This window comes from Nomascus leucogenys, chromosome 12, assembly GCF_006542625.1.
Source record: "Nomascus leucogenys isolate Asia chromosome 12, Asia_NLE_v1, whole genome shotgun sequence".
NCBI lineage: Eukaryota > Metazoa > Chordata > Mammalia > Primates > Hylobatidae > Nomascus > Nomascus leucogenys.
Window position 1 is genome coordinate 5904403 of NC_044392.1, and position 288358 is coordinate 6192760.

General features: G+C 49.9%; 1 protein-coding gene across 1 annotated transcript; it reads right to left on the minus strand.

The window, feature by feature from the left end:
• Positions 1–1543: 1543 nt before the first annotated feature.
• GRIK3 (glutamate ionotropic receptor kainate type subunit 3) lies at positions 1544–241189 on the minus strand. Its single transcript, XM_030823450.1, has 16 exons — positions 240755–241189; positions 97263–97439; positions 86980–87237; positions 78562–78743; positions 76117–76170; positions 66251–66424; positions 65513–65656; positions 60325–60432; positions 57017–57130; positions 48549–48752; positions 31979–32202; positions 26260–26378; positions 23558–23775; positions 12131–12353; positions 11041–11291; positions 1544–8102 (listed from the first exon to the last, which is right to left on the minus strand). Exons 1-16 carry the CDS (start codon positions 240867–240869, stop codon positions 7908–7910), a joined length of 2760 nt encoding a protein of 919 aa, XP_030679310.1. The 5' UTR covers positions 240870–241189; the 3' UTR covers positions 1544–7907.
• Positions 241190–288358: the final 47169 nt, after the last annotated feature.

The window sequence follows — 288358 nt, forward strand, 5'->3', positions numbered from 1 at the left end:
CTTGCTGGACCTGGAGCCTACCCTGACTCCCATGGTGCTCCTCTCCAGGGATGGTCCTGACCATGCCCCTCAATGGCTGACGCCTGCAACCCAGGGCCTTTCTTTACCTCCTACCTGGCTCAGACCAAAGTCTCCTCCTGGGCTGTGGCTCCAGGTTAGACCAGAGCTCCCAGACACTGGTCTACTGGATCCCGACATCCTCTCCATTCTGCAGAGATTACTGCTGGGGCCGTGGCTTGGCTTCCCTGGCACTTGTCAGCTGATGGAATGGGAGGTGCAATTTTAGGAGACCTGCCAACCCATATTGCCTATTTTTTTGACTTCTCCAATTTTCTCAACCCTCCTAAAGCAGTGATCCTGGGTCCCATAATTGTATTAAGTGACCCCTTTCTCCCTCGGGCCACAGCTAATTGGAACACAAGTGGCCACTTGACCCAAGCTGGTGCAATCATAGCCACTTTCCTGGTAATTAGGCTTAGGACACTTAAGCCCGTGTCAAGGGTCGTGGACATTTGGACTGAAAAGTCGTGCAGAGTCAGGTTCTGAGATGTGTCAGGGTCTGAGGGACATCTCTCATTCAAAATAGATCATATGTGTTAGGAGCTTACCCTAGCACTGACCACAGGGAAAGTGCTCAATAACCATGAGCTATTTTTAAGATGATGTCATAGGAGAACATGGAGGGTTCTGTTTGGAAAGGGGTCTCTACCAATTCAATCTGTTTGCATGAGAGTTGGAGGCAGAGGTGAGGCAGAGGCCACCTTCCCACTCCTCTTTGGGCTGTTTCTGTCATGGGAACATAAGGTTTCCCAGCAGCTTCAGTCCACTACTCATCTCCAACTTCCTGGGTTCCGAGGAGCACTATGATGTGGGGTGGTGGCGGCCCCAGTGTCTTGATGGAGACTTCCTGGATCCTGGATTGCAGCTCTGGGGTGTGTCTTTCCCTCCCAGCTCTGGCACCAGGCCCAGAGGTGGTCATGCACTGGTGGGTCAGTTCTGTATTATTCTGGGAGCCATTCCTGGAGGACCAAGTTGGCCGGGCTCCCTCATCTCTTCCGCTGGTTTTATAAACCTCCATTCTGAATCCCTTCCTGCTGGAAATGTCCCGCCCTGAACCCTGATTGTATGAGCAGTTTCCATCTCCAGAGGGCAGTTGGCATAGAGCTTTCTCATTTCCAGTTTGACAAAGCTCAGGCGAGACTCTGGCCAAGCTGGGATAAGGTGTCCACCCGACCTCACCAGCTGTGACCAAAGTGACAGAGCCACGTGAGTAAGTACGTGGCAACTCCCAAGGGAGTGTGTGGATGGAGATGAGGGAGGGGTATTGCCAAGGGAAGGGAAGACAGAGGTCAGACAGTCTCAAGGGCAGACCCTACTTCCTCAATGTCTGAACCAGAAGCCTGGCCGGAGCCACCCGCTTGCTGGGCACCAGGGTCTCTTGTCTGGGACACAGTCATGCCTGGGGGAAGATGACAAAAGCTCGTCGCCCAGCACCTTCTGGTTCTAAGGAGAGAAGAGAAACAGAAAACATGCCTCAAGGGAGCCCTGTTTTCTAGAAACATTTTATTTAAAATTTAAAACCATATTACTTCATACAGCAAACTGTGCACTTTGATATATCACAGTGTCTTAAAAAGGAAAATAATCAGATTTGTTTGGAAATTTATTTACATCAGCCTAGAATGATTGGCAAGTAACACAGTTACTATGAAACCCAAATTGTTACAAAATGTTTACAAAAAACTATATTCATAGAAATTCTGCATGTCCACAAAGGGCATCCCCTGAATGGCCCAGAGACCAGTGTGTGGGAACCTTGTTGAGTGGGAGTGGGGGGCGTCCAGGCACTCTGGTCTGGGTGGCGGGACAGGTCTAGGGTCTCAGAGGCCCATGGTGCTGCCTGGGGGCTCAGCCCAGAGCCTGGGAACTGAGGCCCCTACCATGGGAGGCCCAACCAGGAAGTCGGCCCAGGCAGAGGTGGGCTGGGGGCTTGACGCACAGTGGTAAGAGGGCCCATGATCCCTACGGAACCAAGACGGGATGCTCCTCATGGGGCTGGAGTCAGGCGTGCTTGGTCAGGGCCCCAGAGGCAGACCCAGAGTTCAGTGCAGACCAGCCTGACGCCTGAGGCTGAAGCTGGGGCAGGCTGCTGACTGCACGGAAGCCCACTTCAGTTATCTCCTCCCCTGCGTGCTCCAGAGATGCTCAGACCTGCAAAAGAGGCTAAAGGAATGGAACTGCAGAGAACAGACCGATCTGGGTGAGCCAGGGACAGAGGTCTGCAGCCTCCTGGGGAGGGGGTGCTCTGCCAACTGCCCTGCCAGGATGCCGCGGGGGAGAGAAGGGCAGACAGATGGAGCCTGGGCTGTGCTAGGATAGGAGCTACCTTCTTGCCTCTCATCTTTCACCCCTCTGGCTCTGAGGTCGCTCCCCGACAGCTGGTCTCTGGGTCAAATGGGGCTGGGGAGGTTGTCTGAGGCGAGGCAAACCCTTGGCTGGCATTTGACTGAATCTATGGCTGCTTCTTCATGTCTGGAGGCCTCAGAGTTTTGATCCATAAAATGGAGACAATCTGGGAGGTGATGTGAGGTCCACTGTTCTAGAAGGCAGAAGGACAGGATCAGTAACAGGGGCATGGGAACACTGTATCGGCATGCTGGCCATGCCCTGGGGGCATTCTCTTTAACAAGTGCTTTCCCTAGTTGTGAGCTGTGTTGTGTGCAAGTTGTGACTGCTTCTGCATGTGGGTGAGAATCAGAGGCAGAGGCTTTTGCTATCTAGAATAGCCCCGCCTTCTAGGGTATCCTAGGTGGAGCCTGAAACCTACCTGCGATTCTGCAGGCAGGTGTGAGAACAGGCCTGGCGAGTGGCCTGCTCTTTCCCAGCCCTTCTGCTCCTGATGAATTGGCCCAGAACTAGAATGTAATATTGGCACAGAGGCCGAGTACTAGCATGACATTGCTTCTCAGACACACCCAGCTGTCCTGCCTCAGACAGGCTCCGATGGAGATGAGGTCCGGTGGCCATTCCTGCCCCTCCCACAGGAGGCCCTGGCGGTGCAGGACTCACCTGGCAGCACCATTAGCTCTGCCCTCTTCTTCAGGGTCTGGAGCTCTGATGTGTGGAGGGCCTTCTCCCCCGCAAGGGGCTCTCTGAGACCTCCGTCCCAGACCTTGCTGCTGCAGCCCCCATCTCTCATCTGGTCCTCACCCATGCTGGCTGGGTTATGTACACTCCGTGTGCAGACGTGCAGGAAAGGGTTGTATACACATGGGCTACAGGTCATATATACACTGTGCATATATATATATATACAGTATATATATATTTTACATTCATATATATATTGTACAGAACATTAACCTTCTATCTAAAAGTTTTGTGACTCATGTACGACCTCAGCTCTGAAGTTTTAGCTCCAGGGCAAATTCAGGACTGAAGGGAAGGCTTGATTTAAACTGCCATGGGGACGGAGGGCACGGCCCTTCCATGGCAGCCAGCAGCCGGGCCACTTCCAGATGTGTCCACCTGACCTGCAACTTCCAGATGTGTCTAATCCAGAGACCTGCCCACAGAGTTGGGCTCATTTCTTGTATCTGTCCATAAGGCTGGGCCCATCCCAGATGATAAGTCCATGCAGCTGTTTGTCCAAACCTCTAGCCCCTTTGCAGATGGGTATCCACACAGGACCATTCCAGATGTGAGCCAGAGAGGCCAGCCTACTTTCAGATGTTTGCGCATGTAGCTGGGAGTGGCTCAGGGAGGGACCAACTTCATGCTGAGTGACGAAGCAGGAGCTGTGACCCACCCCCAGACCCAGTACCCCTGGAAAAGTAGGCAGAAAGGGAGCTTTTGATTGTTCTTGGTGAGTGCACTCCTGGTGGAGAGGGAGCAACTTGTAACCCGTTTGGCCCTTTCCCCTGGCCTGGGCCAGGATTCCCATCTTCCAGGGCCTAGGGCATGGCAGGGGTTGGAGGTGGAGCCAGATTGTGCTTCCAGCTTAGATAGAGTCTTGGCTGTGAGGAGGGGGTGGCCTTCTTACCCCTCAGACACTCAAAGTCCGGCACACTGGCCAAGGGGGCATCACCCCTCTCGAGAGACTCTTGCAGCATGGGGCCACCTGAACACTGACAATGCTCTCAGGATTTTCTTCTGTCCAGAGCAGAGAAACCAGCAGCAGGACAAGGGGAGAGTGATCGGGAGGGCTCACTGTCCTTAAGCCCTGGGGCCTCGGCAGGGGTGGTGGGGTCTTCTTACCACTGCCCCTCAACTTGGCCAGCTTGAGCCGGTGGAGAGGAGGCACTGGCATTTGGGGATGCAGTGGGGACATTCTTCTGTTCAGGGCTGGCATGCGGCACCACGCAGGGACAGTCCAGCAGCTGCTCAGGCAGATTCCATCTTCTGCTCCATCCAAACACGCTTTCATGCTTCCCATCACCTCTCAGTGCCTGCGTGTGTGCACACGCACTACACGTGCATACACACACATACACACACACACACACATGCACCTGCCCCAGCTCAGCTCCATGCCCACTGGCAGGACAGACCTAAACTTAAAAAAAACACAAGATCTGCCTCACTGGAAACACCTCCCCACTCCGTCCCACCTCACAGATGTAGCATCATTTTCAGTGCCCCAGGAGAGACAGAGCTCACGCTTGGGCAGCGGTGGTCCCCACTGCACTTTGAACACTAGGTTGGTCTCTAGGACAAACGCTGGATGTTGGCCAGAAGCCAAATATCAGCCACACCGACAACACCTGAACATCAGGACGCAAGGTTTGCATGGGAAGGAAGAGGAGATGAGGCAGCGTGCCCTCCTGCTTCCACACAGGAGTCTAAAGACCAGTCAGTACCTTTTGGGGGGGTTTCTCTAATTGAATTGTGCCTCTGTTTATCCACTATTCTTTGTTCCTTTTATAAAAATTCTCACCACTTCTTCTTCCTCCTGTCACAATCCACGTATATGCATAGCCTCTGAAGAACATGCTCATGTAGCATTACACACACAACACACGTGTGAGACAAGAGCAAGAATGAGGCACGTGCTATGAAACTATACTGGACAAAGTAAGACGGTGGTTAATGATTGTGTTTGCTGACAGCAAATTGGCAAATGCCTTCATTAGAATCCTGTTACCGGGGAATTACGAAGAAAAGTTTTCCCTTCAAACAGGACATGATGTCCACAGCAAAGGCATCAGCAGCATGAGCCCCAGAAGGGTTGTGCCCCCGTCTCCTGGCAAGTGTGCCCATGCAACCTTGGTGACTCTGTGACAAATGATCTCTCCCATGACAGAAGTGCAAACAGACCCTGGTGCCCCGCCTTCCTGATTGTCTGTCTCTGCTTCCACTGTGACCTGGAACATATGCGTGTGTCCCACACACACTCGGAAACTTCAACTCCACATGGCTTCTTGTCTACAGCATGCATTGACTCATGTCATACAACTCTCTGGCCCTGGCCTTCCCCCCTGCTCCCCACTGTGCACACATGCCTGTACACATGTGTTCGCATGCACCCACACGCGGACCCCTTGGTGACATGGCTTCTCCTTTTACGCATATTTGGCTAGCTGCAGGTAAGATCCTGATCTGCATCCTATGCCACTCAGTGTACATGTGCACGCACACACACCAGCATGCATACACCTGTGTATGCATGCTTACATATGCATACTCACCAGGGCCCCATCATGACATGGCTTCTCCTGTTTTTACATATATGGGGCCTTGCTGCTCACCCGGATTTGTCTCCCTCATCCCCAATTCACTCAGATACACATATGCACGCATATGCACACATCAGATCCCCAAGGATTCACATATTATTGCATGCCCTGGACTATGTTATATGTCCAGATCTGTCCTGCGCCCCAACCCCCGAAGCTCACACATACAAACACAAAGACACAGACACACATGCACACACCCTCTGTACCCTGAAGCTTGTGACAGCATGGCTTTTCCTAACATTACATGCATGGGGCTTTGATGTATGTCTAGCCCTCCTCTCCCTCATCCAATGTACATAGCCAGTCAGAGCTGCTGGGATTCTGGGAACCTGCTGGTTTGGTCCTGCAGCTCACAGTCTGGAGGAGGGACAGTGTTTATCACTGAGCCCACTGTATGTAGGTTTATCACTGAGCCCACTATATGAGCCCACTGTAGCCTCCTGCTTTGCTAGAGATTACCCTTCACCCAGATGAGAAAGCCATTGAGATCCAAATGAAGCTCTTCCCTAACCGGGCTTCCCAAGCAGCATGGGACAGAGGTGAGAGGGGAGTGGCTGGTATGCCCCAGTTCTCATCCAGAATCCCCAGAACCTCTCTCCCCTGTTCAAAGCCTGCCCTCCATCCTTGGCCATGGCAAACCTGCTGGCCCATCGTGTTCTCTTTAAGGACACTTTGTTCCTAATCCTTTATGTCTCATTCTTTTCCAAGACTCTTAAAGTCACAGACCTCTAGAGCATTCATCACAGCAAGCTGGAATGCATAGGTCCACCCCCTGGCTGGTACCCAACCTGCTGCTACTTCTCTGCTGTCTTCCCCAAGCCCCACAAGGTCACAGCTGCTCTGGACAACAGACAAGGGGCCAGGATGGCCTCATGTCTCTGTGTGGGGTCTTTGGTTAATTCTCCAGGAGGCAGCTTCTTCCTCCCCACCCTTGGGGCCTCTGCCAGCTATGATATTATGTCCCTGGAAACGTTTTTTTTCTAGGGAGCATCTCTAGGTTTGCTAAGTCCAGGAGACCAGAAGTTCTTTTGATCCCTTCTGGTTTCCCCCACCTAGCCCAAAGTTAGTCTGTGTAGAAGGACACTGACTCCTTTTTTGAGGAGGGGTAACTTGACTTTCACTTCAATCGACTCTTCTTCTTTCGAGAAGACAGAGGGAGGCCAAGGTCTACCAGCCAGGAATGGGGAGTTGTTGATGAGAAGATGGCAAAGAGCCCAGGTTTCCAAATGCGAACAGGGTTTAGACAATAGCTTGCTAACCAGGAAAGTGAGATCCATTGGCACAAGAGCCGGTGGGATTTCCGTGGAATCTGCTTTTCCTCTGCTGGGCTTCAAATATCGGCTGCGTCTTTGGGCATCCTCTGTGAGAGATTCAGGGGATCCTCTCTCCTCTGGCTAGAAAGCGGAGAAGAATTTTCTGTGGCCACTCCCCCACTTATATTCTTAGAGACCTCCTAGAGAATTAGGAACCACTGGGTCATTGTCCATAAGAATCCAAAATGGCGGCCTCTGTTTGTGCGTTCTCTTCTCTCCCATACCCCAAACTCCTCTTTTCCCCTGTGTGGCTCTGTCTTCAACTCTGCCAGAACAGGGGCTGCCAGGGGTGGTGCCAAGTCCAGAAGATTAGGACCACGTGAACAGCCCCAGAGGGATGAAGTCTTCCTTCTGCCCGGGCATATGGGATAGGTATCCCTCACCATGAGCTCCCATTGGCTGCCATGCTAGAACATCCTTAAGGCGCCAAAGGCTTGTGTCTCTGGCCTCATGGTCAAGCTGTAGGAGGCCTGGGCTGTTGTGGAAGAAATGGCAATATAAGAGCTGTCTTCCATTTTCTGTGGCTTCTGCAGGGCCGTGGCAGAAACTTCTGACTCTGGAGGAGAGTTGAGGGGCGGGTGAGTTTGGCCTGAGAGAGGCATGTGCTTCCTTTGGCCTTGGCTATCTCGGCTGGCAGCTTTAGAAACCCACAGAAGATCTGAGGAGGATGAAGCCCAAGCAGCTGGCCTGAGAGCCTGCTGGCTTCCTGGCAGGTAAGGGCAGGAGGCTCCTGGCCCAACAGGCAGGTGGCAGCTCTGGTCCCCAAGCCCAGTGTGGGGACAGGGGACGGTCCTTCCAATCTTCTTTGCTTTCCTCTGCCCAGCCCCCAGGCCTGTGGTCCCCACCCCAGCTGTGCCTAGGGGAACACAGGGGCTAAGGATGTGCTGCAGGCCATGCTGTCCTTGCCGGGAAGCCGGCGGTCATTGAATGTGTGCATGTTAATGACGGCGTCAGTCTTGACCATCATGGGAGGCTGTGGCTTGTGCTTGACTCGACGCTGGCAGGTGAGGGAGAAACGGATCTCATCGGCCACAGTGCTGCAGAAGGAACGCTGCAGGAGGGTGGAGGAAAGGGGTCGGAAAAGGGGCACAGAGTGATGCCTGGTACTGCAACTCCAGCCAGTTCCTCCCCTTCCTCCCAGAGTCTGTGCTAAGGCTACCCGTCTTTCTCACACCTTCACCCCACCCATCCCTCTGCCACCTGCAGGATGATTAGTTTGTGCAGCAGTCTACAAAACCTGACATTTTTGTTTGGAGAGTAAGGTAGGTGGGCCATCATTTTAACCTCGTTTATTATGAGCAAACTGAGGTTCTGAATGGCATGCACATTAACGTCCGAGGAGCTCTGGTTTACCTGTGCCATTTTTCTTCACTAAACTCGGAGGGCAGGAACCAGCCAGTTTCATCCCCATGAGCCCAACTCTCGAACCCTGACCAAAGCACTAGCTTTGGCCCAGGGTCAGGACTGAAGAAACATTTGACGAATGTATGGATAAACTTTCTCCTGGAAGGGCTTCCAACTAAGGGGAAGAATTAGTATCCTCCCACTCAGGGAAGTCCAGCACATGTTTCTCAAGGTGGGAAACTGGGAGGCAGGTCCCTGTAGGGCTGTTGGGTGGCAGTGGCCTCCTTCTGGCCTGGGTCCCTGCACACAGCCAAGAGGGACAGCAGGAGCTCAGCATTTCCTGCAGGTATCTGATGGTGGTGGTTTCCACAGGTTGTCCTGCAGCTTGCATGGAAGGCAATGGGGGCTGTTGATATCTCAACTTACCCAGTGAGGCCAGGGCACTAGCACCGGGACCACTTCTGTGCAGGGGCTGCGGACTAGGCTTTGAATTCTTGCTCTGCCTCCTACCAGCTGTGGCCCCTCCAAGCTTCCCTTTCCTCACCTACTACATGCAGAACATCATCCCTCCTTGCCTCCTTTTCTTCATTCCACAAATACTTAATGCGACCCTCCTATGTGCCAGGCACTGTTCCAGGTGTTAGGCATGCAGCAGCGAAGAAGATCGGTAAGGCCACAGCCCACTCAGGGAGCTTGTGGTCTAACGATGGGATGGAACAGATAATGAACACGTGAACAAATAAATAATTTCAGATAGTGATAGCCATTAGGAAGACAATCAAGCAGTGAAATGGGATAGAGAGGGGCTGGGAATGGGGGCAGGTAAGGAAGGCTACTTGAGAAGGTAACATTGGAACTGAAACAAGAATGACCAGAAGATGTCAAAAACATACCCTCTGGGGGAGGAGCATTCTAGGAGCAGCATGTGCAAAGGGCCTAAGGCAGAAATGTGCTTGGTGTGTTCAGGCCAGTGTGTGTGGAGCAGAGTGGGGGAGGAGAGTGAGGGAAGGAGGTGGTCAGAGAAGTGCAGTAGATAGAACCTTTAGGCTTTTTGGTGGAATGAGGAGCTCTTTTTAAATTTTTATTTATTTATTATTTATTATTACTATTTTTTGAGACGAAGTCTCTGTCTCCAGGCTGGAGTGCAGTGGCACGATCTCGGCTCACTGCAACCTCTGCCTCCTGGGTTCAAGTGATTCTCCTGCCTCAACCTCCTAAGTAGCTGGGACTACAGGTGCAAGCCACCATGCCCAGCTAATTTTTGTATTTTTAGTAGAGACGGGGTTTCACAGTGTTGGCCAGGATAGTCTCGATCTCTTGACTTCGTGATCCACCCAACTCGACCACCCAAAGTGCTGGGATTACAGGCGTGAGCCACCGCACCTGGCCAGGAGCTCCTTTTAACTGTAATGGGAATTCTCAGAGAATTTGATTGTTGTTCTTTTTTGATGTATCATAATTTTGTATCAACAGAGAACCATTCTCTGTTGTTAGACATTTAGATGTTTACCCCTCCCTCCCATCTTTTCGTGTTGTAATTTACACTTCAGCAAATTTCCTTGTAAATAAAACTGTGTCTATCTTTGACCACTTACACAGGGTACATTTCTAAAAGTGGAAATTGACAGGTGAAAATGTATGGATACTGTGAAAGACTCTGAACATACTGTGAAGTTGCCTTCCAGAAAAGTACCTGCATAGACTTCCCTCAGCAATGCTGGACAGCGTCCCTTCGCTTGCACCCTTGCAAATTCCAACATCGAGTATTATCTTTCCCCCTCCTCTTTGTTGACTAAGGCTTGCTGGTTATAGAGGATTCCATTTCGTTTTTTTACAGAGTAAGTTGCTTGTTTATAATGGGCCCCTCTATATATAATTTAACTGCAATCTCCTTGAACTTCTCTGTGAGTTGTGCTTCCCCCAGCCCAGCGGCCCTCATCTCAGGCACACATTTAAATCACCCTTTAGGATTTTGTAAAAGCACAATGCTGGCTCCACCACAGACCAATTAAAACAGAGCGTCTCTGGGAGTGAGTCCAGGGCATTAGCACTTGAAAACTTTCTCCCTGTGATTCTAATTTGCTACTGGGACCCAGAACTACTGCCCAACCATGCTTGAATTAATCAGAAGGCTTGAGCCTAGTTCTACTGTCTATATGCTTGGGCCAACCCTGTTAACTTTTCCTTTTTAAACTTTTGATTATGGAAATTTCCAAATATATGCAAAGGTAGAGAGAACAGTATAATGAACCCCTATGCAGCCATCACCCACCTTCAACAATTACCCTGGAGGGTTTTATGCAGGAAAATGATATGGTTTGAATTAAGTTTTAAACAAGGCACCGGTTGCTGTGTGAATTGTGGATGGTGTTGGGGAAGCGTGGGGGCTGGAAGGCCAGTTTGAAGGCTGCGGCATAATCCAGGCAGGAGGTGATGGGGCTTGGCCTGGGGTGGGGCAACAGCGATGGAAAAAAGTGCTAGGTCAGGATAGAGGTGGCGTGGCAGGGCTTGCTGGCCGACTGGATGCAGGGTGAGCTGTTGTGAGGCTGAGATGAGACACCACTGTGTGCCTGGCACATAGAGGAGTGAAATCAGCACGAATCTCCATTTCCCATCCTGTGCAGGCTCCAAGCTCCAAGGCTTACCTGCTCTCTCTCTGCTGTTTTGCGGAGCTTGTACACAAACTCGCCCACGGCCACCAGTACAGAGAGGACCAGCCCGGCGGCCAGAACAATGAAGATGCCCCCGATCTTCTGGATCCCCAGGGCACTGGCCTCTTTGTTTTCCTCCTCAGGACACCCGCTGCCCCGCCACCACTTCTCCTTCATGATGTGCAGCTTGTCCTCCTCCTGAAGCTGCAGGATGGCGATGGTGATCTTGTCCCGGTATGGGGAGCCTGAGCAGGGAGAAGGGACCCCTAGCCATCAGTGCATCAGTGGCGTGTGGCCCATGCTGTGTTTGGCTCTGCCGACACCCTGGTCAGGCCACCACCACTAGCCCTCTCGATCAGCTCATAAAAGGGGGGCCCTATCCCTGTGAGTCCCCTTTAAATCGACGCATGGTGTCTGGGTGAGTGGGAATGTCCTGTTTGAGTGGGGAGGTTGTGCCCATTGTGTATCAGTCCCTGTGGGCTCCCTGAAGGCCCAGTGCCCTTGAGCTGCATCAGCAGGGGCAGGAGAGGGAAGGCAGGAATGGCCTCTGGGAACTCTCCCCAAACCTTGCATCTGTCCCAGCTCTCATTGCTTAGGCCAGGGCCACCCTCACAAGGCATGCAGCTCCATCCCTCTGCTTCTGGGCTGAGAAAACGTCACTTTTGTCTGGGTGCGGTGGCTCACGCCTGTAATCCCAGCACTTTGGGAGGCTGAGGTGGGGAGATCACCTGAGGTCGGGAGTTCGAGACCAACCTGACCAACATGGAGAAACCCCATCTCTACTAAAAATACAAAATTAGCCAGGCGTGGTGGCGCATTCCTGTAATCCCAGCTACTTGGGAGGCTGAGGCAGGAGAATCTCTTGAACCCGGGAGGCGGAGGTTGCGGTGAACCGAGATCATGGCACTGACTCCAGCCTGGGCAACAAGAGTGAAACTCTGCCTCAAAAAAAAAAAAAAAAAAGAAAGCGTCACCTTTATCAGCCCCGTGGAATGAGCTGCGAGACGGAGCGTGAGTGGACGCGGGGGTGGAGCCTGCCCTCTGCCCACACACCCGCCCCTCCCACACGCAGCCCCTCGCTCACCCATGGGCGTGCCGATGCCGTAGCCCTTGGAGTCAATGAGGCCCCCGATCTGGGTGAGGTTGCAGTTCCTCTGCGTGACGTACTCGATGGTGGTGGACTCCATGAGCAGCGCGTAGTCGGCCGTCAGGGCCCTCTGGATGCCCTCCTCGTTGTTCTTCACCAGCGCCGAGGGCTTGCTGCTCATGAAGGCCCACATCTTCTCGAAGGTGGAGATCTTGGATTTCTGGGCCGCGAGGGAAGGGGTGACGCACACACCGTTACTAGGCACACCAGGGACCAAGCACCGCATACCCTGCTCAGCGGGGGTTGGGGCCTTGAACTCGGTCTACAATCTTCAGAGAAAGGGAGTGCTACACGGTGCTCAGATGTAGACATTGAGGCCCTGGAGCAAAGGTCCTCAAACACACAGCTGGCGAGTGATAAAGCGGAAATGCGGACTCAGGCCTGCTTCCTGGAAACCCTGGCCATGGCACGAGTGGTCTTCAAGCTGACTTTTTAAAACATGGACTTTCTTTCTCTAAAATTTATTAAAAGTTAGCACATTCGGGCTTTGTTCTAAGTGCTTTACCTGCACTAACGCGTTGATTCTTCACAGTGATCACAGGAGGAAGGCACCATCATGAGCCCCATTTTACAGATAAAAAGATTGAGGCACAGCTAAGTCACTTGCCTAAGTTTACCCAGGTACTAAGTAGCAAAGCCAGGCTTCAAACCCAGGCCATCTGGCTCCAGAGTCCATACCCCTAACCCCTCAGCTGCCCCGCCTCACAGAAACCACTGTGAGCGTGGAGGGGGAGAGACGGCTGCTCCTCGGGGCAAAGCTGAGTCGGTCCTGGGCCTCCCCTTTCCCTTCAACCAATGGAGACCTCTTTTATGTCCTGTTTCAGGGGAAGATTTTGCCTCAAACATGTTCTACTTCATTACTGTGAGGAAGGAGCAGGGTGCGAATTGCAGAGGGGGAGAAAAGTAAGGGCAGTCAGAGGAGGTGGTCTGCAAGCCCCCTTCAGCTACACCAGAGCCCAGGGCTGTGGGGTCCTGGGCTAGACACTGTTGCTTGAGCAGAACCAGAATCCCTAAGACCAGGTCCAGTGGGTAGGATGCTATGCCTACGCTGGGGAGACACAGAGAGGTCACTGAGGCCAGGAGAGAGGAGGGCAAGGGCTGAGTGTCCCTTGCTGCCTGGGGAGACTGTGCAGACCAGGGTGCATGGCATTCATGAGATTTCTTGGGAACTTAGTGCTTTGCCAACTGCCTGCTCCCAGCAGGGATCAGCCCTGTCCTGGCTGATCTCACGGGAACAGGTGGTTCTGCAGGCCCCACTGAGCCCGGCTGGTTCCAAGTCTAGCTGTGCCTGTCTGTGATGTCAGCCTGTCTGACTGGCACCCGGCCCAGCTCCAGTATGCCTGATGTCATGGGTGCACTTGAACAGGCTGGCGCAGGACTGGGGCATGGGCAGGGGGATGGGGAAGAAGCCATGCCTGCTGGGAGGGGGCTAAGGAGCCTGGGAGGAAAGTGTACTTTCTATTCTCCAGGTGCTTCCTAGATCTGGCAAGGGCTGTCCCCTCCTAAACTGGCTTCTAGAGACCCAAACATGTCCTGAGGAAGAGCAATGGGGACAGGAAGGAGCCCCAAAGCCACAGGCAGGACCCCTTGGAATTACATCTGAGCACCATATCAGTTGAGTGCCAGTGATGTCTCCTTTGGGCACAGGGCTGGGGGCACCTTCACAGATAAGCAGCCACTCCCCAACCTACAAATTTACCTGCCCCAAAGCCAAAGGCATGGAAGGGCCCAGATGCCTGCAGCTCTCGCTGGCCTCTCCCAGCCCCTCCTGGTCCTCAGCCTGCCCTTCTTTCAGCCATTGCTACTCTCCAGCTACTCCAGCTCTGCAGGACTCTCTTACCTCTGCAATCCCTGCCTCCAAACCTTTTGTGCTCTCTGCTCTCCCACCTCCCCAGCTATTCTTCCACCTCAGTGCTTCCTGTGGCCCAGGCTGTGCCCCACTCAATATTCTTGCCCTTAAAAATCTTCCTGGTGTTCAGCTCTTCTGCCTCCCCAGATGTTTCTTATTTTCTAGAAAATTCCTGATAAGCAGATTCTTCCACCTCCAACCTTTTACTCCCTCTGTTCCTTTCTCACTCTGCTACGCTGTCTCCCCAGATTCTCCTGTTGTAGAAAGCTTCTAGATGGTTCCTACAGATCCCCATCTCTGGTATTCACACCTTTGTGTAATCCCCTCTTCTTGAATGTGAGCTGAAACTAGTGACTTGCTTTTAACTCCCCACAAAAGTGATGGGATGTCATGTCCAAAATTAGGTTACAAGAGACTGTGACTGGTACTCTCTCTGGCTCGTCTCACTCTGATGGAAGCTGGCTGTCATGTTTTGAGTTGCCCTATGGAGAGGTTCCCAGGGCAAGAAACAGAGGGCAGCCTCTGGCCAGCTATCAGTGAAAAACTGAAGCCCTTAGTTCAATCACCTGGGGGGAGCTAAGTCCTGCCAACAAGCATGCAGTGAGCTTGGAAAACATGCCTTGAAATGACTGTAGCATTAGCCAACACCTTGACTGCAGCCCCATGAGGGACCCTGGGCCAGAGGACTCAGCGAAACTGCCTAGATTCCTGACCCACAAGCTGTGAGATAGCAAATGTCGTTTTAAAACATGAAGTTTCGGGTAATTTGGTATGCAGCAATAGATAACTTATACACCCTCTCAACCACACAGTCACATAAGCGACTTATGCTCCCAATATGGTTGCTTTTTCAGATAATCATCAATTCCAACTATTCCTCTAATCAAAGTATCCTAGTCCAGTCATCTCTGCTTTGCCAGATACACATGTTCCTGATACTCTACCATCCTGGTTATTGGAACCTAAATACTTTTCTCCCTCCAATGATTGCAGCTCTTCAGCTCCTTTCCATCCTTGTCTCTTCTGCTTTCCCAATTCTCCCTCTACTACTAGAGGTGAGAACCAAAGGTAGATGAAGAAATCAGACCTCCTAATGCATCTGCCCATCTAATCTATCCTTCCAATCACCCATCAACCCATCCATTCACCCATCCATCCATCCACCCACCCACCCATCCACCCATCATCCATCCATCCATCCATCCAACCACTCACCCACCCATCCCCTATCGTATCTGATCATGCTGTCATCCACACACCATCTACACACTAGTTAATTCAACTAATCTGACTATCCACCTATTACTTATCTATCCATCCATTTATCCATCTATCCAACCATCTATCTATCCATCCATCCATCCATCCATCTGTTCTCTTACCTACTTATCCATCCCCCAATCATCCATCCCTTTCTCCTCCTCACCCATCTTACCCACCCACTCTCTTATGTCACCCACCCTCTCAGTCATCCATCCAATAAATCTCAAGTCCTGAGAAAAGTAACTTGACAATGAATCACTCAGGAAGCCCCACCTACTCCATCTGTCTCAGAATGGGATAAGAACTTCTTCTCTTTCTCTAAACTCCTCCTTGTATCCTCCCCACACCACAACACTTTATTCCTCCTATATACAGGCCTGCCTGACACCAAACCATATGCTCTTTCCAGTAACACAACACCATAGATGGAGACAGAAATTTCAGTTGGGGGCTGAAGGAAGTGTTGAGGCAGATGGGCTCTGAGGAAAGACACAAGAAAGCCACCAGTGGGCAAAGGAACTGAATGAGGAAGATGGGAAAGGACACCAGAGAGCTTGGGCCAGTGAAGATGGGAGGTGAAAACAAGGCATGAAGCTGGCTGTGACGTAAATTTTAAGAGGTTCCTGTCTCTGGAGCCTCCTGGCTCCAGCACCAACTAAATTATTTCCTCCATTGCCTTCAGGTAGATATGTCTGAAATCTGCTTTCCTAGAATGTTCCCCACCATCCTTGTCTTCTGTCTTGGGGCCCTCATTCTCAACCCCATCTGCTCATGGTCTCTGCTTCCCCTTAAGTGCTGTCCTTCTGTCCTTCAGCAGTTGAGTGATTCTGGGGCACAACCCTGAAAAGGTTCCTTGTGGCATGTCTAAGCAGGGATAGATAAATCCAGGGCCCTTCATGGACTCTCAGATCCCTCTCTCCCATCTCTGGGAGAGTCCCCATCACAGGCCTGAGTTCCCATCACTGGCCAGAGCTATCATTACCACCCCAGGGAACGCAGTCTCACATACCTACAGCTCCTGTGTCATCCTGCCTGTCCCGGCCCTGATGGGAACCTTAATAAAGATTGTTTCAGGGCTAGTCACCCAAATCAACTAATGGAATCATCTGGAACAACCAATACACGGCAGTGTGCCAGGACTGAGATGCTTTTTTTATCAGCAAAATTGGCAAGAAAGTAAATTTCAGGCTCACGACTTTCAATTCCAGCCTCCTCAAAGAAGCAAATTGATTTTCCCCGACTGAAGATACTTAATCTTGAGAATTTAACATTTCTGTACAAGAGAATGTATGTAAGTCTATATATATATATATAGCAATTCCAAAGGGAGCCGAATTTCAGAGAATGTGTGCAGAGATGCAGTAGCAATGGGATTGCATACAAGACCTTGGTTGTTTTCCATACTGGAAAGAAGACCTTTTTCCATATTAATTGGCTTTCTTATCTCTGAGTGTGGAATCTTTGGCCTTACTGGATCCATGGATTTGAGCAGTTAATCATTTCTCTTGGGTCATTTCTGTGGGGACAGGAGGCCTCTTTGGAGTCCACGGCCTCTGCCCACTGCTACAGCCTCCCTGGTAAGGACAGTCTAGCTCCTAGTTCACCCCCCAATCCCGGCAGCACGTGCCTGAGGCTTGCTTGTGGGGGGTTGCTGGCTGAGGGTGGAGGTAGTGAGAGGGGTGAGCTCCACTGCACTCTGGTGTCACACCAGCTTGAACTCAAATGCCAGCTCCTTCTGTGACCACAAGCAAGCGACATCACCTCTCTGGGCTTCACTTGCCATATCTATAAAACAGGTGTTGTCAATAGCAAAGACTTGGAACCAACTCAAATGTCCAACAACGATAGACTGGATTAAGAAAATGTGGCACATATACACCATGGAATACTATGCAGCCATAAAAAATAATGAGTTCTTGTCCTTTGTAGGGATATGGATGAAACTGGAAACCGTCATTCTCAGTAAACTATCGCAAGGACAAAAAACCAAACACCTCATGTTCTCACTCATAGGTGGGAATTGAACAGTGAGAACTCATGGACACAGGAAGGGGAACATCACACTCCGGGGACTGTTGTGGGGTGGGGGGAGGGGGGAGGGACAGCATTAGGAGATATACCTAATGCTAAATGACGAGTTAATGGGTGTAGCACACCAACATGGCACATGGATACATATGTAACAAACCTGCACATTGTGCACATGTACCCTAAAACTTAAAAATAATAATTAAAAAAAAAAACAGGTGTTGTAAGAGTACCTGCTGCTTAGGGTTATCGTGAACATTCAACAAGACAAGGTGAGTGAAGTGTTTAACACAGAGCCTGCCCCTAAGGCTCCACAGGTGGCCGGAGTCATTCTTTCCCTTTAAGGCTCCTTAATTCTCCGTAAGGCCCAGTTTTCTCATCTAGAAACTGGGGAGAAAAATATCTATAGTGCTGAGTTGCTATGGCACTTAAAGGGGTAAAAACTCAAATGCTGACAGGGCCCAGGCAGAAAATTGAAGTAACTAAAGAAGGCTGGGTGGGAGTCTGTAAACCAGAGATAAACATTGCCTCTCAGCTGCTAAGAATTGCTGCAATTGATGTTTTAAAAAAATATACATGTATAAATAAGCGATGTGTGGCCCCTCCTAATCACGTCTATGGGCTGTACAGGCCGGTGTATCACCAGTTTGCAACAATAAACAATAAAAAGTTAGCATTCGCTGCATGCCTACTTTGTGCCAGGTAATGCTGTGAGGTGAATACATGAATTATCGCATTTAATCATCTCAATAGCTCCAGAAGGTGGGTGCCCATTAGCTGGTCATCTCCAGTGTGCTCCGGTTAAGTAATCTGCCCCAGGAGGGAATTTTGGGGCAAGAGGAAAGGGTCCAGCCTGCTTCTCTGGCTTCTGTTCAGCCAGCTGGAGGGCTGTGCGGAAGAGAAAGCCTTTGACCTAAGTCCTCCTGCATGCCTGGCTCTGGGCTAACCACTGTACATACAGGAGCTCACTGAACCCTCTTGCCAATTGCTGCATGGTGAAAATAAGTATCTACGTTGTACAGGGGAGCAAATGGAAGCCCAGATAAGCGAAGTGACTTGCCTAAGGTCACCAGCAGAGACATCACCCCAGACTCAAAGCCTGGTCTGTCTGACTTTAAAACTGATGTAACTTGATGACGACAGGTGGCACCACACTGAATTATGCCTGGGCATTACATTTTGGTCCCCCTACCTGCTTCTGCTTGAAGGCAGGGCTAAGGCTGTATGTGAGAGAGGCCAGCAGATGGGTCAGGAGAAGCTGGAAGCTGAGTTTGGGGAGCATCTTCCTAGGCCCTCCAGCTCAGGAAGGGTACGTCAGGCAGCTGAGAGGTAGGGGGTGGGCCGGGTGACCTCTCTGAGAGCATGCCCAGGTCAGATGCTAGGAACAGAGGATGTGCGAGGGGGATGGTCTGACAATGGCCAGGGGCCCAGGGAACCTGGCATTCTCCGGCCCCCAGCTCCCACTCCTTTCCTAAGCCACTATCCCTCTCATCTGTTATGTGCTCTCCCACCCCCAGCACTGAAAAAGGTCTAAGTGCTTGGAGAAGCTATCTTCCGACGTCCTCTCTCTTCAAAGCTGCGCAGCCCTCCCTGCAAAGAACACGCTTTCCCAACGTTCTCCTTTACATTTTGCCTACATATTTTTACAGCCAAACAGTGCTTTCAAAGGCCTCCTTTTTCATCTCCTAATTAATTTTTATCTTCCAAGACGGAGGGAGGACAACACAGGAGACGCTGTTTGTGATGTCTGCTGCTCCCTGACAACTCTTCAAATGAAATTTCCCTTGGAATGATGGGGCTGCACGGTGGGGGCGAGGGATCGAGAGCCCCCCGAGAGCCCAGCATCCTGCTTCCTGCTGTTGTCGTCTTTGGACAGAAACAGGTTCCATCCCTTGTGAGTTCTACTCTCAGTCAGGCTGTTTTTTAAGACTGTGTGCTGCCTAATCAGGAACGTGCTAACCACAGAAATCAAGTTCATCTGTCCTGCACTCTGGACCTTCAACACAGGCCGCCCGCTCAGTTCCTAGTCCTCGATATTATCTCCTGCACTTGTGCCACTTGGCTGCCGCCATCTTTAAATCCCATCCTTTCACTCAACAACAGCATCCACTCAACACGTATTATTAGAGCAACTATAACGTGCCAGGACTGTGCAGGGCTGGGTATGTGGTCAACTGACTGTGGCTTCACTTTTCCCCAACTGCCTCCTGAGGACTGTGGCTGGGTCCTTAGAGAAGCCATATGAACACAGTGACCAAGAGCATAGGCACTAGAGCCAGGCTGCTTGGGTTCAAATCCCAGCTCTGCATTTCACTAGCTGTGGGATGTTAGGCAAGTCAGTTAGCCTCTCTGGGCCTTCTTTTCATCATGTGTCAAATGGAGATGATGATAATAATCTACCTTCCAGGGCTGTTATTGAGGATGTTATAAGCAAATACAGGTAAAGTGCTTGGAGTGGTGCCTGGCACAAAGTAAGTGTTCATTAAGTGTCACTGTTATTGTTGACTTTGCCAGGGTCTCCTAGACATCTCATGGCTCCTCCTGGAGCTGCCTCCTGTTCAACAGTATGCAGCCTTGCCATATACTCTCATGGGAATGTGCACGTGTGCAGGGGAAGGCCACCTCTCCAGGAGAAGACCCTAGAGTGGATGTGGGAGAGGGCGCTGTGCGTGAAGACAGAATGTCTGACCTTGTACCCTGCTCCACCACTGATCTGCTGTGTGATAATGGGCTGGGCCTGTTTCTCTGGGTTAATCTCAGGTCTCCTTCCAGCTCTAACCTGCAAACATTCTGTGCTAACCAGGAGGCTATCACCTGGCCTGGGGGGGAGGTCTAACTAGGAAGTCCAACTACAGAGGGCAGAGGGGTGGCAAGGCAGGGAATTGGTTCATCCAGGGACCTACAGCGGGGGCGGGGCAGGGGGTGGTGCTTCTAGCTCATCATCTGAGGTGGGGTGGCGGTTAATGTATCTACATTCAGGCTCTTCTTCCATATGTAACAGTCCCATAGCTGCTGCTGATGACAGGGAATCCGGGCAAGGAGAGCTTCACTTGAATTAGGCAGGAGACAATGTGGTCAGGCATAAAGAGGAATTAATTGACCACAGGGACAGGAAGAAAGTGGAGTTAGTTATGCAGGGGGTGTGGAGTTGTTGTTTCTGACCCACAGACTCCTGTGAGCATGGGCCCATGAAGTCCCAGCATCCCAGACAGGTGACAGCATTTGTGTCTCTCCTCTGCCCTCCTCACTGTGCCATTTGCACGGAAGGTGGGTGAGGGCAGAGGAGGCTGTGGGAGGTGCTGCTTGATGGTGAGGGCAGCAGCTCGGTGGGGAGCTGGGACTAGGTTCTGGGAAGCCAATCTGAGCATCTTTGCATGGAGGGAGGCAGGGACATCCAATCAGTGGCAACGAGCCTGCACCAGGTTTATTTATGCCGTTTCCCTTTGATCGGGAGCCCTGCTTAGAGATGGGCTCATGTGTTATGCATGAGAGATGCTCTGGCACAAAGGGCTGGGCCACAGCCTGGGGATAGGCACGAGCAGGCAGGCATGTGCACACACACACACACACACACATGCAGACACATATGCATGCACAGTCCATTATACACACACACACCCAGAGACACATTCGTATGCATGCATGGACAATTATACACATACACAGACCCCCCCCCCCCAACACACAGAGAGACACATATGCACGCATGGGCCATTATACACACATACATGCAGACATATATACATGCATGGATCATTATACATGCACAGGCAGATACATATGTATGCACAAGCCATTATATACACACACACTCAGATTCGTGCATGCATAGGCCATTACACAGGCATACACACACAAAGGCTAGTATACACACATATGCATGCACAGGCCATTACATACGCACAGGCCCATCTGCCCTCCACTTATCTAGACATACCCATGAGAATATCCAAGCAGACACACATGTATTTTCTCTGTACACATACACAGGTAGATCCTCTGGTACACACTTGTACACATTCACAGGCACGTGTCCACATGCCCAGATCACAGAGATGCATCACACATATGTTCGAGCACACATACACATAGATGCAGACACGTGTCCAAGCACAAATACACACGTCCCCACACAGGCAGGGTTGTGCACAGGCACATGTATGCACATACACACACGTGCACATTCCCACGTATTATATACTGCTGCATCACATGTGAAGCCAGGCATGTATACACATCCTCACCTACTCACTCACAGGCAAGAACACATACAGAGTCCCATAGTGCTCCCAACATGCCTTTGATAATGCCGTTGTCTTCCCCTCACTCTAAATACATGGCAGTGACCTCTTCAGCAAGTCAACCAACATCCCTCTTGGCAACATCCAAGAGGGAAGCTCCTTTCCTCACTCACTGTCTCTTCACTACAAAGCTGTTTCCAACCTCAAGGAGGGACATGGCGGGGCTGGGCAGCGGGGAGGGGAGAAAGTGCTGGGAGGCTGCAGTGCCCAGGAGGTAGAAGGCTTTCCTACCCAACCCCTTCCTTCTCTCTTCACTCAGGCCCCACTGGAGGCTCCATCTATCATTCGGAGGCTTAGCCTAGGAGGAGGCAGGGGCTGGGTGATGGGGAATCAGAGCCCAGAGGAAAGGAAAATACCCCAGGCTTCCATTCCAGGTTGATTGAGAGCAGTTATTAATAGATAAACATATAAATAAGTGGGCCTGCAGCCACAGAGTTCCTAAATCCTGATCATTTCCGGGAAACAATTAGAGCAGTGGTTCTCCAAGCATGGAGCCTGGACCAGCAGCTGCAGCGTCACTTGGGAACTTTTTAGAAATGCACATTCTCGGCCCCATCTAGACCTCCTGAGTCAGAAACTCTGAGGGTGGGGCCTGCAAGCTGTGTTTCTTTCTTTCTTTTTTTTTTATTTTTTGAGATGGAGTCTCACTCTGTCACCCAGGCTGGAGTGCAGTGGCGCGATCTTGGCTCACTGCAACCTCTGCCTCCCAGGTTCAAGCCTTTCTTCTGCCTCAGCCTCTCCAGTAGCTGGGATTACAGGTGCGGGCCACCTGTAATTTGTATTTTTAGTAGAGATGGGGTGTCACCATATTGGCCAGGCTGGTCTCGAACTCCTGACCTCGAACTCCTCACCTCGGCCTCCAAAAGTGCTGGGATTACAGGCGTGAGCCACCGCGCCCGGCCCGCAAGCTGTGTTTCAACAAGTCCTCCAGGTGATCTGAATGCACACCCAGATCTAAGACCCACTGGCCTAAAACAGGGGCCTTGAGGAAGGCAGTCCTGGGTGGTACCTGGCTCCTCCAGCTGGGCGTCCCTGGACAAGCCACTTAGCTGCTCCGGGACTCAGTTTCCACACGTGTAAAGTAGAAATAATTTGAGTACCAGCCTCCCAGGATTTGTCACGAAGATTAAATGAGGCCCAGCATTCAGCACGGTCCTTGGCCTACTGTGAGATCTCAGTGGCAGTAGCTACTGTTATTATTACTTTAATTTCTGGGAGAATCTTTGCAGCTTCTGGTTCTCGGGGCCAGCCAGAGTCTCCTAAGCCCTCAGCTACTCCAGTAGAAAGTGGAAAACATTAGGGCACCCAGCCAACACTTCACAGAGCAGGAGGAGCAATGATATCATGGCCAGATACCCATTAGAGCAGTCACTTGAGCAGGTGACAGGGACTTTATCTGCTGACACCAGCATTCCTAGAGTGTAACATGCTCAGTAATGTCTGTAAACACTTGTTCAAGTTCTAAGCCTCCTCCCTTCCTCTCAAGATTTGGCCCTGCTGCCATCTCCCCGACCTCAGGCTAGCTTCCTCGAGATGGATGGCATTGAGGTCTGAAGCCAAGGGCAGGGAGCCCCCAGGGCCTGCGTGTCTGGGTGGCTCTTCCCCTCCTTCCCCCTTCTCCAGGCCCCTCTCTCTACCTGTCTACCTCTGATGACTTAAGGAATCATAACACATTCACATTGCTCATCTCAGGCACAGATACTTCTAGGATTTGTGTTCAGGCCAACCCAGTTGGCCCACATCACCACAGCTCCCCAAAGTCAACTAGTCCAAACAAGGTGGGGCTGAGGCCTGGGGGCTTCTGACCCATTGGCCATGCATGGTTAGGGAAGGACAGAGACCCCCTCTCTTTCCTCTTCTGCTCAGTAAACAGTCCGGAGAGGATCAGCTCATGGTGCTGCAATAGGAGGGAGAGGGACTCACCTTGAAGAAGGTCATGGTGGCCCCGTCCTTGACAGCCCCATACTCGATTTTGGTTTGCTTGGCCAGGTCATCAGCAGAGTCAATGGGTGATTCCATGCGCTCCACAGTCAGAAAGGCAGCCAGGTTGGCCGTGTAGGAAGAGATGATGATGAGCGTGAAGAACCACCAGATGCCACCAATGATGCGTGTGGACAGGGCTTTGGGCATCAGCTCAGACCCTGGGCGAAGAGAGGAGATAGGCAGTCCCTTACAACATGCAGGCTAGCGCTGCTCAAGTCCCCTGGGTCATGGATTCCTCTGATACTCTAATGAAAGCTAAGGCCCTTTCCCAAGACCAGTGGTTCTCAAAAGTGTGGTCCCTGGACCAGCAGCAACATCATCACCTGGAACTTGTTAGAAATGCACATTCTTGGGCCCTACCCCAGCACTCACTGAATCAGTAATTTCTGAGGGTGGGAACCAGCAATATGTTTTGAGTAAGTTCTCCAGATGATTCTGACGCAGGCTGAAATTTAAGAATTGCTCTTCTAGAACAATATATACATTCACATTTCACAGGCTCAGCAAAACCTCAGATGCCTAACCATGGACCACTTATGTGGTCCCAGCTTAAGAACACCTGGGGATCAGGACCCCCGGGTTCTTGAGTGAATCCTGCTCCCAACTCTCAGTGTGATCTTATGCCTGATACTTCCCCTCTCTGGGCCTCTGCAAAACATGAAGAATTGTCTTTCCTCTGTCCCAGCCTCACATAAATACTGTGGTGCTGCAACGATATAATTTGAGAAGAAATTGCATTGGAAATACAAATGGTATACAAATACAAGATTGCTATGCAGTGCTTTGCAGGAGGGGGAAAAAAAATCAACACTTTTTGAAGCTCTTTGCTGAAATATATCACTTTTCTTCCCCGACCTTAGGTGGGGAGCACAATAGAGATGGCATCTTCTAACTGAAGTAATTAACTAGGTGGCTTTCAAGAGATTTAAATTGCAAGTGACTCCTGAACTTTCCAGAATATTTGGACCTGCAATCTGAAAAGCGTCTGCTTTGATATGGATGATTTTTTTTTTTCTCAAAGAAGTCACTCAAGGGAGAGTTTTTCAAATACATAACTATTTTTCTCCCTCCTAATCAAAACCACACGGAGAATACATCAGGGGCCAGTGCTTTGAATAGCAGCAGGAGGTGGAAGAGGAGAAGCTATTAGTGCATTGAGGGGCTTCCAGGTCTTTCCCAACTGTCACCGAATAACGGTGATGGACAAAAAAGCAAGGTGAGGCTCCAGGACACTCCTTAATAGCAAGGACAGATTGAGGCACTTCCCTTGAAAGCTGTCTGTCACTTCCTAGCTGCTAGAGGACACTGAGGCTCCGTGTCCCCTCCCCAACTGGCCACTCCCAGCCTCCCCAGGTTGCTCCAAACCAGGCTTTCGGCTGCTCTTAGAGGGACAGCAGCTTATTTGAGTCACTTGATTGGTGAGTTCTGCCGGGCTTGCCAGACCTCTGCCCAAGTCCCTTCCCTGGCCTCTGCCATGGCCAAGAGGTTTCTCGCATGTGGAACAGATTTGCTTTTTTTCCTCTCCTCCTTCATTCAAGTGCCCAGCACAGAGCCTGGCATGTAGTGGGTGCCCAGGACACATGGGGATAATGCCGTTCACTCATGCGTTTAGCATTTGCTGATGGATGTCTACCGAGGACCAGGGTTTGTGAAGGTTATACGCAGATGACTGAGGGACAAGGACATTTTCTCTGTCCCTTGAAGCCCCTTCCCTGCTTGCCCCCTAGGCAGGTCCCTCAGTGAAACTCTAACAGCAGAAACTTGTCTGCACTCCCTAAGATAAGAGACTCTGGACATGGGACTCCACCTGCAGAGGCAGTGAGCACATGGCTTGTGGCCAGCAGGACCAGGGGGCGGTGTCCTTTCCTGGCTGGTGGTCCCCTCTCCCTGTGCCTGCCCTCCTGCTTCCTGCTGTCTCTGCATCTGACTCGCAGCAGTTAGAGCAGGTACGCTGCTTTCTGAGATATTTGAGTAGCTGCAGATAGTTCCAAAGCACATTGACCCTCCCTCCAGAGGATGTAAGAGAATTGCATCCTTTTGTGTACCTCATCTTTGAGGCACTCGGGCTGAAGTCCCCAACTCAGCCATGATCCTTCCTACTCCCAGGCGCCTCACAGCCAAGCGGCCACGGAGTCCCATCCACAGTGTATCCTGAAGCTCTCTTAGTCCATTTCTGCCCTCCACTCCCAGGGCCACCACCAGGCTCAGGTCTCATCACCTCATTCCTGCAGTGGCCTCCCAGCCAGACTCCCTGCCTCTGGTCTCCTTCCATCCACAGCCCAACTTGCTCAGCTGGACTGTGTGGTGATGAGGCCATGGGCGGGGTCAGCCGCAGCCGGCAGGGTGCTCTATGGCCACCTCAGCTGGAGCAGGAGGTGAGGGATGCGTCTGGCATGCCCTGGGCTGGGTGGTTTTCTTAGCTTCAGACCCTGAGCCAGCTCCAGCCAGAGTGGAGGTGGAAGTTGGGGGTCTGGGGCAAGGGCACACACCCGGGTATCTCGGTGTCTCCAACCTTCTGCCGGCTCATCAGGGTCTGAGGCTGCCCCTAGAAGTGTGGGCTGGCTCTGCTGATGCCAAAAAGGCTGAAGACCCCTTGGGGAAAGGAGACCCTGGAAGGGGAGGCTGTGGGAGAGGGTGCATACCTTGCTGCATCAGGGATCCCATTCCAAACCAGAAGCTGTTAAGCAGAGTGAAGTTATTTTCCACCACCTCGGAGCCAGGGTTGCAGGGGTGAGCATCGTACCACTCATAAGGGCTGAACCTGCCACAGGAGGAGAGGGACAGTCAGCCTGGGAAGCAAGGGGCATCCACGCCCCAGCGGGCAGTGGTTTAGCAAACACAGCTGTGCCAGCCGCCTCAGCACCAGTATCCTCATGGTTCTGCTGGGAGGCAGGGCAGGGGAATTTCTTCTTGTTCTTTATTGTTAGTGCCCTTTTCTGGTTATAAAGGTAATTCACCAGCATCTCGTAAAATTAAAAGTGCACATGCCCTTCAGCCTCCCAGTTCTGCAACTCATTATCCATCCCAGAAAAAGCACTCCAAGAGCATCAAGAGAAGCACACAAGGGTGTTTATCAAAGCATTGTTTGTCATCGCAAAAAAAACTGGAAGCCACCAAAATGTCCTTCAATAAAGGAATGATTAAATAAACTATGCCACAACTGTACTGTGAAATATTATGCAGCTGCTAAAAGAGAATGAGATACTTGAGATGTGCTGGCGGGGAAAGATCTTCAACACATATTGTTGAAGATCTAAGCAATAAAAATATTAAAAGCAATGTATTAAAAGCAATAGAAAATAAGAACGATATGACCACACTTATATAAGCAGATTCCTAAAGACATAACTATTCAGTGCTTTATGTATACTCATATGCAAATGCATACTAAAGGGTCTGAAAGGGTCTCTAGATAAAAAATATCAGTGTTTACCTCTGGGGAGGGGCATCAAAATAGCAGAAGGAATTTCAGGAGCCTATTGCTCTATCTGCATTATATAAATGTTTAAAAGTGAGAACATGCTTTTGAATTTTGGGTATAATATAAAACCTTAAAATGGAAAAAAAAGCAGAAGACACATTTTATAAAATATTCAGACAGTATAGATGAATACAATCTGAAAGTGAATGTACTCCAGCATCCTATCCCCCGGAGAGAACAATGAGTTATATAATTTTTTAGATTTTTGTCTTTGAATATACAAATATATATATGACAGGGAAAAAATGATTACCTAAAGCCCCCCACTGCCTTCTAAAGAGGAAGAGTCCTGATTACTGAATTGAAGGGAGTTTTTGTTCACTGCGTGAGTTCCAGTTGAGGATATGTATGTTTAAAGAAGCTCGAGAGGTTGGGGGGACCCTGGAAAAAGTCCCAGGCTGGTGGACATTTGCTCTAGATTTGTGGGGGAGGTTTTAGGATGCTGAGAGGACACATCTGGAAGGAGAGAAAAGTCCAGTGGAATTCTGTTTCATTTTTTAAAGTGCAAAGCCCTTTACATGTGATGCTGTGACCTCTCTTTTCTGTCTCCCTTCTAAAAGCTGGAATACATTATACATTGATTACCAGTGGTCATGTGGAAAGAATTTTATTTTCATGAAACGGGAAGATCCCTCAAATAGGAAATTCTAAAGAAAGGTTTCAAACCAAGACAGGGATCTTCAAAGGAAATGACCACAACTGGTTAGAGGCTCTAAAATCCACAGGGAAGAGGTCTAGGATGGAGAAAGCAGAGATGAGAGGCTATTGTGGGAAGGGTTTTTGGAGAGAGCCTTTGGAGAGCTGGGTGTCCACAGCCCCCGCTTCCTCTACCACACTGAGGGAGAGGGGCTTCCCAGGGGGCAAGGCAGCTCAGTGCCTGGCCCTGTAACTGAGCGGATGGACCTGGGAAGTGGGAAGGGCAGGGGTCGGGCTGACGGGTGCTCTGTCAGTGGGACCAGGAGAGTCCCTGTTGCACGACATTGGCCTGCAGGCCCAGACATCAGGACGCTGGGTCCACAGTGCCTCCCCTGGACCAGATGGACCCATGCAGAAGACAGATCCAGCCCAGGCCGACTTCGACGCCCATCCTAGAAGGCAGTGGTATTCCAACAGGGAGAGGCCATGGGGGCACAGGCTACCGGAGGACCAGGGGCTGAGTGGGGATTGGGCCACGAAGGGAGGCCCTGCTGGAGGGGGCCACAGGAAGAGCACCCACGTCTGAACACCCTGGATGGTGGGAGGGAGACAAAATAAAGCTGATTGCTGATGAGATCTCCCGAGTCCTGCTCTTTACATGCACCAGGCACACATACACAAATATATGACATATATGATATTTTTAACACAAAAAAATCCCCTGTCATACCACTATACTGTCCGAGAACTTGGTTTTTCATTTAATGTTAGCAGCCTCTTTTCAGGTCAGTTCTTCTGATCTACCTCATGCTCTGTAACCACTCTGCAGGTGTTTCTAACCATACCTTGACTGATGGGCACTTAAGCTGTCCTCTCTTTCCAACTGTGGTGCACTATGCTGGAAAAGCATCCTTGGACATACCTCTGTGGGCCCTGATGCCCAAGGGTGGCCTTGTCTTCTGGGGCTTGGCTGCAAAGGCTTTCTAGATTTGGGAGAACACTAAAGTGTGGCTCAATGGTGATGTTTCAACAGGTTGAAGTTCCAGGGGTGGAACTGCTTATCATGATAAAAATAACCGGTTCTAGAAAGGGCTTCTTGGCTATCAAATGCTACTATAGGTTGGGGTCCTCACCGCCTCCTGAGAGGTGAAAGCATGCAGGGTGCCCATTTTACAGACGTGGAGGCCATGAGGATCCTGCGGTCAGTGGGACAGAGCGTCCAGGCTTTAACCCTCCTCGGCCACAGGAGAGAAGAGGAGTGGGATGGTCACTGGACAAGGAGGGAAGGTGTCACCTGGAGTTAATGGCAGATCTTGGATTTGTAGCTTGTGGCTGCAAGGGCTTCTCCAGTCTTGAGAGTAAATAGGAGTTAGAAGTTGACCTGGAGACACTCTCTCCACAGAGAAGGCTACACTGCATCCCCAGCTGGAGTGTGGAGGTGTAGACAGGGCATCCACTGTGGCCAAAGCTCTCGCTTCCCTGGGATACTCAACCCAGATTTGGCTGCAATGTGGCTCCCAGGAGCTAGATGGGCTGCTCACCCTCAGCCCTGCCTCCTGGGTCGGGCACTTAGGATCATCCCGTCGCAAGTGCCAACTGTCCTGCTCTCTGTGGTGAGAAAGCACCCTCTGCTCCTTCTTATTTCCTCCTACCTCACCAGGCATGAAGCAGAATATCTAGGTGGCAGCGAAAGGCCTTGCACAATGCCTGGTCCCCTGATGTGAGCCAAACAGACCAGGCCAGTGTGCAAGACGGGCTGTCCTGTGCCAACCTGGAGTTTCCCCAGAGTGGACCTGGGGACCTGCCCACCCTTCCCAGGCCCCATCTCTTGGAACTGTGGGCAGCTGTGTCCAGCTCTCCAGCAGCCAGCACGCTCACTGGGAGTGAAGGGGAAATGGCCACATTCACCCTACAGATACGTTGTGCCGGTGTTATAGAAAATTAAATGGCCGGCGCGATGGCTCACGCCTGTAATCCCAGCACTTTGGGAGGCCGAGACGGGTGGATCACAAGGTCAGGAGATCGAGACCATCCTGGCTAACACGGTGAAACCCCGTCTCTACTAAAAATACAAAAAAATTAGCCGGGCGTGGTGGTGGGCGCCTGTAGTCCCAGCTACTCAGGAGGCTGAGGCAGGAGAATGGCGTGAACCCGGGAGGCGGAGCTTGCAGTGAGCCAAGATCGTACCACTGCACTCCAGCCTGGGCGACAGAGCGAGACTACGTCTCAAATAAAAAAAAAAAAAAAAAAAAAAATTAAACTAGTGGCCACACAGAAAAACCGTGAGACATCACATAAAATTCCAAATCTCTCTCTCAAAATCATGAGCTCTGCAACATTGGCCCTACATCTCTGCCTGGTACAGCCTGTTGGAGCTGAGCAGCAGCTGCCCCCTTCATCCAGGTGAGCTCTCCAGGGTGCCTTAGTTCCTTCCACTCTCCGCTGCCTATCGCTGCGCCTGCTTCACTCCCTTTGGCCCTGGCAGGTACTTGCGTTTGTCACCCTTGATATAAAGTTGGACCGGTCTGGGCGTGAAGCCCAACTCTGTCAAAGAAAAGCTTTCTGATTCTGGGCAATGACTTAACCTCTCCAAGCCTCAGTTTCTGCTTCTATAAACTGGGGATAATTATACCCACCTCAAGAGAGGCATGAGTGGCGTTGTGTGGGTGTCGGGCGAGGTGACAAGTGCACTCTGACGCTCTTCCTAGCTCGGTGGCCAAAACTCTTGTCCCTCTCCTCTCTCCTCAGGGGTCTCCTATCATTACAGCAGCTCTAGGAAACCCATCTCTTCTAGGAAGTCTCCCAGCCTAACCTTGGGAAGGAGACTCCCACCTTCCTGGCCAGGAGGCAGGGTGGGAAGTAGGCGTGCTGGTGAAGGGCCAGGAACGAGAGGAGGATGGGACCTACATCAAAAGGGCAGAGCGGATGCTGGAAAAGCCTGAGAGGATGGGAGCCGAGAGACCACTGGAGCCGCTAAAATCATGGTGCGAGCTCTGGAGAGTGGCTCCTGGCTTTCAAAGGCTTGTTAGACCATTAGAGACAAGAGGCATAAATGAAGGCTTCTCTGTGGCAGGCTCGGCTGCTGCTGCGCCCACCAGGCAGGGCGGCAACGGCAGCTCCAGGTCTGTGGCAGCACAGGGCCTGGGGAGTGGGACATTTCATCACTTACAGCCTTCCCTTTGGTCTCTCGCAGCGTGGGAGGAGGGAGCGGAAGGGAGTGAAGTGGGGGGAGGGCGGCTTTTAAAGAAGGCTCTGGAGAAAAAAAAGGCTGAAAACGCCAAGTCGTTGGATCTCAAATTGCCTCTCCAGAGAAGTCTCTCTTTGCACTTTGTTAGGATTTAGAGAAAAAAAAGGACCAGATCAGGGGCTGGGGCTGGAGCGCGGAGGAAGAAGGCAGAGGCCTCCGCTGGAAAGGGGTGGGGAGCGGGCCCCAGCAGCCACCAAACCGGGGCAGGGGCGGACCACCGGACGGAGACGTGTGCTGCAAGGTCACCTATTGCTTGTATGACCTTGGCAAGTGGTAAGACTTTCTGAGTCTCAGGTGTATCCTTTCCAAGGGAGGCTGGGAGAACTAAATAAGATAACGGCTGTAAAGTGCAGAGCACAGTGCTTGGCAAGCACGAGGTGTTCGCCAAACACTGGACGAAACCTGTCCCCTAGTGACCTCCTCCTACCACCCACCGGCAAGGGTGTGCTATGTTTACTTTACGTGAATAACCCAATGTGCAAGCATGTTGCTAGCACGGAGCCCAGACAGGGATGTGTGTATGTGTGCCGTGTTTCTGCATGTGCGGATGGGTGTGTGTTTACTGGGCACTGTTCCCCCTGCTGTTGTGGCTTGGATAGACACACCCTGTTTTTCGAGTTCTAAGCCACCCACTGGGCCACCCAATATCCTGAGTCTGCTGCACCAGGAGCCTGGCTCAGGCGGTGCAGCTTTGGGCAACCACTTGACCTCTTCAAGCCTGCTAATGGGACCTGAGGTGCAACTGCTGCATCTCAGAGTTATAGACACAGACCAGGGTGAGGACCAGGTGATTCAAGCGTGGGGGTGGGGAGGGCCAAGGCATGGAATGTTCCCTGAGGGAAACAAAGGAATCTGAGCCATAGGGAGTGGAAGAGGAGTGGGCACAGCAGTAGCCTGAGCCTTGGGCCTTCTGTGCCAGGGGCCGAGGAGGTGAGGACCTGCCTAGCCCCTAAACCTTCAACCTTGGGCCCGACATCTGGCCAAGGAATTGCCTTACCTGGCGATGACGAAGAGGACACAGCTGACACCCAGGTAGGCAAGGAGCACATACATCCAGATGTCTGGGGACAGGGGATTGAGGAAGGAGAAGACACTGGGGTTGGTGCCATTGGGCTTTCGATACAGGATGCTCACACCAAGTGTCATGAAGGGCTTGGAGAAGTCGATGGCCTTCTCTCGAACATGGGTGATGGTCAGGGGGGCCACGGCCAGATCTGCCTTCTGCAACCAGACAGAGAGGGAGAGAGAGACAGACTATGAGCAGAGTCTCGGAATAGTGGGAGACAGAACACCCTTGCTGGAGGAGAGATGAGGGTGAAGTCAGTTGTCCCAGCCCCAGGTCACTAACTGCTCTTCTGTTTCCACATTTACTAACCCTCCTTCAGGGCCAGGTCAGGGTGCTGCGGAGACAATGATGAATTCAACTTAACCTCTGCTCTCTAAAAGCTCATGGTCTTGGAGAAGTGGGTGGTGGAATAAACATGCAGAGAATGGAACTCTATTAAAGCTATAACCCATGTGCTCCCTTCTCAAAACGGTGCTTTGTCAAATAAATACAGTTCAGTAACCTACAAATATTCAAAAACAGCTGGTGCTTTTTATTTGTGTCTTTCAAAACCACAAAGAGGACACAGAACCTACCACAATGCTTATTTAATTTGGCTTTCCTCTCCCATCCACTTCTCGACTGCTTCACCATGTTCTGGATTTTCTATGTATCCTAAAAGCCCTCCAGACACAAGTTGGGCAAAGATAATACCCTCTTTGGGAGAAACTAGACAGGCAGGCTGGGCATTGTGGCTCATGCCTGTAATCCCAGCAATTTGGGAGGCTGAGGCAGGAGGATCGTTTGAGCCCAGGGGTTTGAGAATAGCCTACATAACATAGTGAGACTCCATCTCTACAAAAAATTAAAAAGTTAGCTGGGTACAGTGTCACGTGCCTGTAGTCCCAGCTACTTGGGAGGCTGAGGTGGGAGGATCTCTTGAGGCTGGGAGGTAGAGGCTGCAGTGAGCCGTGATCGTGCCACTGCACTCCAGCCTGGGCAACAGAGTGAGATCTTGTTTCAACAACAAAAAAAAAAAAAAAAAAAAAAGAAAAGAAACAAAAGAAGCAAATCCAGGGCCCTTATTAATAGGAGGTGGTGTGGTGTAGAAAAGAAGGGAGTGCGGTAATGCTAGGAATGCTGTGTTAATAAATTTTAGCCCATCACAATTTTAATAAGGGGAAGAATTAAAGTTCAATTCTTTGGTCTGAGCTTTTCCTGATTAAAAATCTAGATTCCCTCCCAGTACTTTGGGAGGCAGAGGCGGGCGGATCATGAGGTCAGGAGATCGAGACCACGGTGAAACCCCATCCCTACTAAAAATACAAAAAAATTAGCCGGGCGTGGTGGTGGGCTCCTGTAGTCCCAGCTACTCGGAGAGGCTGAGGCAAGAGAATAGCGTGAACCCGGGAGGCGGAGCTTGCAGTGAGCCGAGATTGCGCCACTGCACTCCAGCCTGGGTGACAGAGCGAGACTCCGTCTCAAAAAAAAAAAAAAAAAAAAAAAAATCTAGATTCCCTCATTCCCATCCCATCTTTCCAGGACCCCAATGGCATCCTCTCCCATGAGGCCCCAGTGAAACCACTTCCTGCTTACCACAGTCCCTCCTTCAGCCCCATGTTCTGCACATCCCACACTGTTTAGGATGTCCTCTTCCTATAGTCTCATTCCCACCATTGTCTGCCTTCCTCTGCACATCTTGCCTCTTCCAGAAACCCTCCCTCACAGCCTCCATCTCTAAACTTCCATGAAGCCAGCTCTGCTCTGCTTGAATGGTGGTCTTTGCTCCATGCGACCTTGTGTCTGATCTGCTTATTTGCCTGTGAGTTCCTGAGTGCGGCTGGAGCTGGGGCGGAGTCTCTGCTTCTTTTCTCCATCCCTAAGCCCCATCTCAGCCTCTGGAATATTTGTTAATTAATAACCTTCCCCTCCGAGAGGCTGCCCCTAGGGCTTCTGTGGATATTTACATCTCAGAATGTGAACTAAGTTATCACTTCCCTTCCTCAAGTAGGACAGGACAGAAAGGGAGGCTGGAGCCTAACAACCGCTAAAGACCTTTTTGGCAAGGGGAGACCTCCCTCTGAAACCCCTTTCCAAGGCAATGCCTCTAGGTGTCCATCCATTAACTTGGTCCAACTCCATTCATCCACTCATTGTGTCATCAACTCCAACAGACACCAGGGATACAGAGCTGACCCAAACAGACATGACTTCTGCCCTCATGGAGCTTACAGTCTAGTAGGGGAGATGGACATTAATCAAACTGTTTACTAAAGGGCACCTGCTAACACTACCTGCTAACACAACCACTTGACCTCTTCAAGCCTGCTAATGGGACCTGAGGTGCAAGTGCTGCATCTCAGAGTTATAGACACAGACCAGGGTGAGGACCAGGTGATTCAAGCGTGGGGGTGGGGAGGGCCAAGGCATGGAATGTTAGACTTCACTCATCTTAGAACAGGAACTAGCAATCCAGTCAAAATCAGACGTCAAGGAGGGAAGGGCTAGTATGGATGGAATCGCAGCTTCTGGACAGCTCTGCAGGTGCTCCCGGCTGGGAGCAGCTGGGAAATACAACTTTGACACTGCCCACCCAATGTTTCTCCTTCTAAAGGCAGCCCCCACACCCCATCACTGACACTTGGAGTCCACGGATTTGATGACCTTCAGAACCTGGGAAAGATAGGGAGAAGGAGCCTATTATAAAGGCTCTTTCTTTTGTAAATGTCTGAATGTGTGAGTTGGAATTTGCCTGGCTGAAGGCAGAAGAAGGAGGAATGGGGCAAGCTGCTGTCACCCCAGCTCCCGGAGTCCTTTCAGTTCAGGGTACATACAAAAGAAAGCAGCAAAAAAAAAAAAAAAAAAAAAAAAAAGAAAAAAAGAACTATCAGGGAGGGTGTAGAGTGGTGAGCAAGAGACGGAGTCCCTGGTGTCATGGAGCTTCCAGTTGAGTGAGCCCCTCCTGGGGCTGTAGATAGGATCCCTCGGTGGGGTGGGAGCCTGAGTGAGATACCCTGAAAGGTTCCTTTCAGTCCTCAAGTTCTAGGATTCTCTGTAATCCTGAGAGAGATGTAGAAGGTCTTTGATTCCAGAACTTGGCGTCCCCAAGTCCTGTCCCTTCAAAGTCCAGTCATGTGCGGCCTAACTCTTGGTCAACAGTGGACTGCGTATTCAATAGTGGTCCCATAAGATTATAATACTATTTTTGCTGCACCTTTTCTATGTTTAGATAACTTTCCATACACAAATGCCTACAGTATTCAGTAGAGTAGCATGCTGTATTGGTTTGTACCTAGGAACAATAGGCCATACCATATAGCTGAGGTGTGTAGTAGGCACTACCATCTAGGCATGTGGAAGTATAGCCTATGATGTTCCAACTACGATGAAAATGCCTAATGGCATTTCTCAGAATGTATTCCTGTTGTTAAGTGACGCTTGACTGTATATTGCTTTGGGAAGTTCTGTTCTCACTCCAAAGTCGTTATCATTGCTCAAAATGCCTTTGGAACTGGTCTCTGGAAATGGAGTGGATTCTTGGGAAGAACCTCAAAGTCAATGGTGGCGATGAATCTTCCTTTGACTTTTGATGGCAAGTTGGATAAGAGAGTTATGGCTGGGGGACTGAGGTGTTTGTAGCCAATGATTATTCCAAAGGCTGGTGAGAAAGCTAATCACATGGCCACAGGTGATTGGCCTTCTGGCCAGCCCTTCCCCCAGATCCTCTCAGAGCCTTTGAAACCTCCCTGCCATTATTCTTGCTCTTTGGTTTTAATGGAGTCGGGAGACCAAGACATCCACAGCATTCTATACCTATGGAGGCAAGACAACTGGCCAATATGACCTTCACTGGGAGTTTGGATCTGTGTTCTCCCTTGGGCTTCAGGAAGGCTGGAGTTCTCCACTTCGTTTCTGGTTAAGGCATAAAATACTACATTTCACCATTGGTTACGATTTCCCTGAAAAAGGCATTATTTTGTCCAACTTCCCTTGAAAGATGGGAACAGATGTCAAGCCTTTGCTGTTTCGGTTCATTACTCAGAATGAAAGGCCCAATCTTGGCAGGCTCTTCCCACTTGTGCAAGTTTTCTTTGAGGATGATTCATAAAATCATAGGCTGTCAGAGCTGGATGAGAGAACTTCAAGTCTATTCGAGGAATACAGCTATTCCAACCCCACTTTTTTTTTTAATTTTAATTTTTTTTTTAACAGAAGGAAACTGAGGCTCGGAGAGAAGCTCCTTGGTCTTTGTTATAATATTTATAGTAATCATGTCCTTGAACGACATCAAACCCCTGACTTGTACAACACTTTCATTGGTCTAACGAGTGTTTTGTCAGCCCGCCTGCCTCACCAAGGACCTTTCTGTACTATTTCTAAACCTCTGGACCAGGCAGGACGGTCTTCCCAGGACATTACTTCATCCCCATAAGCAGCTTTCCACTTACCAAGAATCTGTTGGGGCCCTCCTGGCTTCTCCTCCTCCCAGTGTCCTCTGTCCTTGCATGAGGTCACCTGGCCCCACCCATTCTACCACACCCCCAGCTCCCCAAACTGAAGGTAAGAACAATTTAACCTGCTACAGCTCCATCCTTTGTTCCTCAGTCTCCAGATGCCCTGGCTGCTGGTTGAATCCTGCCTTGTACTCCAGACTAAAACCTGGACATCTTCCTACCAGGAATGGGGTTGGGACTGTGGCCCCAGCTCTAACAACTTGTCGCTGATCAGCCTTCTCTTAGGACAGGGGTCCTCCCAAGGGTCTGAGATCTGGCCTCTGACTCCCAGCTTGCTGCCTGTGTCTGGGGTCCCTGCTGGAAGCTCCTGCTTGGATTCCCAAGTATAGTTCCCACCAGCTTCCTCATCTCCGTTCTCCGCCTCTTAGTTGGGATCCCCATCAGACCAGCCAAGCATGACTCAGTGTATTGCGTACGCTGCCTATGCCTATGCCATCTTCCCAGTATCCCCGCCAAGTGGTCAACATCCTCGTCATATTCCAGACGGGGACAGGTGGCTCAATCAGGCGAGGAGGCTTGTTTAAACTGGTAAGTGGCTGAGCCAGTACCTGGACCCAGTTCATTGTGATCTCAAAGCCCAACATTTTACCACTCTACCATGCAAGCCACATGTAGTGGATTGAATTATGCCCCCCACCCCCAATTATGTTCAAATCCTAACCCCTGGTACCTATGAGTGTGATCTTATTTGGAAATAAGGTTTTTGCAGATGAAATTGAGTTAAAATGGAGTTATACTGAATGAGGGTGGGCCCCAAATCCAACGACTGGTGTCCGTATAAGAAGAGGAAAAGAGGAGGCTGGGTGCAGTGGCTCAGGCCTGTAATCCTAGCACTTTGGGAGGCTGAGGTGGGTGGGTCGCCTGAAGGCAGGAGTTCGAGACCAGCCTGGCCAACATGGTGAAACCCCGTCTCTACTAAAAATACAAAAATTAGCTGGGCATGGTGGCATGCGCCTGTAATCCCAGCTACTTTGGAGGCTGAGGCAGGGAGAATCGCTTGAACCTGGGAGGCGGGGATTGCAGTGAGCTGAGATCACATCACTGCACTCCAGCCTGGGTGACAGAGCGAGACTCTGTCTCAAAAAAAAAAAAAAAAAAAAAAGAAGAGGATGAACAGATACACACAGAGAAGGCCATGTGATGCTGGAGGCAGAGACTGGAAAAGCGGATACAAGCCAGAAGCACCAGGGACTGCCAGCCACACCAGAAGACTGGAGAGAAGCATGGAATAGGTTCTCCTTCAGAGCCTCCAAAAAGAACTCGCCCTGCTGACACCTTTATTTCTCATTTCTGACTTCCAGCACTGGCAGTTCATGGCCATTTGTTGTGGCAGCTCTAGGGAACTAACACACCTGCCACTTAGACCCCGTGCAGGACGCATGGGGCACCTTCCACAGCCTGCTGCTGTCCCCACCCCAGCACCTGTCTCACTCCGAAGAGCAAGCGTCATGGCTGGACCCACCCTGCCTTGTCCCGAGCCCAGTGTTGCATTCCCAGAGACCTGAACTTGGCTCTGGCCCCTGACCATGGGGCTTCCCAGCATACACTTCACATTGCCTGGCTTGGGAGCCCTGCAGCTGCAGAAAGCTGCTGGTACACCCTTGCCACCTCCAGGTCCCTCTGCTGCTTCCACAGCTGCCTAAGTACGCCAGCCTCACTCCTGCCATGCATACGGGACTCTTCCCCGGATATTCTTCTGGCATCCTGCCCACATCTCTGGTATGTGGCATCATGGAATTCACCGTCTGCTCTTTTCCCAAAGTGGTGTTTCTCCAACTAGAATCTATCCCTATCCATGGTGCTAATTAAAGTAGGTCAGGACTTCCCAATGCCCTTGGGATAAAAAAATTCTTACTAGGGTTGTTTACAGCCATGCATGATCTAGTCCAGTGCTGTCCAACAGAGCTTCCTGCAACGATGAAAAAGTTCTCTGTCTGCACTGCCCAATATGGCAATTGGGGGCCACACGTGGCTGTCAAGCATTTGAAATGTGGCTTGTAAGACTGAGGAACTGAATTTATACTTCAATTGAATTTTAATTAATTAAAGCTTAACATTAAATAAGCCCATGTGGCTGGTGGCTGCCACATCGAAAGGCTCTCCAGCATTTTTTACACTGTCCTCCCCTCCTCTCTTCCTCCCAGGCTTCCTGCAGCCCCTCCGATCCACGTTCATCTAGCCCCTCCTCTTACCTCCGGATACTGCACATGAACTGTTCTCCACCTGGAACCTCTTTCTCCCCAAACTCTTTGTCTAGTGAATGCCGACTTCTGCTTCAGATCTCAGCCCAATCATCACTTCCACAGACACAAGCCTCAGAGGAAATCAGAACTCCCTGGTGACTGTTCTCATCGCACCAGGCACTTGTCACTCCCAGCACTGATCACGGTTGTGATTTTAGAGGCATTGGCTGATTCTCTGGGTGTTTCCACTTCCCCCGCCCCAGACCATGAGCTCAGGAGAGTGAGGCTGGAGCCTGTCACCTTTTCACTGTTGTGTGCCCCGTGGCTGGCACAGTGTCTGGCACATAGCAGGCCTTTCGTAGAGACTCTGGGAATGAATGAGTAGGATGTCGCTGCTTTAGACGGGGCACCCAGCGAGCGTGTCCTCTGGGTCAGCTGGCAGAGCACATGGCCATTTACAAGAGGATAAAGCAAGTCACAGACAGTGTCTGCTGCTGAGCCACAGCCTCCAAGCTTAAGAAAACACTGTGTCCCTGAAGGGCCCTGGACATGAACCTGACAAACCAACACCCTGAACGGTCCACACATTTGAACAGAGGGGAAACAGGTGCTAGCCCATTCGTAAGTGTCAACCGATGGGTCAACTACTAGTACTTGTGATTCATTCACTAGCTTCCTGAGTGACAGCAGCCTCACTGCCTAATGGTGAGGGAAGATGTGTGTACCCTTCCTGCACCTGAGAGGACAGCCCAATTTCTGAGGCCCAGCAAGCTCCATCCCCATGCCTCTGTCCTTCGGGAAGGATGGGCAGGTCTTCCCTGCTTCATATACCCCATAGGGGTCCCCAGGTTGGATGCACCGTGGGCTCCGTGTCCCTTCAGTGCAAGTTCTCTCCCCAGACCTCATACCCTGACAGTCGTACTAGCCCAGACAGGGCAGGGCCTGCCCTAGCAACCGCCCAACGGAGCTGAAGGCAGTGAGCCCCCCTGCCCCCAGGCTAGGTCCTGGTTACATACTCCCAGAGCCCCCGCACTGCTCCTCTGTGCCTTTATCACTATGGAATTTTTATTTGTAAGTCACTGTGGGACGCCCAGCTCCTCTGCCAGGATATACAGCCCAGGAGCGTGGGGAATGAGCTTGTTTCACTCACTGATGTGTCTCTAGGGATTAACACAAAGCCTGGCTCAATGTAGGGGCTCAATCAAATTTTGCTCGAAGAATGAGCATCAAAATACCCCCAAGGGTCCTGTTCTCCCCTTACCCCAGCCTAATGGGCTGAGCTCTGGCATCGGGTTTCCTGCACTAACTCCCACCAGTTCACCTGATCCTGTCCCCTGCCTGCCTGTCTCCAGAGTTTACAGCCTGCTGCTTGTGCCCGGGCCCCGGATGAACCCACCTGAACGTTGCTACCCCTCTTCCTTCTGACCTGTCAGTGGACCCTAGCACCGATAGCCCTCACCTGCCCTCATTCCCACATCAGAGAGGTCCTGGTGAATCCTCAGCTCCACAGAGCTCTCCAGTCACTGCCCTGGGCAACCTGGCTGGTCTGGGGAGGGTCCACCTTTGGAGTCCATCTCTTTCCCCTGCCCCCAGGTGAGCTCCTAGCATGTCCAGCTCCATAGAGCACTGCTCCAGGCTGGGGCAGTGGGATTGGGCAGAACCATCCCTGGCATTGCAGACAGAGGTTGGGGCCAACACATGCAGGCCAGAACCAAGGTCTAGTTCCTAGTCGGGAGGAAGATGAGACACAGCGGGGGCAATGGCAGTGTGTCTTTGATAACAGATCTTCCCGTCACACCTGCCAACCCACCTGGAGGCTGGGAAACCACAGTTCACAGTGCCATGGCCATAACTGGGGTTGGGGGACAGCTTCCCAAATCCATGTCCTCCTTCACCCAACCCTCATCACCAGCTTCTGCTGCATAACCAGATGCCCTTCCTGGCTTCCCCTGACTGCTGCTGGTGAAGGGGACAGGGCATGGCTAGCCCTGACCCCTCGAGTCTCCGAGATCTTCCCCCAAAGTTTCCTGGGATGGGTCACAGTGACTCCCCACTGCTCTCTGATCTACAGGAACTGTCAGCCCAGGCCCCAGTCTGGGAATCAGGGAAGCTCTTCCACCCAGCCACATTCCTTGCCCAGAACACTTGCTCTCATTGAATATTTATATCTAGTCCTATGTTCATAGATAATGGCCCATTTCTTCCACTAGAATGTAGGATCTTGAGGATCAGGGAAGGGCTCCTGCCTGTTTTGTTCACTGCTGTATCCACAGCTGCTAGCATGGGGCCTGACTTGATAGATTCATTGCAGAAATGAATAAATCAGTCACTGGGAGCACTGGAGGTTTAAAAGAGATCCCCCAGCAAGTGCTGTCTCAGGAGTGCCACCCTGCAGTTGGTGGGGGCAGGGAAAGGGGAGCAGGGGTGGGGGCATGACAAGTCAGAGAGAATATCTGTGGATGGCCTCTCAGCTAGCTGTCAGTCTTAACAATTAGCACTGTGGCCATCGATAACCTTGGGAAACGGCACTGTGAAAAGCCCACATATATTTAAATAGATGGGGAACGGGTGCTAGAAAATTCTTAAGTATCAACCAGCGGGTCATGTCTCTGGTTGGCACACAGGCCTCCTGAGCTGACGGATGTCTGACAGTGAGAAAGGATGGCTGTGCCTCTCCCAAGCCTGGGAGAACTGCCTGGTTCCCGAGTCCCCGCGGGGACCAGCCTGTGCCTATTTCTTAGGAAGGCTCAGTGGGATTTCCCTGCTTCAGGGCACACTCCAAAGGATGCATCACAATCTCTATCGCCGTCTCTGAAAGAATACCGTCCCCACCCCCTGCATGTCCACAAGGGGGCTGTCCGTCCAGGGCTAGCCCTAGCACACTCCTGCCAGTGCTCTGGGACTCCACGAACTCAGCTGCAGCCCCAGCCAGGCCCTGACCAGGTGGAGACTTCAGCAGCCTCCGCCATCCACCCAGACATGTGTCTTAGACCTGCCTGGGATATCTCTTCCTCATTCTTCAGGTCGCAGCCTAATAGTCACTTCCTCAGGGAAGCTTGAGGCCTTTTCCTTGGGGTACACTCCCAAAGCCCTCTATCTTTCCCGTTGCAGCACTGATCAAAATCTTAATGAAATCTCACTTGTCTGATTCACTGTTTGCCCCCAGAGGATAAGGACCATGTCTGCCTGGGTCACCCTCACTGCCTAGTCACCACTCTGGGTCTGGCACATTATCAGCTGGCGCTGGGCTCAGACCCCTCTCAGGCAGCCTTTCAGATCCTCTGGCTCTGGCCAGACTCATGCAGGTCCAATCTGACAGCATCTCAACGCCTGCCCAACTGGCCACCTCTGGCCTCCAGCCCTGTGGTTTCTCACAGACGCTGCTGCAAGATCCCGATTCATTCCCATGCCCACCATGCCAAACCCAGAATGCATGGGAGTCAGGAGCCATTGGATAAACCTGTTTACCCTTCCTCTGCTTACCCCAAGAGATGGTCCTGACACTTTGTCAAGTTTTTCCAGGGTGCAGACTGAGACATTAGTCACCCTCTATGGCAACCAGCTCAATAACACATCCTTGTGTTGCCTTCCTCCTTCCTCCTCCACATCCCTTGCCCTTGCCCCTCATTCTCTCCCTGGCATCACAACCCCTAATTGAGTAATGGCATAATCCCCTGCCTCAGGCTCTGCTCTGCAGGCTCCCAGGCTGAGACATTGCTCAGTAAAGTTTTGTGGAATTGATGAAGGAACAAATGATCCTCAGCAGGGGAGCTTGCATGTTTCAGCTGCTCCTTCTGACCTGGGTTTCCCCCAATATTCCCTTCATCCCTCAAGCCCTCTTGCTCTCTTACACCTGTTTGTCCGGACCTGGGCCCCTGCCAGGCTCTTTCCAGGCCTTTCCCCAGGCTGGTCTCTGCTCACTGAATTCTGGAGCTGACAGTTCTGCAGTGACTCTTGATGGGGCCGCAAGTCCATCCCGCACCCCTCACCTGCTTCCCTGGTCTCCCCAGACAGACCCTGGAGACATCCTGAGCTCCCCCAGGGCTCCACAGTCATTGCTCTGGGCAACCTGGCTGCTCCAACAGGAGTCCAGCTTTGCAGTTTCCCCTGCCCTCAACTGCCCTGTCCTCTCCAGGATTCCAACTTGCCCCAGGGGAGCTCCCAGCGTGCTTCACTTGCAAGCGTGCTGGCCCAGCCCAAAGGAGGTAGCTTGGGCAGAGCATTTCCTGGCCACACAAACAAGGGTGTGAGGCTCCTCCTGAGACGCATGCATGCGGGCCAGAACTCAGATCTGCTTCCGGTTGGAAGATGGTGGACAAGGTGGGCAATGGGGTCATGGCCTTGACATGAGGCCCTCCTCTCACACACTGTGGCTGGGAAGCCAGCTAGTCATGACCCCACAACAACCACGCCTCTGGGCAAAGCATGCAAGTCCCTGTGTTCACCCATGTGTCCCTCATTCAGCGAGGCTGCTCTGTGTGTGTCCAGCCCATGCCAGGTGTTGGGGCAGCAGCCAAGTTTAGCCCATCAGGTGCTCCCCATCGGTAAGAAGAGTCACACAGGGAAATTGGCACTTCTAGCTGTGCCACCCTCCCTGGTCTGCACTCAGTGTTACTGGGAAGCAGAGGGCATGTGTGGGTGGTGCAACTTCTCCACAGGAAAGTATACAATATGCTAAGGCTACCAGTGATGACTTTTCGTCTCCATTGTGTTCCACACTTCATCTTGGATCCAGCCCCATCTATGAGGCAGGGAAAACTTCTTATCTGGCCATCCATACTGCAGGGAGATGTAACAACTTAGAGAGAAAAGAATCAATTTCCCGTGGCCTGCAGAGCTTCTGTGCATCCCTGTTAGCCTCCCTCTTGCTCTGATGCAGGGGGCTGGGAGGGCAGCCAGGACAGAATCCTGGGTCTGCCAGGGTGAAATTTGAGAACAGGAGCACTTGAGGACCCTGCTGGGGCTGACCTTTTACCCCCAGGAGGTCACGCTTGTGCCAACTCGAGGATGCTCATTCCTCATCTCCCTTGACCTCCTTGCGGCCAGTGAACCTCCCCGCTTTCTAATAGCCTCTCCTCCTTGGGCCTCCTTCACCCCATGCTCTCCTGATTCTCTTCCTTCCCCTCCAGCCTTGCCAGCCCAGGCATCTTGTGGCTTCCACCCTTTCATCTGTGCCATTCAGGGTCCCACCCCGGGTCCTCATCTCTGCTTCCCCCGAGCAGCTGGCGTCTCCACCTCCCAGGCTTGCTGCAGGATGTGCTGATGACTCCTAGCACTCAGCCTCCAGCCCTGCTCCTTCCTCCAAGTGCCCAGCCACAGGGCCACCATCTACGGGGACCCCAATCCCAACACATCCCAAATGGACCTCACTATGTTTCCCAAATCCTCAATTTCTCCAGGGGGCTTTTGATGTGAGCAGGACACCATCACCTCCTTAACTGTCTAGAGTAGAATTCCATGCCCTGTCTGTAACTCCTCCCTTTCCCCCACCTCCTCCATCCCACCAATTGCCAGCCTCATCAGTTCTACCTGCTTGTCTGCTGGCTGTGCATCTACTTCCCTCCTTTCCTAGAGCAGCACTCTGAGTGAGGCCACCATGCTTGCCCTACTTGGGTCCCAGCGATGGCCTTCATACTGGCTCAGGTTTGGCACAGCAGCAGAGTGACCTTCCTCAAGTGCCAAGTCGATGTCACCCCCTGGCTCCACTTCAGTGGGTTCAAATTCTCCACAGCCCTCAGGACTAAAGTCCAGTTCCTTGGTTCAGCACCTGAGACTCCTCAAGGCCTGCCTCTTTCCCCCTTCTCCAGCAGCAGCCCTCCTCTTGACTCCAGGCTCTCCACTCTCAGGGTTCTGCCCCCACACTCCCCAAGTGGGCTCCTGGGCACCTGGTGCCAGGACACAGAAGCTCTGGATGGCAGATGGGGACTCCTAGTGTCAGAAAAGGCCAATGCCCCAAGTAAAGTAAGAAGGTGGCACCTTGGTGGTGCCTCAGTTTCCTGTGAGTCTGATCAATGTGAGTCAGCTCCTGGAGGCTCCCTGTTTGGATCCAGTGGGGGTAAGGTCTAGGTCCTGGACTACTGTGGCCTGGCAGGATGACCATGGCTGAAGGGCCACCCTCCCACCACCATCACATTCAATCATGGCCATACTTTAGACAGGGAGGCTGTCCCTGGAAGGAACAGTGATGAGAGGGACAGCTTCTGTGTACTGAGCACCGGGAACTTGGCGAAGCATTTTGGTGCCATATCTCATTAAATCTTCCCACCAACGCCAGGCAGGAGGCTCTTTTATTATCCCCATTTTGTAGACACGGAAATGGAGGCCAGAGAAATGGAATAACTTTCCCGCTGTCAGCTGAAATGTGCTAGGCCCAGAATTTGAACCCATTTCGGTTAGATTCCAGAGTCATCAAAACACGTGGGAATAATTTAAGGCACGGATGTGAGTAGAAGATTTTTGAAAGAGGAAACAGACAAGCAGGCAGTAAATATAGAGAGAGCGAAATTTGGAAGAGAGATGGGGGATGGAGGGAATAATCACTGCTCTGTCTGATCGTGTTTGTTGTTGCCCCTGTAATTCAAGGCAACTTGGGGCAGGCGAGTGCGTCAGCAGGAGGCGATGCATCCTCTAGCCACCCCATCTTCCTCTGCAACCCTTGGAAGACCATGTGGCATGGGACAGAGGCTAGCAGGGAGTATCCAGGAAGGGCTTTTTAAGTCTTGCTGGTCAGAGGCTCCACCCAGGGCCTCCAAATGGGCCCTGGGGGGGCAGATACTTACAAAGGTGGGCATTCATCATCTTTACGCCTACATTCAGCTCCCTAATAAGGAAGTAATAATATTGCCAAGCCTTTACCACGCTTTCTATGGGCTCGTGAGAAGACTAATTATCTGACGACGCTAATAAATGGTTATGATGTTATTAAAAATGGCACCAAGCTAGGATTAATAGGCTCATCAATTGTAGAGAATCGGGCTTAACAAGGTCCCCTGCATGTCCCATCAGGCCTGTAACCCTGGTGAATACTGGGCTGCCCAAAGCACCGCCTGGCTGCTCGGAGGCCGTGGACCACACTCCCTCCTTTTCCCAGCTCAGGGTCAGCTTAGGGAGGTCAGGCTGATGCTGGGCTTCTCTGATCACATTCCCTTGCAAACAGCTCTTCAAAGCTGTGGGGCCCCTGGAGATATTGTGAGTGGTGAGGGTGGCCCAGCCCCGCTCACCTCCGCACACAGCCTCCACCTTCCACGTGATGTTCTTTCTCCCCTGCCCAGCTTGCCTCTGCAAGTGACAGCCTCAGAGCCTACCCGGAGCCCCAGACTCCAAGCCCCACTCATAAATGCAGGGGAGTGGATAAGATGGAGATGCCTCTGGGGCCTGCTGACTAATTTCCATAATAATTATAGTTATTACTAATAACGGTGACAACACCACTCCCTTCCGTTTATATTGAATTCTACAATCTAGAAGCTGCTTCCCCACCCGTTGTCTCCTCTGAGGCTCACAACAAGCTGTGAAGAACGTGGAGCAGGTATTATTATTCTCACTGTCAGGTTAGGAAAGTGCAGCTCAGAGAGATAAGGGGACTTCCTGAAGCCCCCTCCCCAGCCTCCAAGGAATAGTTGTCAGGATAAAAATAAAAATAATAATAGCAAATACTGACATGGTGATGACTGTGTAATACACTCTGTTAACTTAGTCCTCCTAACAATCTGATGAAGTAGGTCCTATTAATACCATTTCCCTTTTACAGATGCAGAAACTGAGACACAGAGAGGTTAAGAAACTTGTCCAGGAATGCACAGCTAGCAAGTGGAAGAGTTTGAATCAAACCCGGCTCGAGTTCATGCTCTTGACCATTTGAGTCTCCTGTTAGACTTCCACAGGAGCCCAATTTGCTGGGGACTAGGAAATGACTCCACTGGGCCAGGCTCCAGCCTTCATGCCTTGAGCTCCAGCCTCCCTCCCCACTCGCAACCTCCAAGGTCTCTGTAGGCAGCTCCCCTCAGACAGAGGCAAAGGGGCTTAACCGAAGGCCCTGATGCTGCCTGCTCCCATCCTGGAGAGGTGAAGTCATAAAAACCTTTGGCTGGTACTCTGTGGGTTGCAAAGATCTCTGCATGAACCTCCCTCCATCCTGGCCCCTGGGGTCAGGATGGTTCTTTGTAGAAGCTGGAACACAGGGCTACGAGGCAGGGAGGCTCCAAATTCTGGCTCCACCACTTCATCTCTCTCTGCCTCAGTCTCCCTATCTGTAAAATGGGTGTTAATAACAGTACCTACCTCACTGGGCTGTTATAAGGATAAATGAGAGAAGGAATCTAAGAGGTCCAGTATGGATCAGGTCCTCGAATTCAGCAGCAGCTCCTTGATAGAAAATGCTTCGGTCAAGTTAAGGGCCCTGAGCTGGAAGGCGGGTCATGTTTATTGTGTGCCAGGTAAGCCTGTGGAAACGGTGCCTTATTTAATTCCTCCAACAACCACAGGAGCTGTGGTAGTTGCTAATTACTCCTATTTTAGGCAGGGCAGGCTGGCTCATGCCTGTAATCTCAGCACTTTGGGAGGCCAAGGCAGGAGGATTACTTGAATCCAGGAGTTTGAGAACAGTCTGGACAACAAAGTGAGATCCTGTTCTCCACAAAAAAAAAAAAAAAAAAAGAAAAGAAAAAAAAAATTAGCCAGGTGTGGTGCCTTGTGCCTATAGTCCCAGCTACTCAGGAGGCTGAAGCAGGAGGCTCACTTGAGCCCAGGAGTTTGAGGCTGCAGTGAGCTGTGATGGCACCACTGAACTCCAGCTTGGGTGATTCTGTCTCTAACAACAACAATTACTCCTATTTTAGAAATAAAGAAATTGAGGCTTAGTGAGATTGATGAACTTACCCGGTCACACAACAAAACTGAGGCTTGGACTCAGACCTGCTGGGCCACAGCCTGGGCGTCTGAGAACTATGATGTGTTCGCTCACAGCATCTTACCGGGGTCCCCCTTACTGAACTTCCTCTAGGCCCAGTCTTGTGCCACTATGACAACAATCGCGTGAGGAAGGCGTATCAACATGCCCGATTTGTAGATGGGGAAACTGCTCAGACAGGTCGAGTGACTTGCCCCTGTTCACAAAGCTAATGAGGAAGAACTTGGACTTGAGCCCAGGGCCTCCTGATTCCTCCCTTGTAGTGGTGTCCCCAGCCTGTGGTTTCTCCCTCTTCCTCCCAATGTCTCAAGAAGGCCAGGTCCCCCCCCACCCCCCTCATCTGCCTGCTTGGGCTCCCCGCTGTACTCAGTCCTCTCCTGATCCCAGGCAGAGGAAGAGGCTGACTCCTCGGTGTTTCCAGCCAGGCCCTGCTCATCCCTTCTTCCCAGCTCTCAGCTTCCTGGACTCCCACTAGACCCAGAGTTACTCAATGCAGTGACAGGTTTCTCTCTGTGTCCAAGAATTTGGTGAAGTGTCTCATGTGGGTGCCTTGCCCCTTAGCTGGGGCATCCTCTGGTGGTTTTTAAAGGAGCAGAAGATACCAAGAAGCCACAGGCCTCCTCCAGAGCAAGTTCATCGAAGATGCCAGTGGGGCCGGCTCTGAATCAGATGGGGGCCAGTGCATCTGTGTGTGTACGGAGGGGAATGGCTTTGGGAGTATGAGCAAGGCAGCCCATGAGAGCTGGGGTGCACTTCTTCGGCTGAGGCCCCTCAGTCCTCAAGGTCACAGCATTCATCTCCATCACTCCTGTCCCCAGGGCCTTCCTCTGCCAGGCCGCCCAGCCCTGTGGTGCAGACAGCGCTTGGCCAAGCCTCCCCAGGGTCCCGAGCCCTCCCGTGCTCCCATCCGTGCTTACGTGGTCAATGAGCTCCTTGACCATGCCGTTCCACTGGCCCTTGTCGTCCTGCGCCCCGTACTTGCCGTCCTCCACCAGCCGGATCTCATAGGAGAAACCGAGGATGTGGGCCAGCTCCTTTAGCAGGTCGATGCAGTAGCCCTCGAACCGGTCATTCCCGTACAGTGTCCTGTCTGACTTCCGAAACATGACAAAGGGCTCCTCCTGCAGAGACAGATGGGCAGGGGGTGACGAAGACTGAGTAGCTAGGGCGGAGGCAGGCTTGCACTGGAGAGTCAGGGCTAGGACCTCCGCTCATGTTTTTATAAACCCCTTGGAGTGGCTTAGACAAAGGGCCCGTGAAGTCGGGAGCGGGAAAGCACATGTCCTGAGAGCCAGCTGGGGGCCTCATGAATGGCTACCTGGTACGGGGCGGGAGTTCGGTAGGCACTTACTGATTTAACTGCCCAGTGGTTACAGAGCTAGTGAGCGGTGGAGCAGGGCTTTGAACTGGAGGCTGATCCCAAGGCCCATGGTCTCTTTGCTGCACTAGTAATAGAGGCTCAGCGTGTGATCCCTGCACCCACAGCATCAGCATTACCTGGGAACTTGTTAGAAATGCACATTCTCAGGCCCCACCCCAGACCTAACTGAACCGGAAACTCTGGGGAGAGCCCAGCGATCTGTGTTTTCAGAAGCCCTCCGGGGAATTCTGACGTCCACTCAAGTCTGAGGACGCTGCTGTGGAAAGCTCTTCAGAAAGTCTTCTGCTCTAACTTCTCTTCCAACTCCAATTTAAAAGATTAGATTTACACACTCCCGGATGCCGTTCTCTTTCCAAGAATCTCCTCAGTCCCCTGTGTTAGGATCCCAGGGGAGTGATTACTGGTAACAGGGACAGCTCATCGGTAGGTGGCTGTGCCAGGCACTGGTCAATTAGCAAATGAGTTTATGCCCGTGGGGGGCCTAGCACAGAGCCCAGCAGAGCTCAGCAGACAGGAGCTGGTATCACCTCATTTCACCTTAATGTCAGCCCCCTGGGGTGGGTATGAAGAATCCCATTTTATAGATGCAGAAAGTGAAGTTCATGAGGATATGTGACTTGTGCAAGCCCCCCCAGCTGGCAGGGAGAGAAGATCTGAATTCAGGTTAGTGTGACCCCAGAGTGCGAGTTCTGTGCCTGAGGCCCATGGTGCTCCTCCCTCAGGGGCAGGTGATCCCCAGGAAGGTGCTTGTGGGTCAGAGATGCCTGTCCCATGCCAGACCCCCCACCATCCACCCCCTCCACCTGCCACAGGCTTCTTTCTTTCTGGGTGATGGGGAGCCTTGGACCGGATTTGAACAGAGCATGACTTTGTCTGATTTCTCATTTAGAAACAAACCCCTGGCAACCCTGCAAAGAATAAATAACGGAGGAGAGGCAGAAGAGCCAGTGGAGAGAGGCAATCCACTTCATCCAGTCGAGATATGCAGTGTGAGGAACTGTGGGCTCTGATGCAGCAAGGTCCCCGAGTCCAGTTCAACACGCAAGTCCACGCTTGTGCCGGCACCGTCTATCTGGCTTCACTCACAAAGCCCCATCCCGTGTCCGTGATGGATGCGCTGAACTCCCAGAAAATTCAACACAATTGAGTTCCACTCTGCACCAGGCACTGACTTAAACTCTTTGTCACAGACTGTTTGATTTAAGCCTCACTAGCTTGCAGATAGTAACACTGTCCCTATGTGATAGATGAGGAAATTCAGGCTCAGAGGAGGTCAGCAAGTTGCCCAAAATCACACAGGAGCTGAACTACAGTGATGGGATCCAGTTCCAATCCTTCCCAGTCAGCTGCACCTCTGCCTGGCTTGTGTCTCCTGTCTGTTCCCTGGGGTCAGACCTTCCGGACTTCATCTGCTTTTCCAGATCCCCAAATCAGGTAAAGGGCTGCCATCCCAGAGCCTGTTCCTGGACAACTCTAGTCTTCTTCCGACTCATCTGAGACTCCTTCCTTCGCCCCCTGCCCTGTTCCTGCCTATAGCTCCTAGGCCTCTTTCTGTCAGCCAAACGTCCCCAGACCTGCCTCAGCATCCCGACGTGACAGAATGTCTCAAGCCTTCAGTGGCTGTGTGACCATGGTTAGCTGACAGAATGCAGGAAACCAGGAAGCTCATGTCCGCATGCCCAGATTAAGGCAAGTGCTTAACTATGGAGGCGTCTCATCCTTCACTCAACCGGCAGGGCCATTCCCTTGACCTCATGAGCCCCTGAGTAGGATGGGCAGTGGAAGACCCGGTGAAGACCCTCGTCAGAGGTCCTAGGAGCAGATGCTCACCAGCAGCCTCCTGCTGGGCTCCCGCTGTGGCGGCAGGCTTGAGTGTTTGGCCCTCTCTCCCAGCAGTGCTAATTCTCTAGATCCCATCCTGCCCCATGCTTGATCCACTGGAGCTTTTCAACAGTCCTTTGGGATGCTTCAGGGAAAGAACTGGTGGGGGTGGGGCGGTCTCTGAATCCCCAAGGGATTCCCGACTATCCAGGGATTCCGAGTCTAATTGGGTGGGAAGCTGGACCCTCGGCTAGGCGCCATGCTTAATCTCAGTGCCTCTCTCACTTGCCTTCCAAGTAGGCAGCTCAACAAGGTTGGAGAAGAGTCCAGGTGGGGCCTGGGAAAAGTGCTGAGGCTGGAGGAAGGAGGACATCGGCTGGTCCATGCACTGCCTTCATGCACATTCATCTCTGGGCAATGCTCCTGCACCCTGGCATGGGGCCTGGTGAGCAGGGTCTTTTGGTTGATGCTTTTGTGCCATGGACAAGTTGTACCACTGCACCTGGTGGCCCTGACTTTAGCTGATGGAAAGAATTAGAGAGAAGGTCCCATCTTTCCCAGAGGATCCGCCAACCACACATAGAATCCTACGCAAAAGTCACCTCCTTCTGTAAAATGGGGAAAATGAGAGAACCTGCCTCACGAGGTTTTTATTATTATTATTAATCATCATCACCCTTATCTTTTTCTTGTATGCTATTTGGCTGGTTACTGCAGTGACCTTTGCAGCCTAGAGGCCACGCCCAATGTCATCAAAGGTTAAAACTCATGGCTGATAGTGGAAAACCATTCCAGGAAAGGTCCCTGAGATAGCTCACTTCCTGACCCTGTCTTCACGCCCCTCCCTGGCCTGATCCTCTAAAATTAGCACTTCATTTGTGAAGCCACCACAGCCCCAGAATCTATACATCTCCATATAAATATGCTGCCTTCAGAGCAGCTGTAAAATGCCATTAATTTCGGGAAGTGCTTTGCGGATGGCATACATATTTAACAGCCAAAGCCCGGAGCATTAAAATGGTGCTCGCCTTAGTAATGTGTCTCTAGACCTGCAACATCTCCTAGGGGGTAATTCTGAACTCCGCCAACTACTTATTCATGGACTATTTCACAATTTATTACTGGAAATGTCCAGACAGCCAATTCACGAGCTCTCTCGGCTGCGAATCGATTGCTCAGTGAAGGTGCCCTCAATTTCATAACTTCACGCTCTCCTATTGCTCTGGGAGAACAGCCATAGGAACAGGGGTAATATTTCTCTTCAACAAGTCACAGAAAACAGGGGTCCAGAAAAATAACCGTTTCTGACTTTCCGTTGCCAGGGTTCTTGGTCCGGTCTCTCTCCGATCACTCACCCCAGCGTTCAAGCCAGGCCTAGCGCTAAGCCTCTCCCAGGGACAGGGCCCATGGAGTTGGAAGAGGGAGTCTTGGGGGTTATCCCCAATTCAGGAAGGATCGAGGGATTGGCTACCTGATATCTGGGTTCTGAAGCTCCCTTCTGACAGGTAATATCAGCCACACATGCACGCACAAGTATACACAATGTCCTTGACACAAATGCACCACATTTTCAGATGTCCTGTCTGGCCAGCCCTTCTCAGACACAGAGGCCAAGGACCTTGGACCTGAGGCCTTGGCTTTAACCAGTTAGAACCAGCACACAGTATCAGGAGTCCTGTTCTCCCAGCAGGAGGGGCCTACAATGGTTCCCAGCCTGGGCTAGTTCTCCCAGCCCACACTCTAGCCCCAGCTTTTTCCCCTCTCCTGCTGCTGGGTGCTGAGTGTTGGGCTTGCCTGGCAGGCAGTTGAGCCCATGCGGGTCACGATGTGCACATGGCACAAATTCACGCACCAGTGAGTATCCAGTACCCGTGCGTAGCTGGTCCCACACCCACCCACACACCCGCATGCACGCCCACACCGTGGCTCACATCGGCAGCCAAACGAGCCTTGAACCTTCGAAAGCTGGGCCCCCAAGAGTGGGCCGGGTGTGTTTTCTCAGTGTGTGAGCTGAGGTTTGGGCAGATGAATTTTTCATGAGCTCGTGGAAGAGCGGAACCAGAACAGAGGCTGGGGCAGGGCGGCGAGAGGGCGGGGAGGGCAGGCATCCAGGCTCCGGCTGCTGCTGTTTCCATCTCGGGAATGGGGAAGGCTGAGGCTGCCAGTGCCTCTGAGGGGCCAGAAAGGGCAGTGCCAGGGCTCTGGCCATCTGTCCGTCCAGGGTAAGGCATCTTTAGCACCTAACGCGGGGGGGTCAGGAGAGGGGAGAATAGCAGGTAGGTTTGGGGGCAGCTCACACAGAGCTGCTGCTTTCTGCCATACCAGATTCCTGGGAAAGAAAGGGGAGGAGAAACTCCCCCTCATCAGGGGTCTTGGATCCAGGCCCTGTTCCCTAGAGGCAGAGCAGTTTGATGTCGTGTACTGGTACCTCAGGACCTGCCTGTCACTCAAAGTGCTGTTGCCCTGACAACATCCTCCTAGACAGGCTGGGGCTGTGCTCTCAGCAGGAGGTGCTGGCCCTGCATTCAGGCTGCCAAGCATGGGGCTGGATTTTTAGCCACAGCGGCTGGGGCTGGGCCACTCCCTGTCACCTTTTAGCTGTCCCAAAGAGCCCAAGCCTGAGAGCATCCCCTAGGGCTCCAAGACAGGCAGACCACGCTGAGCCTTTTGGGAACATTCTCTGGAGCATCTGCAGCAGCTCTAGTTTCTGGGGGCCCCAGGCCAGTCCTTGCATGGGAGCGAGCATCTCTCTCTCAGGAGACTCCGCGGACACTTCTGGCTAGACAGACTTTCTTGGAGTCCCATGTAAAGACTGTGTCACATCCTCTGTCCCCATTAGGGATACTTCAGAGGTCATTCCCTCCATTCCCCTGCCTCCAGGAAAGAGTAGGCTTCTCTCACTGCCCCATAGGGAGAAGCACACCTCACCCTGCAATGATCTCTGGGCAGTGGGGATGGAGAGAGCTGAATCATCAGTCATCCCCAGGCCATGCGAGTATTTGATACTACATGATGTGGTTAAGATGGTCAGTGGCCCCATCCATAGGTGGCAGGATATCTGCTTCAGGAGCTGAGACTGTGGCCAAGGTAGAGGGTGAGGTGGTGGCTAATCTGGAGTTCTATATCTCAGTAGGAGACTAGGACTATGAGGGACCCATGAGGCTGCAAACCCTAATGCCTCCAATGGCCAGCTGAGAAACACAATGTAAACAAATAGGGAGGGCTGGGGGCAGAGTGGGGGACTATGGTGAGCCAGGGAATGGCCATGAACCTGGAAAGCACTCAAATGCAAATTAAGTTTGTAACAGAACAGCCTGTGCTAGAGATCACCTCTGTGGCCATGGGCAGGGGTCTTTGGTGAAGTTCAGGGCTCTGCCTGTGGACAGAAGTGGAGGTTTTCTCAAGATCTCTCACTCAGCATGCTGTATTCAAGCTGAGCTCACTGGGGACTGGATTTGTAATCAATAATAATGAATAACAATAGCAGCTGTCACTTAGACAGCACTCTGTGCCACTTAATTAATTCATCCTCTGAACTCTATGAAGTAGGTACAATTATTACCACCTCCCTTTTTCAGGTGGAGAAACTGAGGCCCAGGGCAGGTAAGCAATTTCTCAGGGTCATATGGCAAATCAACATCAAAGCCAGGACTCCACCCCAAAGGTCTGTGCTTTTTTCATCATCAAACTGTTCTTTCCTCGTGTCCTGGTGGCACTGCATGTCCCAAAGAGCTCTGGGGTTGTATCTGCCCAGATGCCTTGCGGCTGAGAGGCTGTGGGACGGATGGAGCTGTGACCAGGCTATGGGCCAAGGGGGTTCTCTCCTTTCCTAGCCCTGGGGTGCCTAGGAACCAGCAGGATACTGGGAATGCAACCTCTGGGGATTCAGTGAGCACAGCAGGTCAGGAATCTTTGCAAGAAGCTGCAAGTATTGACAGAGAAGCTGTAAGCACTCACAGGTCAAGAGCATGGGGTGTCTCCTGGATTCTGCCTCTGCTTATGTAGCAAAAATCCCCTGTGCCTCTGCAGAAGGATTTTATGCCCTTGAAATCAGGCTGCTACCATTTTAATAAAATTTAGCCCCATGGTCTTTCAAGGTGCTTGTATTTTGTATCCTTTTGGTATATTATCTTTAGCTTGCCTCTTACTATTCAGAGTATTGTTTTGTGACTGACTCACCTTAGCTCATTTAATCATCTCTCTTCCTAATCTCTTAAATCATCCTAGTTTTACCTTTGTTTAATCTTGCCTTGTGAAAAGTGTTTTATTTATATCTCACATTTTATGCAGCTCTGCTTTTAATCTTTTAGCACCTTTTTATTATTTTATTTTTACCCTTTTATATTTTAGCTTTGTCACACTTTTATCCTTTCGCTTTTTGACATTTGGGTGTTACATTTTTTACCTTGTCTAGTCAGAGCTATAAATTATTTAATTTTTCATCTTTCTTACTATCTTTCCTTTTTATCTTATTCCTTATCTTCATTTTCTCTTTATTATTTTCCTTTTAAGTTTTTTATTTTGTTCTCTTTTTAACCCTCCTTTGTCTTTTCTATTTTTATCCACATCAATATCCCTTTAATTGCGCCTTAGTCTTCACCCCAATCCCTTTGCTCTTGTTATTTGTTTATTTTCATCCTTTACATTTTTACATCACAGGTTTTTTTTTTTTTTTTTACCCTGTTCCTCTTGAGATATTTTTGCTTATCGGTTTTAGCAGAATGATTTTTATATTTGTTTAGTTAACAAAAAGTTGATCAATAAAGGCCAGCAGGATGTGTGGCTTTAGGGAAGATGCTAGTAGGGGTCTTGCCCCAAAGAGGGGGACAGGGGTCCCCTGAGACCACCTCTTCAGGCTCTGTCGGCGGCTTGTCTGGAGCCACCGTGAGATCTCCATCATCTTTAGCTCAGATCCTCTCAATCATCCTAACCCCGAGGGCCGATGGTGAGACTCACAGGCTAACATTTATCTCTGGATGCCAACAGGATGCCTGGTATCTGCCACTCCCTGGGCTACCTGGAAGAATGGTTTTTTTCCCCATTACTTCCCTTCCTGTTCCACGACATCTGCCACCCGGCCACCAAGCACATATACGGTGAATCATCCCAGGCCACCCAGTAGGGCCCGGTTCAGCTGCCTCTGAGGGCACGTGGGTGAGAACAAGCCCCGTCTGAGCACCGTGGAAGGGGCCAGGTATAGAGTGACCAGCCTGTCCTGGGTTCTGCTCCAAGGCAGCCTCGCTATATCCAAAACGGGTTGAACTCCCTTTTGTGTAGAGGAATGACCCCAGCATATGGTCCTTAGAAATATGTTTGCTTTATTATCAGTCGGAGCTGACTAGAGCTAGCATTGTTCTCAAAGGGTCTTCAGTCATAATTCACCAGGCTGTGACTGGGCTGCCTCTCCCCAAGGTGGCCTGGCTTGAGCCCCCAAAAGCAGGGCTGTGTCCCTGAGAGGATCTGTCCTGAGTCTCTGGACACCTCTGAGGCCTTCCAGGAGGGACAGGCACAGGTGGAGCGGGCACAGCACTGGCAGCACAAGCAGGCCAGCAGCCCGGGCCTGTCCTCCTGCCCACGCGTGAGCTCAAAGGTGCAGAGAGCCCATGGGAGGCCCCCAGAGTTGCTTCTTGGTTTGAAATGGGTCAGGAGAAGGTGGTGCTATTCAGTTGGGGAATAGAGAGAAGATGGGGTGTGATTCCAGGCAGGGGGTGTGGCAGTGGCTGACGGCTCTCAGAAGGGCCACTATAGAATGTGGCATGTGTACAGGCTCCCAGAATCTGCTGGGCTCTCGAGGTGTGGCCACAGCACCCACCACAGCTGGGGTGACTTGTGGGAAAGGCTTTTGCCTGGGAACTGGGGTGGGAGAGGCGGATCCTCACTCAGGTTGCAATGGGCAGTCAAACCCCCTTAATTCCACCATCCAGCATGGTTCCTACTCAGACATCAAGGACTTGGGGAGTGAGTGGGAGTGAGACGCAAAAACACAGCGGCTTCCGCCCGTGGCAGTGAGCAGCGCTGCTGCACTCCAGCTGCTCGCTGACAGCTTCCTGCTGACTCTAAATGTCTCCACCTACCTGCAGCCTCCCTCTTCTGGGTGCAGGGGATAGAGGGGACTCTCCAGCCCAAACGGCCACCCCACCCCCAGGTCAGACAGTCCTTCCTGCAGGGGCTGCAGGCTCTTACCAGCACTGTGGTGACAATGAGTGATCTGTTTGTCAGAGAGTCGGTGACATTAGGGCCTCGGCCTTTGGCAACCTCTGTGATGTTGAGCCCGTCGGCAGGACTCCACACCCCAACCTGGATGGACAGACAGACAGAAAACAGGGTGCCGAGTCCTTGGTCTACCCATCTTCCTCCATATCGACAAGACCTTCATCTCATTCCCATTCATCATGAGCCTCATTGTCATGATCATCATCATCATCACCACTGCCATTGTGTTTCCAGTTATAACCATTCTGGACAACATCCCTGCAGCTCTCCCTCCTCTCCTGACGAGGGTCCCAAGGTGTCGAATCCCTGAATTCTGCCGCCACCCTTGCTGGCAAGCCCATCACAGCTGAAGGGGAAAATGCAGAGAGAGAGACAGCAAATGCGAAGGCAGCCCCAGGGGTCTCAGGGCTGAGCAGATGCCAGTCAGGGGCTGGAGGGAATCAGGGGTCTATGGTCAGTGCCAGGTCTTGCCCTGGGACACAGTCTTTGTGGCTGTTTTGGGGTGGCAGCACAAGGAGGGGATGGACCTCACTGGGAAATGCTGCTGGGTTTGAAGGCAGTTTACTTTGTGGTTTTACATTTAAAACTGGCAGACACACAGACTGAGGTGGAATAATCTCTCTCCCTACAGCGTCCTTGTGGATATTGGGCCTGAGGCTAGAGGTAGAGAAGGAAAGGTCAAGTTTAGAAATCATCCTGGGCCTCTTGAAGATCCTTTTTGACCTAACTCTGGCCAGCTCTGCCTGGTCTCAGCTCCTCTCACTCAAGGAAGGCTTCTGCATGCCCACTCTGTCCTTGGCCCAGTTGCGGGGGGTACTCAGGACACTTAATCAATTAAACAGACAGGCTGAATGCAAACATCCCATTAACAGAGCTGTGCAGAGGAGATAGCAGAGAGACATGTAATTATGCTCGGGTAATTCTGCCTTAATCCTCCCAAAGCCACCGGGTGGAGATGGCCGGATCAGCTATGACCCGGCTTAGCAAACAGAAGTGATAATATGAGAGGCAGAGTGGCTGTGTTTGGAAGCTCAGCATCCTCTCAGGGTGGGATCCCTGCCTACGTAGACCACCCAGGGCCTCGAGGAGAGGAAAGCGGCAGACAGCATCGAAGAGGCTCTTCTCTTAAGTGGGCTGAGCTCAGAGCCAAGCTCAGTTTGAGCGTGCCTAGCAGAGCACCTGGGTGCAGGAGGTGCTTGGCAAACATCTGTTCAGAGGCCACATGAAGAGCACAAACCCTCACTTGAGCTCCAACTGCATGCCCTGTTAGATACCAGGTGCTATGGAGATGTGAGGCCAGTTAGGACTGAGGAGGACCCAGCCTGTGGAGGCTCTGTGCTCACAATCCAGGTGGCTGTGACCTGGTGCCTCTGGTGAGTGCCTCTGGCAGGCTAACCTCTGCCCAGGGAGAATAGAGTTTTTCTTGAGTATTAGCTATGGCCAATTTGAACCAGCTGCCTGGAAGGCTGTTTGGAGAAGGATGTTGCAGGTGGGCTCAGATGGAAAGAGTACTCAAATGATGGATTATTGATGCCTTTTATGGCACGGGGCGGGAAGTAGTGGCATATGTGCCACCTAATTGCCCTCCCTAGAATTTTAGGTTATCCCTAGAGATGGGTAGCTGAGACAGCAAAAGTGGGACAGCTACTTGAGTGAATACTGCATTCACTCTAGCACTGCCAGAGGAGGAAGGGTGCTTTCCATCGCTGCAGGAGCTTAAATAGAAGCTGGAAGATCGCTTGATGAGAACTCATAGAGTTTGTCTACGTAGGGTTAAGCAAACTGGCCCCTATGATCTTAGGAGGGGAGGCCGCAGCCCCTGTTATTAAGGTACTGATGCTATATATGGTGTGAAATAATTACAGAGTAATAGGGAGGCTTCCCCAGCCACCTCCTCCCCTGCACAGCAGCTCCCATGAGTAGGTGGGAAAGTCGGGAGACACTGGAATAACTGTGGCCACAGATACTAGGAGGACAGCGTTGAGCTAAGCAGAGCCAGCCTTTGCCTGAGGGACAGAGGTCATATCCTGCAACCAGGGCAATTGTGTGGGCAATGGCCTGGAGGTCCAGGAGGGAGGGAGCATGATGGGGCCATGGGGTACGTTTCTGGGAAATGTGGAAACAAGGCCCAGAGAGGCCAGTTGGTGCATTTCTTGGAGAGCTGAAGTTTACTGACTTGGCACTAGGGAGCCATGGGCAGTTTCAGAGCAGGGCAGAGCTGTGCTTGGGGAAGCCTCATCTGTGTGTACACTCTGGATGGCTGGAGGGCTCAAGAACCAGGGCGGCAGGTTAAAATAATCCACATAAAAGGCTTGAACCAGGGCACTGCCACGGTGGAGAGGACAGAAATCAGAGTCTTGAGGCCCAGAGGCATCCGAAGTAGCCCCTCCACTCTGCTGGCTTCTGCTCACTCCATTTCATACACAGCAACTTGCAGGGTTGGGGAGGTGCCCTTATGGCTCCCAGGGACCCACTTGCTGGGGACAGAGTGTGGCTGAGCCCCCAGAATCCAGGTCCCAGGGGATGCTGTGAATTGAGGGCTCGTATTAAATCTCCCTTCTTGGCCCAGCAGCCTGACATTGACAGAATATGCTGAAGGTTCCCAGGGACTGGGGTTGGCCTCATTAGAACATCTCTATGTTAGCCAGATGGGAGGCCCCAGCCCCAGGCAGGCCCACTTTCCTGGTCCAAACTCTCTGGAATCACAGAGACCTTAGAAGCCCAGAGCAAAGGAGCTCAGAATCCAAGTGCTTCAACCTCTTTCCAAGGGTAAGAACCACCTTCAGTCTCCCAGACAAGCAACTGCTCTATCTTTGCTTAAATGTCGCCAGTGACAGTGAGCTCACTACTCACAGGGGAGACACTCTCTGGTTAGAAAGGTTTTATGTTTTTTGTATTCTTAAATTTTTACCCAAGAACATGTCTGTCATTCTGCTCCATGACAGCCCTGTAGGGACTCAGAGACAGTCCATCCACCCCATGGGCCTTTGTTATGCTTCCCAGGTTAGGCATCCCCAATGACCCTTACTCACAGAGTGACAGTGTGGGAAGTCTGCCGCAGCCAGGCTACTGGCTTCTGTACCCTCCAGTCCAACCAGGCCTCCTTGTTCTCTGATGGGCCCCCAAGAGCTATGCGCTACACTGGACCAAGTCAATCCCTGAGGGGCAGCTGGACTGTGTCTTGCCCCTTGCCTCTGGGCCTCTGACTGAGGTCTGCCCTAGGAGATTTAAGAAGCCCCTGCTCCTCTGCCTGCCCTCCCTCTCCTGAGACCACGAACCTTCTCCAGGCCATCCTCTTTCAGGCTGATGATGTCCAGATCAAAATCCGTCCGCAAGCCACTAGTTTTGTTGAAAACAATTCGTCCAGTTAATCCTTCCCATTGAGCCTGCAGAGGGGAGAGGGCAGAGCGGCAATTCCTCGGGCTCATAAATCATCATTCGGTACAACTGTACAATGCTTCATTTTAATTACTCCTTGCACTGATACTGTTCCCCCAAGACCATGATTAATTAATAATCACCTCCATCATTGCTCGGGCTGCGGTGCGAGCCAGCGATTTCCATAAATTCTATTATGCTCTTTAGCCAGCTTTACATTTGCACCTTCTCGTGTACAACATCGATCTTGGATGCGCTCAAATGAGCCCCCGCCCTGAAGTCATGGGAAGGGGGAGCCCATGTCAGATCCTGGGAGATGGGGAGGGAGGCAGGTGGGCAGAAGTGGGGCAGGCGAGGCCTGCCAAGAAGCAGAAAAGCCAAAGGGCCAAGCTGGCCTTGGCTGTAGAAACAGATGTTTGGGGTAGCCCCCTGAAAGGCAGGGGAGACCGAAATCACCCCCCCACCTCCCAGCTCCAGCCCCATGTGTTGTGGTTAAGAACTCCCGGGTCTGAATGCTGGGTCCAACCACAATTAGCAATTAGCAACCACAATTGCCAAGGGTTGAGGGGTGAAGTGTGACCTTGGGTATTTCATTTTACCCCTCTGCCCCAGTTTCCTCATCTGTAGAATGGAACTAATCATTGTATCCATCTTACCAAATGCTATAAGGGTGAAATGAGATAAGTCATATAAAATACTGAGAATAGTCCCTGGCACAAGATGAACCCTGAATAAATGGTAGCTTTTTTGTTATTTTTGTAGTGTCATTAGCATCATTAACACAGAGAGAGGCAGGCAGAGATTGGGGCAGACCTAAAGTGGGAAAATCTCCATCTTCTACATCAGGGGTTGGCATACTATGGCTAATGGGTCAACCTGGCCCCTGGCTGCTTCTGTAAATGGTTTATTAGCGCACAGCCATGCCCCTGTGTTTATATATTACTTGTGTGCTGCAACTTCTGGACCTGTTTCCCTCCTCCAAGAACTTAGGATGGCAGCTGGTGCACAGTTAAATACCTGAGCTTTCTGTGTCAGGGGCAAGAACAAGGCCCACACATCCTGGAGTCCTTGGGAACAAATGTGTGCTTGGGAGAAAGAGGAGGGGAGAAAATCTGGGAGCTCACACAGCCAGATTGGGCCAGAGAGAGGGTAGGGCAAGGAGGATATCTGGAGAAGAGGCACGGGGCAATGGAAGGTCTGAGTAGTGGGAGCCTGGCTCCCAGTCCTTGCTTTGCTGCATTGGGTTCCTAACCACTCCGAGCCATGCTCCCTTGCAGATTCTGAATCGGGCTCCACAGCCTCTCCCTGCGGAATGCCCCCAGCAGCCATGCATACACTCACAGTTCAACCCACAAGGTCATGGGTCCACAGTTCCCTGGAGTTTTATTGACAAATCCCAGATGAAAACCCTTAGACATCTCCAAGCACACGGGCAGCTCTAAGGTACTTTTACAGGTAAATGGGTAGGTGGGTAAATGCGCATGCAAACTCAGGCAGTGGGGCCGTGCTGTGGAGGAGTGGGAGGCTATAAAACCAAAGTGGCTAGAAAGTGGGCTCTGCACAAACAAAGCAACCACTCTGAGCTTCAGGAAGAGAGAAATTACCTACTTCACAGGAATAAAAAGGCATATAGAGTGCTGAGCACAGTGCCTGCATACACAATCACAGGGGTGTGACAGAGGTTATTATTTCTCCTTCGTGGCTTCCATCTGTGCAGCTCCCTTAGACTAGGGCTGGCCCTTGGCTGGGAGGGGAGGACCAGTCACTTGGGCCCTGGCCCAAGGTTCCAGTAGAAAGCTGGTCACAGAGGGCTATTATCATTCCCCACATGAGCGCATTCAGTCCTCACTGTGACCCTGCCAGGTGGACATCAGCATTGCCCCCGTTTTACAGATGTGGACACTGAGGCTCAAAGAGGGACTGAATGATGCAGGCCTCAAGTATTGGGTGGGACAAGACAGATTCACTGCAGTAGCAGTGCTGAAAGGCCTGGGGTGGAGGCACCTAAGGTGGAGTCGGAAAAGCTTACGTGGTGCCTAGGGAGCTGGGGACTGAGGGGTCGGGAACAGATCAAAAGATGCATCAGAGAAGGTAAAAGCCGCTGTTTATGACTTCACAGGGAAGCTCAGCTTCCCTCAGGCTGGCTCCCCAGTCCCTCCGCCTTCTCTCCTCTGTGGGCCTCATACCCTCAGGCTATCTCTTGGCCCCCAGGGGAAATCACAGCAGGTGCCTTCAAACCTGCACTGTGAGGGAAGCCTTCCTGCCTGTCAGCTACAGAGGCATGAAATGCCAGCAGGTGCACGGCCTGTCTGTGGGCGGGTGGGCAGGGCAGGCCAGGGAGTGCAGGCGGCTCCTCCCCGTGACATTTCCTGCGCTGCCCGCAGCCCCCTCTAGCCACCGCTCAGGACTTGCTAAATGAAAGAAGCTTCACACGCTCTGAACTCTGGCCTGGTATTTTCCAGCTCCTCTCGGAAATGCCAAGTCTTTAAAATGATTTACTGTCATGCAATCAGATGGGGAGATGGGCAAGTTGGAGATGGTCTGACGGGGGGCCGTGCTGCGCTCGAGCAGGCATCTGAGCTTTGGTTGTGACCAGCTGTGGGACCACAGGCACCACGGGGCTACACTGGGCCTTGGCCATGTCCATGGACCTAAAATGGAGATAGGATAAATGTTTCCGAAAAGGTTCTGTAAGGGAGTGTGAGCAGTGAGGGTCACTCATGGGGCCTGGGAAGGAGAATGGAGCTCCTCTTTCTATGGTGGGCAGTGGTGAATCTGCTCCCCTCAGGGACTCATGGCTGAGCCTCAAAATTTCCAAGGGTCGAGGGGTGAAGTGTAAACAGGGTGGGTGTCCTTGAAATAATGTGGCCTGGAGACCTGATAGAACCCCAATAGCAAACAGGAAGGCACAGTGATAACAGTAGCGGTAGTGGAAGTAACAGTGATGGCCGTCAACCTGTTCAGCACCTGCTACGAGCCAGGCGCTGTCCTTTGTGCGACACATGTGCCCAAACTCGCCAATCCTCAGAACAACCCGATGATAAGGTGCTATTGTTATCTCCACTGGACAGAGGAGGACACTGAGGCACAGAAAGCTTCAGTAGCTTGTCCGAGGTCATGCAGTTAAAAAGTGGTGAAGCTTCCAAGTCACTTTTATCTGGCTCCTAAGGCTCCCAAATTTCCCAATTGAGCCAGAGGAGCAATAGGACTGAGGTGTGGCCTGAGACACCGACACCCTCGCAGTGGCCTCACACAGTGGCTGCTCAGCAGGAGGCCTGCGAGGAAGGGGGTGCAGGGGGCCGAAAGTCAGGTCTCAGAGTTCCCTGGGAGCAAGCCGAAAATCGCCCAGCCAGGGCTCAGGGCATCGGACAGTGGGATGTGCTGTGCAGTTCTGAGGGATGGGAAGCTGGATGAGAAGGGATCACCAGGCCCTCCTCTACCAAAACATCCAGGACTGGAGTCCCTTCTAGGGGTGAGGGAACCACAGTTCTTTCACTGAACTTGAAGTAACTACAAGAACTTGAAGTTCTTTCGCTGAACTTGAAGTAACTACAAGTTACGAGATGTCTCGTAACTTGTCTGAAGCCACACAGCTGGGAAGAGGTAGAGACGAGATCCAAAGGCACATGTGTGGTGCCCTAAAGCCTGTATCTTATCCACATCTATTGTTCCACTGTGTGAAAGGAGCTGTACTTGGCCTCATCTGGAAGCAGCAATGGTGAACTTGGGACGTCAGGGGAAGCTGCCCTCCCACGACCCCCATCCAAGGTGGGGAGTGTCTCTGTTGTTTGCTTTCCTACAGCTGTCTTTATTTACATATGGGATTCTCTCCTTTAGTGCTGTGACCGGATGCCTCCCTCTCTAGGATCTGTGTGTGCACAGGCGAGTCTGTTTTAGCTCTGTTGGGCCCCCAGGGCATAGCTAGGAGCCTGGAACCCAGCTGCCAGTCACAAAGTGGGATTGAATAAATGAGTGCGCTCCTAAGAAGGCAGCCGGCTTCATTTCCGGCCCGCTGTGATTGTTACAGAGAGCTCATCTGTCCTTTCTATCCGGAGTCCTTCTACAGGGCTTCCCCCACTGCCCTTGGTGTTACCTTGGACATGGTCGCTCCCTCTGGCCCAGGATAACTCTGCCTAGATCTCATACTCCCAAACTTTCTTTGTCTATCATCTGCTGGGGTTTGACTCTGGCCAGGTCCTGGGTTAGGTGCTTTGCACATAGTTTTTCACTGTCTTCCCATCACCACCTTGAGGCAGGCACTCACTATACCATACTGAAGATCAAAGAGTTAATCAGCTCACCCAAAGTCACACAGCTAGTTGTAACAGAGCCGGGATGCAAGTTCAGGCCTTTATTTTCCCCATCCATAAAATGGGGACAATAAGCCCTGCCATCCAAAGCTTACAAGGACAGCGGCAGATGGAGAAGCCTTTGAAATAAAAGTGGGCACCGTGTGTTCCATGGTCTTGGCAGCGGGACAGCTTCCATATTCTCTGGTTTCTCTAGAATCAGCTCCATTGATGGGGTTTTCCACAGGAGAGCTGGTGCCAGGAGAGGTGGGTCCCAGCGCGGGTGCTGGCTGGGAAGCTGGTCAGTGGGCCCATGGTGTGAAGATGAGTTTGTGGGGCTGATTATTACGTATTGACCCTCCTCCTGCACTAAGCACTTTCCAAGCAATGTCTAACTTCATCTCACATGCCCATGAGGTAGCTTATGCTTCATATACCCATTTCACAGATGAGGTGACTGAGGCTCAGCAAGGCTCTCCAGCTCACCCAAGGTCATACAGCAAGGAAGCAAACACCCTCATCCGTTGTACTTTCAAGCCCACGCTGCATCTTGCTGGCAATGCTGACCAGCTGCTGAGCACTTACCATATGCCCAAGACGTATGCCCCTCAATCATGCCATGAGCTTGGTCCTGTGGAGCCCATTTTCACACAGGACACTGAGGCTCAGAGACATGAGGCAACTTGCCCGAGGTCACATGGATGAGAATCAATCCTTCCTGACTCCCAGACCACTCTGCTGTTCTGCAGGGCCCACAGCCCCGGGGAGACAACCCTGGTGGGGGCTGCGGGGCACTCACCTCCTTGATGAAGTTCATGAAGCGGCCGCCAAAGCGCCAGGCCTTGTGCCGATGGCACTGCAGGGAGTTCACGGTCATCTGCGGCGCCCGCTGGTAGCACACGGACACGATGTGGACGGCGTCGTACAGTAAGGCTGCGTCAGTCTGCAGAGAAGGGCCTGCCTGAGAGCGGCTCCCAAGGCCCTCCAGTCCTCAGCCCACCCTGCCCTGTCTCCCTTCTCCTCCCCTGCCACAGGTACATGATGTCCTGAGCGAACAGGCCCGGAAGCCCTGGAGGTGACTCTGTCTACCCCTCTGAGGAGTGGCCAGGCTTGGCTGACTCTGCTGCTCTACAAACATCCTGAGCACCGCCCTCTGCAGCTCAGACCTTCGCCTGCCCACCCACCCCACCCCACCCCCGCCACCTAGGCCCTGACCACACCTTCTTCTTTCTCCCTCCTCGGCCTTCACACCTGTGTGTCACAGCCTGAGGTCCTCTGTGACCAGCATCTCTGGGTCTTATTCCTGTTCTTTGTGACCTTTTGCTTACATGCCTGGATCCCCATCAGATGGGTCCCTTGGGGAGGGACTGTCTGTTTCACGTTTGTGTCCCCAGTCCCTAGCCTGGGGTGTGGCTGACACATGGAAGGTCTCAAGAAGAGAAGTGGTGGAGGGAAGAAAGAAACAAGAGGAAGGAGAGAAGAAAAGAAGGGAGGCAGGTGGGAAGCCCCTGGAATTCGCCCCACCCAGCCGCCTTACCATCATCACTCCGTCCAGCAGGCCAGACTCGGCCCGGGGAGCTGCCTGCAGCCGCTCCATGGACCACTTCTCCACAATGGCCGAGACGTGTGGGTTGTCCACATTGAGAATGCGGAATCCTGTCAGGTTCACGCCTGAGTAGCGGTAGGGCTCCAGGTCTAAAGCGTAGAGATCCTGGGTAGAGACAGGTTTGTGTAAACCAAGGCATTCTCGCTGCTGAGAACTCCAGCCCCACCTCCTACCTGCTCCCTAATCAGGGCCACCCCAGGGCCTGAGGTCACAGCTCCCTGCAAAGCCCTGCAGAGGGGGTGCGGGATATCGGGGTAGTCACAAGAGCACCATAGGACCACTGCACCTGGAGTCTGACTCAGAACTTGGGCAACTGATCCTCCATGCTAACCAGGGGATCTCAGCCTCTTTCTTCATCCACAAATGGGGTTCAATCCCCTTTCTAGGACCCAGTGAAATAGTTCACATAAAATCCCCGGCCTCACACGCAGAGGAAGCTTAATGATGCTGCTTCCTTCCAAAAGGGGAGACCTACTAGTTCTGGGCATCTTGTTACACAGAGGGAGGCTGAAGGGAGCATTTTATCCCCTAGAAGAGGATATTTAAAAATAGTCTTTTCTGCCTAGGACTCAAAAAGTATGGCCCTCTTCTCTCCCCCTTTTCCCCCGATCCCAGCCAGGACCTCCTCATCCCTTGCCTCCTAGGAGCAGCTGAGCAGCGGTCAGCCTGTCTGTCGTGGGCCAGGCAGGCCCCTGCCAAGGGTCCAGGAGAACAGGGTCTCAGTGCAGGCGAGGCTGGTCGTAGCCCCACCCTGCAGCTGTGGCTCTGGGGGCAGGGTGGGCTGGTGAAGGAAGGAGGCAGAGAGGGGAAGCAGGTGGAGGGAGAAGCCAGGTGTCCCTAAGCTAGGAGAGATGGCGGCAGAGGAGGTGGCAGGTGGGAGTGAGGAACAAAGCTGAGCTCTGTCCTGTTGAAAACCACCCCAAACCTGGAAATCAGGCAGAAGGGTAGTGGTGTGTTTTTCCAACATGACAACGAAACACGGTTTACCAGGTCCCCCAGGATTACTTCATTCTTCTGGAGAATGCATCTGGGTTTGACTTCATTGTCAGCTACTTGTTAAAAGCTCAGGCTCTGGGTTAATTTGCAGAATTTTGTCAAATAGAGGAGATACTCCCCAAGGTTGTGGTTTTATTGCCTTACAGGACATTAATCCATTTTCTAGCCAACCTAGAAGTCTTAATCTATGCTCCTCGCAACCCGACCTGAAATACCTATAAATACCCAATTCCTCAAATGCTCCTTGAGTCAGCTTTTCCATCCTACTGGTTCCCTCGTTAGTGAGTTGAATCCGTCTCTGACGCACGTTCCTTCTGTATTTGCATAAGACTCATGGTTTTGATTTTGTGAAATATATACTTGCACAGTCCAGATTGGCCCTATCCCACTAGTGGGGAAACTGAGTCTTGAGGTCACTGTCTGAGCTCCTCCTCATCTACTGTCTATACTCTCCCACACTCTCCCCTCACTAAGCTGCCCTCCTTCTGGCCCCCAGCCTGTCTTCTCCCCCGGGCCCCCCACTTAGTCACTCCATCTGGTGCTGGGAGGGAGAGGCTGGGGACACACTTGGGCTGTGCTTGACTCTCTGTGATTGCCACCGTCATGGGGAGCATCCAGCCCCATCAAAGCCGCAGCTTTGGTGAAATCAACAATGACTCATGGAAGGATGATGAATGATGAAGCCTAGAGACCTTTCACGCTGGACTGGCTTCCTCTGGTCTCTGAGATGTCTCTAATGGGCGCTAAACTTATCCTGTTCCTCCTGCACCCCCAAAGTGGCCTCCTTCTGGAATGAGCTGTGTTGGTTTCTTCTTCAATGATTTGGGGAGTAGGGAAGGGGTTTGGAGCAGACTTAAGCCCAGGCAAGAAAGTCTGGTCCCAAGCTTGCCCAAATAAATACGGCCTTGATTCCAGGTCAGGATCTGGGACGGGGAAGGGGGTGGGTGACAGAGGAGGGAGGGGCTTCAGCAGATGGGGGCTTCCCTCTGAGATGGCCAGAGGGTGTCTCTGTGGGCCCAGTGTCAGTAGGGAGTGGGGAGTGGCAGAGCTCAGCCCTGCACATGGACTCCATGGCTTCATCTTCACAGCCCCCTGTGAAGGAGGCATTGCATAGCACTCTATTCTATTTTCATAGATGAGAAAAGAGAGTTGGAGAGGTGAGATGACTTACGTAAGGTCACACAGCTCATGCAAGTCAGAGTTGAATTGGTACCCAGGTCTATTTCAATGGCGTGCTGCCACTGGCTCACACTGGCTAGGGACAGCTGAATGTTAGCATTTCGTCCCAACTCTGCCTTCAGTGACATTACATGGCTAGCTTGGTATTGGCCAGGGTAGGAGTATTTGTACCATGGAAATTTGCAAGCATTACAAATCAGGATTTCTGTGTTTTGTCTTTTTTTCTGCCTTTCAGAGAGCTGGTTGTTAAACATTGACTGATGAATCATTGATTGTCTTACTCCAAACCCTCTATGTTCTATGTCCCCGGTGGTGTCCAGGACAAGACGTGCATCAGAGCTGTCTTTGGGGATTTTATTTTTGTAGAGTATGAACCACACCTAGATACTCTGATACATAGTCTGTGGTGGAGCCTGGGGAGTCTGTGTTTTGAGAAGCCACTAATGTGAGCGATTACTCGTGACTGAGAAACACACACAGATGGGTCTGGGTTTAGATCAGGATGCCTCTCGAATCAGAGAAGGGCAGCAAAGAGGGAAGAGAATAAACATCCCAGAAGGGGTCTCCCTCCCTCGGCTCCTCCAGGGCGGCTCCCTGAGGCGGCCAGACATGGGCCAGACCACCTGGGCTCAAGTTTCACCCTGTCTCCTCATCTCAGTTGCCTCACCTGCAAAATGGGGTTGATAATGCCACCTACCACACAGAGTTGTCAGGGAACAGAAGTGAGTTTGTAGATGTCCTTAGAACGTGTCTGGGACATATCAAACATCATGCATGTGTTTGACACACATTTATGTTCTGCCTCGTCCGGCAGCAGGTTGTGGCAGCTACTGGGTACAGCCCCCAGGGCAGACATAGGTTGGGGTCTTCCTACCTTACTCGTCTTGGCAATATCAGAACAATCACAGTCAGCTCACATTTACTGGGCACCTACAAATCTCAGAATGGCAGGCATTGTTAAAGTACCTTACTTGTATTAACTCATTGACTCACATGGGCACACTACTAGGATGGTGTTATTATCACCACATTTTAGAGGAGAGAACTGAACCACACAGATATTAGGCCTTTTGCTCAAGGTTCCGTAACTGGGGAGTGACAGAGTCAACACCAGGCTACCCAGCTCCAGAGCCCTCCCTCTCTGCTATGATGATGCATCTCCTCCTATCCAGAGGTTCTGACTGCCCGGCCCCCAACTCGTGCCCACTGCCAGGACAGTCACCCTCCAGGCAGGGACTAGAGGGATCTTTCTAAAGCATAAATCCAAGCCTGTCATTTCCACACTTCAAATACTTCCATGACTCCTTGTAGTCTTTTCAGAATACAGTACAAATTCCTTAGTACAGTTTTCCAAAGCTCTCCACCCCTCCAGCCTCACTTTCCTTCCTACCCTGTCTCATTTTTTGTCCCAGGATGCAAGTTCAGGCCTTAATTTTCCCAGTCTCACTGTCCCCTGTCCCCTTTGTCCTGCTTCTCATCCCTCTGTCCAGCACCTTTGTATGCCTTCTATTTCCAGGCAAGCATGCCTGTCTTCTTGACCTCTCTTGGGTGAGCTATTCTCCAAGAATCAGCTCAAGCATCACCTCTTCCAGGAAGCCCCTCCTGATTGCTCCTGTACACATGCACAACAGAGTGGGTCAGAGGCGATTCTGCTCTTATCCTGAGACTTAAGGGCTTTCATGCCACTGGTAACAAGTGCTTCTGTCTGGGTCTGTCTCCCCTATGAGCTATGGGCTGAATATTCCTGTTACCCAAAGTGAAAAGAAGGGTCAGCCAGCTGAGTGGCTCCTGGGGCACTTAAACATCACTGAGAAGAGCCTGGAAGGTAGTGACAAGTGTTTCACATCCTCCTCTCAGGGGCAGCTTCAAGGAAGGGCAGATGAAGATACTAGGTTGGTGCAAAAGTCATTGTGGTTTTTGTTATTATTTTAATGGCACCAACCCAATACCCTCCCCATGATATAAGTGTTATTGCCGGGAAGTGGCATTAATTGTGATTGTTTATCTATTAACTTATTATAATTCTTTTTTCACCTCCAGGCTTTTACCTACACGTGACACGGGGTTATCTACAGACTGGAAGTTTAGGAGAGGGTTGTAAACTGCCTGGGGTGGAGGATGAGATCTTCCCCAAACTGCCTTTCAACCAGGAGGGTCTGGGGAGCTGGAAGGATTTCGTTTTGGACAGTGGTGTTATGCAAGCTTGGGGCCAGGGCTGACCTGCTGCGGCCATGGAAGAGAAGCTGAGCTCTGCCTACAGGGGGCGCCCTCCTCAGCTTTCCTTGCACGGCGTTCAGCCTCTTCTCCAATTCAGTGTTGACCTGATATCTAAGGCTTGAAAGATGCCAAAGATTTAGACTGCCCAGGGCCTCCATGACTCGATTTACCTTCATCTAGGTAACCAGAGGCCAACCTGACTCAGTGTGAAGGGCAGCATTCTGGCCTTGGTGGGGGCTTGGGTGCCGGTGGAACCAGCCCTTCTGGTCTCCAGAGGTAGCATTTGGTCGGTTGAGACTGACACAGAGGGTGTAGCTGATCACAGCCCGGGAGGGGGCAGGTTGGGGTGGCAGTGATTGGGATGACCTTCCTCCCTGTCACCCCTGAGCCTGGGCTTAGCTGCAAAGTGTTGTAGGGCCTGTGGCACAGAGTTCCCCCATCCCCGTGACACGAGGACAATGACAATGGGGAGCTGGTGAAGAGGCTCTTTTGTCCAGGTCCAATTTTTTTTTTGTTGTTGTTCAGACTGCCCAGGGCCAAGACCCCAAGCGCTGTACACTGTGAACTGTGGGCAACCTTGCTGCTTGGCAAAAAGTTGTGTTCTTGATGCCAAATGTTGACACACTGAATTCAGTATCGACGAGGGACCTTTTAGAAACACTCAGCATAGCATAATAGACTAATTCATTAGCACCCCATGGGTCTGAATGGGTAGGAGCTGAAGCTTGGAAAACATCGCCTTAAGGAATGACAGATGAAAATATCTTCCCCATGATATAACTGTTATTGCCGGGAAGTGGCATTAATTGTGATTGCTTATCTATTAATTTATTATAATTCTTTTTTCACCTCCAGGCTTTTACCTACACATGACATGTACCAGGGGCTCAGCTGGGGCTGATTAATGCGAGGTTATCTGGGAATGGCTCAAAGCTGGTTGGAACAGATAATGGCAGCTGGGGTAATTAAAATGTCTTCTGCGTGGAAGAAGCAAATTTGGAGAATTTTTTTTGGAGGCAAAGAGTTGGTGATGTGGATTTCCTAAAGGGAAGGAGATAAATGCCAGATGCCACTGTCCTCCCAAATAAGCCACAACTGACCAATGGGCACAAAGAGGGAGGATCACGAGGTAGAGGCCTCGGCAACAGGGCTGGAAGAGGATCCTGAAGACCGGAAGCAGGATATGACTGAGGGAGAGGACCAGGGGGACACAGCTGGTGCTCTGACCGATGGGGTTCTGCTGGGAGATACTCTGGCAGACCCCACCCCATACTCCACTGCAGAACTGTGGGTATTGCAAGGGCTGTGCCTCCCTGGAAGGGTCCATTCTTCCCGGCCCTCAGATTGTGTGGGGAGGAAGGACAGTCAGCTGGAGCAGCCAAGGACAGGACCAGGAGTCAGGAGCCAAGGCCTCTTGTCACTGATCTGCTATGAAACTTCTGGAAGTGCCTGATGCCAGGTTTCCCCACCAGTCAATGGGGAGTGCAAACTGCCCTGTTGCTCACCTCAAATGTGTAAAGAGGAAAAGCAGAGGGCTTTCTTTTTTAAAGTGACAGGGTCTGGCTCTGTCCCCTAGGCTGGAGTGCAGCGCACAATCATAGCTCACGGTAGCCTCTAACTCCTGGGCTCAGGCAATCCTTCTGCCTCAGTTTGCCTTTCAAGTAGCTGGGACTACAGGCCTGCCCAACTATGCCTGGCTAATATTTTTATTTTTGTAGAGATAGGGTCTCACTATGTTGCCTAGGCTGGTCTTGTACTGGCCCCAAGCAATCCCCTTGCCTTGGCCTCCCAAAGAGTTGGGATTACTGGTGTGAGCCACAATGTCCAGCCTTAAAATCAGAGGGATTTGGAACTGGTGAAGCATGGGAGCTGCTGGGATTTCAGGAGGCTCCATTTCCCCATTGACCTCAATTACCACACCTGAACCAACATGGTCAGGCATTGTGTGGAATCTGAGCCGGCCAGAGGAGGCCAGGGAACACTTGGTGTGGAGCTTCACCATGATAGGTTTCAGCAGAGGGCTTTGGAGCTGGACAGCTCCCTGCTGCGAAAAAATCCTTGCTCTGCTCCTTTCTTGCAGAGTGACTTTGAGCCTCAGTTTCCACATTTCTATAAAACTGGGAGAGTCTATCTCCCTTGGAAAGTTGTTCTGAATTTTGGATGGGATGGGGTATGTTGAGAACACAGAAAACAAAAGCAAGAGTTATTTAGTTTATTTAACACTTACACAGTAGTAAGTGCCAAGCATTGTTCTAAGCATTTTATGATGTCAATGCACTATCCTGTGAGGTAGTAATATTACTGTCACCATTGTATAGATGAGAAAATGAGGCACGGAGAGGTTAAGTAACTTGCCCAAGGGAGTGGAAGAGTCTCAATTCTAACTCAGGCCAACTGGGATCAGAGTGGTTTTAACTGACTGCTGCTACGATGATGTGTTGACAATTTCACGGATTACTTTCCACATTGCATTGCAGTCATCCATCCATTCATCCATCCAGCCGTCCGTCCGTCCATCCGTCCATCCATCCAGACATTAATGAGCACCTGCCATGTGCCAGCTTCTATTTGGGTGCTGGGGACAGAGAGGTTAACTGGGCACAGTCCTTGTTTCTTATATACATGAAGGAAGCCATCAGCTTGAGAGCTTTGTGTTGAATCTATCTATGTACACCCTTCCCACCCAAGTGCCTAGTGCAGTGTCCAAGACCTTGCAGAGCATTTGTATATGGCTGCTGGATAAATGAATCAATGAATGATTAAGAAAAGGAAGAAAACTGGACACTGGCCGGGGCTAGCCTCTGTTCCCTAGAGACTTTAGCACACCACAGCTGCCCTGGGTACATCATATCCCAGTTGACCATCCATTCCTCCTCTGCCTCTTCTCACCATCTCTTTCTCTGATTATCACCCACTTTCCCAGGTCCAATTGTGGACTGGCTGAGCATCAGTCAATGTTTCTCAATGGGGCCCCATAGGCATCTGGGGCTGGACGACTCACCTCCAGAATCTTGCCCATCATAGAATGTCTAGCATCCCTAATCCCCACTCACTAATTTCCAGTCTTGGTGACAAATAAATGACTAGCTCCCACATAGCTAAATGCTCCCAGGGTGGGGGTTATGTCACGAGCAAGATTGCAGAAAGCACCCTTGGGACAGATGACTACTTCTTGGCCAGTCAGCTGAGGTCTGCCCATGGGAAAAGAGAAAGAATGCTCTCTAAGGTCCTGCGCAGTGAGCTAGGCACTTGGGTGGGAGGGGTGTACAGAGATGGATCCAACACAGAATATAAGATAGAGCCACCAAGCAGAAAGCCTTGGGACATTGGGAGGTTCCAGTAGAATTGGGTGTGGTCAGAGCAGGAAGAAAATCTACCTATCTCCTTCACCCACCCTGAGTACTGCCCTCGCCACCCACTCTGTCCACACAGGGCTTGTGATTAAACCCCCTCTGGGCCTTGCTCCAAGTCCCAGCTGTAAATATCCTATTAAAAGCATCTCTGCCTGGCTCAAGCCTCATTCCAAGGCCAGAGCGGGTGGGTCCTTCAGTTGGTAAAATGGCAGGGCCTGAAGCTTTGGCCCCTCAGCACTGCAGCCTGGCTGACCTTCCAGGACAAGACTCTGGGGAAGGCACCACCCCACTGACCCCAGTACCCTCCACATTAATGCCATTGGCCACTGGGGTCAAGACCGAAGGTCTTAGAGAGAGGATCCTAGTGTCCCCCGGTCCAGGAGTTGTTCTCAGCACCCTAAGATCTCAGGATGGGATGGGGAGGGCTGCCATGAGTGGGGAGAAAGTCGTGGACCCCTGGAATGTGCCCCCCCCACCTTCCCAGTCTTGCTCCTCTGCCCTGCTCCCAGCTCTGGACAGAGGTAGAGTTTCAGGGGTCTGGTAACCTCATGCTAAGCCTCCATTGACTTTCCAGGAGACAGCATGGCAGGAAGAAGCCAGCTTAGGTGGGCGGAAATCCAGAAGGGATTCAGGGGGAGCTGGCTTCACCCTGCCTGATCTCATTTGCCAGCTTTCAGGATCTCTTTCTCCCAGCATGGCTCCTGGCAGGTCCCCAGGTCTGAGCCCTGGATCGGCAGAATCGCAGGGTGGCCCCTGAGCTCTGCTGTGGGCACAGGGTGCGGAGAGAGGGACTGTAGGGAGGATAAGTGCTTAATAACCAGCTCTCTGGGGGAGGCGGCTCTTATTTGTAGCATTTGCTCACTTCCATTGTGTAAGCGCTCCCATCACAGTGATTTCAAGCTACCAACATGACATGGACTTAGGAGGAGATAATGCAATTGGCTCTTGCCTGCTGGATCAAGCCAGCTCCTGCATACCATGAAAAGCTAACTTGCCTCTTGGCCTTTGCTTATGCTGCTCCTTCTGCATACAATGTCCTTCCTCTTTCTCCCTTGGTGAACTCCTATGGATCTTTCGAGGCCTAATTCAAGTATCTGCTTTTCTGTAAGACTGCCTCAAACTTCCCACCTTCCACCAGATCCTCAGAACCTAGGGGGTCCTAGGTGCTGGGTAGGGAGAGCTAGCTGGGTGCTGGATAAATGAATGAATATGGTTAGAGGCCTACAGGGCTGCAGTGGCTGGGCGGACACATACTGCAGGAGGCTTTTTGAAAAGCGACAGGATGGTCAGCGAGGCTGTCACTCGCCCCAGACCTGGGATGGGTGGAATAGTTTGCCCAGGGCCCCAGCAGGGTCTGAAGGTATCTATCTGCAAGGCAGTGAGGCTCAGGGTGGGTGCCCTTTTGGCACAGGAATCTCTTTATTCTGCTGAACTCAGGCCACAGCTAATTATCCTAATGGGTTTAAATGGCCCTAAATGTTCTCAGAGTTTGGACAGGACCCATCTGGAGCCTGTAGGTGGGCTAGGCTAGCTGACAGTGAGTGGGCAGACTTCAGTATGAATGTGGATGAAATCCAAAGCGACAATTCCCGTGAGGCCCGAGATATGCGTGGGGAAGTGTGGGCTAGGAACCGAGGGCCATGAAAATCATAATAGTGAAAACTTCCAGAGCTCCTCACGTACCAGGCACTGCATGTTACCTTATTAACCCATTTGGGGCTCACAGTAATCCCAGGAGGCAGAAGCCCATTTTGCAGAGGAAGAAACTGAGGCAGGGAGGTTAAGTGACTTAGCCAAGGAGCCACCAGTGGTAAGCAGAGGAGCTGGTGTTCACACTGGCTCCAGAATTCACATCCTTAATTATAACGTGATGCTGCCTCTCAAAAGTGGGCAGGTCACAAAGACATATTTGTGCCCTTACCTGGGGCCACCCCTACAGCCTGAGGAAGTGGCAGCAGTTGTCTTCAGTGGGCTGGCCCCGGCTAAGCCACAGTGACCTTGATGCAAGAGAGTCCCACCCCTTTCCCGTGCCAGGACCCAGAGGTACATTACCAGAGTGGTGAAGATGAAGTGGTAGTACTCAGTCATCATGCCCATGGCCATGGCCTGCGGAAAAGCAGAGTGTTAGCGATCAGCAGGGAACGCGCGAGCAGCCCTCCCCGCATCCCCACCCAGGGCTGAGAATGGGACTGCCAGTGGGTTGGGGAAGGCTGGCTGCTTGGAGTAAGGTGTCCTCTGAGACCACCTCTGAACAGTGACAATGACTGCCTGGCAGACAGCAGTGGATTTCACACTGGAGTGTGCTGTAAAGTCACCTGGGACAGATGAAAATGCAGATTTTTGGGTCACATTCTTCAAAGATTCCAAATTCTGCAGGGCCCATGGGGTCTAGCTGCCTCTTTTGAGTAAGCATCTCCCGGCCTGCCACACTAAGAGAAAGGCCGATGGCGTCAGTCTGAGGCTGCCTTCTCAAGTGCCCTGGACTCCACTCAGCTGAGCTCCCTGTCCCGGATCCAGAGGCAGTACGTTTCCCCCCAACCCTGCTAACCCCCTGGCCCAGCCAGGCCTGACCTGGGAGGTCTGTCTTCAGCCTCCCCAAGAAGGGCTGAGACATTCCTGCTCCCCTAGTCCTGGCTGACCACAAAGCAGGCCACATGGCCACTGTGGGATTCTTACTGTCGGCCATCATGAAGTCTACATTATCTGTAGTTTATGTATTTTATTAGAAGCCTATAATCTATTATACTAATGACTATAATGCATTTTCTACAGAGTTCCTCAGAATGCTGGGTCCACAGAGGGCTCTGGGGGAAAATGTCACGGTTCAAGTACACTTTGCAAATGCTGCCCATTCCCTCCCACCTCTGAAGAGTCACAGCCCACCTCAGCACCTTAAAGGCTCAGAGAAGTCCTGCAAGAAGCCGATTGGCTTAACTTTGTTTAAATCTGGCTTTGGCTGAGCTCAGAATCTTCATTTCTAATTCCAGAAGTTTTAAAATCAGACAGACCTGGGAGTCCATTCTGGCTTCCTGCCTGGATGACCTTGGGTCCATTACTTTCCTCTTGAGCCTCAGTTTCCTTACCTATAAATTGGGCACGAGAATTGTCCCTGTTTCCCAGTGTGGTGATAAATGAGGAGCTACATGGACCCGGCAGAGAGCAACTGCTCAGTAAACCAAAGCCATGATTGTCACCATTCTTCTGTTACACATGCTGTCGGGGTGGTGAGGGTGGGGGTGGGGGGAGGAGAGGCACTGGGCACAGCTGATCGGGAGGCTGAGGGTTATGGGCTTTCTGGGGCGTGTGTGTTTCCGCGACAGCAGCTTTAAAGATGCCCAGCGCCAGGTGTCAACTGCCTGCTGGGTGTCAGAAGAAACTCCTGATGCTTTCCTCCTTGCACTGAAGCCTCCATAATGGTATGAGATGGGGATTATGAACCCCATCTACAGAGGAGGGCAATGACTCCTGGGCCTCTTGCTCCAGGGCACACAACGTGAAAGGGCAGAAGCGGAACTCAAACCCTCAAATGAGCCTTTTAAGTGTGGTGTAAAGGAGCTTCCTTTGTGAGGAGCCAGGGATAGAGGCTGCCATTCAGGCCTGGCACCCCCGATGGGGCCCAACTGGAGGATGGGACTTGAGCCCCTCAAGGCCTCCAGAACACTCCGGCTCAGCATGTCTCCTCCTGCACCCCTTAAATCACCTGGACCCTGAGGGGTCATGTATCAAAGCCCCACAGAATGCCTCCTCCAGTCACCAGAAATGCTTTCTGGGATGACATAATTGCCTTTTACACAAAGTGCCAGCTCAAATCAGTGTTTTTGGTTTCAGCTGTGGCACCCTTGGAGGGGGTGGTAGGCGATTTCACTGTTTATTTTCTTAGGTGACTGGTGGAGCTTGGCTTTCATCCCCAGCAGGCCATGCTGAGCTGTGTTTGGGAACGAAGGCCCATCCAGGACTGAGAGCCATTCTCCTCCCCCTCTGTCGCTGCAGAGCTGAGCAGATGGTACGAGAGCCTCGATAAACCTCCCAGTAATAGGAGAGTAACACCAAGTGCCGTGGGCTACGGGGAATTAGTCACTGGAAGAGGCGGTGAGGCATTCTGGGGGCTGTTCCTGAGAATCTGAGGCCTCTCTGCTTCCTGGAGTGCTCTGCTCCTGTGTGGCTGTGGGCACCTCCCGGCAGCCTCTGCCTCCAACCAGCACAGAGGTGGGATGGAAACTCGTGTCAACTCAGCCCTCTCCCTGTGTCAGGCCGGGCTGGGTGGATCATCCATCCTCACGCCAACTCACGGAGTAAAGACTGCAGTGTCCGTTTTGCTACTGGTGAAGATGAGGCTCAGAGAGGCAAAGTGACCACCCAAGGTCACACAGCAGGAAAGTGGCAGAGCTAGGAGTCAAACTTAGATCTGGCAGCATCACACCCGCATTTGGGAAGGGGATGTAGGAGAAGTGGCCAGCAGACCCCAATCATCCCTCCCGGTGGCCAGCACTCACGCACCTGCCTGAGGATCTGGGCTGCCATAGTGTGGCTGCAGTCGAAGATAATGCGGAATTCCCGGCCTCGCTTCATCTCCTTGAGCAAGGGGCGCGAGTCGTCAGAGTCGATGGGGAGCTGACGGATCTTCAGGCGGATGTTGTATCTCGATGGGGCCATGATGAGCTCCTGCAGCCGGATGAGCCCTGAGGGGCCATGGAGCACAAAAGACACACGTGTACCACATGTATCCACAGCTCCAGGCATCCGCTTGGACTTGTGTGCACACACATGCCCATGGCCACAGGTCTGCAGACACACACGGACAGATACGTGGCCCACAGAGACTTGTGCACATGCATGGACAACACTGGAGAGCAGGTGTGTGTGCACATACAAACACATGGCTACACGCACGTGCATGTCGATATGGGCAGGAATACACTTGGGCTTATCAACACGTGTGTATATGTAGATTAAGGCCTGTGCACACAGTGGTGCACGTACACACATATGTAGATTCAAAAGTAGGCAGAGATAGCAAATTCCCACTGACTCCATCCATCTGCTTCTCTCTAGCCCAGAATGGGTGTAAAGGCTTCAGGGCCTAAATCAGAGTTCACCCTTCTTCTTCTGCACCCACACCAACATTGTGAGACATGGGACACGATTTCCCTCAACATCTCCAGCGAGCTGCTTCCAGAATATGGGCACAAAAGGCAGCTCCAGCATCAGTGGTACTAACCTGTACCAACCACTGGGCTGGGTAAGGCCAGGAGGTATTTGTGTCTCCCCACTCGTCCCCACTAAGGGCAGGCTGCCTTGGTAAACCTTATCCACTTTCTCAGGTTTAGTGCAACCACCTCCTCCATTGAAGCCTTCCTCTTTTGCTCTGTCCAGAAAAGATCACCCTCTCCTCCAACTCAGCGGCCCCCTCCCTCAGCAATGGCCTCCTCTGGCCCCAACTCATTCCCCTCATCCTGCCACCAGCACGTTGATATCTGGGGCTGGGTTCCCACCACCCCCAGCACAGGGCCTGGCACTCAGATGGTACTCAACAAAAGTTTCCATAATTGGATTGACTTACTGTTTTTTTTTTTTTTTTTTCCTCCCACACTGAAAAATCTATCCTCTACCTTGGTTGGCATTTTTATAAAACCACTTAATCTGGGGACTTCCAGGGAAAACGGAATGTCACTTCTTGGAGACAAATGGCTTACTTAGGTCTAATTAAGTTAGTTTCTGTCCCTATTTCAAGGTCCATTTTTGCTGACTTCTTTCTGCATAGCCTGGGAGCAAGCCTGCTTGCTACTCTCTATATACTTCCCGCCCCTTCCTCTCCTCCAAAGAAGAAGCTGAGCCAGCACACGGCCAGGTCCCAAGAGGGCCATCCCCTCCTGCCTGCTTGGTCCCTAGTCATCCCCAGGACTCAGTGTCTGGTCCTGGCTGCACAGTTCATACAGCATGTCCCAACCCTGCCCCTCACCACTAATGGCACTTCGATTTTCCTTTGCGGAAAAACTCCTCCCCCACTCTTAGTTTCTGTCACTCAGGAGGGGTCCATCGCCAGCTCTAGGGGCAAAGCATGTGGCCCCAGCCTGGGAATAGGTATTGACTCAGAGATCGGTACAATACCATCGACTCCCAGAAACTGTGTTAGAACAACTGGCACAAAAAGAGGGTGAGAAACACTCCCTTTTTCACTCAACTTCAAATAGGGAGGTTGTAAGTCCGGGGTCCCCACGTAGACCTTGAGAAGGATTCCACCAGGACAGGTGTCAGAGAGAACAAGTAACAAAGAAGTCCTAACGATCTTCACTTCAGCCTCTGGATCAAACGGTGCCTGAAGCTAAAATTAGCTCCAAACTTTCCAGTAAAGGAAACCAAATTGCTGCCCCCCAACTTTTTTCGCTTAAGCCAGTTTGCACTGGATTAAAGTTTGCAATCAACTGTTACTCTATCTGGAAAGAGCCCCCCTGACCCCACTCAGATAGCCCTCTCCAAAAGCCTTCCGGCAGCAAGTCCCACTTTCCAAAACAATCTCTGGTACACACCCCTGAGTCTGTTCAGCGATTATTCCCATTCCTGTGGGCTGGACATCAGGAAAGCAATCTGATTGGTGTCCATCATCTCACTTTGCTTCGGGGACAGAAATATATGCCTGTAGCCTAAGCCTCCTAAAGAGCTTCCACACAAGCTTTGCCACGACTGGGCTTCAGGAACCCCCAGCCCACTGAAGACTCAAACCCATGTGCTGGAGTTGGGAGACGGCTACGTAGCCTCGGAGTGGTCTGGATCAAACAGGTGCCCTGTGCTTCCTAATACCAGACTTGATGGCGGGGAGGAAGAGGCCACAAGCTATCCCGAGACGCACACACAGGCTATCCCCCTCCCAATGTATCCAAGAAATTCTTGATTAGGTTGAATGATGCTTTCCTTTCATATCTGTCACCCCGTGAGGTCCAGGGTGCACAGTTGGCTCCTCCCTGTTTGGTTTTGAGACTTATGTGCAGCATCAGCAGGCATGTGGGCTTTGGGGACCCAGGCTATGAGGACTGGGACAGGCTGGATGCTGGAGCAGAGGCCACCAGGGCCTTCTTGTCAGCCAGGCACATCGCCCCGTGTAATGCACGGTGACCCACATTCTCCAGCAGCAAATGTCAGCCCTCCTTCCCATCAGTGTATTCCCAAAGGAGACCAGAGGCTCCTCTCAGCCCACTCCAGCAGAGGACTAGGCTCTCTTTGTTTGCCTGAGATGAGCTTTCCTTCCTGGCTGCTCCCCTAATCAATCTCTCTTAAAATATCTGCAGTGAATCATGGTTGTTGGAATCATGCTTTTCACTCACAAAGCGCTTCTGCATTCATTACCCTATTTAACCATCTCCCAATCCTAGAAGGCATATAGAACAAGGATTTTCATTCCAATGTTACAGATAAAAATCCCAAGGACCACAGAGGTTAACACCACAGAGGTTAAGTGATTATGGAATCATAATTAGAGACCCAATAACATTTTGGCTTCTAGGCTGTAGCCCTTTTCTTCATCCCAGGTTTTTGTTTGTTTGTTTGTTTAATCCCATCCTTTCACCCTCAAGATGAGTTTGTCTTTATGCATAGAATAGATAAGGCACAAAGCTCGTGGGGCAAACACTGGCTGCCTCCTCAATAGCCATTCCCCTTGGGGGGGATTGCAGCCATGACCCCAATTCTTCACCTCTCCTTATAACCACACCCTTTGCCAGGTAACTTTGCAGGGCCCTCCAATTGGGCTCACCCATATGAATTGTTTTGGCCAGTGGGATGTTGGCAGGTACCATGCAGGCAAACAGTTGAAATGGAATTGTACATCGGGTTTGCTCTCTTGCCCCACTACAATTGTCATGACAATGTGCCCGGGCTATCCTGCTGGAGGATGAGAGACAGGTGGAGAGCTGAATACACCTGCATCTCAGTCAAGGCCAGCCTAGATCAGCCAATAGCCAGCTGACCCCCAAGCAGGTGAGTGATCCAGGTGAGCCCAGAAAAATGACCTAGCCAAGTTCAAGAAATCACTGACCCTGCGGACTTGTGAGTTAAACAAATGCTTATTATTTTAAGCCACTGAGTTTTTGAGGTGGTTTGTTACACAGCATTATTATAGAAGGAGATAACAACTGCACTCCCTTCCTGCATTCTAAAAGAACTGTGATTGTGTTTGGGTGAAAATGCACCAGTCCCATGAGATGACTCGTGATTGGCAGGAGCCAATCAGTGGCAATCCCATTCCCATCTGACAATGTCTAGAATAATAGGCATGGACCCAGTGAGCTTAACAGGATTGTCTTCTAGAAGGTTCTGAGACAGATCTTCCTCTTTGATAAGAGGCATGAGTCACATTAAGAAAAATCTCATTGGGCTGGTTGTGGTGGCTCATACCTGTAATCTCAGGGCTTTGAGAGGCTAAAGCAGGAGTTTGAGACCAGCCTTGGCAATACAGCAAGACTCTGACTCTATAAAAAAATTTAAATCTTAGCAGGGCATGGTGGTATGTGCCTGGGTTCCAGCTACTTGGGAGGCCGAGGTGGGAGGACCGTTTGAGCCCTGGAGTTCAAGGTTGCCAGGAGCCATGATTGTGCCACTGCATTCCAGCTGGGCGACAGAGTGATACCTTGTCTCTAAAATAAAAAAATAATGAAGAAGAAAATCCCGTTGGCCTCTACCTCCTGTATGCCACCTACTGCATGCTCCGAGCTTCAGCAGCCCTATTGTGACTATGAGCTGAAGGCCAAGAGAGCTGTGGCAATACTGACCCAGCACCCTCACTTTGTCAAGCTGCTAAATCATCCCAGGAAAGGCCCATCTCCAGAATTCTTGTCAGTGAGATAACAGTTTATTGCTTGAGTCAGTGTGAGTTGGGCTGTCTGTTACTTGCAGCCAAAACATCCTAATGGACACAATCTCCAAAGCAAACACAGCCAAAGCCCACTGTGGAGTACTTCCCACTCCATGGGTTTGATGACCCATACATTGTCTTGCCCTTTGACATATCCGGATTCTGGGAGCACACTTCTTTCTACCCACTGTACATCATCAAACTTATATTATTTGGCTGACACCAACCCTGAGCCCCTAGTGCTCATTGTCTTCTTGATCAAACTCACTGCCCCATTGACTCCCCTAAGTTTTAAATATTTGTTGAACTGAATTGAGTTGAATTTAACTGAATCAAATGGAAAATGAAGTTGAATTAAACTCTAATTAAATAATGAAGGAAAGAGTATAAGGATGAAAAAATGAAGATGTTGCTGTCCTATCTCCTTTTGAGAAGTTAATTGTATTCCAGAGGAGTGGGTACCTGCCCAGTGATCACAGGTAATTCCAGGCCATCAGAGCTGAGAATGAAGTGACAGGTACTTATAGTTAGAGCTAAAGGCACTTGTGGGTAAGAGCTGCAGACCCGAGCATCAGCTCTGGCCAGTTTTGTTAGCATGGTGTCCATCATCATGACAAAGCACCTTTTCCTCTGCAAAGCCACTTCCTCCACCCTCCATCTAGACTATGTCAGGGTCTGCTCTGACCACTCCGTACCCATGACATTCCAGTTACATGTCTTCGACATTACCCTGTTCACATCCCTTTCTTCTCTTCCATTCTGGCCCCATGTTCTCTTCCAAGCACCCCTCGAATTCTGGCCTCCTTTGCTCCTGCCTGGACCAGTGCGGTCCGCTATGCTCTAGTCTCCTTGCTCTAGGCTCTCCTTCCAACCTTCCCTGTGCATTGCTCTTAGAACCACCTTCTAAAACTCTGCTTTGATTATTCTACAACTTTGCTCAGCAATACTCAATGATCCTTGGCTGCTTTAAAGATAAAACTTGAACTCTGAGGCTGGATATCTGAGACCTTGCGTAGCCAGCTACACTCTATTAATCTGACTTTTTCTTCCCACCTTCCATACCTGAATCCTCTCCCCTAGCCAGGCTGTCCTCTTGGTTAAGCTGCTAGGTACAGTCCAACCTAGTTTTTGCTCATGCTGTTCCCTCCACCTGCAATTCCCTCATGATTCCTCTCCTCATTCATCTATCCTCTCCTCATTCACCTATCGTGCTCCAATCTCTCCTCCTCTGGTAAGTCAGCTCAGACTAGCCAAGGCCATAGAGCTTCCACTCCCCAAGTGGTCTGGCTCTGACTAAATGTATATGCCATTTCATTCTTAGCTCTGATGGCCTAGAATTATGTGCGACCTCTGGGCAGGCACCCATTCTTCTATACTAAGATTAACTTTTCAAAAGAAGACAGGATAACAACATCTTCATTTCTTCACCCGTATACTCTTTCCTTCAATATTTAATTAGGGTTTAATTCAACTTGATTTCCAATTCAATCCAAACTAATCCAATCCAATCCAATCCAATGCAACTCAGTGCAACAAACAATGAAAAACATCTACATTGTACCAGACCCTGTGTTAAATCCTGGAGGCACTGAAAGCTCCTGGCCTGGAAGCAGACACAGACTCACAGACAGATAACGATTCACAGTGGTACATTATGAAACGACTCCACAATGCAGCAGAAACACTGGAGTGGCTGGGAGGTGGGCAGGAGCGCCCCTCAACGGCAAGGTCTTCATGCTGGGGTGAATAAGCCGGGCTGGGGATCCCTGCTGTCAAGGATCTTCTGTAGGGTGCTTTGGAAATAGCAGGAACTGAATAGATGCTTGTAAAAGCCTGAGTTAAATAAACAGCTTTCCAATTGTCTTTTCTGAGGGAGTCTCTCCCTACTATTTCCAGTCCCCATTAGGAGGTAATCAAAAGCTGACATTGAATCACAGGCAGCTGAGAGCTGGAGGGCTTTTTCAAGGCTGGATGCAGCAGCTCTTGACACGTGGGCAGAGCAAGGCCAGACGGGTTAAGTGACTTGCCAAGGTCACTCTCTCTTAAGAGGCCAGGCTAAGAAATGTCTTGGGACTCAAGTCTTTGGAAAGAAAGAGGAGAAGAAACAGCTCCATGCTGGCTAGCAGCACGGACTTTAGGCTCAAACAGGCCTGTAGGTGCACGCTGGCTCTGGCACTCACTAGCTGGGTGACAGTGCACAGGGCATGTCACCTCTTTAGGACTCAGTTTCCTCATTTCTAATTCATCGCTCCAGGGAGTTACTATGAGATTTACATGAAATGAACTGAGATCACACTTGCACCACTTGGTTCGCAACAGGTAAACAGTAGCCTTCTTTAGCAGATGAATCCAGAAGCATGTATGAATTCCATCTCTAGGGGACTCTCCAGGTCTGTCCCTGCCCCACACATCCTCACAAGGATGACTTAAGGATGAAGGCAGGGACCGGGCAGCGGTCAGTGCCCTCAGTGGCTCTTCTCTCCCCACTCCCTTTCCTGCTTGCTCTTTTTGTGACTTACGGCAGATCATTAGCTCTCTGTACACAGAGCTACATAGAGATGGCTCTGTTCACGGAGATGGCTATGTCGTCCCCTGTTTGTGTTTCCCTACAATGTAGTGCTTGCCAAGACCAATAACTGAGTTTTGGTGTGGTGTGGTGACTCACACCTGTAATCCCAGCACTTTGGGAGGCTGAGACGGGAGGATTGCTTGAATCCAGGAGATACAGACCAGCCTGGGCAATGTAGCCAGACCTTGGCTCTACAAAAAAATACAAAATTAGCCAGGTGTGGTGCTGCATATGCCTATAGTTCCAGCTATTTGGGAGACTGAGGTGGGAGGATCTCTTGATCCCAGAGGTCGAGGCGACAGTGAGCCGTGATGGCACCACTGCACTCTAGCCTGGGTGACAGCAAGAGTGGGTTTTGTTTATCCAAGTATCTCCAGCTCCCAGCAGTGAATGAGATCCAAAGGAAAAGCCAGAGTGCGTTTGCTGGGTTTGTGGGTGGTTATCTGCTAGGCGTGTGCTCTGGGCCCTCTCTAAGGGCCTGGGACTTGAGAGGCAGGGGATATCACCTTGGAGCAAGGGTCTTCTGGAAGGTAGGGCCCAGGCTGGACTCGGAAGGCAGGGCAGGAGTGGGTCAGGTGGGTCCTACCCAGAAAAATGTGGGCAGCATTAGCTCCAGCTGGCAGAGCATGTGGGACAGGTGCAGCCACATCAGGGAGCCCAGCTTTGGGCCCACAGCTCATAGCCACAGGCCCCAGAGCCCATCTCCTCCCTCTGTCCTGGCAGGATGAGACAAGAGCCTGGTGCTGACATCTGCAAGCTTGGCCCTGGCTGGGGTCAGCGGTCAAGTGGGTATGGCAGGGGCTGGTGTGTGTGTGAGCAGGGCTGGGCACATGCAGGTGTCTCTGTGTGTGAGTGTGGGTAGAGAAGAGTGTGTGTGTGGCGGGTGCAGGTGTGAGGAGGATGAGAAGAACCAACCTTCAGTGCTCACTGCATGTCAGTGCTTGTCACTGTCATCTTGTAATCCCACATTTTACAGATTTACATTTTATAGGAAACTGAGGCACAAAGAAGCTACTCAGCCAGCAGGTGATAGAGCTGGGATTTACACCCAGGTGGTTTGGCTCCAGTGTGTACACACTTAACACTAGGCCACGCCATAAGCTATGTGTGTGAGTGTGCAAGTGTGAGGGTGGATGTGTTTGCAGCAGATGGAAACGTGTGAGCGTAAGAGCGTGGGCAGGCGTGGGCGTGGCTTGCAGATGTGTGTGCTGCTGCTAGGGTGGGTGTTCAGCGCAGATTTGAACACTTGTGCTGCTAGAGGAGGAGGTGAGTGTGAGGCAGGGGTGAGGTGCACTGGGGCTGAGTGAGATATGAGTGCAGCTGGGGTGCACGGGGTGTGAGTGGGTGCAGGGCGAACATCAGCATAACCGAGTGGAACTGGGGTATGGAACACAGCCTCTTCCCCCGGGGCAGCTGTGCTGAACAAACAGACAAGAGCCTGATCCTGGGCCTCTGCCCCCCTCACCCGTTGCCCCCAGCCTAGCCGGGCCTGGCCACCCACCTGTACTGTCATCATAGACCACAGTGGCCGACCGCCACTTGAGGTACTGGACCAGGTCGAGGATGGCATGGCTGAGTGAGGCGTAGTCGGGGTAGAGATTCACGTAGAAGGTGTCCTTGTTGTCCAGTGGGTGGTGTTTCCAACGCAGCTGGATGTGGGGCACCTCCAGGGCATTGCAGATGGACTGGACAGCGTTGGTGCAGGAGCCCTGCGACGGCCCGAAGATCGCCACCACGCCCAGCGCCAGCTGGTCACAGGCTGCAACAGAGGGTAGGGCAGCACAGGGGTCAGCGTGGGGGCTGTGGGCATGGGGACAGCGATGCTGATGATCCTGTCAACATGTGGGAAAAACAGCAACTGGAACCCTCGGTGGGTGCACAATGGACGAGCTCTCTGAACCTCAGTTTCCTCATCTGAAAACAGGGGTTCTAACAGTCCCTGCCTTGCAAGACCACATGAAGGTGGAAAGACACGGTTGTGGGAGACTGGAGCACAGTGCCAGGGTACGTCCCTTTTCCTTAGGAAGTGCCCATGACAAAGAAGCGATCACCACCTTCGATGTTGTCATCCTGGGATTAGCATCACCAGCTCTGTGCCAGGTTCTGTTCTTGGGGGGACTTGAGAAACAAATAGAATCAAACTGGCTGATGGTGCTTCAACTTCAACCTCTAGCCCGGCCTGTTCCCTACCCCGGACCTGTGCATCTCACCTCTTACTCAACATCACCAGTTAGATATCTGACATGCATATCAGATCTGACATGTCCAGCCCAGGATCCCCTCTTCTCCCAGCCTCCCTCACCTCAGTAAACAGCAGCTCCATTGTCCCTGGACCCATATGCCAAAAACCATGCCAAAAACCAAAAACCATGATTCTTCTCATTCACTCATATCCCACACCCCAATTCATCAACAACTCCTGTGGCTTCACCTGCAAAATACATCACAATCTGAACACTTCCTGCCGCTCCCAGCCCTGACTCCCATCCTGGTCCAGGCCACCATCATCTTTAGCTTGGATTATTGCAGAAGCTTCCTCAGTCATCCTCCCTCCTGTCTATTTTGCACTCAGCAGCCAGGGTGAGGCTTCCACAGTGTAAGGTAGATTACGTCACTCCTTTGCTTCAAGGGCTCTTCAGTGCAAAAGCCAAAGTCATAACAGTGGCCAGAGATCCTGCTTGTTGCAGCTCCTCCCTCCCTGTCCCTACCACCACTTTTCTGACTTTGTCTCCCATCCTTCTTTCCCTCCCTCAAAGCATTCAAGTCCCTCTGGCTTCCATGATGCTCCTTGAACATGCTAAGTGCACTCCTGCTTATTTGCACGTGCTGTCCTCGCTGCTGGAATGCTCTTCCCTCACAGAGCCTCAAGACTCCCTCCCCCTCCTCCTTGAGGCCTCTGTGTCTGTGTCTTACTAAGGAGGCCTTCACCGCGCAATTTATAATCGCAATCCCTGTCCTTCCATGCCCTGTTTATTTCCTTCTTTATTAAACGATCACTGGAAGTCTTGTCCATTGCTTGACTTTCTCTTCCCAGTAGAATGTAAGTTCCAAAGAGGCAGGGCCTTGATCTATGTGGTTTACTACTGTATCGACAGTGCCGAATCATCATCTGAATGTTGAATGAATGCCGAATCCCTGCCTTCAAACAGTTCAGGTTCTTGCGGAGGTCCAAAAACTCAGGCAGGTGAGGCAGCAGATGCTTTCCACCGGCCTGGGATGGTCAAACATCAGTGGGCATGACAGAGCATCAAATGAGCAGACTCAGGGCAGCTGGGGCTCAAAGTGGGGGATTCTGCCTAAAAGATCCATAAAAAGGGGATCTCTTAGAGTCATTCTGGGGTAGGTGGGAGAGCTCCCCAGGAGCCATTCTCCCTTCTTTTCTCAACTGTCTCTAATTTTCCTTGTGGCTTCACCCCTCTTTTCTACTCTCAACCCACCGGTGCAGAGAATGCGGCTTGCACCCAGAAAATCACTCACTGACCTTCGTAGTTCACAGCCATGAATTTAGGGGACAGTTGTGGGCCAGTCAGAGCCAGTGGGATGCCATGATATCCACTGGACTGAGAAAAGGACACCTCCCTCTTTAAGTGAACCTTCAAGGAAGTAACAGCTGGAGCTGCAGTAGCCATCTTGTGCTCATTAAGAAAGAGGGGTGCCTGTCTGTGAACACAGTCAGTGTGGGTTGAGCAGAGCCAAGAGAGAGAAAACACAGGAGTCGCCGACCAGGCAAAACCCTGGACTTAGAATTTGCATGAACCAAGACTTATGCCATTTAGATTTTGGTTTTCCACCACTTGCAACGATCAGAGATCCACCAACAGAGCATGAGCAAGCTCACCTACCTGTGGACAGGGGAACGACCCTATGTGCACACATATGACATCTGATGCACACAGGAGGAAGCAGGACAGAGCACCGAAGCAGGAATGAATACACTGGATTCAGACATGTCCTGGCTGCCTCCAGGGCCTCTGGGAATGACCCACTGGGCACAGGCCTACCCCTAAGATTTGCAGGGCCCAGGGCCAGAGTATAAGTGGAAGCCCACATACCATATGGCTAAATAGTTACATGCTGTTAGTCAAGCTAAAAAACTGTTAAATCAAACATGTCCTTTTCTCTTACCTTGACAAATGTACCTTCATCACGATCTGGAAAGTCAGGTGAGAATGGAGACCGCCTACACAGTGACATGGGGGGAGGTGGCACCAAGACCCCATTCTCCCCCTTTCTCTTTTACCACTGGCTCCATCCTGAACCATAAGGGGCCTTGCACTCTCTGTGGAAACCCCAGCCCTTATGTCCAAACACTGTCTACACCCACTGCAAACAGTTGCCCCTTGGTCACCCCTAGGTCCTAAAAGTGCACCTCCTGAAGTATGGCTTTCCCTCTGGAAGACAGACCCAAGGAAGAGGCCCATGCATGTCCTAGAAGTGGGCTCAGGCCCAAGTGGGCAGGAAATTCCGGGTTCTAGATACTTGGAGGAAAGTCTGGAAGGGCAGGGCACAGGCTCCTGGTGGGTATGTCCCCTGGTCCCACTGACTCCTTGTCCCGGGAGGAGAGGCCAACCAGAGGAGGCAGAGGGCAAGACATCAAAGCACAGGCCCTGGGAAAGGGTCCCTCTCGCCTGGGCTTAAGGATAGTCCAGATTGATCCAGATTGATCCAGAGATACAGGGTAGTTTTGAATCCATCAGAATATGTGGTCTTGGGGTGTTTTTCCTGTTGACTCACATCCACCACTCCCACTGCCTCCTGGAAATGGAAGATTTTATATAAAGAAGTTATTTTTCCTGAAATCTGTACTTCTACTGGGAACACCAGAGATTGCCACTTATGGGCAAGGTGAAAGATATAGCAATGTGATGAGCTGGATAGTTTTTGTTAGGAGTCTGCTGGAGCCCCCTGGAACACTGGGCAGAACAGCAGCAGTGCCAGCACAGAGGGTATCTCCTGGGCAACCCAGGATTCGTTGTGGCCAAGGTCAGGTGCAAGAGAGCACATACAATGGAGGCATGGCATCCTCCTGGTGCTTCTGTAGTTCTGGGACTGGGAGCCAAGTCGGGGAAGCACCATCTTGTTCCTGCTCTTGTCACCTTCGAGTCAACACGCCTTGGGTAGCCCTTGTTGTGAGTAGGTGTGTGAGACAAACCACACTGATAATAAATGCTTTAAAAACAGGAACTCTGGGTTTGCTGGTGAATTGTCAAATTTAGGACTAGTTCTTTTTTCAGTTCCCTCTCCCCAAGGAGGCCATGCTCGGACCTGCACCCTCACTACCCATTCGTGCTATTCTTCTGCCCTCTGGGGGTGTTGCGTATCTTCCCCAACCACCTTGTCCCCTTCAGATTAGGCACTTCCTGAGGGAGGAGGCCACATGTGAGTCACTCTGCAACCATGGGAGCTGGCTACCAACATCGAAGAGATGATAACAGTGAGTGACAGCAGTCCAGGGCTTGCCCAAGCCTGAGGCCGTGGGCACCCTGTAAACCCTATAGGTTTCCCTCATACTCTCTCCTACCTTTGTTTTGAACCTTCTAGCTGTCCCCTGATGCCTCTGGTTTCTGTCCCACTATATTCTCTGTCTATTCTTTTTCCCGGAACACCTTCAGTTTGAAGACTTGGTTGAATGATTTGAATGTGTCATTCACTCCCACCACCACCTCTAAGAATTTGCCTCTTAGATTTCCTTCATTGATTGATGCCTTGGAGCAGTCAGGTCCAGGCTTCCCTGCCACTGCTACCCTTACACGGCCTGGCCTCTCAGGTCATGTCCAAGGTCTGGGCATGTTGTTTGACCAAGGCAAGGGAGAGCAGACCAACACAAAGTCTGATGATGCAGAGGATTGTAAGAGTGTTCTTCAAAGAAGTGACTTTTATTTTGATGCAGACTGTGAGGATTATGACAAAGGCAACTGAAATCATTGTGATACTATATTGTGAGGCTGCCAATGATGATAACGGAGATGGCATTGCTGAGGGTGAAATTAATCATGTTGATGTTGTGATAGTAATGGTGGGATGGTGATGTTGATGTTGGTGTTGATGAGACTGACAATGATAAAGGTGTGGGTGCCTTCACTGTAATGGTGATAATGACAGGGGATGACGGGATGTCAGCATTGATGAGAGAGGAGGTGATAACAACGTTGATGGTACTGACAGTATCAGTGGGATGGTGGCAGAGATGTTGGTGCTGACAGGACTGGTGATGATGAAGATGTTGCTGTCATGGCAGTGATGGAGGTGATGACGGTAGGGGTGGTGTTGGTGGTGCTGATATTAAGAGTGGAGATGATACCATTGTTGCTGGTGAAAACAGTAATTGTGGTGCTGGTGTACTGGTGTTGATAGTAGAGTCAATGGTGGTGGCATGATGACGACCACACTGGGTTTCATTCTGCAAGAGATGCAGTGATTAGACTTTACTCTTGCCTAACAGGAAGCATCAGTCCTGGCCTTCACCTATTGCTTTTCCCTGGCCTTTCTCCACCTCCCCTTTCCTGTCTCCTCCATGTTCCTTCCACCCTCTGAGGACTTCCCAGCTGGGAAGAACACTGCTGCCCCACAGGGACCAGGGCAGATCTTACAGCAGCAGCAGCAGCAGCAGCAGCTTTTCTTCCAGATGTTTCCAGGGCAGCAGCCAACTCTTGTTCTGGCAGCCTGATCACACTGCAGTAATTACATTATTTGTGGCTTCAATTTTGAATCCATTTTCTGGTCATTTTACAGTAACTCAATGGTTCACAGTCATTGTAGGAGTCCACAGCCTGAATGCCGTCCCCCCCACTCCCTTTCCATGGCAATTGTAGTTATGGCAAAAATTATCCCAATCAATTTGTGTCTTAAAAGGAATTGAGCAGCCCAGAGAATAAGTGAAGGCGGAGGAGCCTGGGGAGCCCTGGGTCGATTCCAGGCCCACTCCGGTCAGCCTTGGAAGAAAAACACAGACGCTGTCTGCGCTGCTGCTGCCTCTGGCGCTGCCTGGAAGTCACTCATCTTTTAATTCTCACAAAATGTGTAAAGATAAAGACAATAAGTGAAAGTCCATTTTAACAGGGAAAAGCCCCCTGGGCCTCATGTGGAGGGAAGGACTAATTCAAGCAGAGCTGGCAGGTGCCAGGCTTTGTGCCTCTGCGTCCCCTTCCCCCACAGGGCCCGAGGTGGCTGGATCCAGCTGGAGGGGAAGAAAGCAATGACGATGACTTCAGTCTAGGGAAAATGAATTATCGCTGGATTAATCAGAATTTGCCCCAAGCCCCAAGTTCCTTGGAAGAGTCCTAAAGATGCCTCAGGAGAATGCTGTTTAAAAAACCAAAGATCAAAAGGAAAAATAAAGATCATGGGAACATGGGGCTCCCTGAGGGATGGAGGGTGCCCAAAGGGGAGTGGGATCCAACAGCAGGAATGTGCCAAGGTGTGACAGTGGTGTTGCCAGTCATAGCAGAGGGATGGTATCTGTCTTAGGCATGTCATCACAGGGACATTGAGGGTTGCAGAAAGATGGCACAATTTTTTTATTGAGATATAAAATATAGTAAAGTGCATTAATGTTAAGCACATGACTGTTACGAATTTTCACATATAATTTCATTCATACGTCATGCACTCATGTATGCTACACTATCTCAGTCAAGCTATAGGGCATTTCCAACACCTAAGAAGGGTCTCTCTTGCTCCTTCCCAGTGAATATCCACTCACTGCACACTACTCCCTCTCGCAGAGGAAATCTCTTTTCTTTCACTCAATACTGTATCTGTGAGGTTCATCTATGATGTTGAGTGGAGAAAGTTTATTTTTTAATTGCTGATTAAAATTCCATTGTATAATCATATCCTAATCTATCTATTCTCCTACTGACGGACCTTTAATTTACTTCTAACTTTTGATTATTATCATTAAAGTGGCTAGAAACATCCTTGTAGGCACAAGCTTTAGTAGATACTGCCAAATAGTTCTCCTAAGAAATGGAAGGTTTTACTCCCATCAGCATTGTATAGAAAAAATAAGCCCAAACCCCTACCTTCCACCGTACACAGAAAATCAATGTGAGATAGATCACAGAGCTAACTATGAAAGATAAAACAACAGCACTTCTAGGAAATAAAATGAGAGAATATTTTCATAACCTTAGTGTAGACAAGGACTTCTCAAACAATACAAAAGACATTAACCATAATGGAAAATATTGATAAGTTGGACTTCTTTAAATTAAGAACTTTGCCCCTCAAAAGAAACTGTTAAGAGAATGTAAATGGAGGCCCACATGTAATGCATATATGCAATAGAGATATCTCTCCAACAAAGGACGCAAGAATATATAAATCAAGAATATAGGCTGGGCATGGTGGCTCATACTTGTAATCCCAGCACTTTGGGAGGCTGAGGCGGGTGGATCATGAGGTGAGGAGTTCAAGACCAGCCTGGCCAACGTGATGAAACCCTATCTTTACTAAAAATACAAAAAATTAGTTGGGTGTGGTGGTGGGTGCCTGTAATCCCAGCTACTTGGGAGGCTGAGGCAGGGGAATTGCTTGAACCCAAGAGGTGGAGGTTGCAATGAGCTGAGGTGGCACCACTGCACTCCAGCTTGGACAACAAGAGTGAAATTCCACCTCAAAAAAAAATACATATATATATATATAGTGAGACAGAGAGAGAGAGAGAGAGAGAGACTCACTACATATATATAATGAGACTCATTACAGAAACCACCAGAATGGCCAAAATTTAAAAATAAAACTGACTTTACCAAGTGTTAGTGAAGATGTAGGGCAAGTGCCACTCTCAAACATAGCTGTGGGGAGTGCAGACTGTGCAGCAGCTTTGGAAAACTGTTTGGCTGAACATATGCACATTCTGTGACCTGCACACTTCCACTCCTAAGTATATATCCAACAAAAATGAGTATACATGTGCATCACAAGACATCTACACGAATGTTCACAGCAGCAATGTAGGTAATAGCCCCAAGCAGAAACCAACTCATAAGTGCAACAAAAGTGCAATGGATTTGTTTAAAATGGGGCATATTCATGTAACAGAACACTGTACATCAATGAAGACCAATATAGTCAACCATGTAGACAATCTCACGGATACAAGACAGAGCAAAGAGCAAGGCTTAAAAGAGTAGACACTGAATGATTTCATTTATGTAAAGTTCAAAAACAGCAAAAACCAGTGTGGGGCACCAGCAGTCAGAACAGTGGTGACTTTGGGAGAGGAATGACTGGGAGGGGCATGGGGCTTCTGAAGGGCTCACATGGTCTATATCTTGATTTGGGTGGCAGTTCCTTTTTTCTTGATCTAGCTTGAGTAGGTGTCTGTTTCTTATAAACTCACACTCCTTGACCAAGCTAACCCTCCACCCTCCCTTTCCTGCACTCTCTCCTGCAACTCCCAGTATGGCACCTGTTGCTTCAGCCACTAGATGTTAAGCTCCATGGTCGCAGGAACCAGCCACCTCTGTCTTAAACACTTTGGGATCCCCAGCACCTGGCACACAGTGGGTGCTCAACAGACTTCTCAAGTGCATAAACTGGCTCCTTCAAACAACTTGCATTTTCCACTCTACCTTCTGCCTTATCCCACTCCTCACTCTTTCCCACCATCCTTCAAAGCTCAACTCAAACCTCTCCTCCTCCAGGAAGCCTTCCTGCTTGTACCACAACACTTCTGTAGTTCTCTCTCATTTTCTGGTTGTTGTAGTTATTGGTCCTACGACCCAGCTTCCTTGGGCATGACCTATAAAGGGCAGGGCCTTTTTTCCTGCAGGGATCGTAAGGAACGATATTCACTAAGTGGGTTTGACACACTTTCATTTGTGTATCCGATCAAACCACCAGGACTGATTTTGTGCCTCCTGTGTGCCAGGCCCATGCCAGGTTCTATAGTGGAGCAGTGAAAAGGCACGGGGGCTTGCAGACAAGTGGAAAACATGTACAATAATCACATGACCTCTCTCTCACACCCACAGGTCAGGCTTGTGAAAGAAAAGTTCAGAGTGTTATAAGATGAAAGCAAGGAGACCTGACCTTGTCTAAGGGCTCTGGGAGGGTCTCCTGGAGGACTGGAAGTTTGAGAAGACAAGGATGGGTTGGCCAGGCAAAGGGCAGGAGAGGGTGGGCTGGAGAAAGGGAATTACAAGCAGAGGTGGCAGCATGTGGGGAAGCCCAGAGGTGGGAGGAAGCATGGAACCCTGAGAAGGGCAGGTGTGGCTAGAACCCAGGGCCTAAGGGAGCAGATGGTATGGATGTGGCTGGAAGGTCAGGTTGAGGCTAGACTGGAAAGGCCCTCATGGGCTCTGATGATGATTTGGGGAAAGACCATGAGATGTTTCATCCAAGATTTTAAGAAAGCAAGTCATGCCATCTGGTTGCGGCGAGGCGGGGAGTGGAGGGGTTGTGGCTTTGGTCACTTGGAAGCCCAGGGCTAGATTTTCAGGAGCTAGGAGGTTTCTGCCTTGGGCCTGCTCACCAACAACTTGGCAGTTTCACATAGGGCGGGACTATAATTTCCTGGAGGAAGTAACTCCGGGAGGGCTCGGAAACTCTGCCCCGGGTTCCTTGCGTGGCTGGGGAAGGTCCCTGTGCTGAATCACAGGCATATCGCTAGGGAGTCATTGTATTATTTTAGTAATTTTTAGAAAACATAGACGGAAAACCCAGTCTAGCTTTTTGTGGGTGGTTGTACCCACGAGGGCCTCTGCACTCTGATTCCAGGCATTTGTTCTGTGTTCTGACCTTTTTATTGAGTAGTTTTGGTTGAGTTCAGTCATTTTCTAGCTGGACAAGGCCGGGCAGAGGGTGTCAGCATAGACTCTCAGCAGGGAGATGGACACTTCCCTGCACAGGGTAGGCTGCAGGGCATGCTGGGAAAAGAGTGGGAGGACACAGGCAGGGAGTGGGCACAACAGCAGAGAGAGGGGTCATGGATGAAGGATCACTCTTCGGATGATCCAGGCTAAACCAGGGTGGGGCACCTCTTGTCTGTCTGCAGATCAGCTCTGAGATTCAGCAGAGTGGCCTCAAAAATGTCAGAATGGCCGGGCGCAGTGGCTCACACCTGTAATACCAGTACTTTGGGAGGCTGAGGTGGGTAGATCGCCTAAGGTCAGGAGTTCAAGACCAGCCTGGCCAACATGGTGAAACCCTATCTCTACTAAAAATACAAAAAATTAGCTGGGTGTGGTGGCATGTGCCCATAGTCCCAGCTACTCAGGAGGTGGAGAGAGGAGAATTGCTTGAACCTGGGAGGTGGAGGTTGCAGTGAGCAGAGATCATGCCACTGTACTCCAGCCTGGGCAACAGAGTGAAGCTCTGTCTAAAAAAAAAAAATATGTCAGCAGTAATTGCTCTCGATATCAGGGACTCTGACTGCCAGAATACAAGGCAAGGAGAAGCAGGTGGGTGGGACACAGAAATTGGGTCCCTGACCTGATGGCTCAGTATGTGGAGGGCAAAGAAGCCAAGTGCAATACGAGTAAAGTCCTATATGGTACTTCCTACTTGCCAGTGCTTACTATTCTAAGCACTTTACAGAAATGCATCCATTGTGCAGATGAGAAAACTGAGGCACAGGGTATTTTGTCCAAGGTCACACAACTAATATCAGAGTTGCTAGGATGCAAGTCCAGGCAGTCTGGCTCCAAGCCCAAACCAGGTAGAAAAGGCTCTGAACCTACTTGGAGCTCTGGCCTGTTTCCAGGATCTTGGATAGCAAATGCAGTGCTTCCCCTCCCCAGGCCGGGAAGAGAACAGAGGCAGGAACTGCACACTCACCCTTTTTGGTCGCCTCGAAGCTGTCATGGAAGTGAATCCTCTGTATGTCATAGGTCAAGGTTGTGTTGGGCAGCAGAGTCCTGTTCCTGTTGATGATGTTGGCAGAAAATCGAAAGGCGTGCTCCTCGGCGTTCATGACCTGGGCGTTGGGGCCGTCCGCATACTCGAAGATTCCTCCTGTGAAAGATGAGTAAAATTGTGTGTGGTTGGGAGGAGGGATGGGGCTCTAGCAAGTGCGCTTGGGTCAAAAGATTTTATAGACAAGCTGCCTGCTCCCTGAAATGTTCAATAATATCCTAGGTAACTGCCACACCTAGAAAGTGTGCAGGACCACAAGAAATATGAAAATCCTCATTCATTTCACTCAAACAGCAAATTCCTGGTAACAGAGCTCGACAGGGCCAAAATAAGATTACCAACTTATTAATATTGCTGTGAAAATTCTCAATAGAATTCTGGCAAGCAGAATCTACCAGGATATTACCAGGATAACATACCATGACCATGCAGAGTTTTATTCTAGGAATCTAAGACTGGTTCAATATAAAGAAATCTATGAATACCATTCCATCACATCAATAGTTCAAATAAGAAAAAAAAATATAATCAACTCATAAAATGCAAGATGGCATTTAATAAAATCCAATATCTATTGCTGTTAAGAATGCTTAATAAAATAGCACCAGAAGAAATACTTCCTTGAAGCTTTTTTAGCTTAAATCAGCCTTTAATATCATACTAATGGTGAAAAATCAGAGGCATTCTCATTAAAGAAAAATAAGAGGCATGGGGGAGGATTTGCACCACACCATTAACCAATGAAATAAGAAAGAAAAATAATTTAGAGGCACAACATTTGTAAAGAAATAAATTCTTATTTGCAAATGATATAAAAACCCTTAAAATAATCCCTAAACATGAAAACAAGTAAGAACTAGTAGGAGAGTTAAGTTAAATGACCAGTTAGCACAAATTAATAGTGTTTCTTCATATCAGTGACAATCAGTAAAAAAACTTAATAGCAAATGAATTCCTTTTACAATATCAGCAAAAACATTAAATAACTAATAATAAAGCAAATAAGAAGTGTGCAATTCCCTATTTATTTATTTATTTATTCATTTGAGATGGAGTTTCACTCTTGTTGATCAGGCTGGAGTGCAATGGCACAATCTCTGCTCACTGCAGCCTCCGCTTCCCAGATTCAAGCGGTTCTCCAACCTCAGTCTCTCAAGTTGCTGGGACTACACGCACATGCCACTACGCCCGGATAATTTTTGTATTTTTAGTAGAGATGGGGTTTCACCATGTTGGCCAGGCTGGTCTGGAACTCTTGACCTCAGGTGAGCCACCTGCCTTGGCCTCCCTCCCAACGTGCTGGGATTACAGGTGTGAGCCACTGCACCAGGCTGCAATTCCAGTTTTAAAACATGACAAAAACAGGCTGGAAGCAGTAGCTTATGCCTGTAATCCCAACACTTCTGGAGGCTGAGGCAGGAAGATGACGATTGAAGCCAAGAGTTCAAGACCAACTTGAGCAACATAGTGACACTTTGTCTTTACAAAGATAAAAAGAAAAGAAAAACATAAAAAATGACCAAAACAAATAAAAAAACACCTTTAATGAGAGATTTAAACATAGCCTTAAATGAAGAGTCATGGTGTGTTTCTGAATAGTAAAGTTCACGTGTAGAGGTGTCAGTTTTTCCAAGTTAATTTTTCAGTTTAATTCCAATCAGAATCATGAAAGGGTTTTTCTTTTCCTGATAAAATGACTCTAAAATGTATCTGGAAGACTAAACATGAACTAATGACCAAAATATGTTTTAAAAAGAATGAGAGGTGACTCGTACTGCCAGATTTTAAAATATATCATTAAGCCAAATAATTAAATTCATGTTGTAATAGCATATGAAAACACAGATAGATCAAAGGAACAGGATAAAAGCTCCTATAAAGAGACTCAAGTAGAGATAAGTATTTAAAACATGAGAAAGATGGCTAGTTCCAATCAGTAAGTAAATGAATTATTCATTAACTGTGCTGTGACAATTATTCAATTATTTGGAAGAAATTTAAGTTAGAATTCAATCTTAATCTAAAATAAATTCCAGATAAATTAAAGATTAACGGCAAATGGGTAAGGGGAGGAGCAGATAAAATACTGTAAAAGTACCAAAAAAGAAAATATAGGTGAATATTATACAATATTGGGTAGAGGAGGTCTTTCTAAGCCTTTCAAAAACATCAGAAACGATAAAAGAAAGATTGATAGCTCCACAAAAATAACATAAAACTTCTACCCATTAAAAACCATAAACAAAATTAAATTACAAACACAAACATGAAATAAATATTTGTAACATATGTGGGAGCATAAAGATGGATGCTCTTATTTTATAAAAAGCACTTAAATTCTACAAAAAGGCCAAATACTCCCATAGAAAAATGTGCAAAGGACAAGTATGAACATTTAACAAAAGAAAAGAAAATAATACAAAGGAGCTATTAATGTATGAAGAAGTGTGCAACTTCCCTAATAATTAAAATAAACTCAATTTAAACCAACAATGAGATACCATTTTTTGCTCATCCAGTTGGTAAAGATACAAAATAAACCATGGCTCCAGCTTTGGTGTGGGAATAGTTGTTTAGAAAGAGACACCTGCTTAACTGTGGGTGGAGGGGGAAATGTCTACCCAGCCTGTTGAGATGGACATTAGAAATTTACCAAAAGTCCTAAAAATGTCCGCGCCTGTGACTCGGGACTTTGATATCTAGAAATGGACTCCAACAACAACAGTGGGCATGTGGATCATGTATGGGGAAGGAGATCTAGGGATGTTCAACCAGAGAAATAGTAAACTATTGTCTATGTATTTACATATAAGCACAATTATAATTACATATAACGACACAGGAAATACCCATGATATATTTTTAAGTGAACAGTGAGGGTTTCTGGCAGAGGTGCAGTACAATTCCCTTTAGAAGAGGAAGAAGAAGAGGAACTTTTGTCTTTAACATAAGAATAGAGGACATTTCTTGTTTTGTTCTTAATGCCTTTCTATATTTTTTCCAATTAAACCTTTATTATTTTTAATAATTGATTTGGTTGAGGTATTATTACATTCTACAAGATTCACCTGTTTTAAAGCCTACAATGATTTTTAGTAAATTTACTGAGTTCTATAACCGTAAGCAAAATCCTGTTTTAGAACCTTCCCATCACCCAATAAGAACCCCCGTGCCCATTTACAGGCAATTATAGTTTTCATTCCCACTCCCAGGCATCCACTAATTTACTTTTTGTCTTTTCTGAACATTTCATATAAATGGAATCATGCAATAGGTAGTCTTTTGCATCTGGCTTTTTGCATTTCGTGTGCTTTTGCAGTTCATCTGTATTAGTGTCATGTATCAGTACTTTATTCCTCTTTATTGCTAAATAATATTACTTTGTATAGATGTACCACATTTTATTTTTCTATCCACAAGTTGATGGGTATTTGGATCGTTTTAATTGTTTTGAAAATTCTAAAAAGTAGTGGTTTCCAGTCTCTGGTCTGGCATGTGACAAGCTTGAAAGTTGCCACTCTGTCCTAACAACCAGTGAAGGCTGAACAAACTGAAAAATCAACAACTTTTCTTAGATCTGTACAAGAAGTGAGGTCACAGGGCAAACCACTGCCCCCAGAATTGGAGAGATAGGTAAATAGAGAGAATTACAAATTATTGGAGCAGAAACCTCCACGGGAATCGGTGTGCAGGTAGGAAAACCGAAAGTGTAATTGACTAGTTGCTGGAGGCTCAGTGTGGGTAAGTTTGAGAGACAAAAACCTCAGGGGAGGCCTTCACTGAGCCCCCACGCTTTTGTGAGTTTTACTCCTGGAATTCTACCAGGTTCTTAAGTGAATATTGGAGAAAAATCCCCATGTGCTTCTGGCAGTGGAAGGGGAAAAGGAATCATTTCAAAATATGCCAGAGCACTCTGTTCTTTTTAACAAGGTTTGTCCTCAGGGGAAACTAGTTAGCCAGAGCCTAACCTGCTGGGGTTTCATGAGAGACTAATTGACCTGGTGGAAGGGAAATACTCAACTCCAGCCCACCCTAGCCATCATATCCCATCTGCCCGTGTGTGTTGCGGGGGAGGTGGGGGAGAAGCACCTGTGAATTTCACAGCCCAGGGGCACAGGCTCACCAAAAGACTGAGACGTAATCATAGCACTATAGAATGCTTCCCCCTCTCCCCACCCCTTACCACTAAATCACTAAAGGCCTTATTTTCAGCAGTTCCTTTTACCCAGTGCATCATGTCCAGCTATCAAGAAAAAATTACAGGGCATACTAAAAGGCATAAAAACCATAGTTTGAAGAGACAGAGCAAGCATCAGAACCAGATTCAGATATGGCATGGATTTTGGAATTATTAGACCAGAAACAGAAATTCAAAACAACTATGATTAATATGCTAAGGGCTCTAATGGATAAAGAGGACAGCATGCAAGAACAGATAGGCAAAGAGATGGGAATTCTAAGAAAAAAAGAGAAATGTTAGGGATAAAAAGCAAAACAAAACAAAATACTGTAACAGAAATGAAGAGTGCCTTTGATGGGCTTATAAGTAGACTGAACACAGCTGAGAAGTGGGTCTCTGAGCTTGAGGATATCTCAATAGAAACTTCTAAAACTAAAAAGCAAAGAGCAGAAAGACTGGAAGAAGAAAACAGAATATCCAAAAACTGTGGCTGTAAAAATGCCTAATGGAAATGCAAGAAGGAGAGGGAAGAGAGAAATGATCAGGAGAAATATTTGAAACAATAATGACTTTCCTCAAATTAGTGTCAGACACCAAACTACAGATCTAGGATCCTTAGAGAACACCAAGCACAAAGCAGGAAATATGTCCCCAAAATGACACTGAGGCATATCATTTTCAAACAATAGAAAATCAAAGATCAAGAAAAAATTCCTGACAAGCCCGAAGAAAAATACATCTTATCTACGGAGGAGAAAAGATAAGAATTACATCTGACTTCTCTGCAGAAACCATGCAAGCAAGAAGAGGGTGAAGTGAAATATATAAAGTATTGAGAGAAAATAAAAACCAACCTATAATTCTGTATCCTGAGAAATTATTCTTCATAAGTGGAGAGAAATAAAGACTTTCTCTGACAAACAAAAATCAATGAAATTTGTTGCCAGTAGATCTGCCTTACAAGAAATATTAAAAGATGTTCTTTAGAGAGAAGGAAAATAATATAGGTCAAAAACTTCAATCTACATACAAGAACACTGAAGAAAGTGAAGGTAAAATTTTAAAAAATGTATTTTTCTCATTCTTAACTGATTTAACAGACAATGGTTTGCTCCAAATAATAATAGCAACAATGTATTCATAAATATTCACTTACGTACGCTTATATATGAGCAAAACGAATGACAGCAATGATATAAGGATGGGAGGGAGGAATTAGGATTATTTTTTTACTATAAAATACTCACACAACCTGTGAAGCAGTATAACATTATTTGAGAATGAACTTGGATTAGTTGCCTATGTATATTGCAAACTCTAGGGTAACTACTGAAAAAATAGTACAATTGACATGCTAAGTGAGGAGAGGAAATGAAATGACAAAGTATGCTCAATTAAAATCATGAAAGGCAGAAAAAGGCTGGAAGGCAAAAATAGAAACAAAGAACAAGGCAACAAATAGAAAACAGTGACAAATAAGGTAGATATTAATCTAATTATATCAATTCTCATTTTAAACATCAAAGGTCTAAATGCATCAAGTAAAAGAGATTGTCAAAGTGGATCAAAAAACAAGATCCAACTATATGTTGTCTACAATAAACCTATTTTAACTATACAGGTGCACATAAAATAAAAGTAAATGAACAGGTGAAAAATTTATTCCTGGAATGCAAGGATGGTTCAAAACAACAACAGATCAATGTGATACATCATATTAACAGAATAAAGGAAAAAAGGTGATCATCTGAATCAATGCAGAAGCAGCATTTGACAAAATTCAACAACTATTCATGATAAAAGACACTCAATAACTAGGAACAGAAGGGAACTATCTCAACATAATAAAAGCCATTTATGAATATCCCACAGCAAATGTCATACTCAATGGTAAGAGACTGAAAGCTTTTCCTCTAAGATCGGTGACAAGGCTAGGATGCTCACTTTCACCACTTCTATTAAACATTCTACTGGAAGTTCTATCCAGAGCAGTTAGGCAAGAAAATGAAAAAGAAGGCATCCAAGTTGGAAAGGAAGTAGTAAAATTATCTGTCTGCAGATAATATGGTCTTATATGTAGAAAACCCCAAATATTTCACAAAAAATCAGTTAGAGCTAATAAAATTTGGCAAAGTAACAGAATACAAAGTCAATACACAAAATCAGTTGCATTTCTATACCTAACAATTAACAATCTGAAAAGGAAATCATAAAATAATTCCATTTCTAATAATCTCACAAAGGACAAACTACTTAGGAGTTAACCAAGGAGATGAAAGACTTGTACCTGTACAATGAAAACTACAAAATAAAATGGGGAAATGATTTAAATAGACATTTCTCAAAAGAAGACATACAAATGGCAAGCAGGCATATGAAAAGATGCTCACATCATTGATCATCAGAAAAATGCAAATCCAAACTACAATGGGACATCATCTCACCTCAGTTAAAATGGCTTATATCCAAAAGACAGGCAATAATACATGCTGTTGATGATGTGGAGAAAAGGGAACCCTCATACCATGTTGGTGGGAATGTAAATTAGTACAACCACTTTGGAGAACAGTTTGGAGATTCCTCAAAAAACTAAAAATAGAGCTACCATATGATCCAGCAATCTCACTGCTAGATATATACTCCAAAGAAAGGAAATCAGTATATTGAATAGATATCTGCACACCTATGTTTGTTGCAGCACTGTTCACACTAACCAAAATTTGGGAGCAACCTAAGTGTCCATCAACAGATGAATGGATAAAGAAAATGTGGTGCTTATACACAATGGAGTACTATTCAGCCATAAACAGAATGAGATCCTCTCATTTTCAACAACACAGATGGAAATGGAGGTCATTATACTAAGTGAAATAAGCCAGGCACAGAAAGATAAACATCACACGCTCTCAAACCAAAACAATTGAAATCATGGAGATAGAGAGTACAAGGATGGTAACCAGAGGCTGGGAAGGGTAGTGGTAGGCTGGGTGGGGGGAGGTGGGGGTGCTTAATAGGTACAAAATAGATAACTAGAAAGAATTAATAAGACCTAGTATTTGATAGCACAATAGGGTGACTATACTCAATAATAATTTAATTGTACATTTAAAAACTAAAAGAGTGTAATTGGATTGTTTGTAACACAAGGATAAATACTTGAGGGGATGGCTACCTCATTTCCCATGATGTGATTACTACATATTGCATGCCTGTAGGCCTTACAAGAAATATTAAAAGATGTTCTTTAGAGAGAAGGGAAATAATACAGGTAAACATCTCATGAACCTCATAAATATATACACCTATTATATACCCACAAAAAATAAAATTTAAAATGTAAAAAACCCTTCAAAACATTGTTGAAGGAAATTAAATAAGACATCAATAAATGTAAACACATCCCACGTTCATGGACTGGAAGACTTAATATTGTTAAGGTGTCAATACTGCCCAAAGTGATCTGTAGATTCAATGAAATCCTTATGACATTTCAATGTCAATGAAAATCCCAATGACATTTTTTTTGCAGACATAGAAAAACCGATCCTAAAATTCATATGGAATTGCAAAAGAATCCAAATAGCCAGAAACAGTCTTGAAAAAGAAGAACAAAGTTGAAAGACATTTCCTGATTTCAAACCTTACTACAAAGCTAGAGTAATCAAAACAGTGTGATACTGGCATAAAGACAAACTATATAGAGAGTCCAGAAATAAAACCTCACATGTATGGTTAAATGATTTTTGACAAAGGTGCTAAGACTACTGAATGGGGGAAAGGATAGTCTTTTCAACAAATAATGCTGGAATAACTGAATATCCACATGTAAAAGAATGAATTTGGATCCTTACTTAACACCATATACAAAAACTAACTCAAAATGGATCAAAGACTTAAATGTAAGACCTAAACCTATAAAACTCTTAGAAGAAAACATAGAACAAAGGCTTCATGACATTGAATTTGGCAATAATCTCTTGGATATGGCACCAAAGGCATGGACAAGAAAAGAAAGACAAATTGAGCTTAATAAAAAATTTCCAAAAAATTGCGTATCAAAAGACACTATTAACAGAGTAAAATGCAACCAATAGAATGGGAGAAGATATTTGCAAATCATACACCTGATAAGGAATTAATATCCAGAACATATAGAGAACTTTTAAAACTCAAAAACAACAAAAAATAAACAACCCGGTTTAAAAATATACAAAGGACTTGACATTTCTCTAAAGAAGATGTACAAATGGCCAATAAACACATAAAAAGATGCTCAATATCACTAATAATTAGAAAAATTCGAATCAAAACTACAGTGAGATACTACCTCACACCCATTAGGGTAACTACTATATAAAAAAAGAAAATAAGTGCTGGGGAGGATGTGGAGAAATTGGAACCTTTGTGCACTGTTGATGGAAGTGTAAGATGGTAAGCCACCGTGGAAAACAGTATAGTGGTTCCTCAAAAGATTAAAACTAGAATTACTATATATCTAGCAATTCTTCTGGGTATATACCCAAAGGAATTCAAAGCAAAGACTCAAACAGATATTTGTACATCCATGTTCATAGCAGCATTACTCACAATAGCTAAAACATGGAAGCAACATAAGTGTCCATTGATAGATGGATGAATAAACAAAATGTGGCACAGACACACAATGAAATATTATTCAGTCTCAAAAAAGAAGGAAATCTGGACATATGTTACATCATGAATAAACATTGAGGACAGTATGCTAAGTGAAATAAGCCAGTCACAAAAAGACAAATACTGTATGATTCCACTTATATGAGGTACTTAGAGCTGCCAAAATCAGAGAATCAAAAAATAGAATGGTGGTTTTCAGGGCCTAGAGGAAGAGGGGAAAGTGAAGTTATTCTTTATGGGTATAGAGTTATACAGTTTCCGTTTTACAAGATGAAAAGAGTTAGGAAGATGAGTGGTGCTGATGGTTGCACAATATTATGAATGTATTTAGTACCACTGAACAGTACACTTAAAAATGGTTAAGATGGCAAATTTTACGTTATTTGTATTTTACCACAGTAAAAAAGTAAATGAATGAAGACATGCCATCCTAATATCAATCAAAAGAAAGTGAAAGTAGCTGTATTCAGACAGAGAAGACTTTGGGTCAAGGAGCTTTATCAGAGACAAAGAGAAGCATTACATAATGATAAAGGGGTCAATTATCCAAAAAGACGTAACAATCGTTAATGCATATATGCTCAAAAGAGAACATCAGAATACATGAGGCAAGGAAAAATGGATGAATTTACTATTCTACTAGGAGACTTCAACATCCTTTTATTAGAAATGGACTGATCCAGTTGACAGAAAATCAGTAAGGTTATAGTTAAACTCAACAACAGCCTCAGTGAATCAGATATAATGTACATCTACAGACTACTTCAGTCAACAACAACAGAATACACATTCTTCTCAAGCTCATATGGAACATTCAGCAATATAGACCACATTCTGTCCATAAAGCACATCTTAACAAATTTAAAAGACTAGAAATCATATAATGTCTACTCTTAGACCACCATGGAATTAAACTAGAAATCAATAACAGAATGAGATCAGGGAAATCCCCAAATACTTGAAGATTAGGCAATGCTTCTCCTCCCCCTCCTGCTCCTCCTCCTCCTCGTCCTCCTCGTCCTCCTCCTTCTCCTCCTCCTCCCCCTCCTGCTTCTCCTCCTCCTCTTCCTCCTTCTCCTCCTCCTCCCCCTCCTCCTCCTCCTTGTCTTGCTGTGTGGACTCCAACTCCTCTGCTCAAGTGATCCTCCCACCTCAGCTTCCAGAGTAGCTGGGACTACAGCCACATACCACCGTGCCCAGCTTAAACAATGTACTTCCAAATAACATATGGGTCACAAAAGAAATTTAAAAATATTTTGAACTAAATAAAAATGAAAGCATAACTTATCAAAATTTGTGGGATGTAGTGAAAGCAGTGCATAGAGAGAAATTTATAGCACTGAATGCATAAAATAGAAAAGAAGAAAGATCTAAAATTAATAATCCAAGTCTCTACCTCAGGAAACTAGAAAAAGAAGAGCAAATTAAATCCAAAGTAAGCAGAGGAAAAGAAATAATAAAAATTAGATCTGAAATCAATGAAATTGAAAACAAGAAATCAATAGAAAAATATCAATGAAACCAAAAGCTGGTCATGTGAAAAGACAGATAAAATGGATAGGCCTCTAATCTGGCCAATTAAGAATAAAAAAGAGAGGATACAAGTGAAAGAGGGGACATCTCTACAGATCTCATGGACATTAAAAAGACTATCGAGGAATATTAATAACTCTATGTCCACTAATTTGCTAACCTAGATGAAATGAACGAAACACAATTTGTCAAAATTCACGCAAGAAGAAAGAGACCATTTGAATAGGGCTCTCTCTATTAAAGAAATTGAATTAATAATAAACCTTAGAAAGCAGAAAGCACCAGGCCCAGATGGGTTCACTGGTAAATTCTACTAAACATTTAAGAAAGAAATAATACAAATTGTCTACACTCTATTTCAGAAAACAGAAGCAGAGGACTACTTCTTAACTCATTTTACAAGGCCAGCATTACTCTAATACCAAAACCAGACAAAGACATCACAAGAAATAAAACTACAGATCAATATCTCTCATTAATACAGATACAGAAATCCTCAACAAAATGTTAGCAAATAGAATCCAACAATGTATAAAAAGAACTACATAACACACCCAAGTGGGATCTACCCCAGGTATGCAAGGCTGTTTCAAGATGTAAAAATCAATTAATGTAATCCATTATATCAATATCAACAGGCCAAAGAAGAAAAATCATATGATCATATCAACAGATCCAGAAAATACATTTGACAAAATCCAACACCCCATTAATGATAAAAACTCTCAGTAAAGTAAGAATAAAGGGGAATGTCCTCAACTTCATAAGAATATTAATAGCAGAATACACATTCTTCTCAAGCACATCTACAAAAACCCTACAGTTGACATCATACATAATAGTTAGAAACTTGATGCTTTCCCACTAAAATCAGGTACAAGGGAAGGATGTCCCCTCTCCCACTGCTTTTCAACGCCACACTGGAAGTCCTAGCAAATGCAATAAGACAAGAAAAGGAAACAAAAGAAATTCAGATTGGGGAGGAAGAAATAAAACTGTCTTTGTTTACAGGTGACATGATCCCCTACGTAGAAAATCCACACGAATCAGGAACAAAAGAGAAAACTACCACTTGGAACGAATAAGCAATTATAGAAAGGTGGCAGAATATACGGTTAATATGCAAAAGTCAATTGCTTTTCTATATACCAGCAATGAACAAACGGAATTTGAAATAGAAACATGACCACTTACATTAGCATGCAAAGAAAAGAAACACTTGGGTTATATATCTAAAAAATATGTACAAGATATATTTGAGGTAAAACTCACAACTCTAATGAAAGACATCAAAGAATAACTAAATAAATGGAGAGACCTTCAATGTTCATGGGTAAAAAAAGTCAATTATTTTCAAGATGTGAGTTTTTCCCAAATTGATTTATAGATACAGTGCAATCCCAATCAAAATCTCAGCAAGTTATTTTGTGGCTATTGACAAACTGATTCTAAAGTGTACATAGAGAGGCAAAAGACCAGAATAATTAACACAATATTGAAGGAGAAGAACAACATTGGGAGATCGACACGGCCCAACTTCAAGACTTGCTATAAAGCTATAGTAATCAAGACAGCATGACGTTGGCATATAGATAGACAAATAGATCATTGGAACAGAATGGAGGATTCAGATACAGACCCACATAAATAAAGTCGACTATCTTTGACAAGGGAGCAAAGGCAATACAGTGGAGAAAAGATAGACTTTTCAACAAAAGGGCTGGAACAACTGGACATCCACATGCAAAAATGAATCTAGACACAGACCTTACACCCTTCACAAAAATGAACTCAAAATGTATCAGAGACCTAAATGTACAATGCAAAACTATAAATTGCCAAACTTGGGTTTGGCAATGGCTTTTTAGATATAATACCAAAGGCATGATCCATGAAAGAAATAATTGATAAGCTGGACTACATTAAAATTAAAACTTTCTGCTCTGCAAAAGACACAGTAAGGAGAACGAAAAACGAAGCCACTGACTGGGACATATTTGATGATGGACTACTTTTTTTTTTTTTTTGAAACAGGGTCTTGCTCTGTTGCCCAGGCTGGTGTGCAGTGGTACAACCTCGGCTCACTGCAACCCCTGCCTCCTGGGTTCGAGTGATTCTCCTGTCTCAGCCTCCTGAGTAGCTGGGATTACAGGCGTCCACCACCATATCTGGCTAATTGTTGTATTTTTAGTAGAGACAGGGTTTCACCATCTTGGCCAGGCTGGTCTTGAACTCCTGACCTCAAGTGATCTGTCTGCCTCAGCCTCCCAAAGTGCTGGGATTACCGTGAGCCACCGTGCCCGGCCTGATGATGGACTATTATCCAACATATGCAAACCACTTTTAAAATTCAAGAATAAGAAAACAAACAACCTTATTAAAAAGTGGGCCAAAGACCTTCACAGAAGATATACAGATGGAAAATAAGCATATGAAGATACTCCACATTATATGTCATTGGGGAAATGTAAATTAAAACAACAACAAGATACCACTACACATCTATTAGAATGGCCAAAATTCAGAACACTAGCAACACCAAAGGCTGGCAAGGATGTGGGGCAACAGGAGCCCTCATTCATTGCTGGTGAGAAAGCAAAATAGTACAGCCACTTTGATAGACAAGTTTTTCAATTGCTTATGAAATTAAACATACTCTTACCATGCAAGCCAGCAATGGCACTTCTTCGTATTTACACAAAGGAGTTGAAAATATGTCCGCACCAAAGCCTGCACACGGATGTGTATAGCAGCTTTATTCATGATTGCCCAAACGTGGGAGAAACCAAGATATCCTTCAGTAGGTGAGTGGATACACAAACTGGCTACATCCAGACCATGGAATATTATTCAGCACGTAAAAGAAATGAGCTATCAAGCCATGAAAAGATAAGGATAAAACTTAAGTGCCTATCACTAAGCGAATGAAGCCAATGTGAAAAGGCTACAGACTATGTGATTTCAACTACTGACATTCTGGAAAAGGCATAACTATGGAGATAGTAAAAAAAGCAGTGGCTTCCAGCGGGTGGAGGAGGGAGGGATGCATTGGTAAAAACACAGAGGATTTTTAGGGCAGTCAAATGATTCTGTATGATACTATTATGGTGAATACATGTCATACATTAGTCGAAACCCACAGAATGTACACCACCAAGAGTGAACCTTAATGTAAACTATGGACTTTGGATGATGATGATGTGTCAGTATAAGTCCATTCATTGTCACAAATGTACCTCTCTGGTGGCAGATGTCGATAATGGAGGAGGCTATGCATGTGTGTGGGCAGGGGGTATATGGGAAATCTCTGTGCCTTCCACTCAGTCTTTGCTGTGAACTTAAAACTGCTCCAAAAAGCAAAATTTATTAAAAAGAAAAAAGGGTAATGTTTTAACACGTGAACACATAACTGTGTCCTTCCAGAGTACTCCAGCACACTTACAGTTTGTACACGTGTGCATCCGCACAGGTGTGCCTCGACATGCCGAGCACGTGCATAAAACAAGACAAGAAGAATTCGTACCAAAAGTGAAGGGTGGTTTTCTCTGAGTGGTAGGCTCATGGGTAAATTTAATTTCCTTCTTTGTGTTCTTCTGTATTTTTAAAAAGTTCTGCAGTGAACATGTGTTACATTTCTCATCAGAAAAGCCATCGTGATTGTGTGTATGTGTTTAAAGGGAAATAAATGATCAAAATACCATATGACCCAGTAATTCCATTTCTAGGAATATAAATTTAGAGAAAGTTGGAGATATATAAACACATTTATGGATAAGGTTTTTTTTTACATAATATTGAAAAAAATAGAAACAGCTTAATGTCCAAAAACAAGAGATTACTCAATATATTAAAACCCACCCATATGGCAGAACAACTTGTAGGCATTATCAATCAAAGCATAGGATGATACGGTACAATGACTGAAATTGGATTCAAAATGTGGGAAGAATTTTACTCACATGATGCAAAGTGTGTACAGACGTGGCAGCAGAGGCCATGGGTTTTGCTGGGGCCAGATGAGGGGCACCTGAGGATTCATTATGCTACTCTCTCTATGTGTGTATGGCAGACATTCTCTGTAATAAAATATTCCTTAAAATCATGATATGAATAAGACGAAAATAACAAATCATGATGTTGCAATCAGAAAAGAGACACAATTAATGCTACTTGCAGATGCTTATTATGGTTCTCTTAAACACACAAGAGAATCAGGTGAAAACCTAGCAGAAAGTAAACAGAGAGCTCATCAAGAGGCCAGCGTACAAATATAGAAAAACATATAGCCTCCCCACATAGCAGCAATAAACAGCAAGGAATCATAGGGGAAAAAAAGAGACCCTACTCACAAAAGCAACAACAAAAAAATAAAATACCTTGCCATAAATGTGCAATTCCTATATCAAGAAAACTACAAAACTTTACTAGAGGACATAAAAGAAGACTTGAATAAATGGAGAGCCATAACTTACTCCTTGGAAGGGATGGCTCAATATTGTAAAGATGTCATTTCTCCTCAAATTAATTTATAAATTTAATGCAATTCCAATTAAAATCAAAAAGGACACACCAGAAGGACACACACTAAAATGTTAACAGAGGTTCTTTCTAGAAAGTAAAAAGATAATGGATTGCTTTTGCTTGGTGCTTTTTTTTTTTTTTTTCCCCAAGCCCTCTGCATTGAGATAGAGCTTTGGTAATAAGAAAAAAAAACAAAGCTTTAGTGAAATGTTCTTAAAGAATACTTAATGGCATAGAAAATTTTCATCCTCTCCCTGCTCCCCAATGCTACAAAATAATATTACAGTATGATAATTATTTATCAAACAAAAAGCATATTTACAGAAGAAAGACTGGAAGGATTTGTACCAAAATGTTACCAGTGAATATCTCTGGATAGATGTTTATGGATAATTTTTATCTTGTTCTTTGTGTTTTCTTGATTTTTCCAAAATTATTTACAACAAGTATGTATTATTACTTCAAAATGTGAAAACACACACACAAAAAACAAAAAAAGCCTAGAAAGAGATCTGGTTATTACAGATCTGAAGAAAGACACCTCTACCCATCCCAAATGGGGATAAAAAGTCAGGGACAATGCCATCTCCATAGGGCTTCACACCCTCTTCCTGGCCTCTCAGACCTTGGCAGGTGGGGAGAAGGGGAAAGAGAGAGGCCATCATCTCAACAAGGATGGTGACATGTCTCAGCCATTAAGACCTACGCCCAAGGGATGAAGCCTCAGTCTTATCCTATATAAAACAGCTCCATTAATACCCATTAATCTCTGCCCTGTGCCACCCTGTCACTGGGCCCTGGGATACCAAAAGAAGTCAGCACCAGGCTCCTGCTTTCAAGGAATGCTCAACCCCGCAGGGCAGCCGAGAAGAACAGACAACTAGCACATGTGTGGCGCTCCACTCAGGTGCAATACCGGGGAGGTTCCCAGTTCAGGTTTCAATGACAGCCATCCTTCAGTCCCAAACCTAGCTCTATCCACTGGAGGAGGTTACTCAGTCTCTCTGAGACTCAGTTTCTCCACCTGCAAAATGGGGTACACATCGCACAGGGCTGATTATTGTGAGGAAGACAAAACAATGGAGCTACTGCATGGCACATGGCGAGGACTCAACACACTGTAGCTATCAAAGAGAGAGAGAAACGATGAATGCTACTATACTATTTAGAAAACAGCAAATAAATGCTATCACACCATTTAGAAAAACAAAGTGAATTGTGAGCTTCCACATTTTCTAAGGCAGGGTTGACAAACTTTGTCTGCAAAGGATCAGAGGGTAAATGTTTTAGATGATAAATATTTTTGGCTTTGTGGACCAGATGATAGTTGTTGCAAGGACTCACTTCTGCCACTGTAGCATGCCGGCAGCCGCAGACAATGTGTCACAGTGGGCACAGTTGTGTTTCAATAAAACTTTATTTGTAAAAATACAGAATGAAGAGATGTTTCATGGGTACAAATATATAGCTTGGTAGAAGAAATAAGACCTAGTGTTTGATAGATCAGTGGGGTGACTATTAATGTAAGTTTACAATAACCTATTGTTTATTTCAAAATAGCTAGAGGAGAATAATTTGAAGGTTTTCAGCATTAAGGAAAAGACAATTATTTAAGACAATGAATATCTTAAGTATGCTGACTTGATCTTTACAAATTACATGAATGTATTACATTATCATATGTACCCCAAAACTCTGTACATCTATTATGTATCAATAAAAACATAACATTAATTCAAAAAACAGGTGGTGGGTGGCTGGATTTGGCCATCGGGCTATAGTTTGTATTTGTTCTGGGGGTGGGCAGCCTTTATTTCAGAGGTGAGTGAGTGTTTCCTTAGGAAAAGCACCTCAAGGCCTGGGTAAAGAATTAAGACTATGATGGAACCAAATCATGATGCAAAAGAAACAAAGATGGGATGCTGGAGTTTTTGAATGGAGAAGATGTGAGAGAAGGAGGAAGGCCTAAGAGAAAGGGAACAGAGATGAAGTGGACCCCAAAGGACAGAACCCAGGCCCAAAGGTGGGCGAGTCCAGTAAGAAATTCACCACGGCAGGAAGGGGCCATGCATTTTTCGTACAGTGATGTCCGACGCTGGGTTTTAAGTTGAGCCTCCCTTCCTTCCAGGAGCCCCATCGTTAGAAAAGTCAGCCACAGAAAACTGACACCAGCTCCTGCTGTTTGGAGGAAAGCGACAGAAGATGGGCATGGTCCAAAACAGAGTGAGTCGGGGCAGAGAAAGGACAGGAGGCACAAGAGGCGAGATGAGAGGAGACAGAGGACTCAGTAGAAGACACTGGACCACGAGATCATCCGGAAAAACAGGAAGCCCTAGAGCATCCTCAGAGACATGGTGGGTGAGAGGCTGCCCCTCCACCCGCAAACTCAGTGCAAGGATGGGAGGTGTTCTAATGGGCGTGTAAGGGCAAGGTGGCTGCAAAGGCCTGAATGTCTTGGGACATCCAGGCAGCAAATATTGAGGGGCACCACAGAGGTTCAGAGAGTGGAGTTCTAGGCACAGGCAGACCTCAATTTGAATGTTGGTTCCACTCACAGGCTACCCCTTTCTCTAGGGAATTGTTCTCAGTGAGAGAGGCCCCCTTGCCCAAGAGGATGGGTCACACACCTGGGCCCCTGGAAGCAGCCTGCCATCAATAACCGACTAATAATGGGGCTCAAAAGGCCGGGCGGTCCCTTGCCTCAGGGTGGGGACAATCTGCAGTATGACATATTCTTTGGAGCCCCTCCCCACACTCCCACCTTGCATCAGGCAAAGGCTAGATCTTGGCAGAGGCACATCTCTGCCCAACCCCATCCCCTTCCCAATCCTGCCTTATTAATTTCCCCACAGGGTTTTCCTGAAGAGCACTCTTCCCCTCTATAAACCCCATGCATCCGAATCCCTGCCTCAGGCTCTGCTTCCAGGGGACCTGACCTAAGACAGGGGTGACATTACTGGGGGGCACTGTCAACTGCACTTACTTTAGTGTTGTTGGAGAGGGGGAAGGGGACACTGGACCTCATTAACTGCTAAATGGCCAAGGTTCTCCACTACCCTCTCCCTCCTGGGTCCTCCTGCTCCCTCTCCCTTCTGCACAGCAGCTTCTAGAGAGCCCGCAGCTTTGGGAGCTCGGGCGTCTGACTGTCCTGGGTTCTGATCCAAGCTCTGCCCATGCAAGAAGGGCTGCTTTGGGTCTTAGCTTCTGGAGAGAGTTCCCTGCCCCACTGGAGGCTGCCCCCCTTTCCACTGGCTCCTCTCCATTCTCTGCCTTCCCATACATTCCTCATGATCGTTATTTAAAGAGGCTAATAAGTAGGTTGGCACCGTTGATTAATGCATAATCTTAATCATGATTGCATAGTGTAATTGGCATTAATTTGAAGAGCCAGTTCATTATGAAAATAATTGTCACTGCTTTCTGCTTTAATAAAATGGAGCAGAGACACTAAGGCCGCTAAGAGATGGGATAGGGTGTGTGCACACGTGTGTGTGTGTGTGTGTAGGGAGGGGTGTGTGAGTAAGATGAGTCCCAGAAGACGTGAGCAGGGGTGGAACAGCGCGCAGCTGGAATATTTTCTTCAAACAAAACCTTGTGTGGAAGCCCAACGGGTAAAACAAATAACAACAACGACAACTACAATAGTAACAACGGACTGTGTTCCAGGGATGATGCTGCATGCCTTCAATTCACTACATTTAACACTCATGAGAACCTCTACAACCCCATTAGAGAGGAAGTAACATTGCCTCAATTTACACAGGAGAAAACGGAAGTCCAGGGAAGTTAAGGATGTTGTTAAAACTACAAAGTGGCAAAATTCTCTTTGCAACCAAAGCCAGTGATGTGCTGCAGCCAGCTAGTACCAGCCTTCAGGAGCCAATTGTTAAATTTTCAGGAATTCTGAAAACCAGTTATTAAACCACTGGCAGCCTGAAATCGGCCATAGTGAGAGTATTTACACCACAGAAATAAGCAGATGCTACAAATCAGGGCGTTTTTCTTTTTCTTTTCTTCCTGAGATGGAGTCTTGCTGTGTCACCCAGGCTGGAGTGCAGTGGCGCAATCTCGGCTCACTGCAACCTCCACCTCCTGGGTTCAAGCAATTCTCCTGCCTCAGCCTCCCAAATAGCTGGGAGTACAGGTGCGCGCCACTATGCCTGGCTAATTTTTTTGTATTTTTAGTAGAGACGGGGTTTCGCCACGTTGACCAGGCTGGTCTCGAACTCTTGACCTCAAGTGATCTGCCTGCCTCGGCCTCCTAAAGTGCTAGGATTACAGGCGTGAGCCACTGCACACGGCCTTTTTTTCTTTTTTATCAGCATGCCCCTGCCCAAACCCATTTGCATCACTGGCTCTGAAAGACTTGATGCTGCAGCTTCTGAGAAGGCTCTATAGCTTCCTGGGCTCTGAGTGTGGCAAGAAAACCACTGCTCAAATCTAACCCCTAACTGAGAGCCAGGGTTGGGGAGGAGGGGTAGAACTGGCTGTGTCAACTGCAACCAACTGCTTTCTTGCTCCTTCTACTATGATATGGTGTTATATGTTTCAGGAAACATACTGAATACCCTAAGCATTCGTGCCTATATTTTTAAAATTGCTTTTTATACCTCTGGAAATGTGCCCAATGGTGGAATTCCTCTGCCTCCCAGGTGAGGATGCTATGGTGGCCTGTGTCAAGCTGAATGTGACCTCCAAAACCAGGGGGAAGCATTGTCACCATGGCCCTGCCACACTTCACCGTCAAGGACAAGGGTCCTGGAGACGGCCCACTGCCCCAGCCCCCAGACTCCGTCTGGGCAAGACGATCTTAGAGAATCCCCAGGCACAAATGCTGGGCAGATAGGAGCAGAGGAGCCAAGCTCCTTGCTTAAGCTTGGCCCTCTGACCTCATGACTGTTTAGGTGTCCTCTGGAAACCGTTGAGGTTTTCCTTTCTCTTTGATAACTGTGTGCTCTTAAATTTAGCCAAGCAGCCCAGCCGGCCTGGCCCAGAGTGCAGTGAGCCTGGGAGACTCAGGCAGGACTCGAGGCCTGCCACCACTATGAAGAGTACCAGAAGACATTCACGCTCCCAGCACCAGGCCCAGGCTCCATCTGTCCTCAGGGGCCTGAGCCCACTCTTTCTTTTCTAGACTGCTTTGTACTTTTTCTGAAGTTTCCAAGGTGTTGTGGAGATTAATTGAGATGTGGATCAGCGAGATTGTTGCTAACAGCCTCTTCTCAGGGCCCGCCTCCCTGTCTGTTCTGATCAGGGTTCTCTTTGCTTCCTGCCAGGGCCCCCGCAGCTCAGTGCAGCCGTGGGCTGGAAGATCCAGGCTCTGCTCTCTGCTGCGCCTTAGCCAGACCTTTGGGGGCCCTGGTGGTGTTTCTGAACCTGCTTCTCAGGCACCTCCGTGCCCTCTCTCAGCAGCAGTGGTGGGGGGGCGGGGGTAGGGACAAGTCAGTTGCTTCCCCTGCTGGACACAGTACGTGGTTTACAGAGGCGGAGCAGCACCCAGTGAAACGGTCCAGGGATGGGCTTTCTCATATCCTGGGAGAGGAAATGGAGACGAGGGATGTGTGTCCCCTTTCTTGTTCATTCAGTTCTTCATTCATTCACAAACTCGTTAACTCATTCATTCCAAAAGCAGGCAATTGGCTACAATCTGGAACAAGGCACCATGCTGGGCACTAGGTGAGTCAGTGAGAGATTAGACTCAGCCCCGTCCTTCAGAAGCTCCTAGCTCAGAACAGGAAGTGAGTGGAGGGGCATAACTCAAAACGCTGTCAAGGTGAGAACGCTCCATGTGATAACCACGGACTAAACACTGGGGAGACTCAGAGGACAGGGCATCTTGCGAACGTCTTCATGGGGGAGGCAGCACCTGACCTGCTCAGAGCTGAGCTGTGGAAGGAACACAGCAACCAGCAGGGGCACTGGCCTTGGATAGGTTATCACGGTGAGGAGGACCTGTACAGACCCACTGGGGAGACAGGGAGGGAGGGGGTGGCCGGAGGGGAGCTGGGTGGTTGGCTTTTCCAGGATTGGTCAATAACCAGCTGAGGGAGGGAGATGGGGGTCTGGGAGAGGGTGCATCCAACAGGACCCCAGTGTTTGAATGAGGATGAGGTTCAGCTAAGCATGTGGGCTCTGCAGCCAGACGGCACCACTTCCCAGCTGTGTGACCTTGGCCAAGTCCCTTTACTGCTCTGTGTCTCTGTTTCATCATCTGCAACAGGGATATTAATAGTGTTTACAACATAGGAATATTTTGAGGCTTAAATGGCATAAATCACCTAAAGCACATTGTATGCCTTTGATAAGAATAAGAAATTATTATGAGGTGACAGGAAGGCTGGAGGGCCTTCAACAGAGCTGTGGGTAGGCATCCAGAGAAGGGGCAGATCTGAGCAGAGGACGTGCACTTCCCTGGGGTCCCGGGGGGGCTCCTGATTGAGTTCCGGGGCCTGGTGGCAGTTGTTTTAATTGATCTAGTGCTATGAGGAGCTTTGTCTGTACAACTGAGGGACACACAAGTCAAATATTGCAGAATCGACCGTGTTGGGAGGATGGCTGGAGGCTCTCGTGCTGCCCAGAGACCCTGATGAGGGATGGGCTGTCATCAGGCAGGAGGGGCAGGAGCCAGGGCTGTGGGCAGAGGACTGAGTGAGGGGCTGTGGAGGGGCCCTGTGAGCAGTGCCTGTCCTTGCTGCAGGGGACAAAGGAATGGAGATCTAGAGCCACCATGCGGGCCTCCCCGAGACACTGGCGGGGCTGTCCCACCTCCGCAGTCAGTCAGCAGAGCAGTTCCACAGCCCCTTCTTCACGCGCACCCACCGGCAGCAGAAAGGCCAAGCCCCTTAGCCTGGTATTTGGGGCCCTTCCCCATCCAGCCCAGCCTCTCTTCAGCGTCCACTCTTCCAGGCAGGGTGTCCTCGCCCCGTGCTGTTTCTCACCACTCCCTTCACGCGCGCCTTCCTCTGCGTCTCGCTTTTCCTTCTTTCTCTGGGTTTTGTCCTTCTGATGCTGGGTCACGCTTTTCTCTTCTGAGCCTTGTGCAATAGACATGATCCTCGTCCCCGATCCCAACCCCAGAGGCCACTGCAGACACTTCCTCTGCATGCCCTCAGCTTCCACGATCTCTGATATTCTCTGGCAAAGGCGCGGGTTTGGCCAGCACACGGGACAGGCTAGGGAGGCCTGGGAGCTGGTGGATAAACACCCACCTTCCTCGCCCCTCACAGGCACCATTGGGAGGCACATTCTATGCAGTTTCTCAATAGGCCCCAGCAGAACAGAACCCCCCTCCTCCCACCTCCGCTGCCCACAGTGTAACCTGTACACCGTTGCTTGGCTCCCCTGCTTCCCGGTCTCGCATCCCTGCTCCTTCACGGTCCTGATTCCTGGAGCCGCCTCCCAGATAAACTACTCACACCCCAGCCCTCCTCGCAGGGCCTGCATTTGGGGGTCCTTGACTAAGAGCTTTCCTGAGCGCCCTATGCGTCCTCCTCCATATCCTCACACATGGTGGGGGGCTGCGTTGTGCTGTGCTGAGTCCTGGTCCCCACTCTCCCCCCTCTCCATTAGGCTGAGGTCATCTAGAGGGTGAGGACACGCCTTTGTCATCCTGGCATCTCCTTCCTCCCCCCAGTGCCTGACACACTATCTAGCACAGATAGGATGTCAACATGTTTGTTAAATAAATGTATATGTATGTGTGCTTAAAACACATATGTTGCTTGTTTTAAGAAGCTAATTTCAGTTCAGGACTTTGATATTTACGTGACAAATAAAAGAACACACAAATCTCTCTCAGACCATCTGTAATGATTATGCACAGCCAGGAGGACACCAGCTCCTGCTGTTCTCAAGCCCTCCACTACCCCAGCTCCAGCAGGGATCCGCTATTAGTAGATAGGGAGCCTGAGGCTGAGGGACCTTCAGTAGACACCCTGTCCCTTACAAGAATGGACAGGGGCCATGTGCCTGGCATGAGTAGGCAGCTGCACGGAGAGGGCCTGGCTCTCCCTGGATGGGGGCGTCTCCCACCACCCTCCTAACTGGGGCTCATCTCCAAACCCAGGCACCTGTTCCATAGCAATGCCAAGATCAGGGAGAGAACCCTGCCACCAGCAGCCCCTCTGTGCCAGCCTGCCCACCCACAGACCTGCCCTGAGAATGCCAGAAGGCCCAATCTAAGGTCGCTCCAGAAATGAGAGTGGGCAGAGACGAGGGTCAGGGGAGCAAGACCGGGAAAATTAGTGGAAGAGAACAGAGCCCCCTGTTCTGCGTTATTACTTCCATCCTCATCTGTTTTAAATATCAATTGCTATGCAGGTTAAATACTTATTCAGATGCCTTTTAGCTTAAAAGCAAGCTAATTGATCTCTGGAGATCACGAATGAACAGCGAAGAAATTGCACTAATTATAGAATCAACTTCCACTCTCGATTTTGTTTTGTTTCTTCTCTAACAATACTGCTGGAGTGACAGAAAGGGGCCTGGTGGAGCAAACACACAAAGCACACATCATTCTCATCAGGCGGCAACACCACGTCCCACAGTCCCGCCCCCAATCACAGCAGGGCCGTTGACCTTCTGGGAGGAGCTCTCCCAGGCAAACCTCTCCCAGAGGCACGACTCTAAGATGCTGAAAATATCAGTGCCGTCCACCATCGGCCAGAATCCACTGAAGTCACCTGCCTTCAGCCCACCCATCCTGCAGGTTCTACCTTCCTCTCCCAAATCCCCACAACTCTCCCAAAACCAACACAAATGCTGCCAAAGCTACTCCCGCTCACATATTCTGACCTCCTCTGGGGTCTCAGCTCCTGACTTGTCAACGGCCACCTGGAATTAAAGGCACAGCACGGCTCTGTTCTTGGCACAGCTCTGGTCCCTGTCCCTAGCTCCTTGTTTACCAGGGAGGTCCTACATTGCAGCCCCACAGTGCTGGGGCAGGTGTAGGAGCCTCAGCTTTCTCATCTAGCAATAGTAGAATGGGGCTGTATCCTTTCTCCCTCCCACCTGGGAAGATGTGTCCTCTTGCTTCCTCTTCTCCCCTCAGCTCAGCTTTTGACTCCACTTACTATGCTGCCTGGGGTAGAATGGAGAATGGACACCTCTGGCTTGGCTGGAGGGAAAATTGTGTCATTGCTATTTCAGTGACCCCGGGAAACTGTAGTCAATGTGCAAGGAAGTTAAAGTCTTCTTTAAGTTGAGAAAACTAGAAGTTGAACAAGGTTGAGCAGGTTTCTTTTCTGCAGGACTTCTCTGGGCATTTGCTCTGCTCACATGCACGGACAGCCTCTGAGAGGTGGGTAGCAACATTTCCTAAACTTACTTGACAACTGGGGAAACCTTTTCTGGCAGAGCATCTTACTGGAAACATGCTTCTGGGAATTGCTGTGTTACAGTGACTTGGGCAAAAGTTATTTATCCTGCTTCTGAGGTGTGAGCTATTTGAGGTCCAGGGCTAGATCCTCCACATCTCAGTCAGCCCCACACACCGGGCTCCCCAGCCCTGTGCACTAGAGACACACAAGAAGAATAAGAAAGTACAACGGTGAAAGTATTTGATCTACTCAGCCCAACAGGCCCCACCAAATGATGGATTTTGCTTTTTAAAGATTGCTTCTGAGGCATCAGTGACCGGTTGTTTTAACACAGCCTTGGAGGTGTGATTACTCCACTAGACTCTCATTCGTGCATGTGTATGCACCTGGGCAGGTGTAAGCACACATCTCACCTGGGCAGGGCACAACAGGAGGGAAGCCTGGGGAACCAATTCATCAGCCTGGTGCTTTGCGCCTCTCCCTGAGGTAGTTGGTTCAAATAAGGGATTCTGACTTAATTATGATCATTAGCACATGAGGCTGCTTGGATCTTCATAAGTTCATGCAAAGGAATTCTGAGCGACTTTGTCCTTTATCAACACCCCAGAAAAAGATGTTCCTCCATTCAGCCCTTCCTTCACTCAACAAACACTCAGGGAGCACCCACCATGTGTCAAGTACTGGGCGTACAGCAGATAAACAGTAGGGGAGACCTCTGCCACTCTGACACCTTGCTTGCTTTCTCAAAGTTCTTCATGCAGCTGAAATGACCTTAAATATCTATTTGCTGTCTAGTGTACAGTCCACCTCTCCTCCCCACCCTCAGCACTTAGAAGTTCCTTGGGCCTGCAGATCTTATCAGCTTGTTCATCTCTTTCTCTCCAGTGCCTGGAACAAGGCCTGGCACATAATTGGCATTCAATAAACATTTCTCAAATATAAATAAATATGCACAAACATACAAGTATAAACAAGCATGAAATGGCTAAACAGCAAAACTCCAGGGAGGGAACAAGTGGAAAGTGGTTTTTAACCAAAGCTGCTGCCTAGGGGAGGGATATGGTTTGGATGTGTCCCCACCCAAATCTCATCTTGAATCCCCATGTGTTGTGGGCGGGACCTGGTGGGAGGTTATTGAATCATGGGGGCAGGTCTTTCCCGTGCTGTTCTCATGATAGTGAATAAGTCTTACGAGATCTGATGGTTTTAATAAAGGGGAGTTTCCCTGAACAAGCTCTCTTCTCTTGTTTGCTGCCATGTAAGACATGCCTTTCACCTTCCATCATGATTGTGAGGCCTCCCAGCCACATAGAACTGTAAGTGCGTTAAACGTCTTTCTTCTGTAAATTGCCCAGTCTTGGGTACGTCTTTATTGGCAACATGAAAATGGGCTAATACAGTAAATTGGTACTGGGAGTGGTGCGTTGCTGAAAAGATACCTGAAAATGTGGAAGTGACTTTAGAACTGGGTAACAGGCAGAGGTTGGAAAAATTTGGAGGGCTCAGAAGAAGACAGGAAAATGTGGGAAGTTTGGAACTCCTTAGAGACTTGTTGAATGGCTTCGACCAAAATGCTGATAATGATATGGTCAATGAAATTCAGGCTGATGTGATCTCAGACGTAGATGAGGAACTTGTTGGAAACTGGAGCAAAGGTGACTTGCTATGTTTTAGCAAAGATACTGGCGGCATTTGCCCCTGCCCTACAGATTTGTGGAACTTTGAGCTTGAGAGAGATGATTTAGTGTATCTGGTGGGAAAAGTTTCTAAGCAGCAAAGCATTCAAAGGGTGACTTGGGTGCTGTTAAAGGCACTGAGTTTTAAAAAGGGAACAGAGCACAAAAGTTTGGAAAATTTGCAGCCTGACAATGTGATGGAAAAGAAAAATCCATTTTCTGAGGAGAAATTCAAGCCAGCTGCAGAAATTTGCATAAGTAATGAGGAGCCTAATGTTAATCCCCAAGACAATGGGGAAAATGTCTCCAGGGAATATCAGAGGTCTTCATGGCAGCCCCTCACATCACAGGCACGGAGACCTAGGAGAAAAATGGTTTTGTGGGCTGGGCTCAGGGTTCCAGTGCTGCGTGCAGTCTAGGGACCTGGTGCCCTGTGTCCCAGCCACTCCAGCAGTGACTAAAAGGGGACAAGTTACACCTCGGGCTGTTGCTTCAAAGGGTGGAAGCCCCAAGCCTCAGCAGCTTCCGTGTGGTGTTGAGCCTGCAGGTGCCCAAAAGTCAAGAATTGAGGTTTGGGAACCTCTGCCTAGATTTCAGAGGATGTATGGAAATACTTGGATGCCCAGACAAAAGTTTGCTGCAGTAGTGGGGCCCTCATGGAGAACCTCTGCTAGGGTAGTGCAGAAGGGAAATGTGGGGTTGGAGCCCCCATGCAGAGTCTCTATTGGGGTACCACCTAGTGGAGCTGTGAGAAGAGGGCCACCATCCTCCAGACTCCAGAATGGTAGATCCACTGATGGCCTGCACTGTGCATCTGGAAAAACCGCAGACACTCAATGCTGGCCCACGAAAGCAGCCAAGATAGGAACTATTCCCTGCAAAGCCTCAGGGGTGGAGCTGCCAACGACCATGGGAACTCACCTCTTGCATCAGTGTGATCTGTCCAGTGAGACATGGAGTCAAAGGAGATCATTTTGGAGCTTTAAGATTTGAGTGCCCTGCTGGATTTCAGACTTGCATGGGGCCTGCAGCCCCTCTTTTTTTGGCCAATTTCTCCCATTTGAAATGGCTGTATTTATCCAATGCCTGTAATGCAATTTTATCTAGGAAGTAACTAACTTGTTCTTGATTTTACTGGCTCATAGGTGGAAGGGACTTGCCTTGTCTCAGATGGGACTTTGAACTGTGGACTTTTGAGCTAATGCTGAAATCAGTTAAGACTTTGGGGGACTGTTGGGAAGGCATCGGTTTTGAAATGTGAGGACATGAAATTTGGGAGGGGCCAGGGGTGGCATGATATGGTTTGGCTGTGTCCCCATCCAAATCTCATCTTGAATTCCAACATGTTGTGGGAGGGACCCACTGGGAGGTAATTGAATCATGGGGGCAGGTCTTTCTTGTGCTGTTCTCATGATAGTGAATAAGTCTCATGAGACCTGATGGTTTTAATAAGGAGGGGTTTCCCTGCACAAGCTCTCTTCTCTTGTCTGCCACCACGTGAGATGTGCCTTTCAACTTCCGCCATGATTGTGAAGCCTTCCAGCCACATGGAACTGTAAGTCCATTAAACCTCTTTCTTTTGCAAATTGCCCAGTCTCAGGTATGTTTTTATCAGCAGCTTGAAAACGGACTAATACAGGGAGGTTGAAGAGGACACCACAGGAAAATGTCATTCAGGCCTTTTAAGCAGTGGGGGGAGATTCCTTATAGGAGCATCCAGAGCAGAAAGCTGAGCTGCTCTTGTCAAAAGCCAGAAGGACTCATACCCCCACCCCCACTCACAGCCACTCAGAAACTCCAAGGAGGTTTATAACAGGAGGCCAGCAGCTGCATTTGCAGAACTGGAGCAAAGTTGCAATCTCAAAATTTGCATGGGCTGTCAGCAGCCATGGAGAAAAGAAGTAGCTTGAATTTTAAAAATAGAGGTTTAAAGACACTGTACTCCTCTAAACCCTGCACTTTGAACAATGCAAAGACAGGACTTTCTGTGTAATCTTCTAGTTAGCAGGGGAACCCAAAGCAGCTCTGAAGTCATAAAAACAAGAAGTATCACTAACACCTATAGAACCTGTGTTCCAAGCCTCATTATCTCATTTAATCCTCACAGTGACCCTAGCAGGTAGATTCTGATATTATTCTCCTTTTTAGTATATCAAGACCCCACCTACTTTTCTGCCCTATGTCCCTTTAACCTTCTTATGCAGTGTGCATTTTTGCTGTATCAGATAGCCCCTCAGCAAGCCCATAAACTGCCACATCTTTGCCCATGTCTTTGCTCATGACATTACATTTATTATTAATGGTGACAAAGTATCTGATCCCTTCTCGTGCATCAGGTAGTGTGCCAAATGCTTTATGTCCGTCATCTTGTTTAATCTCTGACACACCCTAAATATTAATTAGATTCCCACTGTATGACAGATGAAGAAACTGAGGTTCAGACAGAGTCGTAACCTCCCTATGGTTCACACCTTGCAGCCAGGTGTGTCCAGCTGTGTCACCCCCCAGACAAGGCCGGTTGGTTTCATCTTTCATTCAGCATTTGCCCTGTCCTCGTTTCCACGTCTGTCTCCCACCTAGATTGTGTGACTTTCAAGGGATGTGCTGCCTGGTCTTGCACAGTGCCTGGAAACTGAGCCAGTGGGAATAAACCCCATATTCTTGGCCCTGTGTGAGCAGCCCTCTGACCTCTCTGAGCAGCCCTTCTCTCATTCATTCATTCACTCATTCATTCATTCAATTGCTATTCATCAAACACCAATGACAGGCCAAGGACTGTTCCAGGCACTGGAGATACAGCGCTGAACTAAGCAAACATGCTCCCTGCCTTTAGGGCACCAACCTTGCTTTGATAAAAGCTATGAAGAGATCTATGAAGGGGGAGATGATGAGGAGCCCATACAGAGGACTGTTTTTAGGGCTCTCCCAAGGGAGGTTCAATGCAGCCAGTGTCCACTGGCGCCTTCTCAGTGCTGGGGTAGAAAAATGGGTAAGGGCCAGTCCTTGCCTTGGTTTGTTCATAAACTGAAGAGGGAAAGCGTCAAATGGAGAAATAACCAACATTCAGGGTGATGAGTGCTCTATTGTGATAAATGCAGTTTTCAAGGGGAAGAAAATGGCCTGGAAGAATCCCAGAAGGCCTCTCAGAGGAAGTGATATTTGGGCTGGGCTTTAAAGAGTGAGCAGAGGAAGAGTAAAAGCACCTGACATGCAGAGGGAGCAGCTGGGGCAGCAGGAATGAGCCTGCTGGTTTTGGCGAATAGGCAGGAGTCAGGCATGGTCATGCCTGGCTAAGTCACACCCTGCCCAGCCATCTCCTCCCAGGTATCAGTTTTTCTCACTCTCTGTCTTAGAACAGAAATGCTGCCTCGAGGAACTGCTGCTCCCATCTCCAGCACTGCTGTGCCCAGCTGTCAGCGGACACATAGTGATGGCATCTCCACTGCGTCTCCCACAGTGCTGGCTCTGCCAGCGAGCCCTGCAGTGGAGGACTGGAGAGTTTTGTAGGAGAGCTCAGTGCCCATGGCCCCTGGGCCCTATCCGTGGCGGGTGCCTATCCTCATCTTCAGGAGAGAGGTGCATGGTGTGGGGAAGAGGAAGACGCTCCTCCTGCCTGGAGAGCCAGCTCCATCCCTGCCATCAGCAGATGCATGCAAGCTGCAGCTGCAGACACTCACTGGATGCAGTACGGCTCCCGGTTGCCAAAAGCAAAGTGTGTGTCCCATCCCAGGCTCAGCTCTCCAAGGGCCAAGGACCACGGCTGAGAAGAAATGGCATGGAATTAAGGAGCTATAGCAGGCTGACCCCTGAAACTGGTCTGTCCTGAAGCTTGTCGGCCTTGGTTCTGTGAGCTCATCTTGCCCTGTCTGGCTCACTTATCTAATGCCTCAGTTTCTCTACACGGACCAGAGTCTAGTGACCTGGAGCCAGACTATTGTGGTGCAGTTCACGTGCCAGCTCAGAAACTAACTAGCTGTTACTCCCCCGCTCTGCCTGTCAGTTTTTCCATCTGTGAAATGGGAATTTTGCCTCCCAGGGCTGCTGGACAGGTTAGAGGCTGATGCACATGAATCCTTTGGCCCAGGGCCTGGGCGTGCCTTACCTGCTCCAGATCCTCCCTCTCTGCTGCTCTCTGCCTGAGGCCCAGGGTAAAGCCTGATCCAGAATTTGCCATCCTGGGACCCCCCAGAAGCCACCATCTGCTGTTTGGGGTGGATTTTGCACCTCACACCAAGCCCTGGGTCTGTCTGTTCAACGCCTGCTCCCCATGCCCCATATCCCATGGGCTCTGGCCTCTCGTGTCCACCTGAAGTCCCCCTGCGGTTACTGTTGGCCACCTCCCCCATGCACCAGCTCCTGTGCTCCAGCCCTGTTCTCTGAGGAGGATGAGCCCAGGCTGGCCTCCAAGGCCTCCGTGCCCCTCCAGAAGGGAGCTGTGGAGGCCCCAGTGCCATTCCCCACACCCATACCTGAGTTTCACTCCAGCCAAGGCCCTCACGCTGCTTTCCTGGTAATGGTTGGGGGAGTGAGCTGATGGGCAAAAAGAGGCTCCATTTCTCTCTGGGACCAATTTGTGAGTTTTCGGCAGCAGCTCTCACTCTCAGTTTCTGCCTCATCCCTGCATGCCTGCTGCCCCCCGCCCCCTCCATGCATACTGGCTGTTAGGATTCTGGAGGAGGCCGGAGAGGTGGGAATCACCCTCTGCTGGGAAGCTAGCACGGAAAGCAAGTGCCCATCTGAAGGTAGAGAGTGGGCATGGTGGGGCAGCCTCCAGAGGGCTGGGAGGGCCAGAGAGAGGGCAAGTCCTGTGAGTGGACACGGATGCAGAAATCACCTCCTCTGCCTTCCTTGCTTTTGAAAAGAGGCAATAAAGCCTATTGGTTAGGAGCATGGCTTAGAGTTAGATGAAACGGGGTTTGAAGCACAGCTCTGGCCCTGCTAGCTGATGACAGGATGATGGAGAGGCCAAACAAGTAGGCTCTGAAGGGGTTCAGATCCCAGCTCCTCTGCCACCTACCAGCTGCATTTGACCTCAGACACACAAGCTCCATGTGCCTTACTCCAAGTCCTTACTACAGATCTGGGGGTTGATCTTGTTAGCACATGATCATACTCAAATACTACTGAAGGATGATTATGACGGTCTGCGTGACCTTTAACACCGCTTAACGTCTCTGAACGATATCTCGATTCACAGGGTTCCATGAGGATCGGGTGAGATGCTGCACACACAGCCCTCAGCAGATAGCTGGGTGCATAAAGAGCTCTTGATAAATGGCAGCTAGTGTTACTTTTATTACCATATTTCATTGATTTCAAATCACACTTTTTTTTTCACATTTTAACATCCCTGAAATTGAGATGGGTCTTGCAGTAGATGATAAGAAAGCACTGTGTCATAGTTTAATTGGTGGCATTTTTTTCTTCCTTAGGGAAGTACATAAACTTATGTATATTACTGTTGATGTGTCTTAGATTTTATGAAATCAAAGCAGACCAAGGCAGGAGAAGGAGTTTCCACTGAGGACCTGGCCCTGCTTTGTCCTGAGGGTGTCTCACCCGCCCTGCTCCTATTGTAGGACAGATTCCTCGGCTCACCTGGGGTCCAGTGGCTCCTTCCCTCCCACCTCTCTCCTTTCCCCAGGAATGAGCTCTCAATGTTCTCCCAGACAGGAATGCTGGGAGCCCTCAGAGAGGCATTTATTTTTCCTTTATGCTGCTCATCAGGGCCCCACAGAGGGGTAGGCCCCTGTGACCACAGCACCAGGCTGAGAGGTGGGTGTTGGGCAGGGTGCACACTGGGATCCACTAGGAGGGTGCACAGTGGCTTTGCACCAGTGACCTCCAGAGCTATGGGAAAACAGGACACAGAGCTGAGTGGGTGGACATAAGTCCCAGAGGTTCAGGCTCAGCAGTGAGAGAAGCTGCCCTGGGCTCTGGGTGCCTCGTGGTTCCTGAGGAAGGAGGAGAACAATGAGAACCCCAGGAAAGCCACAAGGTAGGGGAGGTCAGGCGGTGGGTTCTGCCCTGTGGCAGGTACCACCCGCCCCCTTAAGCAGCATCCCCAAGCTCCTGGAAGTTCTGCTGCTGCCTCAGCCGCTTCAACTCCCTCCCTGGGGAACCCCCTCCCTGAACTCCCCATGAGCCAGCATCTAAATGGTTAATGCCTGGCCATACAGGGGGCTTTACTGGCTGCCACCCTTCCCCTCAGGACTGGTGGTTACATATGCAGAATATCAACCTTCACTCCCCCAAGGTGATCCAGATGTTCACCAGGAATCACTGGGATTGGTCCCCAAGACAGGGGGCCATGAGCTTATTTATCAAGGAAGAAAACCTTCCTATGTTGAGTATCCACTCTATGCCTGTGCTTGGACTTCATGTAGACTTTCTCCCTGAATCCTCAAAATATCCAAGAGGAGGATGAGGAAACAGGTTCTGGGAGGTGAGGCTGCTTGCTCAGGGCTCAGATCTGTGTGCTGCAGCTCCCTTCTCTCACAGCTCTCTCCACTCCCTAAACCCCTAAGCAGGGATCCAGCCTCTCCTGCAACCCAGAATCCAACAATAAAAGCAATGATCAAAGGCAAAGGCAGGAGATGGCCCTTGTCTGGAGCCCGGGGTAAAGGGAGGCTGTACTGCAGGGTTGCAGCCTGGGAGCCCACACCAGGCTGGCCAGCAGCACCCCCAGCGCTCACCCTTGGTCTGCAAAACCATTAAATATGCAGAATCTCATCTTGTTCCTGGGAAGCCGAGGGCTCTGAGTCACAGGAGGTGACATTGCTCTCCAACAGGTAGGTTGTTCAACAGATGGGCAGTCGAGTGGCAAAGAAATACATTATTAATGTTTCTGGTTAAATTAACTGATTAAAACCACCCCAGGTAAAAATGTACGTATCAGCGCTTTGCCCACAGCAAATGAGGAATTAATGGAATATGGCTGTGTCTTTGTAATGAAACACAGACAGAGGCTGTCTGGAAAGGTTCGCTCTCTTCAGAGGCAGCAGCAGGGGGTGGGGGAGTGGGAGGCCTAATCCATCTGTTAAAGGGACCTCTACTGACTGGAATAGGGAAAGGGCAGGGAAGAGAGACCCAAGGGGGCATCCCCAGGTCTGACTGGAGACCCCAGAAATCTGGCATTTTGACCCCTAATTTGCTGGAGCCAAATTTTGCAGGGGAGGCTTAAGGCAGAAGCAGCAGGCCACAAATGGGGTGGGTGGGTGAGGTGGACACCATTGCATGGGAATGAGGATCATGGAATGCTGGCCCTAGCTCTATCCTTGCAGACTTTATGCAAGCTGACTTCCTGGCAGGGCCTCAGTTTCCTCACTAGTAAATTGGAGAGGTGAATGAAACACTCTTCAGTGCTCTCTCCCAACTCCTTGTCTCACATCATAGGCTTCTAGGATAAATCCTAGTGTCTACCCTGTCCTTATCCTCATCGCATAACCTAGTGAGAAGCTGAGCCCCGTGGGGGGTGTATCCAGAGATCACCTCCATTGCATGGATTTTGGGAAACGCCTGTTCTAACTCAAGCCCCAAAGGCACTCTCATATGTGTCTATCTAGTTGGCTGTAAACACATGCATGTACACACACATGCACTGGCTGACCCACACATGCACACATCTGCATTCAAGGGCCCACACATACAAGCAAACCTGCACCAAGACGCATACATCCCAGAGCTCTACACATGAGTGCACACATGTGTACACACAGCTGCACAGAAAGTGAAGTCCGGTTTTGCGCCAGGGTTTCAGGAACTCCCAGAGGCTATGACCCAATTCAAGCAAGACTGAAGTTTTGCATAAATTAACCAGGTAATCGCATTTCCACTAGGGTTTCCCTTAATGCAGAGCCCTGGAGTGGCTGGAGTCCCACAACCCCAGTCATGGCTTCATCGGGTGCAACTGGACGAAAGCAGGGGCTGGTGCTGTGCAATTTTGGCATCCTCTGCCCCGCCTCCCCAGTGATGCGTTGGGAGCTCTCCAAGGTGCTGATGGCTGAGGGTAGGGAGGGATTAGCTAAGAGAAGTTGTTTTTCTCCGCTGCTTGCAGGCTGGCTGTGGGGAGGGGAGGGAGAGTGGGTTGGGTGCTGAGCCCCTATCACACACACAGTCGCTGTTGCTGCTGGGTACCCTGTTGGGGGAGTAGGAGGGAGGCACAGCCAGAGCCTCCTAATGCCTCCCAGCCTCTGAGGAGGGCCGCGAAGGGGTCAGCGCTGGCCTTGCAGTATCATTAGCTGTTTACCCTGGGAAAGTTCACACTTCCAGAGGCCGTGTTCAAGCTGTCAGAAACACTGCAGGGCAGTGCTGGAAGCTCTGCCAACTGTGCTCCCCAGGGCCCAGCAAAGTAAATATTTAGCAAACGCCTGGCTCTTGAGCACACGTGCACACACCTACTCGCAGGGGGCACAGCATGCCAACACATGGATACAAACATCTGCACAGATTTACTCTCAACACCCACAGAGACCCAGAGCAGGCACACACAGACATGCACACGAAAACCCACACTCTCAGGATGATGGAATCCTGTGATATGTACCAGGCATCTACTATGTGAAAGGCAGTATTTACAAATGGCGAATATGCATTATTTAATCTAACGCTCCTGACAACCCAAAATGGTAGGCAGTATCATGCACCCATTATTCAGATGATAACAAATGAAGCTCCAGCAGGAAGATTCCACAGCTAGAGCTCTTACCATTCACTACCCTGACATACATTCACCCACCCAAAGGCAGTACACTTAGATACACACGCACAAACATGGACATGCTAGCACACAGAGGCAAACTTGAACTCACACATGCGAACATTCACAGAAACATACCGTAATACACACATGTGCAGACACACACACGGCACACACACACATTGCACAACCAAACCCACAACAGCATACTCCATGCCCATCCCTCCTGGCAGAAGTACTCTGTCCCAGCCCCCAGGGGCCTAGACACACTGCTTCAGTGAGCCAGTTCGTGCCCTCGGAGCCTTTCCCCTGAAAGCTGCCCAGCTTCTGGTCAGGCCGCCTGGTTGATGTTGATAACAGCATTGGCAGCCACCAGGAGAGAGTGAGCTTTGATCAGGAGCAAGTCCAGATGGTGGCAGTAAGCCCCAGATGTTGTGTAGAAACAGACAAGCCTGCTGAAACCAAGAACTTGGCTCTGGCCTGGCCTTGCAGTGTGGCCCTCCCAGAGCCTGGGGCTCTGCTGGTAGTGCAGCCAGTGTGGCCACTGCCACAGGCTGAGCATGGCTCGAGAGCCTGGCAACAGAGAAAGAAAGCTCAGCTCTGAGGTCCAGATTTCTCCAGAGCTCTGGGCAGCAAAAGGCCATTTGGAATGTCTGGGTCCCTGCATCCTCGGGGAGGCAAGGGTGCTCAGTGCTGGTGCAGTGGGAGAGTGGCTAAGGAACCTTGAACATTACCAATTATCTTGGTCCCCACTGGCCTGGTCCACTTGGGGACCTGGGCCTGACCTGTAGGCCCAAGCCTGAGTGCTCTTCCTTGAAAGTCATCACTCACTAATTCACCAGATTTCTACTCACTGATTTCCAAGGATGATGCTCTAGATCAATGCCTCACTAATTTTCAAGGTCATTGTTCACTAACTCCCAAGGTCACTGCATGATGATTTTGGTAGTCATTGGCCAGTGGTCATCAGGACCATTTTCTTATGATCCCTGAGATCACAGTGATTCCTCAGGCCAGTCCCAAGAATTCCTAGGGCCCTGCTTCTACTTTAGGAAGGCTCGGCCCTACCCTTTGCCCTCTGCCCTCACTGTTTGTGGTCCTGACAAAAAGTTAGGGGTTCCCTGAGCAGTGGTTAGCACCACAAAGCAGATGGGAGGGCAGACAGGGGAAAGGCAATTGGGGAGGTGAAGTCCAAGGCTTCAGGTGAACTTCACATCATGAATGTACTTGAGGTTCCTCCCTCCTTTCCTCTCCCTTCATCTCCCCTCCCTCTACGCCCCACTTTTTTTTTTTTTTTGAGACGGAGTCTCGCCCTGTCACCCAGGCTGGAGTGCAACAGCATGATCTTGGCTCACTGCCACCTCTGCCTCCTGGGGTCAAGCGATTCTTCTGCCTCAGCCTCCCAAGTAGCTGGGACTACAGGCACACACCACTATGCCTGGCTAATTTTTGTATTTTTAGTAGAGATGGGCTTTCACCATATTGGCCAGGCTGGTCTTGAACTCCTGACCTCGTGATCTGTCCGCCTTGGCCTCCCAAAGTGCTGGGATTACAGGCGTGAGCCACCGTGCCCGGCCCTACTCCCCAGTTTTTAAGCAGGATCTCCCAGGACTGTTGAAAAGGAATCTGCTATTGTCTCCAGCACCAGGACCAGAACCATCCTGCCTCTTAGGCAACCCACGTTCTTATAATCACTCCCACTTTTTGATCTCAAGAAAAGATATTATTAGCTCACCCTCTGATCAGGTAAGTAATTGAGTCTGTAGAGTTCTCCTGGGGAATTTGCATGAAAAGAAGTAACATGCCAAAGAAGTGACCCTCTAATACTAGAATTTCAGACATCATAGAGCTACAAGGAGAAGCTCCTTTCTAAAGCTGAACAGACACATCTCCCTTCCCGAGGTACTGCCTGAATTGCTAAGCAAGGAAAACATACACAAATAAAGTGTTGTGTCCTGACATTTGATAATTTAAATTGAGCGTCGAAGAGCATCTGCTTAATTACACATGGAGCTAAGTGTGAACACTAAGAGGGAGGCTCCAGGGGAGACAGAGACCCTCGTTCAAGAGCTCAACAGCCATGCAGCCCAGGGTGTGCAGACAGCGAGATTTGTCTTCTGAGGTTAAATTAAAGCCCACGTTTCATTTCTGACGCAACCTAATTCTTCTCGTTTTCTCCATCTACCTCCAGAAATTGGGGCCTTAAGTGGAAAAGATGCATTGAATAGCAAATGCAATTCAACAAATATTATGACATGCTGTTCATCATGAGCCCTAAATATTTAACTGTTCGACTTTATGGGCTTTTCATTTTGTTTTATTTTCTTTTTTGCCGGATGTGATGAATTTAGCACTAACAGGCCCCGTGCCGAGGAACTGCCAGTGTCCTAGTTTGCAAAACGAACAAAGTGAATTTCCTTCAGGTGTTTGTGACCTCCGTTCATTCAGGCCACGCTCCAGGTCGCCTTATCTTGGCTCTGCCCAGCTGGCTTTCTAGGAAAAAATATAAAAGTAAGATACAGGGAAAAAACAGGGAAAAGGGAGGCAAGAACGAACAGGGTCGGAAAGCCTCTGTCGGCCAATTCATTTCTGTTTAATCCATCTCCGTGCTGCAGAAAGCTCCTTTATGGTAGAGGAGACCAAAGGTCGGTAATAGATTTCAACAGGTTCCGAGAGGCTGTTGACTGCTTGGAGCTGAGTGGGAGAGTGTGAGGCTCCCCGAGAGGCAGGGGGAGAGAGATAATTGGAGACCCAGAGTCCCGGCTTGCCCTGTGGTTCCTGATTTCACAGATTTAAGAAGAAAAAGAGATTGTCTAGAATTCCGCCTCCGGAATTGTGTATGAGAGTGAAGGAGAGCAGAGGTGGGGGGTACCAGGCCTTGACTGGCCCTCCCTGGAGCTGCTGTCACGTGACCACTTGTCCTGCTCAAAGAGAATGGGCTGGGAGGGAGGTTAAGAAGCCTCTGAGCCAGGCCTGCTGGCTGGGAACTGCCACTGGAGAGCTGGGAAGGCCCTTGGGTCATCTCTGAGGCTCCTTTGAGGTAGCCACTAACTTGGAAATGGGGTGAGGAAGGGAAGAGGTGAGTGGAGGCAGGGACTGGAGAGGTAGACACTGAATTAAATTTACCAGCTCTATTCTGCAAAATCTCTCTGAGTGTGCGAGGTAGCTGTAGCAAGAAAAGGAACTCCTACAGCTGTGCTTTAGCCCACAGCTACCACCACCACAGATTTCCAGGCCTGAGGACGCCATATTACCACTTTCACCTTTCCTCGTGGCTGCCCAGGTGAACAAAGGATGGTGTGACCTGGTATACCAGATTGTCTGAATCAAAGCGGCAATGGCAAGGGTTTGGGGTGGGGGTGGAAATTATGATGTCCTTAGCTTTGGAGTCATTCCCCGCCATGCAAAACCACTGTCTGCCAATGCAGGCTTTAGAACAGCATTCTGCTTGCATGCATGTAGGTTCAGCTTAATGATACATCATTCCAACAGTAGGCTGAGCCAGGCCTGGCAATAAAGGGCCAAATGGCCTCACCTTTCCTTGCAACCCTCCCTGGTTTCCCACAATCCAAGAATCCAGCCTAGACTTCAGCGTGGCAAAAGAAAAAAAATCCCCCCAAACTTCTTCAGCCTCATTCTTTTGTATTCTCTGCTTTGGTCATATTAGTCCCCTCTTTGTCCCCAGTTATGCAGTAGGAAACTGCTCAGATGGAGGTAAGATTAGGATGTTCTCAAGGAAGGAGAACTAAGGGCACCTTAGTCAGCCTTGGCGTACAGGCATCAAGGAACATGTCCTAGAGGAGATAGCACCTGTGCTGAACCCTAAAGAATGGGTAATACACATAATGAGAATGACTCATGTTTATTGAACATTTATTATGTTCCAGGCACATAATTAGCACTTTACCTCTGTTACTTCAATCCCTTGACTTTGTGGAATCATAAAATCTTTCCTATGGGATAGGTACAATTATTCTTAGTTTCAATTTACAGATGAGGAAACGGAGTCATAGAGAGGTGAAGAAACCTGCCCAAGGTCACCTAGCTTGTAAGGGATGAAGCTGGGCTTCAGAGTCAGGCATTACAACATCCAAGGCCACACTCTAACCACTCTGCTAAACCCCACTGAGCTTTGAACCTTCGAAGATGGAGACTCTATCTCCATCTTCGAAGGTGCTGATTGTGAGCACCAGGAGTATAGGAGTGAATCTATACTCCAGCAGAGCGGCATCTGTGAACACTGTAGAATAAATGGGTGAAGGTATTGATGGATGCATGAATAAATTTAGATATATTTTAGATATATTTTCAACCCCAGTAGATCCTGGGGTTAACAAGCACATAAGATTATAGTGCATTGGTAAAAATCAAATGTGCTATTTATCCTAGAACAGTAATTCCCAAACCACATCCCATAGGACATGAATTCCTGGAAATGTTAGGCACAAAGAGTGTCCATCATCATGCGGATTTGAGAAACCCTGGGTTAAACAAAACTAAATAGCTTTATTTCAGGGATTTTCAAGTTTTTTTCCTCAGTGAATATCTCCTGGGGTCAGAGACCCAGCAAATAAAGTTTGGGAAGCACCATATTCAAGTCCCCACCTTTGGAATTTCAGGGATGGTGTATTAGCTATTTATTGCTGTGTAACAAATTGTTCCAAAACTTGGTGACCTAAAACAACAATAAATATTGTCTCACACAGTTTCTTTATAAAATTAGAAATTCAGAAGCAACTTCGTTGGATGGTTTTGGCTTAAGGTCTTGCAGGAGCTGCAGTCAAGATGTCAGCCTAGGCTGCAGGCTTTTGAAAGCTTGGCTGGAGCTGGAGCTGGAGCATCCACTTCCAGGATGGCTAACTCATGTGGCTGGCACAGTGGTGCTCGCTGCTGGCAGGAGGCCTCCATTCCTAACGGTCCATAGAGTTGTTTAAGTGTCTTCAGGACATGCTTCCCAAGAATGAGTGATCCAGGAGAGCAAGGTGGAGGTGGCAATGTCTTTTATGACCTGGCATTAGGAGTCACAGCCTGTCAGTCCCACCATATTTTATTGGTCACACAGGATGACCCTAATACAATGTGGAAGAGGAATTATAAGGACACGAATACCAGGGGGAAGGATCATTGTGGGCCTTCTTGGAGGCTGGCTTTTGAGATTGGCCTTCTGGTTTAAGCTTCTGGAACTTGATGATAGGTGTGTGCACCCTCTTCAGACCTGCAGGTGCACACAAACTTCATGTTGAATGACCTCAGCCACCATATTTCCCCAGTGGTGATTTGGTCCTTATACTCTGTTCTCATCAGCTGCCTCTCTTGACCTCTTCAATCCCTTGACCTTGTGGAATCATAAATCCTAAGTGTCAGAGCTGGAAACCACCCAGCCCAAACTCTAATTTTATAGATGAGAAAATGGAGGCCAATACAGGCAAAGGAATTGTCCAGCATGGCCATGCCTTAGTTCTTGTGCTCTGGTCCATCACACATGCCTGATGAGACATGAATGTAAGTCTACTAGCCTGAAATTCCACATGGGGCATCACATCCCTACCCAAAGCCTTGAACTGTCCACAGGCCTGACCACAACGGGCCAAGGTAGGTGGACTCCAGGCCAGGGATGGTGTGAGTGGTGCCTTTGGAGTGGGGTAGGGGAGAAATATTATGGGATGGGCTCCTTATAGCCCCATTTGGAATAGTATCATTTCCCTGAGTGACTTTGTCACCACTATCCAAGGGAACAATAGGAACGAGGAGTTGTCTCCTTCAAAACCTGTATCTTGAGACCTACCCTTCTCTGCCAGCATGAGCTCAGCCAACGAAACAGGCAGTGGAACTAGCTACCCTTTTGGGTAGGGAAGCTGAGTGTATGCTCCTGAGATACCTGCTGACTCTATCTCTGGCATAGCTTGGAGGTGCACAGCACAGTCTCAGGGACTAGGTCCTTCTAGGTGCGGGGCCTGCCTTTCTGGTCACCATTGCAGCGGCTGATGGAGTCAAGCTCAGCAGAGTCTCCCCTTCACTCAGTCAGTTGGAACTAGAAAGTATTTATCACAAGTCTTCATACCAGCAAGTTCTTTCTCTGTAAAGTAAATTTGTCAAACTATTATGGGAGACCTGAGATGACTCTTAATAAAAGCAGGATAAACAGGGAAATTCAATAAGGAACACAACTGAATAGAAGTAGAAACATCTGCCTGCCCTTCCTGCTGACATCAGCTCCCTCTCAGCCCAGCCTCCCCTGGAGAGAGGCACAAGTGGGTCCTCATCACTCCACAGGTCTCAGCCTAAACCCTGCCTCCTCAAAGAGCCTTCTCTGATCACCTTCTCTGAGGTTTCATCACTCTGTTATTTATTCTTCATTGTGAATCCTGTTTGTTTCCCTCCTCATCCTTAACACATTTTGTAATTATACATGTATTTATTGACTTGTTTGTTGTCTATATCCCCTAAAAGACTGCAAGTTTCATGAGGATATGGACAATGACTGTTTTATTTCCCCAGTCTGTATTGAGCACCCAGCACAATGCTGGCATTCAATAAATGATTGTTCTCGCCTCAGTAGAAGAGTGTTTTTCTTTGCCATATGCCTGAGAGTGGAGACATCTGGAGGAGAGTCCATCTTCCTAATTTGGCATCAGGACCAGATGAGAGCTTCTCCAACCCACTCCCACAGAGCGGCGTGTGCAGCCCCTTCTGTCTGGGTCTCAACGCTGTGTCTCTGGCATCTGGTGAGGAGTTCTGTCTGCTCCCCAGCTGCAGCTGACTTTGTGACCCCTCTATGGTTAGCCTCTGTTTCTCCAGAGGAAATTGTCCATCACATTTTTATCCTTTCTGGTCCTGCCTGGATCTTCCAGAGGACCCAGCTCTGCATCAACTCTTTAGCCAAGCCATTCTGTCCTCCTCATCCTGTCCTGCTCCCTGTCTGACCTGAAGCTTGCTGTGACGGCCTGGATTCATTACCCTCTCCCCTTCCTGGGTAAACTTGTTCTATTGTTGTGGCTTCCTTGAGGGACAACATCCCACAGATCTGCTGGCCTCTCGGCTTGTTCCTCCTTCCTTCTCTAGGGCAAGGCTGTGAATTCCGATGTTGACAATTTCCTGCTGATTGACCGTAACTCCAATTTGACTGATCTTAGTCATCACTTGACTTCATCTGATGCTTGTTTTAATTCTTATCATGCTGTAGAGCTTCCAGGTGTAGAAAGATGGCCGTTGGTTTTGGTTAGTGCCCAATCGCTAGAAACCTGGTGAATGCCACTCCCAAGCATGCAACAGCCACAGTCTGCCCTGGCCCCGGGGGACTTGGATGTGCCACAGTCCCCTCTTGTACCAGAGTAGGAGGTGTAGGAAACACCGAGCACTTCCAAGGTCATCCTTCGTTTCTTTGTTCATTGCTACCAGGGACACTGGGAGTTCTGCATCCTTCCCTTTCTGGGTTCAGAAGTCAGAGACCACAGAGGCAACACTCCCAGGGCCTTCCATTTCCAATGAAGGTTCCGCAGCCACGATGACCACTTTTACAGCCAATGGCACATCTTCTATTAAGAAGCTTCTTGGCTAAAATAAGATTGCTATTGTTTTCCAAACTGCCACTTGGAATCTGTCCACTCTACCTCCTAAATGAACTTGATTTCCTTCTTCTTTCATTCTGTACATTTTTGAAGAGGATAGAGAGGCAGTTACACTTGGTTGCTGTCACAAGTGTATCTACAGTCAGTTCACCCCTGGAAACACCCTGAGGCCAGGTACTGCATCTGTTTGCTTGCTGTAGTATCTCCAGCCCAGGGCCTGGCACATAAATCTATTTCAAATGCACGTACTGGAATAATGGAGAGGGGAAGAGGTCATGGAGAACCCCAAATCACTGCTAACGCTAATAACCAAAACATGCCGAATAACAGATTTAATGTGAACTGATTCTGTTACAATTGCCCAATATGTAGAACCACATTTACCATTCATTCTGCAGTCTGTTACATTGTCTGTTTCTATCTGAGCTATCTTTTTTTTGTGAATAGAGAACAAAGCTTACACTAACGCGGCTTGTCACTGAGCAAGCTGAACTCTCTGCTTTCTAAACAGTCTGGCAGCCCGCACGGGCCAGGTGACTAAGCCCAGCAGCTTCAGAGCCTTGATTCTGTGCCCCCCACCCCTGCCATTCCCCACCTCTCTGCCAAGTGATTTCACGTTGCTCAAGGTGTCAAACCTCAGTTCACACGCATTACAGCAGAGTCACTCATGAAGGTGTTTTCATCAAGGTGCTCACCACTCCATGTGCTGCCTGAACTGACTGCTGATGGGGAGGGATGTTTTCATGCTGCCAGAGACACGAAGTGGACCTAATGGTAACTATGTAGTTTCAAACAGTTGGCACCTTTTTAAATAAAGATGTTATCTCTGATTGGTAATCAATTTGATTCCCCCCTCCACCACCACATCTGCTTTTCCTATTATTTTCCTTAGAATTATTTGTTTTCCTATGGTTTACCTGCCAGCCTGTTAATCCACCCACCGACAACTGAGTGACTAGATCATAATCAAAGGTACACTATCTCTAGTTGCTTTGGTTGGCTTGAGGAAGCGGAAGCCATTCGTGTGTCTTATATACTTTTTTCCAACATTACTTCCAAGTTCAAGGACAGCAGCAAGGTATGATATAAGGCACACAGGGCTGAAAGTCAGATGCTGCTGTGTGATGGAGGTCATGTCCCTTCTCTGTTTCTTCAGCTGGGTAGACCAAGTAAGTCTTGGGTGGGTGGCAGGAACCTCACTGCCCTCTCTTCAACCTTCTGCTTTTCCCCAGTGGAAGGAGAACTTCCACTTGAGCATCTTGCCCTCCACCACCTCATCTTTATGCCCCACTGTGGGATAAGGAATTGTGAATTTGCGTGGTCAGAGACCACTGGACCACACTTACAGTGGGCAGGGATACTGCGTCTTAGAGGCCAGGGCCTGAGCAGTAAGGTCACCAGGGGCTGCCCTCTACTCTCGCTTCCCGTGTCTCTTCTGTCTGAGGGTGAGTGACTAGGTGGGACAGGTGTTCCCCGAGGTCCTGGTAGCATTGGATGGCACAGGGTGGTAAGGACGCAAGGCTCTTTCACCCTGGATTTTCTGGGTGAGAGTCTGTATCCAGTCTGTACAGCTGACCCAATCTCCTGGGCCTCCCTCCGTCTGGCTGGCATGCAGCCCAGACAGATGCCCAGACCTTTCTGCCTGCCTACTCTCCTGCGTGCAGACTCCCATGACATGGCTCTCTCTTCCTGGTCACCGGACACTTTTCTGAATCTCATCTTCTTCCTGATGCCAAACCTGCAGTTCTTTCTGCCCTAGTCATGGTGATCTTGTTTCATTTCCTTAAACAAAGAACTCTTCACCAGCTCAGGGGTCCACAAGGCTGTCCCCTCTGGTGGGATGCTCTCTCATCCACTCTTCTCAGCTGACTCTTATCTCTCATCTCAACTCAAATGTCACATCTTCAGATAAGCCTTTCCCGACCTCCCAGTCCTCAGTATTTTCCTTCATGGCTCTTATTACAAATAGTAATTCGATGTGAAAACTGCAAAGCAGACAGATCTCTCCTCCCACTGCCACATTGCTGGGGCCTCACTTATCCCTGTACTAAGGTGCACACACCTGCCAGACACAATGGAAACACATTTAATGTGGGAAGATGGAGCAGGGGAGTTCAGCATACATCATCCAGCAAGATCATGCTAAATATCTCTTCGACATCCCTTTCCCCAAAGTTCCAACCCCAAGGCAACTGCCAGTTCTCTTCTCTTCTCTTTCATCTCTTTAGCCTCCCTCCTGGCTCCCCTCTCTGGCACCTACGTCTACTTTTCTTCTCCTCCATATCTGGCACCTTTCCTTCCAGGCCTTGATTTCCATTTCCCTGTCGTATTTGGAGTAATTTAGCTCTTTCTTAGTTCTTCCAATCCCTTCCTCCCCATTGCCCACCAGCCAATCAAAGGATGTAAAAGGAGTAGGAGAGTAGTTAATAACTCTATTCTGTTACACGCACTTAGGTATACTTGTTCAGCAACTGTTGCCCCTACCATTTGCAAGTTTCATTGACACTCACATGGCCTCATGAATGTTTTATTCACCACTGTACACCCAGCACCCAGCATGGTGCCTGACACACAGTAGGGGTTCAATAAATATTGGCAGAATAAATGCATATCATGGTTCTCTAAGGCAACTCATTTTTAAATTTCAATTTAAACATCTGGGTCCCTGGATATGCAATCCTGGGTGCCCATATACCCAGGTAGAAGGTCACCACAGACTGTGAACACATTGCCTGCCCTTCTTAATATCCAAACACATGCACTAGCATCCAGAATTCTCCACCACGTTTGGATTACCATTGTCCTATTCAGGCAGGGAGTCCTCTGAATCTGGGATAACTGGGGTCCTATGATGGCTCTGTATCTGGGGAAAACAGCCTTCCCTTCTCCTCCCCTCCCCCATCTCTTCCCCCCACCCTGCCCCCACACCCAGCAAAGATGAGAAAGACTGATACAAGCATTAAAGATATGGAAACTTCCCTCCTGAATGATCTCGCTAATGGTAAATTGATGGGATTGAATACATACAAGTCGGAAATGATCCAAATATATGCTAACGAAGCTGAATATGCATTATTTAGACTAAAACAAACTAACTGCGAGTCAGGAAATAAAGTAGGTGAATTATTAGTTTGGCAACTCAAAGAATCGGAAAACTCAAGCACCGTTCCAGAGACAGGCAGAGGCAGGCAGGAAAATGTGGTTAATGGATTCTAAACCAATTAATCGCAAATTGATGGTGCGCTTGAAGACTCGCCGCCCCGACTCCCTCAGATTGCTTTCTGAAAATTTGAAAAGAAGATGCTGTTGCCATGCACTTTTCTTGTCTTCCCTTCCTAAACATGCTGTCCTAGATACTTGAGTCTCAGGGAAAACAGAAAACTACAAACAAATCCCAGAAACAGGAAATGGGGCTATTTTGGCCACAGGGGGAGATAAACAACGCAAAGAGGAACTTCCTACCCCTTCTTTGTCAAAGTGCATCATCCTCAGACTGAAGAGTAAAGTGAGCCTTGATGGGAGGAAACTGAAGCCTGAGATGGGTGAAGAAAATACAAAAATATGCTTTGCTGGCCCAAGCTAGAATCATCCCCCCATCCTGGAGGAATCCCAGCCCAGGGCAAATCAGGAGATGGCAAGGGGGCTCACCAGTGGATTTCACGAGATGGAAGAGTCACTAGGAAGGGATGGAAAACAGAAGATGGCACGGTTTTCCAAAGATGGAGTCTAGAAATCCCAAAGCATTTCATGATAATCAAAGAAAATTCTCAGGTTCAATTCTTGAAAGGTTATAGTTTGCAAGATCTTAGGAAAGATGATGAGTTAGAGCCAGCATGAGTTCGCCAGAAGCCAGATATTTGCTGAAAGGGCACCTCGGCTGATGAATGCTGTCCTGATCTTGCTACATAAAATAGCCCTGTCTGTCCTGCTCCTAACCCATCCCATTCCCATTCTCCAGCTTTATTTACTCCCTGGCTTTATTAGAGCAGTTAACACCATCCAGCACTCACACACGTACTTGTTTCATACTTGTTTATTTTCTTCTCCTCCCATGGGGATGTAAGCTTCATGAGGTCAGCGACTTTGTCCATTCTAACCTCTGCCAAGTGAGCCTGGCATGCTAGGGGCTGTTAAGTGAATGTGCGAACAAACGGAATGTCAGATTTTAACCTCATTTTTTTTTTTTTTCTGACAGAACATTGGGATGAGAAGGTGAGGTAAATTCAGTAGATCTGGGATTTTAGAAGAGCATTTAACTATCTCATGATGTTATTGTAGAAAAGATGAAGAATTGGGAGCTGGATACAAGAACAGGTGCGGGGGGTAGGATCCCCGCCACCCACAGAGTGAATGATCACATCCGGATGGTCAATGGACACGCAGTGGAGGATATCGGGCTGTCCTCTCCACCAGTTTTCATGTTGGCTTAGCTGCAGATTCAGAAGACAGGGCCCTTCAAATTGTAGTGTGTGATACAGCCAGAAGGATGGCACTGTGGAGCAGGATGGAAGACCCTCGGCTAACTCTGAAAAGATGAGCTGTCCCTGGAGTAAACGGAAGTCCTATCCTTGGAGCACAGAGTGGGATGGGGAGACACAGCATGGTGCCACCCTCTCGAGGGAACAACAAGCCCGGTGTGAATCGGCTTCCTAGATGGCTAACGACAGCCACCACGTTCACGGAAGTGGGAAAGTTGAGAAGGGAGAAGGCAATCTCTTGCTGTACTCTGCATGCAAGGATGGAACTGGACTCAGTTCTGCGGTCTAAAATTTGATGATGGAAGCTATAATCAGCCTGTGAGCTATTTCTCATTACAGGATGACTATCTAAGACGTCATAGATTTTCAGCCTGAGTTTATTGTGATTCAGTGAAACAGAAATGTCGGTGGAGAGAAACAACCCCAGAGATAAAAAGTCCCGTGACTCATATGCCTAAATGATTATGGGGAGGGAGGTACAGCGGTGGAGCAGAGGTGACTGAGGTTTAGTTCCTGCCCTTGTGGAATTGACAATCTAGTTGAGGAAATAAGTAAGACTCCAAAGAAAAAAAAGAAAATAAACTCTTTGGAAACAGCCATTCCAATTGCGATTGCTTCAGATTTATAATGAACAATCAAGTGTCCCATCAATTCATAATATTACAGGGACCACTACATCCATGAATTAAGCCAGTCGGAGGAAACTACCCTTATGTAGTCAACCTGGAGGGCTCTCACATAAATAATGGCCAATCTGCATGGAGTGGTCTCTGCTGGACAGCTCAGCCTTCTGCTAAGCTAATCTGCTAGTGTACATGCCAAACCTTTATACATTCTTTCGGTTAATCAATAAGCATTCCCTTAAAGATATACCAGGTGTCCAGCCCTGTGTCCTGTGTTAGGAACAGACCCATGCATAAGACCTTGCCCATGCCCTTCAGGCACTCAGGGACTGGTAAGAGAGAGAGACACACGCAACTTCAGTGCAATCTGCACCCGCAGAAAAGGCAGCGTGGAGATCAAGGGTAAGCGCTGAGTCTGAAGGGCAGGGGCAAGAAGTGGTGGATGGCCTCCCTAAAGTAGAAAATGATGCCACCATACCCTGGGTCCACTGCAGGTGACTCCAACCCAGACCAGGCAGAGAGAGAGGATGGAGGAGGCAGGGGGCCCGTTCCAGGCCAGGCAATGGAGGTACCTTCCCATAAAAAGCATGAGGGTGCTTTCAGCGAAATCCAGCACCTCTGAAACCCAGAGCTGAATGACCACATAGCAGGGGTTTGCAATGATTAAACAGTAAAACCTTGACCTGCTACTGCCGGGGAGGGAACCAGTAGTGTCAGTCAGAAATTCCGTGACGCTGCATCTCTGTTGTTCATTGGAGAAATGTGTTTTCAGCCTGGACAGACTAAAAGATCTCCCTGCTGAAAGGCCAGGAGATGAAAAGTCCCCACTTATGTCAGTCACAACCCAGAGTGACTTTTCCCAGCTCACACCATCCCCCAGCAGCGGTGTTTGTGTCACCCCCGAGCCCCACCTCTTTTAGGACAGTGACTCTCGTCCTCCCACTCTCAGCCTGTGTTCTGAATGGGAGCTGCTCTTCTCGTACCTGAGCCCAACTCCCTGACCACAGTGACTGTTGGGGGGTTGACAGCTGACCTAAGCTTAGCCAATGGAGTCCTTTCAAACAAGAGAGGGGAGGGAGAAGACATTTTCTCTCTTGACATAAAACTACAACAAATGAAAGCCTGGAGCTCCCAGAGGCTATGATTCTGGCCTCGTGGGGAAGCCAACTTGAGAGACTGAAGATGGTTCACAGGGAAAAGCAGGGGCCAGCACAAGACGGAAAGAGAGAGAGAGAGAGTTTTGAGTCCCGTCTCTTTGAGTCCTTGGCTCTGGCTGTCCCTAAGGCTAAGCCAACACTGCCCTTCCCGCATTTGGCTGTATGAGTCAGTAAATATCACTACTGACACATCAGCTACTTGATACGAGGCTTCTATTACTGGCAATCAAAGCCTAATATCCTTCCACCACACAACGCATAGAAGTGAAACATGAAAAGCTGATCGTGTGCCCCCAGAGGGAGCGGGGCAGAGAGGTGCAGCCCCCAAGGGGAGTAGCAACATCCCACAGTCAGAACAGCAGCCTTTCTCCTGCAGAGTGCTGCAAGGGTGCTGGAGGAAGAAGCTTTCTCAAAGCAACAGAGAAAGACCCTGGACTTGGCTTTGCATATTCGCAAGCAAAGAACAAACCCCTTCTGCAAACAGTAAGGAGAGGTATGTTGACACAAGCTAGCACCAGCCATCCCTGCTTAGAAGAGGTGGGACTAGAACTGCATGCAGAAGGCAGATGGGTGCCTCCTAGGAGGGATCATTTGGGAAGAAGAGCAAATGAGATGGCACAACACCGCATGTGAGGCCAGGGCTGTCATCAGCCCCTAAGGAAGAAAAAGCAGAAACGCGTATTACAAGGATAATGCTTTTTGATTTAACTGGTAGAAAATTACAAACAGTATTTAATCATTGTCAATTATCCTGTTGTCACCTTCATAAAGTTTTAAGTTGTGGAAGCCCCTCCAAACCCCACTCCAAACCTCCCTTAATAATCGTAACCAAGATAGTGTGCCCAAGTCCGAATGTTGCTATTTCTCAGAGAATGTGGGTAGAAGGATTCCATGTGAATCGGAGGCGGACCCTTGTTTAGGAAGGTCTGCCAGAGGAGGCCTGGTCTACTGCCACTACTGTTGTCCCTGGGCCCTCCTGACACAGCCATCTCTATCATACCTGAAAGTTGTCTGCAAATGAGGTCCCTCGGTGACCCCTCAAATCCACATCCCATTTATCAAGGATCTACTGGCCCTAGGCACTATTCTCGGAGCTGGGTACACAGCTGTGAATAAGACAACACAGTCCCTCTGTCCTCAGGGACTTCCATGACAGGTGGGAACACAAGCAATAAGCAAGCAAACAAATAATGGAATGAGGCAATTACAGAATGTAATAATTATACAAGATACTGTGATGCTCGGCATCTCACGGAGAGGAAATGGAGGCCCAGAGATGGGACAGGACTTGCCCGAGCAGAAGCAGCCCAGCCCCCAACTGGTACAACCCAACTGTGTCTCCACCTCCATCCTGTGGCCCTGGTAGCCCCAGAGAGGCCCTATGGCTCTATCCAGAGAGGTCCAATGCTCTTTTGGGCAACTTCTGGAAGGATACTCTATCTGCCTTTGTCTCTGTTGCATCTGATACATGATCAGAGCAATCATATGTCTTGCTGTCTTAGGGACAGTCCTAGTTGATACCTGTTCTTAGAAGTAATTACTAATACAACCCACTTTCATTTACCCACTTTATCCCAGGTTTGGATGGTAAATATTCATGGGGGACCAGGGTCTCTGGAGCATCTTGATGCCAGAATGAAGTGTTTGGTATATTCTTGAGATATTGCACAACACTAGGAGTCTTGCTGCATTGTGCCTCAGAAAACCTTGGGGCCTGCCTCCCCAGGCACTGCCTAGCATCTGAGGGGCCTGGCAGAGGAGAAGGTATCCCCTTACATGCTTCTCCCTGGCTGATCCCACTTCTGATACCCCAAGCCATGGCTCTGCCTTGCTAGTTAATCTTCGCCCCTTGCAAAGGATTTCTCCTGAAAACAGAGCTCACACTCATGGCACTAGAAGCTCCTGGAGAGAACCAGCCACATCCCCAGCACAAGGGAGCACCACTGTTTGCTGACTTGGAGAGGACACACAACATTCTTCAGGGAAATATATCTCAGACAGGAGCCTGTGGTTCCCAATCAGACCCAAACACACATGCATTTTAAATGTCCACCTCCCTTCCCAAGAAAATGTGATGATGTTTGCCATGTGTATTGGGTTCTTGGCCTATTAGACCCCCTGACCTCCTGAGTTTCTGCCCCCATAAGTGGCTTCTTGGGTCTCAGTCTCCTGGGCTAGAAGCCCTTCTCTATCCCAAAAATGACAAGTATGGTGCAGGTGCAGGTTTCCCATGATAGAATGATTTCAGATCAGGATGGACTCTCATGACCCAGTCACTGGGGCCAAAAATCCAGGCAGCCTGGCAAGACGACCCCTGAGCCAGGACATAGCCTGCATCTACCTGTGCACAACCACTGCAAGCACCAGACACACAGCTGGGCAGCAGCAGGCAGCCTCTTCATGCAAATTAAATAAAACAACCCTTTTATCTGTTGGCTGATTCCCTCTTTTGAAGAAATCAACTACAAATTCATTTTTTGGGAGAAGCAATTACAATGATTGATGGAATGTCAGGGAAAGGGAATCAAACAGAAGCCCAGAGGCCCGGGCTGGGGGTGGCTTCACGGGACAGGAGAGTGGGGACAGCTGCCTTTGGCTCCCATGCTGGCTGGCTCTCTTTCTCTCCATCTTCAGTGGGGTGGGCAAGGGGGATGCTGTATAAGGGGGCCCCTCCCACCATGGCTATGGTCTACTTTGACTCTGTGAGAGGGAGTCAGAAAAGACACAGTAAGAGGCGTGGCTTGTATTCAATAGACCACAAGCACCTGCTGTGCTGGGCACTTTCTAGGCATTACCTCGTTTTATCTTCACAACTGCCCTGCAAAATCAAGCTTATTTTACCCATTTCACAGATGGAGAAACTGAGATGCATCCATTGATTTGCTCAAGATCATGCACCTTTTAAAGGGGAGCAGAATTATGACCTAACATTCATTCCACTGCAATATGTGCCCTTCCAAGGAAAGCGAGTTCAAGCTCAGAATCCTGGAGACTAGGTAGCTTATCCTTCCCTCACCCTGCCTGTTTCCAACTTGCAGATGCAGGAATAGAGACTAACTCCAGGCCATGGCACCATTGTTAGAGGAATTCATCTGTTTATTCAATGAATAATAATCTACAGGGCCAAGCGCTCTTCGAGGATGCAGGAGCTCCAAGTTCAGTCCAGGCTTCCACTTCCAGCCTGGGGTTGGGAGACCTGGGGGACAGGAAAATCCCATGGGCTTGACACAGGACCCCACCGGAAGCCCAACTCCACGGCACCACCTGCAGTTGCAGCAGCACACATTGTTCTCCGTCGTGCAGCTCTCTGTGCTGGCGAGGATGCTGGTGCTGCCACCGCGGGGGGACTCACATGAGTCCTGTGGTGCCAGTCCAGAGCCAGGAGCCCCTGGCACTTAGGAAAGGGCCGAGCTGATGGCAGCGTCTGCCAGCCTGTCAGTGCTGAGGAAACCCTTCACAGAGATGGGTCTGGGCTTGGACTTCAAAGGCTCCTCTGGTAAAGACCTACTAATTGCTTGAAACACATTTTCAGTGAAGTGTGAATTCTCTCTCTCCAAACCTCCTGTGAATTCCAGGAGAGCTCAAGCTGGAAGGAGCCAGGGAGGCTGTTCCCTTGCCTGCAGCTGGAGGGGAACTGGGAGTCAAGGGCCAAACCCCACCCCCAGCCCTTGCCTGCAGCTGGAGGAGAACTAGGAGGTCAGGGGCCAAACCCTACCCCCGTGGTTCCACTTCCCAGTGTCTCCCAGGCGCTAACCATCCCAGGAGAACTGAGGTGAAGCTGGCAGCCCAGGGAACTGCTAACCCTGGGGAAGTGGGGGACCACTCTCCTGATAGGGCAGCTCAGTGGACTGAGGGTTTGGGGCTCATTGCAGACTCCCCCCCACCTTCAGATTACAAGGCTATGAAAAACAATAACAACTACATGACGCTATGTGGCAGGTGCTGTTCTAAGTACTGTACCCACTACACATTCCCACTCACCAGCATCCCTCCTGCACCCCATGACATAGGGATGACTATGGTGTCCCTTTTTAGAGCTAAGGACACTGAGGCATGAGGAGTTTAAATAACTTGCCCCTGGTCACACTCATCTAAATAGAGGAGACTGGACTAGACCTAGACACCTGGTAGCCTCTGCGCAGGGTGCAGGAGATGAGGGTGGTTGTTGGGGGTGGGGGGGCTGGGGCGGCACATAAAACATGAAAAGAAGCACGTGGCTGCAACTCATCCTCCCTCCCCCATCCCAGGGCCCTGGCTGAGAGGTCAAGCAAGGCAGAAAAACTGAGACCAAGGAGAGAAGGAAGGCATTGAAGCCACATAGATCTGGGAAGAAATATTACCAGCCAGGTGACTAGAGGATGTAAAGTAGCCTTCCTCTGCCTCCATTTCCACCTCTACATGATGGAAATCACAATACCGACCAGCAAGGTTATTTTCAGGAGCTGAGCTCATCAGGCACTAGCATGACCCTGAGAACAATGTCTCCTTAAATTTTGTGCCTGAGGCATCTCATTAGTCTCTCCCTAGTCCTGGACCTGGAGATAATTATATGTTAAGATCTGAACCAGAAAACTCCTGACAAGAGTAGACAATAAATGAGCAAATAAATAAAAGAAAATGGCCGGGCGCGGTGGCTCACGCTTGTAATCCCAGCACTTTGGGAGGCTGAGGCGGGCAGATCACGAGGTCAGGAGATCGAGACCACGGTGAAACCCCGTCTCTACTAAAAATACAAAAAAATTAGCCGGGCGTGGTGGCGGGCGCCTGTAGTCCCAGCTACTTGGAGAGGCTGAGGCAGGAGAATGGCGTGAACCCGGGAGGCGGAGCTTGCAGTGAGCCGAGATTGCGCCACTGCACTCCAGCCTGGGTGACAGAGCGAGACTCCGTCTCAAAAAAAAAAAAAAAAACAAAATGAACGAATAATAGCAGAATTAATGATAGTCAGCTACCACTCATTCATTAATTTATGGTCTACTCTTATCCTGTGGGCACAGCAGTCACTGGGCTCTAGGATGAGCAAGGCACATGTGCTTGCTCACCCAGCTTACTCTCTAGGGAGAAGCCCTGGGAAGCCAGGGAGACCCATCTCTGCCCCATGCTGCCCAACCATGAGCTGGTCTGCTGCAAGCATTGGCCTCACCCTGTTTTTCCTGGTCCTGCAGGTACCTGCCAGGTATCTCCATGTGGGTGAGAGCTTCATTCCAGACAGGGACTTCAGCTTGGCAGAAAGATGCCCTTGGCCCTTGGTAGCTTCTTACCAAGCTCTTGACCAGCTCAGGACATGGCATCTCACACAGGGCATCTGAGGAAACCTGAAGCTGTCACTCAGCCTTCCACCTGGGATACATACAGCTCAAACTGAGTGCTCCTCAAAAGGCTGCAACCTGTCTTACAAATCACATTCCCCAAGAGGAGGAGGGGAAATGAAAAAGGGGTGGAGGGAGGAGAGGAGAGAGGAGAACAACTTTCCCAGGGCTTCCTCTGCTAGTAAAGAAATAGCTAGAAGGTGTTTTGTTACTAGCAGAGCAAGCCTTGGGAAAGTGGGCTGAACTTGATTGAAGAACACTGTGCCCTGGAGATAAATATCAGAGATGGCACAGGGGCATCCCCTCAGGCCGAAGGGGCTGCAGGCTTCCCACTCATCTCTGCAGTCCCCCAAGTGTTGGAATTTGAGAGGAAGCAGGAAATTGAGAGTTGCAAGATACCAGAGAAGAGGGGAGGGAAGAAGAAAAGAGGAGGGAGAGTAGAGGGAAGAGAGTGTTCTCAGTTCTCTGGAAGACTAAAGCCACAGGAGAGGCCAGAGCCAGATCAGCAGGGAAGAGAAATGGGGCCTTGGAGACTTGGGGTAAGGGTTGCTGGAGTTTTCCATTTCTTGCAGAGTCTCCCCTCATATTGCACCTCAGTCCTCCACCGCACCCCCTTCCCTGTGATCTCCCAAGGCCACTGAGTGTGGTGGTTAGGGGTTTGTGCTTTGGGGTCAGAGAGATGTGGGTCTATGTCAATTTCCTCATCTTCAAAATGGGAGAACAACCACCTTGACGTCTCAAGGCTGCTGGTATTTTCAGCGAGGTAATGTCTGCAGAGCTCTCAGTCCACGCCTGGCAGAGGACACAAGAAGAGTCTAGCGAACAGTGGCTGATGCCATCTTTATATTATGGTCTCTAGCAGTGGCTGAGCTGACCCTGGTGCCCTCTCAGAAGGGCCAGCTGCTGAGCCTGGTGGTAGCAAGGCGAGACCTAGAGAGGCTGCCCCAGCCATGCTGGCCTGTGGGCAGCAGGTGTGCCCAGCTGGCTCCACCCTCTGGCCGTTGGCCACGCTGTTCATTAAGCAAATGGCCCACAGTGGCCAATGATCACTGGAGCACAAGGGCGGACGCCTCTCTCAAGCAGGCCTCATCAAAGGCCGGCGTCGAGCTAATTTAATGATCTAAGTGGAACATATTTCTCCTGATGCGGCAGTTTCAATCGACTAGTATTGTCTCCAGATAAACAGTGGAGTCACAGCAATTAGTTTCTGGACAAAGCACCAGTTTAGGGTAGAAGAAGCAGCGGAGTGGAGGTTGTAGGGAGTGAAATGGGACTGGGCAGCTAGAGGGGGCCTGAGCCAGTCTCAAAGACCAGGCCTGGGGCCTCTGCCTGGTCAGGGATGGGCTCTCAGGCCTCTGAGTTTCTGCCAGGGAATGGAAAAACCCAAGTGTCAGTCATAGGCTTTCAGACCTGGCAGAGACTTGGGACATCATTTAGACTGATCCTTCCTGCAACAGATGGGAAGACACCGGAGATGTACAAGAGAATACAGAGAGCTCAGAGTGTCTCTCAATTTAGAGGCACAATCTGAGCCTCCTGACTCAGGTGGGAAAAGGTAACCAATATTCTCCAGCACCTGGAGGCTCCAAAGGTTCTTTTGATGTGTGTAATTTCATACGATCAGTACACTGAGAGGAGGGAATTGCTAGTCTTACTTCAGAGTTGAGGAAACAGAAGCTCAGAGAGATTACGTGACTTGCCCAAGGTCACACAGCTGATGAATGTGGACTCTGGATGTTCTGCTCTTCCTACCACCCATGCTGGACAGGGAAGTGTCTTTCATTCCCATGGTTCCCTGCAGATGAAGCCCTATTGTGCTCCAAGGGGGACCTACCTTCTGGAGCATCCTGATTTCCCTAGGATGACAAACTCCTGGCCCCCCAGGAAATCTCTGTCCAAGGTGAAGAGCCGGGGGACACCCATGAGAATGACTGACAGAAAGTGAGAGGGAAGGCAGAATTGCAAGAGGCAGCCCGAGGATATGCAGCCAGGGTAGGGGCCAGGCCTGTGATCAGTGCAAAGCCAGGTGCCTGAAGTTCCTCCATTAAATTTGAGGCCCAGGCCAGGGATAGGAGAGGGATGGGTATCCAGAGCCTCCTGGGCAAGCCCTGACACCTGGAGCCTGGGGCTGGAGGCAGGACTGCACCGGGTCAGAGCAGATGGGACACCTGGGACACCGGCCCTTGGTCTATGTGAACACAGGTCGTGCAGTGCAGACTGGGGTCCTGGCCTTTGGGCAACCCAGGGTTCCTGGCTCCAGCAAGAGGCTGCAAGTGACCACTGGACCTTCCACAGGGACACTGAGCATCCAGTGGCTGCTTCAGGCTGCAGGAAGGATGCTCCGAGGGGCTGCTGGACAGCCCTTCTGGAGTGGGGCTATGAACACTCGGGCACGCCCATTATCAGGAAGGACTTGGGTAGTCTAGCCTGATCCTGCAACACACACTCCCCTCTGAAGGTGGCTCTGGCATGGGAAGGATCTATCCGGGTGGATAGCCTCACATTTGGCGAATAAGTAACAATACCACAAAAAGTAATAATCACAGCGGCAGCCGCCACCCGCACAACCCTTATGTTGTGCCAGGCCCCGTGCCAGCCCATGCACCTTCTCATTTCACAGATGAGGGATCGGAGGCGCAGGCGCATTCAATAACTCACCCATCACGGTGCTGCTCATACACGGCAGGGTTGAGATGCAAACCTCATTCCGTGAGACACAAAAACCAGGGCATCCAACTACCCCGACACTGTCCCCGCCCCAACAGGCTGTCAGGCACCTCAGGAAGACCTGGACAATTTGATTTGTATTATACCCTCTACGGATCACTGGCTCAGAAGGAGTAAGAAAGGACAGAGAAGGAGAAAGAAACACATGTGAGATGAAAGCAGAGGAGAAGCCCAGATACTTGGGATTTGGACCGTGGAGTTTCTAAGATTGTAGCGGGAGGCGCTAGAGGAGGAGAAGGGAAAAGAGGACATGGGGGAAGGGAGAGAGGAGGCTCAAGGGGAGGAGACGGACAAGCAGGAGGAAAACAACAGCTTCAGAAGGGATGGACCATCTGCTCCTGGCCCACTCCTGGGCCTGGTGTTTGCATTTCCGATCGTGGTACCCAACTCACCCTCACATGCCTTTGTTTCATCCTCCTTCAACCTCACACCAGAAAATGCCACCTTCACACAGCCCTGGCATCTGCCCCTCCTCTTGCCCTGCCCCCATCACTACCTGCACCCAGGCCTGGCATCTCCCACCTGGACCACTGCCACCCCTCCACGCTGCTCTCAGCTGCCCACGATTCTGCCATCTTCTCTTTCCTGCAGCTCTCATCCCATCCTTCCTCTGCTCAAAAGCCTTCAGAGCCTGGCCACTGCTACAAAATCCAATCCAAATTCTTTGCCCTGGAATTCAAGGCTCTTGGCAATTGGCCCCCACCTTCCTGCCCTCCCTTCCCTCTGCCTGTCAGGTTCTCCTCTCCCCGTGACCATGCCCTCTCCCTTCCTGGAGTCAGATTTCAGCTTACATGTCATCTTATCAGAGAAGATGTGGAAAGAGCTCACCCCCTCCAGCGAGCTCCTCACCCTTCCCCTCCTTTATTTTTCTTCAAAGCACTATCAGCAACTGACATCTAATATGCTGCTATTTTCTATCCTCCTGCCCCCCCATGAAGCAGGATAGTTTTATCCAGAGCTGTAGCATCACAGCTTAGAGCCATGCCAGCCCGTCACAGCTCCTCATAATTGTTGAATGAGAGAATGATACCCCACCCCCTCCACAGTATGATACTTTGCTGCAGTGATCGGCGATGGTTCACGGCCATCCCCATGGGTCACCCTCACTCTCTACACTTGCCTTGGCACTTTTGCTGACTTGAGAAACTTGACTCATCTCCAGGACCACCTCCTCCAGGCAGCCTCACTCCTTACCCCTGCCTCAGTCATAGGCTATTTGTAAAGGGCTGGTATTTCATCACTTGGCTTTCGGTTCTTTAAATAAGAATAAAAGGCTTGTGTCTCCCTTACTCTGCTCCCCCATGCAACACCTGGTATCAAACTGGGGCAGTCCTAGGTAATCAGTACATATTTCTTGAGCACAGTGAAGAGAGAAGGAAAACTTGACCCAGGAGACATTTTTCTGAAACTTGCCTTTTCTGAAGCACACTCTAGGAAGGCTGAGGCCCTACTATGTGCCAACGCTGGAGGAATTTCTACCACGTGCCAGATCATGTACTGGGAGACGCCTACTATATGCCAGGCCCCATGCTGAGAAAGCACCTCCCGTGTGCTAATCTGAGTTGGCTGAGGCCCTACTGTGTATAGATCTTGTTTGGATGAGCTTCTAAGATGGAGGGGGAACCTATGTGTCTGGCTTCCTACTGTGTGCTAGGTCCTGAACAAGGCATTGAGCATCAAAGAAAGAGGCAACCCCCGCCTCCATGCACCTCACAATCAACCTGGGAAAATCAGAAAAAGGGAGAGGAAGGGGAAGAAGGAGAGCACCGGTGAAATTAATAATAACTACGTATTCTGGCAAATTACGAGCGCATGTAGGGCCATCTGTGCACACAGCTCCATGCCGGCTCCTCACCAGAAAGGCCCAGTGCAGGAACCCAGCTCAGCTCAGTTGGGCCTTCCATCAGCTTGTCAATGCCTGGGGGAAGGAGCGCCCAGCCTCCTTGTCTCCAGCCCTCCAGCCCACTGCCCGCCAGGTGGACAGGCAGGAGCTATTCTAAAAATACAGCTAAGGTTTGGCACACGTGCTGTGGTGGGTGCCCCCTCCTGCCAGGTCTGAGCTGGCTGCTCCTCAAGCTAGAAGATGCTCAGGGACCAGGGCACCCAGTGCAACTCCTGGGGACTCCCTGAGCAGGGGTCAAGGGCACTGCTGGGTGGCTCAGACTGCCTGGGAAGAACGGCAGCATGCAGCCTATGGGGAGGCTGAAACAGGCCCCAGGGTGAAGGTGGGACCCAGGGAAAGGCCATCCAGGTGCACAGCCCAGCCCTGCACTGTGGAACAGGCCCCAGGACCTGCCTGGCTCCACGAGAAAGCAAGAGACAAACTTGGGCCCTGGCCCCAGACACAGACGTGGTTCCTTTCTCAACTTCATCTTGATCTTGATCCAGATTGAACCTTGACTTCAACTCTATTCTGATCTCTGATCCTAGCTCTACACTGAACCCTAGTTTTCATGGTGACCTCTAGTCCCCCAACTGAAGCTACTAGAGGGCCCTCACTCTGTCTCTTTCAACTCTGGAATAGCCAAGTGTGGGCAGGGCTCTCACCAAGAAGGCAGACCCACAGCTCACGGAGGGCTTGAAATCCCAACAGCCTGGAAAGAAAGCAAAAGAACATGTACTCAATAATAAAGTAATAAGAGCAATAATAACATCTTTATTGTGTACTTTGTATGTCTTTCTTTTCTTTCTCTTTCTTTTTTTCTCTTTCTCTCTCTCTGTCTTTCTTTTCTTTCTTTCTTTTTTTTTTTTTTGAGTCTTGCTCTGTTGCCCCAGGCTGGAGTGCAATAGTGCAACCTCGGTCACTGCAACCTCCGCCTCCCAGGTTCAGGCGATTCTCCTGTCTCAGCCTTCTGAGTAGCTGGGATTACAGGTGCGCGCCACCATGTCCGGCTAATATTTTTTGTATATTTAGTAGAGACAGGGGGTCACCATGTTGGCCAGGCTGGTTTTGAACTCCTGACCTCAGGTGATCTGCCCACCTCGGCCTCCCAAAGTGCTGGGATTACAGGCATGAGCCACCACGCCTGGCCCTAATTCCTTTAGTTCATATCACAACCCCATTTACAGAGAAGAAACAGAGGCACAGAGTGGTCAAGCAACCTTCCCAAAATCACACAGCTGGTAAGCATCAGAGCCAGGATTTGAATCCAGGTCACCTGGCTCTAGAGTGTCTGTGTGTGGCCACCATACTGGAGTTTCTCTAAAAGTGTGCCAGATCTAGCTTCAGGGCACACACATACACAACACACACACAATACACATACACATGATCTCATTTTCTTTCTCAGAACAATGCTATGAAAATGACTTTATTACCCCAGTCCTAGAAGTGCAGAAATTGGAACTCTGGAAAAGAAGTGGCTTGCCAAAGATAGCACAGCTGAGACACGATCAAATTGGCATTCAAACTCAGATTTTTAAATATAATCATTCCTGCTCACAAAATGCATGTCCATTGAATAACATAAAGAAGTTAACAACATTTATAAATGCACCATCCAGAAAAAGCACCTTTAGTATTTTGGTAGAGCTCTTTCCAGGCTTTTCTCCATTTATAAAATAATATTTTTCCAATAAAATGTGGATGCTCCATAATTCATTTGACAAACCCTAACAGACTGGCAGATAGGTTGTGGCCAGTGTTTAAGCCCATCTTTCCACACTCCCAGACAAATCAGATTTCAGGAAGATGAAGCTGGAAGGCCTTCGGACAACCTGCTCTGGGCTTGGCTAAGCCAGTCTTTGGCTGTGCAGATGGTGGGGTGACACAGCAGAGGCACAGAGACTGTGGCCCAGTTGGTACCCACATCCAGCTGCACAACTTGCTTTGGTAAAGGCGAGAGGCTACATGCGATCTATCTGTTTGTTTATTCTTAGAAACCGTCTTGATGAGAACTTGATGTTTTCTCTGCAGCTGAGCAGAACTGTGGCTTTGGAGGTTCACGATTTGCGCGGGAGCTGATCTCGTGAGTGATCACATGCTGTCACCCCTACCAATTCTACACTCACTCCCCTGGGATGACAGGAGCCTCTGAAGTTACAGCAACGGGGAGCGGAGGGTCTGGAGTGGGGCAGGAGGGTCTGGGGTGGGGCAAGACGCAGTCTCTGCTGCAGACTGGGACCCGAGGTTTTTCTAAATATTAGCGGAGGTTAGGGTGGAACAAATGTGCTCAGACCCAAAGGGCAATTTTCCCAGAGCAGGGCCCAGGAAAGGAGAAGGTCTGGAGCATGCAAGTGACCTTTGTCTTTCTGGCTTTGTAGAGGAGCTGGCTGGGCCAGGAGGCCAAGCTGTTCAGTGTCACCTGCTGCAGAAGCTCACAGCAGGGGGCTGGACACTAGAGTCCCCCGAGGGTCAGGACATGTGAGCAGAGACTGAGACTAGTGACTCCAAGTCTGGCAGCACCCTCTGAAGGGAAGGACCAACAGAACCCTGGACTCAGGGTGAAGAGTGATCACGACCAAGGACAATACCAGCAAGGGACAGCGAATACTTAGGGGTCCTTGGGCCGAAAGCAAGGACATGTGGAAGAAGGGACAGCAGATGCCCTGGGGTCTTTTTTTCTCCTTCCTTCTCCTTTGTCTTCTTCCCACTGCACACTTGGGGGTGGCCACGTGACTGCTGGGGGGCCAAGTGGCCAGAGCCCAAGGCCCCCTCTCCTCGGCAGCATGACTTCTGTCCTACTTATGTCGAACTGGCAATGCTGGTCGCATGCAGATTAATGAGGCCACGGCTGAGGCCCTGCGTTGGGGGACTGGCCTTGTTTCTAGGTGACCAGGTACTTGAGCCTAAATTAACTTTGACTACCCTTTGTGCTCTCCCCCTTGGGCAGGGCAGGAGGAAAATAATGGGGCAGAAAGAAGAGAAGTTGAGGAAGAGGAGGAATAAAAGGGGGAGGGAGAAGGAGAAGAGGATGAAAGGGGCTGAGGAAGAGGAGGAGGGAGAGGAGGGGGGCAGAAATAGGGGGGAACAGGGAAGAAGCAGAGAGCAGGAGGGTGGAGGGCAGAGGGGCGGGAGGACCACAGGAGGCAGGGCAGGTAGAGGGCAGCTGCCCCATGCTCTGCCCACTCTGCCAAACAGCCAGGGCCTCTGCCAGGTGGGTTCTGTCTTGTGGGGAGAAGCATCAAAGGGAAATGAATGTTCCTGCCACCTCAGCCACCTCAGCCCACAGACTGTCAGCACAGGGCCAGCCCGGCTTTGCAGATGCAGAAACAGGGTCAGCAAGGGAATGTGATTTTCCCAAAGTGACAGGGAGTGGGGATGACTGGGACGCAGGCCTCCTGACTCCCTGTCCAGAGCTGTTTCTGCTGTACAATACGTACCACTCAGCCACAAGAGCCTACTCATCCCTCAAAACCCTACTCAAAGAGCCCTTCCTCCGTGGTGTCTCCTCAGGGCCCACGATGTCCGTTAGGGCCTCCTCCTGACCACTGTCTGCAGTCCCCTCCCCTGTGGACTGAGCTGTCGTCCAGGCAGCAGCTGTGATGATCCCATCTCTGTGCCTCTGTTCCCAGCACAGGGCCCCTGCACAGAGCGGGTGCTGAATGAATGAACAAATGAATGAGAGTAAATAGGTCAGTCAAATCTGGATGTGAACCTCCACACCACCTCTCTCATTAGTTTTGTGACCACTGGTAAGTTTTTTCACTTCTCTGGTCCTCAGTTTTCTCATCTCTAAAGTGGATCCCTGACAGGGTTGGAAAATAAGTTACATAATGCAATCCTTCATTTACACACGTAATGAACACCCACTGTGTGCCAGCAGGCTCTGATGGGTGCTGGGTCAACAATGGGGAGGAACTTGCCTCCAGGGAACTTAGAGTTTGGTGGGGCAAACAGATAATGAGAAAGCATATGAATGAATGAATGAATGAATGAATGAATGACTATTCCATTGTGATAAGTGCCAGGAAGGAAAAGCCAAAAAGAGACGATAGGGAATACTGGGTGTTGGGGGGTCTAATTTATACATGGTGTTCAGGGAAGGGTTCTTCAAGGTGAGAACACTTGAAGCCAAATCTGGAGGAGGAGAGGGAACCAGCCATGTGCCTGAGAGAAATGCTCCAGGTAGAGGGAACAGCACGTGCAACACTGTACAAGGCAGCTGACAGGGAGAGTCAGCATCACTATCAGGATGTCCACATTGTGTCCTCTGAAGGGCTCTGCAGGCTGACCCAGGACTACTTGGGTGAGGAGGAGCAGGAGGAGGAGGAAGAGACTGTGCCCAAGTGCCCTTTACTCATGCATTCATTCAGCACACGTCTGTTGGGCTCCATGTCTGTGCAGACACAACACTTCACTGCTAGCACCGAGGACAACGTGTGGACAGCCCTGTTCTTGCCCCTCCCCCTGCCCCTGCCTCATAGCACTTAGTCAGGAGGAGCTGCCCTTGGGCTCTGGCAAGTGTGGAGGGTTACCAGCTTGAGCAGAGCAGATGGCAAGAGGACCTGGCCTGGCACGGGTAGAGGGGAAGGGGAGTGAGGTCCAAGGGGGCCTCCCTGCGGATATGCTGTTGAGCTGAGACCTGCAGGATAAAGGAGTTAGTGTGCCAAGTGAAGGGCAGGAGTCTTACCCTAAGAGCAATGGTGAGCTATTGATGGCTTTAAGCGGGAGAGTGCCATGATCAAATGTGTAGATCTCACACGTGGAACAGATTGAAGGGTGAGGGCTACAGCATCCATAAGGAGAAGAGCTTAGGTGGTGATGACAATGGCCTAGGGCAGGCTGCTGGCAGACAGAAGAGGGCTTGGGTATGCTTAGGTGGTGAATCTGCACAATGGGGCCATGGACCAGGCAGGGGAAAGGAAAGGTGGCTAGGAAGGAGTCGGTAGGGACCCCACAGGTCTCCATCTCATGGAAGTGGCACCCGAAGGTGCCAGCTGGGGCTGAGTGCCTTTGAGATATCCAAGCAGAGATGCAGGGCAGGTGGTGAGAGATGCTCAGAGGGGATGCTCATACAGGCTTCACTGGCTCCACAGCAATCAAAGTATGGCCCTGAAGAAGCTCCCCTGGAGGGGAAGCACAGAGGGGGCCCTCAAATCAATGGCTTGATTGAGGGAAGCTGCTGGGAAAGAACAATTAGAGGGCAGAGGACCCCCAGCCCCTGTCTCCCCAGGGTACTGCCCCTGCAGTCAGACCGCCCTTGGCCTCCTTCCTCCGTGCTGGCTGAGCCAAGCTCTAATGATGGGAAACCACTAGTCCTAAGAGGAAAGGGATCTACTAGGTGCAAAGGGTCAAGGGGGACGAAGGGCATCCTTTCCGCTGGGGAACCAGATGAGGGGCTGTGCCAGGGACTCTCAAAGACAAGAGTGCTTCTCAGGGTGAGATGGAGGGGGGCATTCCTGTTGGGAAGCTCTCACCCCTCACCAAGCTCACCTCTCTGTAGCACACCTTACATCTGAGCTCCAGGATCTTGCCACTGCACTAGCCTAAGACGTCTTGGAATGCTGGCCCGTGATTACCCCTGCTGCCTCTCCCGGAGCCCAGCACACAGCCTCAGCACCAGAGGACTCGCTCAATGAAGAGTCACGGAATGCCTTTCAGTAGAGGAAGCCACATGCCAATCAGAGCAGCCAGAAAGGTCACCTGCAGGAGCAGTGAGAGTGGCCTGGAGCGTGCCCCCGACCCTGAAGGCCAACAGAAAGCATGTGGGGAGTCACCCCAGGGTTCTGGGCAGGGCAGCATTGCATGGCATGTGTGGGTCTCCAGGACTCTGCGGGCGGGGATGGGGGCTGAGGCCAGCGGCAGGAGCACAGGTAGCACACGTCTGTGTTCCAAAGGACAGGTCCCCGAGGTTCCCCTGATTACTGTAAGGAGGCTGGGGAAAGAGTGTGCATGCACATACATATGCATACACAGGTCCACGCACACGCAGAGAAGCACATGTGTACACACCTGCGCACGCACAAGGACACACACATGCATAGACAAATCACAGAAAAAAACCAGCTACAGACACACGAGTTCAGGCCACAGAAAGGTGCCCTTCCTCACACAAGTATAAGTGCATAGTGGGCAAGTGCCTGCAGGTGTGGACCCAGGGACACATGCCTATGTGTACCCACCTGTGCACATGCACGTTCACACACACGAACACACACACACAGGTCCATAGGAGCCCTGGGTAAGGGCCTATTCCTTCAAGAACAGGCAGGAAGCCCAAGCCAGCTCTGCATGGGATGGTGGTGCTATAAGTGGTGTCAGGGTGGTAGATAGAGGCCTCAGCCACATGGGCCTCCAACCCCAAGCAGCCTTTAGCAGTGAGGGGCCACCCCAGAGTGGGTACTGAGCTCACTGATTTGCTGAGGCTCAGATGAGCAGCCCGTCAGCCAGCTGCTTCCCCTCCTGAAATAGCAGCCCTAAATAAGTGACAGCCCACCTGGCTAAGGGTAGGGCCTGGCACGGCTGTCATCAACCCTGCCAGCAGGACAGGAAGGGGCAGGTGTGGGGTGGTGGGGTACAGGGGCTGGGCCTGACCCAACACCACCCCAACTGTGCTTCCCCGTCCACACCCCGAGCAGTGCACACGTGCACACAAACACGTGGATGGATACACAGAGGCTGACAGGCACGAGCACACTCACAGCACCCAACACACAGCGGAACACAGGCACCGAGTCACGGGCCCTCTCCGGGAGGCCCCGCACATCACTCAAACCCAGAACTACAGACACAGCACACACAGACACACCCCCACCCCCGGAGAACACGCATGCACACACAGGCTGCCCTGCTCCATACAAACACAGGGCACATGCACATACATTCACACACAAGCATATCTGGACAGCTGCAGCCAAGCATACTGAACAGGCTACCTCAAGCATGCACACATGTGAACACAACGACAGAAGGCTCAGAAACACCCTGGCACATGCTGTGTAGGCAAAGATACATCCAGCGCACCCAGGCGTTCAGGACCAGACACACTTGCACACATTCACACAAGTGCTCACGCACACATCCAGAGTGTCTGTGGCCTTTCTGACTCACAACCTCACCCCTGTCAGTAAGGATCCCCTCCTGGCCACCAGGGCCAGGGTCTGGTGTTCTGGCTGGCCAGCCATGGCCTGTGGCCAAGGCCTTCTTAACAAAGGCTCAGCATCAGACCAGATTCTCAGAACTGGTAGGTGAGGTGTCTTGGTGACACCTCCTCCTGCAGGCCTCCAGGCTCCACCAACAGCCAGAGCGGGGCCTGTGGGGGCTTCAGTGGCTCAGTAGGGGAGGAGTCCTGAGCCATGGGGTGCTCGGCCTGGGGGACAGAAGGCCCTAGAACTCTGCTCCCCGCCCTTTTCAACATCATCCTCTCCCCTTCTCAGACTAAGACAGCAAATGGCTGAGCCAGGGAAGCAGAGAGGGGAAGAGGCCCTTGGAAGACAGGGCTGAGGGTGGGAAGCAGGCAGCGTGATTGGTAGGAAGGGGTGGCTGCCTTGGCTGGGGACTGGGCCAAGGTGCTGCATAGGCAGAAGCCCAGAAGATAAAGTTACTTAGGAAGATGAAATGAGTCAGGGCAGCATCTCACCAGCAACCATTTAAATGACTCAAAGCCTCATCGTGAAACTGCCACAATTTACCCAGACGGCAGCATTCCACATGCACACCGGAGAGGGAGAAACCCGCTAACTCCTTCCACGCTGGTGTGTGGGCAGACAGGCTTCACAGTTCCCAGGAAAACAGCTGCCCAGGGCCACGTCCACCCCACGACACTCTCGACCATCACATGCCATGGCCAAGCTGAATCCTTGCAAGGCTTCCGAAGAACTGAGAGAGGCGGACCCTCTTGGGTCCTTGGGAAGGTGAGGGGAGCACAGAACAAAGGCCCCGGAGGTATACAGGAAACATTTCAGGTGAAATGAGACAAAGTCGGTGGGGAAGTAGGAAGCCAGACTGGCCCTGGGCCAACAATTGACTCTGGGGGATGGTACTTACTGTTCTATTCTCGCTACTTTGGCATATTATGAAAATTTGAAAATTTTTCTGAAATAAAACATTTTTTAAAAAGCTTTGTGTCCTCTCTTTTAGAGAAAGCAGTCGTTCGTTGTTCGTTCACTTACCCATGCATTCATTCACTGTCCTGTGAGTAAAGCACGCTCTCTCCACCCACATCACTCTGGGCGATGCCCAGCACCCAAGGGAGACGAAAAGCAAGACCCCCTCTGCTGGAGAAGGCCACAGAGCAGGAGGCATCGGCAGATGCCACACAGCTATGGAAACGGAGGCTCTGACAAACAGCCTCCAGAATAAGGCTGGGCTGAGTCCTGAACCCTCATCAGATTGGCTGATGGGAGGCCTGTGGTCTTATCAATAGAGAGGGACATGTGTTTACTGCAGGGAACTTTCCACAGCAGGTGGGAGTGTGATCCTGAGAAGCTTCCATGAGCCTCTGTGCTCTGTGAGCCTACCTGTCCTGTGAGTCTGTGTGCCCCATGAGCCTGTGTGCCCCACGAGCCCGTGTGCCTCATGACTCTGCCCCGTGAGCCTGTGTACCCAGTGAGCCTATGCCCCGTGAGTCTGTGCCCTGTAAGCCTGTGTGCCTGTGAATCTGTGCCCCGTGAACCTGTGTGCTCCATGAGCCTGTGTGCTCTGTGAGTCTGTGCCCTGTGAGCCTGTGTGCCCTGTGACTCTGTGCCCTGTGAGCCTGTGTGCCCCATGACTCTGTGCCCCTTGAGTCTGTGTGCCCGTGAGTCTGTGCCCCATGAGCCTATGTGCTCTGAGTCTGTGCCCCGTGAGCCTGTGTGCTCCGTGAGTCTGTGCCCCATCAGCCTGTGTGTCCCATCAGCCTGTGTGTCCCGTGAGCCATGTGCCCCATGACTCTGTGCCCCGTGAGCCTGTGTGCCCTGTGAGTCTATGCCCCATGAGCCTGTGTGCCCCATGTCTCTGTGCCCCGTGAGCCTGTGTGCTCCGTGAGTCTGTGCCCTGTGAGTCTCTGTGCCCCGTGAGACTGTGTGCCGTGACTGCGCCCCATAAGCCTGTGCCTCATGAGCATCTGTGATCTGTGAGTCTGTGCCCCGTGACTCTGTACCCCGTGAGCCTGTGTGTCCCGTGAGCCTGTGTGCTCTGTGATTCTGTGCCCTGTGACTCTGTGCCCCATGAGCCTGTGTGCCCCATGAGCCTGTGTGCTCTGAGTCTGTGCCCTGTGACTCTGTGCCCCATGAGCCTATGTGCCCCGTGAGCCTGTGTGCTCTGTGAGTCTGTGCCCCGTGACTCTGTGCCCCATAAGCCTGTGTGTCCCGTGAGTCTGTGCCCCATGACTCTGTGCCCAATGAATACATGTGTCCTGTGAGCCTGTGTGTCCCATGACTCTGTGCCCTGTGAGCCTGTGTGTCCCGGGAGAGTGTGTGTCCCATGAGTCTGTGCCCCGTGACTCTGTGCCCAATGAACCTATGTGTCCTGTGAGCCTGTGTGTCCCATGACTCTGTGCCCTGTGAGCCTGTGTGTCCCATGACTCTGTGCCCTGTGAGCCTGTGTGCCTCCTGACTCTGTGCCCCGAGTCTGTGTGCCCTGTGAGTCTGTGCTCCGTGAGCCTGTGTGCTCTTTGAATCTGTGCCCTGTGAGCCTGTGTGCCCCGTGACTCTGTGCCCCGAGTCTGTGTGCTCTGTGAGTCTGTGCTCCATAAGTCTGTGCCCCATAAGCCTGTGTGCCCCGTGAGCCTGTGTGCCCCATGACTGTGTGCCCTGTGAGCCTGCGTGTCCCGTGAGCCTGCGTGTCCTGTGAACCTGTGTACCCTGTGAGCCTGTGTGCCCTGTGACTCTGTGCCCAATGAGCCTGTGTGTCCCATGAGCCTGTGTGCCCTGTAAGTCTGTGCCCTGTGACTCTGTGCCCCGTGAGCCTGTGTGTCCCGTAAGCCTGTGTGCCCTGTGAGTCTGTGCCCCGTGACTCTATGCCCCATGAGCCTGTGTGTCCTGTGAGCCTGTGTGCCCTGTGAGTCTGTGCCCTGTGACTCTGTGCCCCACGAGCCTGTGTGTCCCGTGAGCCTGTGTGCCCTGTGAGTCTGTGCCCTGTGACTCTGTGCCCCGTGAGCCTGTGTGTCCTGTAAGCCTGGGTGCTCTGTGAGTCTGTGCCCTGTGACTCTGTGCCCCATGAGCCTGTGTGCCCTGTGAGCCTGTGTCCCCCATGACTCTGTGTCCCGTGAGCCTGTGTGCCCCATGAACCTGTGTGCCCCATGACTCTGTGTCCCATGAGCCTGTATGTCCCGTAAGTCTTTGTCCCTTGAGCCTGTGCCCGTGAGCCTGTGTGCCCCATGAACCTGTGTGCCCCATGACTCTGTGTCCCATGAGCCTGTATGTCCCGTAAGTCTTTGCCCCTTGAGCCTGTGCCCGTGAGCCTGTGCTCCGTGAGCCTCTGTGCCCCATGACTCTGTGCGCCCTGTGAGCCTGTGTGACCTGTGAGCCTATGTGCCCTGTGAGTCTGTGTGCCCCGTGAGCCTATGTGCCCTGTGAGTCTGTGTGCCCCGTGAGCCTATGTGCCCTGTGAGTCTGTGTGCCCTGTGAGACTGTGCCCCATGAGCCTCTGTGACCTGTGAGACTGTGAGTCTGTGCCCCGTGACTCTGTGCCCCATGAGCCTGTGTGGCCCCTGACTCTGTGCCCTGTGAGCCCGTGTGCCCCGTGAGCCTGTGTGCCCCATGATTCTGTGCCCCGTGAGCCGTGTGCCCTGTGAGCCATGTACCCCATGACTCTGTGCCCCATGAGCCTGTGTGCTCTGTGAGTCTGTGCCCCGTGAGCCTGTGCCCCGTGAGTCTGTGTGCCCCATGAGTCTGTGTGCCCCGTGAGTCTGTGTGCCCCATGAACCTGTTTGCCCCATGAGCTTGTGTTCCCTGTAAGCCTGTGTGGTCTGCAATTGCAGCTCCCGTATTTAATGCAGTGCTTGGCACCTGTACATGCTCAATAAACATCACTGGGTGAATGGAAGTTAGAGGCCAGTGGGGTACTGGGAGCCCCTGGAGAAGGCAGGGGACACTGGGAACAGAGTGAGGTCTGTGAAGGGACCTGGGATGGCTGAGCTACCGCCTGTAGGCACGGGGTCCACTCCTGGGCTGGGCCCATGCTCTTCTGGCCCACTTCAGAGTCTGAGAAATAGAGGAGCAGAGCAGAGCCCTGTATCCAGCCTCAAGGCCCATCCAGTCAGCACCTCCCAGACTTCTGCTGCTAAGCCTGGCTCCTTAGAGGCTGCTCCATTCACCCCACGGACACAGAACTGCCCCTCTGGGCCTATTTGGTCAGCTCTGTTGCCTGGTATACCAGCGTCCCTCCTTCCCCCACCCTGCGATGACCAACCAGGCCGAGGGAGTAAGCATCTCAAGGTTCCTTCTAGCCTAGGACAAGCTGGGGAGATGGGGTAGGGGACAAAGTGCAATCCCTCAGAGAGGAAAGAGTGCTGATTTGGGATTTACCAGGGAAGCACAACACATAGGTCACCACCAAAACAGCTTTGGGGTGGGCCAGTGGTCATTCCACTGCTAAAGCCACATACATGGAGACGACCTGTCCTCAACTCTCATACCCCAGGGACAGCAGCTCTCTTGTTATCCTGTCCCTGTTTCACTGGTTTCTGCAGACATCCGATATTGCCACTTCTCCCCTGCACATGGAGGTAGGCTCCATGCAACACACTGCATGTACACACGTGCCCACCTATGCACACACCCACATCCTCACTCAGCCGCCTGCCCTCAAGCACCCACCATCCCTCCCTCCACAATCCTGCCTGGCTCAGGCCCAGCCTGGGGGTGAAGGGGCATACAGAGGCAAGCAGGAAAGGGGCCTTGGCCTGAATTCCAAAGTCTGAAATAGCCCACCACAAATTATCTTTGTTCTGACAGGCTGATTAGCATAATTATCCCATCAGAGGAAAAAAAAACAGAAGAGAGAGGACGAGGACAGTGGTAGAAAGAGAGACAGCCAGGGGCAGAGACAAAGAAAGCAGCAGGCACTGAGGGGGTGGCTCTCAGGAGGCCACAGCCCACGAGCAAGCACAGATGCCCAACCGGGCCCCAGGCACAGCCCTGGGGGAGCCCCTTCCCTCTGACAGGCCAGTCTTGCCGTGGGCTTCAGGGCCCATCTGTGAGACGGGAGGGCTCCACAAAGTGATCTCCAAGGTCCTGCTGGCTCCGACATGAATGTCTCGAGATGGCAGAGCCGGGATGTGCTCACGAAATCATTTTGCCGAAGGACGCAAAGACCCTTGAACGAAGGTTGTCCTGCTTTCATTCAAGTTACATCTCTTTGTTCTCCAGCCCCCCTTATCAAGAGCCCAGAATGTGAGTGCCCCTGCTCTGCAATGGCACTGTCCTAGGTGCGGGGGACTCAGCAGTAATCAGGACAACCGACCACCCTTGCTCTCGAGCTCACAGCCTGGTGGAAGGGGACAGAGAAAGCCAGCCAGATGATTCCATACGTGGTGAGAACTGGTCTGAGAGCCAGAGTCCAGGGTGCTCTGGGGATGCAGATGAAGGACCCCTGATCCAGACATGCTGGTGGGAAGACACAGAAAAATTCAAAAGGAAGGGAGGCTCACAGAAGGACTGAGTGAGGGGCAGTTGCTGGCCAGGCGGGGCAGGAGCACCGGCCCCGCACAGACAATTCCAGACATCACGAGGCATGGCTTCTGCCCCCTGGCCACCCAGTACCTGCTTCTGAACAGGTTCGCATGTATCAGCTTCTCCTCTTCTACTAGATGGAAAAATCCTTGCAAAGAGGCACTCTCCATTCCTCTTATCTCTGTCACAGTCCTGGGCACACAACAGGCTTAATACATCCTCACTGAATGCAGGTTCGGTCCATTCCCAGAAACAAGCCACAGATGGAAGATCCTAGCCTCGGGTCCCTGGGGCTCCCTCCAGTCTCCCCTAGGTACATGCATGCCCCAGGGGTTAATCTCAGCCCCATGCCTCTTTTCAAGAAAGAACTAAAGGGATGCGTCTAGATTCAGGGTAAAGAGACAGGAAAGGGACTGAGGGCCGAGAAACCCAGAAGACCTGGAGACTCCTAAGCCAGGACCCTGGGTTTGTGTGCAGCGGGGCCTGAGGCAAGCAAGCAGACGGTGGCTGAAGTGGTTAGTGGTGGAGGAAAGTGAGAGAGGGAGAGGAAGACAGAGAGAGAGAGAACAGAAGTGAACAAAAAGTCAGAGGGAGAAGGAGATATGGAGAGGCAAAGACAGGGACCAAGCCAGGTGGATAAAGACCAATACAAAGGGATAAAAAATGAAGGAAGGAGGAAGGCTGAGGCAGGAGGATAGCTTGAACCCGGGAGGCGGAGGTTGCAGTGAGCCGAGATCGTGCCACTGCACTCCAGCCTGGGCAACACAGCGAGACTCCCTCTCAAACAAAAAAAAAAAAAAAAAAAAAGAAGGAAGGAAAAAGAAAAATCTAGAGGGACATCTAAATAAAAATGATGAGGAGAGAGATGACCTGGGGTGGGTAGAGGTGGCCAGGGGCAATGCAAAGGACAGAAAGGGTGAAGGGAGACAGAGTCAGAGAGCTTCCATTCCAGGAGAAGAGACGAACTTGGAAGGGGGAGGAGAAGGAAGGAGAGACATTAGCCAACCCCGAGGTCAGGGACCGAGGCCGAGAGCCCAGGGGAGGGGTCGGCTGCATGCCCAGTGTCCTCTCCCCATCTGCCTGTCCACAGGAACTAATCCTTGGTCTTCCACTCCATCAGGCTGGCAGGACTCTCTCCCTTGCCTCCTGCTCACTTGGCTCCATAAGTATGTCTGGGGGAGGCAAGCGGCAGTGGCAGGCAATAGAGAAAACAGCTCTGGGAATAAACAACCCCCCCGCTCAGCCTCCTGAGACCAGGACACTCGAGACGCCAGGCAGAACGTGAGAGTCACACCAATGCTTCTTAATGGTTTCCTGCGTGCCTGGGAGGAGGCTTGGGAGTTGCATTAATAACTAGATGGAGAGGAACGCCTTCCGTGTGGCACGCACTTGCTGAGCTCTTCTATGCATTATCTCACTGAGTCCTCACAACCACTCTGAGCCGCACGCCATTACTCGCTCCCTTTGAACATCTGAGGCTCAGAGAGGTTCAAGATCTCGCCCAAAGTTGCACAGCTGGGAAGTGGTGGAACTGGGATTTGAACCCCTGCTTTTAACTTCTATTCCTTGTGATCTATAAAGAGGAGTGAGAGCGTGCTGGCCTCTCTGTGAGAGTTCCCCACCTCTGAAGGCCCAGCTTCCTTTAGGAAACCATCCCCAGTGAGATGTCCCCCTCAACCCCCAGCAGCCTCCTGAATGCTTTCCAGGTTGGTGTGACCTCGGAGGCACCTCTGCATTGAATGGCTGTATGGACAAGGGCCTCCCAAAGCATGCAATGCGTGGAACTGAGTCTCTGGTGACCTGAGCCTCAGATTGTATCCATTTGTCCATCATCCCCAGGGACAAAGAAGTAGCTGGTGAGGATGAAGAGACAGGGTTTAAAGCCAGAGCCTTCTCCTAAGGACAGGCAAAGGCCTGGGAGGCCAGCTGGGGATTCTCTGTACCACTGTGGTCATGAAGACCCCATGGAAAAATGCATGCAGAGACAGGAGGTGCTAAGAAGCTGTGGGCCTGGCCTGGGCAAGAAGAGAGTCACTCATTAGTATGGGGACACCAGGCTGCTTACACAGCTGGGCAAGGTCTGGCACAGATGGACCAACTGTATTGGGCTGCTGTACTCCTCTGGACAGCACCGGAGTCCTCCTCCAGGTCTTGCCTGGAGACAGGCACCAGCTGAGGGTTCAGGATTTCTCAGAGCTCAGGTGATCTCCCTGTAGAGGGGGTCCCTGAGCCCCAGCCTGGGAGCTTCATCTACTGCAGCTGGCAAACTCCCTGAGGGGAGGAAATCAGACCACGAGGCTCCATGACTCAGGGGTGGCCTCCACACAGTGACACCTCTCCCCTCCTCACACATGCAGCATCCATAGACAAGTCCGGCCACTGGAAACCAGACCCCCACGTCTCTGCCCTTCTGATATAATCAGCATGGACCAGGGCTCCCTGTATGTGGGGCTCTGACTTGGATACTTTCTCATGTTCATCTTTTATAGTTTTCAGTTACGCTGAAAGGGTCAGCTCTTGATGCCCATTGGATAGATAAGAAAATGGAGGCTCAGTGAAGTAACTTGCCCAAGACCATGCCCACAGTGAGCAACAGTGCCTGATTTCAAGACCATTCATGTCCTTTCCACTACCCCCACCCCTGCCAAGACACCCCACATGATATGACCAGCGCAGCCATCACTAATAGCATCAAACTCAAACCTCAAGTGCTATGTTGAAAAGAGGAATCTCCAAGGCATTTGACAAACGTCCTGTGCGGGAGAGAGCACATAGGAAGACCCCCATAGCTGCCAGCTGCCACCATCACAGCCCAAGCCCATTAGCTGAGTCAGTTTCCTAGGAAAGGTTTTGAAACGCTGTTAATTTCCCCAATTATAAGACAAATGTTTGTTGATCCTCTTAAGGTATATCACACAGCAGTGCTGCCTGAGTAACAGCTAAATCCAAGGGGCCCAGTGCCGTGGAGTGGAAGGTGTGTGGTACCTGAAAAAGCAGGCTCAAATCTGATCCCAGAGCTGTCCTCACTCAGAGTATGACCTTGGGCGAGTCACTTAACCATCCTAGACTTCTATTTCCTCGCCTGTCAAATGAAGGAGTTGAATTATATGGTCCGCAAGGTCCTCTCTGGCTGAACTTTCCAGAAGACGGTGATTCGTGATTCAATTAAAGTTTACCAGGCTGCCTATCAGAAAATTTAATGACTCTTCCAAGTTGACCAAGGCAGACAAAAAAGATTATAAATGTAATTTCATTGAAATGGGAAAAGATGAGAATAAGCAAGCAAATAACATCTTAACACAGAGGCCACACTCGCCAGTGAACAGTGAGTCACTGCCTTTGCGTGGGGGAGAAAAGGAATGAAACTGGATTCTCTGGAGCTCACATGGACTTGTTTTCCCAGAGCCTTGGAGAGGGCTTGCCATAGGCAGGGGATAGATGAGACTCTTGGGGTTAACTAGAAATGGGGGGAGAGAGGTCCCAGGGGAATGTGATTTAAGCCAACCTAAAAGAGGAATTTATGACAACTGCAGTCATTTCTTCTCCGTTTGACCCACAGGCCTCCAGACTTGCTGAGATGTGGCTCTGAAAGATTCTGGGATAGTTTAGATTGAGTCCCAACGGGAATTTTCTACCCAGGGAGGGTAAAGGTTCTCTGTGGAACCTCAATTCCCTAAGAAACATTTGCAAAGAGGGTAATTTAAGCAAAAATACTATTTGTTTCCCAATTTACAAGCAATTACACATGATTTACAGCCCAGCTTGCCTCTTGCACAAGCAGCTCCGTAATTTACAAGACCATAAAGTCAGGGGCTCCCATGCTCCCGCCACAATAAATCTGGCCTGGATGGTGACTTGGGGCGGAAATGATTAATCTGCCCTTTGAGGGATAAGCCAGCACAGTGCTATATTAGCCAGGGAAGCATGGTGCTGAGACGGCACTTCTTAGTCCCACCCGTGACACCTGTTTTGCTCTAGAAGAGAAATATGCCCCATGGTCCCGAGACAGGGGTATAGGACAAGCTAGCCAGGAAAGGGTGCCAGTCAAGGGTGCAGGTCCAGCCATCTGTGCACTGGTGTGCACCTTATCTGTTGTCCTGAGGGTTTGCCCCAATCACCTCTCCACAGGCCCAGTTCTGCATCAGCTGGAGCAGCTTGTGGCAGATTTGTGATGTCTCAAGCTGGACATGGGACCAGACAGGCTATCAGGCAAGTGTCAAACAGAAAGGCCATGGTTTGGCCTGGACTGCAGCTAAAGAGTTTGCCAAGCCAACAGGGGCCTTGGACGTTCATCAGAGCAGTCAAGCTTGGACTGGGTGGGTCTGGATCAGAGCCTCTTTGCCAGGACAGAGATGGCTGGGAGGTCAGCACCAGGGACAGCTCCAGCAAGGCTCTGCTTGGCTAAGGCTGAGGATGACCATGGTCTTTTGACTTCCCACAGCTGAAGTTAGTGGGGGAGTGAAGGTGAGAAAAATTTCTACCTTGAAAAGCCTGGACTGAGAAAGCAGATCCTAATCTTTGTGGATCAATGTGAGAGCCCTCTTTTCTTCCTCACGAAGCCGGGTGTCTCTGGACACCCAGAGATCACTCTGAATACCACTGAATCTTTGATGGATTTAACCATAGCTTATTTCCAAGATCCTCCTCATCAGAACCCTCTTCCAGGGTACAGACCACCCCCCTCAACCCCTTGGCATTCTCACATTCATATGGATTCTGATCTTCAGGCTTAGATCCTGAGAAGAAAACAATAATAGATCCAGGCATGGTGAGCCCCTCATTCATTTATTCACCAAGTATATAATAAGACCCACTATTTGCCAGAAAAATGTGCTTGTTTTGAGGGATACAATGGTTTAAAAAAAAAGATGTATGGAATCCTTGCCCTCTTAATAGGTGAGAAGGACAATTAAGTTAATGTTAACGATCATGAATATTTGTTGAATTATTACTAAGTATCAGGTCTGTGTTGGGCCCCTTTAGAGAAAACATCTCACTTAATCTTCTAAGACACTCCATGCAGTAGATGATAGTATCAGCTAATCACACAGTTAGCAAGAGGAGGGGCTAAAATTTGAAGTCAGACATCCTGACTCTAGGGCCTTCCCTTTTAACCACTAGACAATGACAATACAGTTTGATCAGTGCTGTGATAGAGTGCAAGAGCCTTTCTGGTCCTCACTTCTCTTCCCCAGCTCCTGATCCTCCCTTCTTCACTGAAAGCTGAGACCAGGGGGCATGTGCACCTGTGCCCTTTCTACTGGGACCCATAAATCTCTGAAGTGCTTCTCACTCTGATGCGTTTCTCTGCCTTGTCCTGGATTTCTGCTCCAACCTCCATGCCCAGCAGGGCCTGACTACCCTCTGCTCAGGGATCACTCTATAGCATATAGCTCATGGCCCTGAGGGAGCATGGGAAATGAGGGAGCAGAGACTCATGGGTCATCTGTGTCTCTATGGAAACACTGACACCAGGACGCAGAACCACAGACTATGGTCTGGAAAGGAGGAGGTAGGTGACAGGTAGGAGGTAAGGAGGAAGTAAGATGGAAAACCGGGTAGGAAATCCAGCTTGACAGACACAGAGTGGTGTGGACAAAGAGTGGGGCCCGTCGGCAATGCTTCTAGAAGGTAAATGACAAGAGGTGAAGGGCAGAGGGTTAAGATAATGCACTTGGGTGCCAGACACACTGAGTCAGAAGCCCAACTTTACCACCTATAGACAGGTTACTTAAACTCTCTAAGGCTCTGTTTTACCATCTATAACATGGGGCTAATAATAGCAAAAGCACATCCTGTTATGATAATTGAGATAACAGACCTATGATAAATAGTAAGCACTCAATAAATGATAACAATAATGTGATAATAATGACTTATACTTTGCCCAGTGAGCCTGTCCTGAAGGACCTGGCCCTAGGTACCTAGGAACAGAGGCCCAGATTCAGTGCCAGGCCCTCTGGTGTGTTTTCCACTAGGCCCTCTGTCCTACTGAGAAACTGAGCTGGCAGATCCCTGGGGTTCTGTGATGGTGGCAGACTCCCTGCCCCAACCCTGCCCCAGCTACCCCCATCTCTCGCAGGTAGAAACATCCCTGGAAGCTTTTACCATGAGCGATGGGAGCACTATTATTCACTTCCTCACAGTTTCACCTGCTCTTCTCTCTCTTTCACTCTCTCCCTCTCCCTCTGTGTGTGTGTGTGTGTCTGCTTTGTTTCCCTCTGTTCATGCTCCCTCCATAGATTTATTTTTGTCTCTGCCCTTCCTGTCTTTGCATCTCCTACTACCATCTCCTTCCACCATCACTACCAGTATCCCACAGGGCAGGATAACTGGTGGCCATCGGGAGTGACACACATTCCCATAAGGCAGGTCAGAAGCACATTGTTAAGGGGGTTGACTGAGTATCCTACCCACAGGTGTTGATACTCCCCCAAGATCAGGGAACGTTTTAACCTCTTTCCAAACAAGCTTTGGGCAGCTCTGAAGATACCTCCACCTGCCCTTTCAAAGGCCCCTTGCTGGTAGCTCCTCTGCCTCTCTCACATGCACCTAGTCAGCCTGGTCACCAGCCCAGGAACATGGTCACAGTAGCTGCCCCTCTTTACAGTCTGGAGCCTCCACAGCTGCTGGCCCCACCTGCCACAGCTCCACGTGGGGCAAGGCCAGGACTTCCTGGGGTCTTTGCCATGACATTCAGGCTGGCAACTGGGTAGCAACGTGGTCCCCATTTCCCCAGCAGTGGGTGTCTCAAGAGCAGATGTGCCTGTCGGGACAGCACTGACACCCCCACCTGGGAAGCACTCTCTACTGTTGTTTGACAATCGACAATTTGAGCAAACAGAATGACTCATCCAGAGACAAAGCCAAGGCAGGCAGCCTTTCCAACCCTCTCCCAAGGGAGGCGAACTAATTTGGGGGCCTTGTCAAAGTGCCCACTCCCTACTGTCTCTACTCCCCATGAAGAAGCCAGATTAATGAAATTGATACCATATGCCACCCTCTCTTCCCCCAAATTACACTGGCTCCCAAGACAAAGCAATCCTTCCAGAAAACCAAACCAGCATCCTCCAGCTCATACCCCAAGTCAAAACCTGGAGGTTACCATGCCAAGAGTGTCAACAGTGGTTGAGCAGGGCCCCATCAATGGCAGGAGCCAGTCACGACAGCCAGAGGGAGAAATGGACCTAAACAGCTCAGGGAGGTCACACCTGCCCCTCAGAAACCAGCAAGGGGCTTTGTCTGGTCATACTCTCTCCATCCTGTGAGAACAGCGAACGGTTAATAAGGAGACGGAGCCCATGTTCAAATCTGCCACCTGGGAGCAGAGTTAGATTTGGGTTTTGGTTTTGTTTGGTTTTTGGAAGCAAGTTTGATCTTGACAAATTAACTGCCTCCCAACACACACATAATCACTGACAGATAGATTTATTTATCCATTCATTCAACATTTGTTGGCACTAACCATGTGCCAAGCCTGTTGCTAGGCCCTGGAGGTGCAGAATGAAAATCCTAATGATGGAATAAGTACTGGAGTAGAGAACTGCATAAAGTACCCTGGGTGTGCATGATGAGGAAAGAGTCACTATTTTCTGAGGGTATTCGAAAGGGCTTCATTGTAGAGAGGACACTGGCATAAGCAACATTATAAGTGAAATTCACCAAGGGAAGACACGGAACTCACAGAGTTCAATGCAGTCTTGGGTCCTGGCTTCAGGCTGTAACTCACATCTCCTCAAACCCAGCTGGGCACAACATACCCAGAAATCACAGAGCTTTCCATGAGACCCCATGAGGATGTGAATGGACAGAACTCTATCATGTGAGCTAAGAACAATTCAGCTAATCGAAGCTATGACCATATGAAAAATGGCAATATGAAATACTGTTAAAAAATTTGGCAGGGGAAAAATATATAACATCAGTGTTATCTCCAATGGCAGTGTGAAGGGCAAGGTTGACAGGTAGGGTAAGGATGCTCGATGCCAGGTGTGATATCCAAAAACTGAACAGTCATTCATCACGTCAGCTGCTTCTGCTTTCTGGAGACCTGTGTTAGCAGGCACCAAAGGTTTAATAAACACATACAGTGGCAGAATTGACTGGGAAAATTTTATCAACCAACTACACAGTTTCTACAATTTGTGAAGAGACCACTCTCTGATAGGAGCTGGAATGGGTCTCTCTGCTCCTGAAACTCCCTTAATGTGAACTAGGAGGTCATCCATATGTCTTCCACAAGTGATGAGTGGGGCCACCATACCGTATCAGGCCTCATTGCCCTCAGGAAATTCCTTAAACACCGGAGTCTGATATCAGAGGTCCACATACACTGACTCAAATGACATTTCTAGCCTTTCTCTCATTCCAGTCCTCTAATCTAGCTGGATCATTCTACACACCATTCACCTCACATCCTCTACTCTTTTGGCCACCATTGGAAGCTCAATTCCTGGCACAAAGATTGAACTCAGTAAATATTCTATGAATGAATAAAAGGATGGATGGGTGGATGAATGGTTGGACAGGTCAGTGATTCCTACCACTATGCCATTTTCTCTGATTGGAATAAGTCTCCCCAGATCCAGCTTGTCTTGGAGAACTGGCTCCAAACACTTCTCCTCTAGGGTTCCTCTTCCCCAGCCCACTCCATTGTACATAGATTACTTGTCCCTCTTCATTGCTGGTCATGGGTCTGCCGTGCTCACTGGGAAATCAATTATGCTTTGATTCCACAGATTGCCCTGCAATGTCTCTTATATTCCTCTTGGTTTTGTAATTGGTTTTTCATGACTTTGTTCCCCCAATAGCCTTTCACTACCACAAGAAGAATGACCCTATATTTTATTCCAAGACAGTCCTGGACCATTGGGCCAGTCCAGTAGGAACTGACTAGGTGATGATGTGCTCATAACAAGCCCTTGTTGGGGAGCCATGCAAAGCTGTGAGACACCACCAGTCAGGCAAAGCAAAATTGACCTCTCTCCGGCTCTGCTGCTGTGGGACCTTGGCTGACCACTTGCCTCTGGACCTCCAGGACATGCTTAGTTTGGCTCTTCTGTGGCCCTTCCCTTGGAGAACCTCCTTCACCATCTGGTTCTGGTAGGGCTGTCAGTCATAGAGCACCTTCTCCAAGACATAGAGATGGGCAAGTGTCTAAAATGGCAAATCAGCCTCATCATCCTTCTGACTCCAGGATAGCCACATGACCAAGTCCAGGCCAACTGGGAGGGCTTTATTCAAGAGCTTGGAGGGGAAACATCCTTCCCATACAAATGGAAGGCTGCCTTTGCCGTAGAATTGAATGAGGCTGCAGCTAGGCCTCACAGAAGCAAAGTCGAGGGATGGCGTGGCTTGATCACCCAGGTCTAGCCACATCTGAACCAGTATACCCCTAGACTGCCCAATTCTGAGGGTCTGCTAATTCCCTTTTTACTGAACACACTTAGAATTGGGCCTCTAAAATCAAGAGAATCCAGAGTCTAAGTCCTCCCCTCTGTGCCTTAAGAAGGGTGAGAGATGCGCAAATTGCTCCACTTCCAGAGAGGTACAGCGGGGAAAGGTTATACTTGGATATCGGAAGCCTCTTAGAAGTTCTTGGCAGCTCCTAGAACCTTGCCCTAATCCCAGGGAGGCTTCTGGGTGGCCTTCGGCAGCTCTGATCCTCAATGCTCAAAGACTTCTAGGTGGATAGCAGAGTGAAGGAGACTGCTACCTGCCATCTCCTCTCCAGCACAGTCATCAGCATCCACATTCCCCCACCTGACACCCTCCTTTTCTTCTGCTCTTCTTGCAGCCACATTATACAAACGGGCCCGCCCATAGTCACAGGGGCCTGGAGGCACCCTTTTGGAGGGAACGGGGAAACTTCTCCAGCTTACTTCTCTGCGAAGTGCTTCTGCGGCAGAACCACTCCCCAGGGCCTGGCACCATCTGTTGTTAGAAATCCCCTTTGCTAATTATTAAACTTCTCTGAACAGAAATGAATCACGGAGCCAGGCAGGAGGGGGCTTGAGGAGGCACTGGCAATTTACTTAGCGGCAGTAATCATCCCAGCCAGGCCACACGCGGAGGCTCCCGATCCATCTTTGGCATGGGCTCCGCCACGTGCTCCGCATCCCAACGAGGCTGTTATTTCTGAAGGAGAATCCACAGGGCCTGGGAGGCCTGGGAATTTCCTGCAGAACTTCAGTGGTCTGGAACCTCCTTGGAGCCCCTAAGGACCCCACTCTGCCTAGGCCCAAAGAGTCAGCCAGGGCTGAAAGTGGACAGATCCTGATGGAATGCACCAGGCCTTCCGTACTGACTCCAGCATCTTGGAAGCAAAGTAACAGGCTCACGGCACCCCAGCTAGCTCCTGGATGAGGAAATACAATGATGTAATATGATCTTGTCCCTGAATTACACCACAGAGAGAGTGGAAGGGGTAGGAGCAGGGTCTTGAGAAACAGGAGGTGGTTCCTATCCTAACAAGGGCTCCCACAACCTGCAGGACTTCCCGTTATCACTCTTATTCCCCTTCCCCTCAGGTAGGCTGAGCCAGGTTACGTTCAGGGAGTTAAAATGAGTGTAGGGCGCTAGGAAAGAAAATCCCCATGTCTTGAGCACCTTCAAGGGTCCAATTGCCTTGCTGTTTTCTCATGGAATCTGCCCAACAACCATGCAACACAGGCCTTATTCTCATTTAGCAGACTAGAAAACTGAGGCTCAGAGAGGAAAAGTGACTCACCCAATGTCCCTCAGCAAGCTGGGAGCAGAAGTCGGCCCAGTTCCATGTGACCTTTTTCTCTCTACTAGACTAGGGGCCAAAGGATGGGGCAGAACATCTGTGTCCAGAGGAGGATTCGTTGACCCTCAGGGAAAGCACATGGGGGCCCAGGGTCTCCATCATCATCACCATCAGTTCTGAGCATGTACCAGGTGCCCACTAGCCTTGAAAGTACAAAGACCTGAGAGGTTCCCACTGTAGTCCCTTGGGAAGAAAGTCAGGTATCAGTGACCCATGCCAGCCTGGTATCTGCCCCAGGACAACAGAAGAAAAGCAAATCTCCAGGCAGTCCCTTCATGCACCTATCCCTCCCTTGTTCAGATACTTCCAAAGCTACCCCCAGCCCTTAGGATAGCATACAGAGGCCACCAGGGCCCTGCAAAGCCTGTTCCCTGCCTGCTTCCTTAGAACCATCACTCCACCCCTCCTCCCTGCGTTAGCAGCACTGGACTTCTCTGGCCTGGGAAAGTGCTTGCTATGTCTGCACACCAGGCCTTTCCTTGAGCTGTTTCTTCCACCAAAAACACCCTTCCCACACTCTTTGCCTGGTTACCTACTCCTTCTTCGAGTGTCAGCTTAGACATCACTTCTTTTTCTTTCTTTTTTTCTTTCTTTGAGACAGAATCTCGCTCTGTCGCCCAGGCTGGAGTGCGGTGGCACAATCTTGGCTCACTGCAACCTCCACCTCCTGGGTTCAAGCAATTCTTCTGTCTCACCCTCCCTCGTATCTGGGACTACAGGCATGCGCCACTACGCCTGGTTAATTTTTTTTTTTTTTTTTTTGTATTTTTAATAGAGATGGGGTTTCACCATATTGGTCAGACTAGTCTTGAACTCCTGACCTCAGGTGATCCATCTACCTTGGCCTCCCAGAGTGCTGGGATTACAGGCATGAGCCACCGCACTGGGCCTAGACATCACTTCTTTAGGGAAAAACTCTCTCAAAGCATGAAATGAGGCATGAAAAATGATTTCAGATGACGTAGGAGACGTTTATGATGCTGCGTGCCACGTCCTCCCACCTCACCTGATTTCAGAAGAGCTGCCTGCCCTTGTCTCACCTGAATTTTGGGAAGATCACTCAGCTCCTCATGAGAAACCAGGAAGTGTGAGGGGGAAGTAACGTAATGGGTGTCGGAAGTTGCAGACATGTGCCCAGCTTCTCTATCCTTCAGTGAGATGACTCTGTGGTGTGTTTTGCTTGGTTCTTCAGGCCTTCATGGGATTGAGGCCCCAGCAAACCCATGAAATACGGAGCAGCAGCCAGCTCAGCATTTCGTTGGCTTTTATCCCTTCCCTGCCTCAGTTTCTCCACACCTGCACTCCTGCTTCCTCCCAAGTAAACTACCTGCCCTCACGTCCATATTTTAGGCTGTGCTTTCAGCGCAGGTGATCACAGAAAACTCTATTAGGTTGGTGCAAAAGTCATTGCATTTTTGGCCATTACTTTCAATGACAGAAACTGCAATTACTTTTGCACCAACCTAATCCTTTATTAGTTATGTACCTATGTGTTAAAATATGTTAACATATATATGTTTAACATATGCATATATTAAAATATAAAAAGCACAGATAATAGCCCGAAGGTGGAAACAACCCAAATGTCCATCTCTGATGAATGGGTAAACAATGTGGTATAAACACAAATGAAATATTATTCAGCTTTAAAAAGGAATGCCAGCCAGGAGTGGTGGCTCACGCCTGTAATCCCAGCACTTTGGGAGGCTGAGGCTTGTGGATCACGAGGTCAGGAGATCGAGACCATCCTGGCTAACATGGTGAAACCCCATCTCTACTAAAAATACAAAAAAAATTAGCCGAGCGTGGTGGTGGGTGCCTGTAGTCCCAGCCAATCTGGAGGCTGAGGCAGGAGAATGGTGTGGACCCAGGAGGCGGAGCTTGCAGTGAGCTGAGATCGCACCACTGCACTCCAGCCTGGGTGACAGAGCAAGACTCTGTCTCAAAAAAAAAAAAAGGAATGCCATTCTGATACATGCTACAACATGGATTAACCTCTAAGGCATGCTAAGTGAAATAGGCAAGACACGAAAAGACAAATATTGTATTTATTCCACCTATATGAGGTACCTAGAATAGGCACGTTTATAGAGACAGCAAGTAGGACAGAGGTTACCAGGGGCTGGGAGGAGGCGTAATGGGGAACTATTGTGTTTAATGGGTACAGAGTTTCTGTTTGAGATGATAAAACAGTTCTGGAAATGGACAGTGGTGACAGCTGTACAAGATTGTGAATCTACTTAATGTTATGGAGTCAGATACTTAAAAACTGTTAAAATGGTAATTTTTATGTTCTATATAGGTATCACAATAAAACATTTTTTAAAACTTTAAATATACATAAATAGCACATTGGAACTCACGTTTTCACAGATAACATCACCAAGGACAAGGCTAAAAAATCAATGAGCTTATCTACAGTTGTTTTTTTTTTTTTTTTTTTTGAGAGGGAGTCTTGCTCTGTCGCCCAGGCTACAGTGAGTGCAGTGGCACGATCTCGGCTCACTGCAACCTCCACCTCCTGGGTTTAAGTGATTCTCCTGCCTCAGCTTCTTGAGTAACTGAGACTACGGGCGCATGCCACCATGCCCGACTGATTTTTTGTATTTTTAGTAGAGACAGCGTTTCACTGTATTAGCCAGGATGGTCTTGATCTCCTGACCTCATGATCTCCAGCCTTGGCCTCCCAAAATGCTGGGATTATAGGCATGAGCCACTGCGCCCAGCCTAAAGCTTTTAAAAAGCAAAACAATGAGAAGTAAATGATCATGGAGATTGGTATGCTGATAGGGCAAAAATTGTGAAGGTGGAATTTAAACGATCGGTTTTGGGAAGCCCTGCCCTAAAGAAGATGATATCCCCACTGCTGCGTGCTCCTGGGGCACCCTCCACTTTCTCCTTTTGGTGCCGCTCATTACAGCTGCAAATTCTTATTTCCTTGTCTATTACCCCACTGGCCTGTAGGTCACATGAGAGGTCGCGTGGCAGCAGTAAGCCGTCTGCCCCATTCCTTTCTGTATCCCAGCATGTAGCAGGTGGGAAGTGTTAATAAACAAGTGCTAAATTGAATGACATGAAATTCGATCTGGGCAGGAAGGCCTCCTGAAAGAGGAGAGTCTCCAAAAGTGAACAGGATTTGCTTTAACTGCAAAGAAGCAAAAGAAGCAGAAGAGCATCCCAAGGAGCAACCCAAAGTAGGAAGACCTGTGATGTGTTCTGGAAGCACTGAGTTCTCCTACTTGGCTACAGCAGGGAATGGACACATGGGGACGGACACATGGGAGGGTGTGTGTAGTGGGGTTGTCAGAGAGGAAACTGGATGTGAGATGGGCCCTTGAATGCCAACCTCAGGCATTTGAGTGAATCCTTGTAAGCCAACAGAACAGTGATGGGGGAGGCTCTCGACTCCTTCCCTTTTGCCAGAGTTTTAAATCTCAGCTACTTTCCCCTCAAGACAGGAGGTCCTACCTGGGTATGGTCTTCAGGGCATCTATGACTTCTTACATTCTATGCAACTTATTATATGAATGTGCATTTTTTTTCAGGGGAAAAGGGTTTATCATTTTCATCAGGTCTAAAAAACCTTTGTGACCTCTTAAGCAGTAAGATGCTCCTGGCTTTGGGGAAAAAGCCAGTTGGGCAGGGTCCCACTCAAATTGTCCCCATCCCCATGGGCCATGGACCTTGGCAGACAAGAATGCCAAGGTGGACAAGGTCTACTCAGTGATTTCAGCCATTATCCAGCTTCACAACTGCCCAGATTGAGGATTGGGATCCAGGAGGTATGAAATCGACTGCATCTCAAGGTATGCTGTTGGTTGAAGGGATGATCGGTGCTGATCTTTACCCCCTCCCCATGGTTCTTGGATCTCTCCATCCTTCCTGGGGCTCTGAGTCATCATCTGAGTTACAGCCCCTTCAATTCTATACCAGCACAGTCCCAAATCACCAGAACTCTCAGGTGACCTCCCTTATGAGCCCCACTTCAGGGGTTAGGGTGGGCTGATCGATCCCTTTCCCAGTCACCCACACTTCTGAAACACATCCCTCTGCAAAAAAGGCTTCTGGACACAGGACAGATGAGAGTCCCTCATTTCTCTGTCCTGACCCAGCATCTGGCACAGAACAGCCAATCATAATCTAAGAGTCCAAGCGGGTGTGAACAGCAGCAATCATGGGCAGTCCCACTTGGTCTCTCCCTCCAGAGGCTGGCTGTCAGTCCCCTCCCCTCCCCACAGGAAGCCAGTCCACATCATCCCTCTGGTGTTGGAGTCAGGTAGATGTGGATTCAAATCCCACATGGACCATTTGCCAGCTTGGTGCAAATTACTTCCTCGAGAATCCTCCATTTCTTTAGCTCTGAAATGGGTTAGTAATCCTTAATTCATTGAATCCTTATAGGGTAACAAATGAAATCATGCCTGCCTCTCCCAAACCAGGTCCCATTGTCTTAGTGATTTGAGACTCATATCTCCCTCTTGGAGATGTATAAGATGCACTGTTATACTAAAGGTTCTGAGAAGTTCTGGATAAAAGAAACCCAGAGCTGGACCATGAAATTCTAATATGAGAGCATCCTTACCATTGTGTGCACAGCCGGCTGAGAAGCAGAGCTGGTGTATGTAAAAGCAGCAGCTTGAGCCTGGCAGGCAGTAGATGCTCAATTAACAGGCTCTGTCTTTCCCTTTGCAGAGCGGATATGCAAAAAAATGTAGAAAATTAACAGAATAAAGCCATTCCCTTGCGATGCTTCCTGTGACAGCTCTGAAGGTGGTCTTAGGGGAGGGGGCTGGAGAGACTGAGGACTCAAGGCAACAGTTTCCTGGGACCAGCTGGTTGATTCTGGGGAGGCTGCCCTGCCTTGCTGAAGAGGGTGGGTGAATCCTGACAGATTTGAATGCTTCCTAATTCTCCTGAGGGTTTCTATTCTGTCAGCCAAGACCCACCCACCCATTAGCAGGACTCGGTGGCCAGAGCATTGAGAAGAGAAAATCAGTGAAAAGGAAACAAGCCAATAAACAGAGTCCACCCACTGCCAGAGGCCCCAGAACTCCATGTGGAGCCAACTCTGGGGGCAGGCCCTGCAGGGCAAGACCTCCCCTGCACAGCCACAGGGACCCAATGGGGCTGCTCTCTGCACATCACTCCCCCTACACTGTGTCCGCTGATTATGGCAGTGTTCCCTACTACAGCATAAACGAATGCATTATGTCTTTGTTATGCTAATGTCATAGCACGACGCAATTTAAATAGCACTTCCAGAAAAATTAAGTATGTTCATTGACACAGTGAAATGTTTTCACCCTCGATGTAACCTTCACAGATTCTGTACAAAATCCATCAGTCAGTGAGCTATTCATTTGCGAATGCTTAGCAATTATTATGCTAATGCATCACAATGCATTACAGCAAATTCTCTGTAAGTGGCAGGAAGTGCAGCTGCCTGGCACACACCGCACCCAGATTATGGAGCATCTATCAATATACTGAGCCATCACTGCAACTTGAGTCCAACCACATTTTGAGTCTTACCTTCGAGGAGCAGACCTCCACAGGTTTATGGACTCGGCTAGAAAGCAAACATCAACACATCCTTAACGGTCTCCCAGCAGGGAGGTGTATCAGTTAGCTACTGCTGCATAACAAATCATCACAAAATTCAGTGGCTTAAAGCAATAAGCATTTGCTATTGCTCAGGAGTCTATGGCTCAACTAGATGAATCTACTGATCTGGGCCAGCGAGGCAGACCTAGGGTGGGCTCACTACTGTATCTCTGGTCTGTGGGGGTTAACTGGTCTAGGATGGCCTCGTTTCATGACTGACAGTTGGCTGGCTATCAACTGGGGCAAGGAGGGTGACTTGGCCACTCATCTCTCATCATCTAACAGGCACAACAGGCTAGTCCATATGACAGTATTAGGATTCTGAGAGAGAGTAAAAGCATTCAAGGAGCCTTTGCAGAGGTCCAGGCTTAGAACTGGCATGATGTCCCTCCTGTCACATTCTATTGGCCAAAGTAAGTCACATGGCCAGCTAGATTTGAGGGGTAGGGAAACAAACTCCACCTCTTGATAGGAAATTGTAGTCATGTTGTATAGATCATTGATACATGGAGGAATGAAGAACTGCAGCCATTTACCATCAATCTACTACTGGAGAGCTGTCAGAATTATACATACTGGAAGACCAAGGTATGCTGGCCTTCACCATGCTCAGTTGCTACCTTACAATGTTGGAGCAGTACAGCTTGCTAAGTAGATCAGGGTTGCTACTGATTATGGTGACTTCTATAAACTGAATTGCTCCTCTAGGTATGGTATCCACCTCCAATTTAGTAGACCAGTCATTGCAATAGAAGAGGGCTTCAGATCCACCAGCCCTCGCTACAACACATGCTCTACCTGCAGGATTGGCCTGCAAAGAACCATTCACACTCCTTGTTTGGACCAATGGCATGTGCCAATGAACCAACAGGCCAGGTCTTACCTGTGGCTGGGGATTGGCGTCCAGTTCTGGTCCATTCATAACTCAAAGGCTGGTTTTGGTCTCTTGACACAACCAATTGAGCAGTCAGATCTAGAAGGCTCGGGGCTTGAAGCTCAGGTGCAGGAATGCTCTCGATTTGGAATGAGATCATACTGTGCCTGCCCTATCTGCACCCTTTCCAAGGGAACTGCCCTATTCGTAGCCTTTGCTTCCTTGGAGATCAGGTTTTGTATCACACGCTCCTTAGACACAGATGATTGGATGAAGGGAGAGGCACTTTACTCAAAGACAAACAACCTATGACCTGGCTCATAAAGAAGAGTTGATCCAGAGTTCTTCTCTTGGGAATCTCAAATAAGAAACACAGAAAAGACTTGCTGGTCAGTGGTGGCAGGAGCTGCAGTTGAAAGGCCATGAGGTGGAGTCAGGCCAGAGAGGGCATGATGGGCTGTGGGGCACAGAAGCCACAGATTGCAGAGGATGTGGATGGAGGGAGGACAAGGCTGGCTCAAGTTTCACAGGGTTGAAACCATACTGCCCCTGAGATGAGGGTAAGAAGGGGTTGGCAAGAGAAGAGAGAGAGAATGCTCCCCAGAGTCCCCTGGATTTCAGAAGGCTCTCCAGGTATAGCTCCAATCCACATGCATCTTGAGAGGACGCCCTCTTGAGTGGCAACTCAACAAACCTGACCACAACACCACAAGCTCACATATTCCCGAGTGTCTGGATCTCCGTGTTCCCCTGTGTCTTTTCCTAGTAAAGCTCCCTCTGAGAATCTGACTTTATTGTAGTGGAACCAGCAGAACCAAACCATGAACCCCCAACTTGTTCTCTACACAGTAATCAGAGGGATATTTTAAAAATACAAACCTGATCAGGCCATAACCCTGCTTAATGCCTTCGGATACTTCTCATTGCTCTTAAGATCAAACCTAAATCCTCCCAAAGTCTACAGAGCGCCTTGTGATCCAGCCCCTGCCCAGCCCTCCAGCCCCACTTCCCGTGCTCTGCTCCTGCCCTGCACACCGTGTTCCATGTGGGCACCCAGCCCCCTACAGCATGAAGGCGCCATGCTTCTTCTCACACATGTCTTCTCTTTGCTCCTTCCTCTGCTTGGGACACTCTCCCTCCTCCTTTTGTGGTGCCACTTGCCTCCTTGGCTACTGGGATCCAGTTTGTGTGGTTTGGACTCTGGATGCCTGGATGCCTGGATTTCCTCACCCCTGAACCCTTCCCACCTGGACTCAGGGACCCCCCCCATCCCCGCACCCAGATTGGCAGGTGTGACTAACAGACACCTGGGATGCTGCAGGCCTGGGCAGTCAGCTCTGCCCATCCCCAGGGTCCTCCAAAGTCTGGCTTCCCTCAGTAGGTATCTTCTTCCCTACCCAGTCAGTCCCACACATGGGGAACAGAGCATAACCACAGCAACAAATAAGAAGGGTCAGTTTAGGCTCCACAGTGGCAGAGAATCCCTTCCCGAGGACCAATGGAATATATCCACTCAGCAGATGAACCATCACAAAATCCCAGTCTGGAAACCGTGAGAGAACTGCCTTGCCCCTTTATTTATAGATGAGGAAACTAAAGCTCCCAGTATCTGTCCATCCCTTTGCCCCCTTCCTGTCCCATCGGCTTGGCCAAGAAACAATGAGTGGATGATTATATCCTCAAAAAACGATGACCATAGCTGAAACATACTGATTGCTGGATGTATATCAGCACTAAGTGTTTTACGTGGGTTATTTTATTTTATCCTTACAACACATTAAACAGATGGAGAAACTGAGGCTCAGGGAAGCGTTAAGTGTCTCACACTCATTACATGGAGACACCGGGATTTAAACCCAGGCATTCTTGTTCCAGGGCTAATGCCTTCCCTGCTACCCTGAGTTGCCTTGGTCAACTTGGGTTATCTGGGGTTTCTCCATGGAAGCAAGTGGCTGGAGGGCAGGTGAACAGAAAGGGGTCTGCAGCGCTCACCTCCCATTGCCACAGGGCTGGGATGGGCCTCTTGGAGGGTGAGTGGGTCACCCATCACCACGCCCCTTTAGTTGCCTGCCTGGTGACCAGAGAGAGGGGGCAGTGAGCCAGTCAGCCAAGGTCAGGGATGATGGAGGGACAGGTAAAGGGAAACTGCCACCATGAGAGCTCTATTCAACGGATGCTCTGAGACTCCTCACAGCCACACAGTAAGATGCAGATCCTTGTTCCCATTTCACAGTTGAGAAAACTGAGTCCTAGAGAGAAGAATTTGTCTACAGCACATAGCCTGTAAGTGACCAAACTCGGGAATGCAGCCAGGCCTGTCTGACTGGAGTCTGCTCCACTTCACCTAGAATCCAGCCTAGACGTTCCTCCAGGAGGGCCAGGGTAGGGGGAGGGGGCTGAGTCATGCGTCTCTTTATTACTCCTGTGTATCCGTCCCAGGAGGCTACACAGGCAGCCTACGGCATTCCTGCTGTGAATGTTTTTGAGCACCTACTATGTACCAGGCACTGTTCTAGGCATTGCAGATATGACAGCCTGGAGCCTGGTCAAAGGAGTCACTATAACCCAATAAAGGCAGAAGGCAATGCCAAGGAGCGGCGCCCCAGCTGAGCTGCAGAGGAGCCATGTGCGCGGCTCAGAGCACGTGTGCAAAGGAACATGAGCTAATAAGCAAACGGGGAGCGGGAGCGTGGAGGAGGTGCTGCAGGTGGAACAGAGTCCTCCCCAGGCACCCAGCGCTGCTCCCAGGTCCTCCCTTCTCCCTCCAGCTCCTGAATCCCACTCTTGCTGCCACAGCTCAGCCCACTCAGCCAGGACAGGTTAGGATGTCCCACGCGACACGTCTCCTATAAACTCTCAGGAATATGCCAGTTTGTTTCAGCTGAACTGGGTGGGAGGGAGGAGTGAGTGCGTGGTGCTGGTGAAAGGCGAGTACCTGGGACAGGACTCTGATGGGCCGGCAGCCAAAGGTGCTGTGTCTGTGGTCCTCAGGGGCAGGGTCTCACATGAGGCTACTGCTCCCACAGCTTCTGGAGGAGGCGGCCCTGCTTGGCACACCATCCAGAGGAGCTGGGAGGACACGAGTCCTTGGAGAAGGCCACTGCCCACAGCTGAAAGCCTCGAGTCCTTGCTACTGAATGTGTGGCATGTGGACCGCAGCATCTGCACCACTAGGAGGCTGGTTAGGAACACAGAGTCCAGGGCTGAAAGAATAGATGTGCATATGAATTCAAGCTGGAGAAGAAGCACCTTAGGTGACTTACTTACGGGAAAAATCCCATGGGTCTGCAGGGAAGGGGAAAGTCCCCTCCCCCAGCCAGGCCAAGCCTTCTAAGATACGGCCAAGTCACTGGCCTTTCCAGTCAACTCACTAGTCAGGAATGAGGGGTGGAAGGGGCAGCCCAGGGACCGGGGTCTTTAAGCAGGGAGGAAAGTGGAGGGGTCAGGAACAGAGCTGAGGCTGGGAAAGGGAGGGAAGTGAGCAGGAAGTGGGGGTGGTGGGGGAAGGAGGGGGAGCGGCTGCCAGGTTGGCTGAAGGCTTTGGCCAACAAGTAGGGCAAGAAGCCGACTGCAGCTCTCAGAGGGCTGCTGACAACTCCCCAGAGCCCGATCATCTCCGAGGACAATTAAAACCCGGCTGTCTCGAGCGAGCCCTGGCCCAGCCCAGCCCACCTGCTGCAGCAGCGGCTCTCTTGTCACACACACACGGGCTCTCTTGTCTCCAGCCCTCTTCTTGTCACACATACATGGGCTCTCTTGCACAGCCACACAATCACACATTCCCTACAATCCTGAGACCACACATCAGTGTGCACCGATGCATGTGCACACCCTAGGAGCATGTGGATTCTGCCCCACACGGACACCGAGGGCTGCCTGTGCTGTTGGAATCTCTGCCTCTCTGGGGCATGGTGCACACACAAACACACCCTTCCCACAAACAGGGGATACTCACATTGTAACACGGATGAAAGCATTCACACACACACTCTGGGATGTAGGGCCCCATATACCCACATCTACTCTGCCCCATGCACACATTCCCACATGCATGTTCTGCTCACACACCCACAGGTACCCATGGCACAACGGCACACTCCCACATGCATGCACACCCCTTCTGGCACCGGGTATAGGAGGGGTGATAACTCCAGGGAACACTCATGAGAGCTTCCCGTGTGCCAGGGATTGTCCTAGGTGCTCTCATGTCTTTATTCCTCACTGCAACCCTAGGAGGGAGGGGCCATCATCATTCTCATTTCACAGATATGGAGGCACAGAGAGGTCAAGGCATTTGGTCAAGGTCACGCAGCCAATAAGCAGCAGCAGAGCTAGGCTTCAAATCCATGCTCTTGACCACTACTCTGTAATACTCTATCCCATGATGCTCATGGCGGGAAACCTTCAAAACAGGCCCTCCTTGACCCTCCAGTTTAAATTAAGTTCCCCTGTTATATGGTCTTGGAGTGCCTCCGGGATTTTCCTTGATGTTAATTATCACAGTTAATAATGTATTTATGAAATTTTAGATTTTCACTCATTCATTCTACAAATGCTTATTGGGCATCCACAAGGTGCCTGGCACTGTGGCCTGTTCTAGTCTCCGTCTCCCCGACTGCTGCCCACCCATGGGGGTGGCAATCCTGCCCATAGTACCCAGCAGGGTGCTTTTGACACAGAGCAGCACTTAATAAGAATCCAAAGAGTGAATTAGTGAGGGCGTTCAAAAGCCAGACTAGACTGCAACAGCGTGTTCTTCCACACTTGCGCACACAGGTAAAGAGCCTTGGGATCCAAACCTTGCATGCCTGCAATGTCCCACTCAGCCTCTGCACCCACATACCACCACTCACGGGCCACACACATGCTCATGCTCTAACACGCTCACACGTTTGCACACACATTCACTCTCTCTGACATCACATCCAGGCACACTCACACCCACACACGTGCACACTTGCTCTAATGCTCACACCACACTCAAAGCTACCCATCCTCACACATGCACACTATCTCCTACCACATTCACATCCCTCATCCCACACTGGTGAGGACAGGGGCCTGAGTCAGGAGCTCCAGTGGGAGACAGGGCTAGTGTAAAGAGGAAAGCTGTCACTCAGGGCACCTGGCCCCAGAAAGTGACCATCTTAGGCAGCCAGAGATCCTCCTCCAAATCCCCAAATGGCTCCTTCCTGCTTACCCAAACTCCAGAACTTAGGAGCTCTGGGCATCATGAAGACTGGGTTAGTGTGGACAGCGAGGTGCCTTTGGGGTATTAAATGCCTCTGGGTCTAGCAGGGAAGAGTGGGGCATGGATGGAAGAGTGCACAGTGGCTACAAACCCTTGGGAGAGAAGAAAGAAGGTGGTAAGTTCCTGTCGGAAACTGTCCCAATACCCCTCTTTCATGGCCCTTCGTCTGCATGGCTGAAGGGGTGCCCCCACACTGCGATCATCTGACCACGTGGGCTGTGAGGTACAGAGCCCAGGCCAGAAGCGCCGCAGTGAATGACAGCAAGGTTGAAAGTTAGCCAGGGCATTCCAGGCCTCAGGGGCGTCTCAGGCAGAGCCTGGCACATGCACAGTGGGCAGCGGAAGTGGTGGCAGGGCCAGGTTGGACAGGAGGGAGAAGGTCCCAGCTCAGTCTGGGACGTGGCTGGAAGCCTGGGCAGGGACCAGCACAGTGGTCAAGGGCTCCGTGAAGCCGGGGCAGGAACAGAAAGACGATTCTGGGCACTGGCATTCAGGGCACCCTGAAACAGGATCATCCTTACAGTGGGGGTCCAGGCATGTGGGGGAGGGCTTCCAGTTCTGGGGCAGGCCAGAGGGGCCAAAGAAGAGGGGTGGGAGAGGAACAAACACAGGTTCTGAGGTGGTGGTGGCAGGCCCTTTCTCTTTAGAGCTCTCTAGGAAGAGACTGAGATGGGGCTGGGGGTGCTAATTTGGCCCTGCCTTGCCCCCTCCTCTGGCTCCAAAGCACAGCAGAGTGGTCCTGGGTGTCCTTAACAAAACTGTCCAAAGTGCTAAAAGCCTGGTCTTTCCCTGTACCAGGAGCACCCTCCCCGCCAGCCCCAAGCCCTCTTGTGTCAAACTACCTCCCAGAGCTGCCATCATTCGGGGACACGGGCCCCACAGCATGATCTTCATGGAGCTTTCCTTGATCTCTGGATGGGGGCTGCAAGAGCAGGCAGTGTAAAGTTCATGCCCACCGGCATACCTGCCTCAGGTCCTCGTCCTGCTGGGCAAAAGGCGTGGGCACTGGTCCATCCCCAACCTGCCCTGGATGGGTCTCAGGTGTGGCAGTGGGGTGATCTTTCCTGCTGGGGCATTGAGGGGCAGGGGAAAGGCCCAGGGATCCCAACATTCCTCCTACAGAACAGTGACTGCTGAACGGCAGAGGGCAGCTCTTCAGAGGCCGTGCCCTAAGCTGCTGTCATTTGACCTCAAAGGCACTCATACTTCCTGCCACTCCCCAGAACTCCTGCCACAAAGTTGTGTGTGGGCTCCCTGTCTCCCTGCTGTGCACATCACACTTGGGGCCCTTCTCTGTCCAATCTCCCAAAGAGTAGGACCCAGCAATGAAGGGTGAGCGTGGCCCCTTCCGGCTGAGTTCCCTCCCCCTCCTCCTCACTGTGGTGTCCTTGTAAGGAATGTTCGGGCAGGGATGGTGGAGAGACATGCCTGCTCCAGGAGGTAGAGACGAAGCCTCCCTGGAGCACAGCTGCCCCAGCTATTCCTCACCCAGCCCAAGAAGAAGGGACCCCACGCTTCAGCCTAAAGGAGCCCTCACCCTACCCCAGGGATCCAGACTCACTATCTCCTCCTCTCTGAGCTTCCATAGGGAATCCTAAGGAGCTGGATGCCCAACAAGACAGCCACTGTAGAAAGCTGATGAGTCTTAGTTCTAAGGCCTGGCTTCAGTACAGAATGCCATGATTCCTCAACATCCATCCAATGCATCCATCCACCCACTCACCCCACCAGTCCACCCATACATTAGTCTGTCCATCCATCTGCCTGTCCATCCATCCATCCATCCGTTTGTCCATCCATCCATCCATCCTGTCCTCACCTCTCTGTCCATCCATCCATCCATCAGTCCACCCATCCATCCATCCATCCATCCATCCTGTCCTCACTTCTCTGTCCATCCATCCATCCATCCGTCAGTCCACCCATCCATCCATCCATGCATCCTGTCCCCATCTCTCTGTCCATCCATCCATCCATCCATCCATCCATTCATCCATCCATCCATCCATCAGCCCACCCATCCATTCATCCATCCTGTCCTCACCTCTCTGTCCATCCATCCATCCATCCATCAGTCCACCCATCCATCCATCCATCCATCCATCCGTCAGTCCACCCATCCATCCATCCATCCATCCATCCATCCGTCAGTCCACCCATCCATCCATCCATGCATCCTGTCCCCATCTCTCTGTCCATCCATCCATCCATCCATCCATTCATCCATCCATCCATCCATCCATCAGCCCACCCATCCATTCATCCATCCTGTCCTCACCTCTCTGTCCATCCATCCATCCATCCATCCATCAGTCCACCAATCCATCCATCCATCCATTCATCCATCCATCCATCAGCCCACCCATCCATCCATCCTGTCCTCACCTCTCTGTCCATCCATCCATCCATCCATCCATCCATCCATCCTGTCCTCACCTCTCTGTTCATCCATCCATCCGTCAGTCCATCCATCCATCCATCCATCCATCCATGCATCCTGTCCCCATATCTCTGTCCATCCATCCATCCATCCATCCATCCATCCATCCATCCATCAGCCCACCCATCCATTCATCCATCCATCCATCCATCCATCCATCCATCCATCCATCCATCCATCAAGGTCATGTTCCCTGAGCTCTGTCTGTGCCAAGCCCTGGGTTCTAGGGACAAAGAGATGAATAGAAACAATCCCTACCCTCAAGGAGCTCCCAGCCTGATGTGAAGGAAGAGAAGTGACAAGGCAGTGTGATAAGTGCAATTACCAAGCCCTGAACAGGGAGCTGCTGAAGCACATCTGCCAAAGCCTGGAGGAGCTGAGGAAGGCCTGGCAGAGGAGGTGACATTTAAGCTGAGTCTTAAAGAATGAGTGGCAGTCTTCCAGCCAGAGATGTGGGGGAGAGCACATTCTGACTTACCTTAGAGGTGTCTTGTGACAGTTTTAGCTCCACCATTAATAACTTTGGGGTCAAACTAAATTCTCCCCAGCCATCGAGCTCAAAACTAATGCAGTCATTTTAGATCTTGATCTAGGAATTGCAGCCTCACAGAAAATAGTCACCCACCCCTCCCAAGGATACAACCTTCCCTTAGAAATCCTGGCACATCCATTTAGGGGACTATGCTACAGCCCTGGCTGGCTGGGCACTCCTCTGCCCTCTCACAGAAGTTCTGATCAAGGTTGAATTATCGGAAGCAGAGCCCAAAGCAATGGACGCACCATGTCCAAAGTCAAGCCGGTGGGTTGGGGAGGCAGAGTTAAGGTCACAGCTCCAAGTCCATCAGGTGGGCAGCACTGGGGTTCAATTCCATGTCTACTCAGCAGAGCTCCCCCTAGCAGCAGACCCTGAGGCAAGGATCTGAGTTCAAGTGCTTTATTTGGGACTTGCTCCCAGGAAACACTGGTGAAGAGAGGGGAGGTGAGGCAGGGAAGGGAATGGAGCCAAGAAGGGGAGTGTTGCTGAGCAGATAATCACCAAGGGCAACTCGGGCTCAATCCCATGGGGAGGTGCTGGGAGACATACAGACTACCTTCCAGGATGATCCCAGCAGAGGAGCAAAGAAGCCGGGGTATTCATCCTCCAATCCCCATCCATTATTCACCAAGGCCGCTCCTGAGGCTTCAGCATCCCAGCTTCCCTGGCCGGGAGAACGTCTCCATGGACTCTTGGGTGCTTGCAGCAAAACCCTGCTGGCATGACTGGAATGGCGGGTGCATGGGTATATGGGTGCAGCCCAGGCCAGGACCCCCACCAACAATAGCAGGAAGGGCATGACAGTGACAGATGGGCTGTCTTCTGAAATGAGGCAAGTCTTAAGTTCCAGACACTCAAAAGAAATCTAAGTACTGAACCTAGGAAGACCCAACTTTGCACAATGATCAGGGACTACCCAAGCAGATAAATGTCATCCAGATGGCAAGCGCCTGCTTTAATAGAACTCAGGCGGGGCACGAAAGGCACCAGGTCGGAGGGGCCAAGATCTTTCATGCAAACGAAAACCTGAGTCTGAGGCCGAGTATAGTGGCTCATGCCTGTAATCCCAGCACTTTGGGAGGCCAAGGTGGGTGGATCACTTGAGGTCAGGAGTTCAAGACCAGCCTGGCCAACATGGTGAAACCCTGTCTCTACTAAAAACACAAAAATCAGCTGGGTGTGGTGGCACGTGCCTGGGATCCCAGCTACTCCAGAAGCTGAGACATGAGAATAGCTTGAACTCAGGAGGCGGAGGTTGCAGTGAGCCGAGGTTGCACCACTGCACCCCAGCCTGGGCCACAGAGCCAGACTCTGTCTCAAAGAAGAAAAGAAAAGAAAACCTGAGCCTGGGCCCAACCTTCCAGAGTCCCGGCTCTGGCTCCAGGGCATTGCTGACCCAGTGGGGCAGGAGCAATGCTGCAGCCAGCACTTGCCCTCCCACCTCTGGGGCAGCAGGAAGAAGCACCTGCAGGCGTTGGGAGCACCCAAGCCCGCCCAGAGGCCCTGCTGGCAGCGCAAGAAGCAACTGTGGCTGCCGGCCAGATGGGCAGCGACCTGAGAGCCCTTTCCATGGGAGGACTTGGGATGTGCCCAGAGTTCCTGTAAGTGAAGAATAACTTTACTCCTGAGTGTTGCAAAGTGAAACTCCACAAAGTGCCGAGTCACAGAAAACGCCAAGATTCTTCACACATAGAAAAATGAGGCAATAAAACTCAACTATAAAGTTAAATAATTTACCATAAATATCTAAAGCTCTCAAATTATTCTCTACATTAACTGCCTATGTTTAAAATGATCTTTGCATTCACTATGTCACAGATGGCAAAAGCAGACAAGAGAGTCCTTGACAACTCTAACTGCAATTAGCCCTTCCCAGCTGCGGTGATTTAAAGGCCTTTTCAGTTAAGCTGAATGAAACACCCGCGCTTTATAAATAAAGGCTTTACCAGGGCTGACAATGAAGTATTTGAAACGTACAGGCCCGAGCTGGTGGAGAGGGGGCGGCGGGGAAAGGACTGTCACTACATCCTAAAACTGAAGCCCTGCACACCCTTCAACCCACCACCTCCCCAGCCTCACACTCACGTGATGCTCAGACACACCCCCCTCCCTGCACAAACACAGGCTCACGCCCTACTCCCCTCCCCACAGACACACCCTCACTCCCCCTTCACATTCCCGTAAACATGCTCCATGGTCCTGCAACCAAGTACACGCATCCTCTCTCCGCACACACACGCACGCACAAAACTGAAGAGGTTGTGCAGCTCCAAGAAAGGTGGCTGGGGTCATGAGAAATATTCCAGCGTGTAAAGGCCAAATGAGGTCACTTGTCTTGAGTGGGAGACCTGAGCGCCAGTGCTTGTGGCCAGGCCCAGGAGCCCTCGCCTGCACAGCTCCAGCTGGCAGAGGAGGAGGAGGAGGAGGAGGAGGAGGAGGAGGAGTTCCCTCTGTGCTGGGGAGGAGTTGCCCTTCAACAACATACGAGCACCTTGGAGACGAGAGTTAGGAGGCGGCTGCAGCAATGTGCGAAGGAGGTCAAGGTTACCCTGATTGCCGCCAAGCGCTCCTCCCGGGGGCCTGGCTGGTTAATTGCTTGGAGTCTGGCATGGCAGAGGGAGGTGTCAGCAAAATGGCCCTTCTGAATCACATGCTTGGATCTCTGGGATCCTCCTGGGGGACCAAGGCTGGGCCCCCACCGCTTCCCTGCCCAGTCTCTCCTGTGGCACAGCGGACACAGGCCAGGTCCCAGACCGGCTCAGAAAAGCTGGGTCCATGGGGTCTTCTTCCTGCATCTCCTGCGGGGACCAGAGCTTGTCCCAACCACAATCTCAGCCTGAAGTAGCCCTAACCCATAGCCTCTCCCATCCTGTACCCACAACACCGTGATAACCATACCCTGCTTTTACTGAACAATCACTTCACCCCGGGCACCATGCTAAGCCCCTCCCGGATATTATTCCTTTTGAGGCTCATTAAAATCCTATGAAGCAAACGCTATTCTTCTTACACTTGATTTGGATGGGAGAATGGAAGCACAGGGGGGCTAAGGTAGCTTGCATAAGGTAGGGCAGCAGGGATCAAGTCGGGCGGCGTAGCTTTCGAGTGGACCCTTCAGCACTGCACTGGACAAGGACCTCCTGATTCATGCCCCTGAAGCAGGCCGTCCTGACCACAGCCTTCCAGAAACCTGGACCTGCCTGGTTGAGCCCTGAGCCCCTGCCCAGCCCTCCCAGTGCCTCCCTTAGGCTTGGGATCTTGTTTCTGAAATATGAGCCAGCCTTGACAGTCACGATGCTCCATCCACCCGACTGGGCACCACCTGTCCTGACACCATCCTGCTGTATCCGCTGAGCTAGGCTCTCCCTGCATAGACATGTCTGCTACTCCTGGGCCGCCATCTGGGTCTCCCATCACAAGATCCTGCTTCTCTTCCCAACTTGGAAGGGCCAGTACCCTTGCACCAGGGCCAGCAATGTTCCCTGGGGCTGGGAGAGCTCCCAGGAGGAGCTAGCTTCAGGCAGTCTCTGAGGCTGCTGGAGGACTGGCAAGAAGTTCTGGAGAAGGATTTGGGCTCCTGAAGGGCTCCACCCCAGAGAAGAGCTCATTAATTTGCTGTTTATAATATTTAAATTCCAGGGAGCTGCCTGGGCTGGGACCCAACTTGCAAAGGAGAAAAATAAAACTCATTCTATCTCTGATGACAAATGAAGGCATTTATAGGAGCTTGAGATAAAGGGATGGGAGGGTGACTGTGGATGCAGTCACAAGGGGCCGGTCTGAGGTCTAGAGCCACTGGGCAGCTGCAAATCGCTGAGCCCAGGGCCCTGGGGGTTCGTGGCCAGAGTTCCAGGGAGTGGAGAGGGTGGGCCCTGGAGATAGGACAGCTGGGGTCAAATGAGAAGGGAAGTGGCTTTGCTGCAGAATCAAGTCTCGACCTTGCTGGGGCCATGAGCCTCCTGGAAAGAGGCAATACTTTTACCTCCACCGTCAATGTGGGTCTGGAGACTGGCTTCAGGGCCCCACCCCACCTGCCCATCCTCCCTTCCCCACAGCTGCTCCTTCCTTGGCAGGGGGCAGAGGGTATAGATTGATTACCCTGAGGTGCCTAAGGAAAGCACATGAGCCCTAGAGTCTGTATCACCACTTCCTTGCTGTGTGACCTCAGGCAAATCACTTCACCTCTCTGAGCCTGTCTTCTCATCTGTAAACCAGGAAAACTGACCCGCAGCTCACCCGGGATTCAACAGGCTCGTGTGCATGAGGCACCTAGAATGGTGTAGGTATACCATAGGTGCATCACAAATGCACTTCCCTTTGCTCTTTCTTCTTCCCTTTTCTGGACTCCCTTTCACAGGAGTCCTAGATGATCACAGGTATGACCCTAAAGGGGCCACAGACACCATCTTCCTTAATGTCTGCATTTCACAGGCCCAGAGTGAGGCAGTAGGCAGCCTCAACCACAGAGTAGGCCAACAGCGGAGGCTGGGCTCAAGCCTCAGTTCAGCCTCCCTAGCACCCCAGCTGTCCCAGAGGGTCACCTCCGTGGGAGGCTGCTGGATGAGCTTCCTGTCTACAACCTGCATTTTACAGATGAAATCAGGCTCAGGTGTGAAAAGCAATGTGCCCATCACTGGCCACACCACCAGTCAGGGAGAGGCTGGAACGCCAACCCATGTCTCGCTGACTCCAAAGGGAGCTCTTCCCAGGAATCTGACATTCCCCAGTTGAACTCCAAGATCCCTGAGGGCTGTACCCGCTTCAGATCATTTGCTTTCCCTGGCATGTGCTGAGGGTTCGGCCAAGGTCCAGGGAACAAAGAGTGATTGTAACAGCAAAGGTTCTCAGCCGGATGGTGAAGAGGGCCCAGGACTAGTGGCTGCCTCTGCACAGAAGTTCCCTGTATCCTGGCATGTCCCAAGAGGCTGTGACTGATGGACAAGACTTGGCTAGGGGCAGTGTGCTGGGGAGAGTTGGTGTGGCCAGCCCTCAGCTGTTCCCAGCAGTACATGGGGCTGGGAAGGGGCCTGGGAATCTGGGCAGGCCAAGCCTGGCAGTAAAAGAGGACCTGGGGGGTGGTCCCCAGGAGAAAGCCCAACTCCTGGTCTCCAGTGGAGCTGACACCCTTCCATCGTCTGCTTCTCCTTGTGCTCAAATTTACTCATATCTCTAAGGATTTGGACCTGGGCGTAGAGATGAACACGATGCCATCTTCCACCCTTCCCAAGTTTGGGAAAGCAGTGGAGATTGACTTCAAAGACAAAAGTGCCCAGATGAGAGAGGTCCTGAGGCAGCATGTGCAAGAAACCAGGAGTGTAGTGAGCCAAGACCCTGGGGGCCTACAGGCAGGGAGAGGCTAGAGAGGGAGGTGTGGGTGGGACGGTGGAGTCAATAGATGCCCACCTTGGGAAATCAGACAGCCTGAGGGCAATAGGGAGGCATGGAGGGACTGGAAGCCGAAGAGGGCCATAATGAAATGTTCACATTACAAAGTCAAATTCTGGTGGTTGAGTGACAGAGGCTGGATGGGGTGGGCTTCCTAAAAAATACTGAGTCCAGTGAAAGATGGGGCCAGCCACAGCTGAGATGCCGTTAATGGGGAAGGCAAGGAGGGATGCGCAGCTAAGATGTGGGAAGGTGAAGAGAAGGAGACATGATGGCTGATGGATGTAAAGGGTGAGGGGACACCTGTTGAGTGCTCCTACCTAGGCTCAGGGGAGGGCGGTACTTATAAACATCGTCATGAGCAAGAATCAGAATAGCTCACATTTATGGAGTGCTGATTCAGTGTCCTAAGCGGCTTCCATGCATCAGCTCAGCAGATCCTCACAATTCTGTGAGGTGAGTACACCATCATTACCCACATTTTACAGATGGGAAAGCCGAAGCACAAAGAGGCTATCGAACCAGGATTGGAACTAGACAGTCTGATCCCAGGGCCTGAACTCTTGTCACTTTACTGCCCTGCAGCCCTGAGATGGGATGGTAAGTCAGTGCTGGACGTGGGGACTCCAAGGTGTCCCTTGGACATCTGGTTTGGATAACCAGGAGAAAATGGAAGTTTTAGAAACATCAGTGCAAACATGGCAGATGAAGTCTTAGGGTGGGGGTAAAGGGGGAAAGGGGAGGGGCATGTTAAATGGATCAGCCACGGAAGAAGAGCCAGAGAGGTGACCACACATGGCAAATCTAGGGTGCCATGTGAATAGGTAGCGTGGGAGAGCACTGGGACCTGATGCAAGAAGCACTCCAGCTGGAGTCAGGAGGCTGGGCCTGAGAGTCCCTACTTTGCCTCTTGTTGGATGTACATACTTTTTTATTTTTATTTAGATATGGAGTATTGTTCTGTCACCCAGGCTGGAGTGCAGTGGTGCTATAACAGCTCATTGCAGCTTAGAACTGGGCTCAAGTGATTCTCCACCTCAGCCTCCTGAGTTGCTGGGACTACAGGCACATGCCACCCCAACCCGCTTGGATGTGCATCCTTGAACCAATCTCTCAACTCTCTGAGCACTTGTGCCCATTTTCAATAAAGCAGGACATGAATAATACTCAGTGCATAGGGCATTCGGGAGGATAAAACACAACATCCAAAAGACTTGTTAACAGGAGCTCTGGTGGACATTAATATGCATCCTCAAGGTGAAGTGATGTGAGGTTGACAAGGTATATGCAGATGACGAGTGTGAGGCAGACAGGGGGTGTGGTGGGCACTGTGATGTGCTCCTGGGTTAGTACCCTAGAGGCAGGAGTGCCCTCAGCCAGCACCTGCTTTTAGGATTGCCTCGGCTAAAGAAAACTCGCCCAAGGTCATGCCTCCTTCCAGGGGTGGCCCATATAGAATAACTGACCAACACAGGGGCTACAGGCCTGGCCCTCTTGCCCCAGTACAACTCACCTCTGCAGGGCCATACAGCTGCAGAGCCCCACTGGGGCTGACAGAGGCCTTTTTTATGACTGCACTGCAGCTCAATTTATCTCAGCCTAATCCTGCTTCCCCTCCCTTCTTCCCCAGGGGAGGATCGCAAGCATAGTCCTAATACATACCCTGCCAGGAGCCCACCACAACCACGCTTCACCATCCAGACCAAAAGACTCCATCTGTCTAGGTGGCCCAGCCCACGCATGGACAGTGCTGGCCCAACGGGCTGCTATGATGTACTCTCTGAGGATTCCACACATGGTCCGTGGGGTCAACATAGATCAGGGTTACCCCCTTTTCCATTCTCAGTTCAGTGACGTAAAATATGTTACCTCACCTCTCTGAGCCTTGGTATCCCCATCTGTCAAATGGGGATAATAACCCCTACCTCACACAATTGCGTTAAACCAGGAAACACTTCTGAAGAGCTTCACACACTACCTGTTAGGTAATATGGGCTCTGCCTTCAACCATTTAACCATTAAATTTTCTTATTCCCATTTATCAAACAATTTACAAATGTCCAAGTTTCAAGTTATTTAAGCTGAGTAACCTTAAGCAAGTTACTTAACCTCTCTGTTCTTCAGTTTTATTACCTATGAAATGGCATCAATCTCATAGGGTTGTCGTGAGGATAAGCAAGTTCATCTATGGAACACTGATGAAGCAGTATCTTACACACAGTGATTCTCCGTAAATGTTAGCTGTTACCTTCAGAACTCTCCTTTTGTGAGTTGGTACCAAGAACTTAATGCAATACTCTTGGCTGTGGCCTCTCCCATGCAGAGCAATGTGGTACTATCTCCTCCTCTATTGTAGAGCCTTTATTTTTAATAATGCCGCCCAGAATTTTTGGAGAGTGATTCTTTTCGGCTGTCACATCACACTGGGCATCATTCTAAACTTCTTGGCAAAAAAATAACAATAATAAAAACGAAAGAACTCTAAATTTTTTAACACATACTTCCAAGGTATGTGTTCGCTTTTTGACTCAGGTTAGATTCTGAACCTCCATTGGGAATCACACCTTTCTCTCTGTGACAGTTCTCCTTGTTCAATTTCATTCAGCCCGGTGAGAGACCTTCACAAACAGCAGACCAAAGAGAGCTCACACATGAGATGGACAGACGCTGCCGGTGACCTTTGCAGAGCGGCAGGCCTGAGAGCAAGCTGCGGAAGCCTGGAGCTTCACAGATGCCCACCAGAGGGAGGGAGTGGTTTCATGAAACCTACAGAGCCATCTAGATCCTTGCAAATGTTGCTGCTGTCATCCGATGTAATTGCAATTTCCCACAATTTGACACTACACATGAATTTAATAAGCAGACATATACCTGCCACCCCATCAATCATCGTCATCATCATTATTGTTCACGGTGATCATGTTCAGTCACCACGGATTGATCATGGTCAGTCCACCACATCCGTCGAAGAAGCAGCCCTTGGGCACCTTTGTTTTGCATTTTGAGACCCCTGCTCTCAGCTTCAAATGATTGACTAAGCCTGGGGGCTCATCCACGGGATGGCCAGGGCCCACAAACATGGCCTCCATGTGAAAAGTACTAGGTAACAGCCATTATGATTACTTCTGGCTATTTCTCTTAGCCTGTTCTGTATATTGGCTCAATGTCAGTATTTGAAACTCCTGGGGAATAATGTCTTCCAGGAATCACATCACTTCTCACACGCCTTCATCATCAACCCTCACTTCTTTTCCATCCTTAGAATGTGTCTACCATAAATCTGGTCTCCCAAGAGCTTCCTAAGACACCACACAGTTTCCTCAGGAACCAGCCCATTGCCTTATCTTCCCCTGGGTCAGTGTGCAGCTACACTGCCAGAAACAGGGGCCTGAAGTTTCCCCAGTTCTCTGAGATCCCCATCTCAGGCCATGGAACCCTGCTCCCGTGTCCTCTGAGCTTCAAAAGTTCAGGCTGCATCCTCTCCAGACCTCACAAACAGAGATGGCAAGGCACTTCCTCCCAAGTTCTCATCATGCCCCTTCACCAGCCGCCTTCTTGGCCAGAATTAGATCCTAGGTAGCCCTTTTGGTCACATTCTCTTTGTGCTGGGAGCTGGGCTGTAATCAGGTGAGTCAAGAATTGATCAGAGGCTCTGTGCTGGGCTGAGGATACTCGTAGCTAATGTCTGGTGGGTGGCCTGAGATCCTCCATCACCTGCCTCTGTGTTAGCCTGTGGTCAGCACCATCCACTTCTTCCATGGTCAGGCCAAGGTCACAGAGAGCACCTTCATGGGCCAGATCCAAAGTGTCCAAGGCCCCACTTCCAGGATCTTACAGAAAAAGGCTTCTGACAACTAGTAGGAAGAGATGGCCTGTGTTGCCGCAGGCAAGTCTCTCTAAGCCTTGATTTCTTCACCCATAAAATCACACCTAGCTAATCACACCTAATCCACTGGGCTGGAGGCTGAAATGAGATGATGCACATTGAACACAAGGCTTATGGGTAGCAGCTCATTCTAAGACTCTTACTCCCTCTGGGACCACTTGGTGAGCTGAGCAATGGACGGGCCTTCCCTGTTGGCCCACTCTGTTCAGGACAAATGGCATTCCCAAGACCTGGATTCTCAGTGCCAAAACCGGGACAAGCCAAGACATGCGGGGCAGCTGACCTGCAGGTGCTACCCAGAGGACAGGGCTACTCAAAGAGACTTGACTCCATGTCATCCTAAGCTGAGAAGAAGGTGGGAGAAGAGGTGAAGACCAAAAAGATGTGAGAAAAAAGTTGGATCTTCACACAGACATATGTGTCTGTGGCCTCTACCTGTCAGCTTCCCCACTGGGCACTTTCCTCATTCCTGGTGGGGAACAGCGGTGTCTCTGTCTGTAGCTCCCATTCTGCTAGAACTTGGTCAAGTGTGGAGGGATAAGAATGAGCTTCCAGGGGCTGTCCAGCTCTCCCCGGCTCTGCATATCCAAGGGTGTTGGGCTGGCGCCTCCCTGTAGGACAGTGGTTCTCAATCGGGGGTGATTTCATCCCCTCAAGGATATTTGGCCATGACGGAAGACATTTTTGGTTGTCACAGTTGTGGGGGAGGGTGCTACTGGCCAGCGATGCTGCTAAGCATTCTACAATGCACACGATAGCTCCCACAACAAAGAATTATACCTGGCCCCAAATGCCAAGAGTGCTGAGGCTGAGAAGGCTGGTTCTAGGGACAGCCAGAAGAAGCCAATTCCATGTAGGGAATTGGGACCCCAAGGGTTCAGGGAGCCCATCCCTCTATCTCTAGGTCACTGAGCTCCACCTCCAAGGACTTAGAGATTGGGCCTCCACCCAACCAAGTCACAACCAAAAGTAGACAAATGTCAGCGGCAGGCCCTGGAAGCAGGAGGCAGAGGGTACGGGCAGGCACTATGGGTGTGAGGCTGGCAAGGAGCAAGGTTTATGGCGCGTTCTGTTCAGAGTTTTAATTACACATCTCAAATCAGGATTTAATTGGGCTGTAACAAGCCAGGCTATTGTATGAAAGAGAAACACCTGGGGGTTATTAGAAAACATTTTTAAGGCAGTAAAGCTGCAGCAAACACTCGCAGTTGTTAAATCAAGAAATATAATTCCAGAGCTCAATGACACACACAGAGAGGGGGAGCTGGCCCCCCTACACTCCATGGCACTAGACAGGGGTCACGTGAGGTCTAGAGAGATGGACCCAGGTGGGTCAGGTTGCAACCACATCTGGAGCAGTGGAGGTGCCCCCAGGTAGAGGGACTCAGTCCAAAGCTGTTGCCAGCTTCTAGGGAAAGTGAGGGCGGCCAGGCCCACCTTGGGAGGGGCTGGGGGTGACCACACTCAGTCTGAGGAGTGCCGTGGTGGTCAGGCCCAGTCTGGATCCTAAGAGGGACCAGGAATGACCAGGCTTAAAGCTGAGTGGTGCCCAGGGTGGTCAAGCCTAGCCCACATCCTGGAAAGGACCAAGGGTGACCAGATACAGCCTGGGAAGGTTCGGAGCTGGCCAATCCAGTCTATGAGGAGCCAGGAGTGGCCATACCAGGCCGAGGGAGAGCTAGAGGTGACCAGACCCATTTTCCTGACCATCTCTATCTCTCCCTTAACTAGAATTTAAGCCCTATTAATCCAGGGTCCAGGGTCTGCTTTATTTCCTGCTGTGACTTCAGAGCATAGAACAATGCCTGGCACAGGCATAGCCGCAGGCATAGCTGACTGACTGACTGACTGACTGAATGAATGAATGGGAGGGGGCAGTGTTGTCCAGGCTCATCTTACAGGGGCCAAAGTTGGGCCTCTAGTCCAAGTCTCTGACTGGAAGACACTGGGACACCAGCAAAACAGGTAGCCATTAACCTGGTCCATATTTGGGGACAGAAGGCCCTGGCTAAAATGCAGCTGCCTTCTACTAGTGAAGAGGCCTAGCACCCCAGCATCAGTGGCTCTTCCCATCAGGTTAAAATGGGAATCTTCCCTGACCGTGTCCTACTGCTGGACTCCCCAACACCCGGTCTCATGTTCGTTAGGGCCTGACCACAGGGCTTGTAACTTAGCGTTGCCTTCCCAATAAGACTGTGGACTCCACAAGAGCCAGCCCCATGTCTAGTTGACTCTGTATCTCCAGCATCAGCCAAGGGTATAGACACAGAAGATGCTTAATGAATGTCTGCTGGAGAGGTTGATGCATGAACAGGTGATTGACAAGCATATGACAGCAGCGTCTTCTTCACTGTGGCCGTCACTGATTGGACTCCCCACCATGTGCCAAGCACTGCGTTCAGCACATCATCTCACCTGAGCCTCCCGATGGGTTTGTGCCATGGGGTTATCATCTCCATTTTATAGAAGGGGAACTTCTACAAAAGCTCAGAGAAGCCCCCTTTACTTCACTCTGTTGCTCTTCCCAGGGTCCCACGGTGTCAAAGGGAGACCCTCTCCAACGACAGTTTGAATTTCAGTTTGAGGCAGTAAGGAGGAGCATAGCAAGCCTCCAGGTCCCCAGAACCACTGAAGGGCCCCTCCAAGTGGCTAAAGCCCAAGGGGCTTCTGCGGCTCCTGCCACGATGATTGAATGTCCATCTAGCAGGGCTTGCAACTCCCCTAAGAGCCTCTCTAACCTCTGCCCTTCCCTACTCCGCAGAACTTTGGAAGTGTGTGTGTGTGTGTGTGTGTGTGTGTGTGTGTGTGTGTGTGTGCTGGGGGTGGGGAGGGAAGGAGCAGGGATGGGCCCCCCAACCATGAACAGACCTGGGAGGGTGGCTCAGGGGAACAGATGGGGCATGGAGTACAGTGGAAGGTTCAAGTGCCCAAGGTTGGAGCTCAAATACATAAAGTAGAGGGTGGGGTGAGTCGGTTGCACATGGAGGGAAACCCAGGAATCAGGGAGGGATGTCGAAGAGCACAGAGTTGGGGTCCTGAGGGGCACAGCCTGGGAAAGGGGCCCAGGTGCACCGAGGTGGGAGAGGAAGCTGCAGGGGCAGGTAGAGGAGCACAGAATCCCTGTCCGAGAGCAGATGCTGCTTTCTCAAAAGGAAGTGAACTGCAAGTCAGGAGCCAGGTTGGGGAGCCAGGTGAGCACCAGGGCAGGTAGACAGCACAGGACGCAGCATCTGACCTTCCCACTTGCCTTCTGAAAAGGTCCTTCCTGGAAAGGACCCTGAGGTCCTAATTCTATCTCCCCTACTCACCACCCACAGAGGACTGAGGCAGCTGGAAAGGGGCCTTAAGGTAATGACCATTTTAATCTGCCCCACCTCAGCCCAGATCCTTCGGCCCCCTCCCCTAGAAGCATTGATCTATCACGGGTCCAGCACAGGGCCTCTCAGGGAACACTGAGCCCACTCCTACAGAAAGCAGGGCAAGCACCAATCACAGTGCCCCTTGTGGGGGTGACACGTCCCAGCTGTTTCAGGTCTTTGCTTAAACAGTCTTCTCAATGAGGCCCTGGCAATCCTGACCCCACCTTCTATTTCTTATCCCTGCTTACTTTGTCCCCTTAGAACTTACTATTACTAAATTAGCCGGGCATGGTGGCGGGCACCTGTAATCCCAGCTACTTGGGAGGCTGAGGCAGGAGAATCGCTTGAACCGGGGAGGCAGAGGTTGTAGTGAGCCGAGATCACACCATTGCACTCCAGCCTGGGTGACAGAGCGAGACTCCATCTCGGAAAAAAAAAAGAGAACTTAATATTCCTGAGCACACCCTACATTTTCCTTTAATTATCACGCTTCTGGTGAATGTCGCCATAGGATGCAGGCTCTCTGAGGCCCAGGAGTTTTGCTCTTTTGCTTTCTGCTCCCTCCCTAGTGCCTAGAAAGTACTGGTTCACAGGAAGCCCTCAAGAAATAGGTGTTGAATGGATGACCTTCGGAAGGCCACTGTCTCATTTCAGCCCTCCTACGGTTAAGGTTGACAAGACAGGTGTTATTTTTATTACCTTCATCACATACATGAGTGAATAATAATTACAGTAATAATGGCTACTTTTATTGAGCATTTACTATGTGCCAGGTCCTGTGAAAAATGTTTCATGCATATCCTCCAATTAATTCAGTCTTAATAACAATTCTATGGGGTAAGTGCTATTAACCCAATTTGACAGGTGGGGAAAATGAAGTTAAGAGAGGTAAAATAACGCGCCCAAGGTCACACAGCCATGAGCCAGGCACCAGGCTGAGTACTTTATGTGGACAAGTATATCACTCAATGCCTACAACAATTTTACGAGGCAATAAACTCTATTTTACAGAAAAGGAAACTGAGGTCCAGGGAGTTGGAGTGACTTGTTAAAAGGCACACAGCTGGCAGGGTGCAGAGCCAAGATTCAACTCCATAGCTGTCTAAATCCAAATTCAGTCTCCTTTCTCTTAGGCAGGAAGCATCCCATCAGAAAGGGCATTCAGAGGGACTGGAAATCACAGTGGGAGAAAAGGTGAGCTTCGAAAACAGCGGCGCACATCCAAATTCCTTTCTCGGGTCAGGAAGCCCAAGGGAGTCTTTCATCTCTGAGATCCACATTCAACAAATATCCACTGGCAAATACCGAAGCATTGCACTGGGCACCTGATTCCACTTAACCCTCTGCCAGGAAGGTGGTCAGTGGTACCTGGCTACAGAGGTTAGGATGTAAAAGGTATAAGATTTAAGCAGTCCCTGCTTCAATTCCCATCAATAACTGTCCAGAGAGATTCCTGGGATTATCAACCAGCAATTTTCACTCAGAACTTAAAGAATCAAATGCCTTTAGATGCTGCAAATGTGTGCTCCGTGTCCCCATCCTCACTGTCCATAGCACTCAGAAAGATGAGGTCCCATGAGCCAACGGCTTCTTTTCATTGTCACAAAGCAGGAATGGCTGTGATAGACAAGTGGTCCTTCATCTGCCTATTGTCAGAAAGAATAGTCTAAGATCAATTGTTCTAAAGCAAAAATCAATTATATTTGGCAGTTGTCCTCTCAAATTTAACAAGTTTATATTCAATAACTCCATACATCAGGGAACTTAACTTAGTTACTTCAGGATGTTCTGCGGCCAATCCCCCTGGCAGGAAACCACACTGTACCAGTCCTGGCCTTCCCCAGGTGCATGACGGAATTTCTCCCTGCTCATGGTGGGGGCCTGGAATGTCTGGTAAGGAAATCTTCCAGGCTAGAACCATCGCACCAAGCAGAGGCCTGGCCATTTGCTCATTTGTGGGAAGAGACTGAATAATTGTCTTAAAGAAAAAAACCGTGGATCCTCCACCCTGCCAAAGTGAGAAAACCAGATCCTTGAGAGGTTCGTCAATTTCCTCAAAAGAAAACTCTTAGTTTGGATTTTCCCAGAGGCAAAACCTGAGATAAAGATTGGAGTGCAAGTAGTTTATTTGGGAGTGATCTCAGGATACACAGGCAGGGGAGAAGGAAGTGAGACAGGCGAAGGACGGCTGTGCGTAACAGGTGTGTTGTCAAGCAAATTACCACTGTGGGCGACCGGAGCTCCGTCTCGCCACTGGGATCTCTAGGAGACAGTGTGGAACTGCCTCAGAGGCCTCACAACTAGGGAGAGAGGAACTGGGGTTGTGATACACTAAGTCCATCTGTCATTGGATGAGGCACCAACTCTGCCCCTTCCAGCAGGATGTTCCTGAAGCCAGAAAAAGGCTCCCAGACAGCAACAAGTATCCAAAGGGGAGTGTACCCAGCCTCAGGACTGCGAAAGACGATCTGCTGCAGAAGAGAAAGAAAATACCAGCTTCTACCAATGTTGATTTGAATCTAATCCCTTTCAATTACTTATTTTGGGGTATGATTTACAAAATACATAGTAGATTAAGCTAGTTGTATATAACATAAAGAACAAATTACATTTACTGGGGGCATACTAAACCTCGTTACTGGTTAGGCACATTGTCAAAGAAGCTTGGTGATGGCTTCTCTAAATTAAATGAGAGTTTCCTCCAACCCAACAACCAGCTGATGTCAGACCTTGCCGGGGATGGCTGCCTTAACCACCTACTGCCCAACATGAAACAAAGGTGCGAAGGAGAGAAAAATGGCATTTCGGAGAGTGGGTAGAGAAGCAGGCCAGCCACTGCTTTCTCTAGATAGTCTAGGATTTATCCTTGGATCAAGCTGTGCACTTGAACTGCATCCCTCGGCTCCTTGCATAGTTTCACTCCCTAAACTGTGTTTCGTCATCATGTCTTCAGGTGACACGGAGAAATAGACAGTACCAGACACGGTCTGTGAAATCTGATGTTTTCTGGGGTCTGTGTGTCTAAGAGGAGTGCCAAGGCAGAGATTGGGCTGAGTGCTGCCTCGAGTATTTCATCTTCCTCCCCACTCCCTCAAGTTCGTTTTGGGGGTCCTGACAGGTGGCAGGCACCATTCCCAGCCCCCTCCCTCCTCTCCCTTCTTTCTGCAGTGGGGCAGCATCCGGCAGAAGAGTGTGAGAGCTGGGGAGCCTGTGGGGTGAGGACGGGGGCACAGCAGGTGGCCATTGGTTAGAAAGACATTGCATTTAATTTCTTTCTTTCTTTTTTTTGTGGGGGGGGGATTTGGAGGCGGAGACTTACTTGGTCACCCAGGCTGGAGTGCAGGGACACGATCTTGGCTCACTGCAACCTCTGCCTCCCGGGTTCAAGTAATCTCGTGCCTCAGCCCCCCCAAGTAGCTGGGATTACAAGTGTGTGTCACCATGCCCGGCTAATGTTGGTATTTTTAGTAGAGATGAGATTTTGCCATGTTGCCCAGCCTGGTCTCAAATTCCTGGCCTCAAGTGATCCACCCGCCTTGGCCTCCCAAAGTGCTAGGATTACAGGTGTGAGCCACTGCACGGCCGATGTTGCATTTCTTACAGCCTTTCACATAAAGCTCCAGATAAGAAAACATATTTTAAAATAAAGGGTTAATAAAAGCTTTTTTTTTTTTTGTCCCAGAGGTACTAGGGTGACTTTTTCCCCATAAGAAAGATACAGTTTCCCTTTTCCCTTTGGCCACCAGGGAGCATAGAGTCAAATGTTTGGCCCGATTACAGCAACTATTGGACATCATGACTTAACTATAGCATTTTAGGCTTGCTCCCAGGGAATATAAACTTTCTAGTTTATATTTTTCCTAGTATTGAATTATTTGAATGAAAAATGAGCTATCATATTCAATGTAATTCCTGTAAACAACTTTAAATTACTTTTGTGAAATGAAATGGAATAGTTACTATTTCATTTATTAAAAATTAAGCCCAGCCAATGGCCCAAATTGTACTTTCAGACACAACTATGAAACATTATCAATGCCCTCCCAGGTCAATCCCGTATTTCAGCTCAGTTGGCCTTGGACATGCGTGCCTTTGTTCAGCCTCCATGGTATCAGCCTCAAAAAGTGAAGATGTCTCAGCTTCTGGATCTGCAGCGGGTGGGGGTCTGTCTGGCCAAGTAGCTCCCCGCCTCTCCTTCTTGCCCCTGGCCCAAATGGCACTGCTACTCACTTCGTTTTCATCTGTACCCTTAAATCAGCTTCTGGCTTTTCTGAGCACTGGCTACAAACCCATGTCTCTCTCCAAACTCATCTTGACCTCTCCTTAACTTGTCCTGCAACTTTTCCTTTGGTCCCCAAGACAGCCCCTTGGGTGGGTACTAGAGAGTCAGGCTGTCCTTCCTCTCTGCTGTCTCCATATTTACAAAATCTGAGTCCAGCTCCATAACCTGCCACCCTGCTGGGCTGAAGGGGCCATCTCCCACCTGCTGTGCCCCCCTCCTCACCCCACAGGCTCCCCAGCTCTCACACTCTTCTGCCGGATGCTGCCCCACTGCAGAAAGAAGGGAGAGGAGGGAGGGGGCTGGGAATGGTGCCTGCCACCTGTCAGGACCCCCAAAACGAACTTGAGGGAGTGGGGAGGAAGATGAAATACTCGAGGCAGCACTCAGCCCAATCTCTGCCTTGGCACCCCTCTTAGACACACAGACCCCAGAAAACATCAGCGCCTCGTAGACAAAGGAAGCCACCTTCTAAAAAAATCCCCACACATCAGAGGGCAGAGGAAAATGCAACAGGGCAGGAAGTCACATGCTTCGGGTCCGGTCTAATCCCTGCTCCAGAGCCCACCCTCCGAGGGGCTCGGACAAGCCACAGCACCTTCTCTGAGCCTCAATGTCCTTATCTATAAAGCAGAGATAATAATACCAGCCTATCTCACAGGAGGGTGTATCAAATGGAAAACTGTGCACAAAAGGGCTTTGAAAAGGATAAAGAATCACACAAAGAGGTAGGGAATTTTTACTGCAATTGTTCCGTCTGAGAGCTAAGTGACCCCAGAAGAACCAGGGAGAAATTGAGTTTCAGGTTGTGGAGGGCAGTGGGGGTCTGGGGTCTGATCAGGAGACTCCCAGCCCCCCACTTTCCTGCCCATCGCGCAAACGGAATCACCACTCACTTGGTTTTCATTTGTGCTCTTGAATCAACAGGCTTTAAGTCTTCACAGCAGGGGTCTTACGGGGAACATGGCAGGGAGGGACATGAGGTCCCTCCCCAAGCTTCATGCCTGGCATGCTGTGGTCATAGCTGAACTCTGTGTGGATGCGTATGTGTGTCCTCAAAAGCTTTCCAATGGAAAAGATGGACATGTGTGACAGGCAGGGTGACAACAATGGAGACAGTGATTAACTGCAGTGCCTGCAGTCCACACTGAAAATACACCTGTTATGCATAACTTGAGCTTCCTCATCCCTCCTCCCACTCTTGAGACCACTATGTTTGCACCTGCAGGCCCAGCCAAGAAAGAAGGGACTTGACCAGCCCAGCCCAGCACTGCAGGAAGTCAGCACCATCAACGGCCCCAGTTGGCCAGCTGGAGCCCTAACTAGGCCCCTGGGTGTGGTGCAGGGTTCCTGCCTTGTTTCCTGGGCTTAAGTGCCTGTCTCAGACAACTATCTAACAGCCTCTTCCCTCTAAAGATAGTTTCTCTAATGAGAGAACCCTCAATTCTATTTTCACCTGCTGCCTTGCCTCTGAACTTAACCTACTCCTGCGACTCCCACTCTGGGCTCTGTTACTTTCCGGCCATTGTATGCCCCATGCTTTGCCTCCCTGATGGCCCTGCTTGACTGGGTCCCCACCTGATGCCAGATGCCAGCCTCTTTGGACATCATAATCTGTCCTGAAAGGACCAGGCCCCATGTCTTACCTGTGGCTGCATCTCTGTCCCCACCTTGCAGCCCACTAGGGCTGACTCTGGCCTCCTGGGCAGCTCCAGTCCCATGTTTCCCACCCACATCCACTGAAAGCCACAGAGGAATGCTGGGCGGTGCTGGGAGGCCAAGGGGGTTAAGGCATGTTCATGTCCTAGATCTCAAGGGGTGTGTAGCCAAGTCCAAAAGCAGACACAATCCCCAGAAAGTCAGAGAACAACGAAGGCACTGGGTACCTAACAACAGTGCTGGAGTTAGCAGGAGGGATCACCAGGGGCTGGGCCAGCCAGGGGGAAGTGGGCCAAGCCTTAAAGGGCAGAATGATGGTGCACAATGAAGACAGGAGGGCTGGCCTGGCTGCAAGTGGCTGCCAGAGCAAAGATGTGACAGTGGGGAAACTGCAGATCATGGCATCGTTTGTTCACTTGTTCAGTCATTCATTTGTTCAGCAAATATTAATTGAGCACCTACAATGTTCTAGTTACTCTTCAAGGCACTGGGCAACCTGGAATAAATAAAGCAGACAAACTCCTCTGTCCCCACGGAGTTAACTCTCAAGGGGATTTAGGGCTACTTCTGGGGAAACAGAGGTAGATGGGGGCCAGACTGTGGAAGGCCTTGAATGCTGAGAAGGCTGGACTTCATCTTATAGGCAGTGGGGAGCCCTTGAAGGTTTCTCAGGGAGGGTGAGGCGACCTGCAAAGACATACTGGAGACTGTCAGAATCGCCAGCATGAAAGGGGACAAGGCCCGGAGTTAAGGAGGATGCTGTAGCCACCGGGAGAAGGGGGTGCCTTTGAGTCTGTGGGAGTGAGATGATACTGACTCAAGGAGGCCTGGTGCTGGGAAGCCTCCTCCCTTTGAAGGCTACCTGCATCCTTGGAGACTGTGGCTCCCTGGGGTCTCCTTCTGGTAAATGCACAATTTTCAGAGCCATGTATGAATCCCAGACCTTGGAGGGCAGACTCCAGCGGTGCTGACTGGGGCAGGGCTTCTCCTCCTGCCCTCCAGGCCTTAGCCCTCTGGCACCCACCGTGACCTTAATAACGCAACGAGGGAGGAATTCAAAGGCCTGGCAAGGCCTAAATATAGCCAGGCAGGCCACGTGCAGAAATGCTCCCCTGAATTTACTAAAGAACAGAGGTTGCCATGTTCCACTGGGGACTGCACTTTGTTTCAAAATCATGCCAGCCAGGCTGAGCCTGATGGGCCCTTAGAGCTTTCTTTAAACACAGAGAAAACATTAAATGATTTTCTGCAAAAGCCACAGCATGAGAGGAGGAGGCAGCTAACGGGAGGTTTGAGTCAATGCCCCACAGGACTCAGGTGAACTTACTCTTTAAAAATGTAAATCCCTCTGGACAAAGGGCAGTCTCCATGCAAACCAGGCACGTGGGCTAGACATCAGAGCAGGAGCTCTGTTCTGAGTCACCTGCGGGCGCTGCGGAGTGAGGGAGGTGGGGCAATCAAGACCAGCCTGCAGTGAACTGTTGGCAGCTATGGGATGGATCCTGGAGGGGCTGGAGCTTGGCTGTGCTCAGCACCTTAGGAGGGGGGTACAATTATTGCCTTCACTTCACAGGTGAGAAAATTGAGGCCTGGGAGGGGTTAAGGAACTTTCCAAAGGCGAGGGAGCAAGCTAGTGGTGCAACCAGGATTGGAACTCAGGTCTACCTATCACCAGACTCGCTTCCTATGACCCAGATGCTGCTCCATGGCCCGAGTCCAGCAGCCGTCTTCCCTCTGCTGTGCAAGGTCCTTAGATGGGAATGGAGGCAGGTAGTCAAAGAGGACAGGCCCACATCCCTGCCCTCCTGAGGCCACTCCTAGGGGGCACAGCTAGCAAAGACTATAGCCTAGACAAAAGAAAGGGGGCACGGCATAGGGCACCACCACATGCAGGCACTGAGCAGACGCTCCCCCTATCCTAACTCATTTAGGCCTCCCAATGAGGTGGGTGCTGTTATCATGCCCATTTTGCAGGTGAGGAAACTGAGGCACAGAGAAGAAAAGTAACTTACCCAAGGTCAGGTAGCCAGTAAGTAACAGAGCTGGGAGTCAAACAAGATGGCTGGCACCTGACTCTTTGCTTTCAACACTGAGTTCAGGTGCTGGGGAGTGGGAGAAGAGGGAAGAGTCCATTCCTTCTGGGAGCGTCTTAGAAAACCTGCTAGAGGAGGTTGGATCCGATCTTGATGCGTGTTGTGAAGGGCCCTCCAGAGCGAGAGGACGAAATGAACAAAGCTCAGGAGAACTGATGCACGCTGGCATTTGGGAGCCACCAGGCCTGGCTGGGGATGGGCTACCAAGCTCCTTGGGAAGTTCCAGAGGAGGACACACAAACGCCCCTGCACTATGTGCTTACTATGCGCCAGGGCTTGGGCTAGGCACTTTTGAGGCATTTTCCCAGCACTATCAGCCAGTTACAACTGGTTCAACAATGACTCCTTCACTTCATGGCTGAAGAATGGTGATCCCGCAAAAGCAGTGAAGTGAGTCGTCTGAGGACGGCTGGGCACAGTGGAAGCCATAGAAGGGTTACGAGGAGGGCAGTGATGGGACACAGCCTTCACTGTGGAAAACCGAGCAGCAGCAGTGGGAGGTGGAAGTGGGGGCCCTAATGCAGGGAGCATCATGAGCCCAGAAGCCACCGCCTGTGCTGAGGGCTCGAGTGCTCTTCGATGCCCTGGGTCCTGCATTCCCAGAAGCCCCAGGAGTAGTCACTGCTGCAAAGGTGAATGTGCCCAGCACAAACCCTGAGAGAAACGCCTTGTGTCTCACCTCCACCTCTTCTTCTCTGACCACCACATATGTCCCCTCCCAGCACCCGGAGGGGCCTGGGTGAGAGGCTTTGCCTGCCACTGCCAAGTGGACTTATGGGGTCTCGCAGGAAAAGCAGAGGCTGGGGTAGAAAGGAAGAGCCAGACTTGGGGCTCAGAGGGCTCTGGGTGCAAAGGCTGGCTCTACCCTTACCGAGCGGGGTTCCCCTGGGCAAGTCTCTTCGTCTGCTGAGCCTCAGCATCCTCATCTATAAAATGGGAGCAAGAAGCCTCCTTCCACTGGGTTTGTGTGAGGACTGAATGGATTGCATAAAGAAATCACCCAGGACAGTGCCTTCACAAGGGGCAGATGGTGAGTGAACAAACACCACGTGGGCACAGGGGCATTCACTGTAAAAGTCTTTCAACTTTACTGCGTGTTCAAAATTTTTCATAATTAAACGATGGAGAAAAAATAAATACCACATTTTCCCTCCCTGACATTGGCCCAGACAAAGCATTCTACTCTGCCACATCTTCCTGGCTGTTCCACACGAGGAGACGGGGACACAGGAGGGTGGGCAGGTCACAGGGAGGGCCTGGGCAGTGCTAGGCCAGCGTCCTGTCTCCCTGGAGAGCTCCATGCACTCACCCCCCCTGCTCCCACACAGGGATGGCCCCGCTTGCCTGGTTTGGTCTGAGCTCCACCGCCTCCAGGACAGCGAGGTCAGAAAATTCTGACATATGGATTTCTCAGAAATGTCAGGGAGATGAATGGTAGCCAATACCTTGGCCTGAGTCAGGAGAGAATTAAGTCGTTATCATAGAATTACAACAATGGAATAATTCCAGCCCATCTCCCTGATTCTTTTCTTGCTAAAAAGGAAGAGGCAGCTGTGATATCGTTAAGACCACGGACTCTGAAGCCAGACTGTCTGCAGTCAAATCCGATCTCCACCATTTACTTGCTGTGTGACCTTGAGAAAGCTACTTACCCCTCTGAGCCCCAATTTCCTCATCTGTAAAATGGAGATGTAATAATAATAATAATAGTAATATCAACCTCGAACTGTTGTCGTGAGAATTAACTAGTTAGTGCATGTGAAATGCTTGACAGATGGTGAGCACTTAGGAAACGTTAAGCTACTTTATTTGACTTGATTAAGGAAGAAAATTTCCAAGGACTGAATTTCAGAATGAGTGGGAACAAGGCGAGGATTATGGCATGATGTAGGACTTGTGATTTTTCTCTTCTGATGATCTCAAGAGGAAGAGGAAACTGGGGCCTGGGCAAGCTCAGTGACTCAAAGAGGAGGGGCAGGTCAAGGCCAGGCCAGAGCCTGGGCCCCCTCACACCCCCAGCCCTAGATTTTCTGTGGAGCTAGGATCTGGCAGCCTCTCCAGGCTCAACCCCCAGGGGGCTCGCCGCAGCGAAGTCTGCATATAAATCGCCTTGGAGGAAAAATACTTCTTCATTTTCTCCCTTTTCATTTAAAAAAAGAATCCACAGCACTGGGGCTGAAATGGCAGTGTGTTTCTATGGCTGGAGGGGTGTGTGTCTATGTGTGTGTGTGGTCCATTCGTGGGGAGCCCATGTTACCAGAGTTCGGGGGAATGTCAGACTCTTGGAGAAGGAGATTTTAATTAGGCTAGAGTTGCCTCCAAAAAGTACTAAAATTAAATATGAATCCATAATGCATGGCATCATAGCTAATGGTATGCAAATGGGGCTGGGCTGGGCTGGACTGAAGTAGGGACTTGGGCAATCGTGGTAATGAGGAAAAATGGCCCCTGGCTGACAGCCACAGTCCTGAGGATGCTGTGGGAGGAAGCAGGGGTGGGGACTGTTGGGGGGAGCTTGGAGGGGGTGGCCTATGCCCTGTTAATGGGAGAAGAGGAGGCAAGTACTGGGCCAGCTGAGCAGGGGAGGCCTCGGCACCAACACACACACCTAGAAAGAGGGAGGAGCGGAGTCTTCAGAGAGGCCAGCTCCGCTGTATTTACCAACATCTTTGGGGGTGGCTGGGTTTCCTTTGGAGCACGGGGCTTCGAACAGGAGGGCAACTGTAGTGCAGGAGAAAAAGATCCGCAGATGTGAATTTGAGTTGTGCCTCTCTTCTAGCCAGCTGTGTGACCTTGGACACGTCACCCAAGCTGGGCCACTCCTGGCTCAGCTGCAAATTAAGAAAGACAAACTCAAGGCTTCAATCTCCCAGAGTTGCCTGAGGGTCAGAATGAGTTGTAAATATGTTAAGAGCCATAGAAATGGACACTTATTCTTTTTACTTTTTACATTTATTCTTGAGAAAAAGAACTAAGAGGTAATGTCTACTGAGTGCTTTCTGTTCACCAGGCCTCTTATCCCACAAGATCCTTTCTACAATCCTGGGGAAACCGAGGCACAGTCAGGAAGTGGTGGAGCCAGGATTCAAACCCAGTGAGTTTGATTCGTGAACCTACTCTGGTAACAGCTGTGCTACAATGAGCTTAAAGATGCTCCTGGATGAAGGGGGTGCTATTCATAATTACACAAGGCAACAGACAGAGCCAGGATTACCCCAGCAGTCTCCAGTGTGCAGTGTCCGGCTGTAATGTTTGCAGAAAGCACCCAGGAGTCACCTGACCTTCCCGTCTGTGTGCACTCCAGCGAGTCACTGCGCCATCGCGGGTGTCAGTTTTCTCACCTGTGCCACTTCTGTCTTGCCCGGTCCAAGTGTCTTCCACGTACTTTCCAACGCCAGAGCACTGTGATCGCACCAGGAAGTCCAGCATTATGGAAAAACGCTCCGAGCTGGAGTCAGGGTGGCCACGTTTAAAGCTCTGCTCTGAAATCCTGGGTAAGATGCTAGACCTCAAGAAGTCTCAGTTTTCTTATCTGTAAAATGGGGAGACTAACGGTTCTTGTCTTGTAGCATTGTTGTGACAGTGAAATGAGACGATGATGACACTAGCTTACATGCCCTGAGCTCTATGTAGCAGCCACCGCTCTGAACACTTCACACTATTAGTTCATTTTGTCCTCAGCAGCGAAAGGCAGCTAACATGAGCCAGCACACAGTGCTTCCCACAGTCACTCAGTTCATCTCTTCCACAACCCTATGGGGTAAACGCTTTTCTAGTCATTTTACAGGTGGAGAAACTCAAGCACAGAGAGGTTAAGAACTCGCCTGAAGTCAGGAGTCAGGTTTCAAAGGTGGGCAGTGGCTTCATCCGAAGCAAGTATGCTCAGCCTGACACGTGCCTTTTATTAGCATGCAATGGAGGCTGGTGTTAAGTCTAAGCGGGTAAAAGTTAATTTCAAACATTTGCCCTTTGGTAAGGATCCATTAAGATTACATACACATGGTAAATTCCCAGCACAGTAGAAGGGCTCAAAAAATGTAACATGAGTGAACAAATGAGTGAATTTCGGGGAAGACCGCGGGCCTGTTATGACTCCTGGCTCTTCCATGCAGAGACGCATTTCTCCCAGCAGGGCTACGAATGATGGGTCTTGCAGGCCCAAGGAGGATGCCAAGCAACAGTGACGCCAGGGCATCCAGAGTGCCCTGGAAAGCAAACCTTTGTGGGGGGATGTGGGTAGATGGATTAACTCCACCTCCCATGCACCACCCCCCCATGCCTTGGGCCAGAATAATCTCTGTCTATGGCCCCAGAAATCTCCAAGTCCTGTCTAGGCAGGTGCTGGCCGAGGCAGCAACCCCTGGGAGTGATACACAGAGGGGAAAAATGGGATGGGAAATGGCACCAAGGTTTTTGAGATGGAAAAAGTATAAAAGCCCTTCCTTTGTGTGGGAACGAGTGCCAGGGGGCTATTGCCTATTGAGTTTTCATCAAAGTAATTTATTGATCAATACAGCTAACATGGCTAGTTCAGCGATTTTGTAAAAAATAACCATGTGTTGAATGCAAGAAGCACTTTGCTGGATTGCAGCGAGCAGGGCCAGGCAGGATCACTGTATTTTATGGCCTTCTGGGAACTGGGCCCTGGCAGTTACATCTCTGTGGCTTTATCTTCATGACACCAAAACATTTGGCTGAAGAGGAAAAAAGACGGGCCAATCTTCCAGATGTTTTTTCTACCTGGCAGCAAATATCAAGACATTTCCTGTGCAAGGTCACAACTGCAAACCACGAGGCCAGGAAGAGGGTGACGTGTTAAGAAACGTGCTGGCCCAGAGTCAGAAGGCCAGAGCGGAAGGGAGTTTTACATTTATTAAGCACCTACTGTTTACCAGGCCCTGAGCTAAGCGTTTTGACACCACATTTCTCTGTGTTTTCAGATGAGAAAAACGAGGCTTGTACTGTGTTCCCAAGGTGACAGAGCGACTAAACGCTAAAGGAATGATTCACCTCCAGATGTGACTTCAAGACTTTCCTAATGCAGCTTTTACTAGTTGGACCTGGAATAAGCGATATGACCTTGCTGAGCCTCAGTTTCCTCATGTGCAAACTGGGGCTCCTCATTCCTGCTCTGCCTACCCTGCTCACTGTTGGGAGGATCAAACAAGACACTCATGTGAACACACTTGGCAAGTCAAAGAGAATTCCACTACTGCAGATGGTGGTTTCTCTTCCTGGGGTACCCCAAAGCACCAATTCTGGCCCCTGTATTAGTCTGTTTTCATACTGCTGATAAACACATACCCGAGACTGGGTAATTTATAAAGAAAAAGAGGTTTAATGGACACACAGTTCCACATGGCTGGGGAGGCCTCACAATCATGGCAGAAGGCAAAAGACACGTCTTACACGGTGACAGGCAAGAGAGAATGAGAGCCAAGCAAAAGGGGAAACCCCTTATAAAACCATCAGATCTCATGAGATTTACTTACTACCACGAGAACGGTATGGGGGAAACTGCTCTCATGATTCAATTATCTCCCATTGGTTCCCTCGCACAACATGTAGGAATTATGGGAGCTACAAGATGAGATCTGGGTGGGGACAGAGCCAAACAATATCAGTAACAATATCAATAACACAAATATGTGTTAAATGATTCAGCAGTGGATTGAGCCGGATGGTCTGGCATCTTGTCCTCCAAACATCTGGGTGCTTGGATGAGTGTGTGTGTGCCCTTCCTTCAGATGCCTGGGCTACTCTTCTGGCATGCACTTCATGGAAGGAGCCAACCAGAACATTTGCCACTCAACTTCCCACTTATCTTTAGAATAAGTAGGCTCCCTTAGGGCTCTACAGTTCCCTCACCTGGATTGAGGACTGGCCAAAAGATATAAATCTCCCTGGGAGAGAAGGCCCCTCTGCTGCCAAGAGCTCTGCTTCTCAGCCGTGCAATGCTGGATCCTCCATTGCCATATCAAGCACATGTTTGGACCAGGCTTTGGTGAGGTCCCTAGCTGGAAGGGGTGTCACTCACCAAGAGCAGCTCCAGGGAAGGATACAGAGGAGGGAGAATGAGGCTGAGCCCTGAAGCCTGAAAGGGCCAAAGATATAAAGGGTCTACAGTGTGAGGCTGGCCTGTGCCTCAGACCAGCACCTGGGCCGGCTGGCGAAAGCCCCAAGACAAAGCTGGAGCAGGGCTTTGGAAATCCACCTCATCACATGCCCAACCTCATTGGATGCCTTGCCCCAGCCCCTTGCACCCCAAGCCCTAGCCACATGGGCCTTCTTTCTGTTCTTTGACCATGCCAAACTCTTCCCACCTCAAGGCCTCATACACTCTGTTCCCTCTGCCTGGAGTGCTCTTGCATTCTTCACAAGGCAGGCTTCTCTCATTATTCAGGCCTCAGCCTAAATGCCACCTCTCCAGAGAGGCCCTTCCTACTCCCAAACCATAGCATGCCTTCCAGTTGTTTCCATGCATAACATCTGCTGTAATTCAGAACTATGCATTATTTGTTAATTGTTTGTTGCCCTAAGTAGAGTGGACAAGGTCCAATGAAGATGGAAATCTCACCTCTTTGATCATCACTCTATATCCAGCACCTAGGAATATGCCTGGCATATAGTAGGTGCTCAACCAATATTTATTGAAGGAAAGAAAGAAGGGAGGAGGAAAAAAAGGAGGAAGGGAGGGATAGGGAGGGGGAAAGAAGCCAGGCAAGGTGAACTGCAGACCAGCTTCTGAGAGCCAGCAAAGACAGATGTATTCCATCTATAGAGTTCCTTTTCTGGCAGATTCTTGGACATCTTTTCATACCTGAATGGAGTAATGAGGTCTTACTACGTGTGCCCCATCTGGTTTCTCCAGGAAAACTCCACCAGGTAACCTGTTGAGCCCCACTCTGTGCCAGGCAGGCACAATCTTAAGCATTTTATGGTACTTATCCAGTAGAAGATATACCACACCCAGTGGCCTCTGCTGGGAAGCTAGAGATAAGCAGAGGCCAGAAACACAGGTTGGGATTAGAGAACAGTTATCCCAATTGGGCTCCTAGGACATTCACACCTGCCATTTTGACTGTGAGGATGCTTTGACTCCCCTGTTCATTTGAGAACTTGGTCATCCCAGTAACAGAACCCATTTAGCCATTTAGCCTCTTTTCTTTTCTTTTCTCATCTCTTCTCTTCTCTCTCTCTCTCTGTTTCTCTCTGTTTTTGTCTCTCTCTCTCTCTCTGTATCTTTGTCTCAATCGCTGGTTCTCCCTTTCCAACTCATTCTTCATCTCTCAAGAAGAATTCACCTACATTGGTTCATTCAGGGGTTAAAACAACAGGGTCAAAATAGCAGGGTCAGAATATCCTGGTCCCATCTCTGCATCAAGAGATTCTGAAGCCTAGGAAACTTCTGCTCGGGTTCTATCTGAGTTGGTGCAGTGGGGAAAGATATTTCTGTCTGCCTTGGGTAGGAGAGAAAGGAAAAGCCACATCTCCCTGGAGACCACGTGCTAAAGCAGAGACCCCAAGGGGCAGACAGCAAAGGGAGCCTGTGGGGATAACTCACACACCCAAAGTAAACCCCAGCAGGCGGGAAAGCAAAGCCAGCCCCAAATGTCAAGAAAGTAAGAGCCCTTATTTTGTCCAGAACTTAATCCACTTGCCTAGAAAGCCGGAGGTTCCGCAAAGAAAACATCTCCCAAATTGATCTGAAGCTTCCCACTGCCACCTGGCTCCAACGGGCTGGCGGAATAATAAAATCTCAGGATTTGAGCAAGGTGGGATTTATAGACACTGTTCTGGGCTGGGGAGCCAGTGCTTTGTTCACTACTAAATCTCCCTTCTGCAGCCACCTCCTGACAATGTCCACAGGGGACTCTTGACGCCGAAGAGCCCACACTCTTGCCACAGGGGCCTCCAGGTCCATAGCCTGGCCAGGGAGAGGGTGCCAAGCACCCTGTTGCTGTCTAGGGTGGGCAGGTCAACCTCTCCCCATTGTCCCCCAACTCCCGCCCCAGCAGAAGGTGGCAGCTTTGCAAAGCCTCCCACACTGCAGTCCAGGAGGGGAATGCGAAGGGGCTTGTGTCTGTGTGGTTTGTTATCCAGGCCCAATTAGTTGCTGGGTCTGTGTTGGAGAGATGGGCCTGCGGCCACTGCGAGGACTACAGGGAGCGAACAAGGACAGAGGTTGTTAAAATGCTCCTGCCAAGCTCTGGCGCCTGCACCATGTCCACACACCTCAAAGACATGGTAATGCAAAATAGACTCACAGCAGATTTCCTGCCCAGCACATTTTAACTGAGCTCTGGGTAATGCCACCCAAGAGACACACAGCAGCAGCTTGTGCCCAGCCAGGCACCAAAGGAAGGAAGGAAGAATCAGGAGTATCCTAAATGTGCCACTGTTCACCTTAAGGTTGGAAGTTTCCCACCTGGCCCCATCCCATCTGTGACTCTGGAATTCATGTTGACTTGTCTGGCACTTATTAATTGCCAATTGTGGGCAATTGTAGGGGCAGCTGCTAGGAATACACAGGGGATTACAGTGGAGTCAGGCAGACAGGAGTTCAAGTCTTAGTGACACCCATCACTTACTCACTCCACTGGGTACCTTCACCTCATTAAGGCTCAGATTCCTTATCTGGAAAGTGGGAATAATTAGACTCACCTTAGGGTTAAATGAGCTCGGAAAAGGGCTCAATAAACAATTGCTGTAATCGCCGCAATAAACAAGAATGGGACAAGATCCCTGCCTCTGAGATGCTCTTTGCCCCTGTGGTAGGTCAGTGGCTCAATGCCTGCGGGGCCAACAGAAACCTAGAGTGAAACAGGGCTGGTGAGAGAAACAAATTTGAAAAAATTGGCCCTCCTAGTCTGTCTTTTGTTTACTCCTGAAAATAGAAACATTTTACTTTTCCTTCTTAACTTTACTGAAAGAAAAACAGCAGCAGCAGGACAGTGGCTGGCCCTGGCACAGGAAATGACTATAAGGAGGGGTGGGGACTGAGGCATATGTGAATGTGGGAAGAGAAGCTGGAAACCCAAAATTTCATATGAAACGTCCCAAGTTTTGAATGTTGGCTGATTCGACTTAAAAAACCAATTAAACTTAAAATTAAAATGATGAGGGTGTGGAAGGGGTCATAACATAGAAATAGAGTTTAGAAAGAGAATTTCTTGAATTCCAAGCAAAGAGGTTAGTCTTCAGAAGAGTGAGACATCAAAAGATGTTGAGGGCCGGGCACGGTGTATCAAGCCTGTAATCCCAGCACTTTGGGAGACCGAGGCGGGTGGATCACCTGAGGTCAGGAGTTTAAGACCAGCCTAGCCAACATGGTGAAACCCTGTCTCTAATAAAAGTACAAAAATTAGCTGGGTATGATGGCACACACCTGTAGCCCCAGCTACTTGGGACAGCCGAGAGGGGAGGATCGCTTGAACCTAGAGGTGGGTGTTGCAGCGAGCCGAGATTGCACCACTGCATTCCAGCCTGGGACAGAGTCAGACTTTGTCTCAAAAAAAAAAAAAAAAAAAAAAAATAGGGAAAAAAGAAAGGTGTTGAGCTAGGCTGGGCGTGGTGGCTCACACCTATAATTCCAGCACTCTGGGAGGCCGAGGCAGGAGGATAACTTGAGCCCAGGAGTTTGAGACCAGCCTGAGCAACACAGGGAGACCCTGTCTCTTTAAAAAAAAAGAAAGAAAAGAAAAGAAAAAAAGGCGTTGAGCTGTTTTCTTTAAAAAGATTTCTAAAAACCATAAACAAGAAGCTTAAGAGTATTCTTCACAACCACTACCAGGCTTGACCTTCCTGGAGTTTGCATAGCCAGGGGCAGGTACTGGCCTTTTCAGGGAGCTTGGAAAACCTGGATTTTTATGGCATCTCTTGCCGCACAGTTGGGCGTGCCTAGAATTTCACAGTGAAAGGAATCCAGGGCCCCTTGATAACACCCCTAGCCAATCTGTGCTTGAGAAGCTGAGGGCAAACCTGAATAGGCTTGTCAAACCTTAGCCAGCTTTGCTTGCTTTTAGCTGTTTTTTTTAAAAAGACTCTCTCCAACCTCACCAGAGATAACACCTCTGACGTATGGATCACAATGTTAACGGTTGCCTACGTTGTTTTTCAGTAATTTAGAGTCTGCTCCTGTCCAGTTCAAACTGAGTGAGACCACTGACCCTTCAACTGGACCTACACAAATGATGGATGGGTAATGAGTCCTCTTTTGATGTCACCGGGCCAAGAGCTCCACCCTCAGGTCACGCTGATGCTGCCATTTTTTTCAGACTGTCCTATGAAGGGCCATGAAGCTTGACTACGCTTGTGCAGAAACTGATTGCCTCACTTCTCCTTACCCCCAATCACCTTTCCCCATGCCTCAGACCACTCTGCTCCTCTATCCCATAAACAATCCTAAACCTCATCTTTGGGAAGGTGGATTTGAAACCCGTTTTCCTGTCTCCTCGCTTGGCTGCCACATGAATAAACCCTTTCTCTGGTGCAAAACTCATCATCTCAGTGATGGGCATACTGCACGGTGGGCAAAACAGGCCTGGTTCGGTAACACTAGAATCTGGCCCATAATAGGAAGCCCACTAGGCCCCAAGGCATCTTACTGAATCTTTAAAGAGGACTGAATATGGATAGCTGGTATTGAATCAAAATCTGCCTTCTTGGACCATCACTCACTGGCCCCGATTCTACTGGGACCTGTAACACCAGATCTGCTCCTTCTCATACACCGCAACCCTTAGAGATTTAGAGATGGCCACTCCCACCTGCATGCCTCCAAATTCTGGTCTCTGAGCACTCTTTCTGGTCCTTTGTCTCTATAAACTGTACAATGGGGACAGAGCTTACTGCACCTCATTTCTCTCTGGCAGAGCAGAGACTAATAAGGAGAAAGCATTAATATTTTTGCTGAAGAGCCCCTGACCCTCCTTAACCGCAGGCCTCAGATCCAGGATCGGGTAGCAAAGTCACTTGTAGAAAAAGCCACCTTTTGCCAGATGAGTCAGGCTCAAAAGCTGTCTGCCATCACACAGCCCCAGGGGGAGATTGATGCCTGCATTGATGGATCACTCCAATGTATTAGGTAGATAAAGAAATTGATTATTCCATAAATCATTGTCTCCATGAAAAAAAAACTCCAATTTTTTAAAAAAGAAAATATTATAAATCTACCCAGGCCCCCATGAGCAAAAGTACACCATTTCAATTTAATTGCCTGAGAACCTCTTTGCTGCAACCCCAGAAAGTAAAGCTCCTGAAGCGACTGACTTCCAAGCTAGATGTTCCCTCCCACCCTCCAAGAACAGCCATGTCCAGGAAAATCCACGGACGAGATGGATTTACACTGCATCAGGAATGATCTGGGTTAGCCAGAAAGAAGAATTTCCTCACCAGAGGAGACAGACTGTGTCCCTTGGAGACTTACAGATTGGATACTAACCCCTTCCTTTACCTTTCACCCCCCTACTTACACATGCATCCATCCATCTAGAAAAGTTAAGGTTCAGTTCTGCTAAAAGACAGGGAACTGGCCAAAGTGAACCCTGGAGGGGGATAAATGTGACAGCTCAGGGATGAAAGAACACTCTCAGAACAACATAAGTGATGAACTGATTTAGAAGGGGCAAGGGCAGGAAGGATGGCAGGAGTGAAGGGTGAGATGGAGATGCAGCCTCCCTGCCAACTCGACTGTGCGACTTTCAGTTTGTCTCTTCATCTCTCTGAGCCTCATTACTCCTCCCCAGGACTCCAGGGAATGAGGAAGATCCAAGTGCAAGGCTCTGGTCTAAACTGTACATACAGAAATGTTCAAGGAACCATGGCTATTTCTAAAGGTCACCTAACTGGACCTACCATGGGGACATTCAAATATCACCAAGCCCAGGAGTGCTGTTTCATTGCCCCCGCATCCTGGAGCCCCCGCAAATCCCCTGACCCTATGTACTTTGCAGTACACAGAGTGGGTGCTCCATAAATGTTTGGTGAATCAATGAGTCAGCCCAGAACCCATGTGAAAAAGACAGGAAATAAACACAAAATTACAAACAGCATAAAAATAACCACAATTTCCAAAGCAGATTTTTCTGATTCTGCGAATCCAAGCAGGAGCATCAAAAAGCCCAAAATCTCCTCATACTGAGATATCTTCAGCCAGAGCCCCTGAAGTAGCCCTCACTTTGTAGCTACCATAGCTCACTTCCTCCCTGACCATCCTGGATTTTTCTATTTGCTGTGTGACGTCCAAGATGCCATCTTACCTCTTAAATCCTTGGGGTCCATTTGCCTAAACCTCACTTCTTGTTCAGAAGCAAATTCCTCAGAGGCAAGTGAAACAATTCCTCTGACTCTGTCATTCTAACACGCTTCACCTTCTCTGGTCCTTTGAGCTCTAGTCCAGGTGTTCCCAGCCAACTCTCCATATCCCAATGATGGGTAAAAGTGCACCATTTCTCTGAGAAACACTGAGGTCACTCCTGGCACGACTTTTCTGTCTGGGAAAGGCTTTGTCAATGCCCACCCCCACCACAAGCCTTCCCAGACACATCCAGGTGGTAGAGCACCTGGAACCGCTGGGGTTGTTTGGGGAATGCCACCAAGCTGTGACACATTTAATTCCCATCACCTGAATGAGGAATAATTTTATTTACTAGCAGAAAATATGGCTCTATTATAGGTATGCAGGTCTCCACAACTCAGGAAATAATAACACACAAACTACTTTTAAGAAATCACATTTAGCAGGATAAAAATACAGAACACAATCTTACTTACAAAATGCGACGTGAAAGATGAGGCTGACAAGCCAAGCCAAGATGCTTGGTATCAGGTGTGATATTTGACAATGGAATGCTCACTCATTTTGTCATCTGCTGCTGCTCCCTAGCAGACAAGCCATACAAGGCACCAAAGGTTTAAGAACAATTTATGTGGAAGGGGGAAAAAAAAGGAAAAAATTCCATCTATTACCTTGATTTTCTTTTGCCATGCATTATTCTATTTGAACAACCACAAATAACAGTTCTTACTGGCCTACCAGAGTTCTAAAGGAATAGCATTTGAAAAAAAGAATGCCTGTTTAGCAAGACCTTACAGTAACCACACCACCCATACTAGAAGAGCCAGCGTGCAGATGGCGCCACCCGCTACCCCTGGCCCTGGCTGCTCTCCGTGGTGCTGAACACAGAGGTTGGGGTGACCCTCAGTCTCCCTGGCTCTTGCTGAACCACACGGTGCATCTGTTATTTACGACTTTTTCTAAACACATACGAATCCAATTCGTATTTCTCTCGCAGTGTGGAAAAGTGTTTCAGAGGTTGGTTTTTCCACACTGGAAAAGTCTAGGCTCTTTTGCTCTCTTAAGACGGCAAATGTAAAACTTCAAATTCGCAAGTGTGTGTGTGTGTGTGTGTGTGTGTGTGTGTGTGTGTGAATAGGAGGGTAGATCAGGTTTTCTTAATAGGATGAGGGTCAGAGGACCCATACGTTTGTCTGTTTCTTTTCCCATGGCTCACCAAGGGACATGCCACAAGTCATTTTCTCTTTTCTGTCTTCAGCATCCCAATCCATGAGAGAAAAAAAATGGGGACAGGTAGTGCTCCTGTAGCCCTAGCATTTGGGGTGCCTCCATTTGTGTTCTGTTTCTTCCATGGGCTCAGAGACCACCAAACGAGATTACCTTGCTGGCCTGGCTTCCTCAAGCACTGAAAGATTTCCTGGATCCAGAAGGAAGATGCGAGGCTCTGCTTCTCTTGCAAGAAGACAAGGATTCAATTTCTCTGCTCAACTCTCCCCCAGCCCACAGTCCCCATGGACCAGCCATAATTCAGCTAAACCTGAGAGTTCACCCATATTTTATTTACTGATTCAATGTTACCAGACAAGTAAAATAGACGGCTGTCACCTCTATTAAACTGGGCAAGAAAAATGGTCATGTAGGCAACAGGCTTCTTCTGCTTATGATGTATCATGTTTCCCCAGGGAGGGAAGCAAGAAAAGGGGGGGGGCCTGGCCTCAGGGGAGAGCTCAGTTCTGTTCTGTTCAGGAGGGAAAGCTCAAAGCTCCATCGCAAACCTGTGCGATCCTCACTCTCAGACACATCGGTACGATAGACAGATCAGCCCAGTCAGTCAGGAATTGGGACCAGCCTTTAAGTCCTCAGTTTCCCCACTGATACAAAGGAAAGTCACTACTCACTCATCAGGCTTGGGATAAAGAAAGACTGTTGAGCCCCAATTTGAGAAGTCTGTGCTAGAGAAGCAAACTTCCATATGGTCATCTCCTACAAGGACACAAACACACGTGCACACACGCACTTTCCCCAGAACCTGGTGTGGAGGATGCATATATTCCCAGGGCTAAATGGCCTCCATTGACTGTCTATACAGCCTACGTTAACTGTCAACACCTCTGCTTTACACCAAGCTGTTATGTAGACCAGTTGTCTACATATCCTTGCAGGAGCCAGTGATATGGTAAAGACAGAAAAAGGAGAGACCTGACCTATGATGGGCAGCAGAGCAATGGCCCAGCCACAGTTCTGCCTGACAGCTGTCCTGAGTGCCCAGCCTATTAACGACAGCACAGCAGAAGTTCTCTTCCTTGGTTCAGCTCCCAGAAAGAGCAGATGAGATACTGAGGGGCAAGTGGGAAGGAGAGAAGAGTGAGGTCAGAAAAGGAAAGAGGACTGTGATTTCTCCTCCAGTCTCTTCTTTAAGAAGACAGTTTGTCTCTCTCAAGAAATTCATCATGATAGGAACAAGACAATGAATGTAAAGTCCAATCCTAAGCTTGAGAAAGAAGGGCTCACTCCCACAAATATTCCAGCTCTGCCCAAAAGACTAAATCTAAAAGGTCCTGGCACAGAAAAAGTTGCAGAACTGGTGTGTCAGAAGACCACTATAGACACCATGAGCACTTTGACTTCGTGGAAGAATCTAAGAACATCCTTCACAAAATCCTCATTGACAAAATGAGGATTGAGTGTTGAGCTGCACGCCAGGGCAGTCAGGTGGACTTATATTCAAACGACCATATTCACCATTGCATTCATTTATTCAACAAATATTTATTAATTATCTACTAGAAGTCCCGCACTGTGCTAGAAGCACTGGATAAAGTGGTGAACAACTTGGCTATGGCCCATGCCGGTACAGCACTTATCTCTAAAGTAACTAAGAATTATAATACAGCAAGTGCTACAACAGGAAAAGTAGAGGGTGCTGTGGGACTCAGAAGGGGATGGAGGTTGAGAAACGCTTCCTGGAGGAAAAGACATGTTCATTGAAACCTTAGTATGAGTAGAAGTTGGCCAGAAAGAAATGGAGTGCAGGCTGGGCGCAGTGGCTCACGCCTGTAATCCCAGCACTTTGGGAGGCCATGGTGGGCGGATCACGAGGTCAGGAGTTCGATACCAGCCTGGCCAACATGGTGAAACCCCATCTCTCCTAAAAATACAAAAATTACCCAGGCGTGGTGGCATGCACCTGTAGTCCCAGCTACTTGGGAGGCTAAGGCAGGAGAATTGCTTGAACCCAGGAGGCAGAGGTTGTGGTGAGCTGAGATCATGCCACGGCACTCCAGTGTAAGCAACAGAGTGAGACTCTGCCTCAAAAAAAAAAAAAAAAAAAGAAGAAAGAGACAAAGAAAAAGGAAAGAAAAAAGAAAAACGGAAATCCAGTGCAGAGTCCCAGAGTGTGGGGGACAGCACAGTGCCTTCTGGGGACTTATCTAAGTCCGTGTTCAAGGCAGTGGATCAGAGAGGGTGAAGCAAGGAGGGACAGTCCATGAGTCCAGAAATGCCAACCATGGCAGATCATAAAGGGCCTGAGGGCATAAGGAAGCTAGGGGAATTCTGAAGCTCGTTGAAGTGTAGGATAGTGGATCCAAGACCATCTGAATAAAACCATCAGACTCTGACATTGCTTATTTCCTGCTTAATGTGTTTATGGCAGACCTGGCTGAAGGGAGGGAGGATATGTTTATCCCAGGCTCAGATGGCATAAAGCATGCCAGACATCAGAATGGGAATCCCCAAAAGCTTCACTATTCAGAACAGTGATTCCCAACCCCAACCATACTATAGGCTAATAACCATTTAACCTCTCTACCACAGACCCCAGGAGGGAGGCAGGGGTTAGAAGAAGAGGCTGTAATCCATACCTGCTTTCCAAGCATGGAGACATGGTAATAGGCTCTGGTGGTCCAGAAACAATGAGTAAGAATAACTGCCTGAAGGTTCAATGATAGAACTTACTGGGAGATAAATGATAGGTTCTGCCTTTAGGCTCAAAAGATCAACTACCAAAGGGAGGATGAGAAAAGTTATAGATCAGCAGCAATACTTGTGGAAAAGACCTCATGATCTCATGAGAACACCAGCTTAGGATAAATCAACAGTCTGAAATGGCGGCTAAAAAGCTTGAAACGATCTGGGGTTGTATAACTAGACACCAAAGCTGAGATCTGAGGAGGTGGTGATCTTACTGGTTTCAATAAATAAGGAGCACTGTGGTCATCTCTTGACACCATGCTGGAGGAATTAAGCCTCTTCAGTCTGAAGAAATAAATGCCTTTGTGTTTCTGCAGAGCTCTAGTGTAGGACAGGGAACAAACTCAAGCCAGAGTCAGTGGGCACGGTGATCATGATAGTAGGAGTAACAGACAACATTTATTGAGTGCTTACCATGGCTGTGTTCTAAGCACTTCATATGCATTAACTCACTCAATCTTTACAAAAACCCTGTGAGGCAGGTACAACTATTATTATTATTATTATTATTATTATTATTTTGAGATATTAAATACTTTGCTCTTGGGAGGCTGAAGTGGGCAGATGACAAGGTCAGGAGTTCGACCAGCCTGGCCAATATGGTGAAACCCCATCTCTACTAAAAATAGAAAAATTAGCCGGGCATGGTGGCGGGCACCTGTAGTGCCAGCTCCTCAGGAAGCTGAGGCAGGAGAATTGCTTGAACCCGGGAGGTGGAGGTTGCAGTGAGGTGAGATTGTGCCACTGCACTCCAGCCTGGGCAACAGAGCAAGACTCCGTCTCAAAAAAAAAAAAAAAAAAAAGAGTTTGCTCAAGATTACACAGGTGGGAAGTGAGGGAGGCAGCCTTCAATCTCAGGCTGTTAGAATCTATGAGCCTATCCTCAAGATTAGATTGAGAGCTAAATGCACTGAGAGCTTCGTTTTCACCAGGCATGTTAATTCTCACAATAATCTCATGAGGTGAAATCTGCTATTATCCTCATTTTACAGGTAAGGAAATCTAGACTTAGAGAAAGTAAGTGACTTACCCAAAGTCACACAGCCAGGAGGGAAGGGATCAAGAGTTGAAACTCAGACAGAGGAATTTCAAACCCACACTCAGACCCCAGTTATATTGCCCTATATATAATATATATGTGCAGGGAGACACACGTTAGCTTTCTAGAGGAAAATTTGCAACAAAGATTAGCCTGGGCAAAACATCTGCAGTAAAGAATGGGTGGGGCCTAAAATTGGTGAGCTTCCCATTACAGGCGGCATTCAATCAGAGACTGGCTATCCACCTGTATGTAGTGGGGTCCTCCACTGACCTAGAACAGCAGTTCTCAAAGTGTGGCTCCCAGATGAGTGGCATCATCATGATCTGGGAAACTGTTAAAAAGGCAAACACTCAGGCCTCACCCCACACCCACGGAATCAGAAGCTCTGCGGATGGGGCCCAGCAATCTGCATCTTGACGAGTGCTTTGGGTGATTCTGGCCCATGCTAATATTTGAGAACCAGAGGCCTAGAATGACCCCCGGGGTTCTTTTCAACCTAGATTATTTGATTCTTCACCATAGACAGGAAATGTGATGCCTGGAGCCCTGGAAAGTCCTTGGCTCCCCGCTCCTGTTTTTCCGCCCAATTGGGCAGCTTTTTGGAATAGCATATTTAGTTCTGCAAAGCAGATGCAGAAAGGCTTTGCAGAAGTCTCCCTCATTCCCATATTTAAAGAGCTCATCCCTGCAGTTGTTCTGAGAACTCCATAAACCCCCTTCCATGGGCAGCCTGTCTGCATCAGTCCCTTTAATAGTGTAAGACTTAATTGTCTCCTATGGATTGGAAGCCTCTTAATACAAACCAGAATCTTAGTTCCTTCTTGCTGCTTTTCCCCCCTCTGCTATCCTTAACTACCATTCAGCATGGCACCAAAGCATTTGGAGTTGAAACCACCACTCCCCCAGTATCTCACTCCATTTCATTATCTCCGATCTGTATGATCACCATGGGGACTCTCTCCTCCCTGCCTTTTGCCTCTGTCCTCATTACCTGCTGTCTCCTAGGACAGCTAAAGTGTCTATCCCCTAGGGCCTCTAGCCTCAGACCCTCTCTAGTCTCCAGTGGCCTGCCCAGGAGGCAAGATTGTACTCCCCATCTGAGAAGGGCTGATCAAGACTCTCTGGACCAGCCCCTTAAGAACATCCCATAACCAGGGTCTTCCCAGCTCTGAACATATGCAAAATGCATTTTAATCAAAATGCTGCAAAATCAGGGAAGAACAAGCACCCCATAAATAATGGGCCAGGTGGTGTCTGGGAGCTGACATTATGAGCCTCCAAGAAAGGGTACCTCCGTTGCTCCCTAGCACAGTGAATAATTGGTACAGACTGCTAGGCCCACCAACTCCAGTGCAGGGCCCATGGGTATGTGAGCAATGGGCATATGCCATGTATGAGGCTGCATCGAGTATGGGGCACTAGGGGTTAGCACAAAGCCAAGGGCACATGAGATGCAGACAGCCTCAGAGCTGAGAGTCGGTGGAGATGTGGCCCCACCTTGGGGAACCCTCTTTTTTCTCCTAAAATTCATTAAGCATCAGGCACTATGCAAAGAGCTTTACATACTTTATCTCCTTTAGTCCTCACAATAACCCTATGCAGACAATACTGTAAGGGTCAACCACAAGATTTTTATAGGTCAACAATAGCTGCACATGGTTCAACCTAACGTTAATACTTCTGTTTTATAGATGAGGAAATGGAAGCTCAGAGGTGTGGTGACTTCCCCAAGGTCACACAGCAAGTACACATTGGACTCATGTTCAAAAATAGATCCACCACATTTCATCAGACCCAAGACATGCCATTCTTTCTTGGAGTGCCAAGAAAGAAAAAATTCTGCAAGTAAACTTAGACATGACATGTGAGACACGAGCTGATGTCAGAGATATGAAAATGTGAAAAAAAAATCCCATCTTAGAATCAATGAAATATATTATTGATTCCAAAAAAAATCATTCTGCTTCTTGGAAGTGATAGGGGAGAGATGGCCTGAGACACCCTTGGGTAGCTCCTTGTCTAGTGGGGGAGGCACGATGCACATGCATTAGAGAAAGCCTAGGCACCGACTCACCCCCAGAAAACCATGGCCAAGGTCAATACTATTAGTAAACAAGGCATAAAGGTCAAAGGAAGCAAGGAGAAGGACCTGGGCAGCTGAGCTGTGACTAGGGAGAGGCAGTGTGGACCCTGGAGGTGATTTCCAAAGGAAATAAAACAAAAGAAGGAAGGGCAGATGGCTCTAGGGGCATGGCTGCTATGAAACGTGGCTATGAGAAACAAAAGAAAATCTGAACAAACCGTTGTCCTCAAACCCAGTCCCCCGGCCCTCAATTTGGTCTCATCTCTCCAAATCATGCTCAGTTAGGATTTGTCTCTGGAGCACAAAGATAAGGGGGAGGAAAAGCATACTCCAGAAGCAAATTCAGATGCTGGGCCAGGGCCAGGATTTAAGGAGGCGCCCCCTCTCATGGTCAGTCATGCAAGCAAAGGGTCCTCATTTGAGGGCCTCCTTAGAGTTGGCTCCCTGGAGGTCTCCCTAGCATCACCCTATGCCCAGCCCTGTGCACAGACTCCTCCAAGGGCAAAAAGAAACGCTCAACTGTGGACAGCATGTGAGCTTTTTTGAAAAGACATCACGCCTATTTAACCCAATGGGCAGTATCATCCCCATTTTACAGATGGGGAAATGGAGGCCCTGGAAAGTAACGTAACCCTTCTGACCATGCCTGTCTCAAATCTGTCACCTTTGTAGTGACTTTGGGCAGTGCAGCTTCCCCTCACTTCCAGAACAGCTCAGTCCCTGGCAGCCACCATTATCCCAGGCTCCCCTGGCCCCCTGGGAGAAGGAATACCACAGACAGAGAAGGGTAAGTCTGGGTTTGCCTTTGCTCTTGTAGACAGAATGGTGGATTAGGAAGACTCTTGCATCCAGGTCCCCATGCCCAACCCACGGTGTCTGTGACACAGCAACACATATTCCAGGACCCAGAGGCAGCAGGCCCAATTTAGAAGGTCAGGATGTGACTCTTGCTTAAAAATAGAACGACCATAAAAACCTATTAGCCTTGAAGGGATGTTGGCAAGAAGGAACAGGACTGAGGAAGGAAAAAGGGAAGTGATGGAGGGAAGGAATAACAAAGACAGCTAATTCTCCAAACACCTACTCTTTCCAGGTCACTGGGTGAGGAGGATGGAGGTGAAGGAGACACAGACACGAGGCCCTTGGGTTTCCTCAAGGCTTTGACAATGTCTTTGAGGACAGCCTGGTGGTTCCAATGGGGACATGTAGACTAGAGACCCCAGAACAGCGGGATCCCTGTAGGTGAACTGGCCTCACCCAAGGGTGAATCCGTCCATTATTTAGGGCTTAGATTAAAGCCTCAAGCAGAGTCCAGAAGCCAGGATAATGTGGGATGTAGTACTTGGAAGGATATGTGTTGGTAGGAAGGCTGGGAAAGACCATCCACACCTGTGCCCTGGAGGAGGCAAATCTGCCACACAGCTCATCAGCAAGGCCAGTCTGACACTGAAAACTAACACTGGTGGAATTCAGCGTGGTAGAGCCCAGATGGTCATCCTCCCAGAGCAGGACCAACGCAGCCCAGCCAGTGAGACCTCACTCAGCAACCAGAACGGAGAGTGGGGGTAGGGGCACCACGTTCAGCCCCTTTAAAAACTGTTTCTTGCCATCTCCAGATGGCACAGCCAGCTAAAAGCACGGGATCCAGAGGCAGGCACACCATACTTCTTAGCCCACTTCTACCGCTCACTGGCTGTGTGTGATCTTGGGCAAGTGACTCCACCAAGCTTAGTTCCCTCACCTGTAAAATGGGATAACGCCTGTAAGTTGTGAAGGCTACCTAAGATGAAGAGAAAAGCCCTACGGCTCCATTTATTGAGCACTTACTATTTACCCACACTATGAGTCATTGTTTGAAAAGCATTTGGCACAGTGCTTAGTGGCTAATAATTGCACAATAAATTGGGGCCATCGTATTGTCGTTGTCATTGTTGTTTCATTATTTTGATTTTGCTCCAGTCCCAGGTGGGGGCCCCGGGCAGAAGACACTGCGGTGGCCGTCTCAGCACAGGCACACTGCCCTCTGGTGCTGCTGCTGGAGAATCAGCACCTGGGAGAAGAGCGACTCCAGGAATCAAGCCCACAGCCAAGGCGCCAGCCCCATCCGCATCAGCTCCATTTCCATACCAGGAAGGCCCTTAGTGCATCTGTCTTCCCAGAGCTGCAGCCCTACCACACTGGCCTCTGGAGGATAAGCGAGTGCCTGCTGGGTGCTAGCCTCAACGAGGGCCCTGCTCCTGCAACATCGGTCCTCTCTGTTGCCAGGTGGGGTGTGCAGAGCCTCCCAGTTCCTCTCCGTGCTGCCCAGTGGAGTGAAGCATCTGCTCTTTCAGTTCCCTCTGGAAGGTCCCGAGCAAGCAAGGCAAGCCAGACTGCAGCTGCGAAGAAGAAACAGGGGCAGCTGCTGTGGCAAGTAGAGGAGGCGCCACCTCAGCAGACCAGAAACACAGTCCCAGTCACTGAGCTCCAACAGGTCTCCTGCTAAAAGAACCCTCTTCACCAAGCAGGCCTGCAGTCTGTCCTGCATATGGCCTTATACTTCTCTCAAGAGGAGGGGTAGTTCCACAGCCCACGGGGGCATCTGTGCTTCCTCCCCCATGGAGGGGACTGTTTCCTGGGGCAGGCACAGAGTGCCTGCGGGAACGTGGGGATTCAGGAAGGCTTACAGGCCCCACAAAGGATCCTAAAAGCCACTAGGCAGCTTGCATTTCTGGAGGGGTCGGAGGCAGCTTGCATTTCTGGAGGGGTCGGGGATAAAGAGCCACCCGCAAAGCCCTTTCAAAACAGCGCACGAGCTGGACTTCTGAGGTCAGCCATCCTGCCGGCTACAGGACGATGCAGGTGACCTTGGAAGAGCCTAGTGAGGCCAGGGTGCCTGGCTCACCTTGCATAAACCACCTCTAAAGACCCTAGGTCATTCTGACGTCAAAAGACTGTGTAGCGCAGTGCGAGGCAGGCATCAGGAAAAAAATTAAACTTCAGTTGAGAAGGAGGAAAGCCGGGGCTGACAGCAGCAGCTGGGCTGAAAAGTGGAGGTAGAAATTCCTCAAGTTAATGCTCTCTAAGGCCCTGCGGGCCACTCCCAGGTCTTGTCTGAAGCTATTTACTTCCAGGGGGGAAAACCCTATTGATCTTCATTCAGCTGCTGTCTGCTCCTACAAGGCAGCGATGTTTCAGCGCATCACCAGTCACTGCGAGAAATTTCTCATTGTTTTACACACAGCGGCTCCCAAACTCAAGAGATGAATGTTTAGGATAATTTGGGTGAACCGGTCATAGGAGTTACAGATGAGGCCGGTTTGGGAACTCTGAGGGAGGCGGCGTCTCTCCCCAGGGATCGGCTGCTGTTGCCTGCTGGGCCCCTGTACATTCAGGAAACTCAGGACCTTGCAGCTCAGTTCTGCTCTATCTGTAGATGCTCAGAGTCCAGAGCTGGGCCAACCTTTCCTTTTCCCCGCCCCCCCCTACACACCTGCTTTATGTCTCTGCAGTCATTTGGCTTCAAACCTCCCCACTGGCTGGCTGGAGATTGCCACCATCCACTTGAACTCCTCAACACACAGAAGAGCTGGCCAGGCTTCCCCAGCTGCTGCCACCACCGTCTAGTTCCCTTTTCAAATTCCAGGCTGGCCCTCAATCCTACATATGCCCGTAACATGAGGGGAGAACTCACCATGAGACCTACAATGGCATAACAGTGCCCGCCAGCCTGCACTAAAGGGAACTTTGAAACCACAGAACATACGAACCATTAAGGCCAGCCAAATCATTTACAGATGGAGAAACTGAGGCCTGGGGTGACAGAGAGAGGTGTGATTTGATGAAAATGGCCCAACAAATTGGTGGCGGATGCAGCAGAAAACCCAGACCTCCTGGCTCCAAGTCCAGCAGCCCCTCCACTACAGCTTTGGGGTCAGGCAACCTGGAAATTCAGGTCCCCACGGGAGGTCACTGAAGCCCGTTTGGCTGAGAGAATCTATGCATTAAACTGCCTTCCACAAGTTAAGACTGGGATTCATCCAAACAATAACAACGATGATAATAATAATAAAATGCCAAACAATATGCCTTGAAAACCTTCAATGAACAACATTTGATAATCATACACAGAATACATCTTCCACATATTCACATAAAATAATCAATGATCATTTTTTCCCGCAGACTACAATCCAATTATTCTCTCTCCCTTGCTCTCTCCCTCACTCTCTTTTGTTACTTGCAAACCATCCAAGCAATCAATGCCTTGACCTCTCCTTCTGATAGACACAATTACAAAAAGACAGAGCAATGCAATTCATCTATTCAAGACAGATTGTTTGAACACTCTGTCACACTGCTGAGCTATCCATCTCCTTGTCTAAGAGGAAATTTCAGCCCCCAAAAGAGGCACAAAGAGAGGGGGCGGGTACGATGCTCCTCAGCCCAGAGAGCCCCTCTCGCACCTGCAAGAAAGCCCTCTCCAGGCTGGTGCTCGGCGATGCCTGGCTGCTGGAGAAGCATTCCGCTCCAAGCTCAGCCGGCTCAGGTGCCAGTCTTGAGAACCAGAAGCACCTAGCACACTCCAGAGGGCCTCAATTCCTATAGCCCCAGCCAGAACCCTGAGATCCCAGCGATGGGGGGGATGGGAAAAGGGAGATGGCACCGGGCCCAGCCAAGGTGATGTGTTTGGATTTTAGCATGAGATTCTCTCTCTCTCTCTCTTTCTGTCCATGTCCACTGTAGCTCCCTGGCTCCAGCTGGGATTCAAGCAGGGGCTCAGAAGGACAGAAACTCAGCTCCCCAGGAAGCTCCAGAGAAGCCCAGAGGCCTCAGAGTCCTCCCATCCTCCGCCCAAACTGGCACAGCTCTGGCGGTCACGTTTGGCGCAGGCACAACACCCCAGTCCATGGGCTGAGAATCAAATGGGGCAGGGCTCTTGGATATAAATGACCTGGGCTGACACGCTAATTAATCCTGGGGCTTAATACGAAGAAGATGAGAAGAGAGGAGGGCTCTGCCATCCTTTAATTGCATTATTACATGCTGAACCCAAGAAAGGGCGGGCAGGCTTGGGGATGCTCTTCCTAAGGGCTGGGAGGAACTCCCTAACCCATTCAATTACACAGTAAGGATACATCATCCTGCGCCTTCCCAGCTTATCCCTCTGAGGCTGCCCTTTCGGTAGCCTGTCTTTCTGGGCCTCCAAAGACTTCCATCCCTGAGGCTGGGCTGGGAGCACACCCATCCCACCCCTGTGGAGGAAGGACCAAGGAAGAGGGAACTGCAATCCGTGCGATGGGCAAATAGCACCCTCTCAGTCCCCCCACTTTTTTCCCCAAGGACACCCTACGACGCAGGCCCCCAAAAAAGCAGAGGGGAGGAGACAGGGAATAAAGGAAGTGCTGGTCCATTACTGGGGGGGAGGGGGGGGGTTCCTGCCCCTGGAATGGTGCCAAGCTGGGCTTGGGGCAGGCAAAGGCACAGAGATAGAAGACATTTCGGTTGTCAGGAGCAACCAGCCTGGGCTGCAAAGGGTTAAGCCTGACCATAAGGGCTGTCCCCAAATTCCCCTCCCGTGCCTGGCCTCCTCTGCCTCCGGTGCTGGTGTTTGCCTGCCAGGGTCCTGGGCATGGACCGAAAGATCTCAGCGTGGGCAGAGCTGAGGACTGTGCTCTGCCCCATCCAGATGGTATTCAAGAGAGTCTGGCTCCCGGGCGGCCACCCAGGAGGAGACCCACCCGCTAGGTTTCTGACCGCCTCCTAGGAAAATCTCAAGTACGGAAACCAAGCCCGACACCGGTTCCGGCACCTCTTTCACGCCGCTGGCAGCCCAAGGTCCGCCCTGAAGAAGAACTGTAGAGGAGGAAGGTGGCCCTGGCTCGGCGGAGTCCGGCTCTCCTGGTGCCAGGCGCTGGTGCTGGCGCCGAGTGAACCCAGGCGGCCCAGGTGTCCGGCCTGGCGGCGGACGCAGGGCCCGCGGTGATGGCGGCTCCGTCTTAGCCCGGCCAGGCCCAGCCCTGCCGGTCGCTGGCCCGGGACACGCGCGGCGCTCAGGCCTGCAGGGTGCCTTGGGCGGTCACAACAAAGTTAAAGCCCGGAGTAAGAGTCTCCGGGCGAGAAGAGACGCGGAGAAGCCGGAGCCTCGGAAAGCCGCGCGCAGCCCCGCCAGCTGCGGAGGAATTTGGGCTAACTTTAAAAACCGCTGGCGTCCTGGGCCGCCTGCTCGGGCCGCGCTGGGCGGCCTCCATCGTCCCTTCCCTCTACCTGCGCTGCCCCGGGCGGGAGAGAGGCCTTGGCCCCGAGGGACCAACTGCAGCGGGCAGCGGGGGCCTGCTCCCCCCACCCCCGCCCCATGGCACGGGGCTGAACCGGTACCACCGAGGCCAAGGGCGACCACCAGGAGAGAAGACCGGCTGCCCTCGTCATGCGAATCTGTGCCCTGCGACATCGCTGCGGCCGCTCGAGCTATGCCAGAGGTGGGGACGAGGGGCCCGCGGGAAGTGAGGTGGGCAGAGGAGAGAAGTTGGCGCCTTCCCCGGGGTCCCCACTCTGCGGAGAAGCCCGATCGCAGAACTCGGTCGGCTGCGGTTCATGCTGGCAGTCACCGCGAAATGCGCCCGCGACTCGGGATCGCACTGGAAACCTTCGCCACACTCTGCCAGGTCTGACCTCCCAGGGGCGCGCCAAGGGCCCCTCGCCCACTGCGGCCCGGCGGCCTCCTCCCCAATAAGTAAGGCCCGTGACCCCGACTCTGTAACTTTGTCCTCACAGGGACGAGCTCCTGGTGGTCACCGACCGGCTCAGCAGCTCGGAGAGAGGTTAGGAAAATCTCTCCGGAACGCGTTCGGAGGCCCCCCCATTCCCGCCCCCGCCCGGGCGCACGGAGACCCCCGGCTCCTGGGAGCCCTTACCGATCCGGATGACGTGGGGCATCCCGCGCGAGTCCGGGATCCAGAAGGCGCACACGAGGAGCCCGGCCCAGTATTCCCAAACCAGACTCCGGAGGCGCCGCCAGGGAGCGGTCATCGTTGGGCGCCGCCGAGCGTGCCCGGGGCGCGGCCGTGGCGGGCTCCCTGGGGCGGCAGCTCTAGGCGCGGGCGCGCAGCAGCCCCGAAGGCGCCGCCTGGCCCAGCCGCCCGGCTCCCGAGCGCCGCTGCGAGTGGGGGGCGCCCCGCGGCGCCGCGCACATCTTACTGGGGGGCCGCCCCGCCGGCGCCCGCCCCGCCTGGCTGCCGCCCACGGGCTGCCCGCGAGCTAGGCTCCTGGGCTCCGCCCGGGCTCCGCTCGGACTCGGCTCCGGCTCCGGCTCCGACTCGCGTCGGCTCGGCTCCCGCGCGGGCTCCCACCTGCCCCGGCTGCCGGGCGCTGGCGGGCGGGCTGCACGCGTCTCCGGCCGCTCCTCCTCCAGCCGCCGCCGATGCTATCGCCCGGGCTCGCACAAAGCCCCGGAGTGGAGTTGCACGCGCGCACACTCTCCCTCCCAGCCCCCTCCCCTGCGCCCTGCCTCCCGCCTCCCGCGCCGCCCGCCGCCCGCGCTCCCTCCGCGCACTCCCCCGCGCACACACACTTCACACTCACACCCGCCGAGGCGCACACTCGCGCGCTCACACCTGCGCGGGGGGCGGGGAAGGGGACCCTGGCCCCAGTGTAGGGGGACGCCCGGAGAACGAGGACTCTCCTCGCTTCCCAGACGTCCCCACCCGCCCCGCCGGCCCCAGTCCCTTCTACTGCGAGGGCACGGAGCCTGGGAGCCAGGCGTGGAGCGCGAGAGCTGGCACCGCGAGCTGGGAGACGGCGGCAGCCCAGCGGCCGGACCAGCTGGAAGAGACGCGCCCGCCGGGAGCAGCGAGACCGGGAGCCCGCCGTCTGCGGAGTCTGGCCTCGCGGCTCCCACGCGGTGGGCGCTGGCTGGACGGCGGTGGCGGCGGGAGACTGACCCGGGAACCGGCTTCCCTCCCCAACCCCATTCCTCCTGGCAGCAGAGTTGGGGCTGGGGGTTCTGAGAGGCAGAATTCAAAGAGAATTGTCTACGCTGGGCCAGGGGAGCTGCGGGAGTTGGTAGAGGTGGGAGAGCCCAAGGCAGACCCCCTGCTGTGGGAAGCTGGGCTTGACCGCGCACAGGTCCTGGGGCTGCGGAGGAGAAAGACGGCTCACGCCTTAGATGTAGGGGGGCGTGTGCGCCGGGCCCGCTCCCTCTCAGCCCTCTCCCGTAACTGTGCAGGAGGGGCTGGTGCCCCCTCCCTCATTCTCCTGAGAAAGAATAAAGAGAAACTGTAATTTGTCGTGGGATGGAGTAGGATCCGTGGGGGAGCAAGCTAAAGGGGTTAAAAAGAAAAACAACGTTGTTTATTAGCAATAATAATTTTTTTTTCAAGTGGCACTGGGTGTCGAGGGAAGGGAAGGGCTGTGGAGCGAGGCTGGAGCAGGAGGCTGCGAATTACGCAGTTAGGTGAGTTTAATGACCTTTTTGACAGAGACAAAGCGGTGCCGATGCAGTAGATAAATAAACGGATCTGTCACCGGGCAGCGGCTAGGCTGTGTGTGAATTTATTTTTCTCATTTAAATAATTTGATCCATTCTATCATTTCCAGTCTTTCCCATTTGCCAGCTGTCTGGTAAGAGCATGGTCCCCAACATCTGAAGAGCAAATCTTTAATTTTCTTACAAATATACTATGAGCCGAGCTCTCACCTGCCTGTTAATTTCCCTCTTTTTTCCCTCCCTGTCTGGGTACAGGGGCCCGTGGCATTGTGTGGGGATGTGAATATCGCAGTGTGGCCAATCCTGCCAATTAGGAAGGGACGCCCTCCCACCTGAGGTGGAGGCCACTGTGGCTGTGGGGGGAGGAGAGACTCCCGGGGCTCCTCACAAAAGGACACAGAGGGGTGCGCCCGTCCTGAGGACATCTTCATCCTCGAAGATCCAGCAAACAAACGGGGGTTACTGAGTGTCTGTCTCTGCCAAAGTTGGGCCTCCCTCGCCCTGGAGCAGGAGAGGCTGATTTCCCAAGCAGCCACTGGAAAATGTTGCCCGAGGGATCAGAGGGAAGGACACGCAGACCAAAGCTAGGGAAGCAGCAGCTGCCACCTCTTGATAAAAAGTAAGGGCTCCAGTGGGCACCAGTAAAGAGGAAGTGCAGGAGAGGGCAGCAGAGGGCGCGGCCTCCCGGATATAGCTGGGGGAGCCCCTTCCTTGGGGACGCACACCCCTCCCCATCGCCTGCCTCTCAGCTTCCGCAACTGGTTTGGTTGCCCCAAGGAACCAAAAGGCCTAGCTGTTCTCTAAGGAAGAAAATTCCGGTGCGCTGATAGACAAACGGAAAAGGACCTGAACTTGAGGCAAAGGACGCAGGGCTAAAACGGCATTGCCCAAGGCTGGTTTGGGGACAGGCAAGGGGAGTGCCTGGATGCTAATTCTGCCTGGATTGTCCTGCAGGCAGCCTGCAAGTGGCTTGGCAGAGAAACAGAAGAAGCAGAAAGGTAGAGGTGTGGCTCCCAGGAGGGAGCAGATCCAAGGCCAGTGGAAGGGAGGGATAAGGGGAGGGGGGGAGCAGGAGGAGAAGCAGCAGCCTCCAAAAAAGCTAGCTGAAAGTGGTGCTAGAAACGCGAAGGGAGGAAGGCAGAGGGGGATGCTGAGGCCCCCAGAGGGTGAGAGTGTGGCTCTGTCACCTGCGAGCCCCCTCGGCGCCCCAGGGAAGCAGCACAGGCTGGGCCTGCTCCTCCTGCATCCCAGAGTGGGCAGGAGTTATCCAGCACGCTGTGGATGGAGGCTTTTTTCTGCTGCCACGTAGGGCTGCGGTGGGAAAGAGCCTCCCAGCTGCAGAGGCTGTGGGGCCCAGTCACTGGACTTGGAAGGCAGCTGGAACCCTGGGGCCAGAGGGAAGCTGCCATCCCCAGCCTGGGACTGGGCCTTTTTCTTGACCTGGCTGCGAGCCATTTTGTAACACAGAGGTTTCCCCAAAACTAATAGCAGCGTGTTCCCTCCCGGTCTAGGGGAGGGTGGGATGCATTGCAAGAACAGAAACAACAGCAACGATCCCCATAATGACCCCTAGTATTTATTACATGTTTTTATGTTGCAGACAATATACTCACTACCTTACAGGCATCACTTCACCTCTTCCTCATCCTCTCCACACCCACTGCGATAGGATCTTTGTTTAAAATAACAAATTCATTTTACAGATGAAGACTGAGCCTCAGAGGGGTTAAGTAAGAGGTCCAAAGTCACACCGCTGGTATGTGACCTTTCTTTCTTGCCTCCATTCCCGTTCCCTCCCTCTCTCCCTCCCTCCCTCCCTCCTTTCCTTCCTCCTTCCCTCCCTCCCTCCCTCCCTCCCTCCTCCCTCCCTCCTTCCCTCCCTCCCTCCCTTCCTCCCCTCCCCTTCCTCCTTCCCTCCCTTCCTTCCTTCTTTCTTCTAAAACACACTGGGCATCACCATTTGCCAGGCACTGTGGGTGACATGTCAAGGTTCACATACAGGCTGAGCCAGCTCCTGAGCTCATAGGATTAACCCTGTCCTCTACCATCTGGGCTGAGTAGGGGACAAGCTGTAGGGGCCAACTCTCATCACTCCTGTAGAGCCCCACTGCTGTCTGCTGTGGACGGCTAAGAGCAGAATACTCAGATGCTTTACCAGGGCAGATCGGGGAACCCAGTCATCCCTAACTCATGAAGAGAGACCTGCAGCCCTCTCTGCCGGTGGCATGACATGCCACTCCAGGCTGCCCCGCCACCAGCAGGCACCAGGGCTGGCACTATCTCCAGCCACATCTCCTCTGGGCATTGGGAGCCGCCAATCCTGGCTTTTCGCGTTGTTGGTAAACAAGTCTACCCACCAGCCAAGCCTAGGCTCCCTGCTCCCCCACGAGGCAGCCAGCGCCGGATTTATGAGGCCTCCAAACCTCATTCAGACTAATGCAGCTTTTCATTCCCAAATAAAAGGGGCTGCTGTCTGAAAGGACAAGTGCTCCCGCATTTCATTAACATCCCTGAAAACGGCTGAGCTGGCCCGAGTTCCTGCCAGCGAGATTCATGTCTCCCACTGGCTCACAGGTAGGGGGTGAGGGTAGGATTTCCAGGAAGAAACCCGAGACTCCCAGCCCCCTCCCTGGCCTCCTCCCCCCACCCCTCCCCAGCTACTTCGGGTGAGGGACGGGACACCCAGTGGTGGCCGATCGTGCTCTTTGGAGGAGTCCCCTGTGCGCGTGTTTTGTTTAGACTGATCCACTCTGGCTCTCAATCCCCCCACAATCGCAGTGAGTGATGATGCCCTGGGCTCGAGTTACCGAGATTCATGATCTCTGCTTCCCTGGGAAACCACGGAGTAGACGTGTGCAGTGGCTGAGTGCAAATTCCTAGGACTTGAGTGCCCTCTGCCGAGGCCTGCCTACCTTCAGCTCCCTTCCTGCTACCCAGTAGGCAGGCTGCTGGTGGTGGCTGGACGCTGAAGCCCTGGGGCTTCAGCCACTCCCTTAAATGTCCTACCACGGGGCCAGGCTGCTCTACAAGCCTGCACCTGGGGTGCCTTGGTGAGAATGGGGGAGGGGGTCCCTTGCCCCATCTCACCCCAGCGTGGGGCCATGTTGAGAGGAAGGCAGCTGCCAGCCCTTGCCTGATCTTTGCCAACTGCCCGAGCAGGGAGGGAAGAGAAGAGGCCTTCCCTGTAGCCTACTCTATTGCACAGTGTTCTCTCAATGGCAAAGTGCGTGCTCACCACAAAAGCCATGCCCCAGCCCTTTGCAGGACACCATGACCTGCCTTTTGGCTCAGGGACAGGGACCCTTTCATCACCCTGGGGATTTTGTCCCTCATCCCATTCCCAAGGGAACAGAACAGCCAGGCTGCCACCTGAGCAAGCAATAAGCCCAGCGAAGGTTGCGTCACCTTAGATTTTTGTCAACAGTCAGGCAAGCTCATTCCCACTGAAGTCAATTTCTGTGTTTATTGTCAGCTTAACCCGCTGCTGTGAGTTATTTCTCAGCAGTGAGGGATACAGGTAGACAAGCCACCGGAGATATGTTATTTTACTGACATCTGTGTTTCAATAGTTTGGGTGAGGTTCTGGTGGAGGAGTAAAGGATACACAGCAACCCCATTTGTATCTATACATTATGGAACAGAAGCTGATGGACTGGAAGCAGAGGGGGTTCTGCTGCTTTGTGAGGAGCACGGCGGGGGAGAATTATGGATAGGGAACCAGCACCTCCTGGCCTCCCAGGTTCTGGCAACAGGCTCCCTTTCTTCAGCACAATGGGTGGGGACCGAAGTTGCTTGCTCACTCACTCGCTCATTCATCCATTCCCTAATTAATTTATTCATGTACTCATTCATTCCATCACATCCATTCACTCATTCATCTGCTTATAGGATCATCCATTTATTTTCATCCACTCAATCACTCACTTGTTCATTTGCTCAGTCCCTTACCCATTCATCTACTCACCATTCAATCAGTCATTCTCTGATTAATTCTTCCAGTCCCTCAATGACCCACTCATTCACTTATTCATCCATTAATTTTGCTTAATTAGTTGCTCACTTGCCCCCTCACACATTTTCTTACTTACATTCATCTGCTTACTTATTATTCACTCATCCATTCATTCATTGACTTAGCCATCTATTCTTTCTTCAATCACCCAGTTGTTCATTCATTCATTTACTTTCAGTCCTCTGCTTGGTCACCCACTCACTCATTTACTCACACACTCATCCATTCACTTGCTCAATCACTCTGTCCCTCATGCACTGCCTCCTCACCACACCCAGCAAAGACATCTGCCTGCTCCTCCTGTCCTCAGTCACTTTGGGATCTGAGACTCAGACACTGCTGCTCCCACCGGCCACCAGGTGTCCTGGCTTCTTCAGGGCCCCACTCTCATGTCCTCCACTTTATGATGAAATTCAGCAAACTTCAAGATTCTGCCAACACCCCGACCCTGGAGAGGGTCCGGGCATTTGTCCTACTAGCGGGGACCAAGGCCCAGAAAGACCCAGAGTCCACATCTGGTGATGGACATAACATCCGAGGTATCCCACGGTGCCACCTCACTGAGCCAAGAGCCATCCTGGCTTCCACTTACATCATCTCTTGTTGTCTTTGGAACAACCCGGGGATGCAGGAGGGAAGAAATGGGCTCAGAGGAGTCAAATATTGCTGGGGAGGGCAGAAGTAGGCCCATATTGTTGTTCAGATGATGGGGAGAGAACAAATACAAGAATGAATGTGAGAATAAATGAGGTAACATGAAAGAATGAGCAAATGAATTAAAAAGTGGATGAATGAATGCCTAGATGAATGACTCCTGCCCAGAAAGTAAGTGGCAAACAGCTTCTGACCCAAGTGACTGAACTCCCAGTCCAGCACTCTCTCCACTGCTTAACAATTGCTGCCCTGGATCCCTGACCTTGCAGGAATCATTGGGGGAGGGGAGACAAAACTAGAGCATGAATTAGCCAACAATAGATTTTTGTAGAGAAGTGCCTCCCTCAGAGGCTGTGGTGAGCCAGTTCTCGGCTGCACCTGTCCCCTCATGGGCAGGAGGCTGCCATCATCCCTCCTTAGAGAGGCAGAGAGAGAGACATTTTCAAGAGTGATCCTTGAAAATCCAATCACTCAGTGATAAGAAAATAAACAAGTGAACTTCTCCAAGTTTGCCAGACTTCCCTGCCCGAGGCCAGCTTAATTAAAGTTGATGTGAAATTTTAAAGTGGGAAAATAATTAGGGCAAGTGGCAGAAAAGAGAGAGGAAAGAAAACGTTGTTTTGTTTTGTGTTTTGCTCACTCTTAATTATGCCACAGGCTGTCTCCCCCGTGGATCCCATCCCAAGTCCACCCTCCGCCAAGATTCCAGTAGGTGGTACACTGTGCGAGCGGCACAGACACACCTGTGCCTCTCTGGCACGCAGGTATGGAGCTTCTCTGCCTGCAAGACAGGCAAGACGCCAGACAGCCAGGCTTGGAGTGGAGATGAGCACGTGTCCCGGACACTCAGGAGGAGGAGCCAGGGGGAGATGGAGACAGAGGCGATGGGAAGAGATGCTGCCTCCCTGCCCCAGGTCCAGAGGGGAGTGGGCGCTGGGTTCCTCCCTCCCTGTGATGCCAGACACGGGCCTTAGTCAGGACATTTCTAACCCCAACCTTGAGGGACAGCAGATCCCTAATGATACAGTCTCTGTCCTGCCTCGCTCCAGGGAGATAAGATTTTCCAGCAACCACCAAATGTTGGAGGAGGTACTTGGTGTTTGGCCCAGAATGGGGCTGGGGGTGGTTAGAATGCTGGCTGCTGCAGGTGCTAGGACTCAAGCCCACCCCACACCCAAGCACCTCTGTGTCCAGATGTGCCTTGCTTTGTTGCTGTTCTTCCTCCTGGCAACAGGGCAGAGAGGCTGAGCACCAGCTTCATGAACTGATTAGAGGCAAAGGCAGCCTGGGCAGGAGAGAGCTACAGGCTCCTTGGGGGAAAGAAAAGGAGGAAATTCCTTTAGGTTTCATTGAAGGGAACTGGGCATGAATGAATACCTGTCCCTGGTGCTGTGCCTGTACACACACAAGCACACCAGTACAGGTACATGCCCATACTACTGCACGCACACACACACACACACACACACACACACACACACACACACACACACACACACAACTACTAACATCCACCCACGACTCGGGAAAGCATGAACTCTGCAGCCAGACATCCTGGCTTCAAATCAGCTGTGCCTCTTACCAGCTGAGCATCCCTGGCAATTTACCTAATTTTCTGTGCCTCTATTTCCTGTCTGTAAAATGGGGATAATAATAGTATCTGCCCTGCAGGGCTGTTGTGAGAATTAAATGAGGTAATACATGTGATGTGCTTAGAACTGTGCCTGGCACATTGTAAGGGCATGTCACACTTAGCGATCAACTGTCTCTGCTGCTGGGAAGTGTCAGACTCCTGAGTAGACCCTCGGGGAACTCTCTCCTCCAAGCCTCCAGCAGGAAGAACAGTGGCGCGCACACACACACACACACACACACACACACACACTCACTCAGATGGATCCCTGGCTTCCAGGTTCACCAGGTTGCATGTGAGTGAGGTAGAGAAGGCTCAGAAGGACTGACACATGTCAGGCTGCTCCTCTACTCTCCCCCATCCCCGACCACATGGAGCAGGTCTGCAGAAGCTGTGGGGTTGCTGAGTCAAGGGTCTTGGTGTTCATCCAGCAGGCTGGCTGGCTGCCTTGAGGGAAGGAAATCCTATGGCTTGCACCCCAAACCTGCTGTCAGATTTTGACATTTCTCCAGGATGCCTCCTCCCTAGCAAGCCCTCACCGCTACCCACCTTGGCTTCCTCTTGGTCCTGACCTTGGTGATATTCCCCGCTTCTCCCTGCACTTCTGTCCAAGATCTCCCCATCCCCAGAGAACCTGCCCAGTATCTGACCTGAGGGAACAACTCAGGAGGATCCATTTAGAAAGAAGAAGGACACGCCCCTCCCGGAGCTACCCAGAACTGGGACCCTTCGTAAGCCTGGGGCGGGGGGCTAGGGGCTGCTGGGACCCCGAGGACTCAGAGGCAGCTCTGAGGCCTGGCTGCTGAGTGTTGCTGTGTCTCCCAGGGGCCAGAAGGAATGCAGCTGTGGAGGCAGGCAGTCGGGAGAGGTTTGGGCCGGAGCCTGGGCAGGGGATGGAAGAGGTTTAGGTGTAGGAACCAGCCCCAGCTCTGTGTTATCTCTGAGGCAGCAGGAGGACTGTGCGGCGGAGATCCCAGTTCTGCCAATCAGTTAATTCCAGGCTCCAGCCTTCCACCTGGGTTTGGTTGGGTTGAGTAAACGAACCAGGGACAGGTGCCAGTGGCCACAGCCTCCTTTCTCTGAGTTGGCTTCATTTCATTCTATTCACTCAGCCAGCCAAGTCCCTTTGCTCTCAAGCTTACACACACGTCTCTTCCAAGCACCAGGACACTCAGAGAAGCTCAGAGACTGAGGACAGATGGGAACCAGGCGATGGGGATGGAGAATAAGCGTCTGATTAGCCATTCTTCGGGGATAGGAGGAAATCCAACATGGCCCAGGGACCCTCCCTGCCAAAAGGACAGGAGGCTCCCTACCTTCAGGTCAGGACACTTGAGCCATTGATGGTGGCCTCACTACCCCAGGGAAGAGAGGAGCATGAAGGAGCAGCTGGGATGGGGCCACTGATGGCTTTTTACAGGACTCTTCTTCTGGGCATACCCCCACCCCCACTCCAGAGAGCCCACTGGGCAGGGCATGCTCCAGGGAGTCCCCAGTTAGGTGGTCATTATCTTGCTAATTTATGCTCTGTGGCCAGAAGCCAGGACATAAAGGCAGGGGCATGGACTAGAATTCCACAGCCTGTGGTGGGAAGTTTGGGGCTGGTCCTGTGTCCACACAGCACACATACCATTGAGTGAAACATAGAGACAATTTTCTAGATAATGCAAGGGAACACTCTTACACCAATCACATTTCAAGTTAGTCCCAAAACTCTACCCAGCTGCTTCCTTCAACCATGTCTTTATGATTTTTTTTCAAGCATTCCTGGTGACCCACTGTCACAGGGGGACTAGGAGGGGCCGAGATGGCACAGGAGGGCTGTAGGATCATAGTTGAAATCCAAGGGGACAAATGGGAGATGCTGAGTGGCACAGGCAGGAAGAGAGGGGATGCGGGTGGAGATCATGGAGACTCAGAGAAAGATAAAGGGAATATGTATAGGGTTTGAGGGGACGGATGAGAACTTGAGAACCCACACGGGGACAAAAGACAAACTAAAGGTCATATCCAAAGTAGGAGCTTTCGACCCAGACTGAAGTTGGAGGAAGAAGAGTAGGAGTTATAATGACCTAGAGAAGAGCAGAAGGGACAAAGTTGGGGACTTGGGGGACAAGGAAAGGGACTCTCCTCTATAAGCAGCTCCCAGCCTTGAAGAGAGAAAAAGCACAAATGAAGGCTGATGGTGGGTGGAGGAGGAAGAGGAGGAGGAGGAGAGGATGAAATATCTTGCCAAGAATAGCTGCTGAAACAACCAAGAGTTGAAGGCCAAGTTTAGCATGTGCGCTTGAGAGGACATTTGCAGAGCCAGATCCCTGAGGCCCCACCTAGGTCCTGAAGCATCATCCACACACTACCCAGGAAGCCAAGGATGGTGCATTCCCAGAGTACCCAGCGTGTGCTCAGGGGCCACCTACTCTGCCCAGCTCTGTGTCCTCGCTTTTGAGGAGCTTGCGGGACACCAGGAGAGCCAGGCCTGGAAGCAGAGCATTCCACATATTGGGACCAGCATTGTACTAGCAGGCAGACGTGGGCACTGTGGGAGCCCAGATGAGGGAGAGCCCTCAACAGAATCCAGTGGCTTCCTTGATCAAGATGAGAGAGGAGTTGAAGCCCAGGGAAGCAGCCTCAAATCCAGGCAAGCACTGAACAAGCTCCTGCGGGATTTACTGTCTCTGTCCTTTCCCCACAGCACCACCAGCCCTGAAGTCAGGCTCTGAGTTCCCCTCTCCAGCCCCACTCCACCTCCAAGGCTGAGTTGTCTCACTAGCATCACCTGGGGGACTTTTTTAAAGAAGGCGTTATCGCAGTATCGTTTACATACCATAAACTTTATCCATTTAAACCGTACAATTTAATGATTTTTAAGTAAATTTGCAGACTTATGCACCCATCACCGCCATCCAGTTTTAGAACATTGTAATTTTTAAATGAAAATATAAAGGCGAATGAGGTGGCACCTAAGGAGGTGATTAGGAATGGATCCTTGTCACTCTCTTGGGAATGGGCTTGTTATCGTGACAGTGGGCTGTTATAAAAGCAAATTCCGCTCTCTCTTGCGCTCTGCACTCTCTTGCTCTTCCTTCTTCCTCCGTGGGATGACGCGGCATGAAGGCCGTTGCCAGATATTGTGGGCCCCTCAATCCTGAATTTCCCAAGCCTCCAGAAGCGAAAGAAAGAAATCTCTGCTTTTTATAAATTACCAAGGTTCCGGTATTCTGTTATAATAGTACAAAATGCTGTATCTCAGCCACCGTTGGAGGGACCTTTCCAAAATGCAAAATGCAAAGGAAGCGGGGGCTGTTCTTCTGCTCAAAACCCTCTAATGGCCCCTGGACAAGTGTCTCAGGGTGGGATAGCCATAAGAAGTAAATCATAAGCAGAGGCACTTTGGGACTTGGGGGACACAGAAGGGGAATCTCCCCTATAAGCCCCTCCCAGCCTTGAAGGAGAGAAAAAACACAAATGAAGGCTTGCTACATGCTAGGCAGCACTGTAGGCACTTCACATGTATTAATTCTTCTAATCCACACAACTGCCCTTTGAGGTAGGTATTGTTATTATTGCTACTGTTATTATTGCTACTTTGCTGATGAGGAAATGGAGAGACAGCTAGTAAGTGGTGGAACCAGGTTTAGCATCCAAGCAGCCAGGCTCCCATTCTCTCACCTTCTAGGCCATACCACACTGTGTGGGCTGCCCATGATCTCTTCTCTCTTTTTTTTTTTTTTTTTTTGAGACAGTCTCACTCTGTCACCCAGGCTGGAGTGCAGTGGCACGATCTCAGCTCACTGCAACTTCCACCTCCTGGGTTCAAGCAATTCTCCTGCCTCAGCCTCCCAAGTAGCTGGGATTATAGGCGTGCACCACCATGCCTGGCTAATTTTTGCATTTTTAGTAGAGACGGGGTTTCACCATGTTGGCCAGGCCGGTCTTGAACTCCTGACCTCAAGTGATCCACCTGCCTCGGCCTCCCGAAGTGCTGGGATTGCAGGCCTGAGTCACCGTGCCTGGCTCATTATTTATTCTCTAATGTTACCTGACCTGTGACTTCCCCATGCTTTCCACCTCTTCCACCCGTTTCCACTTCAACCCAGATAGCCCATCTACTTTCATGCCTTTGCACATTTACACAATTTCTCTAGGTATGACACCTAGATCTTCCTGCACCCTTTTCTCCATTGGGAATTTCTGCTTATGCTTCAAAACCCAACTTCAATGTCAGTTCTTTTGTGATCCTTTCTACAACTTCCCCAGACAGAGTTAACTGTTCCATTCCCCGTGTTTTCCCTGGACTTTGCACACATCTCAGTTAAGAAGTGGGTCTTTGAAGGCTGTCATTAGTGCTGTATCCCAGCCTCTCTTCCCAGTCTATGAGCTTCTCTGGGTCAGGGGCAGTGTTTGCCTTGTCTCTATAACCCCCACAGTGCCTGAAATACATCATAGGCTTGTTAAATTGCAATGGTCCAGTCAGAAAGGTGGGGTAGGGTGGGAGGGTCCTGCCATCTATTTTTCAGTCTCCAGCCTGGTCTTCTGTCAAGTAGCCCTCCTTTCACGGGGCCACAGCTGCCATTTTTAAAACTGCAAAGGACAACGTGTCTCCAACTGCAGAGGCAATATTGGTTTATTCTTCTCTATTTCCCAAGCATTACCACATGGTCTATTACAGAGTGGGCACTCAGTAAACGCTCCTATGAATGGGTGTGTGAGTGAGGGAGTGAACGAGGCCCCATCCTCCAGGTTCCCTGACAAGGACTCTGTCTGGCTCATGTCCTCTTTCCACTTAAAGACGCCTGGATCTTTCCTAACTCCACTTATGCGGGAGGTTAATTCAAGTGCTTTCCAGCTTAGCAAGCAATAAACAATTTGGTGTTGCAGTGAGTTGTTCTGCGTGTCATATTTATGGATGGAAAGTGGGGGGAGGGTTTGGGGGCGTTATTAAGTTCAGTGTTAACGGGGAATGTTATATGCCCTTCCTTAATTACTTTCCTCTCTTTAATTAGATGTTTGGGGGAGGGGGTGCTCTGGGGAGGGGGACTGAAAGTCACAGCAGAGAAGAAAGGCATTGGTGGCATTCTGCCATCTGATAGGACAGCAGTCAGCAGCGGGGGGTCAGAAGGAGGAGGGGGAGGGGGCCATCTCCTCTCTAGAAGGGACCCTGAGCATGGAGAATTCTGAGAACATCCTTCCTCATGGTTCTTTTCTCCAGGGGCCCTGTTTTCCCTCTTGTTTCCCCCCCAGTTTCTCTCTTTGCACCTGCCAGGAGCGGTTCCAGCCTCCTCCCTGCTGAGCAGGCACCCCTCTCCTTTCTGACTCCAGGCAAAGATCACAGGATGAACTGTCTGTAACACAGATGCCCCTTTGCAGTGGTGCAACTGGGGGACGCTGGGCACCTCTTCTTCAGCCCAACGGGCCATAAGCTTGAGGGCAAGGTCTTCTCCCCAACATCCATCCCCTATGGAGCACTTCCAAGTCCCTTTTTGTGGGCATCCAAACCAGATAATAACCCATGCAGACACAGTGCTAGGTGCTTCCCATTGACCTCATCTGAGCCTCTTGATGACTCTAGGAGGCATCCCAGTCAATGACCCACGGTGAGTGACTGGCCTGAGTGGCACAGCTAGGAAGCAACATCGGCAAGTGTTTGATCCCCTCGCATCTTTCCCTGGCACTGGCGCTGCCTGAGTAGAGTTTCTGCAAACTGAGAGCATGAGCTGCTGTTTCCCATAATGGACCAGAAGCCACAGGGGCAGCCGGCACAGCTGCTCTGGCTGCATCAGGCATCTGAGGGTGGGGAGGGTTCCTCCAGGACCCAGTTGATGGAGACCCGGCGGGGCCCCCCATCTCTCACACACGCAGGCTTCCCGTGCCAAGTCGCTTCCTCTTCTCCCCACTGCCTGTGGGGAGACGAGCTCCAAACCCAGCCCATCTGCTACATTTTCCTGAGACTCCCTAGACTATCCAATTCCGCACACCAGATGGGAAATAGCATGTACATTTCGGATGGTGATTAGTGTTTTTGTTTTTTTCCCCGAACGCTCACGTTAATGGCGCTCCTTCCTGAAAGCAAATTGGAAAGACTTCAGTTTGAGGGAGCCTTGTCGACCTCCACCTCCCCCGCCACTCAAATGCAAGCATGACTTTTCCAGGTTCTGTGTGCAGGGGCCTCGCCCAACCTCTGCGCCTCTGCCTAGGCCCACCATCTGCACTGACGGGGCCTCATGCTCCGCAGTGCAAAAACAGGGCAGGGGGCAGGATTTCCAGGCTGCAAAAGGATTCCTTGTGAAGCCTGGTGATTTCCAAGGCAAATAACTCCACCCAGGCCTCCTTGAAAACACCATGACACCTCCACGAACGCTGACTGAGAAAGGGAGTTAGGACTTGATGGATAAACCTGGATTTTTCTCAGGGCTTATGATTTGAGAGGAAGTTCATATATAGTGCCAAATTCGTAAAGGCTAGAACTCGTATCTTTCCATATATTTGTGCCAATGCATAGCACATAATAGGTGTCAACAGATGCTTGCTGAACGAATAAAAAAATGAATATAAGATAGATCTGTAATCCCAGCACTTTGAGAAGCTCAGGCAGGCGGATCACAAGGTCAGGAGATCCAGACCATCCTGGCTAACATGGTGAAACCCCATCTCTACTAAAAATACAAAAAAATTAGCCGGGCGTGGTGGCGGGTGCCTGTAGTCCCAACTACTCGGGAGGCTGAGGCAGGAGAATGGCGTGAACCCAGGAGGCAGAGCTTGCAGTGAGCTGAGATTGCGACACTGCACTCCAGCCTGGGTGACAGAGCAAGACTCCATCTCAAAAAAAAAAAAAAAAAAAAAAGAACATAAGATAGATAAATAAAAGTATTTCTGTGCATGCAGTCATATACAATACTATCTAACATATTTGCAATACACACACACATCACTGTTTCTCTCCCAAAGAAGTGAAATTAAGAAAATATATATATTTTATATAGTACATATGCGTATTTATAAAATATATCAAAACATATTTATGTAACATACATATTACATAAAAGACACTCTGCAGTACTTTCACATGTTGTGTTGCTTGGCTTTCATAATAACTCTGTGAAAACCATGGTGTCGCTCTGAGAGGCCCCATAACATGGCCAGGTTCCCACAGGTAGCAAGTGCTAGAGGGGAGATCTGGGTCCAGGTGTAGCTGGCTTCAAAGGCCACAGGAACCCAGCAAAAGGCTTGGAATGGGAAGTGAGATCCAGATTGTGCTTTTATAAATGGCTCCACTTTCCCTGAACTGTGTGGATTGGGACCAGAGGGCCTGGAGGCTGGAAGATGAGCTGGGGCCTATTGACTAGAACAAGTTTGTGGTGATAAGGGCCTGGCCCTGGATGATGGCGGTGAAAACAGAAAAGGGAATATTTCACAGGGAGGAGCCACAGGCCTCTAACAGACAAGAGGTGAGAGATGAAGGAGGCTGGGGTGGTGATGAATGCAATCCCAGGAATACTTAGGTCTGGAGGAAACACTGGTTTAGGGAAGAGGGTGATAAGGGACAATTTGGGACCATAGGGCTTGAGATGTACATAGATCATCCATTGGAAGTAAGGCTTGAGAGCTCGGAAACGAGGGCAGAGATTGGCCAGATAGATTTGGCAGTTTTATCTTCATGGAGAAGGAAGGAAGCAATGGTCAAGAATGAGATCTTCTATAAAGTGTAGACCCAGGAGAAAAGAAGCCAAGAATAGACTCTGGAAGCCCAGTTACCTAGGGAGGAAAAGGAGTTGGTAGGAGGGTAGGTTAGGAATATACACACAACATGCAAGCATATGGGCCTATGTGTGTGTTAAACACTCATGTGCGTGCACACATACGTGTCACACACATCAACATGCTCACATTTGTGTATGCATATGCACACATACACAAATACACATACATACATATGTGTATATGCAGTATGTGCATACACACACACCCATGGGTGCTTGGGGCAGAATCTCTCACAAAACATGGTAAGAAAGACTTGCAGGGCAAGTGAGAGAAGGAGCTTGGCTGCTCTGCCCCTGGGGGCTGAGCAGACAAAGGGGAGTATGAAGCTTCACCCACATGGTGGCTCCCAGGAAGCTCATCTTCAGTAACCTGACCGGCTCCCCTCCAGTGCCCTGCCTTCCTCTCTCCAGTGGCCCCCTCCAGTTCTAGGATAGATGATCAGCAGATCATTTTCATGCCCCTTTCTTACTTGGAATGCACGAATCTCCATGTGCCTGTAGCTGGGACATTTCAGTACGGGCGTGACAGACTGGCAAGCTAGGCACCCCTCCCCAGCCCCTATAGAGGAGGCTGCAGCTTTGTTCATGGCTAGGATAGGGGAGGAGATGCTTGTGATTTGGAGGGGGCATTCTGCTGCCTCAGTTGTCCCAGGTCAGCCTACACCTGGTGGCTTCACCATGAAGTGCCCAGGCCCTTGGGACATAGGAAAATCAGCCTTCTGGCTACCTGGTCCTCTTCTCAGAAAGCCCATCCATGTTTTCTCAATGATCCCTGACTCAGGTACAAATGAAGGAAATGTCCTTTAGCCTAGTCCCTGGGAGAAGTGACCTGAGAAAGAGTCAGCAAGACAAAGGGTGGTTAGATGCAAGAAGGGGTTGGGCTGCTTCCCTTGCTTTCTGGGTGGGCCGGAGCCCTGCAGAAGGGTCAGATATCTTAGGTACCCTATTGTTGACTCTCCCCTCTGCCCTCAAGGCAACGAGTTCTCAGAAATTCACCACCTTGAATCTTCCCAGACATTGCCAGATCTGGCTAGGGGTGCTTCTCCCACGATGTGTCAGTTGCACTTTTTTTCACAAGGAAGAGAAAATGTCTCGAGTTATTAGAGTAGGATTTTCATGGTAAGAATATCTATAATGCTTTCTGCTTTTTCAGTCTGCACCTCGAGCCTAGAATTTAACATGGACAAAGAGGCTTAAAACTCTCAGGGAGTAGATCTATTTGTCTGTCTGCCTCTACAGCTCTAACCGGCCATCCCCACAATAATTTTATGTCCGAGGAAGAAGAGGTGTAAGCTTCCGTTTTGCAGATGAAGAAACTGAGGCCCTGAGAAGGCCATGGGTTTCGTAAGTAGCAGAGTGACAGTGCTGGCTTGTGTTTGGGCTGGAATCTGACAGACCTGGTTTCAATCCTGGCTTTGCCCTTTTGTTGTACAATGCCAAGAAGTTACCTGATCTCCATTTCCTGTTCTGTGGAATGGGATAATAATACCCACTTGAGTGTTTGTGGTGAGGATTTCAGGGGATAAGGCAGCTTACATACACGGGACAGCATCAGGGGTATAGTGGTACCCAGCAAATCCTAGCTGTTTGCTGGGACTTGATCCCAGGTCTCCTAACTTTGGGTCAGTGATCTTCCTCTGTAACTCTCTAGCACCTCGTGGTATAGTAGCCCCCAAACAACTCCCTGAGGGTCTTTAGCTGGGTTTGGAGGTGCTTTTCCTGCCACCCTCACCCAGGCATTGGGTCGGAACCCAGCCCAGTGTGCCTGCCTCTGTGGGCATGTGCTGTCGTGTGTGCATGTGTGTGTGCCCCGCCCAGCAGGCCAGGCTACTGTCCTTCTGTATTCTGCATGTTCATTTCACTAATGGGAAATCACACAGTGGCCCAGGAAGGGAGTGGCAAGGCCATGCTGAGTAGCCAAGCCAGAGCCCGGGGAGCTTCGCCATTAGAGTTAATGCCAGACTCCTGAATACCAGATGAATGCACTGCACAGACCAGTCACTTAGGCTAAAGTGGGCCTGCTTTTCGCTGGGAGATCAATTCTCCACCCTGGGGAGCCTGGGAAAAGGCCCCTTCCCTTTTAACCCGTCTACCTCCACCACCTCCCCACCCAGGGCTCTCTCTGGGGCTGCTGATGATCATCTGGGCCTTCTGGGAAATGGTTTAAAAGGAGGATTTGCAGGCACTTCACCGGGCTGTTTTTCTGGTGCTGCCTGCCTGCTCTTGCTCCCTTCCTCCTCCCCACCAGCTTCTGCCTAGTTACAGGGAGTGGCTGGGGGCTGCCTATAAACCTGGTTCTGGCTTTGTAGCAGCTTGGCTGTTCCAGTCCCACCTCTGCTTCCCTGTGCAGGAGCCGCATCTTTGGGTGATAATGAATCACGGGCTCCCAGCCAGGTTGGGTGGCTTGGGCAGGTAGAGGAACCTAAGTGTGGGGCAGGGAGGAGACGAAAGGTTAAGGAGAGCCTGCAGCTGGGTTCTGAAAGTCTCCATGACACCCAAAACAGAGATCCCAGCCTGATTCTGGAAATAAAGAACATTTTCAGGGGATGGGGATTGGGAAGAAAATGTGCATGACCTACAAACCTGCCCAGAGGACATCAACCAGCAGGGCCCGAGCCTTTGACACAGAGAGACCTCTCTGAACACCAGGAAGAGCGTCCACACAAGGGCTCGCTGTCTCAACATCTCTGCCTCATCCCTTGGACTTAATTTTTAAAGCCCTAGTCATTAAAATGTAAATAACCCCAAGAATGGAATCCAGTTAAGTCTCGGGAACTCCTGAATGAGTCACATCATTTCCTGAATGCAGGATGGTTTGGGGTGAGGAAGACAAGAGCACGAGATTGCTATTCAGCGGGAAGAAGTGTTGGGGCAGGGTTGCAAAGTCTCAGAAAAGGATAGGGGCATATCCAGGACTCCATGGCTCCATCCTGTTGCTAGTGGCAATGCCACGAGCTGGAAGGAGACCTGGATTTTGATTCAGATATGTGATGCCTCCCAGACGCCCTCAGAACACTGACCTCTGGATATATAGGGCTCCATCCCCTTCTGCCTTCCATTGAACTCACACCTGTAAGGGGCTGGCTCTATAGAAAGGTTTTTACTCTCCTCTTAACCTATCCACCCATCCATTCTTCTGTCCATTCATCCATTCAATGAGTATATATCAAGTACCTACTATATGGGGAGGCACTTGGAAAGGAGCTGGAAATGCAAGGGTGAATTAAGCCAGTTCTATGGCCCCTGGCCTCATGGAGCATGCAGTCTGGTGAGGAAGTTAGACTTGAATCAAAGAGTCATATAACTAAATGGGTAAGAACAAACAGTGAGCAGTGTGCTCTAAAGAAAGGTCACCCAGTTCTCTGGGGGTGATATCAGGGGACTTGAACTGAAGACAACACTTGGGTGGCCCAGCAGGGCCAATGAGCAGCAATGGAAGAGATGATCCCCAGTGGCCAGGAGGTTCCAGGAAGTCCCTACAGACAATGAGCCCTACATTTCCAAGGGAAAGGAGGAGGCAGAGGAGGACACTCTGCCTTTGCCTGTGCTGTTTCTTCCTCCTGGTCCACCCTCTCCATCAAGCCACACATGGCAAGACCCAGTGTCAGCTACAGGAAATTTCCTCAGCAGTTCATTAGATAGGTTGAGTCAACTAGAATCTAGACCGCTGGAGATCGTCGAGTTCAATCTCCAGTTGTATGTTCAGGGGAAGTGCTACTCAGAGAGGGAAGGAGGCTTAGCCAAGGTCATACAGCATGTCCATGACAGACCTTGCATCATGAGATTGTGTTTTGCCTCCCCACCCCCCACAACCCTGCCACAGTCTGCTATAAGCTCCATTATCTGGGTCATTGGCTCACCCTTAGCCACAGCCCAGTCCTGGGAAGATGGGAGGTGCCCAGGACACAATGGGTAACATTCATTAGTGACAAATATTAACAATCATAATCATTACATAATCATAACCAAAAGCTACTATTGATTGAGCACCTACAGGTCTGAATAAATGTGTCCAGGTCTGAGTTAATGTGTCACACAAATCCTTTTAAATAACACTTCCTAAAAAACATCTGTGTGGTGGGTCCTAGTATGTCCGATTTTATAGATGCAGCATAGAGAGATCACCTCTATGACTTTAGCTATTTCCAATTAATTATTATTCGTGTTAATAATGATACCAGTTAATGTTTATTAATCACTTACTATATGCTGCACACATGAAGAGAAACCATTAGTGTTTCTCATGGATTATCCTGTGATGCTGTTAAGTAGATACTATTACCATTCCCAGCACAGGGAGGAAACTGAGGCTCTGAGAGCTAAGGTTACTTACCCAGAATCACATGGCATGCAAATGGTAGAGCCTAGATGGGGATTTAGATTCATCTGATTCCCAAACCCTGGCCTTGACGTTCTTATCCTAGTTTTCATTGGCCCCTACTAAAATTAATGCATATTTTTGGGTGTCTGAGTACTTTTTTAGATAGGATGAAGAGCCTTCACCAGTTTTTCAAAGATACCCACAATCCAAAAGAGGTTGAGGTCTCTGGTGCTCAGCCATGCTGTACAGGGCTGGCCCTGTGGGTTCTGGGCAAAGTGGGCGAGATGCTGAGTATCTTGGAGGAAGGTTCTCCACAAGGGAATTGCCAGGCCCAAGCTCAGGCCTGTCTCTGGGGCATTTAACACCCAGGAGTGCCCTGAAGCTTTTTATCCACTCAGTTCACATGTTGGTGTCATGAAGACAGTTGTCCCTCTGCGTTCTTGAGGGCAGCAATGAGCACTTGATTTTCTGAACTCTAGCAAGTCCTAACCTAGACTCTTGGCCCCTTGAAACTGCCCAAGCCAGGGAGATGGATGCTTTCATCAATAGGAATCTATGCCCTGGCTAATGGGTCTGAAAACTCAAGAAGCCAGGCTTCTGTGTCAGAGTATTCATAACTTCTCCATCCCAATGACTAAATTGATCAGCAAATTCTGTTTCCTTCTGAGTGATCATTGGTGAGCAGGTAGGAACCAGCCCCTCCACAACACCGCTCCCTCAGTAATAGCTCACGATTACCCTGATCGGGCAGCTGGCGGCTGGAGCAAGACCGTACAAGATAACTGATTGTTCATAATTGTCAACCAAATTGCATCCATGGTATCGAGCTTAAAAAATGGACCAAAAAAAGCATCTCTTATTGATCCCTTCAGGTTATAAACAAGATGCGACTGCTCCTCAGAACCGGAGACTGAGTTAGCATTGATTTTTGTTATATTTCTCCTTTGAATAACCTACAGTGGAATTTGAGAGCTGCTTTTTAACCTGAAATTTCTCAAGGTCTTGCTTTTCTGGAGGTTGTGGGAGAAGGGCTGTCAAAGATGGCTATTGTCCTGAGATACAGCTACACAACTGAGTAATTGGCTTCCTCATTGGAAGGTGGCAAGGGCGGCCCACCTCCTCTGACCCTCACCGTGACCCCTCTGCCCTCCTACGTCTCTGGTATGAGGCCTCTCTGCTGTGCATAAAATCCTCCACAAATCCCAAATTCAAGGGACTGGAAGGCCAGTAAACAGCCAGTCACATGATTGGCACTCAATAAATATCTGTCAACTGAATGCCCAATCAAAGCTAAAGATCAGTCAACACTCCAGACATTGCCACATTTTCAATGTTTGATAATACGAACACTCAGCCTTTGCCACATCTGAAAAAATGGTAATAATGACTCCTAACAACAATTACTTTTTGTTTTTTTGAGACTAGGTCTTGCTCTATCACCCAGGCTGAAGTGCAATGACAAGATCGTAAGTCACTGCTGCCTGGAACTACTGGGCCCAAGGGATCCTCCTGCCTCAGCCTCCTGAGTAGCTGGGACCACAGGTGCACACTGCCATGCTTGGCTAATTTTTTTTCTACTTTTTGTAGAGAAAGGGTCTTGCTTTGTTGCCCAGGCTGGGCTCAAACTCCCGACCTCAATCAGTCCTCCTGCCTCAGACTCCCAAAGTGCTAGTATTACAGGCAACCATGCCCAGCCTTCACATTTTAATAACATGATTTTATCTTATTCTCACAAGAGCCCTATAAAGTAGGTATTATTTTTTCTCCCATTGTATGGATGAGGAAACAGAGGCAGAGAGAGGTGAAGTAATGTGTTCAAGGTCCCTGTGTGAAGCCAGGATCCACATTTGCAGGTATCAGATGTTGAAAGGTAGACTGCTACATGGTACCGCCTCATGCACAGCAGGAGGAGGTCTCCAGCGCAAGAAGGACTGAGATCCACCCAACAAACACTTGCTGGGTAGCCTACTGTGCTCTGAGCACCCTGCTGGCTGCTCTCTTCCCTGGTAGCCCATGTGGTCCTCACGTTTGCCTGCTGCTTTACTGATGGGGAAATACAAGCTCAGAAAGGAGAAATAATTCATCCATGGTCACACGGTCAGTAAGCAGAAAAGCTGTGATTTGAACCCAGATCAGTATATCCCCAAAGACTTGTGCACAAAAGCACAGCAATGACATAAAAAAGGCCATCTCACACTTTACCCTTACCATCTGCAGCCCATGTTCTGTTCCATGTTCTGTAATAATCACCAGAAAGGGATTATTACTCCCATTTTACAGGCAAGGAAACAGACACACCCCAGAACATTAACACTGCTTTTCTTAATTTTTGGTTAAGCCATACCTCAGGCCCATTTGATTCCAGGAAACTTTCTGCCAACAGGCAGGCTCGCTCCCTGGATGGGAAATGAGAACTGGCAGGCATCAATGGTAGTCTGGGCTCTGTTGACAGATCCCCACTCACCATCAGATGGAAGGTGTCTTCCAAGACCCCAGGGAAGGGCCTGGAGTTTATTTCAGAAGTCTGGGCTCAGCCTCAAGCTAATGAGGGTGGAGGCAGCCTGGCAGGGCAGCAGTGAGGAGTGGGGCAGAGCCCTCTTGGCAGGCCCTCGCTTAATGAAATCGCCAGCTGGGAGGTGAGGAGGCAGCTTGCCCTCCAGCTCCATCTCCACAGCTACCGAGCCCTTCTGCCCTCCGCCTGCTGGGTGGGCCCAGACAGCAGCTGTCTCTTTAACAAACATCTCAGCCATTATACCCAAAAGCCTGGAATCTACCAGAGAAGGCCCGGAGTTCGTGGACAGTGCTCAGGAGCACGGCAGCAGGGCAACTCCCAGGCTGCCTGCAGAAGCGAACTGTCCTCCCAGGTGACAAGAAGGGCTCCAGTGACATTCCTCCTGCCAGGAGGTCCTGCCAGGAAAAAAAAAATAGAACATTTCCTGAGATCTGACCAAAATCTCTTCTGTTTTTCTTTATTTTTCTTTTCAAATATAACATTTATTAATGTATTTTTTTGTTTATGTAGGCTTGGCTTTTGACATCTGCTTTATTTTAAAACCACTTTCTTGATCTTCACAGATATGAGGATGCTTGTTTTGCCTTGGTTTTTTTTTTTTTTTTTTTTTTTTTTTTTGAGATGGAGTCTCGCTCTGTTGCCCAGGCTGGAGTGCAGTGGTGGGATCTTGGCTCACTGCAACCTCCACCTCCTGGGTTCAAGTGATTCTCCTGCCTCAGCCTCCCTATTAACTGGGATTACAGGCGCATGCCCGGCTAATTTTTGTATTTTTAGTAGAGACAGGATTTCACCATGTTGGCCAGGCTGGTCTTAAACTCCTGACCTCAGATCATCTGCCCACCTTGGCCTCCCAATTTGCCTTGTGTTTTGATGGTCAAACCTGGAAATGATTTAAATGTACCAATGATAGGAGATGAGTTAAGAAGGATACAGAACATCTAAAGGACCCATTCTTCAACTTTAACTTGTATTAGAATCACCCAGAGGGCTTGTTAGAATACAGATTCCTGGGCTCCATCCACAGAGTTTCTAATGCAGTAGGTCTGGGGTGGGGCTTGAAAATTTGCATTTCCAACGAGTTCCCACGTGAGCTAATGTTTGCAGATCACCAGTCTGAACTGCAGAATACTATGCAGACATTAAAAATAGTGTTGTAGAAGAATAGATGTTGATTTGAGAAAATGTTACATGATCTGTTGCAAAGTGAAAAGGACAGGCTGCAAAACAGTCTGGGTAATGCCGTCAGTATGAGTACAAATATAAATATAAATGCATACGTATGCACAGAAAGGAGAATGATGAGGATATGACCCACAGAGGAAGCAGAATGTAGTGATCTGTGCGGGCTCAGGGTCAGACAGATTTGGATTTGGACTCCAGCCCGGCTACCTCGCACCTCGTTCAAATGACATTGAACAAACTGTATGACAAGCAGAGGAAACAGTGTGTACAAAGGCCTTGTGGCCAGGAGTAGACTGGGTTAGAGGAATGGGGAGCAGCGTGACTGGAGCAGAAACAGCTAGAAAAAGCATGGTAGAAGACGAGTCTAGAGAAAGGCCCAGTGAAGCTCAAAGCTTCACTTTCCTAATCTGTACAATGGGAATAATAACAGTACTACCTTATGGGGTTGCTATGAGAACAAAATAAGACCACATATGAAAAGCTCCAGTCCAGTGGCCGGTATATATTATAATATAAGCTCAAAACCTTACAGACGCCACATCAATATTCTTAACAGTGAGAATGGGTGGAGAGTGGGTTTAGGTCCATTTTAGAATTTGTCTTTTTCTATGTTTGACAAGTTCCCAGGTTGAGTATTATGTTACTTTATAATTAAGAAAAAAACCCAATAATTATTACATGTATACTAATTACCCGTGAAACTCCCTGAGTTCTTCTGTTCAGATTTCTTCAGACATAAGCAGCATTTAAAAAACAACCCCTAAACTTCAAAGTGGAAAAAAAAAAGTTTTAAAGGCAAATTCAAAGTTTGGGATCTTTAAGAAGGCTCAAGCGCTCCAAACCCTGTCCATCACAGTCCCACTGTCTGTGGTCCTGTGATACAGATCTTGGCAGCTGCTCTGGTCACAGTGCCCTCCATCCCTCGAATGCAGACCACACTGGCCACAGGGCCTTTGCACATGCTGTTTCCTGTGCCTGTCATACCCAATTTCCCTTTTGTGCAATTAACTGAGATTCAGATCTCAGCTCAAATATCATTTCCTCAGGGAAACGTTTTCTGGTTTCTCAGGTTCAAGGGAATGCTTCTGTTGGTGATGTTGTAGCCTCATGTCCTATTCTTCAGAGAACTTGTCAGTTTTCATTTTAAATCGATCCACATGTTTATTTGTTTAATATCTTCCTAATAGGCCTGCAAGCCCCTCAGGGGAGAAACCTGGCCTGTTTCACTCACTATGCATCTCTGCTCCTAGTTCAGTGCCCACAGATAGAAGGTACTCAGTAATGCTTTCACAAATGAATAGATGAATGAGTGAATGAATGCACTTCCTTTCATCTCTCCCTTCCTCTGAGTTCTTCAGGCCTGCCTCCCACTCCCCACTGTCCCAGGGGTCTTCTTCTTGCTCTGAGTTCTTTGTTCTCCCCATCTCACCAATTCTTCATGTGGTCTCTTTGGGCTCTTTTTCTTTCTGTATCTCTAAGGTCCCTGTCTTGCTGGACTGCGGGTCCATCCTGTTTCACGGCCCCAGGACAGGGTGACGTTCCCAGTCTGGGCTGGGAGCAGGCAGAGGACAATGACACTATTCCAAAAAAGGCCTGACCCTACTGTGTTCAGGTTTCCTCCCTGAAGGCAGAGATGATCATTGCTCAGAGCCCCAAGGTGTCCCCAGGGCCCACACAGACCCTAAATGGCAATCCTTGTGAGTTTGAGGTTTGATGGGGTGGTGGATTTACAGGGGAGCTCTGAGCAGGAGAGATAGATGAACACTCCGAATGTAGGCCCTGGCCAGAGACCATTGTGGGAAATGGGAAAATCTCACGGCTGCCAAACTCCCCAGCCCCACGTATGGTCTTCTGACACTTCCCCAAATGATTTCATTGACCATGTGGCAAACGTCTTTGTGTTTGAAGAAACTACAGGGAGTTGTGGGAAATAGAACAGTCACTTGGCAGTGCATCAGGGAAATCTTGCTCCTTTCTTTAGTTTCGTGTTGTGTGTATTTTTTTTTTTTTCTCTTGAAAGCTGCATGTGATTTTTCTAGGCAAAAACAGGTCTGTATGGGCTGGAGTGAGAAGTCGTCAGCAAAGTCTTTTTTTTTTTTTACTTTAAGTTCTAGGATACATGTACTGAACATGCAGATTTGTTGCATAGGTATACATGTGCCATGGTGGTTTGCTGCACCTGTCAACCCGTCATCTAGGTTTTAAGCCCCGCATGCATTAGGTATGTGTCCTAAAGCTCCCTCTCCCCTTTCCCTCAACCCCCATGACAGGCCCCGGTGTGTGATGTTCCCCTCCCTGTGTCCATGTGTTCTCGTTGTTCAACTCCCATGAGAAGTTGTCAGTAGAATCTTTACTGAGAAATTTGACACCTACTCTTGGTAGAGAAAGCCCAGGGACCCTAGAGGACAGGAAAGCGAGAGTCTTGGGGACAAGTCTGGACAGTGCTTCTGCAACTACATCATTGCGTGGGGTGACACCCTACTGTGGTCCTTCTCAGGTAGGGCTGCCCAGTAAAAATACAATGATGCAAGCATCAAATGCCAGCCTCATGGTAATTTTAAATGTTCTACATTTCTGACATTTTTAGGAGTAAAAGAAATGAAAGAAACAGGTAAAATTGATTTTATCCCTATATTTTATTTAACCCAACATATTTGAAATATTATTATTCCAACATGTAATCAATGTATTTGATGGGTGAATGAGCTATGTTACATTCTGTTTTTCATACGAAGTCGTTGGCATCTGGTGTGTGTTTTGTAATTGTCGTGCGTCTCAACGTGGAGCAGCCACATTTCAAGCGCTCGGCAGGTGATGACCGTAGCAGACAGCAAAGTCTCAGACTTCAAGGGTCATGGAGCTTCTTTCACCATGGGCTTCACCTCTGAAACTGGACAGCGGTACCTCGCTGGCTCCTCTTTCTCTGGTAGTTTTATTAGATCCTATAACTCCAACTGACTTCCAAATGCCAGAGTGCCCAGGTGATTGCTTTCTGTCCCTCGAAATCATACTTATGTGCCAAGGATGCCCCTTTTACCCCTCCAGCCCTCATCTCTCCACTGAACTTGGCCTAGTGCAGCCCATTGCCTGCTCACAGCACCCCTTGATGCAGGCCTCTCAAGGCAAGCCTGTCCAAGGCAGAACTCTTGCTTCTCTCCACTCACCCAGATCCATCCTGACTCCAGCTTTCCCCAGCTCACTATATGACACCATCTTCACCCAAGGTCACATAAAGGTCATCCTTCCTTGAGTCATCTCTTTATCTCATCTCTACCTCCAAACTTCCATGAACATACAGCCTCTGCCACTAAAGTATATCTCGAGACAGTTTATTTTTTTGTTTCCACCCTGATCACCCTGGGGCCTAGCCACCATCTCCCTCCTGCACTGCTGCATTGGTCTCCTAGCGGGCCTCATGCAATCATTCCCCATACAAAATCATGATAATTTAAACATATCAACCCAAATACATTCACATTTCTCCTCTGCTTAAAACCCTCCCTGTACTTAGAATAAATTGCAAACTCCTTACCATAGCATAGATGACAAAGCCATACGTTACTTCGTCTTTGTCTGTACCCTCATCTTCCACTCTGCCTCTCATTTCCCTCCTGCCACCCCGGGCTCTCTCTGCTCCTGGAACACGCGGTGTTTGTTGTAGCCTCCAGGCCTTTGCCCTTGCTGTTCCGGCTGTCTACCACATCACTTCCTGCAGTGGTGGGCAGGGGTCTTCTCTGGCTATCCTTTCTAAACTGTCCCTCCCACTTCCCCAGTCATGATCACATCACCCTATTTTATATCCTTTAAATCATTTATGACAGTCTGGAATTTTTTTCACCTATTTATTGGTTGGCTTGTATTTCTTTGTTTCTCTCCATGCAGCTATAAGCTGCATGAGAGCAGGGGCTTTCTCTGCCTTTCCAGTGGCTGCCGCAGGGTAGGTACTCACTAAGTAATTGCTGAATGAATAAATGAATGAATGAATGAATCTGAGTTTGAATGCCATGTCCACCAATTAATTACTGTGTAGCCATGAACAAGTAACTTAACCTCAAGGAGCCTCAGTTTCCTCATCTATAAAATGGAGAAGTAATAGTAATAATAGCTGTATTCATCAGCTATTGCTATAGTGAGAATAATGCTAATATCTTGTAGCTTATGACAACAAACATTTCTTTCTTGCTCTCATTATATAAAGGCTACAGATTGCCTGCACTTGGCTGGATTTCGCATGTCTTTTTGCACTGGGTCCTAGGCTGAAGAAATAATGATTATCTAAGATACACCATTCTCCATTCTCTTGGTGGAGTCTGGAGGAAGTGTGCAAGCAGAAGATGCTCTTAAAAGCCTCTTCCAGGAACTAGGACACTGTCCCAGCCACCTATATTCCGTTGATCAAAGCAAGTTACATGGACAAGCTCAAAGTTGAAGGGGAGAGGTTGTAAAATCCTCTTGCAAGGTGAGAGGGTAAAGAGCTGGGGAGAATAATCCAATCTACTGTATTGCTCACTGTGTGTCAGGCACTATGCCAAGCATTGAGGTCGATGCAATCATTGCTATTACCCAGATGAGGAAACAGAGGCACACAGGTTAAATTACATGGCCAAGGCCACAGCCAGGAGGTGGCTCATCATCATTGTCGTGGCCCTGCATCATTGCCTGATCTCTGGTTCACAGTGATTGATAGGTCACCATGGTTAATATGCCTGAACCCCAAGAAATACTTTCTCTGGGGTGCCTGTGGCAGGTATTCAAGTAGTGATTCTTTTTAGGAAGCATCCTCCTTTATGTAAAGAAGGATTTTTTTCTAGATCCACCCACCTTGGCCTGGTTCATGTGATGTCAAACACTCGTCAGGAGCTAGGACAGGCATGGGAAGGACAGATGTCTGATGGCCCTCTGGGTATATCTGCATCCCTGCAGAGATCCTCACACCTACATGCTCCCTAGATGTTCCATAGGAGCGCAAAGGTGGCCTTTGCCCAAAGGTGGCCTTCGCCCAAAGGTGGCCTTCACCCAAAGATGGCCTTCACCCAAAGATGGCCATCACCCAAAGGTGTCCTTTGCCCAAAGGTGGCCTTCACCCAAAGGTGGCCTTCACCCAAAGGTGGCCTTTGCCCAAAGGTGTCCTTCGCCCAAAGGTGGCCTTTGCCCAAAGGTAGTTTTCACCGCAGTGCTGCCAGGCAATGTTCAACCACTCTCATCTCTCCCCAAAGCTTATTGACCTGAAAACTTCACCCTCCTTTAGGGAGAAAAGAGCTAATACTTAACAAGTGCCGGATGCCCAAATCCTCAAATTCTCCAAACAGACTGACAAGGTAGGTATCCTTCATTTTACAGATAAGAAAATTGAGGCTCAGAGGAGTGAAGCAACTTGCTCAAGATCACAAGCCAAGAACTGACAAAGTCAGGAATCAAACCCAGATAGCCAGCTCCCATCTCCAAACTGACACTCTTTCCGCAGTGGCAAGGCTTTCATCACTGAGGAGGAAGAAACACAGTTGCCCTGTGCCAGCAAGGTGCCCCATGGAGACTTGTTTCACATCATTTCACTGTCCTCCCTCTCACCTCCAGTGTCACTGCACATGCTGTGTCCTTGGGCACAGGCACAGGGATGAGTTCATTGATTGATCTCTCACACATTTGGTCACTCATTCACTTATTCACATACTCACTAATCCCTCCACCCATTCATTCAATGATGTATGTATCCGTTTATCCATTCATTCTGTAAGTCCTGACCAGATATGCTTCACACTCTGGGTTGTGAGGTGGAAATTCTTCTTCCCCAGGGAGTGAGATTTCAGAATGAAATCCAGTTGAGGGTTTGGAAAAACAAGCTCATTCCTGGTATGAATGAACATCCAAAGTGGCTGGGGAGGAGGCCTGCCCCACCGTGGGATGCTGGGAAGGCAGCTTCAGAAGGACAGGCAGCACCGTGGAGGCGGGAGAGAGTGATCCAGCCCCCAAGCTGTGGTACTGTCAGGAAGTAGACACCTCCCTAGAGCCAGGGAATTTGGGGGTCAGAAATTCTGAGTACCTTTAGACCTTGGCACAGGGATCGAGGTAGGTGACTTCCTTCTTGTGGGGACTCAGGAAGCAAGAGGGAACATAAATATGCTTCAGCCACCAGCCACAGAGTGATGGAGAACTACGATTACCTCCTGGCCCTGGTTGGCAGCCTCAGGGCCTTTGTTACTGGTTGGCTTCTCTCTCTCTCTCTTTTTTTTTTTTTTTTTTTGAGACAGAGTCTCGCTCTGTCACCAGGCTGGAGTGCAGTGGTGCAATCTCAGTTCACTGCAACGGGTTGGCTTCTCTTAACCAGGGTTTAGTGTAGACATCTAGAATGGTCAAAAAAAGGGTGGAGACTAGAAAAGGCTACGTCTGCGTCCATTAAAATATCCAGATAAGACATCTAAGAACACAAGGTTAACACATCAACCAGCTGTGCGTCTGCACAAAGCCCACCATCTGTAGGTTTGGAAACATCTGTGTGGCCCACCAAAGCTTTCCCTCTTGCCCAGATGTTGGGTGTCGCAGAGACCCAGCCAGTGACAGAGAGTGACAGGGAGGAGAGGAGCAGAAGGGCGAGGGGAGGAGGAAGGAGGTGTGTGCCAAATGATTAAAAAATTAAAGGGATTTTTATGCAGAGAAAATATTTAGCTTGGCATTGTCTTCTCAACCAAACGTTGGCTTCCAAGAGAAAATACTGGTGTTGGCAGCAAATGTTTGCAGAATGGAAACAATTGTCTCCTTCCCAGCAGCCATAGAAAATGCCTTTGTTTGGGCTGATGGTGCCTGGGCCAAAAACAGCGTCTTCAGAGCTGCCCCCAATTTCTGAGAGGCTGCCGGAAGGGAGGGGAGTCATGTGGATCCATTGTCCCCAACGCACCTGCTAGTCTCACAGGTGATGCCTTGCAGAATGGCTGCATCCCTCTCTCCAGGGCCTGGGGGGTGGGGAGCTGAGAGGAGGCAGGTGAGAGGCAGGAGGGAGGGAAAGAGAGAACGGTGATGAGAGAGGCAGGCAGTTGCAGCTGTGTGGAAGGTGCTTGAGCAGACGCAGTGTGGTGGAAGAGCTGACTGGGATCCTGCAACAATGGTATCCTCAGGGTGGTAGTGACCTCCCAGCTACCTGTCCCCAAACCTGGCTCTGCTTCAGAAGCACCTGGAGGAGTCTTGACAATCATAATAGAGAAGAAGCATGGCTTTAACAGGTTGTCTTGCCAAATTCTCATCGACAAACAAGATACCCTAGGAACCTCATTTTTACAGGAGAGAAACTGAGGCAGAGAGCGTGAGGCTTTGCTCCAAATCGCAGAGGTTAGGAAACAAGATTAGAAACCAGAGGCCAAGGGCTTACCCACTAGGCAAACAAGACCCACCGCCCTGGAGGCTCTGGACTGGGGCCTGGGAACCTGTGTTGCTGAATGCAGCCTGTCCCTGACCCAGCACAGGGACGTCCTCATGGGTGCAGTGCTCTGGGGATGCCCCCCATCCTTACTCCATGGGAGATTTTGTCATGGGGCTCCATGACTTTTTTTTTTCTTAAAAAGGGATGTTTGAAAACCCACTAGGCTAGATCAAACCACCTGAAAGAGAGGGCAGAGAGGCTCCAGGAGGCCTCTGGGGAACGTGGCTCTACCTCTGCCCAGAAGCCAGGGCTCTGCAGACCTCCCACTCCCCTCCCTGAGCCTGGCGAGCAGGTGCAGGGGAGAGCGGTGTCAGCACCAGTGCCCTGAATGCCCGGAACGCTACCCCTGCCTCCTTTCCTGGGCACCCCTTCAGTCAATTTCCACCAGGAGAGCCGGCTGCCTGGGGTAGGCAGTGACAGGATGGGGTCGCTGTCTCTAGAAGGCCCCTCTGAAAATGGACCTGGAGTTATTGACACTTTTCTTTAGATTCTCCTCTTTGGTCACACATAAGCATCTTGTACCAGATCAATTGCGCTGACATGCTCTTGTTCTTTGTGTATTCTTTCATTTGTTCATTCATTCATTCATTTGTTTATTCAAGGCTGCCTGTGGGCCAGGCCCTGTAGCAGGCATTGAGAAATTGAGATACTGGGGAAATCATCCCTGCCCTCCTGCTGGCCTGGTGGGGCATGACCAATCAAGGAAACCACAGTCAGAGGCAACTCTGCTTTCTGTCTCCAGTCCAGGGCTCTCTGCTGACTCCCACCTTGTCCCTTTAACTGCCCACTGGCCGTCCGCCTGGACAGCAACCTAAGGCGGCCAGAACAGAACTCTCACTCTTCCCAGACCTGTGCCACCCAGCTCTGCCATCTCGGTGTATGACAACGCTATCTTCCAGGTTCTCTAGAAAAACCTTGGCATCATCCTTACTCTTCCCTCACACCCACCCCACATCTAATCCGCCAGCAGCCCTGTCGGCTCTAGCCCTGAGTGCACCCGGAATTTGACCACTTCCCACTACCTCCACCACCCCAGCCTGGTCCAGGCTGCCATTGATTCCCTCTAGGGTGGCACCTTAGCCTTCTTCCCAGCCCCTGTTGGTGCAGTAGCTGGAGAGATCCTGGGGCACCAAATGAGGTCAGCCTTCTGCCCAAAACCCTACAGTGACTCCTGTCTCACTCAGAGCCAAAGCCAAAACCCTCACCAGGGCCCCTCGGACATGGCCCCCTCCTCCTCTCCCGGCGCCCCCACCCAGGCAGACCTTGCTGTTCTTTGAACCCACCAGGCACTCCACACTCCGGCTGTTGCAGTGGTTGTTTCCTCCATCCCAAATGCTCTTCTCATGTCCTCATAGCTTACTGCCCCTTCCTCCAGGTCTTTACTCAATGTCAGCCTCCCTGTTTAACATGGCAGCCCCTCCTTACCCTGGCCCCAATATTCACCCTTTTCCCTTTTCTCCATAACGCTTGTCCCCACCTTCCTACCACACTGGGCACACTGGGTATTTTTCATATTTATCTGGTTTATTGCCCATCTCCCTGGCCTCCCTCGGCCCCACCAAGAATGTAAGCTCCACGGGGGCAAGGACATCTGCTCCTTTTGTTCATGGAGGAGCTGTGTCTTCAGTGTCTAGGACAGTGCCTGGCATGTAGTAGGGCCTCAGTACATATGTTTGAATGAATGGATGAATGAACAGGAGGAGCTGTTGGTCTGGCCAGGATGGTGACCAGGAAGGGCAGGGTGGGGGCAATTCCATGATTTCTGAGCCAGTAGATCTTTAACAGAAAATCTCTCCCTCCCCATCATGGGCAGAAAGTACAGCAAGGGAGGTCAGGAAGGGGCACAGAGCTCTTATTATCCCACCCTCCCCTGCATATAATTACTACACTGAGTTTGTGGTTCTCATTTTCTTTCTTCTTCCTTTCTCCCTTCCTCCCTCATTCCCTTGTTTCCTTCCTCCCTCCCTCCTTCCCCACCTTCATCCCTTCCTCCCTTTGCTTTGACATACAAACACATACATCCGTGCCTAAACAATGATCTTTTAGCTGGGCTTCTTTCTGATCTTTATAAACAAGGCATCAAATACTGTGTAGTTTTCTGAGACTTGCTTTTTCAGTCTATATTATGTTACTAGAATTTATCCAAGTTATTGTGTGTCACTGCAGCTCATTCATTTTTTCATTGCTCTATATTGTTCTATTGTGTGAATTTTACCAGTTTATTTAGCCATTCTTCCAGCATTAGACTTGTGGGTTGTTTCCAGGCTTCGGTGTTTTTATGTTTATTTTTATGAACACTGCTGCTCTGAGCCTTCATGTATGTGTCTCCTGGGGCACAGGTGCAAGGGTTTCTGTGCATATATACCTAGGAGTGGAATTGCTAGGGCGTAGAGTTTTTGACTTGCTCAAGTTTACAAGACAAGGTCAAATTGGGTATCATGATAGTTGGGCCAATTTGTACATCTAGCTGCGTTCCAAGTTGTGCCCATCCACATCCTTTTCCACATGTGGTGTCTTAGATTTCTGTATTCCTACCAATTCAATGGGCATAAGTGGGCACACATCGTGGTCTTTCCCCAAACTCTTCACAATTCTTTCTACCTTCACAGTCCTGACACTGGCCAGGGGCTGGAGCATCCTAGTTAGTTTTTCTAATATCTAAGCAAGAACTGCCAAGCTCAGCTTGGAATCCTTGACCGAGAATGGGCCCAGGGTCCCACAACCCTAGAGCAGGCTGCCCAGAGAAGCCCTTTCCACCTCCGGCTCTACGGGGAGGCCTCTCTTTTCTCCTCCTCTTCTCCCCTCCTGGAGCCATAATAGTCATTCTCCCCAGGCCACTGTCACACCTTCCTCAACCCAAACCAATATTTTCATGAAAATGGGCCAAAGCCCATTCTAGAGAGATGGAGAGAAAGGCACCTCACCCACAGGCCTTCTCAAAGGCTTCATCTGGGGAAAGATTAGTTTTGTTCTGTTTTTTCCCACATTTCTTCCCCTACTCTGCCAGGCCTTCCTAGGCCCCTTCAACCCTCATACTCACCTGCTCTTGACCCCTCCTGACCAGGGCTGCCATGGAGGGAGGGACACCAGGAGCCACATCCAGGCCAGGGGAGTGAGTGCCTCTGGCCTGCCCTGGGCCCCCACCTTTCCCTCTGGCTGCTGGTTGTGGTGCTTTCCAAATGTTCTGGAGGAGCACAGCTGGCAGCCGTCGCCAAGTCATTCCCCCAGCCCAAGTCTCCTACCAGGCTGATGCTTCTCCTGGATGCTGCACAAAGCCCCCCAAATGCATGCACGCCCTGACTTCATTTGCTGCCACTACCCAAGGTGAGTCTTAAGCCCCACTCTGTCCTCTTTCTTCCCTCCAGGCCGCTTCTCTGTACCATCTTCAGCACACTCCCGCTCAGCTGGTCAGAGCGCAAAAGGCCTCCATCACTGTCTGCAGAGGTAGCTGGCGCCAGCCACGGGCACGGGTGCTTCTGCTGGGTTGGCACCGAAGGCTCATTAGTCAGGCTGCCAGACATCTCCAAGTTCATTTCCTACTTCCACCTTTGGCTTCTCTCCCTGTCCCCACCTCCCTGTCACATCAAGGGTGCTTCCTCCAAGTTCTCTTGATCAAGAGGAAATAAGAGCACTTGAACTTGGGGCTCCACGTTCACTATTCAGATTCAGGGCTCCTCTCTTTGTCCAGGCATTTAAATTCCAACTTAATTGTTCTCCTGCACTCCCACAAATGCCAAGAATTGGTGCCTAGGAGGTCCCCAGTAAATCTGTTGAATGAATGAATGAACACGATGTTTCCCCCGCTTTCCTGAGAATGCAGTCCCTAAGGAGTTTCTCCGAAGCTGCTCCATATGTTATGTCCACTCCTCACCCCTTTCTCTCAGATCAACCAGCCTCAAATCCTCCAGCTGTCTCCTTTGGTTGCTTGCTCATGTTTTCTTACTCTCCTTTGTCAAAATGTCCTCTCCCAGCTCCTCCTGAGTTGCCCTGGGACCATAGACTCCAGATCATATTCAGTCTACCCAGCTCAGCCCTCGGGGAGGCAGGATTGACCAGTGGTTGAGCCAGGCTTTTTTGTCAGGCAGTCAGGTGGGAAAGTAAGGACCAGCACGTGTGACTCGATGCATTTGCATCTCCCTTGCCTGACATGCCTTCCTCCCGCTCCATCACTCCGCCTCTAAGCCAAGCGTAATTGCTCAATCTAATTTAATAGACGTGCAGAAAGGCTGCGAGTGGAGTGAACTCAGCTCAGCCTCCCCAGGGGCAGGTGTGATGGGCATGTTTTGAGCCTCCTACTCACTGTGTGGGCCCCCCAGGAGTCAGGAGGGGGATCAGGGGCAGAGGGGCTGTAGCAGTGGCCTCTGCAGGGGTTAAGAACTGCCTCAATGGAGTCTCGGCCCACTTTGGCCAGGGGACAGGTATGGACTGGTCCCTGGCAGCTGCTCTTTCCTTGGGAGTTGCCAAGGATGACCTAGGTCCTTCTTGTTCCCTGAGAAGCCCCACTGGTTTTAGCCTCCCTTGGCCAATCTTTCCTCCAGATCTTTGGGCACTCTAGAGGCCCTCCAAACCCTCCGTATCTTTGACGGGGACTCCAAGCCCCTTCACCCTCAGGAAATCTCCCTGCTCACCGCTCCCACCTCACTCCCATACTCCAGGCCTCAGGGCTGCTTCAGACCAGGGATTCTGATTATTCCCCCGGTCAACCTCACAGCTGCCCAGACTCCCCATGGCCTCCAGGCTGGTGGCCGGACTTGAGTCCACCCATTTACTATGGAGGTCTGGGGTCTGCTCCTGGATTCCTACCAATACATGGAGACTTGGGTTTTTGCAGTCACCTCCCCTCTCACTTCCGGCTGAGCTCCGGTTCCACCTCGCATTTATTTTCCAGATTGTTTGCCTCTCCCTCTGGCACTGAGCACTGTGGCTTTTGTTGTTGTTTCCTTTAAACATCATCAACCCAAAGAATTTGTGCTTTGCCAACTTTATTGGCATGTGGGAGTGGGAGGTACGACATCTTGCCCAGCACAGGGCACACAGTGCGAATCTGTGCTTTAAAGTCCTGTGGGCACTCCTCCTCAGAGCCCCAGGGTCCCACTGTATTGCTAGGTCCTTTCTTGCCCATGCTTTACCCTCTCCTTACTCCAGGGTACTGGCTTTCCTCTCTCCTAGCTGTCCCTGATAGTGCACATTCTTCTGTTTGATTTTGCAGAGCAATTCACCTCTCTTTTCTCCTTTTTATCTTTGCTTTCCAGCTTATTTTGGCCATGTCCTGAGGTGGGGAGGGCTACAGTGGGCTTCACCTTTACTTCCCAGAGAGCTCCAAGGCACTTACCTTGACAAAGGCAGTTTTTCTCTCAAGAGGAATTCTGCATCTGGCTTTTAAAATAGGTTGTCTTTAAAAAATATCACGGCCTTACATTTTTATTGTGCTTTATCATTCCCATTCAGCATCTAACAAGCTCTCGCTGAACAGCTGGGGATGTGAGGATGGCCAGGACGTGTCCCTGTCCTCACAGAGTTCCAAATGGGGCAGGGGAATGAGGTAACTTACAAGGGAGGGGAAACCATCGGGCCAGGGGCAGGAGCAAGGAGCTGCAGGATCAGAGGGGAAGAAACACCGAATGCTGCTTGGGTGGATCGTGGCAGGTTCCAGGGCAGGGGCCACACCTCGAGTGTGTCCTCATACCTCAGAAGGAATTTGTTCAGCAAGCAAGTGATGGGAGGGCATTCCCAGGAGAGAAAATAGCCTCGCAAAGGTGCAGCAGCAAGGAAGAGCAGGGTGCGTTGGCAGAACTTGACATTGTGCAGTGTGACCGGCCTGTAGTGCAGGAGGGGCCAGGAGGTGGCGAGGCTGACAATGAGATTAGGGAGGGAAATAAGAAGGTTCAGGTCACACAGGGGCCTCGAAGGGCCTCCAAACTGCCTGGGGAGGTGGAGGCTGAGGTATCTTTATGCCCCTTTTACAGATGGCAAAATAGAGGCTCAGAAACATTAAGCAACTCTGCTGGGTGGCTCAACCAATACTTAACCAATACTTAACTCACATCACTCCCAACCAATGCTTAACTCACATCACTCCCAACCAATACTTAACTCACATCACTCCCAACCAATACTTAACTCACATCACTCCCAACAATACTTAACTCACATCACTCCCAACCAATACTTAACTCACATCACTCCCAATAAATACTTAACTCACATCACTCCCAACCAATACTTAACTCACATCACTCCCAACCAATACTTAACTCACATCACTCCCAAACAGGCCTTGTTTGATTTCTTTAAAGGTTCGTTAAATATGATCAATTTATTTACTTACTCTGGCCAGATATCTTGGCTCCCTTGGCTGGGCCCCATGGCCCTAGAGAGTAGGGTCCCTAGCCCCTGCCTTTTTCATCCAGCAGTAGAGGTGGCTGTCCAGACCCTCAAGAATCCTACCCTGACTGGAAGCAGAGAGCCTCCAGGCCCCAGAGAGCTTTAGCTGGCTTTGGTGGCCAGCGGGGCACTTTCTAATCTCCAAAGAAAGGCAGAGGAAAATGGATTACGGAGCAAAGCCCCCTCTGCAGCGTGAGATCAACAGTTGCCCACAGCCCAGGGGAGGAGAAGCCACTGCCGGGAAAAGGCTTAACAGCGTCAGGGACTTTAAGACCCCAATCTCCCTTCCCTTGTCCTCACCCTCCAGAATCCTTTGAAAGCTGCGTAGAAATGGAGGAGGCCACGGATTATGGCCCAAAATGTTCAGAGAATTGAATGAGGGATTAGCTACTTAATGGCCATTGACTTTAATGATCCCAGGCTCAGAATCACTGAGCTTTCTGAAGCCGGGAGCACATGCTGTCTCTTTGCACACACCATGCATACATGGATACGCATACTATGGATGACATACTGTGCGCAGAGGGTGTATGTGGACAGATCTGTGTAGAAGTGGTGCATGCTATAGACACAGCTTGTGTCTGTTTGCTTACAGGAATGTGTGTGTGTGTGTGTGTGTGTGTAAATGCCCATCTGTGCAGCTAAGTGTAAGTGCCAGGTCCCCCTTGGTGCACTCTCCTGTTCATTTGTATTTGTCTTTGCTAAGTCTACATTCATGCACATTGCTCTGTGTACTGCTGCAAACTGTGCTGCTTGTTCACATGTCTGCTTGCTTGCATGTGCTTGTCCACACAGTCTTATGTGCCTCAGTGCACTATATGCCTCTGCCTCTGCATGTGTAATCTATGTGCTTGGCATGCATACTTGTCTGTGTGCAGGCTTCACTGCATGTAGAATGTGCGGTCTGTGTTCCTATGACATTAACTTCCATCTTTTGATTCCTTGAATGTATCAAGCTCTTTTCTTCCTCAAGGCCTCTGCATGTGCATGCATTCCCCATGCCTGAAGCCCTCTCTCCCCTGCTATCTACCTCCTCGTCCAACTGTATTCCTCATCCAAGTGCGTAGTCCCTGCTACTTTTCTCATAGTGTCCTGTTATTTTTTTTTTTAATATTTATTGTAAATCAATTATAAATTATAAATCAATTGGAAATTGGATAAATCAGTTTGCAAATTATAAATATCAAATGTAAAATTTGGTTTTCATTCTAACAATTCCATGTAATGAAGTTTTTTTTTAATTACAAAAACCATTTTTAGTTACCAAAAACAGTTTTCGTTGGCATTTTATTACTTTTTTATTTTTTTATTTTTTTATTTTTTATTTTATTATTATACTTTAGGGTTTTAGGGTACATGTGCACAATGTGCAGGTTTGTTACATATGTATCCATGTGCCATGTTGATTTCCTGCACCCATTAACTCGTCATTTAGCATTAGGTATATCTCCTAATGCTGTCCCTCCCCCCTCCCCCCACCCCACAACAGTCCCCGGAGTGTGATGTTCCCCTTCCTGTGTCCATGAGTTCTCATTGTTCAATTCCCACCTATGAGTGAGAACATGCGGTGTTTGGTTTTTTGTCCTTGCAATAGTTTACTGAGAATGATGTTTTCCAGTTTCATCCATGTCCCTACAAAGGACACGAACTCGTCATTTTTTATGGCTGCATAGTATTCCATGGTGTATATGTGCCACATTTTCTTAATCCAGTCTATCGTTGTTGGACATTTGGGTTGGTTCCAACTCTTTGCTATTGTGAATAGTGCCGCAATAAACATACGTGTGCGAAAACCTAGGCAATACCATTCAGGACATAGGCGTGGGCAAGGACTTCATGTCTAAAACACCAAAAGCAATGGCAACAAAAGCCAAAATTGACAAATGGGATCTCATTAAACTAAAGAGCTTCTGCACAGCAAAAGAAACTACCATCAGAGTGAACAGGCAACCTACAGAATGGGAGAAAATTTTTGCAACCTACTCATCTGACAAAGGGCTAATATCCAGAATCTACAATGAACTCAAACAAATTTACAAGAAAAAAACAAACAACCCCATCAAAAAGTGGGCAAAGGACATGAACAGACACTTCTCAAAAGAAGACATTTATGCAGCCAAAAAACACATGAAGAAATGCTCATCATCACTGGCCATCAGAGAAATGCAAATCAAAACCACAGTGAGATACCATCTCACACCAGTTAGAATGGCCATCATTAAAAAAGCAGGAAACAACAGGTGCTGGAGAGGATGTGGAGAAATAGGAACACTTTTACACTGTTGGTGGGACTGTAAACTAGTTCAACCATTGTGGAAGTCAGTGTGGCGATTCCTCAGGGATCTAGAACTGGAAATACCATTTGACCCAGCCATCCCATTACTGGGTATATACCCAAAGGACTATAAATCATAGTGTCCTGTTATTTTTCTTCATGCACTTATTTCCATTTGTTAGTCTATCTTTTGTGTATGTGTTGTCTATTCCTTCTCTCCTCACCTCCCCCCACCCCACAGACAGTAAGCTCCATGACTTAGGGGCTGCATCTCTTTGTAATGCTGCTGTCCTCTGTGCCTTGCATAGTGTCTGCTATATAGTCAGTTTTCCACTAGGATTTATTACTTTCTGCATATGTGTGTGCATGTGTGTGGGTTTAGCACTCACCTCTGAGTTAGCCAAACATGTCTGTCTGGATGCCCATGCCTATCTCTCTATCTGTGTGCATGTGTCTGTGTGTAGGTGTGTGTGTAGTAAGAACCTGTACATGTATGTGCATGTGTGTGACTGCATGCATTAAAAATGACAGGACTTTTATTTCTTCAGCTCATCCCTGCCTCAGCTGGGGTGTCTTAGGTCCTGGATGGAATCCAAGAAAGAAAAGCTGGGGAGTTTCTAGAATGGCCTGGAAACAGGACCCTGTCCCAAAGGCAAACAGAGCAAATTCCCCAAAGGACAGCACCTGCGCACCAGCCAGGAAGTGGGGACAGTGGCAGCTGTAGGCACCCCTGACTGTGGAAATCATCCTGGGGGTGACTGCAGGGCCAAGCAGACTCCAGTTGTGGGCCCTTGAGAAGGGACGGGGCATGTGAGAAATGAGCTGATGTCCCCACTTGTGTCAGGCACTGTTATTTGCTCGTAACTACTCACTCATTCAGCAAACGTCACAAGGACCTCCTCCAGGCCGTGTCCTGAGCTGGGCTCTGGGATGGGGCCTCAGCGAGGCAGTCACATGAGCCACAACAAGGACTTCACTTATCGTGACACCAGCAGCCAGGCTGCCTGCAGCTGACTTATCTGACTGCCCTCCCAGCTGGACTCTGAGCTCCATAAGGGCAGAGACCAGGGGCCCGTCTTGTTCACCATTGTGTCCTCAGTGCCTGGAGGTGCTTGGTGAATATAGTTAAATGAGAATAAATGAATGACTGCCCAATCTCTCCCCCATATGAGCAGAGAAAGAACAACTCCGTTTGCCTACTGCCTTAAAACTCACTGAGAGCTTCGCCATCCCCTCTCCTGTGTATTACCTCACCCTCACAAACATGAGACCCCTGTAAGTCTCTTTACCTACAAAAGTGGAGAGAGTGTAAAAATAAAACAAAAGTAGGAAAAGGAGTGGCTAATAGAACAAGAGTCTGTAGGAATAGAATGCTTTAAAAGCAAACACAGTCAAAGGCAATATAAGGACTAAATAAAGTCTGCTAATAAGACACACTTGGGGAAAAACAGCTAACCTGGTTTAAAGAACTGTTAATAGCCCAGCCTGAATACCAGCGAAATCCTTCTGGCTGAAATGACTGCAGACCCCCAACCCCCTGCCCAGCCAGCATCCAATCTAAGGGAGGTGGAACCACATCAGGGAGGCTGCCCGGGGCATTCTGCTGCCTGGAGCTGCAGCCCCTTCCCTGCAAAATGCAGATCAGAAAACCCACACCCCTGCACACACGTGCTTTTTATGAAGATGAAATGACATGAGCCTGGCAGGTATCAGGTGATCAGTCCACGCTGGCTGCTTCTTCCCTTGCAGACAGACTTTCTACTGCAAAATGGTTTGTGATGTGTGTTCTTGTGGCTTGGGGTTTAGCAGACCCAAATTAATAATATTAGCTGTTGCTTATTGATTCATTGAGTACGTGTGTGCCAGATGCTGGGCTGAGCACTTTACATGTCTCCTTGATCAATCCGCAGAAGAAATCTATTATTAGTCCCATTTAACAGATGAGGAAACTGAGGCTCAGAGGGGTTCAGTAGACTCAGCTCCAGGTCACACAAGCTGGTGAATAAAAGAAGCCAGGTTTGAGGACCGATTCCAGAGCCTGAGTTTCTAACATGTGCTTTACAGCAAAATTACTTAGCGATGCCACTTTTTTTTGAGTCTCAAGATCCCGTTCTGTGAAACTAAAGAGTCAGATTAGACCAGGCATTTTCAGAAGTTTTTCAGCAGCTCAACCCTTTTATTTAAACAGAAGCCCAGTGTGTGAGAGAAATAAAAATGGAGCTGCTCTGATTGACGCATGATCCTCTCGCCCACCCGTTTACTGCCCCCAAGGCAGCCCCTGAGGCACCCCTGGGAACAGACTTTGAATAACTCCAGAAACGATGATCTCTAAGGGCTTTGTCAGCTCTAATGTCCTGGGATTCTACTTAATTAACACTTGTGGATGTGCTGGAGGGTGGAAAGATTATGGAGAGTGACTCTAGAAGACGGAGGAGAGGCGGTGTAACTACCGTCATCCCCTGTCCCCACTTATAAAGGTGGAAATCAACTAAAACCACAAAGATAATAAGACAAAGCTACCCTGAATAACACTGCACGTGGCCCTGGGCAAAAAGGCACTCCAAGCTGGGGTACAACCTGGGCAAGCTGGGGGATGGAAGCCCAGCTCCGCATCCCCTGTGTAAGGGGCTCACCAGCCTCTCTCAGGCGTGACTGGGAGCCCAGGCCTGGTTAGAGAGCCTTTGTTTGGAGTCCTGATTTATGCAGCTTCTCACTGCAAACTATGCATTAAGTTGCCAGCGAAGATTCAAAATTGTAAAATAATTGTGGTGGTGAAATTATTCACAAATCCATCCAGGCCCAGCGCGTCGGGAAGGCAGTCAGATTTACATTGAGCACATGGTGACATAACTCAGGCTAAAGAGATAAGCTTGTTACGCTCCTGACAGAAGCAATTCCCCAGGGACTGCTGGGTAATGCCAGGCCAATTACACACCCAGCCCAAGGAAGGGAAGGCATGTCCCCACTGATGGTGACATGCAGTGACAAGGGGGGTAGGTCATGCCTGAGGGGAGGCATCTTCGTGATACCTGAGCAAGCGCACGGAGGCAGGGGCTGGGGCATCCTTCTTCTTAGGCAAAGAGGCCACGTGGACAGTCATGGGAGCATCTTGCAGTTGGGTGTAGCTCTGAAGTCAGGCAGTGAATCAGCTGGCTGACGTACTAACCAAACTATGCTGGGCTCATGGAGGAGGCAACCGCATCCTTCAAATGATAAAATCGACTCTTTCTTCCCTTTTGGGTGGCTGCATTCATTTTGGCAGGACCAGGTGCCAGGTGTTAGGTGGACAAGCATCAGGTGTGCCCGGATGGTTTTGTCAATATCTCTCCTCTGAGTCTTGAATACTTTTTTTCTTCCTGGCCAGTTTAAGTTGCTTTATATGGCACCTTACCAAGGAGGCAGGTGTTTTTTATATTCAACACAACAGTGTTTTCACTCTTATCAAATAAAGCTGGTCATGATAATAGCTAACAATATTTGAATGCTGCTAAGAGTTTTATAAACATGATTTCTACTTGAGCCTCTAGAGCAGTGGTTCAAACTTCAGCCCAAATCAGAATCACCTGGAGGGTTTTCTAAGTCACAGATCGCTGCCTCCCAGCTCCAGAGTTTCTGATGCAGAATGTAGGGTCTGAGAATGGGCATTTCTAACCAGTTCCCAGTAATCCTGAGGCTTCCAGTCTGGGGACCACTCTTGGAGAGCACTGGTCTAAAGAAAAGCAGGTCCCAAGAAGCTTCGAAGGCAGCTGCATGCTCATTCTGCAGCCTGATTGCCTGAGTTCAGATCCTGGATTCCCCTACTTCCTGGCTATGTGACCCTGGGCAAGTCGCTTAACCTCTCTGTGTCTCTCCAAATGGGCATAATAATAGTAACTAGCTCATAAGGCTCTTACCAGGATCAAATAAACTAACACACTGCACAGTTCTTAGAAGAGTGCTTGGCACATGGCAAACACTTGGCAAACGTGAGCTGGCATGATTTTAATCGCCCATGTTCACACAGGTACTAAGTGGAAGCTACATCTAGCTCCTGCAGCCGTAAGCCGACCAACGCAACTGACCCACGGTGCCTCCATTACACCTCCTCTCTCGTCTCAGAGCTCTAACCATGACACTGTCTCGTGAGCTGGGGCTGGTGACCCTATAGGATTGTCAACAAGGGCAGCGACCTTCAGAGGCAGCATGGGGAGAGGCAGGGGCACTGGTCTTGGAGTCGGGAGCTCCAGGCCACAGTTCGGGTGCTGCTTCTGCTCCCTGTGGGATCCGGCGTTCCCCTCTGAGACTGAGTTCTCTTACCTGGGAACAACAGGGCCTACCCCACCTACCTCCCAGGTGGTCAGGACAGGAAGAGATGCTGTGTGTTAAAATGCCCCATAAACTGTGAAGGGTCTCTGTGAGCTAGCTCTGTTATTGGGAGTGGTGAGGATGGACAGGGAGTAGTCTCAGCACATTTATTGTGCCTGTCTGAGCAGGACCAAAATGAGAGGGGAAGGTGTGAGACCACAGGGAACAAGAATGAAGTTTCAAGAACCGTCTGTGCCACCCTGGTGCCTGGTGCCCACACTGCTTCTGAGGGCAATAGCCTTCCCCAGCTCTCCCTGCCTGGGAGGCCACTTTGTGTGCTGTGTGACTCTCTTGGACACTGCTGATCCTCGAGTAGCCAATACTTATACCCTCTGACCTATGACCAGGGGTCAAAACACGAGCTAGGCCAATCAGACTCCTCTCTCAGGAGCTGAACAAGGAACGCTGAAAGACCAAGTCTGCTGGCAGCATTGCTGGAGGTGAAAGGATGCCACAAGGCAGAGAGCCACGGCACGTCAAAGCCACATACAAGCTGAGGCTTGAAGAGCAGAGATGGTTCCAAGCATTGCTTCTCAGACTTGAATGTGCATCTGAATCACCCTGCGATCTCATTAAAATAAATAGGTCTGAGGTGGAACCCAGTTGCTGCTGCAGCTTCTGCTGCTGGTCCAGGGACCACACTTTGAGTTGTAAGATACAGAGTAGGGTGTGAAGAAGCTGGCTGGTAAAGGGAGGAGGACAGCACAAAAGCTCAGAGAAAAGAGGACCCAGACCATGCCAAGCACAGGAAAAAGCTAACTCCAGCAGCTCTGGGGCCCTGAAATGCTCCCGGGTCCAGGCCATATGCATGGCTGGGATAAACTCTGGTCTTTCCTAAGCAAACCTGGGTTGGTCTCTGTTGCAAGTAGAGGAATTAGACCAAGACAGCAGCCTCCTCCTGCCCTCTTTGTCAGGGTAATGATGCTTCCAACGTAGTTGCTCAATTGCCCCCTCCACCTGCCCCAAGACATATATACTCTTTCAGTTATTGCACCTGTGATCCCTGGCAGGCCTCACACAGGGTCAGGGACACAGAGACAAGCAAGTCACAAAGTCTGCCCTTTGCAAAGCTCATAGGCCTGCTTCTCCATTCTTGCAGTCTGTCTCCCAGGCTCCGCAACCATCATCCAGAGGAGGATGAAGCTGGCGCCTGGGGCCCAAAATGATCAGGAAGGATCCGTGGGGAGTAGGTTCTCGGAGCCTGTGGGCTGACAGGGAGTAAGGCCAGAAACCAGAGGTGGTGCCTTATGCCTGGATGGGACATGTGGCTCCAGATGCCTATTTTATTAGAAGATCTAGAAAAAAAAAATCATCTTCATGTACAAATAGGGGGTAAGACAAAATTAGAGAGTGGCAAAATTAGGGGGTAGAATAAAAAATACATGTACATTTTTAAGATTAAAAGGTGGGGTTTCAAAATAAAAAAGCCTGCCTGACTTTGAGCTCTGCTTTCTTCTAGGAGGTGTCCTTAAACCAAAAGTTGGACTAGCACTTTCTTGCTGAGAAGGCTGGAGTTGAAAGAGGAGCAGGGGTCTCAGGCAGCTGCCCCTGGTCTCCTCTGGCTCTGTGTTAACGATTCCCACATCAGGTCTGAGTTCCCAGGCCCCATTGGGTCATCAGGCCCTGCACCACCACTGAATTGAGGCCAGAATCTCCAGTAGTTAAACTTTTCTCACCCTCTTACTTGCTCACTTTGTCTCAAGCCTACCGTCTTGATTTCACATCTATGACTGAAGGTATTGATCGACTATCAAGTGCTAGGTGCCAATGATGCAAAGATACATCGACCTGGTCCCCCTGCTTCAGAGATGTTCTTACCTAATGCAGGAGACAGACATCTAGACAGCAAATTACATCCTTACTAGAGGAGTAATCAGACTGTGGTAGAGGCATGAGGAGGGTGTGATGAATTGTGTTGGAGAAGTTAGAGAGGCTCCAGAGAGGAGATGGCACTGACTCTTGGGTTAAAGGGTGAACTGAAGTTTCCTAAGATGAGGAAGATGTAAAGGGCATTCTAGGTAGGGAAGCAGCTGATGGCTGGAGCGCATATGTTCATGGGAGCACTGGGGCTTGCACATTATCATTCCTTCCATTTATTTCATTGATATTTATTAAATGCCTGCTTCACAGCTCCTGGAGGGACTGGGTGTGAGGGGTACAGTGGTATGCCCGACACCCTCAGTCCTTCCGCTTGGGGAGCTTATGTTCTAGGCAGGTGACTTTCTCACCCCAGCAATGGAGCCAGATCATAAAGGAGTCTGAATACCATGCTAAGGAACTATAGCTTGGACTCAAACATCGACGCAACTCAAACTTTTCTGTTAAACCCTACTAGAAGACAGCATTTTGCAAAGCCAGGCAGTTTCTCTGAAATCCTGTGTTTTAATCTTAAAAATGCATACATATGTTGTATTCTACTCCCTAATATTGCCATGTTTGTTTGCACATGAAGGTAACATTTTTTTTTTCTGACTCTTCTAATAAAATAGGCATCTGGGATCCATGTAACATGTTTGCCTGGGGCTTCGAATCCCCCTCGTTGTATCCAAACACATCTGTGGGTGGCTCGGTTGTAGATGCCAGAGCAAAGACCCAGATTGCTGGAGGATCTGGCCAGGCTGTGTCCCTCCCCAGGATGCTTTGCTCGGCCCTGGCTCGTTGAAAGGGTGGTGCCAGACTACGCACGAGGGTGCTCTGTCTCTTCTGTACAGTGACGAGGCCATCAACCCCACCTGGATTGTGGCTGCTGTTCGTGAAGAGATTTGACATCAAGTGCTTTTCATTCAGAATTGAAAGTTTTAATATGTTTTACAGGAAGTCCTTTTATGTGCCAATAAAAAACGACCGATTATAGCAGACGACGAAAAGCAGCTAGTGCCTCGGAGACACTGTATGTTTAGAAAGAGCAGATACATTTCCCACGAGAATGACATGATCAGGTCCCTTCTCGTTCATTATGGAATCAGGCAGAGAAGACCTGTCATTAGAGAAATGCAGAGCTTTTCACAATCACTGCACACACACGTGTGTGTGTGTGTGTGTGTGTGAAAGAGAGAGAGGGGGAGAAAGAGAGAGAGAGACATGAATAACACTCTCTGGCTCCACTAGTTTAATACCTTCCTTTCTTCTTTGTTGAAGAAGGGATGGACGAGAGCCAGAGGCAGTAAGCCATGACCACTAAGGGCAATTAATTCAGCATTTTAATGACTATTTATTCTCCACAGACACCAAAACCCTCTCCATTTCTAGAATCAGCAAAAGCCAGAGTCAGAGAGGCTTGAGAGACCATCCCCTCCTCCACCCAGTGAGCACAAATGGAAGTCTCGTGTTCTGAAGAAGACAGCATGGAGTCCTTTCACTTTCCCTGGGAGAGCGTTATGGGGGCGAGTCCCCTTCCCCCATCCTGAGATCAGGAGGTGAGGAGATGAGGGAACATCCTGGGGTTGGCTTGTGAATCCAGGGACAGTGCACATGGAGCCATGGTCCTCAGGTCCCAATGCCTAACCTGGGAGCTGGGGCTTTGCATCTTTTCTGTGCAAGGTGAGAAG

Coding starts and splice junctions, on each gene's coding strand:
- GRIK3 (XM_030823450.1), bottom strand. CDS start 240,869: ATGACCGCTCCCTGGCGGCGCCTCCGGAGTCTGGTTTGGGAATACTGG. Junction 65,657..66,250: donor TGCTGGACGGAGTGATGATG/GTAAGGCGGCTG, acceptor CCTTCTCTGCAG/ACTGACGCAGCCTTACTGTA. Junction 23,776..26,259: donor GGGATCCCTGATGCAGCAAG/GTATGCACCCTC, acceptor CTCTTCGCCCAG/GGTCTGAGCTGATGCCCAAA.